Source organism: Chelonoidis abingdonii, chromosome 10, assembly GCF_003597395.2.
Source record: "Chelonoidis abingdonii isolate Lonesome George chromosome 10, CheloAbing_2.0, whole genome shotgun sequence".
Taxonomy (NCBI): domain Eukaryota; kingdom Metazoa; phylum Chordata; order Testudines; family Testudinidae; genus Chelonoidis; species Chelonoidis abingdonii.
The window spans coordinates 42,769,764-43,042,403 of NC_133778.1; the positions used below are offsets into that span (position 1 = coordinate 42,769,764).

The following is a 272,640-nucleotide window of genomic DNA, read 5'->3' on the forward strand; positions in this document are numbered from 1 at the left end:
GTTACACAGGAGGTCAGACTAGATGATCAGAACGGTCCCTTCTGGCCTTGGAATCTATGAATTGATGTGTAGTCTCAGCTCACCTCTCTGTAACCAGAGCACAGCTACTAAAGGCCCTAAATTACTTTAGCAGATGCCTGAAGTTAGGCACATACTTACATACCTTTCTGAATGGGGGCCATAATATTGTGTTTCTGTCAGAGATTCAAGAAGAGACTTCTTCCTTCCTAGGGAGTCAGGAAAACTCAAATAATTTCTGCACAAAGTCACTGGGGGCCTCCAAGTGACAGAAAATAACTGGATTTTCTTCCTATTGTGCACTGAGAAACACAGATAAGGGTACATAAAAGGGAGGAGATTGTTCTACAAGCCCCACCCCCTCAAACTGTTGAGATCTTGAACAACATCTACATCTTTTGTCTGTCAGGGAACATATAGGTAAAAAACCAAAGACGTCAGCAATGTAAATTGAAGCACTTAACTACTATGCAATGATCCAATATCTCTCCCCTGCTCTGCTCCTCCTCCCCCGCAAAACAATTCTGAACACAGTTGATTTGTACACAAATCTAATCCAAATCAGGGACCAAATTAATCTGTTTCTCCATCACCTTTGCCCCATTCCAATAATGCAAAGCAGGCTGTGTATCAGGAGAGCAGCATGAGCATACCCATGAATCTTGTCACAGTGATTTATAAATGCCTCTAATATATTCTCATGCACTCCCCCATAAGAAGCTGCATCCATCCAGATCCTGCTGTTTATGTAACAAATGTCTTGGATTAAAAATAAGTGATTTATAAATTTGAGTTTGACAGAGGGGCTAGCACAAACTGAAAGAGGTTTGTGTCACCCCAAATTTGCCCTTTGCTCATATACGCACACACACTGGATATTTGAGTTAAATCTATTTTTAGCTGACTGTACGATGACAGTAATATTAATATGAGAATGACGATTCTAATGCTTATGATAAACCAATGAGTGTGGTCATTATGAAATAGACATTTCCTGACATCCAAGTGGATTTGTGCTGAATAAAATAGTAGAAGTGCTGTAATTTCTCTACTCCTAACCTGAACCCTGTGAGCTCAACCAAACAATGCAGCTGGGACTTTCAGAGTGCTCACCATTGACCTAATGTTGCTTCCATGGAAGTAATGGGTAGAACTCTCATTGACTTCAGTGAAAACAGTTTGGTCTAATCTGCATTCTCGAGAATTCCATCTACAGCTACTACTTCACTATTAAATTAACAACCTGGACACATGATAGCTAATGGCCTATATCAATGATCCCCAAACTTGAAGAGCTAGAAAGCTAGTTTCTCACTGACTTGCAAAGAATCACAAACAAGTTACGATGTTTGTGCATCATTACAACTCAACACTAATCATGTATCAAAAGCACAATGAAAATAACATAATGCAATCTGGGGACATTGCTCAGGAGAGCCAGTTACAGTACTGGCCAATAATGTTGTGAAAAACACTGAAGCTGTTTCCATTACACAGTGTTCAAAATGGACCAATTTCTAGTTTTTAAATTAGTTATTGAAAATTTTCAATTTCGAACAAAAAATTGGGTGTTCCTATAGTGTAAACAATTCAATAATCATTTTTTAAGTTGCAGAAAAGTCAACAACAATCTTTAATTAAAACCTATGTGTTTTGAAAAAGACCATTTCCCCCCTCAGAGTAAAACTAACTATGTGGAAAACCTTTAGAACAACTCTACTGTTTTAGTGATTGTTTTATAGATTTGTTGCTGTGTTTCATGCCAGAATGAAGACAGATGCTGACAACTTCATTTTGCTTATTTACTTCTGCCTTGCACGTGGGAGAACGCTCAGGTTATAGTACTCTTCATAGTCTGGGCATGTCTACACTGCAGGCTTGCTGCATATGTTGTTGCCCAGATTCCCCTTCCATCCATACTCAAACCCTTTAAATATGCGTTTGTGTGCGTTGAACCTGTGTTCATGTTCGCCAGTGAAAGTAGGGGTAAAGCATACATTGTCCTTCAACTCATTCTTCTATCCATCTACTCTGCAGTGAGAGGCAGTAAAAGTCTTGAGTACCTATGCACATGGTATTCCCCCAATTTCCTATGCCTGTAGCTTCCAGCCCTTCCTTCTGCTTACTTGTTCCCACTTGCCCCGTATGCTCTGGAAGCTGCTCACCTGTTATGTACACATGATCAGCAGTTAATCCCTCAGTTCCACACAGCATACTCCATTTTCTGCACAGCTCAGCCCAGCTCTGTTTAACAGCAAAATGCTCATCATGCACCAGGCTACTGGTTGACCAGAGGAGCACTCCAGGGTTCTGGTTAACCTCTGGTGTGAGCACAGCAAGGAGCATGATTTTGGGAGAAGCACCTGGGATCTGCATTTATGAGACCATCTCAAAGAGGCTGCTGGTGGTGGACAACCACCAGTCTGGTGTGCTGTGGAGGGAGTGCATCAAGATGGGCTGAAGGATGGCAATGGAAGGTCCTGCAAATCCCCATCTACATGCCCCTATTAAGAGGTCAGTCAGGTGCTTACCACTGCCCCAAATGCAGAGATGACTGTCCTGCATGACAGGCTTCTGTGTGGGGAAGGTTTAATGATGATGCTGTAGGGAGATGGGAGACCGTGGCAGAAGATGGGATGGAGTCTCAGGACCAGGGCATGGTGCTGTAAGCCCAGGATCAGCACATGTGGCTGGATGGGCTAGAGGGTATCCTGGATTCATTCTCTGAGGAATCGCTGTTGACTGGGGCCTGGGAACAGTCTGGAAACTGAGCGGTGCAGGACCAGGAACTGTATCCACAGCCAGGTAAGCGCCACCCACTGTCTTTATTAGTGTCATCATGGGGGAAATTGTAGCATAAGTGGGAGGAATTTCCAGCTTCATAGAAGCATATAAGTACAGAGCTCTGGATACAGGTAGTTTTGAAGTTTTATATCATTAGGGCATTATCTGTCTGTAGTTGAAGTCAATGGGAGTTTTGCCACTGACTTCAAAGGGAAGCGGATCAGACTTTTATATAGTAGAGACAATTGGTTGAGTTCATTATTTTCTGTCTGACAATCATCTGGATGTTATCTTGTATTAAACAGCATATCTTCAAAACAAAAAACCATTTGGAAAAAGTTACTTCTAATTATTCAAAACAGTCTATGTCAGAACATTTTTTACTAGATCAGCACATCTGAGCACATCAAGTGTGCCAGTGAATCAACTTTATTTAAGTTCTTTGAAAAGGAATATTATTTCAAGAAGATCAAAATGTATTTGGTGTTGCAGTTGCCTCTGAGCTAATGACAAGTGTTGTTGAGGTTGGTGGTCCCCATTTCTCTGAAGCCACTGAATTCAAATATTGAACTACATGCTGATAATTGTTGTTGCACAGGAACTTTCTGTTCTAGCTGCTGAATGGCTTTTATCACCTCCTTTGCACTGATTTTTGCTATAATTCTGAGAAAAGCTTGATTTCTACACAGTGAAGTGGCAAGGCTATAATTTGGAAACTTTGCAAGGATGAATTATATAAATCCAAAACAACTTCTTGCTAGCTAAAACAAAATACAGCTGCAAGAGCTTGGAAATTTCCCTGGTGGGCAAGCTATAAGCCTAAAGAGCAAAAATAAATAGGTAATGAACTTTAAACCAAGAAAATGAGGGTAGCTGAATAATACAAGTGAGCACTATTTGACATTTTATTACGCAAGTAGTTTTCTTCTTCAAAAATGTCCTTTTCCTGAAAATGAAGCTTTTCATGGAAGATTGTGGACATGCTGTAAGTTTTAACCACCATTTTATATCTAACATTTTAAAGATTCCTCTTTTCCCAAAAGATGCATTTTTTCCTACTGAAAATACTATTTTTGGGACATGGAACATTTAAGAAAAAGCTTTCAAGAAAAAAGAGACTATCTGAAACCATGCAAAATGGAAAGAGCTTGGCCATCTTGTGAATTTATTTTCTCGCTCTTTGACCAATTGCAGCACAAACATGCGATCTTAAACTAGTGATGTGCAGGAGGTGCTTTGTTTGTGACTCTATTAAAGTTTTGCCACCAGGATTAGAAATCCAGCATCTGTCCTGCATTGGGGCTATCAGCAGGAGACATTCAGGGCATGTCTACACTGCAGCTGGGAGTGAACTTCCCAGCCTACGTAGACAGACTCGTGCCAGGGGAACTCAAGCTAGTATATTACAAATAGCAATGCGGACATTCCAACTAGGGCAGAAGCTCAGAGTCTCAAGCCCACCCCCTAAGCCGGAGGACCTGAGTTCCAGCCTGAGCTAGAACATCCACATTGCTATTTTTAGCACTCTAGTTTGAGCTCTGCTAGCACTTGTCTGTCTACCTGGGCTGGAAGGCTCACCTGTTCTTTAAAGGAGTCACATCATAGAACATGGTTGACTGGCTCTAGGACCTCCCCCCACATTCCTTAAAAGGGGCCAGAAAACCCTTCTACATAAAGTGACCACTTTGGTAACAATGTTTGAGTTACTAGCTTCAGATACCTTAGGCCTGACATCAGAGGTGATAGTTCAATGGGTGCTATGGGTGCTCAACACCCTTAAAAAATCAGGTCTCAAGTTTGCCATGCAAAAATTGAGGGATCAAAATTTAATGAGCACTGAAAGGTTTAGTCTCATGCATCCTGAGGAAGAGAAGGGAAGAATGGGCAAAATTCTGCAGCCCCAGCCTTCAACAGGAGTGATGCTTTAAGCAAGGACTGAGTGGGGACTTCATTGGGACTATTGCATGAGTATAAACTAATTACAAGCTGCAATATTTGCCATTTAATGCTGCAAGGAGAAACAGACTGGTAGTATCTGCTCAGCAACATGGTAGAATGATTAAATGTATGTGTGACTGTGAAACTTAGCTCAAAGGTGCTTCCCCTTCCTAGGGGGCGGGAAGGTCCCTCTTCCTGACAAGAATTGTAACCTTGAGGTGTGAGAGAAAGAACACAGATGTGAATAGGGAAGGGCAAGGGACAGTGTGTCCTGGCAGGGGTACAGAGGTTTGGTGTGAATATGGAGATGGTGCAGAAAGCCTGTGAGGACTGTGATATGAGGATGGTGGGGCAGTCTGTAGGGAGACAGTAGGAGCAATATGCAAGGACTGTGTATGCAGGGAAGACAAGGGGTAGTGTGTGTGTCTCCAGAGACAGTGGTTGGAGATGGCAGGTGTACATAGGGTGACCAGATGTCCCAATTTTATAGGGATAGTCCCAATTTTGGGGGCTTTTTCTTATATAGGCTCCTATTACCCCCACCCCCTTTCCTGATTTTTCACACTTGCTATCTGGTCACCCTAGGTGTACACGAGAGAGATGTGCTTAAAGCACAGTATAACCAAAGGAACAATTATGCAACCAACATGATGGAAAGGTTGAGACAGAGGCACTTTCTACTCTAGAGTCTGAAATATGAAGGAGAGTGTCACAGTTTCAGGGTTATCTGCACCTTTGACTTCCCCTCTTGGTCTCTTCTCTAGGGCACCCACTTAAAGGTTTGAGGCTCCCAGCTGTCACCTCTCAGGCTGAAACCTGCATCTCTCTCCCTCCAGACAGGGAGTTTAGGCATCTGCACTTCATTGTGATTTCCCCGGCAGATCTGACCAAGGCCCAGGGCCACAAGAGTATATACCAGTTATCAACCAGCCTTCACAAAATAAAGTACATTTATTCTTAAGGTAAAAGCATTACAGAGAAATATAAAAAATAATAACTGTTCCTATATCTACACTAAAAGCTTACCAGAGGTTACCCATCAGTCGTATGGGATCCTACTAAACTCAAGTCTTTCCAACCCTTCTGCAAGTGTGGGGCCTCCCCACTCCCTAAATGGCCTTTTTTTTAATCAAAAGCCCTTTCTTTTTCTGTTGGTCTCTGAAAACCCAGTCTGAACAGCATAGTCAAAACTCTCCTAGAGGTCGTACCTCACTGGCGGTATTTACAGTTTCAGCCATTAGCCTTAATCACTCCCCGCTATTTTTTGATTCTGGGGGAGCTGTGGTAATCATCCTCACAGAGTTGCATACAATCCCTGGCCCACAATGATACATAAATCATTAAATTAATACAATATGGTCTGCTAAAGACAGTGCAAGTGTTTGCAATATCTGTCACTTCTCCCCCATAAAGAAGCCAATATTAGCAAGGGTGACTGTTAGGCACCTTAAGGGAATCCACTGACGTATCTCCTGCAGAGAGCATCAGCAACCAAATCGGCATTCAATCGGACATGAATCTTCTGCACCATAATCTTGCTGCACGAGGTTCCATCTCAGAAACTTGGCATTAGTCCATCGTATTTCATGCAGCCAGGTAGGTGGTGAATATATACAGTGAAATGTCATGAAAAAGATAAGGCTGAGGGTCTGTGCTGTGGCTAAACTTTCTATTTCAATAGTTTTTCTCTCAGGGAAGCAATTTCTTGCTCAGGTACGCTATGGGGAGCATCTCCCCCTTTTCATCATTTTGCATCAGCGTCAGCAGGACTCCACTTGGCCCAAATACATTCACACTGCCAGGGAACAGCTCAGAGCTGCCTCTCTGCTGTCAGCTTGCAGCCAAGGGTCAGACTCATGGGCTGCTGCTTTCTGCTTCTGGCTCCAAGTAACCACACAAGTGGCCTGGGGACAGGATTCTAAGTAATTCCCCAACAGGTAGCTGGAAGTGCACTCAAACATCCTTAGGCCCCTGATAGCAGTGGCATCAACTTGGAGGGGCTGTAAACCTACTGCCCCTCTATACATACAGATCGGTAGCCGAGCCAAATCTCAGGGAGTGTCATTGTGACCTGGTGCATGGGGTTGCAGCTCCACTCAAATCTGGCTGAGCTGTCCCTCTGGCCAGATGGTGAGGTGGCCAGGCCAAATGATGTTGCAACCTGGCACATGGGGCATCTGTTCCTGTATGGCAAAGTGGAGGGGAGTCTGCCAAGAACTCAATTCCTGGGGATATTGGCTCATGCACTGATCTCCCCAGCACCCAGACAGTGATGAATACCATTCTTGTTGCAATAAAAGCATTTCAGATCCCTGGGTTCCTTTTAGGGGGTGGGGGTTGCTTCTGCCACAGCTCTGGATTTAACAAATTCTTCCTTCTGGGGAGGTTCTGGTTGGTGAGCTCAGCTTTGTGCCACTCACCCTTGAATTTTGCATCAAACCCAGGCCAGCTGTCTACATACTGGTCGGCCCATTTCTCAGCTAAGGTTAGATCTCTTGGATCTTTGTTGATTAACCATGATTTTAGGTTGGAGGGAGAGGGCAGCGTTTAGAGAATTGTTCTAAACCCGTTAAATGGGTGGAGCACAATTACTGCCTGTCATCCGCTTCCCTGCTTCCCTCCAGGGAGCTGGCTCTAAGATTTCCCGCTCTTGCTGGACTCTTTTCCGGTCCTCACACTATAGCAGGTCGACTAGCTATGCCTTTGTCCACTCCTCAGTGATAAACTGCCTCTCTCTGCATTTCTCAACCAATTAACTTTTCTTCAGCTGTTTATAACTCATTTTTCCCAGTCTCCCTTTTTGTTGTTCCTTTCTGGAAAAGACTGAGACTTTTCTCTGGGTTTTCCTCTTCTACAACACTTGCTCTTGACACCTTACTGGCAATTCTCCACTGTCATAGATCACACACACTGCTACCAGAAAGAGAGGGAGAGGAAGATTTCCTTATGCTCATAAGAAACTTTAAATAAAAAAAGTGATGAAAAAAAAACTTTGCCTGACCCTAAGATGAAGAAGATAGATGGTACTTTGGTTCATAGCAACTTTCTAATGGATCAGAAGTGGACACCAGGAACAAAACCCCAGAGAGAGTGTGAAAAGTTGTCCTGGGCAGAAGCTGAAAGAAATACCCGGTTAATGATCGTCAACCACTGATTTCCAAATTAAAATCCAACACAACTTGCCTTTTTTGAAATTATTAATGCAAAATGTTTAGCCACATTAAATAAACTCCTTAATATTTCTCAAATGCACTGTAGCAATCCTAGTTTACTATACCACAATAGTAATTTATTTTATAATTTATACTATAATAGTTTCCACCATTGTAAGTTACTCATAATGTGTATATCACAAAGCCAGACTATAACTATTGCATCCTGGTTTTAGTTGCACTGACATATAAAAAGGAAGAACCTTTGTTTTGTCTTTTTTATTAAATACAGTAATTAAATATTTTCCAATTTGTTTGAGAAATAATCTAATAAAAGTGGTGTACTGATAATAGGGTGTCCAGACAGCAAATGTGAAAAATCGGGACGGGGGGAGGGGGTAATAGGAGCCTATATAAGAAAAAGACCCCAAAATTGGGACTGTCCCTATAAAAATCGGGACATCTGGTCATCCTAACTGATAATTACCAATTTTTTGGACAGATTCTTCAGCTTTCACACACACAAATTCCCATTTGACTTATGCTCCAAAGCACTGTTGGATTAGACCCTTCATACACTCACACAAAAAACTTTACTCCTGGAGTATTGCCATAGAAAACCAGCAAACACTTCATAAATATTAAAATTGCATCATGACTAGAATTAGTCAGTATTTATATACATCTGAATTTTAATGCCTTTAACTAAAATTAGAAAAGTACCTTCTCACTTTCACTTTGGTGAATGTAACCTAGTATATCAAGATCACACCCAGGAATTAAAAGCAAGTAACACATGGCATTACATAAAATCGATATGTTGATAAAGATGGGTGTTAACAAGAATATGGATAATCCCCATATAAGAGGGACCTTAGTGTCAATTTGTCACCTCTTCTTAAATGCAGTTGGCAATAACCCTTTTTTCCTTTTTCTCCATCACTAATCCATATGTATAAAAGAGTCCAACATTCAACATCTGACAGGTGCTCTTTTATAAGATGAAAATATTAATTAGGTATCTGAATCACTAATTACTGTTTGTGTCCTTGAGTTTCTGCATCAGTGGTTTTTTTTAAGCTTTTCTTCTCCAGATTTTTCACTGCCTTGTAAGTAATTTTTCTTTTTTGCTTGACTGTGTTTGCATCCTTTCCTTTGTATTTGGTCAAATTTTTTTACTGTAAACTGTTACCCCACTTTCTGCATTCATAAAATACAAGAGTTTTAAATCTGAATATTTTGACTATCACTATCTGAAATGGGTAAGAACAGACTGGGTCTACTTACTGATATGTTGCTAGAATTAATATATTCTCTTTACCTTCCTGCTGATCTGAAGGCATCCTAATATAAATAAGACAAAAGACTGACAAAAATATAAGGAGAGTCTATCTAAGACAGGAATTAGAAGTGTACTCAAAACATGTTACAAGAAGATATTGACTCACAACCACTGATGATAGTCAATATATTTATCAAGACTTACTTGACACACTCAGTCATCTAGTAGAACATGGGCAGCTTAAAGGAAAAGTGAATGTTTTGACACAATGTTCTTGAAAGCTTCACATGTGTGGGAAAAAAGCAGGTACTAGATATAAATAGCATATCCCATTAGTGAGAGGGGTGGCTTCACATGTTAAATAAAACTTGTTCCAGTTATCCCGATCTAGACCTTCCAGCTGTGATAGCTTAATGCTCACTCTTTATTATGGGGAGATCTAGGAAAGATCATAGACAACGGAGAAAAAATTGAAATAAGTGGTGTTAAAGGAGGACCAGAAATGGTCGTCAGACATTGTACAATTAATTAACAATATTATTATTGGTGGTGTCCAAGGAGGGCAAGAAACATCTGTGATTAAGCTCTCTTTGACTGACTCAGGGACTACACTGACTAGCTCTGGAGGGAGCTGCACCTGGCCCTTGGCTCCTGAGGGATTGTTACTATTAGCCATCATTTCTGAGCTACCTGAAAGTAGCTGAGATCAGCATCTGGCCCACAGCATTAAACATTGTCATGGCTGGAGTACCTCTCTGTTGCTAGAAACTTACATCCAGGTGCTGCAGGGTGGATAAAACCACCTCTACTCCCATCCCCACCTCCTATGCTGTGTCAAATGCTGCCCAGACACAGCTCAATATCAGGTCCATTATGTCCGTAGGAAAGTATGGTCAAGAGAAAGAAGGTCTGCTTTAAGTTCACTCCTGAGCGATATAGGGCAATAGTGCACAAGCTAACATTTTACAGTTGACGATCCCCCCAAGCACTAAGAAGTGTTCTCTTTTCATTTACTTCTATGTTAATGTTCAATCAAAAGAGATTCCTGTTTGTTATCACTTTGAGTAGGTTACGTTCCAATCAACACCCAGAACTCTTTAGAAGAGGCGCTTAGCAATCTCTAGCTTTCCAGGTTAGTTGCAGATGGCTTTTCATGACAATATTTTTCTAACTCTAAAAAGTAACTCAAATAAAACATTCATCTCCATACAGCCCTCAAACCCCATATTTATGCCAATTATCTATCATCATTCTTTTCCCTTCTCTGGTAATAAACAATATCCCAGAAAAGATCACATTGCTGTCCTGACTTTTCAGCGTAATTGTTATTTTTCTAAACTTAACAAAATCTAATCCTTAAATCCTTTGACCTTCTATTTTGAATGTCATTTGTCCTTAAACAGATGGCTACAATCAGCTTCTTATCAGCATCCCAGCAATTCTATCAATTATGTCCATTAGGTCTCTAAATGCATTTCCCTAGGTAACCTGACTACGGTTTTCTTTGCTGGATGACTCCTACAGACTCTGCTGCTGCTGTGACTCATCGGCTTCTCTCCCCAACACACTGGCTCCTGCCTTCTCTATTACTGCACTGAGAAGCAGGTTGCCCATTATTCTCAACTGCAGATGTTGTTATGTAAGAGTGGCAAATACTTAGAATCTTAAGGCCCCTTCCACTTAACAAATAAGACATATTCAAACAATAGCCAGTTGAATGAGGATAAAATTCTGAATCTTTCCATAGATGAGAGGAGATTTCCAATTCAAAACAGATTCCAGCCTTCCAACACTCCATATACTACTGCAGGCATTGTGCTACTGCTTGTCAAGTCTCCTGCCCTTTACTTCACTGAATCACCACCTCCTATCATCCATAGCCCCTAATTTTGCTACCCTGTAAATGTCAAGAATAATGGCAAGCTTTTTTTTTCAAATATAAGCTATGTCTCTAATCCTTTTCTTTGGGAAGCTAGTCTTCAAAATAAGATCCAAGCTCTAGGGCTGAGAGGATGTTGCAATGATCTTTCTCCCTTAGAACCCTGGGTAATTCATGGTTGTCACCAAAGCCACTCTTACTGGTCATGGGATCCCCCAGTCTTTGAGGTTAGTTTGGATGAGTTGTGGCTATGGTAGAGCTGGCCATCCATATTGCTACCCATGACATGGTAATATAGTACTCTCCTTAAATGAAGGACCTGAAGAAGAGCTCTATGTAAGTCCAAAAGCTTGTCTCTTTCACTAACAGAAGTTGGTCCAAGAAAAGATATTACCTCACCTACCCTGACTCTTTAAACTTAGTCATGCATAATCACGAGAGGGCTTCCCAGCAAAAGGTGTCTCTCACATGATGCAAACACCAATGGTCTGTAGGAGCCACCTTTTTATGTATCTTATTAAAAGAGCTGTGGTTTAAACTCCATATTCTTGGTCTCACTCTGGTTCCTGAAGTACGGAGGCTGCAGCATACTCACAAGGATGACACTGTTGGATGCCTGACTCTGCTAGAAAGCATGACAGGGTCAGAAGTGCCCACATTCTGCATGAAGCAAAAAGAGTCTGTTTTTGTCAGGAGAACAATGGATTAGTAAATGGAGCAAACTGCTACACAAGAAAATGCAGTCTACAGAACAGAATGAATCAACAGAAGGTGCAGAGCACTGAGACACAGTGAGTGCACAAACATGAAACCAAAGTAAATCCACACTGAGGCAGGACCACGCATTCCTAGACGTTCCCTGACAGGTGTTTGTCTAGCCTGCTCTTTAAAACCTCTAGTGGAAGTTGTCGTAGCTTCCTACTCAGATTTGAACCTTAGCGTTCATAAACTGAGAAGCTAGCATGAAACCTCTACGCTTAATTACCAGCTTGGATCTTATCTCGCTGCCACCATCCAAAATTTCCAGGGTTTTGGCCCCCTCTGGTCTCCCCAAACCTTCCCTGGAGAGACCCCCAAGACCCAGAAGCTCTGAGTCTTACTGGCAAGGGAAATACTCCACTTCCCTTCCCCCTCCCTCTCCCCCAAGACTTTCATTCTGGCTAACTGAGATTTGCTCAATCTTTTTACATCACAATACCAAAACCTGCCTCCTTCTTCCAAAAGAGACAAACTCAACACAAGGAAACAGGATGATTATCTCTTTCCCCCCCACCAATTCCCTGGTGCTGCGACTTATCCGAGAGAAAACTCAAAACAGTCTAAAAAAAGCTGATATAAAAAGAAAGAAAAGACATAAAGACATATAAACTGGTCAAAAGATGAAATCCAGGGCTATGCTTACTAAAATTGAATAAACGTCTGATTCAAAAAAATCCAATTTAAACATTCCAAACTCAACACTTAAATACAAAATCAATCCAGTTGGCTTACCTTGTATCACAACTTTGGAACAGAAAAGTAGAAAGGAAGCTTGAGCATGAGAAAAAAACCCTCTTCCGCTCATAGCAGAGAGAAAAATAAAACAATGCAGCCAAAGAAACAGAAACACACGAAGTTCCTCCATCATGAAATCCGTCACTGCTGGTCCTCGGTCAGGTTGTGGGTTCCCTAAGTAACAACCTTTACAGGAAGAAGATAAACATTCACCCAGCATCTTTTTACATACAGAAGTGATTCATGGCCTCCCTTGAAGCCATTCCAGAAGCTTAAACTAAGCGTAGTAAGTTAGAAAGGTGTTCCTCTAAGTAACTGAATCCGCTGCGCTGATTAGACCCATCACTTATCCTACCACGCAAGATGACATGGAGATAACACATATCAGATAATTCTGCCTGGAACGATGGGAGGAAAGCTGGGGCAGAGAAACAGAGCTGTTGGATGAGAGGAAATGACGACAAGGAGCTGGGCTGGCAGAGAGCAGGGTGGAGTAGAGCTTGGCTGCGGGTGGAGAGGCGATGAAGGACAGGAGCTGTCTGGGGTGGATGAAGGGAATGAGAGACAGAGTGGCCTGGCAGCAGAACGACGGGTGGAGTAGAGCTGTCGCGGGGTTGGAGAGGAAGTTGAGACAGAGCTGGCTGGGGTGGAGCAGGGATTGAGACAGATTGGGCTTGGCGCAGATACAGGGATGGAGTAGAGCTATGAGCTGCGCGTGGACAGAGAACTGAGGTACAGAGCGGTCGGGTGAGTAGGGAATAAAGGACAGACTGGCTGGCAGCAGAGCTGGGCGGGAAAGCTGTGGCTGCCAGTGGAAGAGGGACTGAGACAGAGACGCTGGGGTGGAGCAGGGAGTAGAGCTCGGTTGTGTGTAAGAGGGATGAGGACAGAGTTAGCTGAGCGCGCAGAGCCGGGGGGAGGAGGAATAAGAGCTTTGGCTAAGGGTGAGAGGGAGTGAGACAACCTGGCTGGGGGTGGAAGCGGGGGGAGTGCAGTTGCTGCAGTGGATGCGAGTGAAGGCGTATCTGAACTGAACAGGGAAGGACTTGGGTAATGGGATGAGAGACGCGGGCAGAAGTTTCTGAGAGGAGAGGCTGGAATAATGGATCTCCTCACCCGCCGCACAGGGTTAGCCCTCTGGCGTGTGTCCCCAACTGTCCTCTCATTCTCGCACTAGGGGCATGCACCCCACAATCTTGGGCCACTGTGTAGTGGATAAAAATTGATTGTTTACCAATTTGGTATCAGTATTCCAGAACCAAAGCAGGCTGAACGGTCTATATTTCCCATGCTCTTGTTCCCCTTGAGAAGATAGAAGTTGCCCTCTCCAGTCCTCGTAGAACTACGATCTGCCACAGGATTCCAAAGATGAAATGGTTCAGATTGCTTCAACTAGATCCTTAGTAACTGTAGATAAATTAATACAGGCTCTCCTAACTGAACTACAATCTCATATTCTTTAATCATTTTTCTTATTCTGTTGCATGCTCCCCTTGTTCTGATGATTGGCGCCGAGTATATAGCAAGCATACTTTATAGCTGAAACTAGACGCAAAAGGAGATGATAGTTTCCTTTGTTGATCAGTTATTTACTCTCTTGTCCACCAGCTCCCTAACCGCCCAGGGGATCTCTAACGCTTTCCGTTATGTCTTCTGGTTGTCCTAGTATTTAAAAGAACCTTCCCTATGCCTTTTATGCCTAATCAGGGACACTTGGGTGGAATCTCAAATTTGCTTTAACTTTCGTGATTTGTGCCTACATGCTGTTAATTCTTTGAGTACATTGCTCCTGAAGACCATTGGTCATAGTTTCCACTTTTGATGTTCAAAGTCCTTAGAAGTAGCTCGAGGATAAAGCATAAAATAGGCACTTCTCATATTCTTTACAAAACTATCTTTCATTCAATTGATAGAGATTAAAATTTGCCAGTTGTGAGCTTAGTATTGTTGCTTTGACGAACGTCAATAGCTACTCTTGACTTCCTTTCACTACTTAAGATTCCTCCAGTGGGGCATACCATCATTCTGTTTGTTAATAGTCTGCTTTTTTGAAGTCCGATATCCTTCGATAAAGCGTCTGGCTGACTGTGAACTCCTTATCCTTTGAGGGGATTCACCGCATTGTCATATACCCTGAGATGTCCAAATTGGTCTTCATCATCAAAACCGAACAAACCATATCTTGCCTGTGGTCAGAATCCAACATCTGGTTCTTCACGCAACATTACTCTTATACCTTTCAATACAGAATTTTACCTCAAAGAACTTAACTCTGTAAAAAATGTATGGTGTGTGTCTCTAATATTTTACTATTTCTTCACATGTCTGGGGAGTTCAACAGTCTACGAAGTACACCATGTAACTTTCCCGCGAGGTACAGCACACTATGAAAAAATAAATCAAAACCAGGCGAGCGATTAACACAAATCATACTCACAGTATCAACACTATCATTCCTTGGTAATTAGCTAGAGGAATTAGCGGGGAATGGGAACAATGCTACCTGATATAAAACAGCCTCAGAAGCAGACTGGACCATGGAAGATCACAGGAAATGAGATGTATAACAAGACACACGCAGAGAGCTTGGGGTGGGGGGCGGGTTAACCCTGAGAGAGGTGGATACGGAGTGAGCCGGGTACTAGCGACACTGATGGGGCCGGGCTGGGGACCAGTCCGCACCCCCCATTCCTGATCCAGGGCGGCGTTGGGGGGCACTGGGCTGTTGGGAGCTGGTGCGGTGGGGCTCGGCAGGGGGCGCTGGGCTGCGGGGAGCGGGGCGGAGAGCGGGAGGAGGCAGTAGGGGGCGCTGGGCGGGGGGGGGGGGGAATAGAGCTGTGGCTATGGGTGAAGAGGGAGTGAGGACAGACCTGGGCTGGGGGTGGAGCGGGGGGGGAGTGGCAGTGTGGCTGCAGGTGGAGAGGGAGTGAAGGCGTATCTGGAACTGAACATGGAGCAGGACTTGGGGGTGAATGGGGTTGAGTGAGGAGCAAGGCTGGGGGCAGAGCAGTTCTGAGGATAGAGCAGGGCTGGAATCATGGTGCTCCCTCCTCGCCCTCCAGGGGGCTAGCCCTGGTCTGGCTGTGTGTCCCCCAAATGTTCCTCCATTCTCCCCTAGGGGGATGCACCCCACAGTTTGGGGATCACTGCTGTATGTGATTAAAAATTGATTGTTTACCAATTTGTTCCAGTATCTTTCCAGATATCAAAGCTAGGCTGACTGGTCTATATTTCCCCATGTCCTCTTTGTTCCCCTTTTGAAAGATAGGTACTATGTTTGCCCTTCTCCAGTCCTCTAGGATCTCATGCATCTGCCACAGGTTCTCAAAGATGCAAATGGTTCCAAGATTGCTTCAACTAGTTCCTTAAGTACTGTAGGGTGAATTTCATCAGGCTCTCCTAACTTGAATACAATCTAAATATTCTTTAATCAGTTCTTTCTTTATTCTGGCTTGCATGTCTTCCCCCTTGTTTTTGATGTTAATTGCGCTGAGTATCTAGTCAACATTAACCATTTTAGTGAATACTGAAGCAAAATAGAGATGATGTTTTCTTGGTGTTGTCAGTTATTAGCTCTTCTTTCCCACTAAATAGCGGGCCTACGCTTTCCTTTGTCTTTCTGTTGCTCCTAATGTATTTAAAAGAACCTTTTCCTATTGCCTTTTATGTCCCTGACTGGGTGGATCTCATTTTGTGCCTACACCTTTCTGATTTTGTGCCTACATGCTTGTGCTATTCTTTTGTACTTCTCCTTAGCAATTGGTCCATGTTTCCACTTTTTGATTTTCAAGTCATTAAATAGCTCCTGATAAAGCCATAATGGCCTCTTCCTATTCTTCCTGTCTTTTCTTCACATTGGGATAATTTGCCGTTGTGCCTTTAGTATTGTCTGCTTGAGAAAGTCACAGCTCTCTTGAATTCCTTTTCCCTCTTAAATTCTCTTCCAGTGGGGCATTACCTACCAGTTCTGTTTGTTAAAGTCTGCTTTTTTGAAGTCCATTATCCTTACTCTGCTGCTCTTACTCCTTACTTTCCTTAGACTCATTTCATGATCCCATTCAACCAAATTGTCTTTCACCTTCAGACTCACAACCAGTTTCTGCCTGTTGGTCAGAATCACATCTGGTTCTTCCCACATTACTTCCTTCACTTTCTGATACAAGAAGTTGTCTCAAAGAACTTACTTAAAATGTTGTGTGTTGCCATATTACTTTTCTATCACATGTCTGGGTAGTTAAAGTCTCCCATTACTGGCAGGGCACTATGAAAAAAAAATCAAAACCAGGAGGATTACAAATCACCTCCATCACTATCTTTCCTTGGTAACCTTGCTGAGAATTAGAGGAAATGGGAACAATGCTTCCACATTTATAGGAAACCCTCAGAAGCAGACTGAGCCAATGGTAAAGATCACAGAACAGTGGAGTTGTATACACTACAAGGCTGCTCCCACTGATTTAACTCTCCCGCGGCACTGACAAAATAAAACTACCTCAACAAGGGGCCTAGAGTTTTTTGTGACAAAGAAAGATCGATGCAGTGTCAGTGTTGACAGACAGACAGTGTGCTTGCTTATGTCACCTCCAGGAGGTGTCCCACAATGCTTATCATGACTGCTCTGGTCAGCAGTTTGAGCTCCACTGCCCTCACGGTACACAAGCATGCATCCCTCTCCCGTTTAAAAGCCCAGGAATTTTTTTGAAATTCCTCTTCCTGTTTGCTCGGCATGGGCAGTTCACACAGCATCTTCCCAGCAGACCATGCTGGCTTTCCACAATAGATGCGCTCCTGCGTGGAACACATCACAGCTGTTGGATGTGCTGGGTCTGTGGGGAAAGGAGGCTGTGCAGTTGCAGCCCTGATCCAGCCATAGGAACTTTGATACCTGTGGGCTGATTGCTCGAGGGATGCAGGAGAAAAGGCATCAAGCAGCTGAAGCAGGCATACCAGAAGGCAAGGGAGGCCAACCATCACTCTGGTGCAGCGCTGAAGATGTGCCGCTTCTACGAGGAGCTGCATGCTATCTGCATATCATCCTGTGTCCACCAAGCTCTGGGTAAATATCTGCCAAAGTTGGTATGGAGGAAGGTGGGGGATGGGGAAGAGGACACTACCCCACACTAAGAATGGACAAGGCAGTGTTTTAGCCTAGGGGTTAGCACAGTCACCTGGGATGTGGGAAACCTGGGCTTAATTCCCCCCTCTCCAGTAGAGAGGGAGAAAGGATTTGAACAGGGGTCTGCCACCTCTCAGAAAGTTCTCTAACCACTGAGCTCTGAGCTGTGCTGATGGGACTCCCTCAGTTCCTCCTGTTGAAGCTGTTCCACAGTGAATTAAATAATGACAGAGCATTGGAGCAGGGGTCTCCCCCTCTGAGGTGGGTGCCTTACCCATTTGACTAGAGATTCAGTCCCTCTCTTTCTGGCCACATGACTTTCCTTATTTATCCATGGAGCAGCTTCAACAGGAGAGACTGAGGAAGTCCCCCATCAGAACATCCCATTTGGAGAATGATTTGAAGCAGTCTAATAATAAAAGTTAAGAACTGTTATAAATTAGTTGAGAGAACTAATAAAACACAAACAGCATTTTATATTCAAATTTATCATCTTATTTCATTGCATTTTAGTGGGTTGTCTTAAATAACTTCTGTAACACTTCTAAAAATCTCTCTTTCCAAGAGATGGGAAAGAATAGGAAAGGAGCTTACAAAAATCAGCAATAGTAGAGGAAAAGTAATATTTGCATTTCAACTCTAAGCATTCAGAAGTTAGTCAGGCCCCCAAAATCATGAGATTGGCTTAAAAAATCAAGAGATTTAAAAAAATTACATTTGGATTCTTTTTATTTGTTGTCTGGTGTCATAAGCCTTTAGAGGTCACATTTTCAAGCTTTTCTCCCCGATCACAACTGCTATATGTGGGCGTTTTTCTTTCTTTCTTTTTTAAAATGAAAACAGAAATTCTTGTACAATCACTTGAATTCAGGAGCTATGGCTTTAAGGAACACCCCCAATACTGTGAGATTCATGATAAAAATTGAGAGAGTTGGCAATACTGATTTTAGTCTATTAAGTCTGATAGAGATTTTTAGCTCCAGGTAAAAAAAAGGGTATGGGTAGTTTCTTTTCTTTATTATTTTCTTCTTTCTGTTACAACTTTTCCACATAAAGATTATTTAAGATCAAAATTATCAACAATGACCTCTCAAATGTGTTTCTAATTTGTCCTGGCATTTCTTTGGACAACAGTTACTAAGGCCTTGGCTACACTGGATATTGACTTCGAATTTCTACTTCAAGTCTGCAGACAAACACTCTAAAACTATGAATGAGGGAGAGCAGCTGCCCCCAACAGGTGCCCCCAAGATGGAGGAAGAACCAGCCTGTTATACATATTTGTTTCTTCTAAGTTGCAAAACTTTCCTTTAGTACAGCAACTGGTAACTGGACAGCCAGCTCTAGTCTAGCTAACCCTATTAAACTTTGGCCAAGATCTTAGTTAGTGGGAGAAAAGTTTATGTAGGAGAGGTCTTCCCCCTGCTGGAATGCCCAAATACTGCATCAGTTTATTAATGTTCAAAGCCTCTACTTTACTATTGTTTAGCTGTTGACACATTTCTCACTCAAGGTGCTATTTGAAATAATTACAGCCAGCTATATGTTGCTTTTTTGTTTCATTAAGAGCATAATCAAAGAGTTGCTGTCACTAGTGATTTAGTTATATTAGGTGTTCGTGGTAAAAGGTAGTGAACAAATCAAAATCCAAACTGTGGAGAACCCAGCCAGCAGATCCCTGATGATGGGACTACAGAAGGAAGAAATAGCACTCCTGAGACACTGGTTGTCCTTTCCACCCAAATCTGTGGAAGGTCCTTTGCGGAACTGTAGTTTGTGGAATTGGCCCTGTCTGCACATTGTCCTTTGCTCACCGAGCTTTGAGTAAATATCTGCCTCAGTTGGTACTGCAGAAGGTTGGGGAGGGAGAACACTGCCCCACCTTAAGAATAGACAAGGCAGTGTTTTCTCATGAACAGAGCAATGGGGTAGGAGGCAGGAAACCCAGGTTCTATTCCCTAACACTGCCACTGGCCTGCTGGGTGGCAATAGGTGCTTCAACTCTCTGTACCTTAGTTTCTCTAATGTAAAATGGGGATAATGATACTGACTCCTTTTTAAAGTGCTTTGAGATCTATTGATTAAAGACACTGTGTAAGAGCTCAGTATTATTATAGTGTTTATGTTCCAGTTTATATTGAATGGTTAGATTGTAAGTACTTTGGGACTCTCTTTATTTGTATTTGTTTAGTGCTCAGCTCCATGGAACCCCTAACCTGATCGGGGCTTTAGGCCATTACTATAATATACATTTGAATAATAAAATGGTCACAAACAGCCTTAGGGCACTGGATTCTGCCTGCCCCCACTGAAGTCCATGGGGAGTTTGCTATTAACTGCAATGGGAGCAGAGTGGGCCCCATATAGTTCAGTGACTTTGATTTCCACATCACAGTACATGATTCATGCCAGTTGTGCAAGTCCCTTATGGAAGCTGAATAATGATGATGCCATTCCAAAATGTTTGCCAGCTAACGTATCTCAAGTACATAATACTTTAAGTTAGGCAACAAAGGCTGATGAGATTAAGACAATCAACAGCCACCCACCAGTAAGCAGACAATTACGTATATGAATTTAAATCCTTCTACATGAATGACAACACATCTATGAGAAATGCTGTAATTTTGCAGATCTGCCACTACTGCATCCTCTCTTCAGATTCCTGAAAGACACACCTGTCAAAACAGCAAAGGATCTCATGTTCATTGAATTGTGCTGTCTTTCAGAGGGGGTCATGCTACCCACTGTGCCACGATGTTTTCTATTGGTTTATCATCTGAACTGTACTGTTCTATTGCACCTCCTTGGGGTGCATTCACTACCCTAGAGACTAGATCCCGTCATGCAACATTCACGCAGTCTTTAGTGCAGCTTTCTATTTTCTAATGTAGGTAGTCATCTGCACTATGTAGTCTAGATTAAAGCTGAAATCAGGACCAGATTTTCAAGTGCTCTGTCTGCAGCCACAATTGGGGCCAGAATCTCAAAAGTGCTCAGTACTCAGAAGCTGTCACAGATGTATGGCCAGATTTTTCAAGAGAACTGAGCAGGTTTGGTGCTGAAGTCTCAAAAGCTGGCCCTTTATTCAAGTGCCTGACTGGAAGCTGAGCTCTCTTGATCACTTGGCCACAGAGGCAATGCTGAACTCTTAACTATCTTGTACGTACAATGTGCTGAAGTCCTTAGCTGGAGGTGCTCAGCCATCTGACACATATTCATGTGAAAATTCCTGACAATGGAATACACTGAGGGCCAGACCCTGCTTGACCAGGTTGTGCACATGAAGAGGGGGACTGTCAATGTTAAAGACATCTTTCTCCCAGGCTACTTTGCAGCTACTACCCCTCACAGACTCTGGGGCCCTGTTTAATCCTCTTAGACTACACTAGGAGAAAAAAGGTGTATTTTTAACCTGTCATTAGCTATCCAATGTTAAAATCCCAGTGTAGACAAATTAACATGTGAGTTGGACACCAGCCTACCCAAGAACCAAGCTGGTTTTCGACCACACAGAGGTTGCTGCGGCCAGTTCCTGGCCCTCACTATAAACATTGAGGCTGGATTCCAATGAAAACTCACTTTCATTAATGTGTCAGTGACATATGACACAATCTGGAAGGATGGTCTGCTACTGAAACTGCCCAAAGTGATCCCCAGTGTGGAGATTCTCAGGCTGCTGAATACCATGCTTAGTAGCCGAAGGATGCGCATATACCTTGGAGGTCGAACCAGCAAGCCAGGCACTTTGAATAATGGACTCCCACAAGGCTCTGTACTTGCTCTGACACTCTTCAATGTTTACATGAGTGATATGCCTGAAACAATGGCACAGAAGTTTGCACAGGCTGATGATTTGGCACTTGCAACTCAAGTCTCTAGCTTATAAGAACGTGAAGTAACCCTTGCATCTGATCTTAAGATCTGGAATTAGAAAAGGTTCAAAAAAGGGAAACAAAATGTTTAAGGGTATGGAACAGCTTCTATATAAGGAGAGATTAATAAGATTGGGACTTTTCAGCTTTGAAAAGAGACAAGTAAGGGGTATTATGATTGAGGTCTATAAAATCATGACTTGGGTGGAAAAAGTAAATAGGGAAGTGTTATTTACTCCTTCCCATAACACAAGAACTAGAGGTCACCATATGAAATTAATAGGCATCAGGTTTAAAACAAACAAAAGGAAGTATTTATTCACATAACACACAGTCAACCTGTGGAACTCCTTGCCAGAGGATGTTGTGAAGGCCAAGACTATAACGGGGTTAAAAAAAGAACTAGATAAATTCAAGGAGGATAGGTCCATCAATGGCTATTAACCAGGATGAGCAGGAATGGTGTCCCTAGCCTGTTTGCTGGAAGCTAGGAATGGGCAACAGGGGCTGGATCACTTGATGATAACCTGTTCTATTCGTTCCCTCTGGGGCACCTGGCATTGGCCACTGTTGGAAGACAGGATACTGGGCTAAATGGACCTCCAGTCTGACCCAGTATGGCCATTCTTATGTTCTAAGATCATGGAGGAGTACTTCCGAAAGTGGCAGCTGATACCAAATCTGTAGTCTCTACTTTCCACCTTGACGATAGAATCACACAAAACGCTAACTGTCAAGTTTCGTGATGACCCAAAACCAACATATCTTGGTGTCATTCCTGACCACATACTGACCTTTCATGACCACTTAAAGAACGTAGTCTGTAAAGTGGAGACTCGCCTCCAGATTATTCAAAAGTTAGCGGGAGCAAGCTGGGAATCAACAGCCTGGGTGCTGCGAACATCAGTCTTGGCCTTGGTGTACTCCATTGCAGAGTGCTGTGCACTGGTGTAGACAAGAAGTGGCCATACCCAATTTGCGGATAGGCAACTGAATCAGACCATGCGAATCATCACGGGACCTTTCAAATCAACACCCCTCCAGACTTTCTGTATCAGCGAACGTTGAACCTCCAGCTATCCACCGAGATACAGCCACAGGACAAGAACTTAAATGCTCCAAAGACTACCCAGAACATCCCAACCAGCAAGTTGTGGATAACATACCCGAACAATGCCTGAAATTGTGCAAACCACTAAGGACTGCACGTGACCACCTCATGTCTCTGGATCTGACCTAGGAATGGCAAAGTGTCTAGACCTCATCTACCATTCTAAAGAAGAACATTATTACTGACCCAACAAGCCTTTGTCCTCCTGATTTCAACCTGCCACACACGCATTGATTAGCAAACTGAACAAACAATGGAAGATGTGGCTGCTTGATGCACAAGTGGAAAATCAAAGACTCCCCTTTGTGTGACTGCAGTGTGAACATCCAAACCATCAAATGCATTATAACACAGTACCCCAAATATGGATTCAAAGGTGAATTGGATGGGACACAGGAGGCCCTGAAATGGCTAATGCAGTGATAGCTGCATCTGTAGAATGTTGGTGTGCAGATACCATACACGAGAGAGAGTGCGAGCTGATCAAGGTAAATCCTAGGCTTCCCCTAGAGTTTACTTCAACCAGATAATATGTTAACTAAAACGGCCTTGTCTATACTAGAATTTTAACATATACTAGTGAACATGTGTTAAACACATCTTATTTCCCAATGTAGACATGGCCTTAGGGTATAGCTGAACTAGGATAAGGTGTGTATTTTTGTTGTTGTTTTTAAACATGTTTGCTAGTGTATTTAAAAACTCTAGTGTCAAAATACAAGTTGCTCTGTCTACGTGTGTCCATGTGACAAGTAAATGCAAGGGGATTTAAACTCACCACCTTTTAAACTAGTCTAGACATACTCTTAGCTGCAGCTCCACCCCGTCCAGGGTATCAAAGTTCCAACCCACATATAACAAACTTAAAAAGAGGGTAATCCATCCCAGGCCTTGGCTGGACCCAGCCCTTCCTCTCAGGGTCTGTCTTCTCTAGTCAACACTCACCTGAGCTTCCTGCTTCAGGCCTGCTTGCCTTCAGGGAGGCTCTGTCTGCCAACAGTCCAGCTCAGCTGCAGCCAGGCTTCTGTTCCTGAGTGAAAGCCAGAATTTTGCCCTCCTTTCCAGTTAGCCCTCACCTAAGCTGAGGTCAGCCCTTTTAGCTTGTCCCTCCAGGCCTACTGCAGGTGTAGTAGGATGGGGCTGATTGAGCCTCCTTGGCCGGTGTGGCATTTGTAACATCCCCCCATGCACCTTATGTGAAATGAATGGTGAGAAAGGTTATTGGAGGCTTTGGGCCAGATCCTCATCTCCATTGATAGGACAACACTGATTTACAGCAGTTTGGAGTCTGGCCCAAATATATTACTATGCAAGACATGCTCTTTTAGGGCTTATTTACACTAGAGATTTTTACCTCAAGTTAATTGGGTGCCAGTTAACTTGAGGTAGTTAACAGATTTGCAAAGAGCAAACCACAAATATTTCTTGTGTCATGGAACAACATAGGACCAAAAGAATTGCCATATTGGATTAGACTTCAGTCCATCTAATCCAGCAGGTCTCATTCTGTGGGTTGGGACCCCAGTGTGGGTCACAACTCTATTTTAATGGGGTTGCCAGGGCTGGCTAAGACTTGCTGAGGCCTGGAGACAAAGTCTGAGCTCCACCTCCATGTTAGTTTCGTTTCTCTACATAATCAGTTTCTGATACATTTCCCTTGTCCACACTTAAGTTGTAGGTTTAGTCTGTAAGATGCTGCATGAGAATGCAAGTGGTTGGTTTTTGTTTGTTTGTTTGTTTTTAAACCTGTTTCTAACAGAATTTAAAAAGAAAAGAATCATTCCTGCTCGCCTTAGGTTTTCAAAAACTTATTTTTATAAAAATCAAATTTTGGAACAAATTTGATCTGATGCAGTTTCTTTAAACTAGAGTATTTCACCTTTACTTTCATAGTGTATAAGTGTCAATCCTCCGTTTATTTGCAAAATTAATACTAATGATAGTCCATAATTTTATCTTAGTTAAGAAATATCTTGATTTCAGTTCCACCAGAGATCCCTTTTATATACTCTGTTTGTCTGCTGTTCTTTTCTCCTGAGATACTGTCCAACATGACAAATGAACTTTACTAATACTCATGCTAGTAAGCAATCACATAGATTTCTGCAGAAGCTTGTGGGGCTAGAATACGTCTTTATGGAAAATATTTAGCTATTTTGCTCTTTGCAGCAGTCAGAGAATTTAGAAGCACTTCTCCTCAGGAATAAAGTGTGAAATATATTTTAAAAACTATGTTATAAGGACTCTGCCAGCCAATTTTAGGAATCACATTTAGGTTTGTTAAGTAAATGTTTTCAAAATACTTGCATTTGGTGACTTGGTTTGTTTTCTTTATTTATATTTTTGGTTTCTATTTTATTTTCAGCACATCTTACTGGTGTTTGTAACTAAATATCAGTGAGAAACATGTCTGCATGCACAGACTCATCCCCATTTTGGGGATACTAGAGCAAGAGAGAGGATGGTCATGTGATTAAAACCCTAGCCTGAAATTCAGGAAATATGGGTTCAAAATCCCTGATTCTACTAGAGGCTCACTTGGGTAAATTACTCTCTCTCTCCCCATCAGTTCCCCATTTGTAAAAGCAGGATAAACCTAGACTAGAGGAAGGCAATGCACAGGGGTGTTATAACGTCTCTAAAGTTTGAGAGAGAAGGTGAGTGAGGTAATATTTTATATTGGACCATCCAGATAGCATGGTGATGGGTGCTGTTACACACCTGGCTGGGTCCCCTTAGCGGATGATCACTGGTCTGTTGTAATTGGACCCTACCTTTGGATCCCACATACTTCCAAGTCAGCTGGGCATGAGCAGCATCCAGTCACTGTTCCTAGCTCTGGGCCTCTAAGGAACACTCTTATGTGCTGACTCCCTCTCTGGCACCGTTGCTTGGGATATGGAACACCACAGTCCAACTGCCCGAGGCCCCAAAACCAGAGCTGAGACTTCCCAAGCTTCCCCAGTTGCTTACGCATGCTCCCGTAGAGTCCCACTTTGCCATGGGCACCTTGGTTGATAGTTTAACCTGTCTGGGCTCATGTGGCACATATTGCAAGGAACAGAGACGTTACACAGGAGTTTCTTAACCACAGTGACCCTTACTCTTAAAGCACACAGGAGTTACAGATCTTTAGGTAAAGCCTATATCTTTTCTCCCCATAATCTACACCCAATCCTTTTGTGGGTCCTTAGGCCCGGTCAGTGTGTCAGGTGGGTAGGGCCTTCTGCCTTCAACTGTCCAGTGACAGCTGGCTGTTGAGAGGGAGCAAGCGTGGAGCAGACCTGCCCTTAAATAAGGCTTCTGCCCTGCTCTGTTATGTGACTAATTAAGGCACTCAATATGAGAGGCCACTTTTGAAAATTTAGCCTTAGATATCTCCATCTGGTCACCTAAAATTAGAAGCCTCTTTTGACAGGTTTGGTCCTAACCTTTCCGTGCCTCAGGTTTCCTCTCTGTAAAATGATACTAGTCCCGGTAATTATTATTTTGAATATATCAGTAGCATGTAGGAGCCCACTTATTCAGCGGGACCCTGTTGTGCAAGGTGCTGTACAAACATAACAAGACAGTCCCTGCCCCAAAGAGCTTAGTGCATTGGTTCCATGTTTGTAAAAGCACTTTGAAGTCCCTTTATTATTTATTTTTAGATTTATAAAACGCACCTTTCACAAAGTTGAGAATCCGTCACCTAAACCCAAAAAGATCTAAGGTACTTTCCTTTTATGAGGTAATAGCAATGACCTAGGTTATAGGTTTCTGAAGTTATTAGACCAGTATATATTGAGTTTCAGGTGAACAGGAAGCACAATGTAGTCATAAATAATTAAATGTCTATTAAAAATTTAACTTAAAGAGAACCTCCCCATCCTCATTTTCTTACTTTTAATTGTCTCATCTCAAACATGCCTTCCAAATATGTCAGCTGTCAGCAACATTCTTCTCCCCAAAGCTTCTGCAATATATGTGTTATATTTAAACAAGGAGAAATAGGGTATATACATATATGTATGTGTGTAGGGTGGGAACAGAGTGGTGGAGAGCGAACAAATGTGGACAGAGGGGCCCGATTCTGCTTTTACTAGATATTTTCTTCATTCTAGAGAATTCAGCTTCAGTTGAGACTCAGAACCATTTCCAATTTGGACATTAACTGCATGTGCATTGTACATGCTACTTTATTTAGTGTTTACGTTATGCACTTTTAAGAGTTTGGCTGTGATATAAACCACATGAAATTCTTGTCTGTTTATTTTCTTAAACACCAGAGGCTTCCTTGCTTATCGAGATGTGTTCAGGGCCAGTGCCAGGCACCAGCCACGCAAGCTCGTGCTTGGGGTGGCCGATTCTAAGGGGCGGCATTCCGCCCAATCCTAGGGCAGCATGGCTGCCCTTTTTTTTTTCCTTTTTTTTGTTCACTGCTCTGGCTGCCCTGTAGGAGAGGTCAGCGTGGAGAAGGGGAGTGACCTGCTGGGAGCTGGCTGCACGCTCTGTCTGCCCCAGCCAGTGCCAGGTCTGCAGCAAGCCTGGCAGCCCGCATCCTTCCCTCCCCGCTGACCGGAGTAGCGCAGAGCCCTCCCAGCAGGCGGCGCAGTGGGAGGGGCCAAGTGGTGAGCGCCCTGGCTGATGGAAACCCTGGCCTCTCCCTTTCTCTCTCTCCCCCCTGCTCCCTTCCCTTCCCCCCTACTAGCCAGGGTGCGCACTCCAGTGCCCGGGGCACATCTGCAGTGCAGGAAGTCCTGCTAGCTGAAAGTTTGCACCCTGGCTCCAGCCGCCCCGTAGGTTTTTTTTTTTGCTTGGGCAGCAAAAAAGCCAGAGCCAGCCCTGGATGTGTTTCTTCAATTCTGCTTTTAAAGAGGCATTAAGTTTGAAATCTGTCTCCCACATTACATGCAAGTTTATTGCCAATTAGTGACAGCATTATACCATGAGCAGACGAAACTGTCATTGTGATAGTTGCCATGACAGTTCTTTACTAACAATACATGGATCTCAATGTGCATCTATTATAGTTGTATGTACTTTTCACTATAGAAACATCTTGCCGACAAGCTAGCCCCTCGCCCATCTGCAGGCCATTAAAATGGAAAATCAATTATAGTTAACATTTTCCTTCTTCATAGGTTGCAGGACAAATATACTTCAATTGATTTCTGCTGTTCTTTTCAGCCTGGTTTTTCATGTGGGGAGGCACAAAAACATGGGTTGAGGTTTGCTCACCACCAGTAAAAGGCAGGCACTCCAGGAGGTACAATACAGGTCTCAGATGCATTTCCTGATCTTCAATCATTTAAAAACAAACTATGCTTTTGAAACTCTGCTATAAAAAGTAAGGATCTGACGCAGACTGATACGCATCAGAGAATTAAAACTGCAACTCAGCCCATTACTGGCTGTGTTGTGCCCAGGTATTGCTGTACAGAGAATATATATGATTATTCACAAATGAAAGTATGGAGGCCATATGGGCAACACTAATATGCAATTCTATAGGGCTTTTCACCCAAAGCAGCATGCTACAAAACTTCACAACACCCTTATGGGGTGGGCCACTATTATGATATCAATTCCACTGAACAGAAAAGAGATGTCTTAGGGCTCGTCTCTACGAACACTTAGTCTGCAGCAAGCTGGGATGTCAGTCTACTCTGAACCAGCCTGTCGCCCTGTGGGTCCATGTGGGCCCTGCTGCCATGCACTAAAATTTCCCTTTAATCGACCCCCATTTCAAAGCTGAGTAGATCAAAGAGCACTACAGAAATTTTAGCATATGGAAACAGGCTCCACCCAGTCCCTTGGTGCACGGCAGGCTAAAGTTTACACCCCAGGTTGCCATAAACTGTGTTTATCCTAGAGACAAGCCTTTTGTATGTGTCAGAGCAAGGAACAGAACCCAGGACTGTAATCCCCGGGTTTAGGGGCCAGACAACACTGCCTCTTAGACACATTTTAGCTGCAACGCTCTGTATCAATACATCTATCCAGGGGAAAAGAGACCTTTAAGACTGAAAATTAATCTTCAGCATTCTTCTAATGTGTGAATTTCTCTTATTTAATGGTTGAGGTTTAAAAATACCTCTTATTGGCTGCATGGATTGCAATGACTACATTGTGCATTTCAGGGTCTTTTAACAATTCATGTTATTAACCCAATGTACCAAAATGACTCATCTGTGGAAAGGATGGATATTCAACTGATAGGATGGAATTGTTCATTGGGAGCTGATGAAGGTTCTTTTGTTTGCAAGCTCTTCGGGATGCTATATTACCATATTATTCACACCCATCCAACAGGTCCATTAAGGACCACTGTATTAATGCCATGAGTGCACTAACAGCCTGATCCTGCTTGTCCTGAGGACAAAAGTTCTGTTGTCTTCAATGGAAGCAGGATTGGGCCCAGTTTGTTGATGCTTCTTATGTTTTTTGCTGAAAACATTTCTGCAGTTAGGGCTTGGTCCTGCTCCCATTCAAATCAATAGAAAAAATTCCATTGACTTGAATGGTGCAGGACCAAACCCTGATAATTTTGTTCAGATAATAATTTACTATCTTATTTTCTAACATAAAAGAAGGCAATTGATTGCACAATAGCAAATGGCTTGAAAATTTGTCACTGATAAACAAAGACATACATCAAATGCATAAATAAAATCCTCTTTCTTCTGTATACTGTAATGTTGCAATTTTCAATCTATTTTTAATAGTGTCAGTTTTGGCTACAAATTCAGCTATTTTAGTTAAGAATTTCATCAACAAATGATGATCCCTTTTTTCCTAGGTCTCCTTAAAGCAGAAAATACTAAAATATAGGGTTAATGAGAATGAACTGAAGAGGGTGAGTACTTGACTTCTTACAGAAAGAATTCTCAGTTTGTGGATAGGCACTGTGACAGACCCAGGGCAGTGGGGTACAGAAGTCTGGTAGAGGCCAAACATACCAGGGCTGCCCAGAGAGGGGGGCAAGTGGGGCAATTTGCCCCAGGCCCCGAGCTCCGCAGGGGTCCCCAAGAGAACGGGCGAGGCTCCCGCCGCAGCCTGACCCCGCCTCCGCCCCTCACCCGGAGCCTCAGCAGATCCAGCAGCGTCCCTGAATAGCAGTGCCCTGTGGCTCCGGCAGGACTCCTGAGCGCCCAGCCCTCTCCCTTACCACGTGGCTTTGAGCAGGGCGGAGCTCAGGAGCTCCGCGGGAGCCACACTGCACCGCTGTTCAGGGACACTTGCTGATACCGATGCACTGAGGCTCCAGTGAGCGGCGGTGCAGAACAGAATGGGTCGGGGATTCTAAGGGGGTGGGCAGTTGGGGGGCAGGAAGTAGGGGGGGTCGATAGGGGGCAGGGCTAGGCTGTTGGGAGGCACAGCCTTCCCTACTCTAAAGCTCTATCCAGCAGTTTGAGGCTTTGCAGAAGAGCAAGCTGTAAGCTTTTCCATTAGGGCTCCATCTCGTTTACTTCTCAAATGCCAAATTATAGTCGTTCTATTCAGTTTCAGGTGCATAGGATATTCATGTCAGGGGAGAGTAGCTTCATTAAATAGCACTCACGGGGAGGAGGTCGCATCGAGAGAGAGCAATATCCTACACCACCTACCTCTTTCCGTAACCCTTACCAAGGGAGACAACTCCCCTGCACCTTCCCTGCATTCCCTGAGGCTTCAGAGGGTAGTTCAGTGGGTTCTCATACTTTACTTTTTGTTCTCGGTGGTGACCCTCCTTCACATAGCAAACCTCTGAGTGTGACCCGCCTCCCCCAGATTTTGAAAACCTTTTTATATATTCACATATTATAAATGCTGGAGCGCAAAAGTGGGGTTTGAGGTGGAGCTGAATCAGGAACCCCCAGTAATATACTTGTGACTCCCTGCAGGGGGTCGACCCCAGTTGAGAAGCCCTGGGTTAATTTAATTTTAGCACCCTGGTTCATCAGTGTGCTTGTTCATTTTGAGCATGTCAGTTTTCACAACTTGGTTCCCAGATTCTGGAACGAGCTCAAATGCTCAGTTTGTGGAGCATTACATATAAGCTATACTAAAGACAACCCCAGTAACCGTCACCAGTTGGAGGGACCCCATGGAGTGCGTCTCTAGGAAACAGTAAATGCATGGAAGTTGAAGTCCATTAATGGCTATTGGCAGGATGGGTAACGAATGTGTCCCTAGCTCTGTTCTGTCGGAGGGTGGAGATGGATGGGCAGGGGAGAGATCACTTGATCATTACCTGTTAGTTCACTCTCCTCTGGGGCACTTGGCATTGCCATTGTCGGTAGACGGATACTGGGCTGGATGGACCTTTGGTTTGGCCAATATGGCTGTTCTTATGTTCTAACCTAAATGAACCAAAGTTATGGAGACAGATATGAGTCAAGAAGCCAGCAGAGAATCAGAAACCTGGAAAAATTCTGACTGGGTGGTCTAGGCGTTTGGTCCAAGTTGAGGTGGTTCAAAATTTTGCATTTTTTTAAGCAGAATTTTATGTGTTTCTTTTAACAATCAAACACAGCAAGCAGCAAATATTTGGCCACACGCTTCTGAAACCCCAAACCATATTCAGTTTTGGCCGACTAATTTCAGCTTTTCAATAAAAAAACACAACAAATTTGAAGGCAAAGCAGACATTGTCCGCAATTTTTTTCCATTTTAAAAACCCCGTTTTTTCATCCAAAAAAAGTTTTGACGGAATATTTCTCTAACCCTTTAATGAGCTTTAGTGCTTTTAGCACTAGCTGATGCTGAGAAACAGTGATACCTTGTAAAGAAGTTTTCTCAAAACTGGGTTTGTGCCGAGATGTGGAAGGTATTTTTTCCAGGGTCGCCCTGGGCTGGGAGCATGTGGGCAATTTGCCTGAGTCCCGCAGGGGCCGCCCACACGAATACGTATTGTTTTTTTATGGAAGGGCCCCCAAATTGCTTTGCCCCAGGCCCCTGAATCCTCTGGGCGGCCCTGAAACATACTGGTCACTGGCTGAGTGGTTTTCTGTTCCCTGAGTGACAGAGCAAGGTGCTGACTAGAGTAATCAGGAACCTGCTAGAACCATTAAGGGAGACCGGCTGATTAGAACACCTGCAGCCATCAAAGCAGGCTATCAGGCCACCTGGGTTAAAAAGGAGCTCACTCCAGTCAGGGAGGGGGAGGTCAGAGGAGAGGAATGTGTGACGGGAGCTGGGAGCAAGAGGTGCAAGGAGGCTGAAGTGAGAGGGTTTGCTGCTGGAGGACTAAGGAGTACAAGCGTTATCAGACACAGGAGGAAGGTCCTGTGTTGAGGATAAAGAAGGTGTTTGGAGGAGGCCATGGGGATGTAGCCCAGGGAGTTGTAGCTGTCATGCAGCTGTTACAGGAGGCACTAAAGACAGCTGCAATCCACATGGCCCTGGGCTTGAACCCGGAGTAGAGGGCAGGCCTGAGTTCCCCCTAAACTTCCCAACTCCTGATCAGACACAGGAGAAATTGACCCAGACGGGGGGAAGATCACTGAGGTGAGCAAATCTGCCAAATAAGCACAGAACCCACCAAGGCAGAGGAGGAACTTTGTCACAGACCCATATTGAAGATGCAGATCCAAGACCTCACAAGCTTACTAACTAGATATATCCCACCAGGTGCCAGACAAACACATCTTATGCAAACTGGTCCCTTTATGTAGATTAACTCCAATTCCAATGACATAAAGCATTGAAATGGACCCTGCAGTCCTTAATGTAAACCACCTTCCTTAGTTGATGTCCTAAGGGCCACTGCAAACTCTACCTGGATGAACTCACCCTTTTCCTGCCATATACATGATGCTGTACAAGCTAAAGAAAACACATGAAGAACTAACCCACAACAGACAAATACTTTGGGTCAACCAGAGGTACCATAGTCTAATGGTTCATGTGCAAGATGAGCACTCATGAAAGCCAAGTTCTGATCTGAAACAAATTCACTCTGTGATTTTTTTTAAATTTTACTTCTAAGTCACATACGTGGCTCCCATTATGAAAGTATCTGAGCATGCCACCATCTTCAATGTATTTATCTTCACAACACCTATGTGAGGTGGGAAATGCTATTACCTCAATTTTACAGATGAGGAACAAGACCCTAACTGATTTGTCTAAGATAACATAGGAGATCTGTAGCAGAGCAAAGAATTGAATGCATGTCTCCTGAATCCCAGGCTAATATCCTAAGCATGGCACCATCCTTCCTGCTGATATGACTTTGGGTAGGCCGTTTAGACATGGTGTACTTCAGTTTCCCTGGCTGTAAAAACAGGGACGATATTGACCCAATTTAATGCATAATACAGCATAATGAAATGGGAGATGCTACTGAGAAGAGCTAATAGCAAATCAGAAATGTCAACAGCAACTGGTTTGGGGAGGTGTGTGAATTCCTTGTGAACGAATCTCTCTTCTGCTGAGCTCTCAGACTGGGCAGCTTCTGCAAGGTGCTGACAAACCCCAATGCCTGATGCACTTTGCAGGAGCTGCTGAGTGCATGGCAGGGGTAAGTAAGCCCCTCATGTTTGTCCAGTGTTCTGAGTGTCTTGGATGGAAGCTGCTAAATAAGTACAAAGTCTAACTATTACTGATGATTTATTACAGCAGCATGATGTGTTTGAAATTGGGTCTACCCTATTGAAAATAAAGACAGGGAGGACATTTCCAATTTTTTTCATGTTCAAAGAGTCTGAATTTCTGCTTGCTTGGTATGACCTTTCAGGAATACAATTGATGTCAATTACATTACTTGTATTCTGCCATTCTCATGAACAACACTTACTTATGCTCATCAGTTTTTAACCATTAAATAAGCTTTTTGTAAAGAAATAATAATATTTGACATCAACTCTCACCCTCCTTTTCCCTAAGAAAGGAAACAATACTCAGCTACACACTTGAACTGACAATTATAAAGCAAGGAATGCAACAACAATGCAAAAGGCAGAAAAGGGGAGGCTGCCCTAACAAATCCTTGGAGCCATAATAGTGCTTCTATTGAGGATGTTCTCAAAAAGATACTAAGTTAGAAAGAAAATTAATTCCTATGATCTGGAGATATTGCTTTCATGAATATTAAACTTAGGAGAGGCCATACGTTTAATATGAATAAATGATTTTGCAAGTGTGTGCACTGGGAGAGGATGGCCTTATTACATCCACCCACACAGTTCTTTCCTGCCTATCTCCTTATGCTCAGAAACTTTACGTAGATGGAACACTTTTTGAGAACAATTATGAGTGAAACCTAAATACTGGCTAATAGGTCCTTTTTAATTGAAAAGTTTTAGTGGTATTTAAATCATAGTCTATTGTTCATAGATAGAGCTTCAGCTAGAATTGCACGATATCTTCTGAGCGGGTATGATTATAATTTAGATAACACATGGCCAGTCATTACTAATTCATTTGATAGCGATTAATTGTAACCACATTAACGATGAGGCACTTGTCAGGGGCTAGACTGGCACCTTGCAATCTGCCGTAAGAAAAGCGCAGCACAGGGACCAAATTGTGGCTCAAGCTATGTCTACACTACAAAGTTGTCGACTTTATGTAAGTTGACATCAAGCCTCTTATTTAAGCAAGTCAATCTTGCATGTCCACATTATGTTCATTGTGTCAGCAGAGTGCATCCTCACTAGTGGAGCTTGCACTGACGCACAGAGCACTGCACTGTGGGTAGCTATTCTATAGGGCATGTAGCTGAGTGGAATTTTGGGTTGGGCTTGCAATGCTTTATGGGACCAAAACATTGGCGTGAGTGGTTATGGGAACATGGTGTTAGTCTCCCATGATGATACAAACAACAACAAACAAACCAAGCCTTTTTCATGCCTTTTTTCATAAGCCTGCATTACCCGAATGGACAACATAGTACAATAAGCATGGACCCTACTCAGTTGTACACTGTTGTTGTGAGCATTACAAACACCCTGTACCTTATCGTGTAATATTTACACAGCCAATTGCATCCGAAGAAGTGAGCTGTAGCCCACGAAAGCTTCTGCTGAAATACATGTGTTAGTCTCTAAGGTGCCACAAATGCTCTTGTTCTTCTTACAGCCAATACAGTAGTCGCTGCACAGAACAATGTGATGCCATGCAAACAGCCCTGCTGGAAGACATAGAGCAGAGCAATTCACAGTTGTTGACGGCAGTCATGCATCACCTTGACAAGGTTTAGCACCGTTTCTGAGCCTGGGAAACAAGCACTGACTGGTGGGACCGCATCATTCTGTAACTATGGGATGATGAGCAGTGGCTGCAGAACTGCTGAATGTGTAAGGCCACTTTCCAGGAATTGTGTGTAGAGCTTTCCCCAGCCCTGAAGTGCAGCAATACTAAAATGAGAGCTGCTCTGACAGTAGAGAAGCAAGTGGCAATCGCTCTGTGGAATCCTGCAATCCTACTGGTCAGTGGGCCATCAATTTGGAGTGGGTAAATCTATTGTGGGATCTGTTGTGATCCAAGTTTGCAGGGCCATTAACAGACTTCTGCTAAGAAGAGTAATGACTGTGGGAAACAGGCAGGACATAGTGAATGGTTTGCTGCAATGGGGTTTCCTAACTGCAACAGGGTAATAGACGGAATGCATATCCCTATTTTGGCACCAGACCACCTTGCCACAGAGTACATAAACCGAAAGGGATACTTCTCAATGGAGTTGCAAGTACTGGTGGATCACAGGGACCATTTCATCAACATCAGCATGGGATGGTTGGAAAAGGTGCATGACAGACGCATCGTTAGAAACACAGGTCTGTTCAGAAAGCTGTAAGCAGGAACTTTCTTTCCAGACTGTAAAATAACCATTGGTGATGTTGAAAGGCCAGTTGTGATCCTGGGAGACCCAGCCTATGCCTTGCTATCTTGGCTCAGGAAGCCATACATTGGCAGCCTGGACAGCAGTAAGGACCGATTCAACCACAGGCTGAGCAAGTGCAGAATAGTGGTGGAATGTGCCTTTGGATGTTTAAAAACACTGGCGCTGTTTCCTTATTAGGTTAGACCTCAGTGAAAGCAATATCCCCATTGTTATTGCTGTGTGCTCCATAATATCTGTGAAACAAAGGGAGAAAAGTTTCCGCCAGGAAGCTTTCATGGTGGTACTCTGCAATCCTTTGCAGAAGGTTTCTGGGAAGGGCTGCCTTATTTCGTCCACCACAGTAGGACACTTTCCCACATCACTTCAGTGTTAACTATGCTGGCATCACTACAGCACACAATATTGCAGCATAATGACCAGGTCTGTACCCAGATGCTTGCAGCAGCTGCTCCCTTGCCGCCACTGTTACCCTCAGGAGAGTGATATTGCATAGGGCCACCTAAGGGAAACAGGGGAAGCTTTCAATTCTAGCCCTTAAACCGCAAACAATTCATCAAGTAATCCGCCATTCATTTGGTGAAATATGGGTCACATAACCATGCTTTCCCAAACATTTTGTGGTTGGAAGGGATCACCGGGTTTTGCAAGCAGCATTGAAAAAAAGAGGCGTGGCGGCTTCCTGTTTGTCTCTCTTCCCCATCCTCCCCTGACGTGGTTTTGCTTTCGTAACAAACAAATTATTTGGGGGGCTTTACACTGGTGCCTGTCCTCAAGTATCATCCAGTTGCTAGGGAAAGACAGCTTTTCTCATGTTCCAGCCTGTGATCCCAAGGATGTCTTCACAAAAGCAGCAGCACAAGACCTCTCACCCATTCCTTGTGGCCTTACTGACCATGGCTGGAGCCGCAAACTGACTCTTGCAATAGCCAGTGGTAGTGATTACATTGTGGCTTGCAGGGAAGTGTATTGAGGGGTGGGGTGGGGGGGTTTATAAAAAAAATTAACCTTGCACCAGAAACAAAGCATGCACTGTCAATGTCACCCTTGTGCTTTGCATTCCTTGCAGCTGAAACCTTCAGGGCTGCCCGGGGGGTGGGGGTGGGGGGCAAGTGGGGCAATTTGCCCCAGGCCCCGGGACCCACAGGAGCCTCCACGAGAGTTTTTTGGGGCCCCTGGAGCAGGGTCCTTCACTCGCTCCGGTGGCCCTGGAAAACTCTCACAGGGCCTGGGCCACCGGAGCTTCTTCCGCTCCGGGTCTTCGGCGGCAATTTGTCGGCAGAGGGTCCTTCTGCCCTGGGACCTGCCACCGAAGTGCCAGGTCTTCGGCGGTAATTTGGTGGTGGAGGCCCCCCGCTGCTGAAGACCCCAGGCCCCCTGAATCCTCTGTGTGGCCCTGGTGAGCATTTCTATATGGGGTTGTCTCTGCTGTCTGTTGGTACTAGGGAAAGAGGGAAACTCCAACCCACCCTGCACTTCACAGTTCCAATCTCAGGCTCTTTATCAGGGCATCTGTCTGCATTGGCTTCCCAAACTCACCATCCAAGACAACACCCTTTTTCCCCAGCCGCTTTCCCTGTTCCCTATTGGTTAAGAAGAGTTTCCAGTGGTTTATAACCCTTTAGACAGATTTAACAAACAAGCAAAGTCTAAAGGCTCATTTTTGTTCCAACAAAATACAGGCCTAAATTCTCAGAACTGATTAATTATTAGTGGATAGTGCTGAGCACCTTCCCTCCGAAACAGGCTGCCCAGAGGATTCAGGGGGCCTGAGGCAAAGCAATTTAAGGGGCCCCTTCCATAAAAAAAGTTGCAGTGCTATAGAATACTATATTCTTGTGGGGGCCCCTGCAGGGCCCAGGGCCTGGGGCAAATTGCCCCACTTGCCCCCCCCTTTGGGCGGCCCTGATGCACACCTCTGGAGTGGGAAGAGTAAACCCCCCATACAACGCCAGCGTCTCTTTCACATACTGAAAAATCAAGAACAACCCCCCACATCTCTATAGCCTTAGATAGAGATTTATGTTACATGGTCAGCTGCAGTATAGGTTCCTGACAAAAAAGTTCTTAGGTCCATTTTAAATATTAAAAACAAAACACAAAGTAACTGTAAACCATCCTGCTCTTAATGAAACCTACCTAAAGCAAACTCAGTCCTCAACTATATTTTTGGAACAAGGTTGATTTTCCAATTCCATCAAAATACCATTTTAAGAATCCTCAACAAATCTTCATTCAAATGCTTACACACTTTTACCTTGGGCTAAGTCAGATAAATCCATTCCTGCATACTGACCAGGCATCCATCCAAATTGTTAATCTTTGCATTCACGTACTCATATTTTGTGTCTAGTCTGGAGGGCAGCATTTTCTGCAGTCTCTCTGTCCTTGCATGGAGATTAGCCAACATCTCTTGAACTAAGCTGACCTTTTTCATCAGTGAGGTGCATATACAGTGGATCATCATAGCAGAGGGAAAAAGAGAAGATCTAGTTGATGGCCAAATTCATTCCCCTGTAAGGGTAGGCTATAGCCCCCAACAATTGATGTATCAGATTCAGTTGTCACTACAACTGATTTTGGCAAAGAGACATTAGCAAAAATTATTTCCCTAAGTAAAAGAGTGCCTGAGGTGTGGTCTATATGGTTCAGACTTCTAAGAAAAAATCAGTTTGCTGTAAATTGCTCTGTCTTGTGGATATTTTGATTCATCCCAAGAACACTCAATAATGCCCTGATTATAGTAGGAGGTGCAGATGTTCAGCACTTCGGTACCCCCAACCATTACTGTCCAATTGAGATATATTTGGAAGAGGCAATAAGAAACTAAAGAGGAAGGCTAACTGGGCCACAAAGAACTAGGTGCTCAGCAGCACCACACATGATTGAAACTACACTCTTGTGATAGGTGAGTTGATCAAAGTCTCTGAGATGAGGAAAGAGTTCAATTCTCACCTTCTTCACTTGCACTATGTTTAGTATGAAAAGCAAAAAAGCACAGTCATACCAGAGTTTCCTACCGGAAGCATCCAAATTGATCAAAAGACAGATTTAGGCTACAGCAGAGCAGCAACAATATCAAGCTGTCACCTTAGCATGTTAGTGTGTAGCAGTCGGAATCCTGATCAGCTACAAGCAATGTGAACAAAGGATGGACTTAAAAGAATGTTGGTATTAGCTGAATGAGCACCATGATCTTACAGACAACAATATTATCACCTGGCTGTATCAGGTGTCACAAGTCTCAAACACAGGCCCATAGGGTTTCTAAGCAGGAGTTTTACTTTTTCAGCTATGTTGCAAGGCTAGACAGGGAAACTGCAGATGATACCCAGCAAACAGAGGCCAAGTCTGCTGACTCCGCAGGATCAGCTGACTAGCAGCCAAATGTTGATTGGTCATCTTCTAGCAGATAGCTTCCTGTTCCTATCAGACCCCTTGTCTGAGAAGCTAGTTGCTGCAGACCAGACCCCTAAGATCAATGTCCTGCTCCCTTGTCCTGACCCCACTTATTGACTACAATTTTTATCCCTGGTATGATTTCTGGCTCCTACTCCAGTTTGACGTTCTGCTGGCTTTTACCTCTGATTCCAGCTGTGATCTTTGGACTGACTTCTGACCATGACCACAGCTAGGGTTGCTAACTTTCTAATCGCACAAAACCAAACACCCTCACCTCGCCCCTTCCCTGAGGCCCTGCCCCTGCTCCACCCCTTCTCCAAGGCCCTACCCCTGCTCATTCCATCCCCTTTCCCTCTGTCGCTTGCTCTCCCTCATCCTCACTCACTCCTTTTCATCATATGGAATCTGTGAACTGCAAAGAACCTCCACCCAACATACTGAAATCACACCATTTCCTTTGTGGATCTGTACCATAGGACTTCCTTACTTCAGTTTGAGTGGCTTTCTCCAGTGATCCTTTTTTAAAGCTTATAACATTATCCAAGGAGGGCTTCCCTGGCAATGCCCTTTGCCATTGCTCCTGGGTTGGTGATCTCTTCTATGTTAATGACTGTCTATATGTCCCTGAGGGTCCCCCATGACTTCTGTGCTACATATGCACTATGACATTCATTGAGCAGTCACTTTGGACAATCCAAAGACTTGGCATGCAGTTGCCCGCTCATTATGATGGCTGCAGATATGGGATGTTGTCTGATCCTTTCAGGTCTTGTGACACCTGTGCTTGGATTAAGACCTCCCAAAGCAACCCTTTTGGGCTTCTGATACCATCCAAAACTTCTTCCCAACCCTGGTCATGTATAATCCCTGATTTCATAGTCAAGCTAGCAGAATCGGAAGGACACAATATCATACTAATTGTAGTCTATCAGCTCACCAAAATGGCGCATTTTATTCCAGTCATGTGCCTCCCAACGGCTGAGACTACCAAATGTCTCATAATTATGTATGCTTTTCATCTCCATGGCTTCCCCCACATAATTTTACCACATTTAAGGCTCTTAGTTTATATCCAGGTTTTGGAAGGAGATGAAAAACACTCCTTGGAAGTCTGTTCTCATACATCCATCTCCCATCACCCCCAGATGGATAGCCAATTGGAACGGGTCAACCAGGTACTTAAGCGGTATCTACGCTGTTTCCTGAACCATTGCAAAAATAACTGGGTTATGTTACTCCCGTTAGCCGAATTTGCTCATAACAACACAGAACATACTTCCACCCAATTCAATCCTTTCTACTCCAATTATGGTTTTCCATCTCTCTGTCCCCTCGTCCACAGCAGTTCCGGCTACTTCAGATCTTGTACAGACTATGCATATGACTCAGGCTAACCTAAAGGAGCATGTAGAGGCTGCCAAAATAGCCCCCAAACATCACACCTACAAATACCACCAAGAGGCCCAAACCTGAAGCTTGATCAAAAAGTATCAATGTCTACTATCTATAGACTGGCTGGCCTACACACAAATTGGACCACTAGCACACAGGTCTTTACACCATTCTTTGACAAATCAATCAGGTGGTGTTTGAATTATAGCTCCCTCAATCCTGGAAGATCTATCCAATGTTTCAGGTATCTCACTTAAAGTCTTTTCCCAGCTGGCATCCACCACTGCCACCCTAGTTCAAGTACAAGACCCTGAGAAATATGTAGTTTGGTAGGTCCTGAATTCCCAAATATGCAGAGAAGTACTGTATTATTTGATTGACTGGGAAGGTTATGGTCCTGAAGAATGTTCTTGGAAGCCAGTTCATCATGTTCACAACCCTGCAAAACTACAGGCCTTCTGCAAGGATCACACTGATAAATCTTGCTCCAAGATACCCCAGCAATTGCCCTCGGGGAGAGGAGAGTAAGTGGTAGGCACCAAAGATCTCAAACACATGCTCACGGAGTGGAAGCATTACTCTTTGCACCACTTTTTCATCAATAACCAAAGAGCAGAAATCCTTGTGACTGCATTGGAGTCAAAATCAGTGATACGCTGTTGGCATGAATGCTTTCCTTTCAGTCCATGTGCTTTTAACCATGCAGAATTCTTGCCTATGCACAGAGCTGGGAGCCAGGAACTCATGAATTCCAGTACCAACACTCACTCAGCAAATCTGGGCAAGTTATTTAACCTCTACCTAAAAATGGGATAATACTTACCTATCTTGCAGAGGGTGGGGGATAATGTGAGGAATAGTTAGTTAATGTGTGTTGAATGCTTTGAAGATAACAAGTGTTCTACAAAGATATTAATAGAAATTTTTTCAACTAAAACGAACAGTTCCCATAGTTGCCCTTCTGGAGTCCTTGTAAAGTGTTACTGGACTGTAATTCTGGTCTTTTATGAGCCCAATCACAATCAGAGCCAATAAAACAAGAAATTGATTAAGTAGGGGACTTATGTGTGTTACTGTATTATTAAATAGTAAACGATGGGTCTAGGACTGTTAGATACATTCTTCTTTTCTTCACTAATGGAAACTACTGAGGAAATTTAGAATATCTGAGTTAGAATTTGTTACACTCCCAACTCTATGAAAAGTGCCAGGGGATCTTTGATGACCACAATGCCATGCTTTCTAACATGTTTAGGCAGTTGAAGAGTGTCTTCTTTGTGCGCATGCATGACAAGACTATCACAGTGCAACTGACTACTTGCTGTTTAATCTTTATATGTGTGGATCAGAGATTAACACTTATTTTATTGGAGCTCAATCTTTACCTTCGATTCAGTCTGCTTCTGCAGGCAGTCCATTGTCATACAAGCCTTGGTATCGTGCTGGCGTACACACCTGACATTCACTTGGCTTGTGAACCTGACATCTACTTCTTTTGAATGTATTTTCTGATGCAATCGGTGTCACCGAGATGTTGGAGATGATTATGATTGCTGGTTTTCTGGTATAATTACCACTTGCTGCTAATGTGAATCTTCCAATTTAGAAGTATTTTGTGTATTGGTTGTTAGAACTGTATGGTCAGGTTGTAGATACAGATGTAATAGGATACACCTTTCTTCAGTAGGTGTCTCAATCTGACATGACTGTGGACCTGTAGCTACCACCTTTGCTGGTTGCCAACTTCATGTTGTTTCCGGGCACATTGGTTCTTAAGGATGAAACACTGATAATCGCTTAACTGTCTAGTGATATTATTTCTTTTGTCTTTCCTGTAGATGCTTTAATTAGGTGTGAACCCTCTGAGGTATTTTGGGTTGTAGCAGTGGCAGATGCAGAACTTCTGTAAATTTGAAAACGTAGCCCACTAGGATTAGGTATGAGTATCTGCAGCTATCTTGTGCCATGGCTGATCAAGAAGTTTATGATACAAGAGTAGTTCTTTTTGGTTATTCGTTCTATGTTCCTGACATACCCTGCATCCTTCTATAAGTTATTTTATATGTTGAATCATACCTGACCAGTACATTTTCAACCTAACTCATGCTTTTGTTCTCTGAATGCCATGTTGTAACTCATGCAAGTGGTTAAGCATTTAATTTAGGAATAATTAGCTTGTCACCAATGATTAAGAAACCTTGTTGTGATGATAGTGTTTTTTTACAGCCCAATAAGGCTGCAGCCTCGGACTCACACATCTTCTGCGTGGACATCCCTCATGTACAATATCACGTAAAGCATGCATTACAGAATTTTTCTGTGTCCTCCCTCAGTTTGTTTAACAGATGTGTGCTGAGTGCAGTAGGGGCCTCAAGTGCATAGGCAACCTTTTCATCAGTGATTGGTCTATACCGTGGTCTATACAGTGAACATGGTCTATACCGGGGGTGGCCAACCTGAGCCTGAGAAGGAGCCAGAAAGTACAAATGTACATTGCGAAAGAGCCACAGTAATACATCAGCAGCCCCCATCAGCCCCCTACCCCCACCCCACCCCACCGTACTCCCAGCTTCTCCTGCCCTCCAGCAGCCCTGCCAATCAGCACCTCTCCCTCCATCCCCATGCCTCCTGTCCACCGCAATCAGCTGTTTCATACTGTACAGGAGGCTCTGGGCTGGAGGGAGGGAAACAAGGGTGCAGTAGGCTCAGGGGAGGTGGTGGGAAAGGACGGGGGCCGTGGGGTAAGGAGTGGAGTGGGGGTGGGGCCTGGGGTTGAACAGTGGAAAGTTGGCACCTGTCGTTTCAGTCCCAGAGTTAGCACCTATGCAAGGAGCCACATATTAACTTCTGAAGAACTGCATGCGGCTCCGGAGCCACAGATTGGCCACCCCTGCTCTATACTATGCAATACATTGCAGCTCTCGATAATGCATGTTCAATTAGCATTTCTTTACCGGGGATATGCATGACTTTAAAACAATATCTCTGTAACTGAACTAGCAAGTGTTGTAGTCTTGCAGGTGCTTTTCCTAGAGGTTTGGAGAATATTATCTCCAGCAGTTTATGATCAGACTGTACCTCATCCTGTTTTCCATATATGTACTGATGAAATTTCTTTGTGTCTAACACAATAGCAAGTAGTTCCTTCTCTGTTTGGGCATAATTTTGTTCTACTTCTATCAGACCTCATGACATGTATGAAATGGGGCCTCTGTCTCGCAGTCAACAAGCTCCTAAATCATCTTTGAATGCATCTGCTTGAATGGTGACTGGTTTGTTGGGATCTTAGAATCTGAATACTGGTGCATTACAGAATGCTGTCTCTAGTTATTGCAGAGCCGTGTCATTTTCCCATAACCATTGCCAACTTATGTTCTCCTGCGGCAATTGTGTTAGTGGAGCAGCCAAAGATGCTTCATCAGGGATGTAATGTGCAAGGAATCTAATCATCCCCAGGATCTTCTGTAATGCCGTCTTGTCCTGTGGAGGTTCCATGTTAGCTACGGTTTCCACCTTACTGTCATCTGACCTGATTCCTTGTGATGAGGGAACGTGTCCCATGTATTTGACTTCTCTTATTGTGAATTGGTATCGTTCAAACACAACATTTTTCTTTGGGTTACAGTAGTTCATAAGCATCGTTAAAAACCTCATTCAAAGTAGGAGCATTTCAGCTGGCTGCTATACGAATGTGTTATCAACGTCCAGAACCGCCACCCCACTGTGAACAATAAAAATGATACTTTTAAGTCCTCCTCTTTTTTATCTGCTCCTGGGGCTTTTGTATAGATGTGGAAGTGTTGTTCCTATCTACTCCAATTCTCAGCAAGGTTGCCAGGTAAAGATCAAGGTGGAGGTGGCTTGGAACCCTCCATGTTCAATTTACCCCCCTCCCCATTTTCTAATTTAACTGCTTTACTTTCAGTTTCATATTTGTGCACTCGCTGTGTTTCAGTGCTCTGTATCTTCTGTTGGTTGCTGATGGTCTGTAGATTGCAGTTTCTTGTTGGTGTCTAGCAGTTTTGCACTGTTTCCTGATCCACTGTTCTCCTGACAAAAACAGACACTTCTTGCTTCATGCAGAATGTGGGCACTTCTGACACCATGTGATGCTTTCTAATAGGCAGCCAACAGCATTTTCCTTGTGAGTATGCTGCAGCCTCTGTACTTTAGGAACTCAGAATGAGACCAGGGATATAAAGTTTAAACCACAACTTTCTTTATTTGATACATAAGTTACAAGATGGCTCCTACAGCCTCTGAATATGTAGACCCTGAGGTGTCTGCATCATCTAAGAGAACTCTCATGTGAAAGGCCCTCTGGTAATTACACACACCTAATTTTAAAGAGACAGTACCACAATATACTACACACAGTGACTAGGACATCCATTTTACATCTCATCTTAGATACAGCATCACACAGACAGTTGCACATGCTAACACTTTGATGAAGTGCCTGTTGTTTCATTACTGACTTCTAGGAGGGAAGAGTGCCACATACTAAGTCACTAACACAAATTCCTGCCTCACCTAAGGGTATGTCTACACTGCAATTAAAAATCTGCAGCTGGCCCATGCATCTGACTTGAGATTGTGGGGCTCGGACTAAGGAGCTGTTTAACTGTGTGATAGACATCTGGGCTTGGGCTGGAGCCTGGGCTGTAGGATCCTGTGAGGTGGGAGATCCCAGAGCTCAGGCTGCAGATGCCCCTGTGAGACAGAGTCAGCTGGCATGGGCCAGCTGTGGGTGTGCAATTGCAGTGTAGCCATACCCTCAGTGTCCTTTGAAGGTCTCTTATCCAAATAATGGAGACTACGCTCGGCACAAAATCAGGGAGGAAATGTGAAATCTTATTTTCAAATTTCCAAGAATATATTCACACACACACACACACACACACTCACAATTGAGACGATTCTTTGGTCCTTTGACACTCACAAAAGTTAGTATAGACAGAGACGGTGTTTTTTGCCACAGATCTTGTGCAAGTAGAAAAACATAAGGAGTGTGTTTGTTAGGGGGAACTAATTTTACTTTCCTGCAGAGTAACAACATTGTGCGTTGGCTCTGACCCCACCAAAATCTGCCAAATGGTTGCTGGCAAGGGGAAAAGTTCTTAACTGCTAAAAGGATTTTGCTGTCTAATGCCATGGATTAGACATTCAGTAGGACAAAGGAAAATACAGAGAAAACTTTCCAAAAGGCATGCCTATACCCCCAGGTGAACAGACCTGCCAGGTGGCCACACAGGTACAGCAAGGAAAAAAAGTGCTCTGTAAAAAAACCCAGTACTTGAAGAGCTACAGACTGCAAACTTCCAGAAGCTTTTTTGGGGTGAGATATGAAATGACAGCCGTCAAAAACTCAGCCCGTTAGATAAGGAGTAACAGCTTCTTAAAAAATGCTGGATGTCCTTGAGAAGAAAACACATTTGTTTTTTGGATCTTGTTTTTCTTACAGGAAGTTGAGAAAGCTCTCCATGCTAATGTGCTTGTAAAATGTATTGTGATTTTTGGAGTGATGTATTAAGCATTTAAAAGACCAAATTAGACATAGCTGTTACTCATGGCAGCAAGGAAGTGAAATAGAGTAACAGATTTTGCTGAAAGTATTATTATGGATTTGTTTAAGTTGAAAAGGTGACTCAATTTATGTAGTGAAATGTTACTGGACACCTTATAATGTCTGCAGCATTACTACCTTGGGCAGAGCTTTGTAAGACCATGCAAGCAGAGCTGGACTAGTGCTTTCTAAACAGTGCCTTAATCTGCATTAGCAGGGGCTGTAAATTGTGATGAATACCAGCATGTCATGTGCTAACTGGCCTACATGGACCTTGGTAGTGCACACCAGAAGTTCCTTAGTGTGCATTCACATACTCCTATTTCAGACAGAACTCTTAATGTGTGCCGGCAGAGTACACATGGGCCATACAACCATGCTCATGTGAATTAGAATTTACGCCCCTGCTGGTGGGGACTGAGGCACTGTGTAGACAAGCCCTGATTGTACTGGAGATTACTAAGGAATACTAAGGTATTATAAGAAAAACTGTTGATTCAGGAGGAAATCCTCTTCCATATCAGTCAGTATGGAACTAAGATCCTGAATGGTGTTGGAGGCACTTGGTTACTGGCGCTACTGTCTTTCAGATGAGCTGTAAGAGTGAGATCATCCTGTACACCTTGGTCATTAGAGATCTCATGGCAAGAATAGGCAGTTTCCTGGCCAAATTGCAATGTGGGTAATTAGGATGTTGTGTCTCCCTATGATCTCTCTGCAATTTCAGAATCCAATTCTGAAGTTCCTAGGGCAAATCCATAGCTGTTCATTCATGTCTACACAGTGCTCTTATTGGACATTCTCTAGGGACATTCTCTAGGTGCACAAATGTTAAATGTGTTAAGCTGGTATAATCCCTGGTCTCACTCCAACAATCCCCTAATAGAAAGCCTAAGAAAGAAGGTGAGGGGAAAGATCATATCCAGACACTATCCTATAGGTAAGTGTATCTTAGATATTCCTCATTTGATTTGCATAAATATTATTCAAGGTAAATGTGTCGCTATACAGCTATTGGAAAAAACATGTGCTTCCCTCTTTCCCCCACCCATGAGGCTTGGACTGTTATACTGAGAAAGGAAACCAGAAAAGGAACTCTGAATTTTTATAACAGCCATTTAAATTGCTTAATTATGATTGCAGAGAGATAACTCAGATATTTACAAGACTTGCAACGTACAGCAGTAACTATATAAAATCCTGGGATCAAAGTATTCCCATTCTGTAAGTGATTTTAAAAGCAATAAACAAAGTTAAAACATACATAATAAAAATGTTAAAACATGATTTCCAAGTCTGGTGTCTCATTAAAAAGTGTTACTGTAGTCTAAACTCTTATGTTGGGAGCTTATCACTTTGAATGCTATATTGTTCACAATTTCTGCTCTATGAAAGGGGATTTTATTAAGTCATTCAGTAACAAAAATAGATATAAACTTCAGCTACATCATCCTAATTAAATCAGTTGTTTTGCCAAAATAATATTGTATACAATCTGAGAAAACTGATCACAGCCATCCTCAAATCAATAATAGATTGCTGGAAGGACTTTTCACTCCCCATTAGGAATGCTTGACACAATTCAGTTAGAGCCAAATCCTCTCCCCAGCATGCAGGTTGAAACAGGCTTTGTGCAAGGGAATTCTACGTGAGTTGAGTGGGGATAGAATCTATCATCTTGCCATCAGCTCCATGGCCATCGCTAAATAAGAGATAGGAAAGAAGGGGGGAAGAGAGAGAGAGAGAGAGAGGATTAGTCACAAATCTTAGGGTACGTCTACATTACCTGCCGAGATGTGCAAGATTCTCAATCTTCTCTATATGTAATATCTCTCTAGATACTATAAGTGGCTGTTAGAGAAGTGAGTTACAAAGTTGCCTTGTGTTGTGTTTGTGGTAGGTTTGTCTTGGGGTAGCGGGATGCTGGGTTTTTTGCATTTCAAAGGTGGTAACCCTCAGGCACACACATACCTATCTTGTGATTCCCCTAAAAAAAAACAAAACAAAAAACAAAAACAAAAAAACAAAAAAACCAAACACTACTTTTCCTGTTGGGAAGAGAGCAAGGAAGATTAACAGAAGGATAAGAATGAAGTTCTAATGAAACCTACCAGCCTCTGGATAGAGGGTGAGAAGCAGAAAATCAGGTCTCTGTGTAGACCACTCACACAGTTTTGTAAGGTGCTTAGATATCCCAGTGATTAATACAGCAGAACAACAGAGACAAATAAAATGAAAAAAAGGTAGCCCATTTTTAGATTTATAAGTTAACTATACTGGGAATTGTAAGAGATGTGGAGCCATTGTCCTCAGATCTCTCTGTACCCAGCCCTGGTTGGCAGACTGAAGGTTCTTTCCATTTGATGGATGTTTCGTAGCCTCTGTGAAATGTATTGACTCAATCCAGTATCTGGCAGACAGCACAAATCATCACAGTTGGCATGAAATGACATTTTTTGGCAGTCTCAGCAGAGGCCAAGGACTAACATGGCATAGAGATTGTAGTGCCCTCTCATCTTAGATGTGGTGCCTGCTGGTCAGGATTGAGGTATTTTGACTGGACAAAGAGGAAACCCGCACTGCCTGTACTATCTTTTTCTGCAGTTAACTGAGTGGCTTCAGGCCAGTCAATCTAGTATCTCTTGAGATATGAGATCAAAATACCCCAAAGCTCCAGAAAGCATAAACAGATCTTTTTCCATTATGAAATTATTCATTTGAAAGTAAAAGATCTTTCAATTTGTCCTTACAAAACACATAAATTTGTAATTTGTCAAGAGAGGGGAAATGTCACCTGAAACTTGCTGAGAGAAATGTCAGCAGTCCTAATACAAATCAATACGAGTTACTTCCCTGATTTATAGCGGGCGTGTCAGATTGTGGGGCCAAGCGCTGAAGGCAGCTCGCTTGATGTATTCGTCTGGCCCCCATGTCAGTTTCCAACTCAGCAGAATTTGAACTTTCAATTAAAAAATTAAAAAAGTGACTGGCTCTTGTGACTGAGAAAGAAACCTTGAGTGCTGCATTTATTTTTATTAGAAGTATTTTATGTGTTGTGACAAAGTTCCTCCTCTACCTTGGTGGGTCCTGCACTTATTGGCAGATTTGCTCACCTCAGTGATCTCCTCAGTGTCTGATCAGGAGCTGGGAGGTTTGGGGGTTGCTCAGGCCCACCCTCTACTCCAGGTTCCAGCCCAGGGTCCTATGGATTTGCAGCTGTCTATAGTGCCTCTTGTAACAGCTGTGTGACAGCTATACCTCCCTGGGCTACTTCCCCAAGGCCTCCTCCAAACACCTTCTTTATCCTCACCACAGGACCTTCTTCCTGGTGTCTGATAACGGCTTTCTCCTTAATCCACTCAGCAGCTTACCCGTTCTCCCAGTCTCAGCTCCTTGTGGTCTCTTGCTCCCAGTTCCTCACCACACTTCCTTCTCCTTCTGGCTTCCTCCCATTGATGGAGAAGAGCTTCTTTTAAACCCAGGTGCTGATTAGCCTGCCTTGGATGGCTGCCAGGTTGTTTCTAATCAGCCTATCTGCCTTATATTGGTTCTAGTGCAAGTTTTTCTGACTACTCTAGTGCAGCCCTGCTCTTGGTCAGCTCAGAGAACAGAACCCTGCTCTTCCGTGAGCCAGGAGAATAGCTCATCGCCCTTTCTGGTCCGCTCCGCTGTAGAGGAAGGAGGGAGAGGGCTGCTGCTGCTGTGCTGTTCTTGCTGGGTGCTGGGCCCTCGTGTGCTTACTGCTGCTATGCTTCTGCTGCTTCCCCTGGGCGGGGCAGACACTAACACCCACCCCTCTCATCTGCATATCTGCTCACTGGCCTGGTAGTAGATTCCCCGCCCGGTTCCTGCTGCTTACGTCCATCTACAGCCCTTGAGGAGAGGGGGGGCTGATGCCTGCTTCCCAGTGAGTGGGGGGGAGGAGCCCCGCTCTGTTGCTGAGGACACCTTTTGAGGCAGGTCCTTCCTGCCTGACACCAGCCACCACCACCTGGAGCTGCTGGGGCTTGCGTGCCAGTTGCTGCGAGCTGTTGGAGCCAAGGGAGGACTAGACGGAAGACGGAGACCCGCCCGACTTGCTGGAGACCACGTGAAGACACTGTGGAAGGGGCATGTCCTGGACTGGAGTCTTTGTGGTGGGGGTTGTGGACTGGGTCTGTTGGGGAAACGGAGTGTGGCGGGGAACCTGCTCCTCCTGGTATCTGTTGTTGCCCTTTCGCCCCCACCACCATCGTTGCCCCCTCCACCCACACCGCTGGCTGTTCGGCTTCGCTTTTGGATGCTTGGCTCTGGACTGAGCTGCTTGCCGGGCTCACCATGCCCGCTTCCATCATTTGGGCCACAGCAGGCTCCGGAGTCTACGTCTGACTTGTTGCACAAGTTTGCCTGTGGGCGGCACACCTCTCCCCTCCCGTGACTAGCCCCTTCTTTATTTTGGCCCCCCCACTATTTCCCTTGGGCCCTGGTAGTTCTGCCCAGCTTGCATCTATCCCGGTTGGTCCTTCTGCCCGATTTCCAGCTCAGCCCTTCTCCCCCACCCTGTTGCTCCCTCAGCCCTGATGGTCCCTCCCCCTTCATGCGCCACGCCCCCCCTGCGGCTTGTGCCCTTGCCCCCATTTGAGTTTCCCCTAGTTCACTGACACCCGCCCTCTGCATGGTCCCCCCATGATTCCCCAAGTGCAAACTGGAGGAGCTGGAATCCCTCTGTATCGTGCCCCGTCACCCTTCCACCCTAGTCCTTGGTTGCTCCCCACGCCCTCTTTAGCCTTCCCTTTCTGGCGTTCCTCTCTCCCCTGCCTGCGGCCTAGCGGGAGGGTGGTTCGCCTCTCTCCTTCCTGCTCCCCTCGCGTGTTGTCCTCCCCGCTCTCGTTATGCGGGGGGATGCCCGGGGGGTGAGAGCCCCTCGTAGATGTTGCCCAGCGGTCCTGTCCTCCACCTGCCCCCTATCTCGACTGCCTAAGCCTCTACCTCGACCGCCGCTGCCGATCCACCTACCTCCGCCCTGCTGGGCACTGGCGAGCGAGCAGTACTCGGGGACCTTGCCCACTAGCTGCCACGTCCCCCCCCTTCCGATTCGGTGGAGCTCCCCCAGCGGGTGGGAAGGTTGGGTGGAAGCAAGCTAACGGCCGCCGGCTAAAAAGGCCAGCCCTCATGCGGAAAAACTGTCCCCATTGCCGCAGTCCGCGCCGGCGTGCGGCAGCCTCCCTGCTTATTCCCTCCCACCAGGTTGCAGGTGTCCCTGCCCGTGGCCCCCAGGCGTTATGCTCAGTGGCGACAGCCCCCCCAGCCTGCCGCCGCTCCTCCGTACCCACCGCTTCCACCACCGTCGTACAGCGGCCAGGACCCTTTCCACTTCAGGAAGATGTTCCCGGTTGCCTCCTGGTGCCGCGTCGCCCCACGTCGAGATCTACTGTGCGTCGGCTGTTGGCGAGTGGTGGAGGCCCACCGGCCGATCGTGGGCGGGCCGTCAAGATGTACGGAGGTGGTCTTCTTTCCTCGCATCGGGAGGTCCACCGGCCCAGGGAGCGTGAGAGGGTCCTGGAGCGTGGGGGCGATGTTCATCCCCACTGGGCGTGGCCAGACCTGGGGTCGCTTTGATCCTGACCTCCGTTCCTGCCCTTCCTGTCCTGCTGCCCGGTTGCACCCTTTCTGCCCTGGGTGCGCCCCATCTCCGTCATCAGCCCTCTCCCCGTGGGCTGCGAAGACACTTTGCCCTCCGGTCACGTGACTCTCGTTTTCCGCCAGCAAGGTGCAGCTTCATACTGCCGCCTGGCAGCGGTGGCGCGGAGGCGCTCGGGGCTCCTTTCTAGGTCCCTTACCAGGGGGCCAACTACTCGGGTGCAAGTTATTCGACGGCGGGAGGCTGGTGCTACCTCTCGCCGGGGCGGATGGGGCCACGTCAGAGGGATGCCCTCTTGGCCAGCCAGAGAAGCGTCCGGGACCCTGAGCGACCCGCGGCATGGCTCCGGCCCTGTCGATCCTCATAGCTCGTTTCCACGCTCTCCGGCACCGAAGCTTGCCCCTCCTCCTCTTCATCGGTCCTCCAGCTGTGTAGGAGGTGCAGCGATACCGCTCAGGTGTGGAGAGAGAGCTCGTCGCAGACTCTTCCCGCTTTGCTCTGTCCCACCACTGCTCCAGTCTCTGAGCATTTCCCATTTTGTGCTCACCCCATAATTGACCGAGTGTGTGCCAGCTCAGCTTTTGAATATGCGTAGGCACCCCTTGCCTCTAGTACGTCGGCTCGTAGACGAGGAGGATCGATGCGGCGCAGTCAGTGAAGAGAGTCTGGGACGCCAGCCAGCCTCGAGTTTTAGAATGCAATTGCCGCGGGGTCGCTCGGGAAGGGGGATGCACCATCCTGCGCAATAGACGAGCAGAGAGAGAGTGGGTCTAGCAGTTATGAGGCATGCGCTCGGAGACTGAACACGCTTGAACTTCTCTCACGATGCGCTGACTCCGATGTGTGTGAAAACCCTTGTACTGGAGATTGTTCTCAGGCTCGGGACCAAGGAGTTCGTGAGCTCGCCTGCTACTCGAGCAAAGGAGAGGGAGCGTCTAAGATGCCGCATGCGGGCCGTTTGTGTGTCTATTGCCCGCTGGGAGAGGTGCGACAGCATCTCTCCATCCGAATCTGCGTGCTTTAGTTTTGAACTTTAAGTCTCACTCTGTAAATGAAGAGCCTCTCTCGCCCCCCTGCATGGGTGCATAGTGCTCCTGCTGGAACTGTTGAAACGACAATAGCAGATGGAGTTTATTCTTGGGAATGTGAAGAGATGTCGAGAAGCTCGAGTCGTGAGTAGCTAGATGTGGTCTGGGCGCGCCTGCTCCTGGGTGCGTTCGGAGGCTGGTGATCTCGCGCTGTCCCGTCTGCAGGAGGATACGCATTCCTTAGACTCCAGTGGGGGTGGATGCAATCTGAATTCATCTCTCACTCACAGGTGTCACTCGCAGTGGGTGAGGATTGACCCTCTGCCGTGATGCGCTCGATATGGGCGACTCACCTCGGTCCCCGTCCCCGAGTTCCCTTCCCCTTGACCCGATCCTTCGCTCCGCCTCTGAGGGTCCCCTGGATTCTTCATCGACCCGGCTTGCTAGTGGCACCCTGTGACGGCCCAAGCCCCTTGGCGACGCCAGTGCGCCCGCTTTGCCGAGTCGGGTTCCCAGGCGTGTTTCTCATGGTGTGGAGGAACCTGCCTCCTTCCTAGAGCGGGGACCCTTGACGAAATTCTATCTCTGATGCGAGGCTGACCCACACGTTCGCCACAGTGGCTTGCGCCTCGGCATCATTAGGTGGTCCCCTTCCCACTTCCCAGATCCTGAGCTCTGGCCAGAGGGCCACTGTCCAGTGGTAGTCACCTTCATAGGGGCTCAGGTATTCCTGCCTCTGCCCCTCTTCATCAGATTCCTCCCTGGATCCCCGTCCTACGCTGTTAGCCCGTCCTTGTCCCCAACTGTCATGTGTTGCCGTGCCACCCCTGGGTAATGCCCCCCAGGGGTGCCGCTTCACTAGTTTTTTTCTTGTCCGACCACTGAGGGGCTGCTGTTCTTCCTCCGCCACGGCTCTTGTTGAACTAGGGGCTATGGGCGGGGTCGCATAAGTGATAGGTTCATTCCCAGACGGGGGTGGCCCCACAAAGTCGCGGGATCTCCTTCTCAACCTCCTCTTGGCCCTGGCCAAACTAGCCATCTACAGCACCAGGGAGAGGAGGTTGGCTGATGGGATTTCTTGCGACTGTGGGGCCTATTTCCGCTCCTCTGTCCGTTCACACATCCGAGCGGAGTTCCTCTGGGCGGCGTCCACTGGCTCTCTTGACGCTTTCAAGGAGCAGTGGGCGTTGTCTGGGGTTCTCTGCTCGGTGTCCCCATCAGGTTCCCTTTTTTTAGCCCTGTGACCTCACTCCCGCTCCTGCTTTTTTCATTAGTTGTCCGCTGGAATTACTTGGTGTTCTAGACCTGTGGATCCTCCCCTTAGGCTGGGGGGAGGTCCTTTAGAAGTGAGTGGGCTTCGCCCGCCCACCCCTGGGATGCCAATAGGACCAGACTCCTGCACCCCACTGGCCTATATAGAACAGGATTTAATGTAGAATTTACTGCACAGATGGATTCTCCCTTTCTTTCTCCCCCACTCTTCACATGTAGCCTGTTCTGGAACACAGGAATGTGCCTATCAATCATCATCATCATGCCCACTTGGCTTGTATTGTTGCATCCCACTCCCCTTTCCCTATATTTTCTCAAGCCCCCCACTAAAATTTGATTAGATTCCCTCCCCCACACGCCCATGTTTTTTGACTAGCTCTAATCATAATGCCTCAAAGGAGTTGGGGTACTATGAGAAATAATTTTGCTAGTGTTTTTAAAGTGCATTGAAGATGACTAGTATAATAGGCATACAAATACTAATTTAAAAAGTTAATAATTCTGTTGATAGCAGAGGAAGATCTGTTGTGAATCTAGGGGAGTTTATTGCTTTTAGTTTGTAGCTCAGGCTCACAGATCCTAATTAAAAATATAATTCAGTTCTTTCTACAGAAAGTCTGTTTGCCATTTGATTTCTAGCATCTAGAGGACGGTATTTGAATATAAAAGGTGCCTTTCTGTTTTCTAATTGCTCTACGTATGCCACTTTTTAGTTGTTCAATACTTTATATCATTCATACAATGAACTGTCAGTGCATCAATAAATATAAACACATTTAGCATGAACAGAAGCCGTTTCTATTAAATTCAGTTTATTTTCAGTTGTAGTGTTTATTACAGCAGAAGACATATTTCTTTTAAATATTATGAGTCTTAAATATTTTAATATGTTCCAAGCAGCAATGAAACTGTCATCCATAATTCCAGAATTCTGTTTATCGGGAAAGGCAGGAAGAGAACTCTTCACATTGAAGTTGGTAAAAGTCTTAGGAATACAGATGTTAAAGTAAATGCTGCCCCCGCCCCCATTAAGAAAGAACTGGGAACCTATTCCTTGCCTTTGAAAAAGCAGAGCAGAAAAAATTTGGCCTCTCCTCCACCCCCAGTATTTGGGCCACCTAGTTGCCATCTCGTAGAGAGGTGGACCAACAACACAGAGAAGAACCCCTTCCACTGATGTATGAAGTATCTACACTACAGCTGTGCTGCTGTAGTGAGACGTACCCTTAAGCTGATTCCCGCAACTGGCATAAGCTATCCTCATGCAACTGCATCTACACTAGGGCTTTTACTGGCAGAGCTATGTTGGTACAGGCGTGGTTTTTTAAATAACACAGCTCTATCAGCAAAATTTGTAAGCGTAGACAGGACCCAGTTTGCTTCACTTTCTGGTTCTCATGAATTAAAAAAGTGCCAACTGATATGTAAAAACAAACGAAAGAACCACTTCTGAAAATAATTGTGTTTACTAGGGTTGGAGCCTCCTTCTTTTCAACCTTAAAAAATACAAAATCTATATTTTGAAGGTAAATCACTTGAAATTGTACTGCTAATGAAGCACAAAAATTGAGTTTTAGAGTCAATATTTGGAGGCTTTGAATAATGTATTTATAAGCAGATTTGAGGAATCAGTGGACAGCCTAGCTCCTAACTTGTGCTGTTCCTCATGTATATAAAAGACAAACATACTTTATTGTGTTCATTTGAGATACTTAAGGTATTTTTCTTAAATCTGAGCACCATATTTTAACACCTTTGTTACTATCTTCCCAGAGTGGGGATCTTACTCCATATTCATTTCCTACGGAGACATTTTGGTTTCAGACATTCAGTGGGTGCCCTGGCAATCTGTCTGTGAGCTATAAATGATGTAAGTGGCAGAGGGTACCAGCTTCTGACCTTCTCCCTCTGGGTAGATTGTCTTGTTTTAGAGCTTTACTGATTTACAGGGAATTATTATATCTATAGCAATGACAAAATCTGTCCCGAATCCCAAACTCCATTTACAGTATTACTGTCTCAGTAGACCTTACATCTGGGTAAAGAAACAGTTAATGGAATTTAACACTATACAAATCAGAAATAATATCATTTAGAAAAAAACCCTATTTAATAGCATTTATAGCTCATGATTAAGCAGAAAAAGAAATCTCATCACATTGGAAGTTTATTTTTTATTTTAGGTAATTGTTTTGTAAACATTGGTAACTATGGCTGAAACAAGCGATGATCATATTTCTTAGAGTGTATGAATTAAACATATTTTTAAAAATCTTTCCCATTATTTTCTTTAACCCGAACATTCCCAGGATAACATAGATAAAATAATACTAATAAAAGTGTCACCCATTCATTTACCATTTGATACCTGTCTCCATTGGAGAAACTGCAAAGGAGCCAATTTATGACATGCAGATGACCCATACACTATTCACACATGTATGAAGGTCACTACTCATAACATAAATATGCGAACAACTCTACTGCTGTATAGCTCTTCATTTAGTGGTCATTGCTGATGTATTCCCATTTGTTTCTGTAAGAGGGGTGAAATTAATGCTTTTATTTAATAATAAAAATAACTATGTTTAAAATGAAAACACTGTCCAATTTGTTTAAAGTGCCTGAAAAGCAATGCCAAAGCTCTTTGGGACCCAATGGGGACTTCCACTCACAAGTATCTAATCTTTCTATCACAGGTATATTGTTTGGCCCTCATTACTGTAATATTTAAGCACCTCACAATCATTGATGTATTTATCTTCACAGCTCCTCTGTGAGGTATCCTGAGGAACTGAACACAGAGGGTAGGATTCACAAGCTTTTACGTGTCCTGCTGCCGAGTGGAATTCTCAGTTCTGAATTAGGTGCCCATGCTCCCTATACAATGCATAGGGAGAATTATGTACCAAAACCAGGGATTCACAAAAGCCAGCACACTGAGTGGGGAGCCTAAACTAGCCAATAGGAAATGTTGATGAGATGGGGCTTAAACCCACCCCTTAAAGGGATTTAGGTGCCCAACTCAAGGCATGAAGGAGGTGTCCATCTCTGCTTGACATTCACAGCCATGAATCTTCTCCTAGCATTAGGTGCTTGTGATGCATGGCCAGACAGGGTTAAACTTCCTGCAGGATGAATGACTCAAATTCAATCCTTAAAGACATATGGGGAGACAATGTTTGTGTTTTTGTGTATTTACATATACAGTTTATGGGTAGTGATCAACAATGTAATCAACAGTCCCTGTCTATGCTGTATTCTGTTAATTCAGAGATCAAAAGAACATCCAAGCATTTATATGAATTGTAAACACAGGATGTGACAGGTTGGATCACAGAACCCCCTTTGGGAGCTGCCACCTGCTGTGCCAAGATTACTTCTGCCCCTGCTTTCCTGCCCCGTCAGCTTAGGATGTCAGTGCCCTGCCTGGTTTGAGCCAGACTCGCTTGCTTGCTGCAAACCCAGACCCAGGTCTGAATCATGTCCCCTAACTGCTGTAGGCTTACCTGAAAACAGCTAACAGAAGTGTTCTTGTCTTTAAGACTCAGATGCCCAACTCCCAACGGGGTCTAAACCCAAATAAATCCATTTTACCCTGTATAAAGCTTATACAGGGTAAACTCAAATTGTTTGCCCTCTGTAACACTGATAGAGAGACATGCACAGCTGTTTGCCTGCCCAAGTATTAACACATACTCTGAGTTAATTAATAAGTTAAAAGTAATTTTATTAAATACAGAAAGTAGGATTTAAGTGGTTCCAAGTAGTAACAGACAGAACAAAGTAAGTCACCAAGCAAAATAAAGTAAAATAAAATACGCAAATCTATGCCTAATCAAACTGAATACAGATAATCTCACCCTTAGAGATGCTTCAGTAAGTTTTTATCTCAGACTGGACACCTTCCAGGTCTGGGCACAATTCTTTTCCTTGGTACTGCTCTTGTTCCAGCTCAGGTGGTAGCTAGGGGATTCTTCATAATGGCTCCTCCCCCTTTGTTCTGTTCCACCCATTTATAAAATCTTTTGTATAAGGCGGGAATCCTTTGTCCCTGTCTGGATTCCCACCCTCTCTTTCTCAATGGAAAGACACCAGGTTAAAGATGGATTCCAGTTCAGATGACATGATTACATGTCACTGCAAGACTTCATTGCCCACTTGCCAGCACACAAGTATACAGGAAGACTTATAGGTAAAAAAGAGTCATCTGCAGACAATTGTCCTGGTTAGTGGGAGTCATCAGGACTCCAAACCACCATAATGGCCCACACTTTGCATAATTACAATAGGCCCTCAGAGTTATATTTCATACTTCTAGTTTCAAATACAAGAGTGGTACATTTATACAAATAGGATGATCACACTCAGTAGATTATAAGCTTTGTAATGATACCTTACAAGAGACCTTTTGCATGACGCATATTCCAGTTACATTATATTCACTCATTAGCATATTTTAATAAAATCATATAGACTGCAATGTCACACAGGATATCTCTGTATTCATCTCTCTTTGAAATGTATAGCAAATCACCTGTGAATGGTGGAAAAACAGGCAATTGCCTTATGTTAATCTGTGTGAATAATTAACGATGATGCTTAGGAAATGAGGTCTATTGTTCCCAGAGGGACTCCAAACTGTCAAAGAAGGCTTGAAATTGTAAAAAAGATCCTTGGGTCCTGATCCTGTTATCTCAGATCTGCTTAAGCTTCATCAGGGGAAGTTTGAGTTACAAGACTGAGGTACCAGTTCAGCTGGAAATACCCTGAATATCATATTGGACATCGGACTATAACCTATGGACTAAATTCTAAAAGAAGTCTATGCAACTACAAAGCTCACCATCTCTGCTATGTATCTGAGCCTCAAGAATAGAACTCATGTCTGTACGTATATTGATCTTTTAACCATACCCTTGCTCTTTTCTTTTAAAATAAATTTTAGTTTAGTTAATAATAATTGATGTAAGCGTGTATTTGGGTAAAATCTGGAATATTCAATAACCTGGAAGGTAATGTGTCTGATCCTTTGGGATTGGTAGAACCTTTTCTTTTATATGATGAAATAAGATTTTCAGAAATCTTCATCATATTTGACTTGGGTACCTAGATGGAGGCCTGACGATCAGGTTACTTCAAGGGAACTGTGTTGTTGGCTTCTGGGCAACCAGTGAGGTAATAAAGAAGCTGTTTTATGCTGGCTTGGTAAATCTAAGTATTGAAAATATCCACCAGCTTTGGGGATTATCTGCTCCATTCTTTGCAGTTCACCCTAATTGAGTTGCCTCAGTTGGCCCTCACTGGGACCCTGGTCAGAGTATCTAAGCCAGGTTAGTTTCTCTTATACCCTATCCATATCTAAGGCTTAGAAGTGAGAGATCTCTTGGAAGTGAGAGATCTGTGGTCAAATCCCCAATCTGCCTGATGTGGAGAAGAGATGAACTTGGATCTCCTACTTCCTAGCAGAGTGCTCTAACCACCAACCACTCGCCTATGGAGTATTCTGAGGCAGAGCTACCTCAGTATCTCATCTTGAAGCTGCTCCATTGTGTATAAATTATTAGCTATTCATTACAGGATTGTAATCTGGCTATTCCCTTGGGAGCGCCTTGACCATTGGGACAGAGAGTCATTCTCATGCTCTCTGGCCTAAAGAATATTTATTTATTTATACATAACAGCACTACTTCAACAGGAGAGATTGCAAGAGCCCCATCCCAGTCTCTATTCAAGCCTAAGTTAATGGTATCTAGTTTACTCCAATGAGAAACTGCAAACTTGAATTAATATGCAAACTAGACACCATTAATTTAGGCTTGAATAGAGACTTGGAATGACTGAGTCATTACACAGACTGAATCTATTTCCCCATGTTAAGTATCCTCACACCTCTTGTCAGTTGTCTGAAATGGGCCATCTTGATTATCACTACAAAAATTTTTTTCTCCTGATGATTATAACTCATCTTAATTAATTAGCCTCTTAGAGTTGATATGGCTACTTCCACCTTTTCATGTTCTGTATGTATATATATCTCCTTAATATATGTTCTATTCTATGCATCTGAAGAAGTGGGCTGTAGCCCACAAAAGGTTATGCTCAAATAAATGTGTTAGTCTCTAAGGTGCCACAAGTACTCCTGTTATTTTTGCGAATACAGACTAACTCTGCTACTCTGAAACAAAAGTTTCAGTCCTTCTAAAATGCTTAGTTTTCAAACTAAATCACTTTAACAACTAAATTAGTGAATCAGAATCCACACAGCAAAATAAATCTTCAGTCCATTGTTTTTTTCCAGTTGTGATTATGCCCCAAATTCATCCAAATTATTCTGATAGAGCTCATGATTCCTGAAAATTCCAATCCAAGGCATTATACTGTGACCAATACATGATTTACCATTTGATTTACATATTCCAAAACCTATCTGTGGGGTTCTATCTGCCCAACTAAGAGTTCAAAACATTTGAAATATATGTAATTATTAGTATGCATTTATGAGCTATCCAAGTGGTAAGTAATAGCTTGACTCTGTCACTTTTACATTGCTGGTACAAATCTAGACTGGTCTGGTAGTGACTGAAAGTTACCCACAGTTAGTATCCTTCTGGGCAGTCTCAGTGGAGAGATAAGGCCTGAAAGGACATGGTGACTCAAGCCTGCTCTATACTAAAAAGTTAGGTCAACTCAGATATGAAGCTCAGTGCTGTGAAAAATCCACACCTCTGAGAAATCTAGTTAAGCTAACCTAACCCCAGTGTAAATAGCACTAAGTCAGTGGAAAAATATACTTTCATTGATCAAACTACCGCCTCTCTGGGAGGTTGATTACCAATGCCAGTGGGAAAACCCCTCCCCTCAGCAAGGGTAATGTCTTCACTGAAATGCTACAGCAGCACCTCTGTAGCATTTCAAGCGTAGAAAAGGCCTCAGCTATCCTAGTAAGGCTTCCTTCTGAACAAGATTGGGAAACGCTACCATGGTGTTTGGAGCTTGCTCCATTGATTCCTGTGTTGTACCTGCTCTATGGATAACTGGAGGGCTACAGGCCTAGAGTTGTTCAAAAGTTCTCTCTTATTCTGGGTGCCCAATTTGAGACATCTGGGCCCAGTTCCTCAAACGTATTCAGTAACCTAACTACGTTTGAGGATCTGGGCCCTATTGCCTCACTTACAGAGCTGTTGAATGTGGGAGTTGCAGGTGCTCAGCACCTCTGAAAATTAAACCTTAGATGACTCAAGCTGGGTATTCAAAAAGTAAGTCACCCAAAATGAGACCTTATTTTTTAAAATGTTGGTCTTGGTATCTAGGATTGTTAGACATCATTCACAAGAACTAAAGTCACTAGTTTTTTGTTTTTTTTAAATCATGTACTAAGGTTGTGATTCACCCCACTGGAAATAGCACAAAGAATAGTTTGCATCACAAAAGTCCATAGGAATATGGGGCACTGTGGAGAAGGGAAAGAATTAAAGACTAATTTGAATATTTGTGTAGCAAATGGCAGGATTGTACACACATACTATAGCCATCAACAGTAATTGAACCTGGAGTCTCCTGTACCAAGAACACAAAAGCCTATTGTTTGAGCTAAAGGAATGTATTCATTAAATGCCAATTTAGAAAATTCCAATCCCACTTGGATATAGCAAACCACACACACTAAGGCCCTGCACCTGCAATGAGCTTTATCCCACAAGTAAGACCCCTGTGCCCAAGGACTCCCTGTGGTAATCTAGCCGTCCAGTCCCAGACCTGGACTTTAGTGTCCACCAGTCTGGTCCTGTCCCAAACCTGGACTTTTGCGTCCAAAGTTTGGGGGCTTACCTGAAACTCCCCCAAGCTCACTACCAGCTTGGATATTCTCGCTGCCACCAGATCAGGAATTAATCTATGGGGCCTGATCCCCCCTTTCCTCCCTCTGGTGTCCCCAACCCTCCCTTGGTGGGACACCCAGATTCCCAATCCCTTGGATGCTAAAAGCAGGGAAAATAACCCCTTCCCCCTCCTTATCAGGCTTGCCTCGCGGCTAACCTGTGTGACCCAAGAAACCAGCTTTTCTGCTTCCCTCAGGACAATGGAGATGCAAAATACCCACAGCTGGGCTCTGCCACCCCCCTTGCTCCAGGAACGAGGGAAAAACTGTAACCACCAGAGAACAGAGAGAATTCTTCGTCTCTTTCCCCGTAGTCTGCTCTTTCCCTGGACCCAAATAGGAAAATAGCCCACAGCCTGGCTTTTCCCTTTGCCTCCCTAGGAAAAGAACTTTCACAAGGTTTAACAAGAAAACTTTATAGAAAAAAAGAAAGAAAATATAAAACAATCATCTTGCATTAAGAAACTCAATACAGGCTCTTGCTTATAAGAAAATATAAAGAAACAGTCTGATTTAAAAGATAGCCCAATTAAACCAGCACAACAAATTAACATACAGGTAAATACACCCCAAAGACCATCATAGCTGAATTACTTTGCGGTTCCTGGGTACTTACAGATGTTTAGAAGAAGTATTAGGAGAGAATTAGAAGAAGACTTGTTTCCTCATAGCTAAGAAAACAACAAAGACCCCGAGTATACAAATTCCCGCCCCTGACTTTAAACAATCCAGTTCTCTGATTGGTCCTCTGGTCAGGTGTTTGGTTACCCTTTCCAGGTAAAAGAAACTTAACCCTTACCTTACCTATCCATTTATGACACTCCCCCACTGATTTTGCTGAGGCTCTGCACAGGCACAGTGGACTGCTCACACAATATTACTTGCAGAATCAATAGCTCTGTCGGTGTACTATATCCTTTTATAATGTAATTTTGGTGCCAAGAAGATTCTATCTTTAATCATCTAACTTGGTAAAGTGTAAACACATATAGACTAGTAAGTACTAGTAACTACAGCTAAACTGCATGGCCCCAATCCTGCAAGCTCTTATTTAAGTGAGAAGTCTCACTGAAGTCAGTAGGACAATTCCCACAAATGTCTTAGAGTCTGATTTACCATAACTCATTTAGATTTCCAATAATAAAGTTCAGCATTCAGATAATAATAGTTCTATACTTTCAATTATACAACTAATGGATCAGAAGTAACAGCCATATTCTGCGAGTCCTTACAAAACCATAACTAAGTGCTATTATTTCTTCCCATCTATGACCTTTGTCACCTGTAAAATAGGTCTTAGAACAAAAATTCTTAGAACAAAGTTGATTAATCAACAGGCAACAGTACCAAACATGTAAGGTCAGATTTTCAAAAGTGGTCAGTGTTGGCCTAACTCTTTTCACCTTGTAGTCTAGAAGGGTTGTATCATTGCATGTCAATTACTGACAAGGATTTATTCTCATCATTATCAAGAGGAAAGGCCAAAACAAGTTCAGAAAAAAACAAAACCAGCCTGAACCTTCACCTGTACCTCAAACTTAATCCTTTCTTCAGATCAGATAAATCTGTAGTTCCAAATGAGTTTCTTGTATTCCTTCCTGGCACCTCCCAGATATGTGGCAGGGCCTCTTCTTCTTTAAATGTCTGAAGGATCTTCTGGGAGAAGTGTCTCTTTTCACCCTTTATCCAATTAGCAAAGTCTTCAATGCTGTGTGGCCCCTCTCCTATACATCCTTGAGGGGAGATCTCTTTAACAAGGGCAGCTGGTCAAGTGGTACAGCCCAACAGTTTGAAGGCCTCGCTGCTGCTTTCTTTCATATTTGGCCTGGTTTTGGAGCTCCCTCTTGAGTTATACCCCAGTATGCATGGCACACAGAGAAGTTCTATAGTGTCTAAGATCCCTGCTCTGAAAGGTTTTCCCCATGAAAGCTGTTAATCTCATAAAATGACAGGGACCTTATGAGCTCTAGGATCCTAGAGATAGGTCATGCATCTTGGAAGAAAGTGTCTTATAACATCATCAGATGTAAAACTGAGCACTGTTTCAGCAGAAACAGTGATACTGTACCACCAGCAGCAGCATAAGAATTCATAATATTTCTGTTGTTTTTTTTTTTTTAATCTGAATACAGATGGAGGACTTGGCTGTTCTCCACTGAGTGGCAAGTAACTAATTTTTTCTGTGCTGATTGACTGCTCTATAATGTTGTGGTCTCATTTTTTCCCCCAGACTATTGCTGGCAGAAAGGTCTTCTTTACTAACAACAAGTTGTGTTGTCTTAGTATTAACCTGATTATTGTGGTATTAGCATGACAATTTTATATTTCCTCTTCCAATTTTTGCTAACCTTTAATTTTGTTGGAGATAATTTTTAATGTGTATATATTAAAATATTTTAATTACATTTTTTAAAGTCAATTTAAGAAGGGAAATTTGAGCATCAGTGCAAAGCAAAAATATACAGTGCTTCCTTTCTGTACTGCAGAAATGGTATCTATCTTGAGCCTAATTGGCATGTAGAAGGATGAGAGAAAAAACCTTCAATGCACAAACATGATTCGGTATTTATGAAGTGTAGGTATAATTTGTGCTAGATGCCAGAATTAGGGGTTCCTCTTTCATTCAGCATTTAGATTTCCAAACAGAACTTTTGTGACAAAGAAATAACTTAATAATCAAGCAAACTGTTATGCTTTTCCAAGGTGATCTTCCTCTGCTAACTAAATTGCTTCCTTATATGAGCTACACAGCAATGTTCACATTTATTACTTGGTCCAATTCTGTTTTTTTCTTCTTTTGTTTCTTTCATTGTTGCTTTAACATTTGCTACTCTATATTTCATAGTACTAATAGGAACTAATATTCTGTTATCTTTAGTTCTCATCAGTATAGACATATTGACCCTGAAACTCTCCTCACTCAGATAAAATTTTCCAATTTTAGTTTGAATAACCTTCAAAAATCTTTCAATCATAGCTGCAATAACTGAAATTAAAAAAAAAACTTTGAAAGCATATTTTGTTTTTTAATAACATCAGAGCTTTGTTAATCTGAAATAATGTGATATGTACAAGTCATTTAGGGCCAAGAATGGGGATGAGGGCAGGACTGGATCTGTATTTTCTGGAATTATTTAATAGGTAAACATTTTTACTAGAGCTAGGATATGTACAACAAAGAGAAAAAAGAATTAAAATCCATGTTGCCAACATCACAAGCAGCAGAGTTCCATAACTCACACAGTGACTCTGCTTTTCTGCAGTCATCTCAGTTCCTGTATAATAAAAAACAAAGTGGAAAAGCCTTATACTACTAACTTTTCTAGAACAACAAAATCATTTAAAATCTCTTCAGTACTAATCTAAATTCTGTTCAAGCAAGGAATTATCTCTCTGCATTGCACAGAAACCTGCTAGTTCATGGACAATATAGACCAAATTCATATACTAGTGTAACATGGCACAGTTCCATTCTCCTCAATGGAATTACACCAGCAGTAAATTTGGCCCTCTGTTTGTTAAATTAGAAAGGCCCCAGCTCTGCAAAGATAAATGCATGTTCTTAAATTTAAGAACATGAATAATCCACCTGACATCAATGGGACTACTCACATACTTAATGTTAAGCATATGTGTATGTCTTCAGGGGTTAACAGAGGCTTTCTATCTCCTTGCAACCCCTATGGAGCCCACTGACTTCAATGGGACTCCCAACAAACAAGATTCCTTTATAACAGTGATTTTCAACCTTTTTTCATTTAAAGACCACTATGTATTTTCAAATGATGGTACGGACCCCTTTGGAAATCTTAGGCATAGTCTGTGGACCTCAGGTTGAAAATCACTGTTCTACAGTATCGACAATGTTTTGCGGATCCCAGACAGTCTGCAGATCCCCCAGGGGTCTGGAGACCACAGGTTGAAAACTACTGATCTATAAATATAATGGATCCACTTGCTGGATTGGGGCCTATGCTGTATATTGAATATGAGCCATGACATCCTTGCCATGGCCTCCCATCACTTACCACATCACTGACTGAGACTAACCAGATGATCAACACATTCAACAGAACTAAAACAGAATTCAAAGGACTGGAAATGGCCACACAGTGAGTGAAGGCCTGGTCAAAAAGCTGCAATGAGCAGAGCAAGGCTTGGAGAAAACCATGATGCCTCCTAAAAGTTAGCACTTTTTACAAAATAAGCCTTAACTACACATATATTTCTATGGCCCGGCTTCACTGGTACGTTCTCCTACAAGACAAACTCGAGGAGTCCCTCTCACATGGCAGGCGCCCCAACTTCAAGCTGTGCCAAGTGCTGCCAGACAGCACAGAGCGGCGAGGGGGCGGGGGGGGCTGTCGGTGGCGAGTTACACATCCAAGGGGGCGGAGATCCACCCCCGCCCGACCCTCTCCTCCCCCCGGGGCAGGTGCATGCCCAGCAGGCTGCGAGCGGGCCCCCCGCAGCTCGCCGCCGCAAGGCGCTAGGGACCATGCCCGGGGGTGCCTGGTGCAGCCGCACCTCCCCGCCCCGCCTCCTGGCCGCCGGTGCCCTGCCTCCTCCTCCCCCCGCCGTGCGGCTGGCGGCTCGCAGGGAGGCAGCGTGAGCAGCGAGCGAGCGGGCGGGGGTTAAAGGTGCCGCTGGAAGGGAAGTTTGGAGAAGGTCGTGCGGTGTCTGTGCGCTCCGGCAGCATCATGGCGGAGCCCAGCGACTCGCCTGTCCACCTCCAGCAGCCCCCGCCGCCGGCCGCTCCCGCCGCCTGGCCCATCTGCAGGGACGCCTACGAGCTGCAGGAGGTTATCGGTCAGTGGGGCTGGGGGCGGGCAGGGGAGATGCGCCGGGAGCCGGCTGCGGGGCCTACCGGCGTTTGCTCTCCGCAGGCTTGTCTCACTGCGGCGGGCGCGCCCGGCACTGCAGCGGCTGCAAACTTTATTTCCCGGGCGCCGGCTGAGGCTGGCTGCCTCGCTCTCCCCACGCGCGGGGGGCAGGGGGCTTGGCGCGTCCCTCCGTGGCTGCCCCGCTCTCCACACGCGCGGGGGGCGGCGGCTCCTGGTGGGGGTGCAGTGGCAGCTGCCCCAGCCCTTCTGCGGGGCTGTGGGTGTGGGTATGAGCCCCTAAGCATCGGTGGTGAGCAGCGAGCTGTAATTAACCATTGGCCTTTCCTCATCTCTGCTGTCGCCTGCTGTAACGGTGCACCCCGTGTCTTGCTCTATCGGTTGAGATTTTGAGGATTTCAATAACTCAGTCATGGGTTAGGGGTTGTTATAAATGTGTATGGGTAGGGGTTTGTGGCCTGCCTTGTGCAGGAGGTCAGACTAGATGATCATATTGGTCCCTTCTGACCTATGAGTCTATGAGATTAGTCTGCATCTTTCCGGTGGTTTTCTGGGGGAGGGGGGATTAAATCTCCCCATCTGCGGCTTGGGCTGATTTCCTTTTTGAAAGACTTCATTTCCTTTTGCCCCCTCTGCATCGCTTTAATTTTTCCCCATCTCTTCTCACCCTCCCCATCACTCTACTTTCCTATACACTATTCTCTTACGGCTGTTGTGATTATGGCTTAATTTCATTGGTGCAAACCTTCCTCTTCAGTTTAAGGTTTAACACCCCTCCCCCAAACATACAGGCAGTGTGTGTTGTGCTTGTGCATGTAACAGTTAATTGCCATCAAAATGTGGCTGACTTAGTTTTCCTCCCATCTGTGTGACTCAGATCATCATGAATCTTGCAAGGTGAAAAGATGACTGATGGTAACAATATGTATAATGGAAGGCTCTACTCCTTTCTGATCTGGATGCTATTTATTGCTAGTTAATCAGTTCAAGAATACTCATTCTTGTGATTTTATTTGTATCTATATCTATATCTCTGTAGAGATAGATATTTTATAAAAAACACATGTAAACCTGCAGAAACTAAAGCCTGAGTCCAAAATTGCAATTGTTACTCCTTGAGGTTTAGGCTAGAATTCAGTTACCTCAAATATTCCTGTAGATTTGCTTTGCGTTGCTTTTGTAATTAGTGGTGCTTTTAACATTGCTCACCAATTGGTGATTACTGTGACAGATGACATTTTTAATCAGGGTTGTAAATCATATACATTCAGTTTTGTTTTTGAGGCTATTTAGTTTCCACAGTCTGAAACTAAATGTTACCAAGGAGAAATAACTTGCCACTTCACTCAAGTTTTACCAGGCTTCTGTTTTACTCATATTCTTTCTCCTTTTATTCCCCGTTCCTCCACTTGAACTGCACTAAAGTGAAGAAGGCTGAGGCCTGGTCTGTTTACATAGCTATGCCAGCAAAACTTTTAAATGTGGAGTGTATTGGAGGGGAATCACACTTCTAACTGTGACATAGCTAGGCCGCTGAAAGCCCTAGTACGGATGCCGGCCTCTTGCCAGTATACCAATAGAACTTGAAATAAGTTATACCAGAGAAAGAGTTGTTTTGCTGATATAAGATACGTCCCCAGTAGCTGGGTGTGCTGGTAAACTATACCCAGAGATCCTTTCTGCTGTAGAAAAGGTCTGAGAAAAAGATTAGATTAACACCTATCTACTGTTGCAATGGGAGTCTGTAGTATATTTCCTATTTAAGTACTGGTTGTCCTCCATTGGTGCAGTTGTAGAATGGCTGAAGATTAGGGTTAGTCTACACTGGCAATGCTAAAGCACTGTCTACATTGGTGCTTTACAGCGCTGAAACTTGCTGCGCTTAGAGGGGTGTTTTTTCACACCCCTGAGCGAGAAAGTTGCAGCACTGTACATTGCTAATGTAGACAAGTCCTTAGGGCTTGAAGGGGGTGGAGGGGGGAAGAGTGTTTACTTCTCAAAAAAGCAGTTTAGAAAGAGTCTAGAGTGTTCAAAAATTTTAACTAGGTATAGTTTATCTATTTATTGATACAAATGTTTCAAGTGTCCATAATTGCAAAGATGGGACACTCTTTTTGGGGAAATGCATTTCTCCTGTAGATAATGTTCAATTACCACAGTAAAGTGACAGGTCAGTTTCTTATAGCATAAGAATCACTACTTCTTAGTGAGGAAGGTAGGGTTCTACTGCAACCTGATTCAATAAGGTGCAGAGTGCTTTCGTGGATGTGCTGAGTATCCTCAACTTCCATTAAATTATCATTACATTTAGTTTAGGCACAGTGACTTTTTCTAAATGCCACAAGAAATATTTCCTATCCGCAAAATACCCTTTTATTTGTAGCCTCTCAAATACAGCAATATATTGGGTTTTTTTTGTCTGAAGTGGCAAAGGACTGCTATGACATTTTCCCTAAATGACTAAAGTAGATATAATTGTTTATATTGCATGTTTTTAAAATGTTTATTTTGCATGTAAATTCTGTACAAATTAGTAAATATGTAATATTGCATTGATCCTGCAATTCTAAAATTATATCCATAACATCTTCAAATGAACTTAGTGTATGTAGGGTTGCTTTTGTATACCTTCATCTTAGTATCCAGGGGAAAATTTAATAAAGTTCCAGTGTCCGACTGCCTCGCCTGTTCAGTAAGCAGCATTTAATCGCTGAAGTTCTTAAAGTTTAATCACTTCATAAACATGAATACTGCCACTTATTAAAATAAACTTTCCGCAGGTGACTAGTTTTAAGTACACACAACGCTGTCTGCGGGATAGGAGCCTGAAGGGATATGTTTTGTTCTAATAGCCCTTTGCCAGCTAAACCAGGAAAAGTACAATATATTGAGGCATGTGAGTGGATTTTTAAGAAGAAAGACATACCAGTCTTTATTAGCACAGACTTTCATAGGCTTACATAGTATGGAATATTTCTCAATGTAACTAAAGTCACCTTCTATCTGTAGACTAAATCTAATGTCTTAAGAGAGATTTCAGGGTTTATTAGTGAGAGCCATATTGCTGAAAAGTACAGTAACCTACCTTTTGGAACTGGTCATGTTTGATTTAATATGGTGAGAGGGTAATTGGTTTCCATCCTGCTCTTGTAGGGTAAGCAACTGGAAATGGTGCCACTGTTTTTAATCAAATCTCTGCTTACTGTTAAACTACTTCCTACCTTAATGGCAATTTAGAAACTGCCTTTGAGCTTCCATATAGCCTTTGTCATAAATAATGTTTTTTCACCAGTCTTGTAGCTGTGGCTAGCTGAAGGCCCAAATGCTCAGTAGAAGAAAAACTGATAATTAAGATATGAGAAGCACCGTTTCCTCTACAAACTTTAACAGCAAACAAAAAAAAGCCTGCCCATTTTGCTAAACGAAATTAACTTTTCTTTTAAGATTGTGTCAGCACTTTCATTGCAAATTCCTACTATCATGAGTTAATAACTTTTATTAAAAAATAATTGTGGGTTGAAACCTGGTATGTAGATTCTTGAAACAGAAGGAAATAGCTTTTATCTGTACCATGAACATATTCAATTAAACTGTGTGGTGGATTTGGTCATATCTGAAGATTTTGTTGTTAGCTGTTCTTGCAAGTCTTGGTTTAGTTTGAGATTTACGAAAAGCTACTGATTATAAGCAAATTATCTTTAATAGAAGTAAATAAGATTTAATATTCTTGTCAAATTGGGCTCTTTCATTGTGGATTGTCTCTGAATAAGATGACTGAAATAAGATGACACATCTGATTTTTCTGTCACTTCCTAAAACTTCTACATATCTTCCTTTTTAACATATAAGGGGATTTGCTCTTAAGGATTTGCTAACTGAATTTCCTTGCTTTTGTTTCTATGACATTTTTATATAATTCTGTACCTGCTTAGTTGTATTGAGTCCTATATCAAATGGATGAGATGCTACCAAAGATAAAGCAATGTTATGAGGAGCATGAGAAGACTTTCTGAATGCTTTTGAGCAAACTGCTTAAGACTCCGTGCCTCAGTTTCCCTATTTGTAAGCGAAGGACTAGTTCTGTCCTCCTTTTTGGCTATTCTGAGCACCTTGGATGGAAGGTTCTGGCCAAGCTTGAGTTACTTTGAAAGGAAAGAATTGTGTCTACAGAGTTTGAAAAGAATTGAAGCATATTTTATGTTGCAGATAATTTAAAAAGGTCTCATATTTGAAAATTTGACTTTGCTCTAACATTGCCCTGTCACCCTTCAGCTCAAAAAAAACTTGTGACGTGTAACACCAGACTTCCAATGTAGTTAATTTCCTCTAACTCATGGACTCTAACTTCTGCATAAAACAGAAGTTAGCAAAACCTATCCATTTTTGTTGTGGATGGTTTTGTGGACAACTCTGCTCCTGATGGTAGGGTTTTTGTTTGGTGCTCTCCCTTCCTCCCCCTCTCCCTTCTGCCAGTGACTTCACTAGAAGCAGGGCCATTTACTCAGTGTCTATCTAGTGTCCTGTTTTAGCTGAGAAAGAATGAGCACTTCTGTAGGTTTGAGCTAATGGAGATCTTCATTTAACTCAGTGTTACGGGCATGTGTTACAGGGAAGCGAAGGACTGAGGTTCCAGTGGTGCATCTGCAAATGTTTGCTGTCTTATAATGGAGAGAGGAAAGATTTTTTTGATAGTTGTGGATGTAATTGCAATGCCTTTTTTTTTTTTTTTTTTTCTTTTTTCTTTTTTCTTTCATTGTCCTTCCTACAACTAAGAGGGTATAATCACTGACTACCAGAATACCTTGGAAAACTTTGATTAAACCTGAGCGAGTACTCATTGAGATGAAAATATTCAAAGGGCTTCTTTTTGAAGTGGTAATGCAAAGAAACACTAGCCACTTCTAATCTTCACAACAAAATGTTACACCACAGTATCTGAAGCCCAGGTAGATCTTGACACTAGCTCTTGCAAGAGGCTGTTCAAATACATGAATTGTAAAATGTTTAAGAAACTGCATTATTTGAGAATAGTGATGGTCATGTTTAGAATTTTTCTGTCCCCAGAAATGTTAACTTTAAGTATAAAGAAATGTATATCTAACTACAACCTTAACTCTGATCCAAATCAAGTAGTGTACTTTCACCACTAAATCTCAAACAACACTGCACCTTTTAAACATGAAAACTATATATAAATGCCACTGATCAGCCTAAACTGAAGTCCACATAAATAACTTTCTTGTCTGTAAGTTTCTTTTCTTTTAAGCTACATGTTTCTCAGGAAACAGTTACAAATACTTTTTTCAAAAAATCTGTCAATCGATGATAGAACTTCCCATTTAACAGTTTAACTTCTTATTTCTTAAAATAGAAAATACATAATACAGAGGAGGGGAAAGACTAAAATTAATGACAGGACTGACTCTAGGTTTTTTGCCGCCCCAAGCAAAAAAAGATTTTGGCTGCCCCCACCCCAGCCCTGGGCTCTTTCTCACTTCCCCCCTCCCGCCATCCTGCACTCTTCTTCCGCCCCAGCCCTGGTTCACAGATAACTTGCTCCCAGGGCTGGGAAATGTAGTTCTTTCCCTGCTCCAGGGCTGGCTTTATAGGCAGGTAGCTAACCAAGGAACTGCAGCTCCCAGGGCCCCCTGTTGGTTCTCAGCTCCCATGCTGGATCCCTGTGGGCTGCCGCCCCTGCAAATGGGCTGCCCCAAGCACCTACTTGCTTCACTGGTGCCTGGAGTCGCCCCTGCCCAGCCTTCCCTTGGCCACTATCAACAGGAAAAGGGGGGGGGGAGGGAGTATGGTAGCTGAAACCTCATGCTGCAGCTTGTTATGAATTGAGAGCTCACTTCTAGAGCGGGGTGGCACTATGAATGGGGAACAAGTGTGCTCAAGGAACAGAAGGCTTTGGCCCAGATATCCCCTTCAAAAGACATCCCCAGACTGGATTAGGGATACTGGTGTGACCTCACATCGCAGCCCTCAAAGAAGGAATTGGGTGGACTAAATGGACAGTGCCCTTCTCTATCTGAAGCCTAGCAAGGGAGGTATGTGGATCCCACTAGAATTTAAAATGAAAAGTAAGGGGAGGCTATGCTAAGGGACTTCGCAGCTTTAGATACAGTACCAGGCACGTAGGAGGATTTCCACTTCTGAGCCATGGAAGCAGAAATTGACTTTTCCTTTTCAGATTTAGCTTATATTCAGAAAGGGAATCTAGCACCTGCCTTCCAGATTTGAACACCTCAAAATTTAGGAGTGCTCAACTCAATTTGGGCAGCTGTTGCTTCATTTCTCTCAAATCAAATATACTGATCCACTGTAATTTGCTGCAGAAAAAGTAAGATAAAATTGAGCAAGAAATGCTTCCCAGTGGTTTTTAGGGCTGGAATTGCTATTTTCAACAGCCATTGCCTTTTTAGTTTTATTTGTTGAAAAGGAAGATGGTGATATTGCATTTGCAAATTCCCCATAGAAATAAAGAGTGGAACAAAAGACTAATAAAGGCACCTCAACTTTTCCTCATTTATATAGGACAGTCTTATAATATGCATCCAGATATCCTCCAGTCACGCAAGCTGAAAATTGTTCCACTTTACTGCAGTTCTGGAACCATACAGGAACCAATCCTGTCTGTGTTCTGTGCACATCCAAAATTCCTGCTGAATGACCTGCCCTGGGAGCAAGTTACCAGTGACCCAGGGCTGGGGTGGAAGGAGGGTGCAGGTGGGGGGGGGGCAGAGCCCAGGGCTTGGGCGGCAGGGGGTGTGTGAGTGGGCAGGCATTGGTGGGGGGTGGGAAGTGGGTGCGGAGCTGGGGCAGCATGGGGTGTGTATGGGGGAAGAGCCCAGGACTGGGATGGCAGGGGTGTGGGTCTGGGGGGGAGAACGTAGGGCTGGGGTGGCAGGGGGTCATGGTGGGGAGCCCAGGGCTGGGGTGGGGGCAGCCAAATTTTTTTTTTGCTTGGGGCAGCAAAAAACCTAGAGCCGGCCCTGATGCTTGGAAATGTAGTTCTTTCCCTGCTCCAGGGCTGGCCCTATAGATAGGGGCTAACCAAGGAATTACAGCTCCCAGGGCCCCCTGTTGGTGCCCAGCTCCCAGGCTGGATCCCTGTGGGCTGCTCCTCCCCTGCAAATGGGCTGCCCCAAGCACCTGCTTGCTTTGCTGCTGCCTAGAGCCGACCCTGATTAATGAGTCTTAGTCAAGGTGGCTCTCTTATGATGAAACTTGTGTTTCTTTATAATTTGATGATGGTTACATGGGCATGTAGGGTTCTGGTCTGTAATGGAAAGTCTTACTGGTATAACTATTTTGTTTAGGGGTACAATTAATTAACCAAAACAGTTATATTGATAAAATAGTCAATTGCAGACGACATCTTGATGGTTGTTGCTATCTTACATGTAAGTTCTGGGTTTTGTAAGTGATGTGGTTATTAATTTCATCATTACTTAGCAAACATGTGTAAGTGTGTGTTTTGTTTGCTAGGATATCCTAGGGTGATATCCCCTCCAATTCAAACAAACTTATAAAGCTTGACCACCTTCGCACCAGAAATCTGAAGGCTATGAAAGTAGCCAAAAATTAATGCTCAAGAAGAGAAGGAACAAACTAAAAACTGGATTCCCTACATATTGATAGTAGCAAAACCAACGTGAATAAAACCTGGTAACTTCAAAATTAATCTAACTCTTAAACTGGAAGTCAAAGTCACACAAAATGTTCGACATGCTGTGTGTTCACCTGGAGCTGTGTAACGATAACTTGCAGAGAATTACATGCCCCAGTTTTCCCCTCTCTCCAAACTGCTGTGCAGCTACTCAGCCAGCTCACGTGCCACTTTATCACTCATTCCCAAGGGTTTCTTGGTCTCTGAGGTGCAACAGCTCGGAGACCTGAACAGGCTTAGCTCTGGGAGTGTGGGGGGTGGTATGTGCTTTGAGAGGAGCTGTTGTGCGGAGCAGTGTTGGGAGTAGAAGAAGTCTGGGAGTCAAGAGTAGGTACTCGTTTGTGTGTTAGAAAATGCTGTATTGAAATTGTAATAGTAAAATTTATATTTCCACAGTTTCACCCTGGTCCTGCTTTCAGGCTATGGGCCTCTAGGGAAGTATGCAAACTGGGCCTAGCAGAATGAGTGTGCAGCCAGCCTAGAGTTAAGTGTGGTGAGTTCAGTCTCTCTGTTTTAGGGATCAGCCTGTTTTGTGTATCTGTTTTTGGGTTCTTGTGTTATGAATTCCAAGAAATAAAGTAGAGTTACACTGTAACCTTCCAGAAAGATAAATATAAAAATGCTCTAACTTCTGTGAATATGCTATGTAACAATGCTTGATGAGAACCTATTGTGAAGACCCTAGAAGAAATTTCATTGGAACTCTTCTATGGGTCTCTTTTTGTTTTTCACTACTGGAGAGCCGCTTGCCCAAGGACCTGGTAGGCCAGCAGACAAATTGCATTGATCCAAAGTCTCCTTGCCATGTGGAACCAGAAACTCTTTGAAATTAGAGCCATCCATTCACTCACTTAGTGAAAGTAGCTAATTACACAAGGGAAGAAGCAGGTGGTTATTGCAGAGGCCAAAGCAGGCATTGCAGCATAACAGCTCTGTGTGCCGCACTGACTCTGAGACCCTACTTCATGTTTTAATATGCTGACTTTGGCTGTGACCCTCTTCAGCATGACTTTTGGGATGAAAAGGGGTGGATGTCTTAGCCTTCAGAACTGAATGGCTGTGGCTTAAAGTTTCTTCTCCCCCCCCGCCCCCCCCTTTTTTTTTTTTAGTCATGTTTTTAAATAAATTCTCAGTTCTTAGGCTTTTAGTGTGTTTAAGCCCCACCATTTTACAGGAGTTACCCTTGTTGACTACCAAAGCTTGCTGAAGGCATTAGGAAACCTATGAGCAGCAATGGAGGCATGGGTGCAATCTGCCTGCAGAGATAGGAAGATTACCATGGCATTGGTTTACCCTTTTGGTTTAACTCTTGGAAGCGAATCTTCACTATGAGAGGAGCTAGAAACTTGTTTACTTTAATTGAAAGCATACATTTTGTGGAGGCTGCTGGCATTTACTCCTAGCAAGCAGTAAATGTTTTTTGTTTTTGTGGGTTTTCTATATTTGTTTTTTAGGTCTGGCTTATAGCACTGGCTAGCAAACTGAAGAATTGACAACTCCATTAGATTGTATTTGGGTGTTTTTTTAGGTTTTGGAGTGCAGGGGTAGGCAACCTATGGCACGTATGCCAAAGGTGGCATGTGAGCTGATTTTCAGTGGTACTCACACTGCCTGGGTCCTGGCTGGGGGGCTCTGCATTTTAATTTAATTTTAAATGAAGCTTCTTAAACATTTTCAAAATCTTCTTTATTTTACATACAACAATAGTTCAGACTTACAGAAAGAGACATTCTTAAAATGTTAAAATGTATTACTGGCACGCAAAACTTTAAATTAGAGTGAATAAATGAAGACTTGGCACACCACTTCTGAAAGGTTGCTGACCCCTGTGCAGCTAGTGTATGATTTATCTTCTGGAAAATATTATTGCTTAGTGTGTCAAGACTATTTTAATGCAAGATAAAACAAGCTGCCATGATCATGGTTTGTAAGTATGAATCTCCTATGGTGATTGGGGTGAGATGGCAAAATAGTGTGGGGGTGATGTGAAAAAGCCTTAAAGCAGCTTCTTTGCTTAGCACTTGTGGAGCTGTAGAGCAATGGATAGCTGAAAATCTTATTGGGAGGATCTAGGCAAGTACACTGCTGTAACCATGAGGCTGTGTTTCTGAGTACTGTGGAGTTCTGTGTAACTGGTTGCTGACTTACAAGGGTGTGTATTCTATGTTGGTGCTAAAAACCCAAGGACTGAAGTGAGCAGACATCCTATTTGGTGTTGAGTCAATTAAGGCTTACTTGTATCTTATATTTCATAGTCTTTTATACACTGATCAGCCAAAAGTGTTCGTATATCCCTTTTCCCCCTATTCCACCCCCAACCTGTCCTGGGATTACTCCCCGCCAGCTGCTCTCTTTCTCTGAAGCACAACAGGCAATTGTGGGGGGGGGGGGGGAGGTAAGGAGGGGACAGAGCTGGGAGTTCTCTGCTGAGAGAGAGAGAAGCAGGTGTTGGGAAGTGAGATGTAAGGACGACCTGCTGAGAAGTCTGCACCTGAGAGGTAATTGTTAATGAAGGGGAGAAGCCAGTGGAGAAACAGGTCAAACTCATGGGGACGGAGGGGAGTAGAGCCACTGAGGAAAAAGGTGGGGAAGATGCCTGGTGGTAGAAAAGGGATGCTTTTTCTTGGGTCTGATTTCAGATAAGCCAGAGAGCTGTGGAGTTTGGTGAATTTTAGGTAGTTCTCTGCACTCATCCCTCCTCCTCCTCTTGAAGAAGAAGGTAGTCAAAAACTAACTTCCTCTGGGATCTTAGTAGCTCCAAGACTTCTGGATTACATTGTGAACAGGGTCTCTGACAGGAGTCTTGGGATATTGACAAGTACCTTAAAGCCTGGAGGATTTTTAGGATCCCCCTTTTTTGATCTGTTTTCCTTTTCAGAGAAATATATTCAAGAAATGCTGGCAGTGTCATACCTTTCAGGGATGTTCTCAAACGTGCCTCAGTGAAAAGATTTAATCGTCAAGCAATAGTCAGTAATGAATTATTAATTTTTTTTTATGGAATCAGTGGGGTTAATATTTCCAACCTTAGGTCAAACATCTAGGGACCAAACTTAACTAGTCAATGGGCTTCTTAAAGCCTAATATAATCAACGTTGATTAATTCTTTTATGATTAACAATATGAATGAATCACTTTGTTAGACTAATTTATTCTTTAGAACACTGTGGATCACTGATGCATGGGCTTTCTGATCAGAAGTAAAATTCTGCTGGGAGTTTGGTGTCATGAAAAGCTGGTTTACTATGGACACAGGTATGCCACCAGTTAAGCTCAACATAGTACATCTAGAAGGAGATAGGTAGTGTAGAAATAGAAAATTGAAAGGAGAAGAGGTAGTAGGCAGTCTTGTCTGATCATGGCTACTGTGAATGATGTGGGTTTTTTAAATGGGTCTGGTCACATGCTCGGTTGTGTGAAGCTTTGTTCATTGATCTTAACTTTAGAGATCATATGTTGATGCATTTTACCTGGACCAGTACATTTTTAGTATAGCATGTGTGCATGTGCATTTTGTGATGAGGATAAAAATATATGGTTCTGTCATTTAATAAGCCAGAAAAGTATAGGGCTTGTATATTGCATAACGTGCTCTGATATTTTCATTTGTGGGTATTGCTTCCTATTTTGTAAGGAAAAAGTAGGCAAAGCACATGGTCTTGCTGCCATAACTAGTTCTGAGCAATAACATACAGTTAACTCCTCACTTAACATTCTAGTTATGTTCCTGAAAAATGCTACTTTAAGCGAAATGATGTTAAGTGATTCCAATTTCCCCATAAGAATTGGGTGTGGGGGGGAGGGAAGGTTCCAGGGACATTTTTTTCACCAGAGAAAAGGCATTGTATACATATACAGTATAAGTTTTAAATAATTTTAAACAAACTAATACTGTATTCACCAATGATTGCAAAGCTTGGATGGGGCGGGGCACAGTGGGGTCAGAGTTTGGAGGCTTGCCTCACTCTGCCTGTCTGGTGCTCCTGCCGGGGAGTGGGGTTGGGGGCTTTCCCATTCCCTGGCTGGAGTGCGGTAAGCCCCCGTACCCCGACCCTGCTTCCCAGCTGGAACGCCAGGTGAGCAGAACGGGGCAAACTCTCAGTCTTTGACCTGCTCTCTGGCTGGAACGAAGGGCGGGCAGAGTGAGGCAAGCCCCCACGGCCTGACCCCGTTCCCTGGCAGGAGCGCCAAGCAGGCAGAATGGGGCAAGCCAAACAACCTTATAACAGAACATTGCATGACTTTAAATGAGTATGTTCTCTAACAGATCAGCAACTTAATAACAAAACAATGTAAACCGGGATGACTTTAAGTGAAGAGTTACGGTAGCTTAATTATAGCACAGAGGGGTCTGGTCATAGTGCAACTAATAAAGATGCTTTCTCCTAATGTATTTCCATCTGCACCCTAAAAAAGACTTAAATTACATCATGCTGAATTTATAATTAGATACTCACTCTTGCGTATTGTTGTCTAACTTGCTTGATCTTTCTAAGGATAGACAGAAATGGCCTTACTACTATCTTAAGGCCACTTAAGGGCAATTTAGCAAAGAGGAAAGTGAAAAAGGCTTGTAACCTTTTTCTTTTAATTGTAAGAACAAAGCCTAAAAATTTCGTTGTTTCCTGCTTTGTTGTTAGTCTTCTGGGGATCATTGTAAGGGGGTAATTTGTTGCTAATGTCCTGTCATGACAGATTCTAACTTTTTATAGTTTAAATAACTGGAGTGGTGGGAGCTGGCAGAAGATGCTCTGTAGTTTCATTAACTGGAGACATTGGTGTCAGGACAGCAGCAATGTCACACGGTTTAGTCGAAGGCCTGCGGCTGGCCTGTGTCAGCTGACTCAAGCTCACTGCATCTCAGGATGAGGGGCAGTAAAATGGCAGTGTGGGAATCTGGGCTCAGGCTGAAGCCCAGGTTCTGGGACCCTCCCCCACTCTATTTATGGCCTGAGCTCTGAGAGCCTGTGTCTGCTGACACAGGCCAGCCTGGGGTATTTAATTGTAGTGTAGACTTATCCTCTGTTGCTTTTTTTTTAATGAACTGCTGTTAGTTTGATGCACTGAGCAGTGACAGTCAGACTCTGAAAATGCTACATTGATGTTTCTCTAATTGTTTTAAAATGTTTATTTCCAAACTGGAGGAGGAGCAGGGAAAACATGCCTAGTAATTAAATCAACATCACAATTTTTCTCTATTTCTGATGCTGCTTGAAAGGTAAGCTGTAATTCTTCTCAAAAGCTTGTTTCTAGGCAGTGTCTTTCTGTACAGCTTTTTAAACTATCTATAATATAACAGCCTGAGAAATGGTGCTGGTGGAAGTAGGGCTTGGGACTTGATCCTGTATAGGCATTTGATATGGTGGACTTGTGCTCCTCTAGCTATGCAATATAAGGGCCTTAGATATCAATCACTTGTACTGAATGATGGCTTCCTCATTCTGCATCCTAATGAGAGAGAATAAAGCATTTTGAAATTCAACGTTGTTGTTTTCCTAAAGACACTCTTAAAATGTATATTTTTCAAAGAAAACTCCACAGGCTAGTTACGTTTTAAGTACGAAAAACATGTAAAACATGTTTAGCCATGTACGAAAATAATATAATTCCTCTTAAGCATCTCCTTTAGTAAAGGGTCTGTGGTTTCTGAGGGTGCCATTTGAATGATACTGCCCAGCAGGGATTTGGGTCTGAAAACTGGCTTTCCTGTTGCAGAATACTGGAAACCAGAAGGTTTCAAAGTTGTAAATTTTGAGACTTGTGAAGAAAACCAGCATATATTTTTGTGGATTTGTGTAGTAGTTGACTTAACCAGAATATTTTTGCTTCCTAATCTCCCCTGCCCCCCCCGAGGATTTAGAAAAGCTGACTATTTTATCTTTTTTTAAATCTCTATTGCACTAACAATCCTTTCTCAAATCAGCAGTTTGCTGCTCCTCCACCCCCCTTCTTTTCCCTTTGTGCCTTAGACCCCGATTCTGCAAAATGTAAGCAATTGCATATGCACTGATTATAGTGTTACTTAAGCCATTAGAATATTTCTGCAGTTTCACTGAAGCTTTTAAATTCAAGGCCAGCTGTAAGCACAAGTGCTGCAAAGATCTGATTGGAGCCTTGTCCTTTCAAAGGCCATGTGTCACATTAATTCTGCAACTTAGTCTTGTCTCCCTTGTCAGTAGTGGGAACTGATTTTGGAGGCAATTCATAGGGTGTGAACTATGTCGGTATCTTCATCTTCCCAGAATTTTGGGAGTTCTATTCAATAAGTTGCTTTTTTTCGTTTTGATTTGTCAACTTTGTCTTTTAGTGCTTTCAGATTTGCTTGTCTATGGTTCTGTTTTCTCTTTAACCTATTCTTTTTCCAACCTCTCTTTTGCCCATGAATAAGAATTTTCAGTCAAAATTATTTATTACGTTGTTGGCAGTTTTGTGTTTCAAAGATAACATGTTAAGGTTTTCCCATAAAACTCTTCTGTGGGCTGTTTTTATATGGAGTAACTCTTTAGACCTTGGAAACAATGAATTCTGCATCAACATTTTTAAGGTAGGCTTGAGCACCATTTACCATTTGTGTTGGATTGAGCCACTCTAAAACGAATCTTGATGTACCCGTCTGTCATTCTTTTGACTTGGAGCCAGGTGCTTTTGTAGAAGTTTGATTTAGCTGAATTTGAATAAATGCTAAAACATCTAGTTTCTTTGATGTACTCCTCTCTGTGTATGGAGCATTTATATTATTCTGTGCTCCAGGTCAGTGGCAAAAAGACAGAATGCTTCCTCTGGCATGCTTCCAGGATGTCTAATTAGATAGAGGAGGAATTTGTAGATTACTAGCAGAAAAGTAGAGAAGAAGAAAATATTTCCCTTGAGGATGGTGTGGATGGGGAAAGAACTACACTGGAAGCAATTATCTTATTGTGGAATTAAACTTGCCAAATAAGAGCTCAATCCCTTTTTTGAGCCACCTTAAGTTCTTAAGTTTCCTAGTCTTTGAATGCAATGCGAGAATGCCAGACTTGCGAGTTCAGAAATTATTGGTCAGGCACCCAAAAATCATGAGATGTCACAAATAACTTTGGAATTCTCTTCATTTGCCTAATAGTGTCTTGAACCAATAGGGTTCATGTTTTCTGGTTTGCCTTTGCAATGGTGAAGATTAGGAACTTTTTTTTTAAATTAAAGGCGAGATTCTCACCTTATCTCTATTCCAGGTACTGGGGCTTTTAGAATGACACAATCTGGTATTTCAGTTAGCTGCTGTTAGTGGGTTTGGATAAAGGCTATTTTCCTAATTTGAACCAAGGTAGGATCTTTGGCTTTTTGCCCCCTGCTACTATTCAATTTGTTCCTGTATATTAAAAAAAAATGCTAATAAAAATGAATAGATTTTAGAACATTGGGCAATATTATGATTAAAAAGCATCTTAAATTTCACTTCACTTGTCTTTGAATAGTCTTATTTTAAATAGTTTCCCTGGAGCATCTTAATTATAACAGATTGGCATGTAATTAACTGGGCACTTCAGATCATGTTACTATGCTCCAACTTTAAAAACAAAACAAAGATCGCCTGCAAAAATCATGAGGATCCCGAAGTTTTCTCTTGGAATACTAGATTAAAATGGTGAAACCTGTTTTAAGTGAGTACATGTTAAGAGATGTATCGTCAATGCAGCAGATGAAAACAAGTACAATGAATGAAATAAATTGAAATGAATACCTGTAAGAAACAAATTTCAAATGTACTAAGAAGTGAGAGAATTAACTTTAGATTTATAAAGGCCATTAATAAAAACATATAAAAAAGCCTGTGCATATTATAAAAATACATGTTAAAGGAGTCTTCCAGTGAATTATAATCTAACCCTAGAAACATGGGGCTGCAAGGTACCCAGAGAGGTCATCTAGTCCAGCCCCTTCACTGAGCAGGACCAAGGATAGCTGACAGGTGTCTGTGTAACCTGTTCTTAAAAACCTCCAATGACAGGGATTTTCACAAAACTGGGTGACTGAGCAATAAAATGGCAGATGAAATCCATTGTTGATAAATGCAAAGCAATGCACATTGGAAAACATAATCCCAACTGTAAGTAAGGGATAGATAATAAGACAGAAAATATCATATTGCCTCTATATAAATCAATGGTATGCCCATATGTCTAATACTGCTTGCAGATATGGTCACTCCATCTCAAAAAAGAAAAGGGTGACAAAAAATTATTAGGGGTATGGAGCGGCTGCCATATGAGGAGAGATTAATAAAAGTGGGACTTTTCAGCTTGGAAAAGAGATGACTAAGGGGAGGCGATGATAGAGGCCTATACAATCTGTGATACCGCATGGCCAGAGGGCAGCAGGAGAGTGTTAGCAGGGAGCCTTATTCTCTGCAAGGGGAGGAAGGTTTGCTGTAGATTAATTAGAGCACCAGCAGTCAGTCATGTGATAAAAACCCCTGCTTCAGTCAGTGTGGGAGTTGGAGCAGAGAGCATTTTGAAGTAGTTGGAACAGAGAACAGTTTTGAAGAGAGACCAAAAGGAAAGTTTGGAGGAGTGCTGCAGAGACCTGAGAAATCCAAAAAAACCCCCTAGGTAAGGGACAACTGGTTTATGTAAAAGGAGTACAAGAAGCCCCTTCACAAGCTGAAGGGCAGGAGAGGGAAGTAGCCCAGGGGAGGGAACAGCTAGTTCAAGTGGTTCACCACAAACCTCAGGGCCCCTGGGTTGGGACCTGGAGAAGAGGGCAGGCCCAGGTCCCTCCCTCTCCACTCCCCTCCTCAAGGACCCTAGTGAGGTAATTAAAATACCGATTCAGAGGCAAACAATGGCGCCCTGAACCTTCCCCAAAGAAGAGAGAGCGCAAGACCCATCATAACAGTACCGGCAATTTGCCACAAATCATGACTGGTGTGAAGAATGTAAATAAGGAAGTGTTATTTACTCCTTGTCATAACACAAGAACTAGGGGCCACCAAATGAAATTGATAGGCAGCAGGTTTAAAACAAAGAAAAGAGAACTTTTTTGCACACAATGCACAGTCAGTCTGTGGAACTCCTTGCCAAAGGATGTTGTGAAGGCCAAGCCTATAAGAAAGTTCAAAAAAGAACTAGATAAGTTCATGGATGATGGGTCTATCAGTGGCGATTAGCCAGGATGAGCAGGAATGGTGTCCCCAGCCTCTGTTTGCCAACAGCTGGGAATAGGCAACAGGGGTTGGATCACTTGCTGATTACCTGCTCTATTCTTTCCCTCTGAGGCACCTGGCATTGGCTACTGGGCTAGATGGATCTTTGGTCCAACCCAGTATGGCCATTCTTATTCCACTTGGTAATCTCTTCCTTGTAATTAGGAAGTTCTTCCTAATCTGCAGTAAGGGAGATTTATGTTGGGTACTATACCAATTACTACTTGTCCTACCTTCAGCAGACATGGAAAACAACTGATTTCCATCCTCTTCATAACAATCCTTAACAGATTTGAAGACTGTCAGGCTCTCCCTGAATCCTCTTTTTCTCAAGACAAAGTGCCTCTTCCCTCCCTCCTCCACCCCCAACCTTTCCTTGTAGAGCAGGTTTGTAAAACCCTTTTTTGTTGTTCTCTTCTGGACCCTGTCCAATTTGTCCACATCTTTCTTCAAGTGGGGCATCCAGCACTGGACACACATTCCAGCTGAAGCCTCACCAGTGCTTAGTGGAGTAAGACCATTAACTCCAATGTTTTATATACAATACTGCTGCTAATATGTCACAGTATTTGTCTTTTTTTTGCAACTGCATCACACAGTCCTATTCACTTTGTGATCTGCCCTAACACCAGAATCTTTTTAGTTGTTTTACCACCTACCTGGTTATTCCCCCATTTTGTAGCTGTTTGATTTTTTTTTTTTTCTTCTTTCTAAAGGTAGTATCTGTCGTCTTTTTGTGTCATTTTTGGTGATTTCAGACAAACTTCCTAACTTCTCAAGGTTGTTGTGAATTCTAATACTGGTCTCCAAAATACATGTAACCCCACCCTGCTTGGTGTCATCCGCCAGATTTATAAACATTCTCCACTCCATTGTCCAAGTAATTAATGAAAATATTAAATAGTACCAGTCCCAGGACTGAGCCCTTCCCCTCCAGCCAAGATACACCTTTCAGTTTGACGGCAAACCATTGATGATTACTCTTTGTGTACGGGTTTTTTTTTTCCCCAACCAGTTGTTCATCCATCTTATAACTTAATTCAAGACTGTTTCCCTGTTTGCTTATGAGCATGTCTGGTGGGATTGCATCAAAAGCTTTAATAAAAATGAAGATGTATCATGTTTCTGGTGCTTCCCACCATCTGCTAGGCCTTCAAACTAATTTCTTTCCTTGTAATCACTTACATTGAATTACAAAAAATAAAACTGTAGGGAAATAAAGTGAGCCATCATTTTGGCTGTAAATTCTCTGACTTGCATTGTATATGTGAGTGTAGTGAGAAGTCTTCCGTGAAATCCTGCGCAGAAGTTCTTACTATTTTTAGGTGCCTTCATTTTCCTGTGAAATCTGACAGGAAAGATTATGGGGCAGAAGTAGGCAAAAATGCAAATTTTGAGGCTCCATCTTCTGGAAAATGGATGTGCATTGTGAGGGGGAGAAAATGGACTATGAGATGCAATGAGCAAATAGACAAAACACACTGAGGAATTAAGACTGAAATCTTCAAGTAGCTCTACACTTCACTGCAAGTTTTTCACACCTCCGGTTAGGACACTGGACATGCATATAACTTCTGGAATGAATGGAGCTTTAGATTCATTCCAGTGAGAGACACTATATCTTCCATCTATTTCTTACTAAAAAAAAGTCCAGTGTGATGAAGTAGCAGCAAAACATCAGCTCTTACGAGAAACATTAGTGTTACTGCACACTAATTGGAGCTACTGAACCAGCTGTAAAGTTGGTGTAAATTTGTCTAAAGTGGCTTAGATGTATATTCAAAAGCATTTTCAGAATATAGCAAATACTTAGCCTAAGTCTGTACTTAAAACACTACAGTGGGACAGCAGTGCGGTGGGAGGGATTCTCCCATCACTGTAGTGAGTCCATCTCTCTGAGAGCTGGTAGCAAAGTTCACATGGTCCCATAGTGTAGATGCAGCCTATGTCAACAGAAGGGGTTTATCTGTCAGTGTCAGAACACCATTGCCCCCAAACAAAGTTAGCTATGTCTATGGAAGCCCTCTTTTGTCAGCATAGCTATATCTACCCTGTGGGTTATATCAGCATAGACACATTGGACAGGATTTAGCTCCCCTCCTTCCCAAACTCTTGACTAACTCAGCTATGTCAGTAGAACTTTTTCATTGTACAGCAAGACTTAATTAACTAAGTATGCAGCATTCTGGCCAGTGTAAGTGGATTTCTGTGCATGTAAGGAGCCCCGCTGACTTAAGTGGGCTCCACTAGGGGTGCAAGGGTCCAACCGGGAGGATCTGATTGCCAGGTCATTACCTATAGTATCACTTGACCCTTCGTTGTCAAAAGGAATAGACATTTTAACCCTTCCATCCTTTAAATGCCTTTCTTAAAAGCCCATCATTCTAGCCTCTGATTCTTATATATATACTGTTGTCTGGCTGCCCCCTAATGGGAATAATGGCTCTCCATTCCTTCCTTCCACATACATCTGACACATCTATTAAGATGCTAAGTCCGTTAATGGAACCTTTGCCATCTGCAGAGGAAACACTTGCAGAAGAAGCGTTCCCTGAAGGTTATCCATGTAATCTGTTTGTATGATGTGTATAAATCAGGGGTGGGCAAATTACAGCTCAAGGGCCTCATCCAGCCCTCGAAAGGTTTTAATCCAGTCCTTGAGCTCCCACAGGGGAATGGGGTCAGGGACTTGCCCCATTCTGCATGGCTCCCGGAAGCAGCAGCGTGTGCCCCCTCTGGCTCCTACATGTAGGGGTAGTCGGGGGACTCCACATGCTGTCCCCATCGAAGTGCGGCCCCTGCAGCTCCCATTGGCTGGGAACGATGAGCGGTGGAAGCTGCAGGGGTAGTGCCTGCGGGGGGACGGAGCAGTGTGCAGAGCTGCCTGGCTGCGTCTCTGCTTAGGAGCTAGAGGTGGGATGTGCTGCTGCTTCTAGGACCTGCCTGAAGTAAGCGCTGCCCAGATCCTGCACCCCTCCCATGCCTCGACCTCCTGCTCCAGCCTTGATTTCCCCCTTCTGCTCTCTGAACCCCCTTAGTCCCAGCCTGGAGCATCCTCCTGCACCCCCAGCCAGAGCCCGAACCCCAACCCCCAACTTCATGAGCCTTCGTGGCCTGCCATACAATTTCCATACCCAGATGTGGCCCTCTGGCCAAAAAGTTTGCCCGCTCCTGATATAAATCTGCAGTTGATGCATTTTTGTAAATTCATCATATGTCAGTATTTCCTTAAATACTGAGGATCATTGCGGACATGTACACATCAGATAGGGACAACTAAGCAGGTTTGCTTATTTACTGTCCTGATATTTGCTGCTTGTCATTGCAGACAGGGAATTGGGAATTTAAATTTAGTTCTACTTTTAGTTGTTTTTTTTTTTTTTTTTCTTTTAATACTATGTGTTAAAAACTTGATGCAAATCTCCTGCTTTTTCATCTTGGTATTTGCCTACGTGCCTGATTTTTTTTTTTTTTCTATGAAAGAGAGACTAATTTTATTACATATATGGAGTGGAGCAGATATGGCAGCATGTGATCTGATTTGAAGAGACCGCTGAGATTTATGTTCCTAACTGGCAGGATGCCTTCACTCGAGGTTTTCTAAAGAAATCTAAATTCAATTTAAGCCCTCATAGTTTATCTAAACATTTTAAACATGAATAATTTAGTTTCTGACATCTTGGAGACTAAGAACCCTCCCGCCACCTCCTTATGAGGAAGCAGTCATTTTATTGTCCTTCATAAAGAATCGATATTACGGTGGATGAAAGGAAATGTGGGGCTGAATGACGTCTTTCCAGCCTCGTCTCAGATGAAAAAAATGAATTGGCTTCAAGTATAATGACAAGCTGCTCCAGTAGGGAATATCAATATTGGGAATACTTCATTAATGTAGGTGCCAAACGTACTAGGCACGAACAGAGTGTTGAAACAAGAAGCTTACGATATAAAGATGGTAAAAGTGGAGTATAGGATACAAGCAACTAGTTAGGGTGGTGATTGGAATACATCTTAGTTCCATTGCTTTTTGCAATTAGATAAGATTGAGCCCTCAATGTACTATTGTCTTTATTTCTAATGGATATTGACTTAAGTTCCTCCACAATCCTTGAAATTGGCCATTGAAAGGCCTGGGAAGTTGTTTTGTCCTATGCAATAACTTAAGTTCTGTCTGTGCAGTAGGAATTTAGCTATGTCTTCTGTTGTTACTGATGTGATGTCTTGTTAGGGACTATTTGTTGTCCTCTGTAATACTAGAAAACTATTCTGCCACTAAACATAGGATGACATAAATTACATAGCAGAATTCAATCGGACCAAATTATATGACAGCCGTGGTGTTGTGTGTGACTGTCAATAAGCATAATTTGTTTCTGTATCCTCAGGTGAGTCTTGTGTGTGTGGCATATATTCTTTAGTGTTTTGCACTGACATATCTTTATTTCCAATGGGCGTCAATAGAAAGCATGACCCTAAATCACCAATACTAGTTCAGGGTCATCCCTGCAATATAAGCCAGTGGGTGTGTGTGTGTGTTGTGTGTTTTTCTTTTAACTAGAAGGAGGGGGGGGGAAATAAAACAAGGGGGGAAAACCTCCCTTCTACCATAGATGTGTGTGATGACTGGACTTAACTTTCCTGCAAGGGCATGGAGAGATCTCGTCTCATACTTTTGGAAGGCTATAACTAGGTGGAGTAAATAGAGCTAGTCCTTGCTGGGACTAGTACTAGGCAGCAAAGTCAGACATTATGCCATTTGGGAGAGGAGGAATGACACCCTTGCTTTTTCCTCCACTCTTCTACAATTGAGCAGAGGAAATGGAAAGGTAAAATGTAACTGTTACACTCCATGAGGATTAATTGAAGTCATGACTTGATGAATTTATATCAACAAGCAGGAAACCTTGTTTTAAATGTATTGTAATACTGATTCTGCAATGCTTAGTTGCCTTTCCTAAAGAAAGGCTTATTCTGATGGTAGATTAACCATTAAAATATGTTGGCTTACAACTAAATACAGCCTTTGCACAATTTGGTGGTACTTTTTCTGCTAACCAGGACAGTACTAATATACATACACACGTTTTAAGCAATTAACTTACCCTAATTCAGATTCTTAACCATTTTCTAACATAATAAAAATGTATATGTTACTGGTGTAAAAGTTAGTTAAAAAAATTCTTGTGATTTGAGGCAAGCCTCTACTTGGATGTAACTTTAAAATAACAAAATGTGCAACCCAGCTTATTAACTTATGCATCCACCATATTTAAGTGTTTTCTATAAATTTAAATGCAAAACTTGTTTAGATAGGAAAAAGTTTTCATCTGCAACTAAGGTTGCCAGTGTCTGTTTTTGGCTGAATGAAACCCCGGTCGAAGGAGGGCCTAGTGGCTCGGGTCACAGAGCTGACCAGGCTGCTAAAAGTCCAATTGATGGCAGTGGAGCAGGCAGGCTCTATTGCTTCTGGGAGGTGGATGGCAATGTCCCTCTGGCTCCTAGGTGGAGAGACAACCAGAGGCCCCTGTGCTGGCCACCTGCAGATGCTGCCTTTGAGTGCTGTTTCACAGCTCCCATTGGCGTGGCAATTTTACTCAATGGGGAAGTTGTGGGGACGGTGCCTGTGATGGTGCAAGGCTGTGTGATGTCCCCTGGCTGCCCCCATCTGAGGAGCCAAGAGAAACATGCTGCCTTGGCAGCTGCATAGATCGTTTGTGGCCCCAGGTATGCCTGGACGTCCTGAGGGTTCAGTCTCCTGGAGCCTGCCCCATCCCTGAGTCCCCTCCCACACTTTGAATTCTCCAGCCTGGAGCCCTCTCCTACATCCTGAGCCCACACCCCTAGCCAGAGCCCTTACCCCATTCCACACCTCAAACCCTGACCCAGCCCGGTGAAAATGAACAAGTGAGTGAGGTGTCAAAGAGCCAGTGGTGGAGGGAGGAGGGGATGGAGTGAGCGGGGGGTGGGGTCTTGGGAAGGGGTGGGGCAAGGGTTTTTGGTTTTCTATAATTAAAAAATTGGCAACCCTATCTGTAACAAATTAATTGAGCTGATAGATTCTAAAATCTTGAATGATGGTTTGACTAGAAACAATTTTTTTTGTTCAGAGATTATAAGAGGAAAACAAACTTCTTCCTTTTTCAACGTTGGTTCAAAGTTTAAAACACAAACTCGTAATTGAACTTTGTGAAAAAACTGAAATGAAGAAAATATTCTCTCTGCATCGGTGGAAGAGGCAACTGTTGTCAAAAGCTAGTTTTTGCATTTGAGCAAACACTGGTTCCAGGTTCTTAGCCAGTGATTTCCACCAGTTCAGTAGCTTGATTTTCTTTAAAAGACTCTGGCAACAAGCATCTACTTAATGTTTTTTAATTTAATTGAAGTGATTAATAGATTACAATAAATTTTGGCCTTAACATATTTTGTCAAAATTTCCTTTTTTTAAATACATTTTGTTATAAAAATAACCTTTTTTTTTAAAAAAAAAGATATTTTCAACCCTGGGATTAGCATAGTGGCATGTGCCTACCATGGTCACTATTTGCTATTAGCAGAATGAAAGTGCAAAGAAACAATAGAGAGAACTATATATGTATTGTCTTTAAAGTCAGCAATACTAAAACTCTCCTTTTTATAGTAATCTGGTGCGTAGATACTAATTGGTACAGGATGCTGGCTTTGTGCGTGGGCTTTTGCTGGAGGGGATGATGTAGTCCTAAACTTTGGGTTTGAAAACACCTCTTCAAACCCGGCATGGTTATGTCATTTCTTCATTCCAAGGCAGATGCATTCCTAATGATCTTTGTAAGAATAGAGATCTGTCCAGGGTCCTTGGCCAGAAGCTTTTCTTCCCCATAATGCAGGTTGCTACTTTCTACCATAGAGGAGGCTGCATTTTAGAGGTGGTGAAATACGTAATTTCTAAAGTACATGATGCTTTTCACCCCAAGGGTTCCTAGAGTAACATAAAATACATCAACAATACCACTGCTGTTTGAATGATATAATAGAGGAGATGGATGGTTTATGTAAACTTTTATATGGATGGCTGAAAAACACAATCTTGGGCATTTGGCTGAAGAATGAATATGCCTCATTTCTACTTCTGCCCTCTCCTTCCTTAAAATATTGACTTCATCTCCTGGACTAACGATGTGTTAACAGAGCTCTAACTCTACCTCTTCCTGTACCCCTTGAACAAGAATATACTTTTAAACTAAGCAGACTCCTGCATTTGTGTTCTATAAAACAAGATAAATGTGAAATTTTTAAAGGATGAGCAAAATTTCCAACACGATGAGGGATAGAAAATGACAGAATGGGTGCAACTTACTCTTAGTGAAACACTGCATACAGTATGCCAGTGTTCTATTGTTTGTTAATGTGGCTGGCACTATGATCCCTAAAATGTTTACTTGTGCCTTGGAGATATATTTACTGATGGAACTGGGTGTATGTCAAAAGAAGTATTGTATAATGATACCTCCACTATGATATTTCTTTCCTCTTCTCTCTCTTCCATGCCCCCCTCCCCCTCAGGTGACCTTACAGTTATGCCTTTATAGTCTGATTCTCTCAGCCCATAGGCAGACTGGTTGTTTTTCTTTTTCTTTTTTGTTTTCCTGGTCTGACAAATGCTGCAAGAACTTTGTCTCTTCCAGTGAATACCTAACAGCTCTGTGGACTTGCTCAATCCTGCCTCTCTGAGTATCCACCTACTCTCCTGTTTCATACTTTGCTGATCTTTTATCTCTTGTCTGCCCCTTCTCATCTCCCTTTTCAGTAAGGATTGACCTTTCACTCAGAGCCACCTATATTTGGAATTCTTGTCTGTCTTATTCTTCTCATCCTCCTTCAAAAATGATTGTCACTTCTTTGAATCTTACTATTTCTATATCTCCTTTACCTTTTATGAATAATTCCCTTCTTACTATGTTCTATAATACAGTATTGAATGGAAGTTATAAAATCAAATTGTGTTCTGTAACTGAGAGGCAGCATGATGCCAGATTGACTCATGGCACTTCAGTAGATTCTTATCTGGGGCACAAATTTTGATGTGTTCCACATGAGACTGCGATGCATTATTCATCCTGAAGGTACAGCCACTTCAAGCAAATATACTGATGTTGGTGTCAACACAATGGCTGGGTGCATCATTGTAGTACCACTGCCCTTGCAGTGATGTGGTATGTTTAGAAATGAGGTTCATGTACAGTACTCTTCAACTTTAAAAAAAAAAAAATCCTTTGATACTGATCCATAAAATTCATGTTACCTAGGATAGGATTAGCCTATTTTTGCAGAGTGAATAAGGGCTGTTTTGGGCAACATGTCGTGGCCAACTGGGTCAGGCAGGAATTTCTTCATACTTCTACTACTCTGAGCCCCTTGTGCAGGAGAAGTAAGCTGTTGAGAAAGAAGGCAGGGAGCGAGAAGAGCAGTGTGTGGGAAGGCCACATAACTGGGGGTGTTCCTTGACATACTTGACAGTGTAACCACAAAAATGAAAATAGTGAGTATGGGGAGAGAACACTAAGGTTGGGGGATTAGAGGGGTGGCCGACTCTGTGAGGGGGAGTGAAGGAGGCTAGATCTAAAGGCAAGAATGTTGGTTTTAACAGGAAGGAGCAAAGGTGAGGAGGAAAGCAGAGTGCTGTGTCAAAGGCCAAATGGGTAGATGAAGAAAATGGTTTATTATGAACTTGTTACAGTGACCACCCAGAGGTCCCAATCAGGATCATAGCCTCTGTGTGTTAGGCACTTTACAAAGGCACAGCCAATACTTGCCCAAAGAGCATATTACCCCCTTATTGGGTTGCCCCACAAGGGCAACAGTGATGGGAGCATGTAATTACATAGAATAGCTCCCTGCATAATCAGCTGGCTTAGTCGTTAAATCTCTGAATTCTGAAGGTATCTCTTAGTGAAGTGATGAGAGAGTAAGCAAGGCTAAAGGAGAGCAAATGGACAGAAGCAAAACTTTAGCTGTGTGTAAGAAACAGAGCAGTGTTGGTAAAGTCATATCAAATGGTAGCAATTCTGTAAGGGAGTTGGACCAAAACTGGGGATGAGGTTGTTAGTGAGCAGTGAAACTTGAAGGGTCATTAAGGTGGAAACCGAAGTTGTCATCAGTCTTCCCTTTCCCTTCTAAGAAAGGTGAGGGACTTTGGGGGTGAGTTGGTAGGAGAGGCAGGAGCTGCCCTAGCCATCTTGTTGGCTCAGTTGGGAACGATTTTCAGCCTCCTTTCCAAAAGGCTGAGCCATGCCGCGTTTCTCCCTTCCCCCGTCCCACCAAAAAAAAAAACATGGATGGCCAATAAGAGCTGAGATTTTTTTTTCTTTTTAAATAATAATTAATTAATAAAAAAAAGTCAGGCAGGACAGTGGCCAGGCAGCCTATAGGAGTTGGTGTCCAGGGCAACAGACCTGCTCGCTTGCCTGCCCCAGAAGCGGCACTGAGATTAGGAAGAATGTGAGGGAGAAAGGAAGGCTGCTAGAGTTGCAACATGGAGGGAGAACAGGAACCTGGGCAAAAGTCAAAAATCTGAAGTCTGACTCAGAAAATGTTTGCAGCAGCAAAATACTGAAAAGTTTTGGGAGTATTTCCACCCTCAGTCATGGAAATTGGCAACAAAGACAAAGGAAGGCCAATATACTGGGTTGTCAGGATTAGTTGTCAGTTTGCAGAGGAGAGGACAGGCAGTTGGGTTTGAAGGAGATGTCACCAGAGATGACAGAGAGGCAAGGAATGATGTGGAAAGAAGTGACTATTTCCATGCAACAATATCTTTCCATCATAGATGGGATGCAGCTGAAACTTTGAAATGCAAATTTGAAGTTGCATTACTAGAAGAGGTAATGCAAGGAATTGGTCTGAGGCATTGCTAACTTCTGTTGTATGAAGATGTCTGTCCGTGAAGACTAATGAGCTGTGGGCTAAAGACTATTCCAATTTTCCATGTATGTAAGGCTGATGCAGTTATTATAAAGTCTCTACCCATCCCTTCCTAAAAATATTGCTGTTCAGTACAGCAATTTGAGATCATTGGAAAGTGATGGTGCAAAGAATTGTCCATTTGATTCTTTAGCTTTCTGTTACGCTTGTCTCAGCTTCTTAAGTTTCACGCAGCACTGTGTTGAGTCCCTGTTGTGGCCTCTGTCCATCATAGCCTTGAGATTTTTTTCAAATGTTTTGGCATTTCATCTATTGGAACGGAGTTCTGATGGAACAGATTCATCTCCCCATACAGAGCTCAGATTCAGTATCTCCCGTGCGGTCCATGCTGGAGCTCTTTTTTGATTCTGGGACGGCATAGTCACCTGTGCTGATCAGCTCTCGACTCTGGGCAAACAGGAAATGAAATTCAAAAGTTTGCTGGGCTTTTCCTGTCTACCTGGCCAGTGCATCCGAGTTCTGATTGCTGTCCAGAGCGGTCACAATGGTGCACTGTGGGACAGCTCCCGGAGGCCAGTACCGTCGAATTGCGGCCACACTAACCCTAATTCGAAATGGCAATACCAATTTGAGCGCTACTCCCTTCGTCGGGGAGGAGTACCAGATACGATATAAGACCCTTTATATCGAAAAAGGCTTCGTTGTGTGGACAGGTGCAGGGTTAATTCTGTTAACGCTGCTAAAATTCGAGATAAACTCGTAGTGTAGACCAGGCCTAAGACAAGGGACTAATCTATGCCTTCCCAGCCTGTGTAGTTCTGTTTTACTTTGTCTTTGAGTGCTCCTCCTGCCTCTGCTCAGTCTTCCCCGGGAGTAGCAGCAGCATCTTACAATTGATTCTGGATGGGCTTATAGCTGGTTCTGAATAGCAGAGGTGAAATGATCAGAATCTTGTTAATCTTACTCTGCTTGCAAACTCCTGAGCAGTAGTAGAGACATGTGACCTGAGTAGTCTGTCTCCAACCTCACACAGCATTAGTTTTGTACTGTGTTCGTCAGTATCCCCCTATTCCATTTTGTTTCTTACAGCGTCCCATACCCATTTTGTCTCCTGTGCGCCCCTCCTGGCTGTTAAGTTGTTACCAGGGGCATTGCCCTTCTCAAGGGATGGCACTTGTGCTAAGTGGGACCCTCCCTGTTCAAAGGTTAGTCTGTTATACCTTGTTAAACCTGGGCTTGTGTAGGGTAGCAATGCCAGAGCTGCAAGACCTATTTTGTTTTAAGATCCTGGGCATGAGTCATAGGCCTCGTGTGCTTTTTTGAGTCACCTGTTGCACAGGACTCTGCCCAGGCATGTCTCTGTGCTCACCTGCAGGTTTTCCTGCCTCCTCTCCTCCCCTGTATCAAGAGGAGCCAATCAAAGTACTGGTGGAAACTGCTAAGTTTGCCTTTAAAACCAGACATTTTCTGATCAGACCCGGAGAAGGTCCTTGCTTGCCACCTGTCTGATCAGTTAGGCTCTTTGGGGCCCTCCCTCCGCTCTCATTTGTTTTTGAGTGTACCCCCATTTTATAACTCCCCTCCCACGAAGAACGAATTGCTGCCTGAGAGATCTCCTGATTATCAGACCGTACCTAGCCTTCTGATGTTCTTGCTGCTTCTGCCTTCGCTGCTACTTCGGGGCTGGTAAGATCCTCTTGTGAAACTTCTATACTTTTATTTTGTTATTTTAGCTGCTGGCTCTGTCTCCCCAGCACACAGACTCAAGCTAACCTTGGTCTGTGTCTTAAAACCTCTCCTAAACTCCGCGGCACTTTGCCGCTAAAAATAAGTTGTGCCGCTGCTAAGCTCTGCTCCTGTGGGCTTTGCCTTGGGGCTCTCTGCTTCAGCTGTATCCACTGCTGCAGCCACCATCCCTTGGCTTCCTTGGGAGCTGGATCCTGGTGCAGCTTACAGCCCCCCCCTCCCACTGCTGCTAAGGTGCACCTTTTAGAATCAGTTCTTAGTCTAGAATAGTGTAATTTCATTTTGCATAGCTGTGGTTAAGTTTAGGTTTAGAGAATGTTTGTATTGTGCTCTTGTAAGTTAGGTTTAAAAATTGTTTGCATTGTGTTCTGTTACTTGCTAATTTGTGTAGTCTTGGTTAAGTTAGATCATAGATAAGAATTTGCTGTGTTCTGTATAATTGTAGTTGTCTGTCTTCCTGCTGCCCCACCCCGAGCTCCCCAGTCATTGGTTATAAACTTGCAGCCTGTCTGCTCTCTCTGTCTCCCTGAGTTTAAACCTCCCTCTGCTCACGTGCTCCTCTTCCCCCATCCCCCAACCTCATTCCCCTACCACTGCCTTTTTTCTCTCTCCCTCTCTTTTAATCCCTTCCCCCCACATGTTCACCCCACTCCTACTGTCCCCAAACCTCAATTTTATTACTAAAGTCTAGCATAAAACCCCATTGGTTACCCTTTTTCTCTCTAACACACCTCACATTTTACATTTATACCACTGTGACACACTTTTACCTAGAGTTGTTGGATATTTAACACATTTTTCTCATAACTGTTAGCTGGTTATATGCTGCTGTAACACACCCTTTACATAAGAAATTGTTAGCTACCTGTTACATTTATATTTCAGTGTTAATCGGTTACCAGCTGTGTTGTACCCCACTATTGAAACCCCCTATACTATTTACTAAAAGAAACCCCTCCCCAATTGTCTACCTTAACAAACCGCATACCCCTCACAATTGAATTTTCCCTGTTTTTTGCATTTTCTTAATAAAGCTTATTTCGCACCCCACCAGTGCAGTAGTTGTCCCCCAAGATCCCCTACCTGCTGGCAGGGTCACTAGTGTTCTCATTTGGAAGACTGTCTCTGCAGCCAAGGAGGGCTAGAATCTTAACTTTTGATTTCTACTCCCTCAGCTTTGCAGATTTCCTGTTTTCTCTTCTTATTCCCTTCTGGTGAATTAAGATTGCTCTTTAGTGGTCCTCTTGCTCTTCCCCTCCCCATCCCACACATTGGGTGTGATATCCTCTTGCAGGAGTATTCCTGACCCCGCCTTGGATTTTGGGCATTTTAGAGACCTACACCTGTGTGACACACCTTACAGAGCTCTTCCCTAGTCAGTGAATGAACATGAATGATTTTTTTTGAAATAGCATTTTCACATTCAGTACACAAATCATTTTGACATATGCATCCTGCATGCATTTCTGATGCCTTTCATGCACATCATTGGAGCAGTTTTTTGCTTTAATTGGTAAGTAGAAATAGCAAACTCCCAAATATTCTGCATGTTTATTTTGCTACTGCAAACTTTCTGAATTAGACTTCAGATGTTTACTATTTGAATCTTATCCAGATCATTTGATGTAAAAGGCTTTTTTACTACAGACATGTTGAGGTGTGATGTTTTGTTTGCACTTCTCCTCCTTCTCATATCTTTGAAAAGGTCAACTGAAATTATCCACAAGGAAACTGAGGTTCTGGCTTGGAAGTTAGGTCTGGAACACAATAACCTCTTATCTCTAATAGGGAGGGTTTTTCAAAGTTGCTGAGACAAAATACACTCGTCCAAAAATTTAGCTTGGGAGTAGTCTTTAAATTGTGATGTAGTAAGCATAACTATATTTCATGGTCAATTTCTTGTCTCCTACATTCCAGATTGAAAGAGTCTGCTTCAAAGATGCTAACAGAGAATTTGCTATTTGGTTTAGGGCTTTTCTGTTTCTAAATTCTGCTAGGAATTTTTAAAATTTTTTGTAGTGCACTGAATTTAGAGTGCAACTTAACATTTCTGACAAAAATAGGTAGGAGGAAGTGGTGGTGTCCAATAGCTAAAATTAGTGACTAGGTGTCAAGCCTCCTGGATTTTGTTTCTGGCCATACTACTGACTCAAGCAGTTTAAGCTATCCCTGCTTCCATTTTTCTAGCTGTGAAATAGAAAATATGGTGGTGGGGGTAAGCAAGTGTTAAATTCCTTAACTGAAATATTTATGTATTTAAAGGTTGAGGGAATTGGCTAGCACGTTCCAAAGGAATAGACTAGATCTCAGTTAACTCCAGAGCACAAGACTTCGCTATTATGGTTTTAATACATATGAATATCTTTTTTGTCTTAGAATGCTGATGTGATGCAGTCCTAAGAGAACCCTCTCTCCTTTCTTTTTGAGACCTGAAATTTGAAAGTATCTGATGCATGTATAAATGTTGTTGTTATAAGTACAAAATGTTGGTCTTGCGGTTGGTAATCACCATGGTGTAGCGTTACTTCCTCTTAAGTCATATTGTTGGGAATAAACGTCCCATTTTCAGTGTTTGTTTGCTTTTTACTAGGTGCCAGCAAAAGTGAGACACAGGCTTGCATTCTTCTCCTGTAGGTGTGGGGGGCAGGGAGAAGGAAATGTATTGACGATTGATGTTGGCTTGTCTGCACTTATACCACCTCTGTAGCACTTTACTGAAGACGCTACCTGTGCTGATGCAAGGGGGAAATGCTTTTTGTTGGCGTAGGTACTCCAGCTCCCCAAGAGATGGTAGCTATGTTGATAGGAGAAGCCTTCTCCAGTGTAGTACTCTCTACACCAGGAGTTAGGTCGGTATAAATGCATTACTCATGGGTGTGGATTTTCCACCCCTGTGCAACACAGTTATACTGACATAAGTTTGTAGTGTCGACCAGGGCTGAGGGACAGGTTGTCTTCAATTGAAAACCTAGTTTTAATTACAAATACTGATCAAAACAGTATCCTACTTCCTGTTGATGGCTCCTTGTTTGACAGGCACACTCAGATTTTCACGTCTGTGTTTTACTTAACTAAAATGCCAAAGATGTAGAAGAATTAGATTCAGAGATGTGGGGAGGGGGGGATGACTTGTAGGAGTTGTTTCTTTTGCCAACTGTAGGATTTAGATGTATATCTGTGACTAATTTATACTTCTTTAGAACCATGGATTTCCCTTGACTACCATACATAAGGTTTGATTTTTAAGCTTAGTTTTGCTGACTGTCGTAGAAGCTAAATGGAATCTTAACTTCCTGAGATATGGAATTATATTTGCTACAGAGTTCATTAATATATTGGACTGCAAATGCTCTTAAAAGTAGATTGTAATTGACCTAGGCTGTACAAAGGTAGAAAACTTTCTATTTTGCATTCTCTAAGACTCATACTTTCCAATATGTTTTACATGCACATCATATTTGAAAGAATTTCAGACATGAGAGCAATTTTCCTGGTATTTAATGCAAAAAACTAAGTTCAGAGAACACTTAAGGTTACCCATTTAATTGCTCATAATCCAGAAAACAGTACAGCTGCAGTTGTATGGGTAACTTTAACATGTTCTTTGAGCTGATTGCATCCCAATGTAAATTACAGGAAACTCTGAACTCAGTGGACTTAAACCAATATTAAAATGGTATAAGCAAAGTCAGTCAAGCCCAGAATCTTAATGAAAAGATCTCACTAATTCTGAAATAATAATATATATATCCTAAATTCTGCTCTCACTCTCTTTTAGAGGGAGAACAAATACTGGGCCCATAGCCTGATGTCTTCTACAACTTACTTGCCTACCGTATGCAGATCATGTCCAGCTCTGCCATTTCAGCCTCCCCCAACTGGTAGATGCAACCTTGTTCTTCACAAACAGCTAAAACTTTCCAGTGCTCTCATCACTATCTGTTTTGACTTCCCTGGTGTGACTTCCCAAACATCTACATCACCCTCATTCAGTACATTGAAAACACAGTGAGTGGGTCCATTGGTGGTCTATTATAGGTGGAGTGGGATGGGAAGGTGGTCACAATAAGTCTGATAGTATAGTTCTTTGCATTACATCAATGTTGCCAGAGATCACCTGCTCTCTAACAGCTTCCAGTGTAGATCTTGGGCCAACTAGCTTAAGATATCTAATACTTTTTTTTTTTGTTTTTGTTTTTTACAGCCACTTCCGTATTTATTCACTCCTATTTAAAAAAAATTCCGCAAATTATCTTGTTGGTGTTTTTATATTAAATAGTCCATCATGAAAACCATAGGGTTTAATGCCAGAGGGGACCACTAGGTCATCTGGTCTGACCTACTATATATTGCAGGCCATTACATTTCTCCCAGTTATCCTGTATTGAACTTAATAACTTGTTCTTGGATAAGGCATATTCTTGATTTGAAGACCTGGAGAATCTACCACTTCCAATGACTGATAACACTGTGGGGAAAATTTGTGCCTAATTTCTGATTTGAATATGTCTCGCTTCAGCTTCCTGCCACTGGTTCTTGTTAAGCCTTTCTCCCCAGGTGAAAGAGCTCTTTAGAACCTTAGTGTCTCTGACTTTTGTGACAGCTGTGACTAACAAATGTCTAATTTCCTCGGAAGCAAGGCAAGTAGTTTTTATGGTGGAGTAGTTGCATAGTATTGCAACATTCACAGATGGAGGGAAAGAAGACCTACTTTACCAGCTAAGAATGGGCTTAGCTTCTGTGTTCTGCTTTTGTTTGTTTTTTGGTCACTACCCAAATAATTAGTTTTTTGTGATGGGAAGTTGTTTCATGTTAGACTAGGTGGCTTGCTAGTCCCATGTGCTTTTGGGAGAACAGAATATGTGCAGTTCTCTATCCTATTCTGCAGACTTTTATAGGGGCTGGCAGCAGGGGAGTTGACACAATTGCAATGTTCCTTTGTGAAAGTGGAAAATACTTTAGTTCTGTAATCTCTTATCACTTAAATATCAGACGTGGCTAATCTTCATAATATTTCTCAATGATGGTGCCTGGAAATCATGACTCTCTTCTGCAGTTGAGGGATAGAACCTTCTTTTTTTAATTTTGGTAAATGTAGGGTTTTTTATTGCTGATCCATTTTTCTTTTCCTCTCCTCTAATAATGGTGATTTTTTGTGTAATACCCACACTTCCCATCAGATTTTTCTGCCACTCTTCTGTCCTTATAGCACATGCTTGTTTTAAAACATTAGAAACTCCTCAAGAAGGTTTTTTTAATAGTATTTTAGTGATGGAGAGAGGGATGCATGTTCCTTATCTAGGACTGTAGTGGGATTAAGAGAGAGCATCTTAGAATATTTCAAATTTGAACTCATTAGGGTTCTTCTGGATTGCATATATAGAAAATAGAGCATAGTATTATTGCTAAATTGCAGAGATTTGTATCTAACACATTCTTCACTCAGCAATGTAAAAGCAAAAATTAATCACCCAGTGGTGTCACTTTTTTTCATGGCAATTGGCATTTGGAATTATTGCAAGTAGGAATTCTCATCTCAGTTGCTTCCGTATGGCCATTCTGAAGCTATTCTGTCACTTGAAACGTTTGTGTTGTGATCTATTGCATGAATCTAGAAAAGAGAGATCAAGAGTTTTCTATCAAGATATTTAAACTTTAAATAGTATTTTTAGAGATGGGGTCATTTTGGTCTACATGTAAAGTCCGGAACTTGACTTTACCCATTTCCTTCTACAATAGATATAATTAAGTAAAATTGAAAGCACCCCTATGTATGATAGAACTGAAAAAAGTCCGGAACAAGGATTCTTTGACTACATTCAGCCTTTTATTTCTTTAAATTGGAGTTACCTACCAAATGGGCTCTTTGTGTTTTGAGCATCACAATCATTAGCTGGATGTGTGACACAATAAGGTACTGAATAACTTCTAGTACATTAAGATTTCCATAGTTACTCCACAGTCAGTTGGAGGACTAGACAGTTTCTACCAGTGATGTGACCATTAGAACTTATAGAGAAAATACATTTTATGGACCTGATTTGGACTTGAGCTAGCCTACATTTGCACAGGCACAGTCTCTGACCAGAGTCACTTGCGTTTGCTAATGATTTGCAAACAATCCTTTGGACACAGAGTATTCATATTGCACTTGCAGGTGGGGGTATATGGATGTGAGGGGGTTGGGGGAGAGAGAATAGTGTACATGAGTCTGCATTTTGAAAAGAGGGATCTGTAAACTGAGCCAGGGTAACTAAAAATATTTAAGAAGTCAAAGTGCATCTCCTCCATCTCTACAGATTTTGCTCACCCTGTGAAAAACAGTAGTTCATCTGCCTGTAATATAATCTGATGCTGAGGGAAAATTTTCTCTATTCAGAGATGCATAATGTCACTGATACGATCTGTGGCTGCATGTAGTTTGTTTGTTTTGTTTTTTTTTTTGTTTTGTTTTTTTTTTTTTTACCATAACCGTAATCAATTAAAATCCAATGGGCAGTATCATTTCTCTAGTGCAGTGTTTTTTCAACCTTTGTTTCATTTGCAGTCCCCTAAAAAATTTCAGATGGAGGTGTGGACCCCTTTGGAAACTTGAAACATAGTCTGTAGACCCCCTGCAGGGTTAAAACACACACAATTTATTTAGGATGTTTACAATGCCAGTTTTGCCAAAAATTACAGTACCTTCCTAGTGGCTAATAGGCATACACACATGAATGCACAACACATCATTCCTCAGCAGACTTGCATGTACACTCCTCTCTCTCACCCCCTGTGCATTCACTTATTTCTGTTCTCGCACACCACCCTGCCATTCATTTACTCCCCAGGGGTCAGGAATACACACCAAGGCTCTGTCACTTCCTGTGATTAAATTAAGGGGGAGGAGTAGCTCCCTTTTATGGACACCTAGCCAGCCAGTTAGCTATGAAGTTCCTCTTGATGGCTGTTCTCTGCTTGTTTTACCTGTAAAGGGTTAACAGAGTCCCCCAGGTAAAAGAGAGGGAGTGGGCACCTGACCAATAGAGCCAATGAGAAGACTAGAACTCTTTAAAACTGAGGGGAAAAAGCTTTCCCTTGTCTGAAGAGACAGGGGCAGCAGGAGTGCTGTGTAAAGTTTGAACCAGGTATGAACAATTATCTTCCATACCTAGAAGGATTCACTGGGACAGGGAATGTTTAAATAGATGCAGTCAGGTTTATTTATTTTGGCTTGTGGATTTCCTCTGCGCTAAGCTCAGATATTTTTTGTTTTTCTTTTTGTAATGTTAAGCTGGACCCCAGTGAGCCATTCCTGGTGTTTTAATCCCTTTTCAGTTACTCTGTAACATTTCGCCATAGCCTGATTTTCCAGATGTTTCCTTTCTTCTTTTTAATAAAACTTACTTAAAAAAAAAAAAACCTGGTTGGTTTTGTGTCCTAAAAGGTCTGTGCATATGTTTTTCAGTTAGCTGGTGACAACATCTGGGTTTCCTTTTTATCTGTTTTCTTTCTTGGCTTCCCCAAGGGGCTTCAGGGAAAACTTCCCAAGTGAGTTTTTTCTGGGGTTCGCAAGAAGCAGTTTTTCACTTGAGTGGTGGCAGCGTTTACCAAGCGAAGGTCAGAGAAAAGCTGTAACCTTGGGAGTTTAATACAAGCCTGGAGTGGCCAGTATTAATTTTTAGAATCTATGCGGGCCCCCACCTTCTGTATTCAAAGTGCCAGAGTGGGGAATCAGCCTTGATACTTCTTCATTCATTCACCCAGGGTTCAATTATTTTTCCTGCCCCTGCCGAAGTCATCAATTCTTTTTCCTCCCCTCTTTCTGTCCCCTCAAACTTTAAAATGAATCCATCTCAGTCCATGTCAATATCCCCTCCATTCCCATTTGACAAATAAAACAGACCTTCAGAAAGAGTGTTAAGCAGTTAATCCTGTCTTGTGCTGCCATCTGTCACTGTGGTATCTGAGCTTGTTACACAACTCATTAAAAAGTTGCATTGAAGCAAAATGACAGCCCATTCCTCCCTTTAGCGAGGTGGTTCCTTTCGGGCTCCATACTGTGCATTCCACACTCCTCCAGCTTTCAGCATTTTCAGGTGTTCTGCCTAGTACCTTCAGTTATTTAGTTTTTGTGCAGTGTAGAAAACTGAGTGAAAAGCTATGATTATTGGTCACCATACCATGTTTTGTCTATCATGAAGTGACAGTAGTCACCACCTTCCTGAAGAAGAGCAAGTGGTTAAGTTGGACTATTTGTTTGCATTGAGTTAGAATTGAAGATTCAATGATTTATTTGTAAGTGTCTTTATATGAAAGCCAGCTCTTGTAAAAACACTAGTATTTGTCAAGGTTTTATTAAGCCTAATTTGTTAACTTCATAAAAGCTAATCTAAATCTGATGCAAACAGATCTAGCTTTTTAAACTCCTATTTGGGTTCTGTGTAAAATCAGCCTTAAAGTCCCAGCCTGCTGTTTGCAGGGAGTAGGGCACTCGATCAGCAAAGCCATCAACTTCTCCTGAACTTATGTTTTTCATGTAATTTAGCCTTTGTTAGCAAAGAAGTCCTTGAAATGCAAACTGAGCACAATCGATGCCTGTGTCAGGTGGATGATAGCAGCTGTTGCCATAATAGGGTCAAGCCTTGCTAAGAAAGCAGAGGAGCAGCTAAAGTCCCACACTGAGTCCTCTGGGCTCAGAGGAGAAGTGACAATTAGCATCTCCTCCAGGCTCTCCCTCCACAGAGCCAGACCTGTTCCTAATACTCCCTCATGGCCAGCAGACACCAGGCACAGGGCTCTCCTCTCCTGTAGTTCCCACATCAGCAGGCAGTAGCCCCTTTCTAAGGAAGGAGAAGAGAAGATACATGCTCCTTAATCTAATGCACCTTCAGGGAGGGGCCTAGGAGGTATAGCCCTCTTGCGGTGCTGGCATGTACAAGTGCACAAAGGGGCATGCAAGGTCCCGAAAGAGAAATAAACATTTCATTAAAGATAACTTTAGAGTGATCCAGTAGCTCTACCAGCAGGTGTGACAAGACTTTCAACATTAACCCTTTTACGTGTGAGTTAAAGTGCCTACAAGGTCAAGAAGATCCCTAGGGCCTCCAAACAATTAAGGACATGATGTGGCAAGTGGAGAAGTGAGGCACCTGCCATCAGAGAACAAGTGCTGATATGACCTCTGGAACTTGTAAAAGATGCTGCTGAAAGGCAATAGTTTGGTGGGACGGGGCAGAAAACTGTCTTGTTTCACTATAAATTATGCAAGTGACCAGTGGCAATTTAAAAACTCTACATTCTACACCTCAGTGAGTCCCTGTGCCTACTAAAGCAGTCATGAGGGAATTTGCCCTCTCCTAACCCTTTTCACCTCCCCTTCCAACAATGGAAGAAAATCACTCTGGACTTGTCTACAAGGGGACATTCAGGAAAGTAAATTTAAACTAAAAGGTATCATTGAGATTTAAAGTAGTTTAGTTAAACTGCATTAAACCCCTGTGTGGACACACTTTCAGAATTAGGGCAGGTCTGTGCTTAAAATGCTGCATCGGCACAGCTGTCTCATAGCACTTAAGTGAAGATGCTCCTATGCTGATGGGAGAGCTTCTCCCATTGATGTAGTTAATGAACCTTTGCAAGATGGGAAAAGCCCTCCTGCTGACACATTTCCCCTCTGTAAACAGTGCTAGGTCAGTATAACTGTTGCTCAGTGGTGTGGATTTTTCACACCCTTGAGTGACATAGTTATACTGATATAGGTGTGTAGTATAGACTTGGCCTTGGTGTCCAGACAGGGGTTTAATGCAGTTTAACTAAGCCACTTTAAATTCCCACCTGTTTAGGGCTTGTCTACACAGTGCAGTGTACTCTACAGAGGTGTAAATTGTAGTGCACAGTAATGCTGCAATGTAAGTGCCCTGTGTAGAGCCTGCTGGCATGACCTAAAAGGTACCCAGTGCTCATTGATGTAGTCACCAGGGCTGGCTCCAGGTTTTGGGCTGCTTGGGGTGGCGAGAGGGGGAAAAAAAGCCGCGGGAGTGTGATTGCTCCACTCTTTGGCGGCTAGTCCCTCTCGGAGCAAAGGACCTGGACGTGCTGCCCCAATAGCGGCTGGAGTGCCTTCCCTTGGTATTGGCCACACCAAGCACCTGCTGCTTTAGTTGGTGCCTGGAGCTGGCCCTGGTAGTCACGTACGGAATGAGACAACGTAATCTGCCAGGTGCTGAACTGTCTTGATGAGCTGGCCATATAGCATCTAAACACTGTGGGGTTGCTGTGCCTCTCCCTGAAAATGGAAAGGAAACTAAAAATAGTTAGTTGAGATGGTGATGGATTAGTTTTATTCTAAACACAGAAGGCCACCTGAGCAGTTGTCACTATATATCATGGATGACTTTTGTTTCTGGCATGCTGCTGAAGGAGACCACAAGTGGTCAATGGCTGGTAATTTTGGTTTGTGCTGGAAACGGTAATATAAGTTCTTAAACTGGACTTCAAAGTAAGTTCCTTAGGGAACTTGCATCAAATACTAGTTCAGTAGGCACAGGGCAGAAGAAGTCTTCTAATCATGCATAATGCAGAGGATTGGATTGGAGTTGTGGGGTGGGGGGGCCTCCAAACAATCACTGTATACTCTTGGGATCCAATCCTGCAAAGACTTAAACTAAGCACATGCTTTATACACACGACTAGTTCTGATGAAATCAATGATATAATTCCCATAGCTAAGCACATGACATGCATAAATCTTTACAGGATTAAGACCTGGGTCTATAATTGGGAACAACAAACCTGGATATCTTGCTCCCTAACTTTTTATCAGCAAGTTTAAAGAGAGAAACAACTAAATCAAATTCAGGTTTAAATTAGAATAAATGGTGAATTCTCTGAGACTTGAAATCTTTACGTCATGGTTTGAGGACTTCAGGAATTCAGCCAGAGGTTATGGGTCTGTTTCTGGAGTGGATGGGTGCGGTTTTGTGGCCTGTGATGTGGAGGAGGTCAGACTAGATGATCACAGTGGTCCCTTCTGGCCTTGAAGCCTATGAGAAAAGGGAGGGGAGAGTGAGTAGCACCCAAAAGGGGTGGGGGGGGAAGGAGGGAGTAGGTGGAGGTGGTAGGAGTAGATGGGCGCTCTTGAGTTGTCAACATCCAATAAAACCGGTCACATCCTGGTCCCAGTGTAGTCAGTGGAAGTTGTGCTGCTGACCTTAGTGGGGCTAGGATTTTACCCTTGGAATCTTCACCCAGCAGGAAAGTGCAGATTTGGGTTGTTTCCCTCACTACAAATTAACTAAACTCCTCCTGGCAAAGGAAAAGATACATAAAGGGCAAGCTTTTTCTTTAGTTCCTGTATCCTGGTTTCATTGTGCAGCAACTCTTCCAGTACGTACCTGAAATATAATGACACACATTGTGTAGTGATGTTCATTGGAAAAAAATTAACAAAAACCTGTCAGAAACTTGGCCTTTGGAGGTTGGCCTTTCATTTCCTGGAGTGTCTATTTAATATCACTTAATTCTTTTGCTGGATGCCATTGCAGGAACAGCTTAAAGACATGTGTTTTCCCAAGTTGACAGAGCAGATTGCAACAATATTTGTCAAAGGCCACATCCTGCAAAACCACTTCTGACTTTGTCCTGTTAGTTTTTTTGAGATCAGCTTTATTTTATAACCAAGTAGATGCACTGGGCTAAAAGCTTTTGTTTTGAAGCATGATGTGAACAAAATTATACCGATAAACAGTGCATCTAAATAAGTAAACAAACATCATATTAACATTAAACATCATTATAACATACACAGTAACTTCTAGTCATGTGGTATTGTCAGTTCTGTTTTCAGATAGGAGGAGGAAGCTCCCTATTGTTCTTAAGCCAGCTGGTAACTGACACCACATTTATGGCACATAGTAACAAAAGGCTTTTGTTCACAATTTGTATTCCTCTAGAACACACCAATTTCAAAGCCTAAGTAGAACATAATGTGCGAGCAGGCCAATTTGAATAGAACAATCTGGTGAGTTCAATGAGTTGGTACAAATCCATAATTTTAAATTAAAATTAAAAAATGGGACTACAGGTAGTAATTACTCAAGACGATTACAGTTTGCAACATGAATGGACAAAATGCTCCCATCACATCTTGCTCCTCCTGTGTAAGGGCTCACTCTGATCTCCTTCTCTCTGAGCGGGAGTTGAAAGGAATACATTAATTTAGAAACAACTGAAATTGCAACTGAGATGTCCACTTGAGGGAAAACAAGCCTAAAGAGCTCTTGGTAAAGGAAGCAATGGTACTGTCTAATCCTTCTGACAAAACAAAACACTTCCTGAAAACAAAATAGTGTTACTGCATGCGAAATACTATTGGTCACTTCCAATACAGTATTGCTATGTATGAGAACTAGAAATGGTTTAGCCATGCTCAACTCAGTTGCGACTTAAGTCCAGATTTTCTGTAGCCTAGATATGCCTAATTAGGATCCTCACAGGGAAGCAGTATTTTGTCCTAATGTGCTGCTCCCCAAGGTCAAACCTCACTATTGGGTGCTCATCCATCTCACTGTTAACAAGCAGGAACACAAAGAAAACTGCAGAAGTTTTGGTGCACCCAGTTTTATTGGACTTTCCCTCAGTTCCTTACATTGCATGGACAAAATCCTAAGAAGTTTGGACTGTCCTGAAACAATTTGAGGGAAGTAACATTTTGTAAAAAAAAAAAAAAAAAAAAAAAAATGAAATATTTTGGTTTTCTTTGTAGTAATGGAAGGTTTAAATTCTTGTTGATTTGTAACTGACATGTTCCAGGATGAGGCCCCATCTTCTTAATTTGTTGTTTAGGTGACTCCATAGCTAGGTTGTGGTCATCCCATTTTATAAATGTGGAAGATGAGAACTATTTCTAGAAATTAGACGTATGGGACAAACACCAAAGTAAAGATGTTTGTGTTTTTTTTTTTTTTAAAGAGCCCTTTCTCACTGAGAGTCTGTTCATTTTTGGAATGTCCAAATTGAGGCATCTACTCATGTGTAACTTTAGAAACAAGTTATTTTCTTCAAACTTCTTAACTACTGACTTAGCACTTGATTCTTACGCATGGCACTTTTTAAAAATGAACTGTCAACTTGTGGTGTTCATATATGTAAGCATGTATTCCAATTCTGTTCTTTTTCAGGTAGTGGTGCTACAGCAGTAGTCCAGGCAGCGCTATGCAACCCCAGGCAAGAACGTGTAGCAATAAAGCGAATCAACTTAGAAAAATGCCAGACCAGTATGGATGAGTTGCTTGTAAGTAAATTCAAAGAGGAAAAATGTTGGTGGGCATCTCTTCTTCTTTTGCCTGATCTGAGATGTGTATGTAGAAAACAGGTTAAAAAGGGCCTGGGAGACATGTGCCACTGCACTAATAAATGAACTGTATCCAGATCATCCAGTAACTATATTGCCGTACAATGTCTCAAATGTGCAAAAACAAGACATGCAAAGATTGGATATTTCAGGACTGTATGTGTTGAGGCCTTTGGAAGAGCTACTCTAAGCTGTAGCCATTTCTTACAAGTGACCCTGTCTTCAGGAGTTTGAAACTTGACCATAAAAATGTTTTGGACTTCATATGTTAAGACTACTTACAAAAAGAAAGTCATGTCTAAATCAAAACTTACTTACACTGTGTGTGTGTGTGTGCGCGCGCGCGTGTACTCTCTCTCTCTCTCTCTCTCTCTCTCTCTCTCTATTTGGGTTAAAAATCCCAATGAAGAATGGCAGCATTTGGTATCTTTTTAAACAAACAAAAAGCCCATTGAAGTTGCAAGTTTGGAGGAAAAATGTCTCTGTTTGGTCTTAAAATGGGTTACAGCACACTTAAGAACATATCTTTTCACATATCAGGATTTTCATATCACAGACCTAATATGGGTTTGTGCCATTTAGCTTTAATCCAATAGACCAAACCAACTGCTTTAGAAACTCTTCCTTTGATCAGTGATCCAAACAATACAGACTTTTTTTTTTTTAAGTGGGTTTTTATACAATAGTCGCTTTAGAATAGTAGGAGTTTATCAGGTTAATGGACCAGTGATGGCCGTCTATCAGGCTAGTGAGTCACTAAGAACTCTTTTAGCAGACTTTCATAACTCTTCAGGTGCTTATAAGACCAATCACCATGCTATCTAGGCAGCATGGCAAGAATCCAGGGATGCAAAATGATTCCAAAAGAGAGAGTGCTACTTTCTGCTTCTCAGGTTGCTGTTACTGGGAGGAGGTGGATTTTTTTTTTTTAATGAAGAAACTTGTTGTTTTTCAAATGCTGTTCCCTATGTATGTTCCACTGCTGTGAGGTATGCATAAGCTCTGTATGCTGGCGGTTCTTCAAGATTGTGGTCTGCAGGGCCGGCTCCAGGCATCAGCTAAGGAAGCAGGTGCTTGGGGTGGCTAATATCAAGGGGTGGCACTCCGGCCGCTACTGGGGTGGCACATCTGGGTCTTCTGTTGCCGAATTGCTACTGAACAGTGGAGCGGTGCGATCGTGCTGCCGTGGCTTTTTTTTTTTTTTTTTTGGCCACTTGGGGCGGCAGAAAACGTGGAGCTGGCCCTGGTGCTCAGCTCCATGCCCTCCTTCCCTTCTGCTTCGCATTATTCTCTGATTTGTGGTGAAAAGGAATTGGAGAGATGGTTGGTGCACCCTGCCTTTTGGTCAGAGGCATGAGGTGATGACTTCTTTCGAAGTTTTCTGGCTCCAGGCTCATGGACTGTTTGCCTACCCACAGTGGAACGCAGATAGAGACCACCTATCTTGAAGAACCTCCAGTTACTATAAGGTAAGTTAAATTTCTCTTCCAAGAGAAATGGTCTCCTTGATGTGGAAATGCCAAGCTGAAGGTGTCTTGAGTTTTGCCCTTGATACTAAGGGCTTGGCTACACTTGCGAGTTACAGTGCAATAATGGAGCCCCGGGTGCACTAGCTCACTTCCCATCCACACTGGCAAGGCCCGTAGAGCGCTCTGATTCCGTGGCTACAGCGTTGTTGGTTCCCCACCTCACCAAGAGGAATAACGTTTGCTGCGCCTTGGCTACAATGCTTGGGTGTCATTGTGAATGAGGTGTTGAGTTGCTGCGCTCTGATCGGCCTCCGGAAACATCCCATAATCCCTGTAAGTCAAGTGGCCCACCTTGTCATTGTTTTGAACTCCTCCTGTAGGAATGCAGAAATGCCCTTTCAAAGCCCCGTTTCAGACAGCAGGCATTACTGGGTGAGGGGGAGAGAGAGAGGTCTGCTGCTGTCTGAACTTAGAAGACAGCATGCTGACATGCTCTCAGCCCTGCAAAAACCCACTCTCTTCCCCCTCCCAACATACACACAACATGCTCCCTGTCACACTCCACCTGACCCCACTGCCCATTTGAAAAGCACGTTACAGTCACTTGCATGCTGGGATAGCTGCGCATAATGACCACTCCCAATGCTACTGCATGTGCCGCTTGAATGTGGCCACACCAGTGTGCTTGAAGCTGTCACTGTGGATAGACTGCAGCGCTTTCCCTACTGCGCTCTATGATGGCTGGTTTAACTCTCAGTGCTCTACATTTTCAAGTGTAGCCATGCCCTCACACAAGTTGGGCTCAGCCATCTTCATTCTGATAGTATATCCTGTAGCCTTGGGCTCTCCACTGCAAATGTTCATCTGGTTCTTGATGGCCTTCCTCTTGGGATAATATAGTGCAAGGGTGGGCAAACTATGTCCCGGGGGCCACATCTGGCCCTTCAGATGTTTTAATCCAGCCCTTGAGCTCCTGCTGGGAAGCAGGGTCCAGGGCTTGCCTCGCTCTTGCGCTCCAGCTGGGGAGTGGGGTTGGGGGCTTGCCTTGCTCCGTGTGTGCTGTGGCTCCGCACGGCTCCTGGAAGTAGAAGCATGTCCCCCATACAGCTCCTACACATGGGGGAGCCAGGGGGCTCCATACGCTGCCCCTTGCCCCAAGCACTGCCACTGCAGCTCCTATTGGCTGGGAACTGTGGCCAATGGGAACCGCAGGGGTGGCACCTGCAGACAGGGCAACGTGCACAGCTGCCTGGCCATTCCTCCACATAGGAGCCAGAGTGGGGACATGCAGCTGCTTCTGGAAGCTGCTTGATGTAAGTGCTACCCAGAGCCTGCACCCCTGACCCCCTCCTCTGCCCCAGCCCTGATCCTCCTCCTGCCCTCCAAACCCCTTGGTCTCAGTCTAGAGTACTCTCCTGCACCCGCAATCCTTCATTCCCAGCCCAGAGCCTGCACCCCCAGCTGGAGCCACACACCCCTCCACACTCCAACCCCTTGACCCAGCCTGGAGCCCCCGTCCCTGAATTCCTCATTTCTGGCTCTACCCCAGAGCCTGCACCCCCAGCCAGAGCCCTCACCCCCTCCCACGCCCCAACCCCCAATTTCATAAGCATTCATGGCCCACCATACAATTTCCATACCCAGATGTGGCCCTTGGGCTAGAAAGTTTGCCCACCCCTGATATAGTGTGATGTCTCAACCAATTGTAGCTGTTTTCAAGAGGATTGTGGTAGAGGAGTTGTCTTCTGATACAGCAGAGTTCCAATGTGTTTGGGCTCTGTAGGTACGCAGAGCCTTGCACTGCACCTGGGAAGGAGAAAAGACTCTACTGGAATGTGGTGTGATGTGTTAGTATATGTCTGCAACTCGACCCAAACCCTCCCCAAACTGCTATTTTAAAAAGTGCTAAGAGACTTTAAAATAAAGTAATATGAAACACTCTTACTTAAACTGGCTCTAGAGGCAATTCAGAGGGAAAGGGTTAAACAGTCCCAATCTTGTCAAAAGGGATTAGTGCCTTCTCAAGGGCTACCTTCTTGTAAAATATTCTGTCAGAGCTTGAGATATCCCCATGTCTGTCTGTCAGTGCTAAGATGTCTTGCCTGTCTGCCAAAACAGAGGCAGTTTTTCTGGACCTTTTGATGCCATATTGACTTCTTCCTTCCCCACACTTCTGTGATATTAATGATGGTAATTCTGCCTTTATGTGCAAACAGCTTATTTCTCCTTCTGCTACTGGTCTGCTTGAGCCAGAAATTCCCTCCCACACACGATTCCCGTGGCTACACGTGACTGTAGTCCTCTCGTGTTGACTCTTCCAAGTGCATGTTTATAATCCTGTTTGAGAGTCTTTAGCCAAATACATTAAAAGGCAGAGGACCCTGATAATTGTTAGCTCTGTTCTAGCATTGTGACTTCACAGTTTCAAAACGAGATATATCCCCTCTTTCTCACACGTACACCATTTATTCCTAAACGATTTGATTGCATCTGTACAAGTACTTGTATTTCTATGTGTAGTACTTAAAATGCTTGGAAAATATTCAATGACAGCTCTCCTTTCTGAGAATACTGATGTGTTAAACACTGTACTCTCCTAACAATGCAATTTTTTATAATGACATACAATAACTGATAAATATTTTCCATAGGATGGTAGTGGCTTTCATAATGGGCAAGCACAGAACTGCATTTAATAAGTAACTCATTAGGTAGCTCAAGAATTAAATACTTCTGTTTACAGTGTGTTCTTTACTTTCTAGTATTCCATTGTATTTGAATTTCTTTTGTGCTAAATGTCCTCTTAATTGAGCTCACTTTGCAAAATGAACAATCTTAAGCTACTGCATTTTCAAAAAAGACTTGATGTGCAAATATTGATCTTATGTCACTGCTGGTGTCTGCAGAATTGTCTACTACCGTGTGAATCCAGCTGGTTGCTACCAAATGTCTGTGCCAGGGGCTCCTTGTCTTCATCAATACAGGCAATATCTACACTACGAGTACTGTAGAAGCACAGCTACAGCACCATGGCTGTGTCGACATAACCCTGTTGCATAGACATACCCTACAGGGATGGAAGGGTTTTTTTCCCATCACTGTTGGAACTCCAGCTCCCTGAGTGACAACAGCTAGGCCAACCAAAAGCATTCTTCCATTGACCTAGTTGGGTCTGCATTCGGGGTTAGGTTGGCATAGCTACAGTGCTCACCCCTGAGCAATGGTAGCTATGTCGACCTAAGTTTTAAGTGTAGACCAGGCTTCAGTCTCAACTAGGGAAACAGAATTTCTATAAGCATATTAAATGTCCAGAATCGCTGTGAAGATGTTATCAATAGTGGTTTGAGCATAACACTGTTACATCAAGGAAATTGCTCGTGTGTAAGTAGGAACATTCACATGAGTAAGGAGTACTTGTGTGAGTAATGGCTTGAAAGTTCTGTACTTAGTTGCCAGACTTCCTGAAGAACCTATTCAGTCAAGTCAGTAACTTTAAACATGGTGTCAAGTATCAGGGGGTAGCTGTGTTAGTCTGTATCCACAAAAACAATGAGTCCAGTGGCACCAAATAAACCTGTTAGTCTTTAAGGACATAAGTGGGTTTTAATACACAAAAGCTTCAGATGCATGGAGTGAAAATTACAGGTGCAGGCATTATCATACTGGCACATGAAGAGAAGGGAGTTACCTCATGCATCTGAAGAAGTGGATTTTTTACTCACGTTAGCTTATGCCCAAATAAATCTTAGTCTTTAAGGTGCCATCAGACTCCTTGTTGTTTTTAAATACGGTGAAAGTTGCCATTACTCTTTTGAATAAGAACTATTCCCAAATCAAGTTCTTACCAAATGCTACAAGGCAAGTCAAACTTTGGCTCATAATGATTCTGTAAAGTGAAGAAGGATGGCCTACTGGAGAAGTCGCTGGACTCAGGTCTGGATTCAGTTCCCTTTTCTGCCACAGACTACCTATGACCTAGGACAAGTCATCTGATTTACCCTGTGCCTCAAGAAAGAAGAGAAGCTCTTACAATTTCTTGAGTACACATGAGTTTGAACTACTTTTAATATATGGGATCAGCTTGCTGTGTTTTTGCACTTCTGTATTCTTACCTGGCTACTAGCTGTCGTAGCAGAGTCATTACGCCCAGTTAATGGAAACTCTTGTACTCATTCTGGAGCTTAGATCATTTGCCTGATGGAATTGAGTGGCTCTATCTGAATAAATATATAGTTATCCAATGGACTTCTGTGGCATTAGGACAAACCTATAAAAAGAGGAAATCTAACAAGAGAGACACAACCATCTAGAAGCCAACTTACTAAACAAGTTTAAAAGTACCTTCAGTTATAGCACCTGTTCCGAGTCCTCTCTGCCAATTTTTGTAACTTTAGTCATTATTTAAACAAAAACAAACAAAAAACCCCACAAGTGTTTGCATGGTAGACCTTGTGACAAAGTTCCTCTTCTACTTTGGTCGGTCCTGCGCTTATTGGTGGATTTATTCACCTCAGTGATCTTCCCCTCTTGAGGAGCTGACCCAGACTGTGGGTTCCACCTGTGTCTGATCAGGAGTTGGGAGGTTTGGGTTGGAGGGGGAGCCTGGCCCTGCCCTCTACTCCGGGTTCCAGCCAGGCCCTGTGGATCGCAGCTGTCGTATCAGTGCTCCTGTAAACAGCTGCTGACTAGCTACAAACTCCCTGGGCTACTTTCCCTGGCCTCTCCAAACACCTTCTTTATGTCCTCACTACAGTACCTATCCTCCGCTGTTCTGATAATGCTTGCTTCTCCTCAATCTCCGCACATTCATTCTCTCTCGTCTCTCTCTCTCTACTCTCTCATCCACACTCAGCTCCGCTTGCTCCCAGCTCTCACCACACTGCTCTCCTCTTGCCTGACTTGGAGTAGCTCCTTTTTAAACCCAGGTGCCTCGTGATTAAGCCTGCCTTGATTGGCTTGCAGGTGTTCTAATTTAAAGTATTAATCTCCACTGCTTCTAGGTAAAGATCTTAATTGGGCCTCAGGTGCCTTGATTAACCTGGAGCAACTGCCATTTGGTTACCAGGGTCCTAGGGATTTGTTTAGCCTGGGGCTAACATACCTGTTTCTCAGTACTTTACTGTAGCCATCTGGCCTTGCCCCATCACAACCTGTAGAAACAAGAAAAATATCTACTCATTTAGACTCGGTGTTGTGAAAAGCACTTAGTAAGCAGATTTGAAAAAAATAAAATAAAAATCCTTTTGCTCATCCACTTAATCCTTCTAAGTGTTGTACCAAAGGTGGTTTAAAATGGGGTTTTATACACTTTTTTTTCCCCAAAGTTATTGATATCCCATTAGGTGAACCTCCCCACTACAAGCAAACTTTGTGCCTCAAACAAATAACTGCTATTTGTAGATCTTAGACTCTGAAATCTTCTGCAGTTGAAATTCCATCCTTCTGCCATACCAAATTTTTAGGCAATTAACTGATATTGAGCTAAATGACTTGTGGAGGTGCTTGCTCTAGTAGGTGATTGTTACATCACCAGCTAACTGTAGCGTAATGTGAAAACAGGCATTTTTTGATCCTTAAATCCTTTTCCTTTTTATTTTTTAAATGCTTTAAAGTATCTTAATGATCTTTGCAAACAATTAACCTTGCATACCCTTTGTAAACATATGGAGTAAATTTTGCCCAACAGTGACATGCAAGTTCCTCTGAGAGACACTAGCAGCTGTTTTACAGCATGAGGCAGCTGTATACAAATGTGAACAAAAAAGTGTTCTTCAATTGAGACTACAGGTTAAATCTGAGTCATAATGTGACTTATGATATTGCAGCTTGATGTGGACAGCTGGGTTAAGACCCTGACTTTACAAAAAAGTACAATGAGATTGTTAATAATGTTTGTTTAGGACCTTGGCTTAACATCTCATCTAAAAAACTGCTGTGATTTAAATCACTCTTATTATTCTGACATAATTAAATGTGGTGAGAATAACTTGGCCATTTCCCCCCCTTCTTTTTTAGGGTATGTGTACACTGCAATGTAAGCCCAGGGCTAGTGAGCCTTGAGTCAGCCTATCCATGTTAGGGAACCCTGGAATTGACTGTCAACATTGACTGACTGTATTTAAATCCTATGTTAAGACCTTTTTTCTAACCTATGCTTAAATTTAGGGCTCTGGCATCCACACTGACTCGGATCTACACACTGTAAAGTACCATTTCCCAGATATGATATACCTAGTGTCCACTTCCCAAGTGTGACCACTCCTAGCCCTAGGACTGTGGAGCAGTGTGGGGGGAAAAACTTTACTGCCTGCCCTTCACATTACAGAAAATTTGAGCAGCCTGCCAAACTCTTTGAAAACCCAGGAGGCTCTCTGATCGTATGCTTGCAGATCTGTGATTAGAAGAGAATGAGTTAATGCTGGCCTAAGCTGCTGCCATTCACCGTGGCGGGTGTGGCTTCTGTTTTCAATAGAGTGAATTGCAGATTTTTGGGATAGAAGATTAAGGAAGTTGTCTCATGGAATTGTGGAATAACTCATGGGCACAAATTAAACGGGGCAGCGTCTACACTGCAAAGTAATAGGGCTCAGGCTCTGGATCCTGGCTAGGCTTGAGCTCGGATGCTCTAGCTCTGCGGGGTCCCGGGACCCTGGGTCCAAGCCCTGAGTTAGTGCAGTTGCAGTGTGGATGCAAGGGAGGGGTTAGGTTTGAGCCTGGGCTCAAACGGGCTTATGTTGCAGTGTAGACATACCATTAGAGGCCTTCAGGCTGATTAAAATGAAGTGTGGAAGCCAGATGTAAGCTAGAAACTACATTTCCTTATTTTTTTGAAGAACAGAAATAGCTCCTATGTGTAACTTTCTGGGAGGCACTGTAAGAAATACTCTTAATGTTAAGTTAAAAATAAGAAAATAACCTTGGAAAAGGAGGTCTGGGGCTTAAGATTCTATTTACCTTTGTGAATGTGTACAACTGTCTTCCCTCAACCTATTGCAGACTGTATGACTTGGTAGTGCTGCTGCTTCTGACCACATCTGCTCACTGGTGATGTACTTGTGTACGAAGTTATTTCCTCTGACTTTTTTTCTTTAGCTGTGAGCCTGCTTCCTCCATTTACTTGGATATGTAGTCTCTCTTGAACCCCACACTTTACTCCCCTTTCACCACTCTTCCTCTCTGTCTAAATGCATTTTCCAGTCCTAGAGTTTCCTTACATCAGTTTTCTCTGTTCCTATGCTGCCAAGGGCCTTTTGAGAAAAACAGGGAGGGTACAGGCTTATTATTCTACAGTGGATTTGTTCTTTCCTTTTAATTCCAACTTGCATGCCAACCTGTTCTTCTCTGTGATCTACTCCCGTGCCTTCTACCTTGTATATGGTCCACCATCGCTCCCTGTGGGATCATGACTCTGACAGTTCCCTCCCTCCAGAAGAAAAGATTGGCATCATGGTATCAATCTCCTGGCCAGCCTCCCCTCAATATTCCCCATCTTCAAAACAGGTTCCGTTGCCCAAGGTTTATATAAATCATAAACTTGTGTGTGTGTGTAAACTATTCTGTTCTTGTATTTCACTTGGGAAGTTATTAATAACATAAAAATGATATAGCAAAATAGAACTGCTGTCTTTCTAGACTGTCCTGTTTTGCTTTTTTTACAGAAAGAAATTCAAGCCATGAGTCAATGCAATCATCCCAATATAGTGACCTATTACACGTCTTTTGTGGTTAAGGATGAACTCTGGCTGGTTATGAAGTTACTGAGTGGAGGTAAGTTCCTGATTGATTTTATTTATTTATTTTTTTGCTTGAGCTTGTTTAACTTTAAGATGATGTATTTGCATATGCACATTCTTTGTATTAATTCATCCAGTCCAAATACCTCCTTTGTGGGGAAGAGGAAGTAGAGGAACACACCGGCTCAATGGCATAACAGGGATGCTGCTTTTTTAATGTATATTATTCAGGCTGTGTGAGTAAACGTGCACTTTTGTCAGATCTAATCAGTTCTATTGTAATTATTTTTCCTTGTGCATTAAATTCATTTACTCATCTAAAATAAGAGTAAACAAACTACTGACTGGTTCTATTTCCCTCATCCTGTCCCTTCCGAAAAGAAGGACCAATACTATTTCATGCATATTAGGCCTGTAGCAAAAGTTGTCTGTTTTCTCTGCTGTATCACTTTTTTTTATTTTTTTTTTTTTAGACTGGATGTTTAAAAAGATTCCCACAGCTTGCATATTATTATGGACAATATGAAAACGTAATCATTGTCATCTTTGGGAGGGGAAAAGACAGAAAACTCCATGTATTTGCAGTTGGGAAACCAAATTTTTCCATGCTGGCAAATAATTTACTATATACTTTTATGTTACTAAATGTAACACAAGATCTCCAAGATCTGTTCTGATGGCAGCAGATGACTAGTGCACTTCTATGGTCAGAAAACAAATGTGGAAAATCTGCCTAAAATAACAGTTTGTTACTTGGGCTTCACTGAAATGGAGAAAATATTAAGCAATAATATGAAATATCTTTGTTGTACAACAGTTAATGACTAGCTAGAGCATCTGAGGACACAAAATGAAGCCAAATGATCATTTAATACCCTAGCTAGTCACTGTCAGGAAATGCCTAGCTGAAAAGACAATGTCGCTATTGAAAACTGTTGACATTAATTAAAAACAAAAGCTTTGTTTTGAAAAGTGATACATCACAATGCATGTTACTGAGTACGCAGTGCTCTCCTTAGAATACTTTTTCATTACTATGCACAATTTTTATTTTCAGTCCTGCAACTGGATTTCTGTAGGCATGGGATTTGGCCCACATGGATCTGAGTTCAGAACTGGGACCTTAGATGGAAACTCTTGAGGGCAGGAAACATATTTTAGGCTGTTTTGTAAAGTGTGAGTTTGTGTAAACTTTCAATGTATTGAAATGTATAACAACAATAGGGTAATAAAGTGAGCAGAAAGTTGAATGTTTTTTTTTTTTTTTTAAACCAAATGATTTTTTTGAGCAATGTGTGCACTTTATTCAAACAGCTGGAAGTTGAGGGTCTCTGTGCGAGCATATAAAGATTTTTAAATTGAAGCAGAATAGCTTAAGAGTAAAGAAGTGTAAATATTAAAATATAGGAACTAATAGAGATCAGATTTTCTAATATCTCAGTAATCACTGTGGTAAGACTGCTCAAACAGGTTGTTTGACTTGTTTTCCCTCCTCTTCACCTCGCCCCCATGGAAATCCGGCTTTTCAATTTAGGTTCAATGCTGGATATAATAAAGTATATCATCAACAGAGGGGAACACAAGAATGGTGTCCTTGAAGAATCTATCATAGCAACAATTCTTAAAGAAGTTTTGGAAGGCTTAGATTATCTACACAGGAATGGGCAAATTCACAGGTAGGTGCATGTATACAGTGAACTGTATTCTTAATTTCCATTTAATAGTCTTCACTGTGGCTGACACTGGTCAATCCTAATAGGTTGGTTAATTGATGCTTTTCTCCAAATACACCTCTACCTCGGTATAACGCTGTTCTTGGGAGCCAAAAAATTTTACCCCATTATAGGTGAAATCATGTTATATTGAACTTGCTTTGATCCACCGGAGTGCGCAGCGCCCCGCGTCCCCCTCCCCCCCCCTCTGCAGCTTTACCACGTTATATCCAAATTCGTGTTATATCGGGTGGCATTATATCGAGATAGTGGTGTATTAAAGGACTGTGTTCAATAATTCTTGGTGGTAGAAGCACTGTTTAGGCAGCTGGTGGACCTTGACTGGCTTATCATTGTTATCTTGTACTGTGTGTCTGTATCCAACTGTTGTGTCTCCTCTTCTACATAAATTGCAAGCTCTTTGGGGCTTTGACTCTCTTTTTGTTATGTCTGCATGGTGCATAGCACAATAGAGGCCTGATATGGGCTCCCTCTGACTTAGTATAAACCTACTTTGAAGGACCCATGAACACCTTTTGGACATGTTTTAAAAAAAATAGAAATAAAAAAATTGTATCTTAGTAAATGCCCACTTTTCATCTACTTTCCCCGCTGACTCCTAAGGTATAGATCACATGTAATTTTATGTTTCTTCCATTCACTCAGGCTACTCTATATGACTGCTATAGTGATATACATCTCTACCTTGATAAAACGTGACCCAATATAATACGAATTCTGCTATAACGTGGAAAAGCAGTGCTCTGGGGGGGGGAGGGCTGTGCACTCCAGTGGATCAAAGCAAATTCCATGTAACGCGGTTTCACCTATAATGTAAGTTTTGTTTTTTTTTTTGGCTTCCAAGGACAGTGTTATATTGAGGTAGAGGTGTACTGGTTATTTCCATGACTTGGAGTTTTGGTGTCAGAAGCACTATATCAGACATCGACAACCTTTCAGAAGTGGTGTGCCGAGTCTTCATTTATTCACTCTAATTTAAGGATTTGTGTGCCCGTAAAATATTTTAATGTTTTTAGAAGCTCTCTTTCTATAAATCTATAATATATAACTAAACTATTGTTGTATGTAAAGTAATAAGATTTTTAAAATGTTTAAAAAGCTTCATTTAAAATTAAATAAAAATGCAGAGCCCCCGGATGGTGGCCAGGACTCAGGCAGTGTGAGTGCTACTGAAAATCAGCTCGTGTGTTGCCTTTGGCACGCGTGCCATAGGTTGCCTACCCTTGCACTATATGTTGACCTCATAAGTATTGTTGGTTAAGACAAGGTTGGCTTTAAGGATGAGACTTTCAACAGTTTCTTTGCTTCATCCAGTAGTGTCTTTATTCTTTTTATTGTTTGCTTTCAAAAGGTGATCAATTAGTACTATGAACAAATGGCGTAAAATGGTACAGCACAGGCCCAATGCAATATTAGTTTGTTGCTCTTAAGTAGCATGTTTCATCTTCAAACTGCTTTTTGTCACATTAAGACACGTTTTCCTCACCTAGAACCCATGTTTCTTGAATTCCAATCTAGACCTTCAAAGGATGTGCCACAAACCTTAATTTGTTGCCCACGCTAACAGAGGAAGAGTCATTGCAGTCTAATGCTCGCCCTGTCCTCCAGATTAGGAAGAGATTTTTCTCAACTCTTTTTGTAATGGAGTATAAGAAGCTTGAGAAGAGCTATTTGTTTGAGTCTCATTACAAAACTGAATTGAGAAGTAATTCTCTTAAATCATACAGCAGCAGCATGGAAGCATTGTTTACAGTAGAATCTTTTACCTTCTTCTTGGCCAAATGGGTTGTCAGTGATTTTCCCTAGTAGACACTAAATTAAACAACTGAAGTTGCTGCTTCCAAAATGGCTAGAGTGTTTTTTGTTTTTCCCTTCACCACCACTTGCTTCCCTATTAAAATATATCAATGAGAAAGGAGTTAGTTAGTCAATGACACCAAATGCCAATTCTTTTCAGTAGATCCTAGGAAGATGGACTACTCAGATTCTTAATTTTTTTACTGTACGGTTATTGAAAGGAACATGTATTCTGTGCAGTTTAAACGGGTATAAATCTGTCATTTAAAAAATGCCCAATCCTATGAAGACTTAGGCACATGCTTTTGTTTTTAATTTTAAGAGTATGAATAGTGCCATTAGATGCGTGAATAAACTCACTGAATTCAGCGTGAAGCATGATTAGACGTCTTTGTAGGAGTGAGTTACAGAGTTTGATCTAGTCTGACCTCCTATATATCACAGGCCACCAGTAGCAGCTACATCAGTGATCCCCAACCTTTTTTGGCTGGCAGGTGCCTGCCCAAGGACCACAGCAGTGGCGGGGCACCCGCTGAAATGCTGCAGCAGCGACACCTCTTGATGACGTCACTTGTTGACAGCAAGCGGCATCAGCGAGAGGCGTCCCCGCCGTGGCATTTTGGTGGGTGCTCTCCCGGGGGCCAGGACGCGGGCACCGTGTTGGGGACCACTGAGCTACATTAATCCCAATAACCAAAATGAGACCAAAGTATTACAGCCCATCTAAGAAGCTTTGTAAACCACCTACGCAGCACATTAGTCAGGTGTAAATTTACAGTAAACTATTTAATCTCTTCCTATTAATCTTCTGTAAAATGCTCTAACCAAATTTAAGAAAGCAGTTTTATTTCTTTAAATTATTGCTGCAGTTATGGCAGTTCCTCACTGCAGAATTTTTTGAAAAGTTTCATTGGATTGTTAGAATGGAGACATCTACGGCCAGCCTCTGCAGTGCTGTTAAGGTGCAGCTCCCTTGAGGTCATTGGAGTTGCGTCCATTTACATCAAAGCTGAATTTGGGTCCTTAGTTTCCACTCAAAATGGCTTTGGCTTGTGTTCTTGCTGGTAAGATACAATTTCCTAGCTGCAGGGGAACAATTTATCTAGGGGAGGTGGTGGATTTGCTGTCACTTGGAGTATTTAAGACTAGATTTCTTTCTAAAAATATGATTTAATCCAGTTTGTGGGGGAAACTCTACGCACTGTGCAGGTGGGTTGGGCTGGATTGCCTCCTTAGTCTCTTCTGGCTTTGAAATCTGTGAATCCGCCTATCCCCTTCCTTCAGGGGCCCTAGGGAGAATAGGATTGCCTACCTTGCCTCAAGCTCAATTATTGCAGTTCTGCATTAAGATAATGATTTGTGCTCCAGTCAGTTGCCTGCATGAGTCAGGAAGGAATTTTTTTCCTGATGCACAACTAGCTAGATGTTTTCTGGGGTTTTTCCTGCTGTCCTCTGAAGCATTGGAGATTGGCCTCAGCTGGAGGTGGGATGAACTGGTGCTCTGAGGTTGTACAGAGTAGTCTTCTCTTAGATGAATAGCTGGTGTGTCTTTCTCTCATGGTCAGGGTTAAACTGATCTCCTGAGTTGGGATTGGGAAGGAATTTTCCCTCAAGTCAAATTGGCAGGAACTTTGCAGGTTTTTTGCCTTCTGCTGCGGCATGGGCTTGCCTGCTAGCATCATCTGGGTCTCTCACCTAATGACTTCTCTGCCTGTGGCCTGCAACAGTTTTAATCTCATGAGGACTGAAATGCTTTAGTCTAAAGTCATTGGGCTCAATATGGGGGTATTTGAGTGAAATTTTATATCTTATACACTGGACGTAGACCTAAATGGGTCCTTCTGGCATTAGACTCTGAAAGAATGCAAGCTCAGTTTTGCATGTCTATTTGCTTTTATGTAAGCTAACAAAATCATGTCCCTTCATTTTCCCCCCACACCTGCCTTTCATTTTAAACGTCAGTGGAGCATCTTTGCTACCTAGTTTTAGATCAGATAATCAACGTGTTTTGAGTGATTGAACCTTTTACTAATTTTACCTTTGTTTTATGAAGCTTTCTGTACAATAGCTATCATCACACATTAAATTTATTCAAAAAGTTAACTCTCTTCTTGTGCATTATAGGGATTTGAAAGCTGGCAATATCCTTTTGGGTGAAGATGGCTCAGTACAAATAGCAGGTAATGATGATGACTGAGGCCTAACAGTTAGTCAGTCAAGGGGAAATGGAAGTGAAGCTAAGTGATACCTTTGAGATTCCCCCCCTGGAAATGCTGTAGTATCTCTTGGGATACCAACTTCATAATGTGGGGGTGTCAGCTGAAAAATGTGGTGCAATAGCCCAGTTTGAGACTACATGATCTCCAAAGCAACAATAAAGCATCTGAGCAGAATATATCCTAGTTGCCTTACAAGCCATACCAACAGTGTCCAAAAACCTATTTCCTTTTTTCCTAGCATCTTGTAACTATCCACATGCATGGAAGAATTTTTTTACCTAGACTTAACAATTCATGTTGATGGCCTCTGCATTATGTCATGAACTGTATTTCTGTAAATTATTCTAATACATCATGTTGACTTTAAAGTCTACACTAAAATACAATGAGGATGTTTTTACAGTGACCTTGGCCTCAAGTCTCTTCTTGAAGATGTGTGGAGAGATGTTTAAGAGAAAATGCCTCCCTTTCCACTTTTAACATCTCATTATTTCATGATGGACACTCCAATAATCTCTAAGGCCTCTTAACGATGAGGTTATAACACACAGTAGTCATCTTAGTGGTAGTCTGTCAACCAAATAAGTTGTTAATTCTCATGATTGCTAGCCACTAGGCTGCATAAGTTTAGAAGAAGCTTTGAACATACCATGGGTTGTCCACATGACTTTTTGCATGGTTTTTTGTTTTTAAATAGATGTTTACAAGGACTTTGAAATAACACTGAACAGAGCAGAAACTATTAGTAGATTAGATATTGAGAGCAAGTCACTAATCAGAAAAATGTTAGTTTTCAGTTTGAGCAGAAATCTCCTTTGAACTAAATAGAAGTAACGTGGAGGTTTGATATCCGCCCCTCCTCTGAAAATCTAATATTAAAATTAATGGGATATTAAGTCGTCTGTGGCTTTTTCTATTAATGTTAAATTGAATTCAAAGGAAATAATAGGGCAAACTTATAGCTGTACCTGAAATCACATGGCTTCAAGTGTAGGACATCAGGCAATTGCTGAGACACTGTGACTTTTTTCTAAAACACTAGTTCAAGTATTTGAGATCCACTCATTTTAATAAAGGAATTACCCCAAACTCCATCCACATGATTGCATTAGATTGTTTTTGAAAAAGTGGTTCCAATTGATTTGTTAACTTTTGGATACTCTGATTATACCTTTGATCCTATGAAGGTCAAGCAGTCCTCTCATTAGTATTACTGTTTCTTACCAGGATTACCATATGTCTCTTTGGACAGTATATTGCTGCTTCTTGCTCTAGTTAGAATCCCTGTGATCAGTTCAGTTCTTTCCCTTCCTGTCCTTGGCATTACTCTCAGTGAGTAAGTCCCTTCACTGTGCTGCAAAGTCATGCAGTACATCCAGAATTAAGGAAACTCCATGACTGTGTGGACATATGGCATGTATCCTGTGGCATGTGGTTTTTATGGCACACTTTCTAGCTAGAAGGCTCTTCCACATCTTCACCTGGGGAGAATAATTGAATCTGAACTGTCTTTGCGAGTCCTTGCTGGTTTGAGCAGTTCATATAATGTGATTTGTTGTAAATCCTGCAACAGATATGCAAGATGAAAACATTTAAGAGCCTGAGAGTCATCAATTTTGATTTTTTTTACAATCTTTTGAAAAAAAAGTTATTCTATTTTTTTCAATGTTGTGGGTGCTCTGTATTTCAGTTTGTATGACTTAAAAATACATACAAGGACACACTCAAAAATTGCTTTTCATTGAACATTTTTTATGCCTCCCTTTGTTAACAGTTACACCTCCTGAGTACTATAATTAAATAATTTGTTCCTGACCACAGTATTGGTGGCTTTGCGTTATAAAATTCCGTTCAAAATGAGAAATATACAAAGACAAAATGGTTTATTGTTAAATTTTGTAAAGAATATTTGATAGTGCAATTGCTCTTCAATAGTCTCACTTTTTGCAAAGTGCTAACAAATATTGACGTTTCAATTTGTGTATAACAAATAAGAAACAGAAATTTTATGTGGACTTACTAGTGTGTTGTAAATTATTTAAAGTAGGGGGCTCAGTCCACAGAATCTCAAACGAAATTGAAGTGCGGAAAGAGAATGTCTTAGCCAAGAGATCCTGGGGTAGCGGAACAGAGTTGGGCTAGGCAGGAATGTAGGCAAACCTTTTGTATGGTGGTGGTTTTTTGGAATTAAAAAAAAAAAAAAAAACACAAGACCCCCGCAGAGCGCGTTTTTTTTTTTTTTTTTTTCCACGTCTTTCACCTTCCTCTCCTTTGTAAGTGAATTACAATTTCCTCTTTCACTTCTCCTTTGTAGTGAATAGAAAGATTTTTCAGCCTACTTTTCACTAAATGGTTTTAAAAACATTACTGGCCCAAAGTCCTGTAGCCTATTGAATACCAATAAGATTGTAACATCTAGTGCCTTGTGCAAGAGATAATTGGTACTTCATCAATGTTTCAGCCTTCTAAGCTTGACTTGCCTAGAGAATATAAAAAAGCCATGAACTAAGTGAAGGAACAGAAAACCAAGTCGAGATAAGGAGCACACTGTAATGAACAATCCCCTCTTGCTATCACAGTTGGAGACTGAGGGGGAACTGAAAGAAGGTATGGGCTATTTGGTAAAGTTTTTACTTCAGTCAGCATAAGTGACAGTTCTGTTGTTCTCTTAGAGCATGCAGCTTTAGTAATCTAGGGAGAAGGTCTTTCATTTCCATTTCATATGTAGCTGTGGGTGCAAAACCCTTGCATTTTCACCAGGCAGCTCCTCCACTGTTCATTGATGTGGCTGTGAATGACCACAGAACAGATTGTGTTTAACCAGACCTTTTTTCAGATGCTTTTGAGGCTGCCTCTTTTCAAAAATTTCAGAACAAAGGTACTTTTAGGCCCTGTTCAATATTAATCTTAGTTCTAAGCCTGGGAAAGTAGCTGGGTCATGCAGAGTGTTGTGAAGGTTTCCATCTTTATTAAAAAGAAAAGGGTTAAAACTTGCCACCTAATTTTGATTTTAGAGGAGACTTCAGCCAAAACAGCATAGTTTAGAGCTCTGAGTACAACAGACACCATGATCCCTACATTCACCAGCATTTTACTACAGAGTAACCTCCTCTCAATCCAGGGAAAAATTGGGATATTGGATACCACAGTGTAGTAAAAGTTGTCAAGTACTGATTTAGCACCGATGACTCCCTCCCCTCATCTACTATATAATAGAAATGTCTAACAAATCTTTTTTATTTGCAGGAAGGAGTATAAAGTAGAGTATAAAATAGGTTTGCCTCTTGCTTTCTAACCTTAATCAGAAGGTTATGTTCTTCTAAACAAACATAGTACACAAAAACCTGTCTCTTACCAATCCATCTCAGTCCTGACCTCTGTCACTCCTGCTATCCTAGTCCTGAAGCTCTCATGACTTAAGGCTGGCAAATTGTGCCATATAGGCAACTGTTTATGAAACATTAGATTGAGATGGTTGAACTGTTTTCCTGTGTGACACAGATCACGTTCAATCTATTTTTTTTTTTTCCAGAATAAACGTTTCAAAAGCTCCCAAGAATGTCTCTCTCTCCAAAGTGACTTGGGCACATGAGCTTAATGCCTGTTGACTTTCTCCCTGCACTGTACTCAGTGAGACTAGGGGTCATCCATGCATATGCTGCTTTTGAAAATGGACTCCTCCTAAATCACTTAAATACTTTGGAAAACTTTGCCACTAATGTATTAACTCACTGTGTGTGTGAGGCTGTCCCAGGCTCACCATTCTTTCCACTTGCAAGGCTCTTAAAAAGCTTCATAAACACCAATAGTTAACTTCTCTTCCTTGGCAGCTGCATGTACATTGCTACTGTCTCTTAGCACGAATGTGTAAGAGTTTGCTATCTAACGTCTTCAGTTTTGCCCACTTCCCTTTTCCCATTTGGCTAAGCGGCCTAACAATATAGGAAAATGTCAACGCTAAAGGCACATTTTTGGGTTAGGACATGGAAAGTTAAACCTCTCTGAACCTTTGAGTAAACAAACGGTATCTTTTGAAGGATCTATTACTGAGATACAAAGCTACTCAGTGAAGGAACGCTTTTTGTTATGACTTCTGTTCTTCTTGTTTCTCATCTGTATATGACTTGTCAAACACTGCAGTCTCCTGCTAGTTTAATATACATTTGAAAGTCATTGATATCAGTGAGGTCATTAAAATACAGAAAATACACTTATCTATTGGGCAGTATTTGGGTGATTATTATGAAGCTTTTGATTCTAGGTATTGTCTCTTGCCTTTGCCATTTGTAGAACATTGCAAAATATAAAATATGTATTAATAACGAGGCAGTAAATACAAATAGATGCATATAAATAAAATAAATATTTTAAAAAGGTGGTACACAGGCTTGAAGATAAAACAAATTTGGCCTGAAAAACAAAACTAAAATTCTCTCTCATCTGGATAACTCACTTCATGAAAAATTAACAGATAAACCTAGAACTGAAATATAGATAACATTGTTCTTCATATTTCAGTACTCAGTGCGGAATTGCCTGGTCAGACAGAAGAACTGTGTTCAGGAGACATTACCTATTAGAGAATATTGACAGGTCCCAAAGCAGCAACTCCTAACCTACAATGTTTTATATAAAACAAAAGTGCTTCATGCAGCAGGCCCAGATTCTCAAAGGATCTTCGTTTAATCCTTACCAAACAAGTTGCAGGTCAGGTCCCTGAAAACATATTTAGATGGCAAACTTAAATGCATTGTCTTTTTTGGTTCCCTCCTATATCTCTACACACAGAAAAAACAATCTACTTGTAAACTACTTACTGGCAGGACACTTGATGATAGCTTTGTGGAGAGTAATGACAAAGTATCAATGACCAAACTCTAATTCCATTTTAAACCAAAAGTAAAATCCTAAATGCCAATCCCCATCAAGGTCAGTGGGGAAATGAATGAGAGTGGGTCCAAGTTTGGTTCTGTAATGTCTCAAAGACCTACTTTAGTTATGCTGTTGTGAAAGCACAAAAATGCACAGCCACATGCTGAGAAGACTGGGCTCAAGTGTGAGTAAACTCCTTAAATTAAGGAGTGCATTCAAGTCCTATGAATCAATTTTAAAAAAGTAATTGTTAGGACAAGTTAAGAATTGCTTGCTTAAAAAAGGGAATGCATAAGAGGCTGTGTTCTTAGCAGTAACAAGCCCTTTAATGCTCTCTGTTCAAAAATGATGTCTAATTGCAGGGTATATTAAGATACAGAACTCTGCAGTCCAGCATGAGAGCATCAAATGTTGCACTGATTTTACAAACTGTACAGATAATATAAAAATCTCAAATACTTGTAGGGAAAGACTGAACAATACAGCAGAAACAATCATGTCTATGTTCTGTTCTTGGTTTCTGACCAAGAATATAGCTTTTTATTGCCCATGTTGCCTTACTCATCATTGATATTAATTGTCGTCTTTTGCTGTGGTCTCCAGGACGTCTTTGCAGATGAGCCCTCCCACCACCCACCTTTTTTTTTTTTTTTTTTTTACTGTATTAAAAATGAACAAGACCAGGAAGAAATGATAATCAACAGCCAGAAAAAGTAAGGAACCTTAGAAGTAGGGTACAATGATCATAAAATACAAATTTGAAAACTTGGTGGCTCAATTCCCTTGAAGGCAAATGGAATGTAATCTAATACTCTCCATATATGCCAAAATTACTGGGGCAGTTGGAAATACTGCAGTCCTTTTAAGATAAGAACAGCCATACTGGGTCAGACCAATGGTGCATCTATCCCAGTATCCTGTCTTCTGATAGTGGACAGTGCAGATGCTTCAGAGGGAATGAACAGAATGGGCAATTTTGAGTAACTCAAAATGTTGTTCCATCCCATCTATTGGCAGTTTGGAGTTTAGGGACACCCGGAGCATGTGTCCCTGACCATCTTGGCTAAATTGCCATTGATGGACTTATCTAGTTGGTTTTTTTTTAGTCAGTTATACTTCTGGCCTTCACAACATCGCATGGCAATAATTCCCCATGTTGATGGTGTGTTGTGTGGTTTGTTTTTTAACCTGATGTCTAGTAAGATGACCTTAACAGAAGAATGTGAACTGAGGAGATAAGGCGGCTGTTCTGTGTGTCTAACATGTTTGTGTAGTTTTGCCATATGTTGAAAAGATAACTCTCAGCTTAATTTAGCTATACAAAAGTTTTATAATTGGACTCCTATTTGAAAATATACATATTTTTTCTGTTTAATTTTGGTATGAGGGGAAAGGGTGAACTTTTAATTTAATTTTTTTTAATGTGTTCCAGATTTTGGTGTTAAGTGGCATCTTAGCAACAGAGGTGATGTTACCCGTACAAAGTAGAGAAAACCTTTGTTGGTACCCCATGTTGGATGGCACCTGAAGTCATGGACAGGTATCTTTATGACTAATAAATGCACTTGTATCTATGACTTACGTTTTAAAACACCACACTAAAACTTCTTTTTTGCCTGCAATAGGTGAGAGGTTATGATTTCAAGGCCGATATGTGAGTTTTGGAAAACGCCATTGAATTAGCAACAGGAGCTGCACCTTACCACAAATATCCTCCTATGAAAAGTAATTACCCTTGGGAAATTATTTATATTAGTGTTGCTAAGTAACATTCAGGTCTTTACATGAGAAATTTCTAGCATTTCTCTTTTAATCACTTGGGATTGCTCTACTTTTAGCTATTAATAAACAGTCTTTGTGAGATTAAATGGGAGAGACAAGATTGTCCAGACCATAGAATTGGAAGATGGGATCCCTGTTTGTTCCTTGCCCTGGTTCTGCGTGACTATGAGCAAGTTGTCATGTGCAGTTTTCTGGCAAGATGGCTCTGTCATTGTAGAGCTCACATGTGGTAGCTCCTCTTTGACTTCAGATCAGATTTTGTTCAATCACAAGTAATGTATTTTCTCTACAACTTCCAGCCCTTTGGCACACCTGGTATGTAAAGGTCAAACGCATTTTGGCTTGCACATTCTCACCAGTAACAAAGAATCTCCAAACCAGAAATTAGCTAACAGTTTGTTGTGGTTGCGACCGAAAGAGGATTCACATCTGTTTACCATAGCAGTAAAAAGTAGTTTAATCTTGGAAGCATGTTGATGCTAAAGTATTGGTGTGTTCAAGTCGCTGCCTCGAGTGTGCATCTGATGGAGTAGAAGGGTGCTTCTTTTAGTCACTTTCCTGATCATACTTGTTCAATTGTAAAATTAGGAAGATGGGGGAGGGGGCTTGTAAGATTCAGGGCACATAAAGCACTCTGAAGTCATCAAATGAATGATGGTGATGGAATTGCAAACTCATTATTCTCAAAAATGGCAGAAGCTGCAATAACTGACGTTGTTTTGGGAAATTAAGATTTTATTGTGCTGACCATAGAGTTCACTAAAAATAATCTTAAAATTGAGGACTACTCAGACACACATTCTCCCACTACCTTTCTATCATACGAATCATGGGACTGGAGGACCTCAAGAGGTCATTTAGTCCAGTCCCCTGCACTCATGCAGAACTAAGTATTATCTAGACCATCCCTGACAGTGTTTGTTTAACCTTCTCTTAGAAATTTCCAATAACACAGATTTCACAACCTCCCTGGGCAATTTTTCCACGGTGTTTAACCACCCTGACAGTTAGGAAGTTTTTCTTATGTCTCCAACTTAAATCACCCTTGCTGGAATTTAAGCCCATTGCTTCTTGTCCTACTCTGAGGTTGATGAAATTTTCTCCCTCCTCCTCAGAAAGCCTTTTGTACTTGAAAACTGTTATCATGTCCCCTCTCAGTTGTCTCTTCTCTGGACTAAACAAACTCAGTTTTTTTCAATTTTACTCATTGGTCATGTTTCTCGACCATTAATAATTTTGTTGCTCTTCTCTGCACTTTCACCAATTTGTCCACATCTTTCCTGAAATGTGACGCGGAACTGGACACAAAACTCCAGTTGAGATCCAATCAGCACAGAGTAGACCGGAAAATTACTACTTGTATCTTGCTACAACACTCCTCATAATTACTTCCCAGGATGATGTCTTTTATTGCAACAGTGTTATACTGTTGAACTCATATTTAACTTGTTGATCCACTATGACCCTCAGATCCCTTTCTGCAGTACTCCTTTCTGGGCAGTCATTTCCCATTTTGTTCCCTGTCCCATTTTATAAATAGCATCACTATCCCTGAAGTTTACATCAAAAGATTAAGAAGTCTGAAGTTAGCTTGATCTTTGCTTTTCTGGGAAACATTCTAGGGTGAATTTTAGTGGGGAACATTTAAAAAGGAACATTTCTCAGATGAAAACTGAAGTAGTTACTGCTGTTCATATCTCTTTTATAATTGCTAAATTACTTTTAAAATTCTTAAATGTTACATGTTCTTGAACTTAGAAGAAACTTTATAATTTCATTTCATTTGTTTTTAATATGTTAAATTAGCAGCAACTGGTGAACATAGCAGTATTCTACACAACCCTCAGATTGAAACATTCTGTCCGAAGTGTTACAAGAGTTAGAGTACCATGGCATTTCAAAGAGGAGTTGTGATGGTTTTCCCCCCAGTTTCTTTTTTGCCTCCCCCCCCCCTCTTTTTTTTTGAACTCTGTAAACACTAGTTGATTGCTTATAGCAGGCTTCACTATTATGACTCGTCTCTCGTTTTACGAGAATTAAACTGACTAATCCTGATGTGAAGGCTTAGCAGAAACCTTTTTCAGTGTTTTACAATACAGCTGTAGTTTTTGGTTCTTGTTTTTATTTCCCCTTATCTCCTTGGTGAATAGTAAATTGTCTTTTATTCTCTTGTCAAGTATACTTGTCATTGGCCTAAGAGGGTTGTGTGAGAATGTTTACATGTGGCTGTATATGTTAGTGCAGACTTATGTATTTGAGGCTCGTGTTAAGAGTCTGGTTTTTTTTTTTAGCTAAACAACTTTCATTTTAGTGAAACTGTCTCATTCAAGTGCTGATACAACATAAAAGTCCATTACAGTATATGAAGAACTCATTAGCTGAGCCTGACCTTTGTTACCTTTTGTATTAAATTTCTGTTCAAGTAGTCCATATTTTGATGTTTATAATGCACTTCTCTCTGATAATGAGCTTTTCTATTCACTTGTTTCTGCTAATTCCAGGTAGCTTTCTTGGCTTAATGTTTTGATAGCTCCCCTCTTTTTCCCCACTCATCTCTTTGCCTATTACTTGATCAAGGTCTTCATTATCCTTTCCTGGAGTTAAAACAAGCTGCTCCAAGTTGCATGGCTTCATCCTTCAAAGATAAATTGCTTCCTTTTTTCCCTCACCCCCTTTTCCATCCCATGCTTTTCCTGTATGCATAGCTCCAACAACAAACTTCCTGTGTAAGTATTTTAGCACTGGTCACTTGCAGAATAATATAGAAACAATTCTCTCTGCCTTCCGTAACTTTTACAAGGTGTCCAGATGGAACTTATCTGGAGGAAAGGCCATCCTAGGGATACTTCCAGACCTTTGTCTTCACAAATTGATGGCTTTAGCTATATGCTATCTATATGTCCTCCACGGTCAGATATATGGCATTGTGAGTGATGTGCCACAGGCTTGATTACAGGTAGGGGGGAGAACTGGTTTGAGTATTACCTGTCAGCCTTTACAAAACACTGTGCAGAAACCTATGCAATCCCAGACTTGCCACTCAACGTTTTTTCATTCTTTTTAGAATGGCTTTCCTGTTTCTTTTGGAATCTTTTGATAGACTGGAGCCATATGGTCTTCAGGACTGTTAAATTATTTCTGAAGACCACCAACTCAAAACTAAGAAGTGGGTTTCATAGTATGTCTGTCTGAACATCACACAGTATCAGAAATAGATGGAGCAAAGTGAAGGTCTGATAGATGAATGAACCCCATAAATGTGAGAGTAATGTGTAATTTATTACCCTGGTAAGCACTGTGTGATACCTCAAGGTGTGTTAAACATGACTGTTCTATGTTTTGTGGAATGTTTGTATCCTATTTCATCTATTGTGATGTAATTTCATTGAGACACTTACTGTGTCACCTTTTGGTTTTACTATAGGTGTTAATGCTGACATTGCAAAATGACCCTCCCACTTTAGAGACGGGTATAGAGGACAAAGAAATGATGAAAAAGTATGGCAAATCCTTTAGAAAACTGATTTCACTATGTCTTCAAAAAGACCCTTCCAAAAGGTATGGCTTTTTTGTTGTGTAAAATGGAATTAGTCCAAAATTCAGTGAAGACTACTTTACTTAACTTTAAATATCTTTGATAGGATTTTTTCTTAAATATTGATTTGGAAAATCCTTGACTTTCCTAAATATTAGGTCTTTGGTTTGGGGAGAAGGAGTTGGCTGTTAAGCAACTTGTTGAAACTTGATAATTTAATTAACTTCATGTACTAGTATGCAAATATTCTAATTTTGTTGCACAAAACACTACTTGAACATTTTGAAAAATCATGGTCCCTACCTTGAAGAGCTTACAGTCTCTAATCTGAAACAAACAAAAAACCCTCACTACTTCTTGCAAGCTCATATTAAAGATTATGACCATGCTGATCAAGCTGAGCTTTTACTGTCTGAACATACTGACTGCTTGAGCCTAAACCAGAAAATGCTGTTGACCTTCTTCTTTTTTTCCTGAGATGAGCTTATTTCTAACTCTACGTTGTCACTTGTGCTGTGTAACAATACTATCTCGAGAGGGTTAAGGTGTCTTTTATGTTGGAGATAAATAGTGTAAACAACTGAATGGCTCTGAGCTAACTTGAAAATTAGATATTCCCTCTTTCTTCTGTTTTATTCTGAATCATACATTTCTGCTCTATTTTTGTGACTGAAATACTCCAGATAATTACACTTTGTTCCAAAACTGTTGGTAACGTCCCACAATGATGTCTCCCATTATCCTTTTAATAGTTATCTATGTAAACCCATTTTGTATGCTTCTCTTGCTTGGAGGCACATTCTGTAATTAACATGTTTTCTTAGTGTATTTAATAAATCATGTATCTGTTTTAGAAGTTACGGTGCTAGTAGTGCAAAACAATTCTCCTTATCTGAGTCACCTTACTCACTGCTCTCTTATCTTATTTTCATGGTGTAATTTGAGTTTTTAGTGGTGTTACAATAGTGTAAAATTAGAGTAATATAGTTGTGAGTCAGACTTAGCCTGCTGTAAATCAGGATAAATATGGTCAGAATAATAAGGCTTAGGAACTGAGAGCAGAGATAATAGATCAAGAATAATTAAGAAATAATAAGTGCAAACAAGAGACCTTTTTTAATTTCCCAGAACCCCTCAGAATTCGTCCTCTTGGCTCAGGGGATCATTTGTGTAATATCTTGAGATTCCCCAGACCTTTGTAGTCTGTCTCATTAACTTTAAGTCCCCAGAGTCTGGTTATGCTTTAAGCATAGTCCTACAACTTGCAGACTGCTTAAATACATTTTAGTGTTTTTCTTTAGATTAAAACATGTTCTGGAAAAAACAACTTTTATTATGGTTACAAATTATTGTAGAAATGGCTCAAATCTTTTCAGGGCACGATTAAACTGGTGCAAAAATATGATTGTCCCTAGGAAGTTAGCAGTTGCAGTAGTTTTCCGTGTCTCTGTGGTAGTATCTGCTGCACACACTTGATTCCTCGCAGTGCAGTTCCCAGGGTTAGCTGTTCTGCATTAAGTATACCAGTGTGTGACCATCAGGGTATTAACATTCCTGGTGACTTTCTGCTTGTTTAGTGTAAAACTAAACTACAGTGCTAGTGTCCACGCCTGGCTTTCTGCTGTTAGATCTCACTACAATAGATCTTTCAGTTTTTTCTTTTAAAGCTTCCATTGGTTTGCCCATTTTGAAAAGGAAGCTTCTAGGTGTGTCACCTATTCACACATCCAAGTACTGTGGATATACTGGATGTGAAAAATGGTCTATAAAACTTTGTTGTCTATCTCTAAATTGGATAGTATTCTCCTTGATGGCAGGAGCGCTCGCTCGCTCTCTCTCTCTCTCTCTCTCTCTCTCGCGCGCTCTCTCTCTCTCTCTCTATACCATGTGTGGAACATGTGAACTGGGCTTACTTAAATAATATCTTTCTTCCTGGTCTCTTCTTCCCTTTCTCTCCAAAACCTTATACCACATGAAATAAGAATGGCAAATTAACAAGCTAAGCAAGCTTTTAATCAACACAGAATTTGCAACTTTGTTTGGACACTCCATCTACATTGGGTTATAATCACATCTTTTCTTTAAACCCATGTAACTTCTGTGTGGAGACAAGCCCTTGTGACCTCATTCCTGAATTACTGTAGGTTCTTCTTATATTTTAACCACTCATAGACAAATGCATTGAGGCATTAATTGGTCTTTGTTTTGGTTTCCGTTCAGTCCTCTTTATCCTCTGCAGTGGGGATGATAGAACTTATTTTTCTGTTGAAAGTCCACTCTTCCATTGAAAATTAAACATTAATTTGTGAAAAAGTGTCTGTGCAAAGTTAGAATTTTTCTTTCCTTCCCTCCACTGGAAAAAACTGAATGCCCAAAGACCAAAATACTCTGATTCAGATATGCCACCACGGTGCTCATGGGGTTTGTGGTTTTGTTTCCTCATATCCCCAGTCCCTTCTATGGGCCATGCTTCCCAGCTAGAATACATCTCCTATAATGCACCCTGGCCAGGGATTCCCATGATGTACCACCTTCCCTCACCAAGAAAGGGACAGTGGTGCATCATGGGAAACTGAGCCCAATCTATAATGAAGTAAAGGAACATCAGATACTTGAAATACATTCCCCTGAGGCACCACAGCAGCATTTTCAAATCAGTTGTTGTGGGTTGGGTTTTTTTTGGGGGGGGGGGGGGCGTTGTTTGTTTCAGCACAAATTAAAAAACAAATATTTCATGTCTTTCGGTTGAAATTTTCTAGGGAGGGTGGAGAACCCAATTTCTGACCAGCTCTGCTTGACAGTCAGACAGATATATTCATAGATCCTCTGCTGTACCTCTCGGCAAAAGTGGGCGAATGTTGCTCCTCTTCGTTCAGAAATATAGCATATCATTAGGGTAAACATAACCTTGCAACCAGATTGTCATTGACTTCAACTGCTGCATACTTCAAAAGTATAAATTCAGGGGGGTTTGGGAGGAAGAGCGCCAAACAGATAACAGGTCTTCATATCGCTGAAATAAAGGGCAATTGGCACTTACCTCACTATTGGGAAAAATTTAAATTATCCTTTCATCTGTATAAGCTGATTGTTCTGGAGCAGGCGTAGTCAATAAGTGGACCACGGGCCAAATCTGGGCCACCACACACTTTTTTGAACAGACTCCAAAATCTTTTTATTTATTATCGCTGTTGTTGTGTATTATTTTCTCTGGAGTCTGGACCTTGACAAGAAATTTAGACCTTGACAAAAAATAGACTACCCCTGTGTCTGGAGCATTGTTTAGGCACATGGGCAGGGTCATCTAGGGAAGCATGCATTGTTTTTTTAAATGACTAAATGGAGGTTGTAGGTCTTGGCTTTTTAATTCACAAACACTGGCCATTTTTTTTCCTTTGAAATGAATTTAATCAAGGACAGGATGTTGATTATATCCAGTGCTTTCACCATCTAGGAACCTCATCTCACAATGTATATAGTGAATGAATATGTATATCATTATGGATTTTAAAATTAATTTTGCAGCTAACCTTGCTGTTCATTCAGCAGTAATTCAAAAGTATCATGTCATTTCATGAATGTCCTGTACAGTATTCATTAGGGGGGATATTTGTTTCTGCTCTAATTTATTATTGATCTTTCAGGCCCACAGCAGCGGAACTTTTAAAATGCAAATTCTTCCAGAAAGCCAAGGTAAAACACTTAACTCTACATGTAAATCTGCTCTGTCTTGCAATCTATGTGAATCTCCTGTTTTCCTTGTATTGGGTTTAACTGTCTAAATGTTGGTTTTTCAGAATAGAGAATACCTGATAGAAAAGCTTCTGACTAGAACACCTGATATAGCACAAAGAGCCAAAAAGGTAAGGTTCTTCACACTTTTTTTTCTAGCCAATAGGATATTGTCCAGAGACCAGCATGGGGGGAGGAACTCAGTATATTGATTTTTTTTTTTTAACTGTCAGAATGTAGCAATTCTCTTACTAACCCCCTTGCAGATGGTGACTGTTTAAAATGACTGGCTTCTGAGGTTGAGCTTTCTCCAAAAAGTCTTAGGTCACTTTGACTTCCTTCCTTATTGTGCCTTGCCAAGATGGTAAGATATATGAGAGAGAGTTTTTATTCTTTACATTTTTAGTTACAAAGCTATAAAAGCTGGAAAATTCTTAGTTGTTCTTAGGAGGTACAGAAAATGGTGAGCATATAGAGCCACAGACAGAGGAAATGAAGTAATAAATTCAGGACATAAAATACAATGTTAAGAGCTCATCAAGCAATATTTACAAAGGATTACCTGGTTAGTGTGCATTTCCATATAACTATTATAAGTCACAAAGACTTCAGTAAAAATTGTTCGGTTAGGAAGAAGCTGGCAGCAGGGCACTTCCAGAGAGGAATACTTGTTCTCTGACCAACAGACTGAGCCCTTGTTGAGCCATGTGCTGCAAGGCTTTGCTCTTCTCTTGGGCTTTCTGAGAGGCTGGCTTGACTGAGATTTCAAAGGGCTAAGGTAGGAACTTACTTCAGGAGTCTTGTGGCTATTGACTCAATGTAATTTTGCAAGAACGAGGTTTTTTTTTTTGTTTTTTTTTTTTTAATATAACTATTGAAGAAGCCTCTAGAGTTCAGAAAAGACATTTTTCAATAAACTCAAAAATATATACTTTAAGCTACTCGCTCTTGAATTTTTTGTTCCCCAATAAATAAAGCGCAGTGCTGGGACATAGAGGTTTTCTGAGGTCTAACTTTTTTAAAGCCAGACCCAAACCTGACTACACTGCAGTCATTCCTGAGCCTGAGAGCATAGAATTGTTTCCAGACCTGACCCAACTCTGACAATTGTAGGACATTAATTGTGCTCAAGGAGCTATGGGCACAGCACTGGGGTTACTGCCTGCAGGCTCAGGTGAGGTATTCCATGCTCAGAAGATCAGTGGGATTTTTGCCCCCATGGAAGTTGGGGCCTGAAGGAAGTGGTGATGAGTTCAGCCCTGCTTACTGGAAAAGCTGCCTTGTCTGCAGGAACCAGCAGGCCAGCAGTGGTTTGCTCAGACACCCCATCTCCACGATCTGGCCAAGCAGCTGGATCATCTGCTACCTAGCAGTGCAGGCTGAGGACTCGGACTGCTGTGTGCAGGCCCAGATGGAGAGAGGGGCACCCGCCCCTGAGGAGGCTCAACCTGCCAGAAGCACTGTGATGCTTCCACCCACCTGGGCAACAGCAGCACCATTACAGCCACCACTCTCCTTAAATGCATCCTTGTCCTGCTTCTGGGAGATTGAATCCTGTGGCTCCACCAAAGTCATTCCTGCTTGGGGTATGGTACTGTCAAAGGTGGGACAATAGGGTCTTGGTCAGATGGGCTGGGGAGCGAAGGGGATGTTGAGGGGAGGGGGAAGTATAGGAGAAGAGGGGAGGAGAACAGAGGATTGTGGGCCTGGGGAAAGCAGTGTAGGGCCTGGGGAAAAAGGTGGGAGTGGGGAGGAGAAGGCAGGCTGAAGGTCTGGAAGGCGGCACAGGGAAGAGTAATAACTAATATAGGCTAAAAAGGAAATCTGGTGAGGGCTTTAGGAAGTTTGAACCATGTGTGTACACACTAAAAAAAAAAATGACCTGACCCAAACCTGAGAGTGTCGGATAGTTTTTATACCTGACCCAACACGTATAGTCAGTTCCCATTGGGTTACAGAACTCTACTGGAAATCAGTGACAGACAATAGGGATCTGTGGCATGGTGGATGGTGGTAGGGACTCCTTTATTGCAGTACTTGTTCCCCTCGACCCAATTGTCGAGTAAACCCTGAGTTAACCACATCACACTCTTTGATCTAAGTTAATATGTAAATACCTACATTTACTACAACACCCTCAAAACTTTTACTTGATGATATGAACGCCCATATAATAAATATTAATAGCTATATACTGAATGTAATTATACCTGCCCGTTTACTGTTTACTGCATTAAGCCTGTTATACAGACTTTTTTACCTTGAAGATACATTTCTTTGCAGTAATTGTAGCCACAAGTTCCCTTAATCAGCAGTTCACAGGGGAGGGAGAAAGGGACCATGACCCCAAGCTCATTTATGTAGCTGGGAGAAGAAGTGGGGAGGAAATAACACTTCTTCACACAAAGGGTATCCGTCAGACAACCATATTCCTCATTCAGCCGCAATGCTTATCTATCCTTAACAAGCAGAAGGGAAAGGAAAAGGATGGCAACTTTATCTATCAAGCGAAGAAATAGTGCTTGCCTGTGCCTCACTCTCTATTACCATGATAGCGGTTATCCCGGTTGTTACTTAACCCTTACGTATCCTAGCAGGCAGGAGGAATGGAAGACTTGGAGGGGGCACAGTGAGCACCACATCTCTTTGCCCATGTGGTGACAGCAACATGTATTGGAAGGAGTTTGTGTAATTTGACTTTAAAAGGGAAAAAATAGGATTTTTCACTTTTATACCACAATAGGAATCACCATAATCTTCTATCTTTGAAGACTGGTTTCTAAATCTTTTATAGCGTGGACCACATTTGAAATAGTTTGTCTCCTCACCATGCAGACGAGCCTCCCTTCTCATTCATAATCCCATAATATCTCAGTCACCTGCAGCAAATTCTCATTATGAGATAAAGTTACGTTCAATACTTTCCTAAAGTAACTTTTCATTCGGAAATGAGAAGCCAGCACAATACTATCTTTCCGTGGACCACCATCAAGTACTCCTGAGACCACAATTTGGGCACCGCTGCTCTCAGATTCAGGATAAACCCCAGCACTTCTTCCACCCTCTGAGGATTGCAAGAAAAAGGACAGTTTTGAGAGAGCTGTAAATGCCATCGTGTACTAAAAATGCCAATAGAGTAAACATCTGCCAACTGCAGTGTAAACTGAAAACTGTTAAGTTTTCAGCTAGTGAAGACATTAAATGATTTAAGTTTTGAAAAGCCTAAATAATTAATATTCATTGGAAATTTAAGCTTTAATTCACTTACAATTTTCAGTTGGCTGCTATTTTAAAGTGCTATAAAATATAAATCTATTTCAATATTGCATTGATAAAATATTTTATAAATAGAAGTTGAGCAACTAAACTTATGCAACATGTGAAATGTCAGTGAGAAATGGGTTCTTTTCAAAGAACCCATTTGTTGGGAAGGTGGGGAAGGCAATTGGGGTCATTAGTCCTTTTAAAATATATTTTAAAAGATGGCATTTGGTGTGAATAGTCTGTAATTGACATCCATGCCAATCCTGCTAGTACAGGTATAGTAATGTCACTTCTGTTGCATCTATGGGTGTAGCTATGCTACAGGATTACTCCAGATTTACAGAATTCGATTTTTGGCAACAGATTATATAAAGTAGAGTGCATGTGGCCACACTAAGCATGTTAATTCGGTGGTGTGCATCCATAGTACCGAGGCTAGCATTGACTTGCACTGTGGGTAGCTAGCATTGCACTGTGGGTAGCTATCCTATAGTTCCCAGTCTCTGCTGCCCATTGGAATTCTGGGTTGAGATCTCAATTCATGATGGGGCAAAAAACATTGTCACGGGTGGTTCTGGGTACATGTTGTCAGGCCCCCCTCGCCCTTCCTCTGTGAAAGCAATGGCAGACAACCATTTTGCGCCTTTTTTCCTGGGTTACATGTGCAGACGCCATACCACGGCAAGCATGGAGCCCGCAGAGCTGACAGTCACCGTAATTCTCCTGGGTGCTGGGAGACGTGGGACTGCATTGCCACACAGCAGCAGCTCATTGCCTTTTTTCAGCAGATGGTGCATTAGGACTGAAAGCCATCATCGTCATACAGAGATGGGAGTGACTCAGCCAGGTCACTTCCCATTTTCTGCCGGGCGCCCAGGAGATGTTGAGGGCTAGCAGCCGTAATGCAGCATCTTCTGGTGAGTAGCCAGGAGATGATGCTGGCTTAGAGTCTTAATGCAGCATCTTCTGCTAAGCGCCCTGGAGATGATGATGGCTAGCAGTCATACTGCACCGTCCGCTGTCAGCCTAAGATGTAAAGATAGATGGAGTGGATCAAAACAAGAAATAGACCAGATTTGTTTTGTATTCATTTTCTCCCCCCTCCCTCCATGAAATCAACAGCTTGCTAAACCCAGGCTTTTGAGTTCAGTCCTTGAGGGGGCCATTCTGGGTGACAGTTGTTTGTGCTTCTCCTTGATGCAAAGCCTCTACCTTGGTGGAATTTAATTCTCTGTAAGCTATGTCGTCAGTCACCCCTTCTTCCATCAGAGCAATGGCAGACAATCGTTTCGCGCCTTTTTTCAGTCAGACGCCATACCACGGCAAGCATGGAGCCTGCTCAGCTCAACACAGCAGTCAAGAACATTGTAAATACCTTGCACATTATCGTGCAATTTTTGCTGAACCAGAACCTCTAAAACCAGGCGAGGAGGAGGTGACGGTAGCACGCCGACGAGGGTGATGAGGACGTGGACACAGAATTCTCTCAAACCGTGGGCCCCGGTGCTTTGGAGATCATGGTGTTAATGGGGCAGGTTCATGCTGCGAAACACTGATTCTGGGCCTGGGAAGCAAGCACAGACTGGTGGGACCGCATAGTGTTGCAGATGTGGAACGATTCCCAGTGGCTGCGAAACTTTTTTGCATGCGTAAGGGCACTTTCATAGAACTTTGTGACTTGCTTTCCCTGCCCTGAAGCGCAAGAATACCAAGATGAGAGTAGCCCTCACAGTTGAGAAGCGAGTGGCGATAGCCCTATAGATGCTTGCAATGCCAGAGAGCTACCAGTCAGTCAGGAATCAATTGGAGTGGGTAAATCTACTGTGGGGGCTGCTGTGATGCAAGTAGCCAAAGCAATCGCTGAGCTGCTGCTACCACCAAAGGTAGTGACTCTGGGAAATGTGCAGGTCGTAGTAGATGGCTTTGCTGCAATGAGATTCCCTAACTGTAGTGGGGCGATAGATTGAACATATATCCCTATCTTGGCACCGGAGCACCAGGGCAGCCAGTACATAAACCGCAAGGGGTATTTTTCAATGGTGCTGCAAGCTCTGGTGGATCACAAGGAACGTTTCACCAACATCAATGTGGTATGGCCAGGAAGGGTTCATGACGCTCGCATCTTCAGGAACTATTTAAATGGCTGCAGGAAGGGATTTACTTCCCAGACCAGAAAATAACTGTTGGGGATGTTGACATACCTATAGTTATCCTTGGGGACCCAGCCTACCCCTTAATGCCATACACAGGCAGCCTGGACAGTAGTAAGAAGCTGTTCAACTATAGGCTAAGCAAGTGCAGAATGGTGGTAAAATGTGCATTTGGATGTTTAAAGGATCACTGGCGCAGTTCATTGACTTGCTCAGACCTCAGCCAAACCAATATTCCCATTGTTAGTGCTGCTTGTTGTGTGCTCCACAATCTCTGTGAGAGTAAAGAGGAGATGTTTATGGCAGGGTGGGAGGTTGAGGCAAATCGCCTGGCTGCTGATTTTATGCGCAGTGAGACAGCAGTGCGATTAGAAGAGCACAGCAGGGTGTGCTGCACATCAGAGAAGCTTTGAAAACCAGTTTCATGACTGGCCAGGCTACGGTGTGACAGTTCTGTTTGTTTCTCCTTGATGAAAACACACCCCCTTGATTGACTTATTCTCTGTAAGCCACCCACCCTCCCCCCTTCGATCACAGCTTGCTTTCAAAGGAAATAAAGTCACTATCGTTTAAAAGCCACACATTCTTTATTAATTGATTATAAAAATAGGGAGAGAACTGACAAGGTAGCCCGGGTGCAGTGTGGGAGGAGGGAGGGAAGAGACCACTTCAAAACTTGTTGAATGACAGCCTTGTGTTGCTTGGGCTGTCCACTGGGGTGGAGTGGCAGGGTGCATGGAGCCTTCCCCGCCCTGCCCCCCACATGTTCTTGGGCGTCTAGGTGAAGAGGCTATGGAACTTGGGGAGGGGGAAGGGCAGTTAAACAGGGGCTGCAGCGGCACTCTGTGATCCTGCTGCCGTTCCTGAAGCTCCACCAGATGCCGGAGGATGTCCATTTGATCCCGTAGTAGCCCCAGCATTGCATCCTGCCGCCTCTGATCTTCCTGCCGCTGCCTCTCATCTTGAGTGTTCCATCCTGTCCTTACGTTCGTCCCTCCTGTCTTCATGTTCATTGGCCGCTTTCCTGTACTGTGATACTGTGTCCTTCCACTCATTCAGATGAGCTCTTTCATTGCGGGTCGACGGCATGATCTCGGAGAACATTTCATCTCGCGTGCGTTTTTGTTTTTTTTTCTCCGCCTTATCTGAGATCGCCTTCGGGACAGAGGAGGGAGGCTTGAAAAATTTGCAGCTGTGGGAGAGAAAAAAAGGGAGAGAAGTATTTAAAAAGATACATTTTATAGAACAATGGGTATATTCTTTCACGGTGAACAACACTATTCACATTAAATAGCACATGTGATTTCGGCACAAGGTTGCATTTTGCATTTTAATATTGAGTACCTGCGGCTTTGGTGTTGAGATCACAGACACAGGGCCGGGCAACAGAATTCAGCTTGCATGCAGCCATGGTAAGCCACTGTCTTTCGGCTTCTGCAACCTTCATAAAAGCAGCGCCCTCCTTTCCCATACCAAGTAAAGCCCATTGAGTACTGTGGTTTTCGTGCTAACATGCAGCAGCAGAAACAAAACTTAACCCCCGCCCCATCCAATTCTCTGGGATGATCGCTTTACCCCTCCCCTCACTGCGTGGCTGGTATCAGGGAAGATCCGTGCTAGCCAAATGCAAACAGCTCAGCGCCAATGCCCCCTCCCCCACCCCACCACTTGGCTAACTGCAGGGAGGATTTCTTTTCAGCCACAGGCAAACAGCCCAGTAGGAACAGCCACCTCAGAATGTCCCCTTAATTAAATTCCCGTATTTCAACCAGGTTACTGTGAACGATTTCGCTCTCTTGAGACTAACACAGCAAGATAAAGAATGGATGTTGCTTGAATGCCAGCATACACCAGGACCATGCACTGCCAGGCTTTGTCATGCAATGATATTAGATTACTTGCTACTAGCATGGCGTGGTAAAGTGTCCTACCATGGAGGACAGAATAAGGCTGCCCTTTCCAGAAACCTCCTGCAAAGGCTTTTGGAGTACCTTCAGGAGAGCTTCATGGAGATGTCCCTGGAGGATTTCCGCTCCATCTCCAGACATGTTAACAGACTTTTCCAGTAGCTCTACTGGCCACAAATGCATCCCAAGTCCTCAGGGCAAATTAATCGTTAAAAAATGGTTGCCTTAAACCATGTTTTATATTTACAAAGGTACACTCACCAGAAGTCCCTTCTGTGGCTTCATGGATACTGCCTTGGGAGGGTTGCGAGGCTATTTCAGTCAGGCTGAGGAAAAGATCCTGGCTGTTGGGGAGAACGATGTGCTGTGTGCTCTCCACAAGCTTGTCGTCGTCCTCCTCATCTTCCCCGTCCGAAAAATTCTCAGGCATGGCTGAGAGTATCCACTCCTTGGAATCCACGGTCAGGGGTGAGGTAGTGGGGGCAGCCCCCCTACACCCCTAAAATTGCATTCAGCTCAGCGTAAAAGTGGCATGTCTGTGGCTCTGCCCCGGAGCGTCCGTTTTGCTTCTTTGGTTTTCTGGTAGGCTTGTCTGAGCTCCTTAACTTTCACGCAGCACTGTAGTGAGTCCCTATTGTGGCCTCTCTCCATCATGCCTTTTGAGTTTTTATTTATTTATTCATTTTTATTTTTTCAAATATGTTGGCATTTTGTCTTTTGGAATGTAGTTCTGTTAGCACGGAGTCATCTCCCCATCCAGCAATCAGATCCAGTACCTCCCGTACGGTCCATGCTGGAGCTCTTTTTCAGTTCTCGGACTGCATGGTTACTTGCGCTGATCAGCTCTCCATGCTGGGCTAACAGGAAATGAAATTCAAAAGTTTGCGGGGCTTTTCCTATCTACCTGGCCAGTGCATCCGAGTTCAGATTGCTGTGCTGAGCGATCACAATGGTGCACTGTGGGGTAGCTCCTGGAGGCCAATACTGTCGAATTGCGTCCACGCTAACCCTCATTCAAATGGGCAATGTCAATTTCAGTGCTACTCCCCTCATTGGGGAGGAGTACAGAAATCAATTTTAAGAGCCCTTTATGTCGAAGTAAATGGCTTCATTGTGTGGATGGATGCAGGCCTTATTTGATTTAATGCTGGTAAATTTGACCTAAACTCATAGTGTAGACCAGGCCTAAGATATGTGTGATTAGTTGGCTCGCTGCTCAAAACTTCAGCCTTATTCACTTAACATTTTTCTCTTTACTTAATGTCCTCTTTTTTTTTTTTTTTTTTTTTTTTTTTTTTATTGCGCTGCTGCTGTACTGCATCAGCACTATTTATGCCTATTCCTTTATTTTAAACCTGATTCACATCAGTTTGGTATAGTCCTAAAGATACCGTATTTAAACAGCAGCTTAAATGATTGGGGAAAATGTGTGAGGCTGTAACAAGTGTAACCTTACAAAATTGGGATTTACAATAGATATCTACTCCCCAATCATATGCCTCCTTTTTTTTGTTAATTTACTAATTCTAGATTTCGTGTTTTTTCTACAGAGTTAACTTTGCATTTTGATATCATCTCCTCCCTCCTGGGACTTTCAGCCATAGTAATGGTAGCCAGACACTTTCTGCATTTGATCACGTGAGAGGAGTGTGACTTATCTTCCACCCACCCAAACTCCACCCCCCTAAAACTTAGTTTAGTATATATTAGTACTGATTTTCTTGGCAGTAGCATAATACTAGGAAACTTCTTATTGGCATTCCAACTCAATATAAATACATTTATAACAATACTGTGTATCTTGAAGTCCTGTTGCATTTTGTAATGTAGAAACACAAATGTATTGTTAGAGGTCACAGTGGAAAATAAAGCAGCATCTTAAGAGCCAGAGATTGGTGAACACAGGAATCTTTAGGCATTGGCCCTCTTCCTGAGGGTAGGAAACATTTTCAAATAGTAACCGGAGGAAGGGTGAACGCTAAGGTCAGATTTTGGATGGTCATCTATTCATCCCACAGCCATCTCCCTTTCTCCACAGGCCCCAGGAGTTTCATTTCAGATTTTTACAGTGGTGAAGAAGTCAGTAGGATAGGGAGTTGATCAGCCTTGCCCTGTTCGGAGCAGGCCTTCCCAAGTACTCAGAAACAAGATTGAGTGTGGAACCATCCATTCTGAAACATAAGAGCTGAGTAGGGGGTTGGATGAGGCTACAGCTACCAGACTACTTTTTCCTTTTTTAAAATCCTGGGGACTGCTGCATCAGGAGGCTTGAGGGCTGGGAAGACCGTTTAAGTGGAGAAATAGGCACAATAAGGAAATTCTTGTCTTAAGCAAGAATGTGGTTTCTAGTATGACTTCAGTTAAAGATTATTTGTTCTAATTTTTTTCAGTTCTTTCCATGGGTTATTATTTTAAGATAGGTTCCACCTTATATTTTTTCAGGCTTATTAGTATTGTACTCGAAACTTGCATTTCCCATATGTATAACTGCATCCAGTTTATGAGCAGAAGTACGCTGTAGAACTTGGGGCCTCATCCTGATCACACTGAAGTGAAGTCAATATCAGTACTTCAATGAGGGTAAGATTTTTATCCTCAGTTTAAATAAAATACAACTCCAAGGAAAGGGTCTTGATTCTTCTTAGAGTGGTTGTTCATGTCCATTCCAAGCAGGTGTGCGTGCGCTGTGTGCACGCCAGCTGGAAGATTTTCCCGTGGCAGTGTCTGTAGGGTCGACCCTGGCACCCTCTAGACTGGCGCCACTACAGCACCCTATAAAGGAACCCGCCAACTCTCCACCCTGTCAGTTCCTTCTTACCTCCAGTGACGGCTAGCTGGAACTTTTCTTGCGCATAGCAAGTTAGCAGTGTCCTATTCTTGTGTATAGTCTGTGTATATAGTTAGTATATAGTTAGTTTACTTATGTCATTTGTATATAGTTCTTGGTAGTTGGGGGGTTCCCCTCCCCACATTGCATCACTCATTGGGGCATGCTCGGGTCGCCCGGGTTTAAACTCTGCAAGGACTGCAGGAAATTCATGCCCAAGAGTGACCCGCACTGCTTGTTTGAGGTGCCTCGGAGAGAGCCACCAAAAGGACCAGTGCTCTATCTGCAGGAGCTTCCACCCGAGAACTCTCAAAGACTTAGAGTCCTCCTGATGGAGGCTGCCCTGCAGCCACCCTCGAACCCGGAACTGGCCGAGGCAGTACCCATCATGTCTTCCTCGGTGCGGAGGGCACTGGCACTGGCATCAGAACTTAGGGCCCAGCTCAAGTCTTCCAAAACCCGGCACTGAACAGAGTCGGGTCATAGGAAGTTGGCCTCGATGTGGCACCGCTCACCGTCTCCGGTGCCTGCTAAGAAGAGGAAGCCGGTGAGGGAATGGTCACTCCACCAGGACCTCCAGAGGCCGACGCCATCTGAGAGTGCAAGCGGACAGGCTGGGCTACAGCCCTTGGCTGCTCTGTCGACTCCCGCACCGCAGAGAGGGCAGTTGAATCCGGACCGGCCTAGATCCCCGGCTTCAGTGAAGACTTGCGCCTCCCCTTGACACCGGAGGCATTCGAGGCGGCCTCAGACTTGATGGGACTCCCGGCGCCGGCCTCCCTGCACCGTAGTAGGGAGTTGCCTACCACGGCCTGTCCCCCAGTACAATCGAGGGGCAAGCTGGCCATGCTGTCGCCTTCCTCCCTGCCCTGTGCTGCTAGGGTGGCACCGGACCAGATGGGAGGTTCCCCGCTGCCTCAGCATCGCTCTCCAATGGCATGGGGTGCTGCCTCCCCGCCAGGTCCTCTTACTCAGAGACATCAGACTCGGAGACAGACTCCTATCGCTTCAGCTGGTCACGGAGCAGGAGATCGGTTTTGGGGGCGAGCCACCAGCGTTACCCACAGTGGCAGCAGCAATGGCATCCGCCCTGACAGTGGCCATTTTGGACCCCCTGGGCCTACCAGCAGTTGGCAGGTCAGGCGTTTGGTCCTCGATCAAGATCGGCCTCAGTCTCCTCTGCATCGGTGGCCCCGGCGCAGTTGTATTCTCCACCGGCACCGTCGCCGGGCAGGGGTGTGCCATATTCAAGTTCAGCACCCACTAGCAGGGCGGCGGTACCGGCAGCAACTACAGTTCGGGCTCAACAGGTACCGCCCGATACACCCAGCCACTCGCTGGCGACCCCGGTACCGGTCGCAGTGCCGCATTTAGAATCGGAACCAGCCCTGCATCCACAGTACCGTGTGCCGCAGGACCCCGAAGGGTTACATGCACCTGAGGAAGGGCCGATCCAAGTAATTTCCTCGTCTTCCTACCCGGACGAAGCGGTCTCGGGCACGACTGCGGCACTGGCCCTGGAGGACACTCAGATCCTCCAACAACTGCTCAGATGAGCAGCTCAGAGCCTCGCAATCCAGGCTGAGGAAATGGAGGAGGATGCGGATCCGGTAGTAGACATCCTGGCTCCCTCAGGGCCATCCAGGGTGGCTCTTCCGTTAATCAAGACCATAGCGGATACGTCCCGCAGCCTATGGCAGACGCCAACCTCACTGGTCCCTACTGCCAAGAGAACGGAACGGCGTTATTTCGTCCCCTTTAAGGGGCACGAACACTTGTACGCTCACCTCCCCCGGGACTCCCTGGTGGTGGACGCAGCCAACCAACAGGAGCATCAAAGGTTTCAGGGGTCAACACCAAAGAACAGGGATGCCAAAAGACTCGACCTCTTTGGTAGAAAGGTGTACTCTACGGCAGGCCTACAACTCCATATTGCCAACCAACAGGCTGATATGGTCATAACGCATGTTCAGCCATGTCAAAGTTTACGGAGCTCCTCCCCAGGACTCGAGGTAAGAGTTTTTTCGGCCCTAGTGGAGGAGGGGAAACTGATCTCCTGAGCCTCTCTCCAGGCGGCCCTAGATGCGGCGGACTCAGCCTCACGCACCCTGGCCATGGGCCTGGTCATGAGGCGGGGAGCCTGGCTCCAGGTCTCAAGGCTTTCCCTATGAGATCCAGCAAACCATTCAGGATCTCTCCTTCGGGGGCGGATGCCGTTTTCAGAGAAAACGGACAAGCATCTCCATAGCCTAAAGGACTCGAGGGCCATGCTTTGCTTGCTGGGCTTGCATACTCCTGTGACCCAGCGCAGGCAGTTTAGGCCGCAGGTGACCCCACGCCCCTACCAGCCTTAGACTTGCCAGGAGCTAGGGTGCAGGCGGGGCAGAAATGGCAGGAGGTATCACCAACGCCACCCCTCCGGCCAGGCGTCCGGTCAATCGAGACTGTCATCGGGGCCTAGACCCCCTGTTTGATGGTACGGTTGAGGGTGACCTACCTATTGAGACTCTGGATTCTTCTACCCCTACCTTTTGGGTCACGTCTGTCCCCCTTTTACCGTGTCTGGTCCCGAATCATGTTGGACCGCACGGTAGAGAGGGGATATTCTATCCGGTTTTCCTCCCTCCCGCTCCACTAGCCCCCCTCCCTGTCCCTCTTCAGGGACCCATCTCACGAGCATCTTCTAATTCAAGAAGTGCAGTTCCTCATGGAGGCAGGAGAGGTGGAGGAAGTCCTTCGAAACCTCAGGGGCAAAGGCTTCTACTCCTGGTATTTCCTAATGTCAAAGGCGAAAGGGGGCCTGAGACCCATCCTGGACTTGCGGCGACAGAACAAGTTTGTATGAAAGCTCAAGTTCCGCATGGTCTCCCTGTCCTCGATCATTCCCTCCCTGGATCCAGGAGATTGGTACACCGCCCTCGACTTAAAGGATGCTTATTTCCACATTGCCATAATTCCCCGACACAGTCGGTACCTCGGTACCTTCAGGTTCGTCGTGGCCTGACATCCATACTGCAGTTCAGGTGCTCCTGTTTGGCCTGTTAGCTGCCCCAAGGGTCTTCACGAAGTGCATGGCAGTTGTGGCAGCCTTCCTACGCAGGTGGGGCATCCAAGTATTCCCCTGCCTGGACGATTGGCTCATAAAGGGCCACACCAAGGAGCAGGTGGAGGCTCAGGTGGTGTTCATCAGGCAGATCTTGCTCAATCTCGGCCTCCTCTTGAACAAAGCCAAGTCCACTCTGTCTTCTACGCAACGAATAGAGTTCATAGGAGCGGTCCTTCTGGAATCCAGATTCCACGTGATTTCCGAGCTCATCCTCGGACTGCAACGTACCCCGAGTACCACAGCCTGAATCTACCCCCGGCTGTTGAGTCACATGGCAGCGTGCACCTATGTGGTAAACCATGCCAGACTCTGGCTTCGCCCGGTACAGTCCTGGTTAGCAACAGTATACCGCCCGGACAGGGACCCCTTGGACTCAGTGGTGTCCATTCCCCCCCTTGGTGCTGAGTTCGCTATGGTGGTGGCTCGACCCGCAGAAAGTGTGCATGGGCGTCCCCTTCGCCGCCGCTCAACCCTCCCGCTCTCTGGTAATGGATGCCTCGGATTGGGACTGGGAAATGTCAGGACACAGGGCTTGTGGTCACTGGAGGACCTCGAGTTGCATATTAATGTCAGGGAGCTGAGAGTCCCACCTAGCCGGCAGATGTTTCAGTCCTCTCGGACAACACATCGGCAGTCTTTTATATCAACAAACGGGGGTGCACGCTCCTCTCCCCTGTGCAGGGAAGTCCTCGTGTTGTGGGGTTTCTGCGTCCACTATGCTACTCACCTGACAGTGTTCTACCTTCCGAGGGAGCAGAACGGCTTGGTGGACACCCTCAGCCGCTCATTCCAGGGTCACAAGTGGTCCCTTCGACAGGACGTAGTACGCTCAATCTTCCAGCTCTGGGGCTTTCCCCAGTTAGACCTGTTCGCCTCAAGGGAAAACAGGAAGTGCCGATGGTTCTGCTCCCTCCTGGGCCGCAGTCCGGGGTCTCTGTTGGACACCTTCCTCCAGTCTTGGGGGGTTGGTCTGCTCTACGCCTTTCCTCCAATCCCTCTGATACACAGCGTGATTTTGAAGATCTGCAAGGACCACGCACAGGTAATTCTGATAGCTCTGGCGTGGGCGCGCCAACAATGGTACACATCACTCCTGCACATGTCCGTTCAGGTGCCCCTGACACTGCCCCTGCTTCCAGACCTGATCACGCAGGACCGGGGCTCCCTTCGCCACCCGAACCTGGAATCTCTCCACCTCACAGCCTGGATGCTCCATGGCTGAACCCGGTGGAGATGCAGTGCTCCCAGCAGGTCAGTCAAGTGCTGCTTGGTAGTAGGAAACCATCAACCAGGCCCGCCTACCTGGCCAAATGGAAGTGCTTCTCCATATGGTCGGGTCAGCGAGGTCACAATCCTCTGGGAGTCCCAATCCCTATTATCTTAGACTATTTGCTCCACCTCAGACAACTGGGCCTCTCCCTCTCCTTGATTCGCGTTCACTTGGCGGCCATCTTGGCTTTCCATCTGGGAGAGTGGAGTACCTCGGTGTTTGCTAGCCCGCTGGTGGGGCGTTTCCTCAAGGGTATGGACAAGCTATTTCCGCATGTTCGTCAGCCAGCCTCTGCCTGGGTCTTGAATCTGGTCCTCTCCGCCCTCTCGAGACCTCCCTTTGAGCCCCTGGTGTCGTGCTCCCTGTTGTTGTACTTGTCATATAAGACCGCCTTCCTGTGGCGATCACCTTGGCCAGGAGGGTGTCGGAGCTCAGAGTGTTAACATCCGAGCCCCCGTACGCTGTCTTTTATAAGGACAAGGTCCAACTTAGATCTCACCCGGCCTTCCTCCCCGAGGTCGTCTCACAGTTCCACATGGGACAAGATATGTTTCTCCCCGTGTTTTATCCGAAACCACACTCTCTTCCAGTGAGAAGCGGAGGTTACATTCCCTGGATGTCCGCAGGGCCTTAGCCTTTTACATCAAGCATACCAAACCGTTCAGACGCTTGACGCAGCTCTTCATCGCGGTGGCGGATAGGATGAAAGGGCTCCCGGTCTCCTCTCAGCGAATCTCTTCATGGATCGCGACCTGCATCTGGGAATGCTACCGCATAGCTAAGACCCGTGTCCCTCCACTCCACTAGGGCGCAGGCCTCCTCTGCGGCATTCCTGGCTCAGATCCCAACTCAGGAGATTTGTAGGGCGGCCCCGTGGTCCTCCATCCACACGTTCACGTCGCGCTATGCCATCATGCACCAGGCTAGGGAGGATGCAGCCTTTGGTCGTACAGTACTCCATTCAGCAGTGAACTCCGACCCCACCACTTAGGTTCAGGCTTGTGAGTCACCTGCTTGGAGTGGACATGAACAACCACTCGAAGAAGAAAAAGCAGTTACCCACCTTTTAGTAACTGTTTGTTCTTCAAGATGTGTTGTTCATGTCCATTCCAATACCCACCCTCCTCCCTCTCTGTCGGAGTGCCGGCAAGAAGGAACTGAGGGGGTGGAGGGTCAGCGGGCCCCTTTATAGGGCACCGTAGTGGTGCCACTCCAGGGGGTGCCAGGGCTGACCCTACGGACACTGCTAGGGGAAAATCTGGCTGGCGTGCACACACTTGCTTGGAATGGACATGAATAACACATCTCGAAGAACAACAGTTACTAAAAGGTGGGTCACCGTTTTTTCCTTTGTGGCTAGACTGACTGTATTATGCTAAAAGGGGGAAAAAATACATTATAAGGTGCTATCAAACGTAATACTGAAAGCAAACATTATTACTAAACAAATTCTTTCAAAAGGAAAAAAAAAATCCACGCAACCAGAGTATTAGCTTCTGATTGTGTCTGAATTAACAAGTGGATGGAAATTGAATGAGATCACTGCAACACAAGCTCAAAGTTGATAAACTTTGTCCTGACCTGGCAATTTTAGGAAGAGGATTGCTGTGAGCCATGCTGACCCTGGGACATGTATGAAATAAACTCCGGTCATAAGATATGTGGAAACCAAAACAGTGAGTCTGTTTTCTTTTCCAGTGTGGCACTTACACTGTCAATGGGAGCCTTGGAACACTTGTGGGCGTTTGGTTTGATTCTGCACGTTCAGGATCAATCTCGTAAACAAACTCTAGAACTTTGAAACTACCCACCACCAATGTTGGTGCCGGAGATGGTCCATATTTCACTGCAGCTTAAAGTTCAGGTGACTTTATATCCTACAGCAATTAAATGGCAGCCATTGTATACTGTTCATCAAGATTTAAAACACCTACATGTTTATCTTCGTCATAAGAACCTATGTTTTTCAAACTTAACTTCAGTGAAACAGTGAGTGTCTCTTGAGTGCCAGCGTTGAGCTGATGGCTTTGTTTAGATGTTTCTAGCAGTAGCTCTGACTCCAGGGTTATTTGAGTCTCTCTCTGATTGAAACAAAGAATTGATGGGCATGTAAACTGAACAAACGTACTTTTAATCCTTAACTATTGCTGATTTTGACTTTTTTCTTCAATTTTAACATGAATCTTATGGTAGTTGGAGACTTCTTTTACAGCCTCAGTTCCTGAAATTAAACAACTGCTGGAGAATAAGTGTGGGTGTGGTGTGGGTGTTTGTGTGTTTGTTTAGTTTCTAGCCCTTGTAGTTGCAGAGAAGGCCATAATCCTAAACTGTGTGCACTCTAAAGGCTCAAGCCTGACGAGGCAAATAACACCCCACTTATTTTTAAATCTTGCATTATTTTTAAACCAATCTCATGCTACCATTGGGCCTGACTCATGACTTTAGAATGCTTAGCATTGGCTGTATTTTGGGTTAATCTGTTAAAATCATGACAATGAACGTGTGTTCTAATATCAGAAATGCATCGTGTAGTCTGATGGCACAAAGTGTTAAATTAATTTTGTGGTGCTGGAAAAATTCTGGAATGAGAATTGTTGAAACAAGCCTTTTCTTTTCAGAAGGGGTTGATTCTAGGCAGTGGTAGTGCAAGCTTCTTGTTACCTGTCTTAGTTCTGAGAGGGCTCTCAGCCTAAGGTGAGAGCTAATTTTCCACGCCTATTCAGTCCCTGGCCTCCTGCCTGTGAAAGGTGCCTGTTGTGGTGGGGTTTTAGATGTGGGTACTTTCCTGCTAAAGAACTGGATTGAAACCACCAACTCCTCTTGTGTAGGCCACCAAACAGCAGTGTGAGGTGTCGACTGTCACTAGCTGCGCTGGATTTGAGCCCATTACTCCTTTTTGGAGTCTTACAGCCCTCAATCCCTTCAATCTAGAAGAGGCCAAACTGAACAGACATTGCTCAGAATGCACATACACAGTTGACATGGAGGGTTATCTCAAACTTTGTAAGTTGTCTCCAACTATTGTTTTCCTAATATGCTGTGAAACATGGTGGAGGAGTAGGTCTTTGTGCCTGCTTAACTTGGTATGGGGACAGTCAAAGAACCCCCATTCATTCCAAAAAGTAATCGGTGTGAACATTTGGAAATGAAGAGGTTGGGAAGCATGGGAAGTGATCTGTATGGTGTGTGTTTGTTTGTTAAACTGTCAAGAGCCTCGGGCAATGTAGATTAGCTCCAGAAGGTATTGCAGTTGAATTTGCAGGATGAATCAGAAGCAGTGTTGCCTGCACTCGCTATTTTATTGCAAGTCTCGGAGCATATGTATGTATATAATAGTTGAAAGCTCCAGCTTCTGGAGTTAAGTAATAATGAGAGCAGAGATTTTTACATAAAAACAAATGAAATAGGTTTCTAATGCTCACAGTTGTAGAGAAGCTTGGAAAGGTTACCCAAGTACACCTTAAAGACTCAGAAACCAAAAGAAGACAAAAAAAAAAATTTTTATTTAAAAACAAACAAAACTTGACTTCTTGAGACTGACTGGTACAGCCGGAGATGCTGTAGGAGCTACTGGGGACACTAAGGAAGTGGAACTGGATATTATGGGAATAAAATAGCCAGAGGTAGAATTCATGGGAGAATGGATATAAATGAAAAATATTCCTGGCTCAAGAACTGAAAAACCTAGTATGGGGCTGAACATTTGGGGATTGATGGGAACAAGCCCTTAAAATAGGTGTGTCTAGAAGAGCAGAAGATGAATTGGGACACGCTGGAATAGTGGGTATGTAAATATTGGATGAAAGCTCTGTTTAAGGCTTGGGAAGAAAACAGTTGCTGGGATGGGTGTATTCAAAATGTACATGCACAGATGCATATAGAATATGAAGTCCAATCAATAAAGCAAATAAACAGCTCTGAGGTTTAAAAGGTTTGGATTTCTAACCATATAGTTTAGTAATCACATGTCCAGCAGAGGGCAGCAGTGTATTTGTATTACATTGGTTTAAGTGCAAAGTAAGAATGAAATGTATTCTGCCTTCTACATTGACATGGCAATAATTAGAGTTACAGAAAGTATTAAGTTAGAAAAAGCTTTGGTTCTGGGGTGTTAAACACTATTGCACTCATGAGAATATAGGCTTCTTTTTGATAGTTATTTCAAACACATTCAATATGCAAACCGTTTGGGTCTCCATGTTTATTCTCAGGTACTGTGAAAGTGTCAGATTTCAGCATCCAAAATTCATTTCGTTAGAGCTTTCATTTGAATAGGCTTATAAAAATAAAAAAAGTTATTTGAAGTTATTTGACAAACCGTATCAAATCATGTAGAGATGCTGAACTCAAATTTAAGAACTCTTGTCATGTATGCAAGAAGGAGTAGAGACCTTTTCATTTTGCTATTTTAATAGCAAAGGGAAGAATTCAAGGGGGGCCCCCAACGCAGCATTCTCTAACCTTTTGAGCTTTAGTGTAACTTTTAATGTTAGTGGAAGTTATAGTTAAGATTGCATTCAACTATCATCCTAGCCCTTATTTTTCAGGGCCTGATCCTAAGTAACACGTGATTGGGCATAGTGCTTGTGGTCAGTTGTAGTACTTACTGTAGTAAGCACTTTATCTTGTAGGGCCCTATTTAAGTCAGTGGGGGTTCCATCATTAACTTAATTGGTGCCTGGATTATACTTGTATTCTGCTAGGATCAGGGCCTTAGAAACCAATTTGTGCAGAAGTGGAAAGCATTCAACTTCCATCATTATATATTTTCTGAGAAAGTGGTTGATTGGTCACTTAGGCATACTCTGAAGGGTAACACATGGTGAAGGGAATCCAAAATATTTTAACAAATTTCCAATTACTTCTCAAATAAAAATCTTTGATAGTGATTCGCCTTCACTCTGATTATCCATATGAGTGGCTAGGAAATGGATCTCTAAAGCTACTACGTCTAGGTCTGTACATCTTCAGCTGAATTATCTGTTTCAGCAATTAGTTACCCCCTTTAATTTGGTTTCTTTCCACTCCAGCCTTTAACTGCTGGGTGTAATACTCTGAGCTGCGGAAAAACAAATGAATGGCTCTGGTCTCATGTCTGAATTAGCCATTAGGGGGTGCCATATGAATAGCTAGTTTGGGATTCCTGTGTTCAGGCTGTCGTCGTCCCCCCGTCCCCCCGAGAAGCATTCAATCTCCACTGCCCTAAGGACTTAAACTTCCAATTCCTCTTCTATACTGCTGCACATTTGTGCCTGAAAGATGAAATATTTCAGTGAAACAATATGAATTGGAGGGATATGGATGACTTACTGTTTTTAAAAATCACAATAAGGAATTTTATGTAGTGGAACTAAAATTGGAGAAATATTATTTGAAAAAGTAAAATCAGTACCGAATTACTATTCGTGCACACTTCAAATAACATGACAGTAACAGAAAACAAGATCACTTTTTTGGATCCCTAAGCTTGTTTAGGTTGAGTATAAACACATCTGGCTTAATTCTGCTTTCCAAACCAAAGCATGCATTACAAATATTTTGGGAAACGTTTCGTTTTTGTTACATGCAAGCTATGCAAGGTGGCGTAACATGGAGCCTCAAGTCTGAACTTGGATTGCTCAAAGAAGCATTTGTTTTTGTGAGAAGAGGAGATGGGGACAGAGTAAGAGGGTGGATTGGGGAAAGACCGTAGAAAGGAACAGGCGGGAAAGCTGGACAGCCGTTTGTAGAGAAATCAAAAGGGACCAATGGCAATCTCTTATTAGTACTAATATTACCTACAAAGGTTCCTTAGTGTTACCATTAATATCATGATTCAACATTTCCTTGTTTGCTAGGGGGAAATACGAACCTCTTCTGCGGTACTTTAATGTTTGTAAAGCTATTGGCTGTGAAGTGCTTTGTTCTGGTGCAGATGAGCAGAAAGGCGCATGGTTGTAACAGGTAAATTCTTTATTAGTAGTAATCTGGTCATCAGTACTTGTGCGAGTAGTGAAATCAGCAATAAAAACTTAAAAAAAAAAAAAAGTGTCCTTGCTACACAGTAGATGTGAGTGCTTCGTTAGTGTTCACCCCAAAGGGGGACATTTTTTGCTGTCTACCTGTTGATAATGGGTGTCAGCAGAGAGTACCACTGACTATGACTCAGACTTTGTTTCTGCTTGTAGCTAACTTTGCTTGACACCCAGGGGTGAAAGTAACTCTGAAGGCTTACTGGTATGGGGGCTGGGGCCGGCTCTGGCCCCCGGAAGGGGTGGGGCCTCAGGCAGAAGGAGTGGGGCTGGGTGGTCAGCCTCCCTCAGCAAGCCCTTCCACACTGCCTGACCCATGCCTCCCCGGGGCTCCGGTGGCGATATAAAGGGATCCAGCCGGTGCAGCTTTAACTTTGCTACCCCTTTTGCGCCCCCTCCTCCCCCCAGTCAGCAGTCCTGCTGGTAGGGTCCCTATTGGCAGGGCTGCCAATGGGAGTGCACAGCAATATTAAAGCACCGCGGCGGCAAAGGACCCTCCTTAAAGTGCTGCCATGGCAGCGCATTAACTTCCCTGCCCCTTTTGCCTCCCTTGTCGGTGGCCCTGCTGGTAAGGTCCGTACCGGCAGGGCCGCGGACAGGGAAGTGGCAGTGATGTTAAAATGCTGCCGCGGATGGGCCAGTACCAGCTTCTTACCGATATGCCATACTGGCCCGTACTGGCTCACTTTCACCCCTGTCAATGCAATTTCAGAATTCTCAGGCCTTCCCTGTTAGTGAGGTTTACAGTACTGACTCTAAGTGCTCTGTAGCACAGCAAGTACTTAGAATTCTTAAATTTGAAGGTAGAGCTTAGGACATTAAACATTGGGTCGCTTCAGTTACTTGTGAAAGCTCCCTCATTTGGAAGGCCTCCTCTACTATGAAAGGAGACGTAGGGATGTGTGAATCTCTTGGAAGCTTGAAGTCTTGCAAATTATTTATGGAGACTGATTAAACAGGTTTGTTCATGAAGTTACAACCAGTTAAACTGGGGGGGAGCAGTGTTTTTCCAGGTGCAACGGTGATTATTTTTTTAAAGATCTCTGTTCCTCCTAATGTAAAGATAACCTGCCTGCCTCCCCCAATATGTTCATCTATGCCAGTCTGTCATGTCCGTCTTCAGAAAAATAAAAACCTAACTACCCCCACTTGTCCTGTTCTTAGGGCAGGTCTACACTACAAAACAACGCCCGTGGGTGTGAAAAATCCACACATTTGAGCAACATAGTTATACCCACCTACGTGCATTTTAAGTGTAGACCTGCCCTTATTCTCTTTGATTTGGTTCTAGTTTTCATGGGTATTTTTTCTCCCCCTACAGACCCTACCTACTCTCTTGCTCCACTTTGTTATTACAGTGTCCCCCATGTGGAGTATGAAAATGATAATGTCCATGTTTGAGTTGCTGCTAAAGATCTTCCACCTTCAATCATTTTAATTAAATATAAATGCTGTCTTGCATTGCTCCTGCTGCAAGAGTCATGATCCTTCTCACTCTCACTTTGCTGCCACCCTTTGTTATGGTGCTAAGTGTTCCATCTTTCCTGGGGAATGCATGTGAAACGTGCTTAGCAGAATAGTATATTGCCATGTTGACCTACTCCTGTGACCACTGGAAACTGAACTGGGAGCAGGGTGAAAAAGAGCTATTGAGGGTAAAATATGCTGTCAATTAAGGAGCAAAGGAAGTGAAAAGATTGGAGATGCGAGAGTGCTGCAGAGCCAGAAAGAGGAGCAAGTAGATGGTTGTAAAGGTGATTCAGAGTCAGTATGAAAAATTAGAGATACCTGTTTACCTCCTCTTTCTATTTATTTTTTTGGGGTCCCTTTCTCTCCTGGTTCAGGCCTGTCCATGTCTTGCCTTGTTCCTGCCAGTCCATTCACCCACCATCTTACACTGCAAGAACTCAGAAATACAACTTCTTAGGCAAGTGTACACCCTCAATAGCCCTTTAAATGCTAGTTTTTCTCCTACTTCCCTTAATTAAATCCAGAGTAATATAAATATTTTATAAATATCTTTGTGGCTACTAACTTTTAAATTAAGATTTAACAATGAATATTTGATTTGAGAGGTTGTGTAATCAGGAGCATACATTTTAATCCCCAAACAGGTGTTAGTAGCTTAAATGACTAATATTGTAGGACCAGAAACAAAGGGTGGTGGTGGTTTTTATAATTTATTTTTTAAATAATTTGTAAGCACTTCTGAGTAAAAGAAATATCTTCAACTATCCTTTTTAAAAATTAAGTTCAAAATAAAAAGAATGAAAGCCTCTCCTAACATTGTCATGTTACAGTGTCATTGGTAGTTACCGTGATAAAAGATGTGATCTTTCAGTATGGGTGCACATATCTGACACCTAACAGTATTCTCAGACACTCTCTGACTTAGGTAGAACAGGATAGGCATTGACTCAGTCCATGGGAGATACAGCTTTCTCATCAGCTTACCTGCTCATCTGAAACTCTCTCCTAGAAGAGATTATGGTGATCGTGCATCTCACTGCCTTCAGTGCAAACGCAGAGACTAGTTCTTTGATTTAGGTTGTCCACGAAGGAAAATAACTCCACCACTAAACAAATTTAAGTCCCTCAATACTGGAGGACGAAAGGGATGTAATTTCGTGCATGCTCAATATTTTCCCTAGAGACACACATCTTCATGGAGTAAGATATCTTCTCCCCCCCGCCCCCCAAGTAAAGTACACATGGAGAATTTGTTCCCCAGGCATGTGAACTGCACCCTGAGAGACCACAGAAAACTCTGAGGTCACCCCTCTGGAACTTTCCTGTCTGTTCTTCCCTCAAGAAAGACAGGGTTTGACAAGCAGGATATGGCCACCAACAACAGAGGCACCAGCCTTCTTTGCCCCTAGAGTCTGCTGTCAGACACTGGGGAGCCCCAAATAGGGTCCTGGAGCACTTAGGGAAAGATGAATAACTTTAATGCTGAGTGCGTGAGCATTAACTCATCAGATTCCTTAGGGTTGAGGATGTAGAGAGCTGCCTGTGTGGCCAGCTCTGCACAGTGCATGATTTCCCCACAGAAAGTCTTCAATGAAGGTGGGGTAAGGAGAGAGTGATACAGTAGAGACAGCTCTCACTGAATCGCCATATCCCACGCTCACAGAAGAGGGTGATATATGGCCCCACGTGATGCTGGTACATGCCATAAACCACCTACCTCAAGATGAAAACCATACTTTGTGCTGTGTGCTGGGAGGTGCTTGGTTCTAATATAATATTTTTCATTTATGCCCAGAGGTAGTGCTTGCTTTCCATCTTAGTTCTGGTTTATTACTAATAAAGCGCATGGACCTCTGTGCTCCCTGCTCCTGCCTGCACAGAAATGTGGAAGTGTTGACTGGATCTCTGCTTTAAAAAATGGACAGAGGGGAGAGGACAAGCTATGAGGCATTTAAAAGGAAAAGAGAGAGAGATGTTTTTCCATATGGCCATATTTGTGATTTGCAGCTAATCATTCTGAGCTATGCCACAGTGACCAAGGGGACTAATTTAGTACTCTAAGGGGAGGAGAAAATACTAAGTAATTTAAATACCCTAGCACAGGGGTCAGCAATCTTTCAGATGTAGTGTGCCAAGTCTTCATTTATTCACTCTCATTTAAGGTTTTGCGTGCCAGTAATGAATTTTAATGTTTTTATAAAGTCTCTTTCTATAAGTCTAAATATATAACTAAATTATTGTTGTATGCAAAGTAAATAAGCTTTTTAAAATGTTTAAGAAGCTTCATTCAAAATTAAATTTTAAATGCAGAGCCCCCCCCAGACCGGTGGCCAGGATCCGGGCAGTGTGAGTGCTACTGAAAATTAGCTCGCGTGCCGCAGGTTGTCTACCCCTGTCCTAGCATAATTCCTAGAAGATGGAAACTAAGATCTCCATCCCTCTCTCCTTTCCTTTCCCTCCCTTTCCATTCCTTTTCTTTTTTCTTTTTTGTTATCCTAGCACTATACTTTAGTCAGAGATGTGTATATGTTTTACTCCTAAAGGGCAAATGAGTGCCCCTTACTGATGGGAGTCCATGTATTTATGCCCTTATTTGTGGTGGTGGTGGTATGTATCATTAGCAATGGACTAACTCAAAAGACAAAACTTTGCCCTCAGAGCATGTCTCCCGTTAGCATCAGAGTGTGTTGTGTGAGGGCCTGGAGACTGTTTTAAGCAGTGGTTGACTTGAAATGGAATTGGACAATGATGGTGTTTGACTGATTCCAGTGAGAAGAACATAAACTTGTATTGGCAGGTATTAAAAACTTGCGTGTCTTTATCTTTCCTGAATATCTTACTATACTGCTCACGTTTGTATAATAACCTTTTTTAAACTAATGGCAAAGTTCAAAAGTAATGGAACATACTGGGAGATGTGTATCTTTCTGTAAAATATTTAACATAACATATAATGGGTATATTATCCCATCAGATTCCAATGATGAGCTCTTTCATGATTTTGAGTAAAGAGAAATCTTTCAAATTGACCAAATTGGTACAGAATTGATAATTTCTAAATGACTAAGACTCTGCAGTTCTTGGCCAGATTTATCACACATTCAAGCTGTCCTGACTATAATCAGCTATGTAAATTCCCACCTAAAATATGTAGAGAACAGCTAGTCCCTAGGATTGTGTATCTTGCATATAAATATTTTAATGAAGAGAGGCAGAATAAAGACCATTTTACAATTAAACAGACCAAGGAAAGCATTATTGCAGGAATGACCTTGGCAGAGTAGTCTCCTGATGGTCATTCTACAAAGTTGAAAAGTCATAAATATTGAAATATTCAAATTCCTTTTCGTGTCCCATTGGTCACAACTAACTTCAGAAAATCACCTCACACAGGGTTTGGCCTATTAGCTATCAATTACCATAGCATGCATTTTAAATCTTAATTAAATTTGCATAGTTGTATAATCTTTCTGAGAGCAGCTAGGATGTCTGCCACTTCCTGAATAAATTAGTGTATCAAAGAGGTTGTGGTCCCTTTTTATAATCCTAGTTTTTATGTACACACTTCGTCAAGCCAGACTTATCTTTTGAAATTTGGCACACATGCACAAATATCATTCTGCCAAGACTCTTCATTGCTATGCCAATTAGGTGGTGCTGCATCATGGGATCTGTTTGAACATGCCAGCAATGAGACGGTGAATGTGCCATTTACCTTAAGTGTCATTCACCTCTTTCTGAACTGCAAATTACCTTCAGTGAGCTACCAGCATTAATAGATCACAGGGATGCTACAAACACCCTGCCTTATGACAATGAACTGTACACCAAATCTTCTATTAGATGTAGGCTTCTATTCTCAACTTAACGAAGGCTTCTCGTTACATTGCTGGGGCGTTAGTGTAACTGAGATTGTGCCCACAATTGTCAAAGTAGAACTAGTTCCATAACAAGGTGAATACCCTCACATAGGAAGAGGAAGCATTCATTGGAGTGATGATGCTGTGGCAAGACCCTGATGCAAAAGCCATGAATACAAAAATTGAGTAGGCGAGTAATGTAATGATCTCTGTGCAACAGGCTTTTCAGAGATTAACCCCCAGGTGGGTACTTAATCATGAATGATTTTTTTTTCCTCTTTAATTTCTTGTCTGTCTTACTGGGCATCAGCACTTTCTTTTCAGTACTATTTATTGATGTATAATGTCTTTCCGACTGAGAATCCTAACACACTTTCTATAGATTCTAAATCAAAAGGTTAAAGACATATTTATAGAAAATCTTCTCTTTCTAAAATGAACTGAGTAATGGTGGAGAATGCTTCACTGTCAAGCCTGCAAAGTGAAATTCACCACCACTGAAGAAGTGTGGCAGAGGTGGCTTTCAGCATAATTTATCCTTTGTAGTAACCATCCATGAGCCATACTGTTCTGGAGAGATCGCTGTTGTGTCTGAGACATAGGATAGCCCAGATATAGTCATGGACCAAGGGCATGTTTTGAATGGACTTTTGAACAATGAGGGATGAAACAGGAGCATTTTATTACTTGGAGGAAGCTGTGGCCTAATTTCCTTCCACACTCTGCTTTCCTATGAGAATTGGTATTTTTTGCTGGGCCTCAGAGGTCACGAGATATTGGACTTTTAAAACTGCAACATTATGACTTAGTCTCATAGCTTTTGCTATAGTTTTTTAATCTTCTGCAAACTTAGTTTCTCTCCTTCCAAGAGATAGACAGTATAAATATTGTGGTAAAATAACATATTAAATATAGTGCAAGGTTTAGAACAAGTAATGTGATGACCTTAAGAAAGGATAAATTTACAGCAAGATCTATACAAGCATGGAACAGTTCATCAGAAAGATGGAAATTTTGTTGCTAGGGACTCTTAAAACTGGATGGGGCAAAACATTAGGAATTATACTGTGCTGTAGGGAATAGTCCTGCAAACTGGCAGCAGTTCTGTTTGTCAAACACATAGATGAACATCATTTATTGAGGAAGAGTCAACATGGTTTTTGTAAAGGGAAATCATGCCTCACCAATCTACTACAATTCTTTGAGGGAGTCAACAAGCATGTGGACAAGGGGTTCCAGTGGATATGGTGTACTAAGGTTTCAGAAAGCCTTTGACAAGGTCCATCACCATTACTTAAGCAAAGTAAGCTGTCACTGAATAAGAGGGAAGGTCCTTTCATGGATTGGTAACTGGTGAAAAGATAGGAAACAAAAGGTAGGAATAAATGGTCAGTTTTCAGAATGGAGAAAGATGAATAGTGATGTTTCCCATAGGGTCTGTACTGGGACCAGTCCTAGTCAACATATTCATAAATGATCTGGAAAAAAGGGTAAACAGTGAGGTGTCAAAATTTGCAGATGATACAAAATTGCTCAAGATAGTGAAGTCCCAGGCAGACTGCGAAGAGCTACGAAAGGATCTCTCAGAACTGGGTGACTAGGCAATAAAATGGCAGGCGAAATTCAGTGCTGATAAATGCAAAGTAATGCACACTGGAAAACATAATCCCAACAACATATAAAATGCTGGAGTTTAAATTGGCTGTTACCACTCAAGAAAGAGATGTTTGCGGTCACTGTGGATAGTTCTCTGAAAACATACACTCAATGTGCAGCGGCAGTCAAAAAAGCAAACGGAATGTTGGGAATCATTAAGTAAGGGATAGAGAATAAGACAGAAAATATGCTGCATGCAGATGTGGTCATCTCATCTAGAAAAAAAAGATATATTAAATTGGAAAACGGTTCAGAAAAGGGCAACAAAAATGATCAGGTGTATGCAGCAGCTGCCATATGAGGAGAGATTAATAAGACTGGGACGTTTCAGCTTGGAAAAGACAGCTAAGGGGGGATATGATAGAGCGATATACAGTCATGACTGGTGTGGAGAAAGTAAATAAGTGTTGTTTACTCTTTCTCATAGCACAAGAACCAGTGGTCACCGAATGAAATTAATAGGCAGTAGGTTTAAAACAAACAGAACTATTTTTTCCCATAATGCATAGTCAGTCTGTGGAACTCTTTGCCAGAGGATGTTGTGAAGGCCAAGACTATAACAGGATTCAAAAGAGAACTAGATAAATTAATGGAGGATAGGTCCATCAATGGCTATTAGCCAGATGGGCAGGGATGGTGTTCCTACCTCTGTTTGCCAGAAGCTGGGAATGGGCGACAGGGGATGGATCCCTTGATGATTACCTGTTCTGTTCATGCCCTCTGGGGCACTGGCATTGTTCACTGTCAGAAGACAGGATACTAGGATAGATGGACCTTGGGTCAGACTCAGTTTGGCCGTTATGTTTATCTAAATAGATGTGATATAAGCACGGTTCAAATGCAGATATCTCTGATCTCCTTCAACATGCCCAAAGAATTCTTGCTTTCTCTGTGGCAGTGGTGCCTCTGGTTGATCACATGGTATAATACTTTTAAAAATCAGGCCCACAAAATAACCTTCCAATGGTTTCTGCACTTGATTGACAGAAGTGCCTGTGAAATGTTGGTGCAGAATGATAGACAGTAGTTGCATCAGTGTAGAAAATTTGCACAAACAGCCTTACATATAAAGCTTTGTTGTTTTTCTGAGCTCATGTTTCTTACCTACACCCACCACTGTTGCAATACTACGAAATTCTGCTCTGTTTGTTTGTTTTTACTTTATAACTGTGCTGGCCAGTTTGTAAGGGCAGGCTCTAAGGAACAGAGCACTCCATGCCTTTCATGGAGATTTTGAGTGAATGTATCTGAGGGTATGTTAGCACTGCAAAAAATAAAGAAACTTGCAGCAGGACCTCTCAGAGCCTGGGTTGACTGACTCTTGCTTGTGCTTTGGGGATAAAAATAGCCATGTGGATGTCTGGGCTTGGACTCTGAAACCCAACAAAGGTTGTGTGTTTCAGGTCTGGGCTCCAGCCTGAGCCCAACATCTGTGCTGTTATTTTGAGCCCCAAGTGCTAGCCTTGTGAGCCTCGATCAGTTGACCCAGGCTTTGAGACTCATTGCTGCTACTTTTTTTTGCAGTGTAGACATATCCTAAGTGTCTCAAGGCAGAGAGACCTTAAAGGTCATTCTTTTCAGCCTCCAGGACAGGTCTGGGCTCTTTATAGAATGGGCTACAGTGAGTGGCAAAGAGGAGCTATTAAATGATGGACGTGTTACTCCTGCTCTCTGGGATCTTGAATATTTTGAATAATGTAGTGGTGGATGCAGTGGAGAAGGGCATCAATAGGAGTGTGTTTGAAAGCCATTTTCTGTCTCCTGTTAGGCTGTGCAGGAGCAACACAGCTGGTTGATAGCATGCAGTGTTTCCATAATGATCTAAGAACAGATAGTCCTTCTGTAGATTGGTGCAGGTCACAGAACAGTGTTGGCTGTCCTCCAGTTAAAAGGGTATAGGGAACAGTGCTTAGTGTTCCAGGCAGATCTGGCAGGAGTTGTTAATTGGGCCTTCCTATATATCAGCCCCTTCCCAAGAATACAGGGGCATTAACTGGAGTTGAGATATAAATTTCCTATATATCAAAACAATATTACTCTGTCTCTGAAATGTTTAATGATCATCACCATCTGTTTCACTTGCACAAAAATCTTGTTGAAAATAGTTGCTGTCTCCTGTTTAATTCATTGAGTTTGGGGCCATAGTGCCTAGTCAACCTGTAGTTTGTGGTTGGAGATCAAGGTTAAGTACTGTACCTGCATATTAACAAGGGCTGAATAATTTTGTGACCAATTATATTTATATCTGTTCACTTTATATCAAAGAATGTTTTGTGCTTTTGTACATAAGCGCACTGCTGCGGGAGCCAGGAAGGAGTCCCCTATCCCCTGTACAGGGTTACATAACTGTTTCGGTGTACTTCAGGGAACTTCCTCCATCCCTGAAACTATAGGTATGAATCACAGCCACAGATGGAATACCAGACCTACTGAACCACTGTGATGTTTTGGGGTTCAACCCAGACCAGTAAGGAGTTGTTATCACCTGCCCTGCAACTTTGTGTGCCTTTAAATGGTGTGCTTCTGTGGCTCACGGCCTGAACACCAACAGCCCACATATAAGCAGAAGGATATCCGGAGTTGCCAGGCAGGTGGTGACACAACCACTTACTGGTCTGTGTTGAACCCCAAGCATCACATTGGCTTAAACAGGATTTACATGCACCTTGCTCTTTAACTGAGGTTTACACATTAAGCACTGGTAAAATAGCTTGTGATTCTCAAGTGAGAAGTCTGGGACCAATTAAAGGATATAGTTTTATTATTTTCCATTTATTTTGGGAAGGAAATAGAGCAAAGGGAAGTGTAAAGATGAGTAAGCAGCAGAAAAGGCAGAAGGAGCAAAGAAACTTGCTGAGCTCATCAAGAAGCAATCAGAAGAGCTGTGTGTACAGTGGTCTGTCAACAGCCACTCAGAGGAAATCTGAGTGTGGTGGTCATGCTATGGGGCACTTGCTCCAAATGGGGGTCAGAGGGGATCCATTTTTCTCCTGCAGGGTATGCAGGTGACCAAGCAGATGGATTCCCTAGATGCCTCAGAAATGGAGAAAGGTCCAGAGCTGTGGAGGCTGGTGTGGAAAAGGCTGCTAGGGGAAGCGAGATGGGTAGACCTGGAGACCAAGTGTCAGAGTGGCAATAGCACTGGAGCAATCTGACCAGGACAGGTGTAGCCAGCTCTAACAGAACAGGGTCAAGTCATACCCGTGGGACCCAGGAGGAAGGATATAATGGTGCATCTGATCGGATACTAGCAGACGAACAGATGTGGGTGTGATAGATCCCATTGCTCTGCCTGTAGCATGAGTCATTATGGACACTAAAGGTTCTTCTGGGTTCTGACTGTGGAAATGTGGGGAAATGTCTTTTCTTGGTGTGTTTTCTGTAATAATGTAACAAGTTTGAGCCCGGGGCTCAGGTACAAGATTGCAATAGCCAGACTCAGTGGTCAAGGAGGTAAACCCTCACTGGGGAAACTGAGTCAGTGTTGAGTGGGGCTGTGGCCAGAGTTTGCTAGGAGCAGTGGGACTCTAGCACAACTAGCAAAGCAGAGGGGGAAAAGTAGGGAAACTGAGCCACAGCTGGAAGGTACTGTGGTCCAAAAAATTGTGTATGGAGAGAATCTGGTACAGCTACGGATAGCTATGGGCCAGAACTCCACTAGGAGCAGGGCAGATGCAGGGTGATAAATAGGGTGACTAGCTGTCCCAATTTTATAGGGACAGTCCTGATATTTGAGGCTTTGTCATAAGTAGGCGCCTATTTACCCCCCACCCCATCCTGATTTTTCACACTTGTTGTCTGGTTACCCTAGTGGTAACACCTCTAGGGTTCTAGCACATCGGTTAGGCCAATATGTCAATGTCAGGGGGGAAGGCATGACAGAGGCCCATTTATGGTTAATTACTGTGTCAGTAACACTTGTCAGGCCTGACATGCTACACCTAACACACTGTTGATATAGTCTGTATCTAAAAGGTGTCATGTAAGGTATCCTATACAAACTGCTGTCATGCTAGTCCTGAAAATTTGTGTGATGTATGTATGGGGTGTATACAAAGTTTTACTAGATTAGAATTCCTCACATAGAGTTAATGCATAAATTTCACAATGCTATTAATCACCAGTGTGTCCCAGGCTTTCATAAAAGACCTTAATCAATATACTTTTATAGTACAGTATTACTTACATGATCAGTTGGTTCAATTGCTTATCATTTGATGTTTAGCCTCTGGATTATAAGACAGTGGGTCTATCTCCCTCATTTGCTAGTTGGATGGCTTTATTTACTTCGCATGTATGTGTCCCCTCATTTTGTCTGTCTGACAACCATGCTGGTCAGACAAGCAAATACATAGTCCATTGTCAAAGGCAGACTGCTGATGCGTTCCTTGCCAAACCCATTTAAAGAATAGAATTCTTGCACATATCCATAAGTCTGTGTACGCACCCCATATATACATCTCACAATAATTTTTGAGAGTTAGCTGTTTGTGTTTAATGTAGTGAGTATGTCAGGCCTGACGAGTTACTGACACAGAGTAGTGAACCACTAATGGACCTCTGTGTCATGATCACAGACCAGCCTGTATGGCAAATCTTATGTTCTTATATAGAATATCTATCCTGAGAAAGCAGAAATAAGTGCCTGATGTTGTTGTAGTTTATGATGGGCACAGTGAGTGCCAGCTCTCTTAATTTAATGATAGTTCCTTTAACTTGCTTGCTGAGCACCTAAACCCTCTTCAAAAGAAAACAGAAACAGAGATATGCCAAAACCACCCTTCTGTGATTGGCAGACAGTACAAGACGCATGGCATTTTTTTCAGTATCAGAATGACTCTGTTCATAATGTGATCTTGATCATGTCACATCACATTTAAATTACACAGAAGGCAATGTATTTTTACTTTCTGTATGTATACTCTAGTTTACCATATTTCCATATGTATCTTAACAATGGAAATCTAAATGAAAGACTGTAAATGTGTCAAGATTTTTTTTTTGACTGGTTTGGATAGCTATTAGTAGTAAGTGCACAAAGAACTTATTGAGGAAATGCTCCATCCCCTTTTTTTAGAATAAGTGTTCAATAATCAGACCCCCTGTTAATAGAGATCTACATACTGCAGTTCTATCTAGCCTTAGAAGACTGCCTAGTGAAAATTGTGACTATCTCTTGTGCTGATATTCTACCTTTCACCAGGTCTCTGTAGTTTATGTGCAGCTTTCATTTAATGATATTGGAATTCTTGCTGCATAATTTAGGTGGATTTGGGTTACCTCATTCGGTGGGGTTAGCTTCTGACAAGTTCCAAAGATGATAGTATTGCTTTTTGCATGCAGTCCTCGTTTATCTTTGTATGCAATCTCATTTGCCCGAATGCTTTATGTGGATCTCTGCATATTGGGCATATTAATCCTCTGAGTTTATTAAATTGTTTTTATAAAAATTGTTTGCTATCACCTCTTTAATTTTTAAATCCCTTTCCAACCCTGGTGTGTGGTGTTAGAATAAGTACTTTACCTTTGGCTACCAAAAGCATGCACAGGAGGGCCAATCCCTGCGGAAACTTCTTGTAATTGTTCCTTTGGATAATCTGACTTTTAATATTTTTGTCATAGTCATGATTTTTTTCACTGCCTAATTTGTCCAAGCATTCTCAGTTCCAGCTGACATTCATATTGTCTTCCTTCCTTCCGCAGCTGTGGTGATGTTGGCAGCAGCTTGTTAATCTTTTTTCCTCTCCCACAAACTGCTTTCGGTTGCAGATTACAATGTGCTGAGCTGCTTTTGTGTTGGGTACAGTTTAAATGCCAGCCATTCAAATTCATTTTTATTCCCTACACACTCTTCTGATTCATGTGAAACATGTTTTCTAATACATGTTAATTTGTCTTTTTAAGACTGAAGGGTCTCATTGTTTTCTTTATTAGCTAAAGTTACAAATCAGTTTGCCTCCTGTACTGCAAAAGACTTTTATTCTTTGAAGACAATAAAACTCAAATTGGAATCTCCTCTTCTTCTTTTTGCTGTTTTCCATCCTTCCTTTTTCCCTCAGTTTAAGTAATGTTGCTCTGAGATATACTCACCTTGCATAAGGGCAACTGTTAATACAGCATGTTATGACTAAACCCAATACAGACCTATAGATTATTAGGTTTTTATACACATTTAAGAATTTTCCATGATCTTTTGAAGAGGACTTGAGAGATGTGAGTTCAGTTCTCTGCTCCCCCATCGATTTCATATCTGACCTTGGGAAAGTCACTTATTCTGTCCGTGCCTCCACTCCCCATCTGTACAATGGAGAGAACACTACTTTTTTATCTTACGGAGGTGTGATGACGAGCAATACATTGTGAGCTGCTGGGATGCTACAATAATGGGGGGCAAACAGGAGATTATAGCATTCTCTTTTTTTTATAGCACATTCTGATGATAGACTTCTAAATTAAAAGTTCTATAGTGTGATCTCAAACCACACACTTCTCTGCCCATTTAGGGTACATCTGCACAGAACACTAAGCCCGGGTCGTTGTGACCTGCATCTGCAAACTCAGTGTTTCCAAAGTCATGCTTGAGCAGCCACGCTGAATTGGAAACCTGGGCTTCACAACTATGCTGACATGTCCAGGCTGCTGTACACAGACCTGTCTCTCAACTTCAGCTTCCGTGGGCATATACTATTGTATCTCTGGGTCCCTACCATCTTCCTCAACTGCGGCTGCTTTAGGGTGTGTTTCATAGTGAGTTATGGGAGAACTTCTGTCCATCCAGCTGACGTTGACCAGAAGCGTTTGGGTGGTTTTATCATGCCAACACATCCAGCTGATCCGTTTTGTGTCCACATGCTCCTACTAATCAGAACTATCAAAACATTCTTAAACCCAATGGTAGAACTTCTACATTTCATTTCTTTCAGTCCTGTTTTGGGAAACAGGAGGCACATCTGTGAGACACTGGTGGACATATCAGGGGCAGTTTTTGAATTGGCAAAGACACTTCTTGGAGAGGATTGCTGAGATGCCAGCTGTGACCCAGCTGATTCTGCTCATGCCTGTTGTCTTAGCTACATGTTCTCCCTGTGCAGACCAGCACTTCTGGAGTGGGGCCATAAGCACACACTGGTGGGATTGCGTCATTATGCAGACACCTGGCATGACCAGCTGTGGGTCTAAAATTTTTCCACAAAGTAGTAGTTGTTTCTGGAAGCTTTATCTCTTGCCCCCACCCTCCAGCATCAAGGCATGCACCTAAGGGTGTCTGTGCTAGTCCAGAAGCAGGTCACTATAGCCACCTTGAAGCTGGGTACCTCAGACTGCTACAGATCCATGGCTAATCAATTTGGCATTGGCAAATCAACTGTGGGATTGATTGTGGCAGAGGTTTGTGAGATGATCAGAACTGTGATGCACCAGAGATGGTGGTCATAGCAAAAGTTCCTGAAATTATTGCTGGATCTGAGAGAATGGGCTTTCCAAAGTGCGCCGGGGCCATTCATGGGACTTGTGCCTATAGTTTGCCCTCTACAAAGAGCACATTCATGGCCGCAAACATAGGATGCACTGGCAGGGTGCATGATGCCAGGATTTTCCAGAGCTTGAAACTTTAGCTTCATGGAGAAGCCGGGACATTATTCCCACCCAATGATACTGTCCCCACTGTCGTCCTAGAGGATGCCGCTTACCCCTTGTTGCCATGGCTATGAAACCATATAGTGGTTTCAGAGAACCTGGCCAAAGAAGGTTCAGCTACACACTCAGTAGCTGTAGGATGGTGGTGGAATGTGCATTTAGCAGATTGAAATCCTGTTGTCACAACCTTCTAAATAATTTAAATGGCAGTGTCATCAATGCAGTCCACATTATTGTGGCTTCTTGTATTCTGTATCATGTCTGCGAAAACAACATGGGTGGGGAGGGGAAACGTTTTTACCAGGAGTGGATTCAAAACACTACTGGATTTCTGAAGAGATATGCAAAGCACAGCCAGACTGTGCACTTGTCATGACTGGGGCTGGATACACATGTGCAACAGAAATCTGGGATGATTTGTGCTCCCATATAATGAGTTTGCATGGTCCCATGCATGAAGAGCAATGAAATGGTATTTGAGGCTTTGCTGTGTAGGGTATGGGGCAGCTTTGGGAAGATATTTGTCAATGTGTTATATTAGAGATTGTGAATCTTGTAAACATTTTTCATAAAATGCATAACATCAACACTTTTCATCAGTACTGGCCATGGACTACAACTCACAGTTATGGATTATTATGATGACAGTTTGTGTGTTGTGAGCGTTACTGAGAATGGATGTGTAATGACATTCATTAAAGTCTGTGCCACCTCTAACATTACAATAGCAAATTTTATTATGTGTAGCCTTGAAAGGGCCAGCTATTCCTGGGTGTCCATTGTCTGTCTCTTCTCGGGCTTTCTGGTCACTTTGTATGTGTGAACTGCAACTGTATTTAGTGTATGAATGCACAGGGAACATTTATCTGTTCCATTTGCTATTGTTCATTGCCCTTGACATGATCCAGCCACCCCCTGAGTTGTCCAAACGATGCATAGCCTGCAGGGCACGATAGAGTGGAGGGGACTCGCTGTGAGGCAGGAGCTGAAGGTGGCACTGGAGCAAATAGCTACTCAAACAGTTCCTGCTGCGCTGTCTTCCTCCCTCAACCAGCAGTCATGCTCCAGGAATTAGTCCATCAATTTCTCCTTGCACTTCGTAGCCTCTTTCTCTTCCCACATCTTTCATCTGTATCCTTTTGATATGCCATTTGTTCCGTCCGGAATTCTGTGTACTGATTTGTTTTATGTAGCCGCTCTCCCATGAGCTCATCTGATTCTTTCTCCTTGCTTGCAGTAGGTAGGCCCACACTTCCAGGCTCCTGATGCCGTGTGTTTGCCCTGTGTGGAGGCGGAAGGCCTTGAAAGGAAGAGGGTGGGTGGGGGGAAGATAGCACGTTGTCTGATCGTGGTTTTTTTAAAAATGTACGTTTCCCACTGCATGAAAGGGGCTGCTTTAATTAAAGGTCAAAAATGATACTTTATCAATGGGCTGTATTTTATTCACACACCACGCTGGAAACTTCAGTCTTCTAGAATAGGTAGGAGGAAAAATAGCACAATAAAGATAATGGATTTCAAGAAGGCAGACTTTAGCAAATTCATGGAGTTAGTAGGTAAGCCCCCATGGGAAGCAAGTCTAAGGGGAAACAGTTCAAGAGAGTTGGTAGTTTTTCAGAGAGACATTAGTAAGGGCGTAATAGCAAACTATCCCACTGCAGAGGAAAGATAGGAAGTATGACAAGAGACCACCCTGGCTTAACCTAGGCAATCTTCAATTATCTGAAACTCAAAGTTTGAGTGGAAACTAGGTCAAAGGACAAATATATACACAAACACATGTATGTAGGGACAAAATTAGAAAGGCCAAGGCACAAAATGAGATTAAACTTGCCAGAGACATAAAAAGTAACAAAAAAAAATTCTACAAATACATTGGAAGCAAGAGGAAGACCAAGGACAGGGTATGCCCGTTACTCAATGAGGGAGAAGAAACAATAACTGAAAATGTGGAAATGGCAGAAATGCCAAATGACTTTTTTGGTTCCATTTTCACTAAAAAGGTTGGTAGTGATTGGACATCTAACATAGTGAATGTCAGTGAAAGTGAGGTAGGATCAGAGGCTAAAATAGAGAAAGAACAAGTGAAAACTTACTTAGACAAGTTTGATGTATTCAAATCACCAAGGCCTGATGAAATATACCCTAGAATACTCAAGGAGCAAATAATTAAGCAATCAATTTGCCAACACTTAAAAGATAAGGTGTAAACTAACAGTCTGCATGGATTTGTCAAGAACAAATTGTGTCAAATCAACCTGCTAGCTTTCATTGATAGGGCAACAAGCTTTGTGGGTGGGGGGAAGCAGTAGTTGTGGTGTATCTTGATTTTTAGTAAGGCTTTTGATTCTGTTTCTCGTGACCTTAAACAAGCTAGGGAAATACCTTATAGTAGCTCCATCTAGGTATGTGCATAACTGATTGGAAAACTGTTCCCTGAAAGTAGTTATCAGTGGCTCACAGTCAAGCTGGAAGGGCGTATTGAATGGGGTCCCACAGAGATCTGTTCTGGGTCTGGTTCTGTTCAATATCTTTATCAATGATTTAGATTTCAATTTTGTTCTGCTGTTCTGACTTGTAAATGTTAATTTTCCATAATTTGCAAGTGGTTAAATGCTAGTTTGAATGTACACATCAGCCTCAATATACTTGTTTAAATGTATTTTATGCATATGTATACAAATGAGTAACGTGAATGAGCTAATTCAGGAATACTAGAAAACTGAAGAAGGTGTGGGGGCTGCACGATGTTAAGGCTGTGTTTCAAGACAGATAATGTTCCTACTGCAACGAGCATTTCAAGTTAGCATAGTTCTGACCCGTTTGTGATATTGCCAGTTGTAAGGTTGTGTGAAAGATGGAAACAAGAGTGCTGCTCTTCCCCACCTCCCTACCCCTGCCACTGCTTTTCCATTAACCTCCTTCTCCCCACTCTAGCCTACTTAGACAAGTTCACTGGTACCTGTTGACAGTATGCAGATTAAGATAACTGTGCTTTAAACTAAAACTGAGCTTGCATTGAGTCAATCCTATCTCATAGAACTGGAAGGGACCTTGAAAGGTCATTGAGTCCAGTCTCCTGCCTTCACTAGCAGAACCAAGTACTGTCCCTGGGGTTGGGGTGGGGGTGTGTGTGTGTGGTGTGTTGTTCTTTTTTGCACACCCCCAAATCCCTAAATGGCCCCCTCAAGGATTGAAATCTCAACCCTAGGTTTAGCAGGCCAATGTTCACCCTGGCAAACGCAAGTTGTTCAAAATCCAGTTGCGGAAAACATAAATGTCATGCTCTCATGGCATATAAAAAATGTTTTGTGCAGAATTTCTGCACCGTTGCAGTCCTTGAAGGTGACTTATTGTTCAGTGGCTTGGGGTTTTTGGTGCAGCTGAGGTTCCTATTTTCCTTCACATAAATGTGTGTTCTGTGGTCTTTCACATCCAGCTGATCCCTACTAGCTTAGATTTGCACTTATTCTGCCTTCTGGCAACTTTCAGAAAAAATTACTCAGTTGAACACCATATTTTGATGATGACAATATTTTTCCTTGAGGCATTTGTTTGTTGCTTCTTCAAAGGCAATTGGTTTAAAAACTTAAAGCCCACTCATTCTTCATCAATAAGGCTTTCTCTTTTAGCTCTTTGCCAGCACCATTAACTCCATTAAAATAACTATATTAGAAGAGGTCTTCCGAATGACTGAAAATATAGGTGTAAGTGTCTGCACTAAGCACAAAAGGTGTAGTGCATGAGCGTGTCAGACTCTAAAAGTTTATAGACGTTGAAAATGCAAAAAAAAGTATATTTTGGCTTGTGACTGGTGTAATTTCAGAGTTTTCAGTGCAGCTGTTAAAGAATAATAATTGTGGTGTTTTGTGTGTCTAATTCAACATCTATATTTAAAATAGGTTGCAGAGCAGCTTTTTGCATTGTATTAATAGTATTGCGTAGTTCTTTAGAAGCTGGTGTTTTAAACCTCTTTGGTTTGGTTTCTCATTTTCAGGCCAAATAGGTACAATATGTGGTGTGACGTTAGAGTGCAATAGTCACACTCCAATATTTTTAAAATCCCCTGCAGTCTACCTTGTGCTATGTAGCTCCCGAGCTAGCAGTAAGCAGCTACTGGAGAGTAGCCACCATTCTGCAAGTTTAACTCTCCATGTAGATTTTAATCTATTTAAAAAGCAAAAGCAAAAGCAAAGCCAAAAATTCTCTATCCTGTCTGAGTGGGAATTTGCGCTCTCTCTTTTTTTTTTTTTTCCTTCCAGTGTTCCAGAATAGCACCTCTCATGGTAGTGACTTCTTTGTCTTCCCTTCACAGCCTGTAGTGACCATTATCTTGGTAGGATTAAATAAACAAATGAACTTCTGAGCAGGGCACATCTAGTTTTGGACTTTGGTTTCTTCTGAGAAATGGTCCAAATAAAACCAAACCTGGATCAAACTGTCATCTTTTTGTAAGAGCCTGGAAAATGTTGTGTAGACCTCTGAGCTGCTCTACCCTTTTCAACTTTTTGAGGCTAAATATCTACACCTGATGAAGGAAGTAATAACTACAAAGGATTATTACTATTTTTAAAGAAAACTTTTAAAAGTAGCTTATCTGGCATTTCTCATTGTATAGAAATCTGCTTTCTATGCATCATTCTATCATGACTCTACGGGTCTCAACCCTGGGTCCACAGGGTTCCCCGTTGACTGACATTGTCCTGCCCTTACTCAGCAGCTTGCTACCAACTGACCAAGTAGAGAGACCATGAAACCTGAAGCTGCATCTTGAAGGCTTCCATTGGGCCCTGATTGGAGGAATGCCAGGACCTATTTAAATAGGGCTTCCTATTTAAACCCAAAGAAGGAGTGAGACAAGAAGTTGTCCACATAACTGGGTGAATTCCTGTCTGGCAGCTACATCAGACTCTTTTCGCCTGGCTCCTGAACCTGCGTTCCTGACTTGTCCCTGGTTCCCACTTTCCTGCCTTGCTCCTGTTTCCCACTTTCCTGATCTTTTCCTGCCTTGTTCCAGTTTCCTGTCCTTGGCCTCTGACTCTGGCTCTGGCTCTGACCCTTGGCTCGACTCTGACTCTGAGCACCCAATCCACAGACATGACAAGTTTTCCCCATTACATATTAATGGCTAGTACCATACAGCTATTCATAGTCCCCTTTTTTCCTGTTACAATGTGTTGATTTTTTTTTCAAATGAGAATTTTTCCATTTTATACTTTTAGTACAATGGGCCATATTTTTAAAAAGGCGTCCTCTTGAGTTTAACTGCAAAGACATTTAAAGTTCTGCATTGTGGACTACTTCTTGTTTCTTGGTTTGATCATTTTGAAATAATTAAGGAAACTGATTATAATCAAACACGAGCGTGGCTGCTGATTATCATGCTGTGCTTCTAGCAATCTCATGAACCTCATAAATGCTTTCCAAGGTGTGTTAAGAGTAGTCTGATTCTGTTTTGTTTTGCTCAACTAGGTTGAGCAGAATCCTGGGAAAACAGGCATGATGTCAGGTTCTGAGAGAGAGCAAGATGGCAACAGAAGGGTATTTGATTTTTTTAATTTAGGAGTTAGCTTCTGGATGCTCCTGGTGTGTGCTTCATTAGGCTGCCTAATTACATACATGTCTGCAACGTGCTATGTGCATGCCTCCTGTTTTCGTAATCATGCCTGAATGCATTTTACTGAGTTATTTATAAAGATCCAAACTTACTTTAAAGGTCAGACGTATTTGATAGGTTTTCACCACATTTTTGTGCTTGTCAGGGTTCTTTTACTTTAAGAGCTTTTTCTCCATCCATATTAAATCTGTTCTGTGTCAACAGCAACACTTTTTTTTTTTTTTTTAAGGGATTGTATTGCGTGGGTCAGAAAGAGGTGGAACTTTTATTTTAATTCAGCAATTTAACATCAACTAACATTTTCTGCATAAACACTTCAAAAGTCCAAATGCTTAAGGCTCATATCCTATAAACAATAGTATGTATAACTTTAACCTTGAATAGTACCATGAACGGCCTGTCTCATTTAACAGAAAGGGGCTACTCACAGTAGTGAGTGCTATGTACAGTAATTGCTTGCAGGTTCTGGCCCCAAGTAGTTGTGGTTCTCAAAAGATAGTCTATAAATCTCAATTAGTCCAAGGAGCCCTTCCTGATGGGGCACAAAATTTAAATGTTTTTAAAAGCCCAAGTATTAACAGGAGAGGTGGTCCGTGGAAGGACCTCTCTCCTGAATCAAACTATGGAATGAAAGCATTGGAGAACAGCTGATGTATACTATAACTGTGTGTTTAGTTACGAGAATGTAAATAAGGCTTTTGAAGTACAAGAACTAAACATCTATTGTTTCATTTTTCATAGGTTAGACGAGTACCTGGCTCCAGTGGCCATCTTCATAAGACGGAAGATGGGGACTGGGAGTGGAGTGATGATGAGATGGATGAAAAGAGTGAAGAAGGCAAAGCTGCATTTTCTCAAGAAAAGGTAAGTTGTTTTCTGCTAACTGCTGACACACTAGCAAAGTAATGTTGTTTTAATTTTTTTCATGAAGTGTTTCTACAGTATAAAATAAACTACAACAGCTAATATCTAACTACTTCTTCTACAGTCAAAAAGAATAAAAGAAGAGGAAAATACGGAGGTAAATCATCCTTTGTTACTTTACTGCCCCCCCCCCAATAGCTTGGATAGGAGGAAATATTGTGATAGCTTTCAATTCTTATTTTTAAAAATTGGGGTAAAATTGTAGGGGCCTGATTCTGCAGCCTTTCTGCTGAGTAGTAAATAATTTTGAGTAGGGGTTGAGCATGAGGGTTATGAAGGTGGGCCTGGAGTGATTAACTTATAGCACTCATAGGGTAAAACAGCTAGGAAATTCAAGCAGATTCTGCTCGTGCTTTCTAGCTTTAAAATCTAGTGTAAACTAGGCTATTTTTAATGAATCTTCAAAACTGGATCACACTAATTACTACCTTTTCCCTCACACTAATGATGGCTGTTTCTCTGCAGCTGAATTGTCTCCAAGGAATTTTCAACCTTTTATAATCTGTATTGGTACTGTGCATAACTGGTAATGAGAATGGTTCATACCATGTGCAGTATAATGGTGCAGTGCTACAATAGAATAGATTGATTCAGTTACCCATAAACACAAAAGAAATACCGTATTAAATGCCATCTTCTTATGCTGAGACTAGGAAGGATTCCTGCCATGTAAAAATGGAATAATAGGATTTCTGGTTTAGTGCCAGAGTCCTGTTTAGATGCTTATTTATTGGATGTATGAAGTGGATACATTCTTCATCTGTAGCTTTGGATTCTCCAATCCTGGCTGATGTATTGCAGAGTCCTACATAGAGGCTGAAAGTCTGCAAAAGTGTTGGTACCACAGGATTCTCTGAACTCTGTGCTTGTTCTTTCTCTGACCCCAATGTTCTTCCTTGACATGCAAAAGAAATCTTTCAAATTCTTCCTGCCTGAAGCTCTCAAACATGGAACCAGTTAACATGTGGTGCGCCCATCCCTTTGGAAGTGGCTGTTAAGATCTGAGACTCTTTGTGGTGCTGTTCAGTGAACTCCTTGCTGCTGCTTTAGATCAGTCTTCAGAGCTGGAGGTGACCTTCAGAATAAAAATATATATTGTTTGAATAGATCAGAGATTTGACACATTCTTTCCCCTTCCTTAAAGTATTTGAAAGTTGTATCATCTGCCCAGTAAATCCCAGAGTTGATAGATTTAACAGATTGGGTCCTTGCTAGTGGATCGAGAATCTGGAACTTCTGAAAACAATCTACTTAGAGATCTGGGTAATTAGTGAAGTAGTTGGCCCACTCTTCTGGACTAATGTGTGTATTTAATTTTTTTTTAAGCAGAGGGGCTGTAGCTAAGCTTCTGACTTCAAAGGGACCAAATGGGATTCTGCCTAAATCTTTTTCTTCTGAAGGATTTGCCATTTTTATAAAGTAGTTGCCTAGGACACAGGTTCTTGTCCCATTTCTCAAAAAATTTCCAAGTTGTTCCATGGGAAATTACTGCCATTGAGAGAGGAAGGAAGCCTGATAAAGTGGCAATCTTCTGCCTAGTGACTATGCCTTCGTCAGCCATATGTGATGCAAAGAAAGCTTGATTAATTTTCATCTAGTATAATTGCACTAGTTGTGCAGATTTCCTATGGAAAAGCCTAACCTGTGTCTGAGACAGCACATTTATGGCTAGTGTAGTTATAGTCAAAGGGGCACAGGAGGAAATTTCTCCCTTAAAATTTCCTGGATGAAATAAGTACATCAGGCCCTGAAGTTCTTGGAGTTATCTGGCCTGTATGCATTCCATGTGGTAAGACTTCTCCTGGAGTAGCTAAGGGACCCAAAGCATCCCTATCTATAAAATCAAATGGTTTAACATCTGCTTTGTGATTAATTTCCTTTGTTTCTTCATTGATGTCTCCACATCTTGTAGTAAGGTCACTCTCATCTTTGGCAGGAGAGCTTTGTCATGAAGGTTATCACAAAACCTGAGACGAAAAAAGCTATGACAAAAATCTTAGAAGTAGAGCTCTCTTCCTTTTATTGGGAAATGGTGGTTTTGGAAATCCTCTTAATCAGGAACAAACTCAGCCAGTGAGGGAGCCAGGCATTCTGTCTTTTGCAAGATCTGTGGGTCAGAAAAGTTAAGGTTTAACAGAGCTAGAACCAAACCATCAGGTAACTCATCTGACTATCCCAGGCCCATCTCAAATCTGGCAAAGATCTAGGAAGTCAGTGTTGCAGGCACAGAGGGTGCCTGAGGCAAGCAACAGTGGTTCGTGCCCGGAGTGCTTAGCGCCAATAAACACACCAGGGTGGAGAAGCAAGCAAAGTTTTTATATGAGATCTCGAAGCGGTGCAGGGAGACTGACGCCTCAAATCAAGCACCCCTCCACAAGCGGCTTTTCCCTTTTTATAAGTTTTTTTTTTTTTTTCTCTCTCTCTTCTTTCTTCCTCCCCTACTCCTTCTTCCTCCCCCTGTAGCAGTTACGTAAGCGCAGGTGCATTAAATAATCTTGGCCGCGGCAGCTCGTTAGTAAGTTTTCCTTCTGCAAGTTATCTTGTCCTTCTGCTAAAGGTGCACAGGCCTCATTATTTCTGCTTTAGACCGGTTAGAACTGTTGCAACTGATAACAGCTGTTATACCTGGCCTTTTAGGTCAATTAAAGTTCAGACATGGAGGGATTCTTGTCTGCTGAGGCCTAAAATCAGGAAGGCTCCATACCCTTGTCGTTCCACCCTCCCAAGGTTACTTAGGGTTATGCTTAGTGACACCAACATCAGTGCTCTTACGGCTTATTCAGTTTGCTTTGTGGTTACAGATTGGATATTGAATGAAGTTGGATCTTAAGTGTTGTTTGTAGAAAGGAAGAAATACAAAACTCTGTAGACAAAGGCATGCCTAGTTCTGACATCCGGTGCAGGAGACCCCCCTGGAATTTATAGATGCATAGGCGGTGTACCTCCCAGAGACGGTTATAAGTCTCCATATCTGAAACTCTCCCTGCAAAATGTGTTTTCCAGTACTGTTCTCCCTTTCGAGGAACCAGGGTAACATAATGATTATTAAAATAATATATCTGGGATGATGGGTGGAAGTAGAAAGGTTCACCATAAATAATGTTGTTGTGCTTTATCCAAGCACTCTCAGGAAGGGCCTGTGATCTTCCAGACCATCCTGGTCCTTTTGGCAATGCCCCTGTGAGCCCACACCCCCTTTTTGATATGTCTGATATTTAATAGAGGAAAACGAACCTGACAATAAGGTTATGCCACTTAGAAGCGAAGCTGCCCAGGTTCAATAAGTAGACTCATCTGCTTGATTGCCATTCTACCTTGGCTTAAACATTCCAAGTGTGGCTTGCTCATTTCTGTTTATTCTCTGAGAATACTGAAGAGTTTAAAGAAAATGGTCTCGCCCTGGGAACTGTTCACATCCAGCAGATGCTCAGGTTCTGTAGTGGATACTGATCCTGTGTCCCGGAAGTTGATATAATGTTTTCTTTTGGTTTCCACAAGGTCTAGCAGCAACAGCCTTGTTCTGCTCTCTGACACATGCTTTTCCAGCTTTACATACTGTGGCCCCCTATTTCCTGCCTCCAAACTTAACCAAATCCCTCCTATCTCTGCAAGTCAAATTTCTTTGCCAGTTACTTAGCCTACTCCAGTAGGTCAGATGTGGAAGGCCACAGTGGACTTCATTAGTTCACAGTTTTGATGCCTCTCCAGGTATAATCTGGGCATCCGTTCTCTAAGCAATGGTCTTTATTTAAATCTCTCTTTTGCTGTGTAAAGGTGGGATTACCAGACAGTTCCTTTCATTCCAGATTCATCATTCTGAATGTACGTGTAAACATCTGATATGTCAGACATGCAGAATCATCCACTGTGTTAAATCAGTAATTAGTTCCTAGGGCAAGAGTAGTGGGGTTTTATAAAGTTTCCTTGCTAGTTAGGGATTGGTTACTGTTTAGGTTAGAAATGTGGAGGGAATGTTCTTATGCTTCTGTTAATCTCTGTACATCTCTAAATGCTGTAGGATATTGCCTTGGATCAGAGGTCAGAGTAAGATGTGCAAAATACGTGGAACATGTCATTGGTGTTGTGTGCCTGTCAGGGTTTCCCATCCCCATGAAGACTATCATTTTGAATGGTGTATCTATAGCAGATGTAGAAACACCATGTAAAAAGTTTGTAGTCTTACTATAGACACAAATTAGTTAATCTAGAGCATTCTTTTTTTAACTCTTTCTGACCAAGGATTCTTTAATTTCAGTAAATGCTAAATTTGTGCCCATACAGTATTTAAATTGGCATGTTAAAATGACTCCTTTTATGAATCTCAAATGGGTGGCGTCTCTTTTTTCTTAATAAGTATGCCTTAACTGGCATCATTGTCCAAAAACAAGCTTTCAAAAAACTGTTTTGGTGGTGTGTGGATTTTTTTAAAAATCGCTTTTCATAAAGATTTCATCATAATATTTTAACAGATTTCCATGAATGCCACTAATATCGCAGAACAGATCCAGAATCTATCTATGCAAGACCTTCAGGTACTGTCAATTGTTATAGTTTATAGGGTTTTATAAATTTTTTGGAGATTTCAGGGAAGTACAAATTCTTATATAGTAGGGGTGAAGGAAAAGGGATAACATGAAGATGGAACAGAAAAATGGAAGAAATAACGAACATGGATTCCAATATAAAGATTTGTCAAAGCTGGTAAGGTCAATCATGGTAGACTCTTAATTCTCCACCTACAGCTAGAAACTAGATTTGACTAGAAACTTAGTGCTGTGTGAAAACAACTGAGGATCGGCCCAGTATTCTAACTCCATAATTATTTCTTAATAGATTATCAGAATTTGATGCTGAATGGAGAAAAATCCAGTGCCCTAATTTAAGCTCCATGATTTGTGGTTCTGTAATCTATTAATACACAGACTGTTCTGCAGGTTTCACTTGCATTTTAGACCTAGCACTTTAATAAAGCCTATAAAAGGTGCTTAAGAGCCAGGGTACATGTTAAATATTATTTTATGCTTGCATCAAACCTATAACAGGGAAATTACTTAACGTTTCTGTCTGGCATCCATTGTAACTTACATGCTGCTTTTTTCTTTAATAGTCCCTGCCTACTGTTAGTAATGAATATACTGAAGTTCCACATGCAGTGAATCTTGTTCTAAGATTAAGGTAAAGGATTCATCTATTTATTTTAGCTTTCCTTTTTTGTCGACTGTTGTTCCTGATCTCCCTCATTAAACTTCCATAATATTAGCATAAAATAAAAACATTAATCTCTCTAATCTCCCAGTATGACCAGTATGAATTGTGCTCCCATGTCTAATTGGTGTCTTTTAATTGCTTACTAAAATAGAGGAAAATGAAAAGCAGAATATGAATGTGGCTTTAGGCTACGTATACCCTTCATTAAGTATTTCCTTTTTTTCCTTGCAATGCAGGATCACAGTCCGTGATTTTTAATGAGTTTCTTTCACACTTCAGCAGTCAGCCTCTGACAGAAATAAACCATGGCTGTATTACAAGTTACCTGCTCAAAACATTTTTCACTAGCAGATTGATCAACTACTGTGGAGAAATGACAGAGATCTTTTGAAAGAACATTCAGTCTTTTAGAAAATGGAGACAAATGTGATGTCTGACTTCATAGTTTTTATTTAATAGAAGAAAGTCAGTTTATATTTTAATAAAAACAGTTTACAGCTTATTATAAAATTGCTTGTTAAGTGTCAAGCATTATTCTTGGAGAGAACTATTTTTTCAGAAAAAGGTGGTTAGCTTTCTATGTATTTTTCATAGAGTTTCTCCTTAAATGGCTAATTTATTTAAAGTAATTTACAGGGGAACACAACTTCAAAACTTGTCATCCTTCTGCTCATGCAGATAACGAAGTGATAATCTCTTCCACAGGCATTGACGGGGGGGAAGGGTATTATGACATTATACTTAATTAACACAAATATATATGAAGGGAGTACAAATGGCCTTTTTATAGACAAATGTTTTTTAATAGTTGTCGACTTGAAGCCAGAAACAAAACAGCTATGTATAAAGTACAGCATGTGATTTTCCTGAAGGCAATAAACATTTAAAACTCCTTTATTGGAAATCAGTAAAATATCTGCATGATGAATCCAGAAAGCTAAATATACTATGTTAAATCCAGAAAGCCATCCTCCTCCTCTTGTGACATCTACAAGAGATTGCCTAATCAACAATGGCTGCGTTGTGTGGGAGTCGGGGATAAGTGACTTTGTTTAAAAAAGTCTTTAAAGTGATTTGGAATCAAGTTGTGCAGCAGTCACGCTATGTAACATTGTTACCCTTCACTTTTCCATCTGCCCCTCGACTATTTCATACTCATTTTCATCTTATCTCCACTTAGATCATAAGTATCTTCCTACGTATTTGTATAGTGTGTAACGCAATGTGATCATGATCATTACTGGGGACTCTGGGTGAAATTCCCATAATGATTTATTGACCAATTGGGGTAGTTACTTGAAACACCGAACCTTCAATATTGCACCTAGGGAAGATGGTGACTAATGTTCTAAGAATAATAATAAAATAAAATTAAAAAAAATTATCCACAAAACAGATGCAGTTGGAAATACTAGCTGGGGGACGTGTGTTGGAATGTGCAATGAAAATCCCTTTGATTTTACTTTCATATCAACAAAATAGAATACAAATGCATTCAAGAATTCTTTTGTGTAGATTATATTTTAAAAGCAAAGCAAGAAATTGTCTGCTTTTTACTAGATTAACAAAAAATGGGCCCTTAGGTTTTTTTTTTTTTTTTTCAGAATCACTCACACTGAATCAAGCTTTGAGAAGCAGTAAGGTAGAATGTGTGAGGAGGTTAATTTCTGAACATAAATACTGAGATTTAGTGGAAGAGAGGAATTCTGTTTTGGATTTTTGGTGTGTGTGTGTGTGGTTTTTTCAATAGAAACAGTCTATAATAGAATTATAATTTATGTAATATATTTCTAAATCTTAATGTCATTTCTGTATGAGTAAGTTTTGTGATAGCTGCTTATAAGGTTTATCTTGCTAAATATTCACAGTTGGGTATTGCCAAAAGAGTTACTTTGTGCTTGGGGTGGGACAGGAGGATGAAGGGGTGGCTGACAACAGACAAAACCCCTTCTAAAATGATGAGATGTAGGAGGTTATCATTTGTTTTCTATATCTCTTGGGGTTCTGGTGAAGGATGCAGCGGCGACTCCAGGCACCAGCGCTCCAAGCATGTGCCTGTGGCAGCAAGCCGCAGGGGAGGTGCCCTGCCAGTCCCTGCGAGGGCAGCAATCAGGCTGCCTTCGGCAGCTTGCCTGTGGGAGGTCTGCTGGTCCCTTGGCTTCGGCGGCAATTCGGCAGCGGGTACACTGAAGCCGCAGGACTGGCGGACCTCCCGCAGGCAAGTGACTGAATCTGCGGGACCTGGCACCTCCTGCAGGCAAGCTGCCGAAGGCTGCCTGATTGCCCTGCTTGGGGCAGCACAAAAGCTAGAGCCACCCCTGGAAGGATGAGGCAGATTTACAAACTGGCTTTTAAAAATGATCTAGGATCTGATATTTCAAAACCTTATTTATGTGACTAGTTCTTGCTCATGCAAATATTGACTCATGAGTCAAGTTTGCTGGAGGTCCATAATAGGTAACTGGACTCTTTGGCTACAAGTACGTGGTAGGTGTAAATAGTTCCTTGGCAGGGGAGGGGAATAAAGAATCTTGTTTTCTATAAAGCAGAAAGATCCATAAATGCAAATAGACTTCTTATGTCTTGACAAAGAGCCTTTTTTTCTGAGGCACTGACAGACAACTGGCTGTTAGCAACTGACTGAAATGAAGCTTCTAACATTTTTCATTTTGCTTAGTTAATTTTCTTAACTAAACTTAGGCTTATAATAGCTAGGAACTTTGTCTTTATTTATGGCCTATACAAAATAATCGTTGCCCCTGTTAAGATGCCTGCTGTGGGTTGTGTAGACTTTTTAAATTGGGACAACCTCTGGCTAATCCTCCATTGTGAAGATTGACTTTTGACTGGAGGGCAGGCGAAGTAGGAATGAGAACTACTTGAACTTTCAATCAAAGGCAAAGGAGTTGCATTTCCTCTTCACTAATGAGGCCAAAAAGGAAAGTGGGTATGGGCCAGTTTGGACATGGCAAGAGCTGCATTACCTATGGGGAATGAGGCTTTGTTACACACACCATGTGGTAGTGTGTTTTGGGTCTTTGCTAAATTATAGATGAGTTAATTTAGTAAATAAGAATCAATCTAATAGAGCTAGTTAAAAATACTGATTTTTTTTTCTTTTAAATAAAATTTTATTAGCCAGACTTTCAACCAGTTCTAAAACCTGTCTAGTCTATCTTGGGTGTTTGTAGAACATCAGTGGCTAGGCTCATTGGTCCTGCAGTATACTCTGTTTTTTTTAAATTAAATTGTGCGCTTTGCTTTTAATCTCGTTATAGGTATGCTAATAGTGGCTGCTGTGGTCTGGTGGCGAAGGGACTGGGAAACAGACACCTGGGTTCTGTTCTCTATTCTGTTGTTGATTTGAAGTGTGACTGTAGGCACGTTCGCTTGAGCAGAATTTGAGCTGGAGAAATTGCAAGTTCTTTACATGTAAAAGGAGGTTCAGGCTTCACTGGGCATATATTTATAATCTGTTTATAGTTTAATATTTTATAATAATAATTGCTTATAAAGTATACAGTTTTATTTGGATACCTGGACCTGGGTCTCTGAATATTCTGGAGGTGGAGAGGGTGGCAGGTCATCCCAAAGTAGTGCTAATAAAACCCTCAGACCATACCATGAAGTGTTCCTTTATCACATGTTACAGAAAAACTATTTTGGGGAAGAGGTTTTAATCTTTAGATCTACTTCTTGTCAGTCTATCTGTGAAACCAAGTGCTTTTTGTTACTTGGACCCCAACTGAACAGAGCTCAGAGAGAACATCAAAATGTTTAAAAATGACTTCACTTAGCTGGGGCCCTGCATCACTACAAGCAAGTTCAGGGTCACACTGGAAGGGGGGAACTTTCCCTCAGCCTTCGGTGGTATAAGACTCTCCTTTCTACTAGCAGCCTGAGATAATGGACCTTAAAGTTGTTACATTTCTATGTATAGAAAAAGCTGCTTCTGGGCCAGAACTGTGTGTCTACTTATGTTATAATTAACATATATTATGTCAATTTTTTAATTCCGTAGTGGACAAGTACACTAATTCTTCAGTCCTACAGTTGCAGCTAATAAAAACTCTGCATGATGTAGTCAATATGCATAATATTGTACTAAGTATATCTCACTGTTGCTTCCATCACCTCTGCATTCAGAGTGGTGGAAAAAAGCACTTGGCTTCTGCACATAAGGTGACTTTGGTCAGTAGTTTGCTTTGCAACATGCTACATTCAGATGGGATTACAAAATGGTATGCAACGAAAATGCTCCTTAGGGTTTCTGCCTTTATCTGCCGCCTCTGCTGATTTTTTTTTTTTTTAAACTCATTTAATATTTCCTGCTGAGATGCTCATTAAATCTTTTTATGGCCAATACAGATTTGAATATCTCAGAGAATTTTTGTTGGAATTGTTAGAATGATCCGTAAAGGTGAGAGCCAGCGTTAGCATGGAGTAGCTACCACCTAGAGTATATTATAAAGAAACACATTCTCCTAATATGCCACATGCTACTGTCCTAAACCTTTAAAAGAAAACATATATTCAAATAAGCTTTGTGAACTGAGCTCTGAGTGGCAGAACTGAGAACTTTTAAAACATGTTTCTTAATCCAAAATGTTGAAAACTCTTCTTAAAATGAAAGTTCTCTCTTCAGGCACTCCTGGTATTAAGCCCACTAGAGGACATTCACAAGGTTCAAAACAAAATGACTTTGTGTGTGTCATTAGTAGTTTGCAGCAAGTACCTTTGAAAAATTAAAAAATCCTTAGAACTTGCTGGAAAAAAATGCAAATATTTACCAGCAGAATACACACAGGAATTAATTAGCTGTAGTCTATGATTGCAAGACTGTCCAAAATATTTGTGTAGACTAGTCACCACTTGGTCTCCAGCAAACAGAGCTGCAGAGGGAGTTTCTTTCAGACCTATGCTGAAATAAGCAGTGGAGGGTCACACAGAAATAACTTTTACTTGCTGTTAGTGACCACAACAGAATAAAAGTGCAGAGCTACATCCCAGATTGATTCTCACAAAAGAAAATTCATATTAGGGTGTCTGTTGGTTCCTTTCTAGGCCAAATGTCTCAAAGCCATGCTGCTTTGTGATAGTCCTGCTGGATTTCACAAGCTAAAGAAGGTTTAGCTGGGTCAGTAGTTTATTGGACATATCCCAGATTGATGATTTTCAGTCTTCTGGGTTGGGGCGTACTATTTGTTGCTAGAGATGCTGCCTCTTGGATAAGCTATACAAATACTCAAATAGCCATCATTAAAAATTCCCTGGAACTTGTTATAAGAATCTGAGTATTGAGCTCTGCTGGTCTGGTGAGCTTCAATCTGAGTAGCTGATTTTTACCATCCTTAACTTGTATTTAGTGAGTAGTCTTGTCAATGGGATTACTGTGGAGGAAGATGCTTCTCAGTGTGAGCAAGGGTAGCATTACTGAGTCTTAAGTAATTACGTTCTGTCTAGTTAGATTCTCTATTGCAGTTTTAGTTTTTCATTTCCTGCCCCTAGAAAGATTGTTGTATGATATTGCTATCCACTGTAAAATAGCTAGTGCATGTCACCCCTGAGGCTTCGATTTAAAGTAATCCCTGTATATAACTTATCAAATTGCTTTGAAATCCTTTGATATTAAATATTTACTGTATACCGATGGTATTTGTAAAGTCAAATTCCGTTCAAGAGACTACATTATCAGCATTATTCAATGGCCTGAAAATTAAAGATTGTCTATACTTTGTGTGCAGTATAGCTACACCTATTTGAGAGCATTAGAATTTCAAACTACTTACATGTTAATATGTTTCTCCCTTACCTACAATCATTAGTGTTTCTTTGGTACCCTCTTGTCATGAGAAAATAACTCATAATTCAAGTGTCCTCAAAGCCATCATTATGAGTAACTACATGGAAACATACATTACTTCCTCGCCACAGAAGGCTAAAATATGATGGTTTTCCTCCAGTTTTAAAGAGCAGGAAAAAAGGAATGATGACCCTCCCAGACTGCAGGAGGTCCTTGATACACATACTGTGGGTGGATTTTGAAAGGGTCTGTATAGTATTCTGGCCACACAGCAATGATCTTGGTAGGATATAAGGAATAAAGGATTAACTGACACTGTCCCAAGACTAATTCAATATATTGGTAGTTCTTGTGAACCAGATGAATTAATCCTGTGGAAAGATAAGAGGGGTAAGTCCTTTCCACTTGCACTTGCAAATGGAGTAGTTTTGTTGTATAACTGCATATTTTATTTAGAAAGCTGAATGTGGAGATAATGTTAAAAAATAAGAACTGTTTGCACTTATTTATCCATAAATATTGTGAATTATCATTTTTACTAAACTAAAAGTCCATTTCCTAGAGTAAAATAAACAGTTTTATAATGGTTATAATAATATGTGATTTGATCTTTTCTAAAGAATGTATCTGCTTTTCAGCTTCCGAAGAATCTTCCTCTTCTATAGCTTGGAAAAAAGTCCAAGGAGTAAATAATACTAGATATCCTACAATAAGTGCCATAATGTCGTTGATCAGATATACAGTTCAAAGGTGGTCCTTTAAGATTAAGTTAAAATGCAAATCCTCTTGCTTTACTGTAAGGGTTGTCTGTAGAACGTATTTTTCTGTGGAAGATTATGTACAAAACTATGAAATTCTCTGTGTGTGAATTAACTGTCTTCTGTGCTAGCAAGACTTGTCATAGGGTGCATCTCGAACACAAGTGTCTGCAGTAGGTTAAAATTTAGATCGTACAACATGTAGCTAGCCTCTGGATAAATGGTTCATAGCCAACTAATTATCCCCAACTAAAGGTAGTTGGCTTACCTGCAGGCTATTCTAGTGCAGGCTATTCCACCAGCTTCAGTTCGGGTCCTGAGGCCTTCAAAACACAGCAGGTTTCCTGAGTATAGGTCTCCTAGATCAGTAGCTATTGAATCTGCAGTCAGAAAGCCATTCTCTTTAAAGTTAAGAGTGCTCAACTAGTGGTGACTCAGCAAGTTTTTGTGCTCAAGTTAAAAATAGGTCCTGATTCTTAGACAGAGATGTACAATACCTTTGTGGTAACCTTTATTCATGGACTCAAACCACTTAATATCAGACTCAATACTTCTTTAATATTTTATCACTACTGGTAAAGTACACCATTTATGTAGCTTCAGTCATTAGAGGAAACTGAGTTAACGGTACCCAAGTAACTCTTCCCCTATCTTTCTTGGCAGTATAGTGTTTGATAATGTGTAGGGGGGTGGGAAGGTCTGGTTCTCTTACAGTATGTCTACACTGGCAAGCTTCTGCACCACAAGTTATACCACTTTTATTAAAACACTGAACTTAAATCGCTGTTGCGTGTCCACACTGTGCTCCTTGTGATGCAAAAGCGCATCCACATTAGCAGCTCTTGCAATGGCAAAGACAGCAGTGCATTGTGGTAGCTATCCCACTGTGCAACTGGCCACCTGGTGCTTTGGGAAGGGTTTGCGATGCCTCATGGGGCAGGCACAGTGTCACATGATGCAGGTTTCCCAATCCCATTGTTCCATGGGCATCCTACTACATTGCCAGCTGCTTTTCATCTGAAGTGAGGGAGGGAGAGTGTGTGACAGGGATTGTATGTGTGTGTATGGAGGTGGGAGGGGGGACAGTGTGTCAGCATGTTGTCTTGTAAGTTCAGATAGCGGCAGGAAGCACCCAGTCCTGAGGCAAGGGGAGGGAGAAACCCCAACATCAGCCCCTGCCTCCCTCCTTGAGAGCAGATCAGCACAACACACAATGGCTGTCAGAAATGGTGCTTTGAAATGGGAGGGGCACATGTCTCCAGGGCAGACAAGTTCAAAACAATGAGCAGAGCGGTCACTTGAGGCATTATGGGACTGCTCCGCAGGCCAATTACAGCGGGGAAAGCAATCCAGTGTCTACACTGGCAATGGAGCACTGGAGCCTCTCTGCTAGGGTGATCAGATGTCTGGTTCTTAAAGGGACAGTCAAGTTTTATGGGACTTTTTCTTATATAGGTGCCTATTACCTCCCATCCCCTATCCTGTTTTTTCACCATTGCTATCTGGTAACCCTACTCTGCACAAATAGCCTTATGACTCTCTTTGAGGTGGTTTTTCTTGCAGTACTGCAACTGAGGAGCTTCTGTGCACAAAGTGGCTTGGCAGTGTGGACATGTCTGCAGTTTGAGGACAAAAAGTTGCTATACTGTGCAGAAACTTGCCAGTGTAGACAAGCCCTTGGCATTTAAATCACTTTTCCATTCCAGTCCTTTTTTGTAAGGTGTGTCTGAGGATTTGTCCTGTTTATCAAATGCAGGCACACCTGGTTACTATGTTTTTGAGAAAGATTTCAGTTCTTGGTTTCCAGTGCCCTGGAGACATTGAATGGTAAAAGTCATGTATACAACTCTCAATGCTTGAAAGCTTTAAAACTGGACAGTGACTAGAATACTTCAGTCTCTGCTTGATCAGCTAGTCAAGTCATACCCATCAACATTAGACAGATGCTAATCAGACAGTATCATGTTTTTGACAAAGGGGTCAGTTGGGAAAGCTAGCAACTTATTCTATTCCAGTTCAACTAGATTCAACTCAAATCAACTCTTTGGTTGTTATCTTAGCATGTTGATACAACATCAGAGGTGAAAAATTTAGCTTCCCATTTAAAGGGGCACGCACATTCAGGAAAGGTTTGATAAAGCAACATAAGTTGTCTGGAATTTTAACAAGCATGTTTTGCTCCTGCCTAAGCCTAAAGTATCTTTTAGGCCTCTTCAAAAGCCCCTTTTGCACACTAAAGGAATTTCTCCTCAAGAAATGCATGTTCCTTCTTAGAACTTGCCACAAGGCTTTTGCTTTGATTGAATAAATGAAATCACTGTCCAGAACCAACCTTTTTGTAATGGACTAATCCCACTCTCCTTCTGAAGAATTGTAGTGTTTCTTTAGGTAGCTTGGTCACTTCACAGTTCTGTACTTGGGGAATATGTCAGTATGCTGATATGTTGTCTCTTTTGTGCAAGGTATACAGAAGCCCAGAACGGCTTTAAATGTTGAATCTGAACTTCGTGCTCTTGTTCCCCTTTGTTAGTCTAGAAGATGCAATGTCTCACCTTAGTTAAGTCATACAGCTAATGTGGATTTGACTCCTTCAACTGGGTGCATTGAGCTATTCCTTCATGGTGTATTTTATCACAGAGAGACAAATCCCTTTCATACAGATACTTCACAGGGGGCTGGGGAGGTTAGTTAACTTGTTGACAGAATCATAAGTTACCCCCTGGGGCAGGGCCGGTGCAAGGATATTTTGCGCTCTAGGCAAAATTTCCACCTTGTGCCCCTCCCCTGTACATCGGTTCATTGAGGGGCAACTCCCAATGAGCCTTTATAGACCCCCGGGGCCAGCCATGCCCAGGGGCTGCTCCCCAGACCAGGTTCCCCCATCCCTGCCCCCTGAACTCCCCTGGAGGGTGCACAGCACCACCATGAGCCTTCCCCACCCCACCCAAGTCCACTCACTGGCTTTGCCAGACTTGGGCTGCTGCAGCAGCTCTGCAGGGAGGAGCTGCCTTCTGGGGGCTCCTGCAGCAGATTCATGTGGGCAGAGGCCCCCGTGCACCCCTCCCCAAACCCCCCCATCACCACACTCGGGCTCTGCGGCTCCCAGGAGTGTGAGCTGCCGCTGCCTCTCCCCGAGCAGGCTCAGGGCCCCGCACCCCGGCAGCAGCTCACGTGCCCAGGAGCCGCAGAGCCCGAGTGTGGCGAGGGTGGAGCTGGGGAGCGCACTGGGGCCTCTGCCCACATGCATCTGCTGCAGCCTGCAGGAGCTCCACAGGGAGGCGCCAGGCCGCAGCCTGGGCAAGAGGAGCGGGGGGCACGGCTGTTCCCCACTAGCAGTACCGCTGCCACCTTTGCAGAGATTCCTGGACCCTCTCCCTCACACAGAATGGACATGCAGAAGGTACCTAATTAAAAGCACTAAACTTGGGAATAAAAAATGTCAGTTACAGGTTTTTTGATATGCTCTGAAGTTTGTCAGGCGTTTATTTGCAAAAACTTTGTAGTAAGGGTGAGTCAGCTGTCTTGATGAATACAATATTAAATATTATGGAATACATGGTGCAGCTCTTCTGTTTTACATTTTCTTAATCAGTATTTTAAATGTATTCTAAAGCCTTCATAAAGTAATCATTCCAGATTACTACATATTTAACTCACTGAAACAGACATTATTTTAAATTAATCAGTCACAGAGGTTTAGTGTGTTCATAACAATGTTCATTGCTTTTAGAAAAAGGGAACACTAATTTATTGTGTGTGATCTCCATAACAATACACATGTTTATGAAATTTCATCAACTTTAAAATATGTTTCCAAAGATTTTAGGCATAACAAAGGATTTTATATCTTACTAAGGTACCGATTTTGCTTAAAACTAGTTCATCAGATAGTCAGAAGTAAAGAAAGGGAAACTCTTTGTCCAGCTATCTCCAAGCAAAGGGCTGTTGCTTCCTTCAGTGGGGGAGTTGTTGGGGGTGAAGGAGAAATGGATGGACAGAAAGGACAGGAAGACTTTGGAAGTAAGTTTTTGTTTGTTTGTTTGTTTGTTTGTTTTTTACTATAGTAATTAAAATGTGTATTTTAGATAAGGGTGGTCTTTTGAAGAATTTATTTAAAAAACCATATGTCTGAAGATCCAAGCATTTAAGGCTAAAGATGATTGTGCATCTAAAAATCTATGCAAGGATTTTTTAGAGATGTGATTTTTATAATCTTCATCAACTCACTAATGAAATATTTTTAAAGCAAATTTTAAACTAAGGTCCTGTAGACTGACATGTTCTGAGTAAATATTACAATTATATTTTTACCATTGCTTTTCTTTGTTACTACACTCCAAGAATAACTTCTAAAAACCACTTATATGCTGTCCTGTAGGAAAGAAAATGTTGTAGAGAAATGGATACAAACACTGAGAGAAATATAGAAATCTGCAGATAGCATATAAGTGAAGCTTTAACTGAATATTGCTTTTGAATGTAATGAGGTACATAGCCTATGCTCCTCTCACTAGCCAAAGAACTGAATTCCCAGGGAGATCCATGCAGGCTGGGTCAGACTGATGGAGCCGTCCATTCAAGAAAGGAAATAACAAGTAAACAGCCTGTCCATTTTGCAACCTGCCGGTCCATGACTTAACAGGACATAGTGACCAGTAAGGAAAAATAGACTTTTTTTCTCTCATTCTGTCTCCTTACTATCTTGCTACTCATATCCCCATCCTTGTAAAGGCTCTTTGGTTTAAGAGTCACCACCTGCAGCACCTTAAGAACTAAAAGTGCATTTCTAGCATTTTTCATTGTCAAGATAGCCTTGATGTTAAACAAGCAGCTTGGCTTCACATGTGCAGTAGGAGCCTTTTTTCACTCACTCACATGCACGCACACCTTAGAATGAGTCAGCTAATTTGGGACTGTCTCTGTGCAAAGTGGTGGATAAAGGACAGGATTTGGTTTGAGGTTGTTTAGGTGGGTGTGGGAATTGCAAACACTGTTTTGCAGGCCTGCTCTGGTTTTAGTGTATTACAGCTCATCATCAGCCTAAATCTGTGTATATTTATCACATACCAATGAGCATTTGAGGCATTAGTGAATGCAATCTCAGCAATTTATGAGCTAAATCATAAATCTCATTCCTATACCCCATTCATTGGAATGATTCTCATCTTATGCCTATGACTGATGTAATCCTTTTTTATAAAGCCTAACATACTGATGTTTCATTTGAGACTGGGGTTGGTCAGCTGTGGAGGGGTTGTCTTAAATTTACTCTTCACCTGGCAAGTTGTTGTCCATTGGTGGCTACCTAGCACTTTGGATTGCTACCATCATCATTTAATTAATCGGTACAATGAGCTCCCAGTGGCTGTAGCTTTTGCAGCAGGTGTGAAAAAATAGGTTTGTATGGAGACTGGCAGCAGGAACAATCCATAGAGAAATTAAAAACTTCCAAAAACAAGCTCCAGCAATGTAGGAAATGAATGAAAGTGCTTCATTAAGATATGAACTGAACTATTTATTGTGCCTTTCTAAAGCATATTTGGTATGTACAGACCATAAAATGTGTTTAATTACATTTCATATTGCCCCTTAAAACTTGCCATTTTGCTCCATGAAAAATAGCCTATGCTTCAGTAAGGAGGAAAAAGTAAATTTTCGTTTTAGCTATGGAGCAATGGTATAAAATGTACACAATGATTAATTAAAACACTTTCTCCAGCCTTCAGGCACTTCCGAGATATCTGTTCTGAAATGAAAAACGTTTTCTGCCCTTGTATTCCGGAATGCTTCTAAAACACAACTCTCTCGTTCTGTGATTGCCTAGCTTGATTATACTTTCTCTTGGCAATATATGATCAGAAAACTTAGTAGAATATTTATATTGAAGAAAGGAAGGTCTGGCCTGGGACCAGTGCCAGAAACCAATACTAAATATTCTATTTTCATTTTTAAAAACCCTTCAGACTCTGAGGATTCCTAAAACTGCAGGCTAAAATCAAATGTTCTCCTAGAATAGCAGGTACCTAGTGTTTGTAGGGCAGAGGAACTTACAAGTATGCCTGTATGGCCCGATTCAAAGCCTGTTGAAATAGGTGGGAAAACTCCCAGTACTTTCAATGGGCTTTGGGTCAGGCCCATATTTACTTACAAAGAACCAGCTCCTGGTCCCATTGGAGCTGATGGAAGTTTTGCCACTGACTTGAATGGCAGCAGGCTCAAGTCGTCAGCACCCAATTTGTTTATACCAAAAATTGTATTGAGTAAAGCAGGAGTGACCCTGCATTCGACAATGACCTGGAATTATAGGAAACCTATTCAGAGGGACTATCTCTCTGTTTTGTTTTTCAAAAAGTAACTGAAAAACAGAGGATAACAATGCAGAATGGGAAAATGTCCTGTTCACACAGAGTGAATCCTCAAGAAGCTACTTTTCAGGAAACTTTTTTTGTGTTTTTTCCTCCAACCAGTTTGCATGTGTGGAGAATTTCTTATTTTTAATACAAGAACATTAGGGCACTGATTCACAAAAGCATTAGAGCACATGTGTGAAGTTAAGCAAGGGCTTCGGTGTGCTTCCTGAATAAGGACGTTAGCGTTCTGTCAGCTAGGCTAGACAGACAGCCATGTAGGAGCCTGAATGTTTGTATCTGATGATGGGAGGATGAAGCACCGCACATGACTTTCAAGTACTATTCTGTGGCAGGTGCATAGGGCACCATGTCTAACCCCACTCCACCAGTTGGAATGTGACATGGGGCCACAGAATGAGGATAAATAAAGTAGAAACAGGGTACCTCAAAGGATTCCTCCTGTTGTTTTCCCTCTTAAAGTAGTAGTAGTAATCATCCCAGTACTCCAAAAATCTGAAGTTACAGCTATACACACATTAAAATATTTCATTCCAGTTTATGTATATTGAGGGTGTTTATAAATACCATCTGTATCTAAAGTTGCAGTAACTACAGTAGAGTCCTGTAACAACTTGATAGAGACACAATAGGAACAGATAAAAATACTTTTTTCTATATTTTTCAGTCCATTTTCAGTTGGTCTTTTTTTTTAAAGTACTATTTTTATTCAAGTATATAAGCATTTTGTCAAGGCTTCCTTTAACACCAAAATTAAATCAAACCTCGATAACATATCTTACAGTAAAATTGACCTTGTGCTACTATATCAGTAAATCACCATCCACAGGGACAGTAAACTCATTATAGTAGCCTTGGAATGGAAGCAGCCCATTGGAAGAACAGTGATAGATGAAAAAATTATTCCCCCCCCTTTCTTGGGGAAACTTGCTTGAAATGCAAGGCTTACCTGAGGTAGATACAGCTGACCCCACACATGTTAAGTGACAAAGGGAACCATATTTAACTGCTTTACTACTTAATAAGGAGTTGCAACTTTTTAATATTAAACATACAAAAATGCATCCAAGGATGCAGAAATGAGCCAAGGTTAACCAATTCTTTGAAGGGAAAAGCATGGAAAGGAACTGTGGTTCTAAATCATTCTTATTTTTGTCTTAATTTTATTTATCCGGTTATTTCAAACACAAATGCATAAACAGGAAGGGAAAACTAATGGAACGCCAAACGAGATCTCGCCTGGTGAACTAGAATGAAAATTAGAAAGGGGTAAAGATTAATATAACTCTGTGATATACAGTATATAGTTATGGCTCTGATTACTGATTCAGCCAGTGTAGTTATGATCTAAACTTCTGCCTTCTGAGAAATCTAAATGAGCCAGGTCCTTTTGTGTTCCTTTATTTTTAATTATGGCAGCTACTGCAGTGAGGCTGCACAAATATTGTAACAAGATATTCTTTTTTTAGGCTGTGGGCTTTGGGTGGATTGTTTTGTTTTTTTTTTAAAATGAGTTGGCGGCATCAGTGATGGTATAAATGAATTTCAACTTTTAGAGAAGTGTTCTGATGTTAATTCTAGGATAAATATTCTTAGACAAGGCTCTGGTATGGTGAATATCTCTGCTTTGTAAGAATGGAATTGGTGTAAGTGACATGCCCCAATTTTTATAAGAACGGCCATACTAGGTCATATTAAGAGGTCCATCTAGCCCAGTATCCTGTCTTTTCAACACTGGCCAATGCCAGGTGCCCCAGAGGAATGAACAGAACAGATAATCAGGTGATCCATTCCTGTCGCCCACTCCAGCTTCTGGCAAACAGAAGCTAGGAACACCATCCCTGCCGTCCTGGCTTAAGCCATTGATAGTGACCAGAGAAGGTGAAAGGCTGATTCATTGGCCAAATGATGCCATCCAGCTCTGTCTGTACACCAGATGCTGGGATATATGGTTAACGACTTGTCTGCATAAGGACATCCAGAGAAGTTTATATGAAATAACTAAAACTTGGATTTGAAGTGGATTACTTAAACCATGTTAAATTCTTTGTGAACATCCTCATTCAAATTAATGTCCTTAATTGGTATAATTAAGTCACTCTCAAAATGAATAAACAAACTGAATTAAAGCTGCTTAAATCTGATTAAATTCCCTGCCAGGGATGCTGTTAATGCAGTTTACCTACTCTCAGATTCAGCAACTTTTAATTAATGTGGATTATTTTTCGCTGTCCCCGCAAACAACCCTTAGTTGCAAGCAATCCACTGAGTGGTCCCCGAAGAAGAAAAAAATTCATAAAGAGGAGTTTATAAATTGGTGGTTTGGTTTTTTGTTTGGTTTGTTTTTTACTTCATTCTATGCCCAGACTCCTTGTGGTGCTACGTTGTAGAGCTTTAAACTCTTAATTTTAGAGGGAGATTTATATAGTGCCTCCTAGAGCAGGGCCCAACATAATTAGTAACCCAAGAATGTTGGGTCCTCATGTCTGGGCTCTTTTGTACCAAGTCCGTGGCCAATCAAGAGAAAGAGAGGCTATCTCTTTCAATGAGAGCAGTGCCGATCCGTTGCAGGTGTCCTCCACCATCATATGATCCCACTAATTGGTATGACCTCCTGCTCAGTGCTCAAGTGCACGGAGGCTTTTATATGACAAAGACCCCAAGAGAAGGAAGTGGAAAAATCAAAGGGGGTGTGGGGAATCCTTCCTCCAGGTCAGGGCTGCCTGTAAGAAACAGTATCTGTATATGTCCTGGCTTAGAAACCGAGTGGAAACCAAGGTGCAGCGGTGAGAGTGTAGTATTCTGGCAGCTCGAGTCAATAGCGATACTGATTCTCGTTACTAATTGCTGTCCTGTCCTGCGAAAATCAGAATCCCCGTCTGTATTTAGGGTGCGCTCAGATTAGCAGTAGCCAAACAGCGCATTACATGGTAATGTAGATACAAGACGTCCCCTGTATACGCTGCTTTATGTCAGAAGCGTCCACAGCTCGTTCTAGAAGCCGTGTTAGTGTTCCCCCCCCTCCCATTATAACAGAAATACATTAGGCTTGACCGTGTGGTGGTGGTTCATGAAGGGTTCTAGACTTTCCTCGTTCACTGTGAAAGAGAAACCTTTCTGCTTCTCAAATTTACAAAGATAGGTAGATAGGTTACTCCTGTCTGGAATAGTTTGTCATCTACAGCACCCTATGGCTTTTAGACAACTGGATCATTTTAAGGCAGATGAGAATAGGGTGGATGAGCCTGCGTGATAAACAAAAACCAACAATTCATCCAGGATCTTGAGCTGAACAATAAATTCCACTTTTTTTTCTTTAAATTTTGATTTGTTTTGTATGCATGTCTGCTTACCATCTTTTTCAGGCAGAAACTGCCGAGCCCTGGAATAACCGTCGTGTCAGTTATGCAACAAAAATAGATCTACAACTGACCCCCCCCCCCCCCGCCCTTGTCAACCTGTCCTTTCTTGGGAAGGAGGCAGAAAAGGGAGGTCTTGGAGTCTCATTGTGGAAAATAGTGTTGCTTGTGTTCCTCATGAAGAGTATTCAGTGAATAGTCATATGAAACTTCTGTATCTGTACAAAATATCATTTTGTACAGATTCTGGTATTTCAGAACAATAAATATATGAAATCACAAACCTTTAAGTTGAAATTGATAAATAAGAAGCACTGTATCCATTTTCTTTAGAAAGTGGGCTAAAAGCAAAACAACTTGTTTTCAATAGCTTTACTGCTTATTTTTTTTTTAAAAAAATTGGTATAATATTAAAAAGAAATCCATGAGACTTGCTGCTTGTCATCTATCCGGGCTAGCTCAACTTGATTTGAACTATAGTCTGTCTAGTTTTCAGACACCTATTTCACTATGGTCTCATTCATATCAGCATTTAGAGATCTAGCTGATGGACACTTTACAAATAAAAAAATAAAAAGATGTACTCTCATGTATTATCTGTTGAACTTACAATTGCAAAAACATGGTGTCCTATCTTAAGCTTCAACCATATATGGTAGTCAGTAATGGTAGATTCTTTGTAGCTAGCCTGTGGAACATGGTTACGTGACCATAGTAGGAGTATAGTTAGGTAATTATTTGTAAAACCACTTAATGTGTTTTTTTTAAATGTGGGTGCATGAAATTATACTGTCTTCATGTCTCATGATCTCCCCGCCCCACCCAAACAATCAAGTTCATTTTGCAGCTTCAGTGGTTGTATTTCCCACAGTCGTTGCTTTTAAAGCAGAATTTTTGTTTTGTAGAGAGACACACGCACACTTACTTATTCTATTTTGGCCTTTGGGTCATCATCTAAAAGAGGAAAGGCCAGGTTCAGAAAGACTAGTGGCTAAATGGGCAACTACCTTGCTTTGGTTTCTGTATGAAAGCATAGTGCTTATCAAACCAGAAAGTGGGATACCTTAGCTGTTTAACATCTGCATCACATGATAACAATGAAAGCAAAAAATCAATGAAGGACTTAAAAATGTCTGTCATAAAGTGCAGGGTTTAAATACCAAAATCACATTGCAAGGGTGATGCCTGCTAAAATGTGTGGTATGATTAAATAGTCATTCATTATGCTTTGGTGAGGGGTAAGGGGTGATTTAAAGTGTCTCTGTAGAACTTTGGCACCGGGAAATGACTAATGTGCCTATTAGCTATCAAAAAAGCAGTTTTGGAAAATTTAACTCCAGTTAATGTGCTTTAGTGTAAGCTGCTCTGCTGCAGGAAAAAAGCTGGGAAATCTCCCCAAACTACCATAATTAATGTGCCCCTGGCTACAGTGCTTCTGAAGAAGCAAGAAACATAGCTGCCAAATAAGCATGACGAGGGACTGCAAAATGGGTGTGTGTGTGTGTGTGTTTCAAAGAGTAGAGTTTCATAGATATATTAGAGAGGAGGAGGAGGAGGAGTACTAGAAGAAAGTAGGGGCTGTTAACAAATAATGAGGGAGATTAAATTAATGACTAAGGTACTGAATTCCTTTCTTCTAACATTTCTGTCTAACAAAAATACATGGAATCAGTTTGAACAACTAACTAATGAAAAGTAACTATACCTTACAAAATAGGAACTGCTTTAAAAAAAAAAAAAAGGAAGGAATACTTGGGAAATCTACATACAAATTAGCTAGTCCACAGGACCTGCATCCAAGTGTATCAAGGGAATTAACAAATTAATTTATTGCATCACTTACACTAATTAGCCCTGGAGAGATATCTAAAGACCAGAAAAGTAAAGGCAGTTGACACCAAAAGAAAGAAGTGATGCTCTGAACTCCCGAAACCCAAGTGTAGCTTTTATCTGGCCTTCTTAAAATGCAACAAATAATTTAAAAAAAACATGAAATGTCTAGAGGATAATGGGACTGTAAGCAATAAGCATTGTGGATTGCTAGAGAATGGGTCTTGCCTAACAAAAGACTTGCTTTGTTTGATTGTTGCTCAATTAATGAATGAAGGGAATGCAGCAGGCAATTGTGTGTGGCCAGCAGACGAGCATCTGCCAAAATGCCTCCAACAAGAGGCGTCATCCAGAGGTGATTTTGGTAGCATTTCAGCAGCGACGCCTATTGATGTTGCCACTTGTCAGCGGCATTTTGGCGGATGCTCGTCCGCCGCCACGGTCCTCCGTGGCTTGTCATCTGGCACCTGCCAGACGAAAAAGGTTGGGGACCACTGATATGCAAAGTTTACAGTTTGGTTCAATGGCTCTCAGCACTCCCACTCTACAAATTGTTACAGCACCCTGTCTGTAGCTGTCCAAAGGAAGAGGTGGAAGCCCCTAAACTCATGTCTTGTAACATGTTCAATCTAGTTTTTTAAATTGTGCTGTTAGGGGCGGCTGCATTTGGTAGGGAGAGAGACTGAATGACATACTAGATCTCTTTTCGTTTCTAAATGTTTTAAGACACATCCTGAACTGTCTCCTCAAAGTGTATTCTGTGGTACAGAAGTGCCTAGCTGTAGATAACTGATTTCTTGGTGAATTTGGGGTAATTACTGGATTTGGGAAGGTAGGTGTGGTGGTCTCTGGGTTTCTTGTATATAATTGTCTGTAAGGTTTCATTATTGAAGCTGATGCTAGTGTGAAAATGTTTGAGAGAGTGTTTTTAATGGATGGATGTTGGTTATTGTGATTATGGTGGAAATCTGAGGGAGTTTAGTTTGTCTGTCTGTCCAGAAGATGAAAATATCATCAGTGTATCTCAGATATCTCATTGGTTTGCTGGTGCATTTGTCCACAAATTCTTCTTCAAGGTTGTCCGTGAAGAGGGGAAGTGTCTGTCAGAGAATCCGTAAGGGATAGTCCACATCATGGAACAATTGTATCCTGTCTTTGAAAGTTGCACTCTCAAACTACATGTAGCATGACCAATGAGCACTACAGAACTTTTTAGCTAATTTTGTGGTATCTTGAGGCCTGTGGCTTGTGTCTTGGTGCAGTGAAAATTATGTCATAATTTAGTCTTTCTGTTGTAAAATGCCACAGTCCAAAAAAGTCGTCAACCCCAAACTCTGGACTATAGCAGTCCTTTCACTTCCCTGAGAAACAAACTGCATACAATGAAACGATGCAGTTCCCTTTTATAACTATTAAAATGTGTTTTGCATACATACTGCTCTGAAAGTCAGAAGGAGCATTTAAAAGTTGCTTATTAGTAACTTGCATCAAATCGTATATAATACTTTAATGTCTTGTTATATACTGTATTTTCCAGCTGGGAAAACTTATTCTGCAGTTGTTAGACACACAGCAATCAGAATAGTACAAATTGATATAATGTTCTCAAGTGTTGCATTTTGGATTCCTCAGTTTCCCAGCGAAAACACACATAGCTTGGACAATTCAGCGTTGCCTACAGAGGGAGTGTGAGTCTACTGTTCGTCCCAGTAAAGGCATGGAGTAAAGATTTGGTGCTCCTTTTGCACTAGCTTCAAAAGGCAGTATGCAGATACCGAGTGCCAGGAGATGATGCCTCTTGCATTTGATGAAACAGTGTCCTGTTTAAGGAAGATGTTAGACATTTGGCTCACTTGCTTTTTCAACAATGGATGTTTAATTGAAGTTGACTGTCAGCCCTTTGCTGAAGAAATTATTCCACATATTTCTGTGAATCTGATATTGGAAGTAAGCCCAAAGAATGAAAGAGCTTTTTCTTTTTCTTGGTAAGGCTTTTCTTGAAAGCCATAGCCTCCCTGGTTTTTCCGGAGAGGAACATCATTTTATACTATAATTCTCTGCTGATTAATGGATGTGGACTTAATGGCAGAAGCAAATGAGCTTAATAAAAGGCTCTATGTTACTAATCAGATAACTGCATAGTTTCATTATCTATGTCTTTCTATTAGATTATACCAAATTACCTATTAGTATCTGTTTTACTAGAATAAAGTGCCAGATACCTCAAAGTTGAAATAATTTTCAAGTGTCTGGTATTTTCAGTAGGTGGATACTTTTCATTATAAACATTGCGCGTAGTTTTGTAATTTTTCAATATCTTCTGGCTCATTCTAGTAGAGTGAAGTATCCATTTTTGTTATGTTTTGCTGTTTCCTGACTATATAATGTTTCTAGCAAGTGATGATAGATCTCAGTCATGGCTGAATGTGTCTGTCTGTTGGATTTAGGTTTCCCACAGTAAGACTTTATGGCCTGGTACACTGAAATTTGAACTTGCTTATAGTTCCCTTACTGAAGAGAAGAATAATGGACTGAAGAACACATTCTATTGCTGTTAGCTTTTCAAGTATATTGAGCTATTCATTAGAAAAAAAGAGTGTGCTACAGCAATTAAGTTAGTCTCTGGGCTTAGCCTGCTTACTGTTTCAAAAATGAGATGGATTTCTATTTTGCAAATGAATAAATGTTTTATTGATGATGAAAGTTATTAACTAATACCAAAATTGGAAATCTGAACAAAAAGGAGATTTTTGCAGCACAATCCCTGTAGAATCTTAATGAAATTCTTTAGGATGTATAGGAGACATGTTGCATGCTGAAATGGCTGCATGCTGAACTGGCTGAAATGCCTTTTTCCTGGTATATATGAAGGCAGCAGTTTTTAGGCTTCAATGCTGTACCATCTATATAAGCAGTCTGATCTCGTATTCATGGGAAGAACCTCTGAGTGGAAAAAGGAACTGTTTGCATTAAAGCAGTTTTATAAACATTGCTACAGCTAGAATGGGGGGAAAAACCCTTGAATAGTTTCTCAGATGAAAACTTCATTGAGCTGCCCAAATGAATATTTTTGTTTTTTCTAAAAAGCTGTGTTAAAAATTGGATTGGCTCTTGCTAAGCTATTGGAGCAGGTGAATGACAGGTGAATGATGTCTTACACATTTCAGATAGTATTCAGAAGTTTATTTTACATTTGGACCACTCAAGTATATTTTATAGCTATAAACTAACCTCCAGTTTCTGTCCCCAATAAGTACTAGTAGCTTGGACATATTTGGAGAACTTGTATATAGAAATAAGTTTTTTTTAAATTGTTGTTAAATCCATATTGTGGGTGAAATTCACCTCACCCTGACGAAAACCAAGCTTTGCACAGAGACCAAAGTGGGGACAACGTGACAACACTATGGGCAGGATGCAGGCCTGCAATGCAGGCACTCTTCTAACTGAACTAACACACCCACCTCCTTTGTCACAGTTCCTAGCCACTTGGTCCATGTTGAGAGTTGTGTCACTGCCCTCTTCCGCCAGCAGTCACCACCCTGTCCCACCCCCAACATTGGTTTCTGTGCCAGCCTGTTTCTGTCCACAACACACACTCATCTAGTATGTAAGGATGCAGTTCAGTCACGTGCACTTATGTGCAGCTTTCTTATGAAGCTATATCACCATATTGATCACTGTATAGCCTCCCCACTAGGGTACAGTGCATGGATTTTTGCCATGGATAAACTAAGTCATGGAGCTCCAAAAAGATGCACTGTTTATACCTGTAATACAGCTTTCAACAAATGCCTAAATCCTTCAGGATCAGGGAAGGAAAAGAGATCCAAGATGAGAGCATCCAGTGACGGCAAAGGGCAGGTCAGACCATGTGGGCCCCTAACCTTTTAGATACTTGCATTAACAAAGGTATCTTGCCACTAGCTACCATCTTCTCTCATGCTAAACCTGAATCCATGCTGTAGGTTGGGCTGGTTGGAAGGAGTGCACATTGTGTTAACAATGACAGAACAGGTTAGTTGGCATAGAATCGTAGAATATTAGGGGTTGGAAGGGATCTCAGGAGGTCATCTAATCCATCCCCCTGCTATAAGCAGGACCAATCCCAACTAAATCATCCCAGCCAGGGCTTTGTCAAGCCTGGCCTTAAAACCTCTAAGGAAGGAGATTCCACCATCTCCCTAGGTAACCCATTTCAGTGCTTCACCACCCTCCTAGTGAAAAAGTTTTTCCTAATATCCGACCTAAATCTCCCCCACTGCCATGCCTGAGGAAAGGATGTGGAGAAGAGAGAGTACGGGGACCGAAGTAGTTTGCACAGTTTATATGTTATACCAATAGAGTAAAAAACAGCAGGATCTTATTAAGAGGGGTAAGGCAAAGATGTCACATTTATTGTAAATATAATAAAGCAAAAGATAAAAGTAAACAAAGTTGTTTAACTACTTATTCCTATTACTACTTATTCCTTATACACACGTGTGTGTGTATAATCATTCTCACAACCATTCATTCAAGTTCTGTATAGGTGTTATAGTTACCAGCCTAGAAATTGCTCATCCCAAGTTACTGGCCAGGTATCTTGGTCACGAGGATGGAGCCGAGTCTGTGTCAGGTGCACCTGGAAGTTGGCAGCAGAACCAGAAACTCAAAGTCCTCAGTCTTTAGAGTCCATTCTTATAGGAATTAATTCCTATGTTAGTTTATGGGAACTGTTTCATCCTGCTGTTGCTGACTCAATCAGCAGATGGCACATTCCTGGTGGCTCCACACTGTCCAAAGTTTGTGTTTCTCATCCTTCCATGTGTTGGGGTGGATCCCAGTTTACCCTCCGGAGGTTGTCTGGTGGTCCACTTGACACATTTTTCGGCCGATGCATACTCCCTTTCTAGGCTGGCACCTGCCTAACCATTCATGTACATCAAGCATTCATCAACATACATTCCATATCTTACCCATGTTTTAATTTACGGTCTCCACCACTTTTGAAGTGTGTGCTAATTTATTTGAGACTCCTGGCCCTTTAATCACAGAAGGTGGGGGTCTGTTCCTAGGAGCCGTTGCTGTTACAATGAAGTGAAAGTCACTTAATGGCTTATAGCGGTTGTTTTCATTGTAGCAATTACAGCTTAAGGCTCACAGAAGGGGTGGTAGCCTAGTGTTCACTTTAACAACAAAGTCAATTAACTTATTTGTAGGTTTTACATTGTAATATAGTATCTTTCACAGGACAGATACAATCAATGGTTTCTGCAGACAGGAGCTTACAAGTTTTAACAGAAAACCGAAGAGATTTTTGTACTTGGTGAAACTGTTGGATTTTTAATATTGAATGTAGGCTCCTAAAGAATGAATAGACAATGTGGCTGACTTGAACTACATAAAATAAGTGTTTGGGTGTGTATATTACCAATGAAATCTTGAAAAGTTTTCCAACCAATTTATTAAACATTATAGAGCAGCTGTGGGCAACCAGTTGCCTGCGGGCTGCATGCACCTTGTCAGAGTCATCCACTGGTGAATTGTGGGACAGTTTCTTTACATTCACTGTCCACAGGCACAGCCGCCTACAGTTCCCAGTGGCTGCGGTTTGCCATTCCCAGCCAGTGGGCACTGCAGGAAGTGGCGGCCAGCATGTGAAACCAAAAGGTAGGGTTCTTATTGGGTTGCTTACAGTTTTGAATTCCCAAGACTTCCATGTTTGTACTGTTTCTCATTAACTGTCAAGCAAGGAGGGAAAAACAAAAGAAGCCATTTTTCTTGCTCTGTATTTCTGTCGTCACTGGCAGGTGGGTGGTAGAGAGATGATTTGTTTCTGATGTTATAGTACAGATACATTTATATAACTTTATACTGGGAGACTTTTTTGTCTTTCAAAACGTTGTTTTATTATGTTTTTTGTTTCACTTGAAAACTAACATTATTAGGGTTATATACAGAGTTTGATGTTTATTTTATATTAGTTTTCTGGATTTATTCTAGCATGTGGGTCCCTGAAATTTTCTGGCTATAAATGGTGTGGCCAAGATTGTTCGTTTAAATCTAAAAAAAAACCTAAATATAATCCACCATAATCACCAACATATTCTTGTTTCATTGTACAGAGTTTTATTAAGATTTTATACATGAAGTACTGAAAATTTGAAGTACCATACTGAAATACTGCAGCAATGATTAGCCCAACAACTTTAAAGTATGAGCTGTTCCTGTACTAGAGAACTGGAGCTGGTTTCCCCACCCCCATAATAAAAGTTTGCTTTACTGGATCAGATGCCACTATTTTTTTTTTAATACTTTAAAAATACATAATTCTGTTGGTTGCTCTTATAAGCCCAGTATTGTTAAATTTCCCTGGGATTTTCACTTATTTATGTCTGCTTTTTATTTTATACTCCAGTTGGGTAACAGTAGAACATAAAACTGAAATGCTTTTTATATTTTAACAGCAACTTATTTATAAAGTTGAATGCACTTGTAATGAAGCACAGCTTATTCAAACTTATTTTAATGTTTGCACTGAATGTTTTTCAGGAACTCTAGAAAAGAACTTAATGACATACGATTTGAGTTTACTCCAGGCAGAGGTAAGCCGACCTTTAATTAAAAGAACTCTTTTAGTGCTCAAAAGGGTATTTCAAAATTATATTAACCATAAACAGTAATAAAATTACCACTCTGAAGTGCTTCCTAGTATGCAAAGTTGTATATTACACTACTTAAACCAAACAAAAATAGTGCAGAATATGTAAATTCTAGTGACAAGGTTATATCTTTTACAGTATAATAGATACAGAATAGACTTTTTGTTTCACTTTTTAATCTAGTGAAATATGCAGTATCTAGAAAGGTCACTTTGCAAGGTGACATGAGTTACAGCATGTACATTTTTATGGTGTAACAATAAACTAATCATTATGTGAGTGATAGAAAGTAGAGTAAGTTATCCCTGAAAGCACATGTGGTTATAGTCTGAAATAGTACTCTGAAAATGGCATTGTGGGGGTCCACATTTGAGTCTCTTTTGGCTTCCATATAAAAATTGCCCAGTTTTACAAGTGAGAAGTGTTTGCCAATTCTGCAAACTCCACCTTTTTCTGAAAGTTATCTGTATTTCTGGCTTGTGTATCATCACTAATAATTAAGTTATTGTAATTGGAACTTTAGAATCCAGCTCACTTTTCCAGCTGTATTTGCTTTCTATTGCTAATAGTTGTCAGAAGCCCTAAAACTGTATTTTTGCAGGTAGTATTGGTTAAAACACACAGCTGATAGGTTGAGTAAAAAGATACTGTCCACTTAGCCAACATTTGGGCAGTAACCGTACTTCAAATTTCACAGCAACAGAGTTTTCTAAATTGAATACATACTAAGAGTGCCGCTGCCTACAAAGGAATCTAAATTGGAAAGGAAATTATGATTACACCTCTACCCCAATATAACGCGACCCAATATAACACGAATTTGTATATAACACAGTAAAGCAGTGCTCAGGGGGGCTGCGCACTCCGGTGGATCAAATCAAGTTCAATATAACATGGTTCACCTATAACGCAGTAAGATTTTTTGGCTTCCGAGGACAGCATTATATCAAGGTAGAGGTGTACTTAAAATAGATGTATTTTTCTTGGACATAGGAAGATAGAGGGGTGTGTGTGTGTTCTTTTGGATAAAATATACCTATAGTGCAGTCGATGGGATATATAGGACTATATGCTCTCCTCTCTTGCTAATTTAATTTATTTATATAGTGGGATTTTTGCGATGGTTTGTTTTAATATAAGTACACAGACATACCCCCTATCACTGGCAATCATTAAGGAGATCAGCCTCTAGATGATCCTCCAAACAGATCTTCATCTACCTGGATTTCTTACTGATTGTTGGGATAAAAAGAAAGAGAACAAGGCTGACCAGGAGATATTGCCCTGTTCTGACAGACAGGTAAACACCATGATTCAGGCTTTTGTGACCTCCAGGCTGTATTACTGCAACTCTCTCTAAGCCTGGGAATGAGTATACAAACCATGGAAAATGTCCAAATGATCAAAAATATAGCAGCCTGCCTACTAAGAAATACCTTTAGGGAGGATCCCATCACCCTAGGGTTCCGGTCAGTGATCTGACCTCCCGTTTACAGACTACATTGAGAACAAGGTTGTAAGTCTAAGCTTTGCAGGAGTGGGGATTGTGCTATTTTAGGCATTCTCTCTCTCTCCTTCCTTAGCCCTGGCTTTCCACAAGAATTGCATCCTTCAGAAATGAAGGAGCTGTACACAGAGTAAGACATGGGAGTTGAAGATGGTGCTCTTAGTGTCTACTCCACAGCTATGGAACTCCCTGATCAGAATGACCTTGAAAATTACAACCTTGAAATCCAAATGAAAGGGCCCATCTCTTCAGTGTAGCTCTTTCTTCATAACAATAGTAAAGCAAGCTCAACAAGAGAGCTTAAGGTGATTACCTTTTCTGCCTTGGGAGGAAGAGAGTGAGAATCACACAGCAACAACCCCGTCTTATTTTCTTGTAAGGTGCTCAGATATTACAGTGATGAGTGCAATATAAAATATCTCTCCCCTATTACCTAACTAGATGTCAATGCCAGGGAATAATCTTTATGGGCTTCATGAAGAATCAAAATGTTATGTTGTTTCTTTCTCTGCAGAGTATGATGGGCTAATAATCAATGGGAAATTATGGTACCCTTTCTTATCTTTTTCTAATAAAGACAGTTTTGAATTCAAGCACACTTATGGTGTTTGAAGCTGAAATATGTTTTCTTAAATTGCATTGGATTATTGATTTTTATTTTATGGCCACTAATACGCATTCATTTCACCTTTTGAACAGACACGGCAGATGGCGTTTCTCAAGAGCTGTTCTCTGCAGGCCTGGTAGATGGTCACGATGTAGTTATAGGTAAATTACACTTAGTTTGCAATCATGTTCTTGCTAAAACTTGTGCTAAATGTATGTGCTTCTGCATCTTTTTATACAAAATGCATTCTTGACTTTGCTTTCCTTTTCATATATGCACAAGAGAGCCAGTAGTTCACTTTGATATAAATCCCTCCATTATCTGTGGAAGTCAGAACTACTGATTTAACATAGGTTTTGATTTCACCGGGCTGTCTTTCCTGCTGTTATTTTCCAAGCAGTAAGTCATAACTTTTGTGCTAATTTCAATTTTTGTTCAACAGAAAACTGACTCTTGAATTAGCTAGTTAGGATTTATGGATGAGATTTTTCAAAAGGGCTCAGCATTGGTGTAATTCTGCTCCCATAGAAGTCCATGGTAAATCTCCCATTGAATTCATGGAAAGAGAGAGAGGAATTTAGACCAGTCCTGAAAGATTTAAAAAATACCACCTGATATCTTCAAGCAATTTCTAGTGAAAAGGGAGAATCTCAAAATGGTTAATTGCCCTAAGGTCTTTGGTGATTGCTTCTAAAATATTATACTTGGCAAAACATGCTTGGCTAGAAAAATCTCTTTCCTCTGCAACTTGGCTCCTCAAAAATTGGATGCAAGAGTCCAGTAGCTTCCTCTTTTTACCAGAACAAAGGAATTATTGAAGAGCACAACAAAGGACACTTGTGACTGGAACATCATTAAAAAATTTTAGAGGCTTACCTCTCACATGATGATGTATATTTGGTACTGGTTACACTATGTAGAATTGAATTACTGCACCAGTGTCAGAATCAAAGCAGTCAAGGAACAGTCACACCCATCACATATTGGTTCAGATGAGTAGCTTGTCCAGGTTACCTAGTGGGTTCGACTCCTGGTCCTTGCACTGCTGTCCTTCCTCACCACATTGGTCCACTTGGTTGGATCCCTGTACCCTCCATCATCCAATTTCCTACATCTAAGTACAAAAAAGTTCTGCTTGAGGGTTTTTAGCCTCATCACCTACCTAAAAGAGGTTACTCAGATACTTTATCAAAATCTAACTCACTAAAGTATTTTAGGAAGGAAACTGATATTCCAATGCTATTGTATAAACAAAGTCCATGTTTGTTTTGGCTGGGACTGGGAAGCTAAAAAAGAAGCCATACCCACTTTACATATAAACAGACAATTTCAGTCTCCATAGCTGTCAACCAGTAGTATGATTCCTGTCTGACTCAGTCCCCAAATGCAGCTGCCACTCCCTGTTTCTTCAACAGGCAGTGTCACCCAGCTCTTTTCCTCATTTTTCTCACAGCAAAAGTGAGAGGGTGCCAGAATTGCAGCCATTTCTCTCTGCATGCAAAGTCTCAAGCTTAATATTGCAACTTGGCCCCATGTAAAAGAATCCCTTGCCTTTTAGCCTTCCCCTTTGCTTTAGAGATGACATATGGATAGAATGGAGAAAACTACAGATCTTTGGGGACAGGAAGGAGTATTTGAAAATAGATAAGATCAAACTTGCACCTGGGTAAGCTGGAAGCTGGCTCCTCTTACCTGGTGTGCTGGCTGCACTCACTGGTGTTTCTTTTCTTGGATCTCAGCAACACAGACTAAATTAAGGCCTCCCAGTCCCTGAAAACTAGATCCTGAGGTACCACAGGGGCTTCAGGGCTGGGCCTTGTACCCCTGAACAAACGCTAAATTCACAACTTTAAATATTCAATCAACTTGTTGTTACTCTTTGGATAAATAGAGAGATTGTCCAGCTAGTCAATAATAAAAATATATTATCATGTTTTAATCTTATTTTGGATTGCACCAAAGAGTCTATTTTTAATACATTGGGGATCTTGATCTTTATTGTTCTCCCTATGTATATGATTGTTTCTTGGTATACCATAGTCTGTCTCATATTGGAGGGGAAAGCTATTTGTGTAGCTGTTGGACATTTCATGACCGTACTAAAATCCTGTACAATTGCATTAATTCTAGTAATTCGAAGTAACAGTATATCTGTATGGTAAAACTAAAGCAAGTCCTTACCTTGAATCCTGCAGATGTTGATCTTTGTGCTACATTTTTTTATTTTGCATGTAGTATTTCATAATGTCTGCTCATTTGTGCAGCATTTTAACATTCCAGAAATTTGTAGACAGAACAGTATTCTTCTGGAATGTGGCTTACTCTTTTCATATCTCACTGATGCACACACATCCTGCAAACTTTGTTTTGCTTCTGCACAAAAATATAAAAATTAAATTCGAGTTAGATTAACCTCCACCAAAAATAACCAAACCAAAAACCATCCCGGATGCAGATATCCACATATATAAAGCAGATATCTGGAGATTTGTAGGGCTCTAGATACAAAATTTTGGATCCACGTTGATCCACAAACATGGTCCGTGGGTATCTGGATGTGGATATTCACAGATTTGTAGGGCTCTAAAAATTTTCATCTCACTGAGATTTTATAGCATGGGGGGAAAAGTCCTGTAAATAGTGATGGTAGATGGAAAAGAACAGTGGATGTTATGCCCCTTATTAGAAGCAGTAGTGAATGTAATACTGGATCCGGAGAAACTTGGACTTCAGGTTTCGTGCTCTGATGTTATGTATATTTCAATCCATTCTTTAACCAAGCTTTAAAGGGATTGTCCAGTCTTGTCCAAAAAACATAAACAGGAGCACAAACTGAGTGTTCTGCTTGTACACCTGAATAATAGATTTACCACGGGGTCTTTTAACTGCCATACCTCCTGTAAGAAAATAAAAAACAGCATTGAATCGTTTGAACTGGGAACTGAAAAATTGATTTCCCAGAGTCGGTTAAAAGAAATTGAACAAAACTTTTTCCACTAACTTGAAACTGGATGAATTAATTTAACCCATTTGGGTTTTAAAAACAAGCTAAAATCCTGATAGGAAGATGGTCCTGAATGTGTTAATCTGTTTAGGAAGCTCATTTGTTGTGCATGTCTTGATATTGCCTTGATTATTTCAAAATAAAAGGTTTAAAGTGTGTGTGTGGTGGGGGGGCCTATGGCAGGGATATTAGTTCGGTTAACCTTGCTTCAGCAGAGGACCTGGTTCCGTTAGCTTCCAGACTGTTTGCAGCTGATAAATTGCATTTCACTTTTTAGCTGAAGCATGCACAAATTCGACCTGTAAATGTGCATGAAAACAAAGCTGAGTTCTGTGAAAGCCTTGTGAAACTTGATCTTTTCATAGCTCCTTTTTATAAATCTCTAAGGAGCTATAGAGATGGAAAGTCAGGGACACCTGTGATTAGTATCAGGCTAGACAGTTTCTTGGCATAACCTGTTCCTGAAGGGTTGTTGGAACTGTGCTCATCAAAGACTGTTGCAGAAAGCGTGGCAACTGCATGTGAGTAAAAGCTGTTACTGGGGTTCATTTGGCATGTACCCTTTCACAGCATTTGCTGTTAAGTCTCAACATTTTTGACCTCCTGAATGCTACTGGATTTGCTTCAGTTAACATGGGCTTCAGAGGAAGATTTTGAACTGAGATAAGGGTGTCAAGGATAAGATGCTGTACTGGCAATAGGCGGAGAAGAGCAGACCCCAGTGGCTGAGAAGAAGCCAGCTTCCCCCAAGACTTGGATGCTCACACTACCACACCTAAGAGAAGGAGATGCAAGGTGGTGGAGAGTAGCACGGAGGCATCCATCTGCTGACCACACATCTTGAAGTGTGCTGTCTGCTCGGAGCCCTCATCCAAGACATCACAGAGTGGTTGCTGAGGCTCATTGGACCTCTGACCACTACCCCATGTTCAACCATGTGTTCACTCAGGATACTGCCTAGTATGACCCAAAGCAGATGAGTAGGATGAGATTAAGGGCCCAGGCAAGAATATGCATCCTAGAGATGAATGCATTGCTTTGCAGGGGGTATTGACAGAAGGTTTTGGCTTCCTAGACTATGGGATGCTGTTCCAGGAAAGAGGATTACTGGGAAGAGATGAGGCCCACCTGACCAGGAAGGGAAAGAGCCCCTTCAGACACTGGCTTACCAACCTAGTGAGGAGGGATTTAAATTAGGTTCAAAGGGGGCAGCTGACAAAAGCCTATGGGTAAGTATGAAAAAGGTGACCTTAGAGGGCTAGATGTTGGGACGGGCCAGGGAGGAAAGGAATGGAAAATAGGAGCATCGAGAGAGAGAACAGTGAGGGAATCTGCACGATATATTAGATATCTATGTACACAAGCAAAGCATATGGGGGATAAACAGGGAGAACTAGAAGTATTAGTACATAAGCTAAATTATTATTTAATTGGCATCAGAGAGACTTAGTGGGATAAAGTTAATGACTGGAATACAGACATAGTTCAGGAAGGACAAGTAGTGAAAAAGGAGGTGTTGCATATATATGTATAAAGAATATATACACCTGTTGTTTGAGTGATGGTTCCTATGTTTATTCCACACATGGTTACGTATATGTGCCATGCAACTCAGTCCAGAGATTGTAGGTCAAGATGACCCTCTTGAGAAACATTCCACCTTCAGCCTCTGCTCAAGCAGCAGAGGGTTCACAGGTCTCAATTTTCACTCCCCGCTACTACTGTGACCTCTACCTGTTCCTACTCAAGAACCACTCGCTGTTACTGATGCCAAACACTTCTATCCCTCCCCAATCTTTGGGGTAATCTCTCATTTTTTGCCCACAAGTTGGACTCTGTCATGACAGACAGTTGAGTTCTAGAAATTATCAACTGTGATTACTTCATTGAATTTCTCTCCCTTCCTCCACACAAACCACCTTCCCTCTTCCTCTTCAAGGACCACTCACCAGGAGATTCTTTGCCAGGAATAGATTCCCTCTGCAGGGACCAATAGGACAAGGGCCAGCTCAGTTTCAAGGGAGAGGGTTCTATATTCCTTATACTTCTTAATCCACCCCCAAAAATGGAGGATGAAGACCCATTCTAGACATTCAGCAGTTGAACATCTTCATTTGAAAGTCAAAATTCAGGAAGTCAAAATACACTAGCATCAAAATTCCCTCCCTGGAGGAGGGAATCTGATTCATGCCTCTCAACATGTCTGCCTATATTTGTATAGACATTCATCTATCCCCTAAAATTTTTCTCCAGTTCCTGGTAGGTCAGGAACACTGTCAGTTCAGAGTCTTTTGCTTTGGATTCGCCACAGCACATAGGATATTCATAACTGTTTTCTCTGTGGTGGCAAACCAAATGAGATGTCACGATTACAGAATTTTCCCATATTTGGACAATTGGCTCCTAACAGGTCTCCAACCACAAGGTTAGATCAGTGACTTTGTTCCTGCTCCATCTTCTAGCAGCACTGGATGTTGGTGTGAACAAATAAAAGTCCATTTTGACCCCCCAAACAGACAAACTTTACTGAGGCAATGCTGGACTCAATTTCAGTGAGATCTTTTCTCCCCACAGAAAGATTTCAGTGAGACGTCTGATAACACAGGCTACTTGCAGACCAAAGACTATAGTGAAAATATGCTTTTCTCTAGTAGGCCATTTGTCTTCATGTACTTATGTGACCCCATTCACCAGACTTCATCTGTGCTGCCTCCAGGCCTTTCTCTGGTCTGTCTGCTCACCAGACAAAGACTGTATGTCATTACCTCTCTTACCTAGTGGTCGAACCCAAAACAAGTGTGAGTAGGAGTCACATTCAGCACTCCCACCCCCAGTACCACCACCACAGACACATCCCTTCTGGGTTGGGACACTCACCTGAATGATCATACTGTACAGGGCATTTGGACCCCAGGGGAAGCCAGACTGCACGTCAACTTGCTAGAACTGAGTGTGGTCCGCCTGGCCAGCAGGTCTTTCTCCTGTTTATAGTCACTGTATATCCAAGTAATATTGGACAACATCACCACGTTCTTTATATAAACAAGCAGAGTGGAGCAAGATCCCTTCGCCTTTGCCTGGAAGCAGTCAGGCTTCAGAATTGATGCATCAGAAACCACATCACTAGATAGCCACATACCTACCAAGTGTTCACTATTCTTTAGCAGACAACCTAGTTAGGCACTTTTGTGCAGATCACAAGTGGGAAATACACATCTCTGTCCTGAGTGATATGTTCACTCTGGGGGGGAAATACCTCAATGGGTTCTCTTTGCATCCCAAACAAACCAGAAATTTCCCCTGTACCTCTCCAGAGCAGCTATGGGCACGACTCCCAAGGTGATGCTTTCCTGTTGACATTGACAGACTAACTCCAATATGCCTTTCCACCCACTCTCCTGCTACCACAGATCTTGAGAAAGATTTGTCATGCCTGGGTCAGAGTCATTCTCATAGCACTCAACTGCCCCAGACAATTTTGGTTCCCAGAACTTTTGAGAATGTCAGCCTGTTGTCCTCTCAGGGTCTGTCCCTTCTGAGATCGCCTAACTCAGGAAGATTGCAAAATCAGACACTCCAATTCAGATCCACTTCTCCTGATGGCCTGGCATTTGGATGGGCATCAGATCTAGAATGCTCATGTTCAGAGGCCATTCCAGCCATTCTTACTCAAAGTAAGAAAGATTCAATTAGGAACTGCTCCCTAGCTAAATGGAAACATTTCTCTACCTGGGCACAGTGCAATCAGTCTTCTTCAGACTCTGAAGATATCTCAGTCAATTTAGATGATGTCCTGTCATTGAAGAACTTGGGTCTTTTCTTTAGCTCGTTGCGGGTCTATCTTGCAGTAATCAGTGCTTTCTTCCCTCTAGTAGACAGGGTTCTGTGTTTACTCACCCAACTCAGAAATCAGAGTTAGGAGCGAGATGTAGGGCCAAAGTAGAGAACAGTGATGTGTTACCGATTCAGTACAAAAGAGGCTTTCAAAAAGGACTCGATCAAAGCTCTGTTAATGAATGCCAGCAGGGTCCACTCAGTCTGCAGCAGGTTAGTGTTGTGTAGAATCACACCCAGCTTGCTGCAAATTAAATGGTTGTGTAGAAGAGCCGTAAGTGATTAAAGCTTGCCATATGCCATTCAACTGATTTTAGCTTGGCCAGTAGGCCAGCTTGCTACTTGGATATATTTAGCCAAACTAAACTTTTAAGCTATTGGCTTGACAATGGTCAAGCAGCTCAAATAAGAGTAAGCTTTGTGGCAATTTCTAATTTAAAAAAATAGCAGCTCAATTCAGAAACACCTTTGTCAATCTATAGTCCGCTCCATCTATTATTGTGGTTAAAAAGAAAGTAAATTCCAAGCTTTGCATATCCTGCACATTTTTTTTAAGGGAATGTTTTGTCTTATTTGAAGCCAGTAGATTTATATATTTCTGCAACAACTCAAAGGTGTACTACTTTATGTGCTAGAGACTAGCTTCAATTAAATCCCCCAAAGTCAAGATGCTCTTACAGTTATTAACATGTCTCTTTCCACCCACCAAAAATGAAACAAAACCAAAACATCCTGATAAGGGTTTGGTGATGAGCTATACAATTGTGCATCAGTGTGTTAATGACACAATCCTGTGTTCAGAAATGATTGCCAAGAGACCTCCATATAGATTTTGAACAGCATAGAGGAGAGGATAGTCTGATACATATCAGATATTTTGATGCACTTGTTCACTGCCACTGGTTTGACTCCTATTTGCCAGATGATATAATCAGAACCAAGCAACATCACTTAGTCACCAGAGCAACAACTATCAAAAATTTCTTACTGAGCAGTCTACTATGTCAGAAAGAGCCAACTGAGTAATATGTAGATAATATTTGGAATGGGTAACACTAATCATTTTTGTCTACATCTGTTACATTCTCTTGTAAGAAGTGTGAAGCCGTTTGGAGAGTATTGTTTGAATCTCATTTCTACACCTACCCTTTCATTATACTAACTTAAAATATCACAGTTTGGTTGGTTTCTTTTTCACTTGGGTTCTGATTCACATTCAGCAAAGGCGATAAGGACTGCTGCAATAAGTAGGTGAGGTTGAAAGCCTCACATCTATAGTAAAAGATTGTTGGATTCAAAGACAAGTGTGCCGGCTACACCAAAGAATGGCTGCTGGACCAATTTCAGTGGTTTCGCCATAAGAAATACTGAGCAATAAATAATAGTATTTATGGCTTTCTATTAACCTTAATGTCATAGAAATTAGAAAATGAAGACTACTGGTCTCCCCACTTCTACTGATAAATTATTCCCTACAATATTTTACTGTTTGTTTAATTTTATTTCCTTTTGGCCAGTCTAGTTTCAGATGTCTCACATGCTAAAACTTCTGCTTCTTCCCTTTTGAATAGTTTATGCATTTTTAGCATCAACTTCCCCCTCACTCCTTTGCTTACATCTTTTTCTACCCACTGACTTCTGGTTAATAGTCCCTTATGCTCAGGTGAATAATTCCTCTCTCTCCTTTGTGTTTATTCCATCATTCAAGTATCTGAAGCTAGTTCTAGGTAGCATAAGACCTGGGGATTCAGGTGAGGTTGGTGGCAGCCATGACTACCCTTTGTCTTGGTTTTTTGCTCTTTGTTATGCATTAAGGTCTAAAATGGAGGATAGTGCATATGACAAGCCAAGCACTGAGGCTGCAAGGCACACTAGAGAACACCAAAGTGAAGCAGTGGCAGTAGTGCTATCAACCTTCCATATAAGAAGAGAAAAAGCTGTCCCCATCTTTGCTCCAACTATCTCCATTCAACAATTGTTACTTTCTTCTTCCATGACTTAATGCTTCAGAGCTTGCAGCCTAAAATCTGATCATCTTTTTTTGTACCATATCATATTGCAAACTCTTATCTAACTATTTGACTGATCACCACAAGTTTTACTCTTAGATTTGTTGCACTGAGACTATTTTGTTCTTTCATTTTGTTTGCAAGTCAGTCTTCTGTGATACATCTGTCATAGCACTAGAGCTATTTTTTTGTCATGAAATTCTGTCCAGGGAATTGCTCTCTTAGTAAATGAATAGTGGTTTTGCTTGTTTGTCTGGACAGGTAAAAGCAGAAGTGTTCATGTTAATCCACATGTGATTTTCTTTTTGTTTGTTTTTTTTGAAGAAGGAAAGGTTGTTAGTTTTGAGATGTGTAGACCACATGATGCATAAAGACTTTGTATAGTACTTTAGGCAGCTTGATCACTCACTGGAATGATACGGCTTTGAAGGATATCAAAAAGTAGTGTCTTCTCTTCGTTCAAGAATCCCATAGGGATTCATTTGTAACTTACCTTGTGATTATGTGTGTCTGCTTCAACCAAAGGATCCAAAAGTGAAAGTTCAGTATGTTCACTTTACTCTTCTTAACATCTTCCTATAACAGCTTGTAGGCACAGGAAAATGCCACACAGTTCCTTTTGGCTTGCCCTTTTAGCTTCTATAATTGTTTTTTTTTCCTTTGGCTTTGTTTATCCCCATCTTCATCTCTAAAAAAATCTACTTATCAGCTGAACTTAGTGATGCTTTTTGTTCACATAATTCTAGCCTATCACCTTTCTTTCTGTAATCAGAAAAGTTATTTTGCTGAAAGTAAGTATATTACAGTTATTTATGAAAAGCTACAACATTGCTAGAAGTACCTAATTTGAGTAGCATTACTTTCTGAAAGCCTGAAGCTTCACAAGTTTTTCATTAATATCTTCAGTGCATCTCAAGTCCCTGCTAATTTTGGTAGTTTTGAGGACTTTGTTGAAGTTTTGTTACATCGTTTTTTGTTGCAGCTCAAGCTTTATATAGTATAGAGTAAAGCTGTAATATCTGTTCCATTCCTCAGTTCTACTGCCACTGTATAGTACCTATCAAATATATAGATACTCCATAAGGATCCTCGTGACAGACCAAAGAAACTCAGTCTCTATAGAAAATTGGTTTTAGTCTCTGTTTCTGGTCGGAACAGACTGTTCTGTAGAGCAGTCTTATTTATCTCTCTCCTGACCTACAACTAATTTTACGTACGCTATTTTATGGTAAGTATTGTCATCTCAACACAGTCACGTAACTCCCATTAGCTTTAATAAGAGATGCGCACACATTATTAATAGACTTGCCCCTAAGGATTTTATAGATAACTAGGAGCTCAAATATTTTAAACACGTCCAGCTCATTTAGATCCTAACACACTGAAGGGTGACTCATAATGACTAGACTCTTGGGGATTCAGAGAGCATCAAATACAGCCTTAGGTGGTCAAACCTTGCATCTAATTGCTCCTTCAAAGAAGAAAAATCTGAATATTATGCCTTTTTAATCATGTAAGCTGTGTATAAAATGTCTTTGATACTGAAGAACTTTATGTTCATTGAAATATATTCTGCTTTATTAATTTCAAGGGTCAAAAGAGTTCAAGATGTTAAACTCATTGTCCAACATAAAAATAGCGATACAATGAATTATGGGGGGGTTTCCTACAGACACCCTAGCTTACTCAATTTCTTGGTAAACGTGCAAAAGCATTTGTTCTAAAGTTGAAAGACAAGAAAGAACAAGAAATTAAAACAAGTGTTTATATTGAAACTGAATGATTAGGCAAAACAAAATTAAACCTTTAAAGCCCATCTCCTTTTTAGATATAAAATATTATAGCCTCTTATTTTCAGAACGTTTCTGATGAAAAGGCAAGAGTTAATTTTACTTACAATTCTTATGTCTAAAGGATATTCACTTTTCCTGTTTTTAACAGACAGACTGACCCAAGGGGAAGGAGAGAGGGGATGGGAAAGGTGGGGGGTAATATGGCTTTTGGTGATGTCTTTAGAACACTGAATGGCTGGTCAGTCACAAATGGATACTTTGCCTAACAGGTCAACCACAGTACCTATTGCAAGGGCCCTGGTTCACATTCTGGTCAGGGACGTCATGTGGTTGAACCTTTTCTCCTTAGGTACAGCAGGATTGTCGTCATCTCATCTCACTGTGCTGATGCAATGCAGTTTATTTCAGCATTTGATGAAAAGTCAATAAAATAAGAGGAAGGAGGGGAGAAAGTAGCACAAAAGGAATGGAACAGAACAGGATCTTATGTGCCTTTACAGTACTGGCAATTAGGTATCCACACTGATGAGCTGAGGAATGGATGTCAGGATAATAGGATTTTCAGTACTCACAAGTGAAAAAGAAAGTTTCTTGAAGAAGAGCAAAGCTTAATAGCCTTCTCTCAGGAAGAAAGTCTTTCAGGCTCATTTTCTGCTCCTGGCTTGGGTTCAAGGAAAATAGGATGAGACAAGATGAGCTGGGATGTCAAATGGGACAGAAGAGAGGAGCATGGGTTTTTTTCTTTCTTTTAAAGTCTCTTTTTAAGAAACCCAAAAAGCGAAAAATGGGCTGTTCATCATTATTTTGTCTACTAGTTATGCCCAATAGCCAACATACCAATTTTGGCCACACGTTTCCTGGTTTTTAACCAGCATAATTCTAACACTGTCACAGCCAGGCTGTGGGCAACCAGACCAAGCAGTCAGAGCTAGGGACTGTGGTAGCAGGTCAGGAGTCAGCTGGATCAGGATATCAGGGGGTCAGAAGTAGGAGACAAACTGGAGAATAGAACCATGAATCAGATGCCAGGAGTTGTGACAGGCCAGGATGTCAGAAGATCAAGCTGGGGCACAGGAAAAGGAAGCACAAGGCACACAGTTGTTCAGACAGCTTCTTGTTCCTCCTGCTGGCTTAAGTAGGGCCAGCAGGTCAACCAGCTGCTCTGGGACTCCACCAATAGGACTGAAGGGGCAGAGCCTCAAACTAGAGCTGGGCTTCATAGTCCCAGGTATGCAAGTGTCAGCAGGCTGGAGCGTGGCTGCACCTATAAACTGTGAAAACCCAGGTTTGAGACCAGTGTTCACAACAAATGCAGTTCTTGAATCATATTACTAAGTTGTTCTTGTTTGGTCTTATTTTGTTTTCCCCTTTCTCTGCGCAATCATTGGCAACCTTGAGCTCAAGTTCTCTGTCTGGGTAATTCATATGCTACTTTAATCACAGGTTGATTACTTTACCTCAGCCTTGTCAAAATGCTACAGGTATCAGTGTTTTACAATAGGTCTAAAATATTGAGCGTGACCTACCTAGGAGCATGAAGCTTAGAAGTCATTAAGGTGTCTCTTTCAAACTACTTCTCCTCAACTACAGTGTCAGAATTCTTGGGTTTGAATATATAATCATGGACAACCAAAATCTTGTTGAGACTTCTAATTTCTGAAGTGTCTATTGGCATTTTCCACTCTAAACCACATGTGTTCTTGATTCTGTTACAGAAAAAAAAATATGAATTTTCTCTAGAAACTGCTCTGGTTACTTAGTTTTGTGGTTAATGCATTAACATCGGGTTCTGTAACACTTGCTTTTAAGCTTGCGATGGCTGTCTGGCTTTTCTCCTGAGATCAGGTTTTTCTGTTTCAAAGTATCTTCCTAAATCTGATTTTTCTAAAGTTTCTGGAAAAATGATAAATTGCTAGTTATGTGAATATCTTAATTTTTAAATCAGTGAAAACAATTGTCACAATTTGAATCGGTTTTGCTTATAGTATGAGGAGTACATTGTTATGAGTCACTGGCATCAGATATTACTTACCCGATACTTAATATTGAGTATTTTTTGTTTTTGACCCCCTAACCAATACCATGTTGCTGGAATTGCTTAACACTAGGTATAGTTCTAGCACCAAAATTATTTCATGTTCACATTTGATATAACGTTCCTATTCAATGGAATATACTCTGTTCTCAGTAGATGGAAAACTTTCTGGCAGCTATTGCTTGCCATACTACTTTGGTTCAGTCCTGAGTTCATGTCTTTCTGCCTGCTACCTCTGGGTATTAAGGAATTTGAGGACTACCATCTTTACATAATCTCTAAATTTTATGCAGTTCAAGTGGGGATGAATATTTCATAGGTTCCTATCTGTCAGAACTGTCTTTAAGCAATGCAAACATGGATTTGCAACCTTCCTACTACATAAGGCTGGCAAGAATTCAACATTTTTATCCTACCGTTTCCTGTTTAAGGAGACTTACTGTCAATATCTCTTTCCAACAGGACCAGATTCAAACCTCCCCTTACAGTCTGCGACTGGGATGTGTGTTTGGGTTATAGATTGTTTCAGCATTTAATCTTTTGGAGACTTGATATCTGACACCCCCCCCCACCTCAAACGCCAGTGAAATTAATGCTCTCTAGAAAATGCCAGCATTTTAAGGATTAAACATCACGGACAAACATTTTTCATCTATACTATATCTCCATAAACACACATTTTAAGCTGATGATAATTGTGTTGAACTTTATTCACTTGTAAAAACACTTGTAGTTGAGCATTTTAGTTGCTGGGGCTGCTGCTGTCTTCCCTGTATTGACTTCAGCTCATGCAACATCTAGTTGCTCCTCTTAGACTTCTTGGAGAGGGGGGGAAAAAAACAAAAACGGAACACTGTCACAAAGTCCACTGGCTCCATGTCATACAGCACACTGATTTTAGGAAGTTTTTCTCCACTGTTTAGCTGGACTGCTCCTCTATTTGTCTGTTTTGACCTCAAAGCTTTCATGAGTCAGCTTCTCAAAAGAAAATATAGTGCATCTAATGTGAAGCTGTCTGCTAGTAGTGGCACAGTGTTCTAATCTGCTAAATTTTGGAATAGATACATTGAGATATGCATTAAAAACAAACTGAAAGGCCAGAAATGTAACTTTAAGGAAGGGGTGTGTATAGCAGTGTTTCCATGAGTATTTTGAAATATCTCTGAAAGCTATTTATCAATTAAACATTCCTCTGCAGTATTTGCAGCGCAGCTGTTACAGCATTGTTTTAATGCATGAAAACCTAAAAGTGAAATTGATTGATTGGAAATTTAATCAAAACTGTAAGTGAAACTCACTTGATAATTCCTTTATTCACATAAAAATGCATAAAGGAAACAAATGTAAAGTAAATTAGATTTTTATCTGTAGCATAAGTAACTTTTTAAGGCCTTTAAATGAAAGGATTCCATTTTAAATATATTCCGTTAGATTCCTATTATACAAAACACTCTACTGTCTTTAAAACAACCTTTCATTGCAATTAATTAAAATAAAATTGAATTAATTTACCTCTATACACTTTCTGCAGAAAATGCTGTGGATCTGGCCCATAACCTGGCAAGTTGTCTAAACTGCATAACAGTTTGAACTACTATCTCCTCATTTTAAGTGTGGCAGATTTCTGTATCCCCCAGTGTCTTACAGTTATTAGAATATTCACAACTTTGCTTCCTGTCTGATAGATGAAATATCATAAAACATCAAAGTATATGTGTAATAAAATTGTACCTTCCTGCCTCATTGCTTTAACTTCCCCACCACTCTCCTCTTAGCAGGGCCGGTGCAACCACTAGGCGAACTAAGCGGCTGCCTAGGGCCAGGGCCGGCTCCAGGGGTTTTGCCACCCCAAGCAGCCCAAAAAAAACCAGTCGCAATCTGTGGCAATTCAGTGGGAAGCCCTTCATTCCAAGCAGGAGTGAGGGACCCTCTGCCGAATTGCCACTGAATACCTGGACGTGCTGCCCCTGTCCAGAGTGGCCACCTCAAGCACCCGGTTGCTAAGTGGGTGCCTGGAGCCGGCCCTGCCTAGGGTGCCTAGTGGTGAGGGCGCCTAAAAGCCCGCTCAGGCGAGGAGGTGGACTAGAGGTGATCTAGGGCTTGGGGATGCATAGAGGGCTGCCCACAGTAACGGGGGACACACAGGGGAACCGCTCCCTGCCGCAGATCACCTCCACTCTGCTACCTCCGCTGAGCACACAGCCCTCGCTCTAATGCTCCTCCAATCGGTGCCGCAAGCCTGGGAGGGGAGGAGAATTAGAGTGGCGCCGGCGTGCTCAGCGGAGGCGGCGGAGCGGAGGTGACCAGGGGCGGGCTCCCTGGGGGGGCTTCCCAGGCAGGGTTAGCTGTGTGGAGGGGTGCTCCCCGGGCGGGGTTAGCTGCAGAGGGGGAGGTAGCTGTTGTGGGGGGCTTCCCGGGTGGCGGATTGGGTTAGCTGCTGTGGCGGTTGGGGTTAGCTGCTGCGGGGGGGGTGGGCGCCTCTGGTGAGGGGAGCGGTGGGCGTGGTTAGCTGCTGTGGAGGGCGGGGGGGGGGTTAGGTGGTTTGGGGATGGCACAAGGTGGAAGTTTCACCTAGGGTGCAAAACTTCCTTGCACTGGCTCTGCCTCTTAGGAGCAGAAGGGCTCAGCTAGAATGGCTGCGGCCCAGCCTGTGCTGGTGAGGCTTGTGGGGCTGGAGTTGGTGCTGGTTAGGGACAAGGTGTTTTGCTTTGCAAACAAATGTGTGTGGGGTTGGGGAATTAGTGTGCAGCTTTGAGGCATAGAGGCTTTTGGATAGGTGATGGTAGCAAGCAGGAATATGCGGGTTGTTAATCTTGCTTAATGGCCTTTTATAATTGGCCCTTGAAGTACCCAGCGGTGGCCTTTGCATTACTGTGTTAGGGTGGCTGAGACAGTTGACTGTTGTAGAGGCAAGAGGCCCAGGGAAGGGTTGGTGACTGGGTGTCTTGATCCCTTTCATATTGGGTAGAGAAAGATATGTAAATTGTTAGTCTGTTCAGGGCAAGGATTGTGTTGTCGTCTCATTGGAAATTGTCTCCCCCAAAACTTTTATAAAGTTTTTGAGCTAAAGGTATCCAAACAAATCCACTTCTGCAAAGATTCAGGAGTTCACAATGGAAGCTCACAGAGGGGACTGTATATGGACATGGACATTAATTGCAGTACGCTAGCATGTTAGCTAGGATTTAAAATGTTCTGAAGGTTCTGTTCTCCTCCCTTGGGCTTGCTTGAAGAGATGAGGAAGGAATGTGTCTGTCTCTCTTCTTACCCTCCCTGCTATGGTGTAAGATTGCAACGTTAGCCAGGTGTATTAAGTTTTTGGCTTCTTTTGAAACAGGATATCAGACTTGATTAGTCTGCCCTGGGTTGGCCAGTTTCTAAGAACTTTTTCTAAAGATGAAGATGAGGATAAACAAAGCCAAAGAAAAAAACTATGGAAGCAAAAAAGGCAAGCTACAAGGAACTGTGTGGCATTTTCCTGTGCCTACAAGCTGTTATAGGAAGATGTTAAGAAGAGTAAAATTAACATACTGAACTTTCACTTTTGGATCCTTTGGTTGAAGCAGACACACATAATCGCAAGGTAAGTTACAAATGAATCCCTATGGGATTCTTGAACGAAGAGAAGACTCTTTTTGATATCCTTCAAAGCCGTATCATTCTAGTGAGCGATCAAGCTACCTAAAGTACTATACAAAGTCTTTATGCATCATGCGGTCTACGCATCTCAAAACTAACAACCTTTCCTCCTTCAAAAAAACAGACACAAAAAAATCATATGTGGATAAACATGAACACTTCTGCTTTTACCTATCCAGACAAACAAGCAAAACCACTATTCATTTACTAAGAGAGCAATTCCCTGGACAGAGTTTCATGACAAAAAATAGCTCTAGTGGTATGGCAGATGTATCATAATTGCCAGGCTTCACTTCCAGTTCATGGCATTACCCTTTGGCCTGTCTTTGATCCCAGGGTGTTAATGAAATGCGGGCGCTGGTAGCAGCTTACCTGGGATGTTGATGGGTCCAGATCTTCCCATATCTTGACGACTGGCTCATCAAGGGCAGGTTTCTGGAGCAAGTCCGCCAAACCCTCAAGCTGGTGCAATCCATCTCCAATGATCTGGGCCTGTTAATAAATACAGAAAAGTCCATATTAACGTGGTCCAACTCAGAGTTTATCGGAGCAGTTCTTGACTCTATATGAACCAGGACCTTCCTTCCGGAAGCACATTTCCAGGCCATGTCAGACTTGATTGACCATGTGGAGAGCCATCCGCTTACCACAGCCCACATGCGTCTGTGACTGATGGGCCACATGGTTGCGTGCACATACATGGTCAACCATGCCTGTCATCATCTATGATCTCTCCAGGGATGGCTGGCCTTGGTCTATACCCCCAGCAGGCTTGCCCTGGACCGAGTGTTCATGGTGCTGAGCCACATCCTCTTGTCCTTGGACTGGTAGCTGGATCCAGAGTCGATGCTGCAGGTGGTTCCCTTTGTGACTCTGTCTCCATCGCTTGCCTTGGTCTCGGACGCATCGCACCTGAGCTGGGAAGTCCAACAGCCAGGGCCGCTGGCTACACAGTGATCTGACCCTATCAACGTCCGGGAGCTCAAAGCAGTTTGCCTGGCCTACCAGGTGTTCTTGCCACACTTGAAAGGCGGGTGGTACACATCCTGACAGACAGACATTACCACTGTGATGTACTACATCAACAGGCAGGGCAGAGCCAGGTCTTGGGCCCTTTGTCGGGAAGCTCAGCCTCTGGGACTTTTGTGTGCCATTCATCTGGCAGCCACCCACCTGCCTAGAGACAAGCACATCCTGGCAGATCGCCTTAGCAGGATCTTCTCATCTTGCCACGAATGGTCACTCCATCCGAGCTGGGCAGCCTAATCTTCCGCAGGTGGGGGGCTCCCCAGTTGGACCTGTTTGCATCCAGACAGAACAGAAAGTGCCACATGTTCTGTTTTCTGCGAGGCAGGGTCAAGGGCTCCCTGTCAGACACCTTCCTGATTCCGTGGTCAGGAGCTCTGATGTTTGCCTTCCTGCCAGTGCCACTAATCCACAGAGTCTGCTCAAGGTAAAGCAAGACAAAGCAACGATCAGCCTGATAGCCCCGGCGTGGTCTCATTAACACTGTTTCAGCATGCTGCTGAGTCTCTCGGTAGCCACCCCACTGCAGCTACCTCTTCGGTCAGATCTGCTGTCACAGAACCTTGGCAACCTGCTGCACCCAAACCTGGAGTCGCTGCACTTCACTGCTTGGCTGCTGCGTGGTTGAGTGTGGTCCAACGGCGGTGTTCCGCTGGTGTCCAGCGGGTCCTGCTGGGCAGCAGAAAACCATTCACTAGGGCTACATATGTGACAAAGTGGAAATGGTTCATGTGTTGGGCTGTGGACCAACACGTTCATGTGGATGAGGCCCTGCTGCAGGACACCCTGGTGCTTAAGGTGCAGTAAATAGTCCAGTGTCTATCACTATCTTTGATCAAGGTACACTTGGCAGCCATTTTGGTGTTCTGCCCTCCGCTTCAAGGCCGCGCATCTCAAAATGGGGGACTCCCCCCCTTCGAAACCTTGGCTTCCTGCTCCCTTCTGTTTCTCTCATGGAAGGTCGCCTTCTGGGTCGCTATAACTTTGGCTTGTAGGGTGTCCGAGATCCAGGCTCTCACGTCGGAGCCACCCTATATAGTCTTCTATAGGGACAAGGTCCACCTGCATCCACACCCAGCCTTTCTGCCCAAAATTATCTCCCAGTTCCACACTGGTCAAGACATTTACTTAGCAGTCCTTTGCCCAAAGCCTCATGCAATGGATGAGGAGTGCAGGCTGCATACCGTGAACATCAGATGGGCGCTGGCCTTCTACATTGATAGAACAAAGCCATTCCATAAGTCAACACAGATGTTCATTGCTGTCGCTGACAGGATCAAAGGTTGCCCAGTGTCAGCTCAGACAATCTTGTCTTGGATCACGGTCTGCATCCTCTACTGCTACGAGCTGGCAAAGGTGCCCCCAATGGCAATCATGACTGCTCATTCAGCTAGGATACAGGCATCAGTAGCAGCCTTCCTGATGCAGATGCCAATCCAATAGCTCTATTGTGCCATGACCTGGTCATCTGTCCACCTCTTCGCATTGCACTACATACTGACCCAGCAGGCTTGAGACGATGCTGGCTTTGGCAGAGCAGTGCTGCAAGCTGCGAGACTGTGAACTCCAAGCCCACCTCCGTTGATTCTGCTTGTGAGTCACCTCGAATGGAATTGACATGAGCAAGCCCTCAAAGAAAAAACAGTTACGTACCTTTCGTAATGGCTGTTCTTTGAGATATGTTGCTCATGTCCATTCTATTACCCACCCTCCTGCCCCCCTGTCAGAGCTGTTGGCAAGAAGGAACAGAGGGCGTAGGGTCGGCACTGTTTGATATATTGCGGTATGCGTGCATCACTCCAAAGGGCATCACATCTGGCCCTATGGGTACAGCTAAGGCAAAAATCTCCAAAGGCTGCACATGTGGGCGCACACACCTAGAATGGGGTGGACATGAGCAACATATATCAAAGAACAACAGTTAAGAAAGGTAGGTAACTGTTTGTTTTTTCTTGTCTTTCTAGCCAGCTGAGAATATGGTTCTCCTTAAACCGTGTATTCCAAAGTTCCAAATCAATTTTTTGTGTAAGAGAGTATCACATGCTGAAATCCAGATAAATCACGCCCACTGTTTTTATCTTTATCTACCAATTCAGCAATGTACTTTGAGAATTCAAACAAATTTGTGAAGCTTAATCTTTCTTTGAATTCCTGATGGCAGCTCCTTTATAAATAATGCATTTCAAAATGTTTTTCCTTATCAGTGTGTCCAATATCTTCCTCACAATAGAAGTCAGACTTACAGCTCTGTTGATCTCTGTATCTTTTGTTCCTTTCTTATAAGAAATGTCAGCTACCATCCAGTCCTCTGAATACCCACTTCTTAGTGAGCAATCACAGATCATCTCCAAATGCTGTAATAGTTCTCTGGCTGCTTTTCTTAAACAGCTTCTGATAAAAGGGGCTTTTGACTGTTATCTTGAATGTTTGCACTAAGGGAGTAACTCCATACATTTGTAAATCTTTTCTTAACCCTTGTTGAAAAAAACTTGAACTTCATTTAAAAGCACCTTAGTTTCTCTTACAAACAATTCTGGCTCTTCAGTACAATGCTAGGAGCAAATGTAGAAGCAAAGAAACATTTATGTAACCCAAGTTCACAAACTTCCATGTTTTGGGATTGGATAGGTGTACAGATTAAGACACTTGCCCAGGGAGAAGAATTCATTTGCATAATGGATAAACCAGAAATGAAATGCTGTCTAAGCGAGCTGTAAAACTTAGAATTTTGCATTTGACACAGTCTTGCAAATGTGATTCAGTAGTACCCAGTCTAAGACATCAATGGATATACAGCCCAGCAAACACCTTATGACAAACTACCACCAGAATGAATGTATAGATTAAATGCAGTTCTTTGGGCAGTTGAGTTTTCAAGAGCTCGTTATTCCATTGGAGAGTGTTCCATCAACCCAACAGTCCCATTTCTCTCTAATATCAGTAAAAAAGTGAAGCAGAATGAATTCTGAAGCCAGCAGATCCTCACGGCAGTAGCCATTTCATGTAGTAATCTGCTTTATCAAATGAAAGTGCTAGTCACTGCCTACACGTAGGGAAATAAGGTTCAAAATGAAAAGGCCAATCTGGTGAGACTGAGCGCACGCAGCAGACTTGGAGGCATTGTGTCCCACTACGTACAGGCTGTGTTTTGCTGCCTCCAAACAAGTTTACCTACAGAACAATCGGCTGGAAAATGAAGCTGTCATTAGTACTACTCCTTTGGACTCCATGCTAGAAATATATACATATTTGGGAGAATTTAACTAGCTCCCAGTTAGCTGCTGAAGGTATCACTAACCAAACTATCTAGGCTAAAATGTAATGATACAGTATATGGATACAGTTATTTTCAGTGTTTAAAAAAAAAAAGCTTATTTCAGAATCTAGCCTAGCATTTCTCTTCTCAGTGCCAGCAGCCATACTCTAGAGAGGTTTGGGCGGGAGGGACAGGGTTACCAAATGGTGAATCTCTTTTTAAATGTTAGGAAACCAGGAAGATTAATCAAAGGCTCCCCATCCATCTGAAAATGGAGAGGTGCATGAAAATGTTACTTTCTGGAGTGGGCCACAAAGTAATGTCTCCAACCTCTGGATTCTGTCTTGTGCTTTGTGTTTATGCCAGACGGATCTGCCTCAGCTGACTGATTTGGCATTGTAGTTCAAAAGCATTATTCATATTACTGTATTTACTATCTCATTAATTTCTTATTTTTCTGGAGATTTCCCTATTCAGAAGTCATTAGGGTTAAAACTCCTGCGTGGAGAATTTCAACTAACCAGCCACAAGATTCTATGACACTAGAAGAAAAGGACTGAAATTTGAGATTGATGAAAATGCAGTTAGGCAAACTTTTTGTAATCCTGGAGATTGAATTGCCATTTACTTTTGTTTGTTTGTGTTGTCTGTAACTTGAATTAGATGGTTGGTCAGTTTTACAAAACTAAGATCTGATTTATCAGCTTGAAACCTTGTATGGAAAACCTTGTATCTGCAGCCTAAATAAGTATATGCAATTTCATAGAGGTAACAAGAAAAAAAAATAAACAAAAACTTTGCACATCTGTCCTGAATTAGAGCAGTCCATGCTGTGTTTGCATAAACACTGAGTTGCAATAACCTTATCAGGTTGACAGAGTGGCTCAGCCATTTGTAACTAAGCAAAGCCTTACAGTGGTATCTAGAATGAATTGTGGTTTCCAAGTCAAATATATGTCACTTAGAAACATAAAAGAATCTTAAAAAACAAAAAAATACCTCATTCACTGGTGTAAACAACATAAACCCTAGTGTACTAAAAAAATGCTGGTAACATTTGGAGAACATTTTTGATTCTGAGAAATACCATCAAGTACTCTTCTCTCTTTCCCCCCACCCTCCCAGATACTGCTGGCACAGATTTTTATCCTTAATTTTATTAATCTTCCCTCTATCACTTATTCACATTTATACTCTCTAACTTTATGGGAACGTGACAATTAACACCTAAAGGATATCAGAAACCAAAATAAAGTTGAGACCCTCCAGCATCATAGAGTGCAGGGAGAGCTAGGAATTTCCACGAGGAATTTCAGATTGGCAGTCACCACTGCCTGCAGTCAAACTAATGTAATCTGTATATGCAAGGTAGTGTTTATCCAAGAATTTTAAAGCACTTTACACAAACTTCATATCGCCCCAGGGAGGTAAAATAGCCTTATAACCCATCTTACAGATGGAGTCAACTCACACACACACACACACACACACACACACGGTTTTCTTTGCCCCCACGTCTTCAAATATCTCAGCTGGAGAAAGTTAACTCATAGCTGAATCTCTCCACTACACCACCTATCTCTCTGGAAATTTTGAATATTGCAAGAAATAAGAGAGAAGTACTGTTTATCTCATATAGGATTCCTCAAAGCACTAGTCACATAAAATAGACTTTGCGTCCGTTGACTTTTGCAATAGAAATACTGTGGGTGTGTGTCTTTTTTATTACTTCTCCTTCAATTTTGGATGAAGATCGTTTAATTTATTTTGTTTGTTTGTCTTCTCAGTTCCCCCAAGCAAGTAAAGATAGAGCATAACATTTCTTAGATGGTCAGTGAAATCTTCTCTCGACTTCATTCTTCTGGTTTTTCCAACTAACAAAGGTGCTAAATCAGTAGATACTTTATTGATGAAGAGATGAGTCCTAGGTAGCAGTACCACTTACAAGAACTGCTCTTCTCCATTTATTGCCTGATGCTGTCAATAATTCTAGTAAGGGTGACCACTAACAGCAACTGTAGTTAAGTTTATTGCACGATGCCATTAGAAACTTCTCATTTTCACTGGCTTCTGGCCCTGTGATTGGTGTGGATTTCTCCCTCTTCCATTTTCCTTAATTACAACTAACAGGAAATTAAACAATTTTTAACTTAAACCCACAAAGACAAAAAAATTCCTTGTTAAATTTTAAATGCAATATTTTATATCCACTTTGCTGTGTCTAGGTATTGTGAGGAAAACATGGAATGATTTTATATTAGCTATGTTCTATGACATTGTCACACCTTAAATATAGAATTATAGCTGTCATAGTAGAAGAGACTGTCAGTAAATCACTTAAGCTGTCTTCCTCAATGAATGACAAGCCTGCTTTAATTGCTGCTAATCCATCTGAGGCACATCTCTAGAGTATGTGCTGCTGCTTTCTCTTTTTGTCACTTAATTGAACCAATATTTCTGAAGGGATATAATTTGTACTAAACGTCTAAAACAGTCGGCAGCAGATCATTGGCTGGTGGTATTAGTTAATGTGGTTGTTTTACATCATGCTAGGAACTTTCTAGATTGCCTCCCCACCCACAAACCCCTACCAGCAGATTAAACCAGGATCTTCACATTTGGATGCTTAAAGTTAGGCACATAGGTTTCATCTTAAGAATCCAAACAACTGGTCTGATTAACTTTTGTTTTAAATGTGCACTATATTTTGACTGGGTAGAATGTGGACTTCAGAGGCTAGAATAAGATTGAACTGTGGTTTAGAGATGTGAGTTGTCTGATTAAAACAAAAGCTGTAGATGAGTAGAATAAAAAAGTCAATGGAATTTTAAATAAGAAAAACACTTTAATTGGAAATGAATTAATCCAATTTTACAAGCAAACTTCTTGCCATTTTCACAGTTTACCTTACAGAATTTGTTAGTGTTTGGCCTTGAAGTTTCACGCGCCCTTTCTATTGTTTCTAGATTCCTTTTCTAGCTAGAGGGTCAAGTTCTGTCCCAGGTTTCTGCATGCCTCCCCTACCAAAGACCATGGTAATGGTGAGCACATACCTTAAGGTAGAAATGAAGCCTAATTTTTTTTCAGGTTTGGCATGGTTACATGGAAGCTAAATTATCTAAAATGTGTACATTTTTTTAATAAGTTACCAAATTAAACAACTCTAGTTCCTTATCTGGGACAAAATCCCACCCTAGGATGTATAGTAAATTCTACTATGACAGTGCACGTTTACCCCAGGGTGGAATTTGGACCACAGTGACTACCAATAGTAATTAGATTTCTGTTTCTTCAGTCAGTTCTGAGTGTGGTACTTCTAAGATGTATATCTAGTGGCAGGGACACCAGGGATTTTAAGAAGTGTCAGCATGCGAACCAGTAAACCATGGTGTGCTTTCCATATTTTTATACAATCAACAGAAAGGAAACATGTAGAGGAAAACATTGCTTTAGTAAAACACTTGATTTCTTCATTTCTCCATTTTGCTGCACTAATCTGTCCAATGTATTCAGAATTCTTGAGTACCCTTGTTGTGCTTCATTGACGAGTGCATATGGACTCTGCAGCTCTGCTGAGACCAGAGCCTCTCTCTCATGGTGATGTCCTAGCAATGGTACTCACGCTCATAAGACAGCATTGAACAGAGGCTGACAGAGATTCATTCTGAACTAGCTAGTGCAGAATCCTACAATGTTCAAAGTTTGTGCAGGATAGGTTTAACAAACCAGTGAACTTGAAAACAGTCAAATGAATCTGCCAAGATTAACATCTAAATAGATTGATTAATAGACAAGTCAAGTACTTTCATTGAAAAGGGATTTACTGTTTTTCTTTGTCCACTCTTATTTTTAAAAAGGCAGAAATAGTTTTCCCATTGGTAGCATATTGACTCATTGAGTTTCTAACTCTTGTCATGAGGCTGAAAATATTGGTGACAGTATTTTGGTTTCTGTGCTGATTCATTTAAATTAGTAGTTTTTAGGTCACAAAATGTCACTTAATAAAATGTATGGAGATATACCTATATCTCATAGAATTGGAAGGGACCCTGAAGGGTCATTGAGTCCAGCCCTCTGCCTTCGCTAGCAGGACCAAGTACTGATTTTCACCCCAGATCCCTAAGTGGCCCCCTCAAGGATTGATCTTACAATCTTGGGTTTAGCAGGCCACTGCTCAAACCACTCAGCTATCCCTCCCTCCTTTGTCTGTACTTTCCTGGTGTGCACAGACCTGGTACATGCTTTTTGAATATTTCTTTTTCTCTTTAGTTTCAAGAGCAAAACTTGCCAGAGTGTTTGAATTGGCCACATTTGCCAGACAGTTTCTTTACACCCTCTGAATGCCTATAATCTTCTAGGGTAGATACGCCATTGCACTCAATATGTACTCTAACACAGCAGCAACGGTTACCATATAGAGAGAGATCTAACAGTGGGCTAACAAAAGGCCAGATGAATGGAAAAATGTATTATTGCCCCCATAAACATTCCCCTCTCCACTTTCCTGGAAATTAAAGATTGTACACTGTAATGTACATAATAGATTCTAGACTTGCGTGCTGCTCTGTTAATATCTGCAGCACTCTTCTTAGCCCAACAGAAATGTATGTGTGCTAGTGGACTTGCTCTAATAGTCCCATCTGAATCAGTGTCTTGAAAGAGAACTGTATTTAATGCTATTTTCTATGTATATTACTTTTCACAATTTGTTTTACAGTTGCTGCTAATTTACAGAAGATAGTAGATGATCCTCAGGCCTTGAAAACATTGACTTTTAAATTGGTAAGTAAAAGGTTCTTGGTGACAAAACAATACACACAGAAAATAATTACTAATATTTTGAAGCAAACTTTTTTTAGCTTCTGATCTGTTATTGGCTCTTCTTTTATACAGAACATTTACATTTTTGAACAGTGTACAAACTAACAGGAAAATAGAAAGCAGCCCTCTCTTCTTCAGCTGAAAAAGCATTGCAACAAACCACTGTTTAGAATGCTATGATCTGGTAATGCCTGAACAATATGTTCCATTGGAACACACAACTGTCCTGGGTGTTTTGCAATTGCTGGTGGCAGTAGCCCAGGGGTAGGCAAACTAGGGCCTGTGGGCTGTATCTGTCCCGTCAGACCTTTTAATCCGGCCCTCAAGCTCCCGTCGGGTCAGGTGCTTGCCCCACTCTGGCGCTCCAGCCGGGGACTGAGGTTGGGGGGAGGTTAGGGGATTGCCCTGCTCCACATATGCCATGGCTCCGCACGTCTACTGGAAGTAGCGGCATGTCCCCGCTCTGGCTCCTACATGTAGGGGCAGCCAGGGTGCTCCGCACGCTGCTCCTGCCCCAAGCGGTGGCCCTGCAGCTCCTGTTGGCCAGGAACCATGGCCAATGGGACCTGCAGGGGTGGCGCTTGTGGACGGGACAGCCCGCAGAGCTGCCTGTCCGACGCTGCACCTCTGCGTAAGAGCTGGAGTGGGGACATGCTGCTGCTGCTGCTGCTGCTGTTGTTGTTGTTGTTGTTTGTTTCTGGGAGCTGCTTGAGGTAAGTGCTGCCTGGAACTTGCACCCATGACTTCCTACCATGTCCCCCCTCCCTGCCCCAGCCCTGATCCCTCTCTTGCCCTCCAAACTTCTGGGTCCCAGCCTGGAGCACCCTTCTGCACCCCAAACCCTTCACCCCCAGCTGCAGCCCTCACCCCCACCGTCTGCCCCAGTCCAGAGCCCCATCTCACTCCCTGAACTCTTCATTTCTGGCCTCACCCCAGAGCTCACACACCCAGCTGGAGCCCTCACTCCCTCCTATGCCCCAACCCCAATTATGTGAGCATTCATGGCCTGCCACACAATTTCCATACCCAGATGTGGCCCTCAGGCCAAAAAGTTTGCCGAACCCTGCACTAGCTTGTTGGAAAGAATTGGACAAAGTTTTTACCTTGGTCTAGTTGAACCAGTACAATGCTTGAATGATTTGATCTGCACTGGGACAAAGCCATTGATTTCAGTCCTCTAAATCCATTCCTCAGTGCAATACTTTGTGGCTGAAAACTACCGAGAAGTCCCTGCAGGAGGTCCCAGAATGCATTCATATAATCGTGGCTGTAAGGCAGGTTGTGTATGGATGTCTGTCTGGTCGTTAGTTAAAAATCGAGTTGCTGTGTGGCTAGGCCGTGCTACTGGGAGGGAAAACAAGAGAAACAACTATACGATCTCTGTCCCTGCAATGGTTTGTTCACTGAGTGTAGGAGAACTCAGTGAAGGGCCCCCTGCTACAGTATTACACTCTTGGTGCTCTTTAAGTAAAACAAGTTGGGAATCTTGGTGCAAACAATCATTTTACTGACCTCTGGCAATGTATCTGAACCATATTCATGAATTAAAGTGAATTCAAAGCTACACTCTCCTAATAAAGCTTTCCTGTGGAGCCAAGTACTCTTAGCTGTAGGAGGGAGAGAGCACATCGTACAAGGTGAATATATAAAGGTCTAATGTGACTAGGAGCTATTGCAGAGGCGCTCAAGTGAAAGCCTAATGAACAAGAAGTAACGCTAACTCCAACCATCAAATCACAGTAATGGGCTCTAATGGACAGGCATATTTTAATGGCATACTCACACCAGGAAATGATGACTGTAGTCTCTGGTGTGCCTGTGAAATAGCGTGATGGGAATGGCATTCAGGTCACTCAAAATAAACATGAAGTCAAGATGTAGCAAATAGTTGTCATAGCATAATCCAGGTTTTATCTCACTCACTGCTATTTTGCTGCTTTTAATAAAAGTTGACTAAAATGATCATCTTAGATATACAGATCTATAGATGCCTGAAGTCAGTGTCAAAACGATACAAGATGTGCAATGTAAATTTAGATTTATATTAATAAAGACTTACTTCAAAATTGCCTGCATTGATGTGCTATATTTGCATTTTTCCAAAATTAAGTAGAAAATGTGTATAGCCAAAGCTGTTGACTTACTAGTTATGTAAATATTACTGCTACCAATTAACTTTCAGCTTTTAACGCTCTTAGCTGAGAATGAGTGTGCTGTTTACAAAAGGATAGAATAAATGTCTGTTAGACAAGAGACCCTCCAGAGAGGTGCTTTCTTTATAAAATAAGCTACTTCATGATGGGTTATAGTCTAGATTGGATTTGTAGAGAGAAGATGTAATAAATCACCTAGAACATCCACTTGTCAGTGTGGGATTGTTCCCTCTGTCATTTTAAAATGATATCATCAATGGGGCTTCCACCCCTTCCCTTGTGAGACTGTTCCATAGAACCAGCCATTCAGGAAAAAGTGTTAACGTAGGCTTAAAACTTCCCTTTGCTTGGTTTCATACCATTAATCCCATACTCTAAACTATGTTTCTATTTCTACGTCATTTACCCTCTAAGTATAGTCTTTTTTTGTCTTTCCCCTTTGTTGTTGTTTAGCCACACTGGCTACATAGCATTCAGTTAGTTTAATAGCTCATCAAAAAACAATCCACTTGACACTTATCACTCTCCTGGTCTGTAATGGTGGTGTTTCTCTTTGGGTAGGAGAGGTGCCAGATCATAATTAAATCTAATTTTCTATTCCCAGTCAACCTAAATTTTTTTCAGCATTACCCCTTTCTAAAGTGCAGTTTTATCTCCTGTTGACATCACTGGGCATTGGATTGGACCCAGTGTGTCATCTTCTAAGGGAGTATCTTCTATTTGGATAGTTCTCCCACAGATGTTCTTTGTTAGGTAGCATTTTCCAAAAGTGAATCTAATTCCAGTTGCTATTTCTAACCTCCTAAGTTTCTCTTCTATTTCCCTATCCTCTGACTTTTTAATACCTCTCAGTTTAGTATTATCCTTCAGTATATTTCATATGTGATCTTATTCCTCCTGCTCCTAGGTCGTGGAATAGATGCCAAATAAAATAGTGCCTAACACTGAACTTTTTGTTATCAACCGCACACTCTCTATTTTTCATTAATTTTTAGGCAAGATTTTACCCCATTTGACAGTGTTTCTATACAACTAAGTTCAAATTCATTTTGCTAGTAAATATTTCCTGGGAAGCTGAAGTCTAACACACATCCTCTGACCACTGACTTTGTAAATGTGATTGAAAAGCATGCAAGTTAATCTTGCCTTATTTATCATTACTCATTATTATGTGTCTGTTACTTTCTGGCTGTTTACAGATTGTTTCCATTCATGTTTGGACTTATGCTTAAATAGCAACTATCTTCTCCTTTAGAAAACTTTAACTATACAATATCTAAGAATTTAGATCCAGGCAACTTCCATGTCTTCAATAAATTTCACATACCCATTTGATGATGATTAAAAATGTTATTTTTAGAAACCAAACAGGGATGAAATCCTGTGTGTGTTTAACTCTCTATTAAGTCATAATGCAGAATTTGTGACACCCTAATCATAAGGGTGAGAGTGAGGTTGATAGATGATATGAAAGATGTAGTGTGAAATGCAATTTGTGGCAATAGCCTATTCTGTTTAGGCTTTTTGACCGCTGCTGCACATTGAGTGGATGTTTTCAGAGTGCTAGTCAGAAATGACTCCAAGATCTTTCTTGAGCGGTAACAGCTAATTAAGACCCCATCATTTTATATGTATAGTTGGGATTATATATTCCAAAGTGCATTACTTTGCATTTATCAACAATACTAGCTAGAATTAATCTTATTTTAACTTGTAACTGCCTAATCTTTAAAGTGACACTGTAAAATATAATATATATAAATTAAATCTAATTTTCTATGCCCAGTCAACCTAAATTTTTTTCAGCATTACCCCTTTCTAATGTGCAGTTCTATCTCCTGTTGACATCCCTGGGCATTGGATTGGACCCTGTGTGTCATCTTCTGAGGGAATATCTTCTATTTGGATAGTTCTCTCACAAATGTTCTTTGTTAGGTAGCATTTTCCAAGTGAATTTAATTCCAGTTGTCAATATGACAGGCAACATATATAATACTTCTAGATTGCTTTAAAAACAGACTACCTTTTCTCCTGGAAAATTCCTTTCAATTAAGGGTAACATAACTAGTGGATAAGGGTGAGAGTGAGATTGGTAGATCATGTGAAAACTCCATTTAGCCACGAAAGGTCCAGTGCCCATTGTCAGTGGGAGTCTTTCTACTGAAATCAGTGGAGCTATATGAAACTTTTAACATAGGGTATCAGTGATATCTAAGGCCTATTCAGTACCCTGCACTGAGAGAGAAGACAAGGCCTCCTCATCCATTTCTGTAATAGAAATAAAATTGTTTTCGGACTCCCAAACAAAAATAGTAGAGAAGAAACTGATGAAATACTTTTACTGTATCTGGCCTTTAAGAGTGAGCAACTCAGCATGGCTCTTGCAAACACCCAATTAGTTTTCCTTGTCAGTGATGAAAAACCATTGGTGAAAAATGCCAGTGATAATGTATGCACTTTATACACATGTCCTGTGGCTTTTCTTGCTGTTACAGATATACACACTAACTTGTAAGCAAGACCTAAAAGGATTAAGAGAATTTTTCATAGGGGGAGACTAAGTGTTGTAACAGTTCATGGGAGCTGTGCCAAGTAGAGTCAAAAGGTGTCTGTCAGTGTAATTTACCAGTAGCCACCATTCATCAAACTACTTCATTTCTTATAATCAGATGTATGTACCAAAGAGAGATCCAGTTTCTAGCAACTTGATGAGGACTTCTGTGAAAATGTAGTCACCATTCAGCTGCAGACACCAATTTTGTATTTAAAAAGAACAATTATAATATGTAGACTAAACCAATTGCACTTGTTAAACATAGTTTTGAAGCAGCAGTTTCTTCCTAGAAAATCTGACCTATACTTCTGCTATTTGTGAAAATCATTTACACTTTAAATACATTTATTACATTGTGCCATTTGCATGCTGCAAAACACACTAATAAAGAAGCACCTCTGATTGCTAGTGCTAGATTGTAGAGTATGTCAAAAGGAGAAATTCCTTAGTACTTTCCCAAATGATAGCACAGACTGCCCAAAAACGTACTTATTCTTATTTTAAAAATTCCTGGCTAAATATTCTAAAACAGATTTGAAATCAGTAATTGTAATTTGCTGGCATATATTTTTTGTGTATGCAGCAGAATGTATTATACAAATCAGATCACTACTGTGCATATAGCTGTCCTGTTTCTCACACATTTAGAAGGCAGACTTGGGCTCCTGGAAAAATTATTTGCTTTTGTATTTTTTAAAAGTGCCAGTTTTGGATGACTGCAAACTTTTTTCTGGAAGTATGGCCACAAATGTTTGTTTTTCACAACTTTTTTTAATTAGCTGTATTGATTTAAACATTTTGTACCTTGATATAAGTGTGCAGTTGACGAACAGTGATAGAGGATAGTCCTAACTATCTAGACCCTTCATTGTTAAACTGAATAAAGCATTTTGTTACTAGTGTGGCAGTACAGGGAACTATAGAATGGCTGTCAAACATTATAATGAATGTCTGTTTTCTTATTCCAGGCTTCTGGTTGTGATGGCACTGAGGTCCCTGATGAGGTGAAACTGATTGGGTTTGCTCAGTTAAGTGTCAGCTGATGTCTGTCTCTCAACCCCCAGCAGAACTGTGAGTTTGTGAGGAGGCCAGCTTAGATGCGAAGAAAATTAAAGCACCCACACTGAGTTCTGCTTCATTCTCTAGCAATTCACAAAGTCAGAAGACGCAAATCCCTCAGCTACACCGCTGCTGCTTCCATTCAAAATGCTACTAAACGTCTCTTATCAATTTGGATTTCCCCTATGTGAAAAGCATATGGAAATGCACTCAGGTGGCTGTATTTATTGGTTACAAAAGGAATTTTCTATCAAATTTATTTCAGCTTTCATAAAATTTCAGTGATATTATTTTAATTATGTACTTCTCATTGACAATACCACCTCTCTTCTGTTGTATTTAGAAATTAACATACTTATAACAGTTAACATGTATTAGCCAAACTTGAATTCTAGTTTTAAAACTGACTGTGAATTTTATTTTTCATATAATTATGCATTACACATCCTAGCTATAAGAAAATGATTGAGCTGATTATGTGCTACTTGCAGTTAATCGCCTGTTGAAACAGAAAAGTTTCAGGTATATCTTGGAAGTATTTGTAACTTCTAGTTTTTGAAATGATTTAATTATGAGTTTAGGAAGCTTTTGTTTGTTTGTGTGTCTAAAAACCAATCCACAATCTGATTGTCAAGGGTGTGGGAGGTGCCTTGCAGACATTGATGTTTTGAAAATGTGCCTGAGGCTGCTTAAATCTAGAATAGTCTCAGTTCTAGAAGCACCGTATATATTCGTCGGAGTTAGAAGGGGATATACTGTAGCAAAGACTTCAGACAAGTTTGGCCTAAACTATGCTTTGTTGGGGAGTCTACAAGCAAGAATTATAAAATGTTGCCATTAAGCTAGACTGCTTACTGTGCCCATGTCTGATTTGGCTTATCCTTAAGCGATAGAAATTATTTTGTAAAGGTGATAAAACTTGAACAGAATCTGAGCTTTACTTGAAATTCTGCAAAATACCAAGGTGGAGTGAAAATAATAGGAAGGGGTTTGTGCAATGACTAAAAGGTAACATTTTGTTGTTTAAAAAAAAAAATACTTCTGACCCAAGTATCCTTATGCTTAACCTGTGACATAGTTATTATGGAGCTAGTAAACTTTAGAAAGATTCTGAAATTTGGAGTATATGTTAAAGGAGGTATATTCCTTGGATGTTACCATTTTAAACTACTTCCTAGCTAAAACTAGATAAATGGCAGCTCTTTAATGTACTGAAAATGGCAAATATATATTATTAAGAAAAAGTTATTTATAACTCCTTGTCATAATTGTTGGGGTGTTCTAGAGCCAATTGCATAAAACTCAGTGTAATTTCATTCCATTTTATTGTTTACACGATTATTCAAAGATGACTGCAAAGGTAAAAGAAAAATAAAAGTGTTGCACAAATAAGCTGTGTAATGAGATTCCTGCGAGGGTGGAGGGGTAGGGATAGCTCCAGTGGTTTGAGCATTGGCCTGCTAAACCCAGGTTGTGAGTTCAGTCCTTGAGGGGGCCCACTTAGGGACCTGGGGTAAACATCTGTCAAAGGATTGGTTCTACTATGAGCTGGGGAATGGACTAGCTGACCTCTTCTTCTAGAGGTCCCTTCCAACCCTGATATTCTATGATCTGTGTGTATTGTGCATTACTGTTGTAATATGGCAAATAACACTCTTATAAGATCACCTGCAATTACCAACACTTGTGTTCTTGGCTTATTGAAAATGCCACCTGGAAAGGAAACCTGGTTCATAATAGTCAGAAGAAGAAATGGAAACCCTCTTCTCTCCCCCCTATTTATATTTTCCTGTACCGTTGCCTGCAGTGGAGGATTGTTCCCTACTGCTCACTGTTCAGTGCTTTGTCAAATCTAGTGGTAAAAGTCTCAAGTGTTGAGGCAATAGTTGTGAAGGAGGCAATGGTGAGAGCGGAACTGGAACTATGGAACTATTTTCTCAAACTGTTTAGAATAAGGAAACTGCTCGCCTGCCCAAATTAGGGGAGAAGGTGCAATTTGACAGGCGATGTAATTAAGAAGTATCAGTTAGGGAGAAAAAGGCTTTATTGAAATAAGAGTAAACTAAAAGGGAAAATTATAAACCCATCTGGCTGCTGATAAAGCACTTCACATGCTTGTAATGCTGTGAACAGATCATTAGTCACTAAGCAAGAGGGAAAGTATTTAAGTGCATGAGCTGTGATTGCATTTAATGATTCCTGGCACATACAACATCTTGGATTTTTAAAGCACTGTACAATTATTAACTAACTCTCCTGTGAAAATAGGTGGGTAACTTTCACTTTACAGAAAAGTGATGTTCAGGGAGGCTTGCTGCTTGCCCAAGGCTACATGAGAAATCGAGATTAGAAATTCTATGCTGCACTAAAGAAGCCAGGAAAAAGGCTGGGAATCCAAAAGTGCTCAGGCACCACAGTATTTGGGGGTATACAAGTACCTAGATAGAGAGAACACAATCTATTGATGAAGTAGTCAACAATACCCTATAAGGGTGTGCCTTTTATAGTGCTGCTTATTAGTGATATGCTGTAGAAGCATGAAAACACTTTAAAGGTTTTCCTAGATACAAAGGAAGAGCTGGTCGTCACTACAGGAAATAGTTTCTTTGCTTTATTACAGTTGCATTGAAGTGCTTTTTGCAAGTACCAAAGCACTGTATGTAAAATAGAACCCACAACCACCAAATGAATTTAGATGGAAAGTAACTCGGGGGGCGGGGGGATTAACAGCTTCAGCTTTAAATTTAGTAAATATTATTCTCATGAGGTAGATTATGCCACCAAACTATCAGTATAGACAAAGATTTGATTCTCAGAGTTGGCAAACAAACAAACAAAACCCCATATCTTAACATACAGACCAGAGTGCGGCTTCTGTGTAGGAATATAAACAAAAAGTACAATGGCATTCCAGAGTGAAGGCCCTTTTAAATACTGCATTCAGATACTTCAACTAAATATGGAGAGGAAAAGAAAACCAGTGACTGTTACATGAGCAATTTTGCATGAGAAATAACCAAACCATGGATGCACTTCACACTGGGATGGTGTGTGGCCTCAGAGTAATCATGGGTGCTATTTATTTTGCAGGAGTTGATCAGACAATGGTCTGGTGTCTAGTAAGGGATGGAGAATCTCTAGTATTTTTGCAGCAATGATTATATGCCATTGCTTACAGTTTTGCACTTGTAGAAGTTATTAATTAATTTCAATATCTGTGGAATCAGCCTTTTCAGTACACTTTTATTTCTGGTGTGTTGAAAGCAGCTCTTCATTTTGGCCAGAGGTTGAAGCCGATAAATGGGAAAACAAATTGTGTGTCTGCCCACTGCTGTAAAAGAATAAGCATGTAACCCAGCTCAGCACTAAACTGACCTGCAACAATGTCTGTTGAGCAGTTGTTAGCTGATGTTCAGTTAAGAAAATACAAGCAGGGTGTACGGGGCAGGATGGAATGTTCATCCTGTTAACTCTCGAGACGTGAAATCTTCAATATATTTAACCTTAGGCCAAGTAACGTTGGCTTCCATCTCTCTTTTTTGTGCCCCTTCCCAGCAGTTCTTCCCCCATGTTCTTACTATTCCCTCATCAAGTTGGCAGATGAATAGGAGTCAACATCTCTGATCTCCCTTCTGCTAATGAACTGACAGAGCAACTAGATTTGCTCACACCAGCAGAAATCCCCACCAGCAAAATCTCTCCCTCTTTTATTTGCATTTTATTACACGATGGTCCAATTGATTAAATATCCAGACTTAATAGCTGAGCATTGTGACATGTTAGTAATTCATTTTGTCACTGTGAATAAACCCAACATTACAGTGCACATAAAACTGTGGTTTTATGGCTGCTTTATGATTGTTAGACGGCTGCTTGTCAAACTGTTTGCATAGTGAAAGTAATCTGAGGCGCTGAATCAAACTCAGTAGCTGAGAAGCAAAGAACTTCATAATCTTCATAGGCAGTGCTGCATGGAGCAGCCGAGATATTAAAGGAAGTTATCCATAAAGAGTTATGACCATGAGCAAGAAGATTTAGTTTTTGCTGCACGACCCAAATGAGAGGCAATAATGTGCTTCTCAGGAAGCAAGTCCACATAGTGTCTTGGCATCCAATCTACAAACATAAATATGAGAGACTGTGAGTAGAGAAAACCATTATGGCAGATTGACGTGTTTATGGGGGGAAACAGTTAAAGCATTTTTATTCAACGTCTCCCATATTCATTTCTCTCCTCTATCCCTCTTTTTTTTTTTTTAACATGCACATTTTATGAATAAAAGGTTTCTGCATCCTTTCCACCTGCCAAAGACCTGTAACAGTAAAGGTCTTCAAGGACTGAGTTGTTTGGTTCTTTCCTGTTGTTATAAGAGAAAAGTGTAATTCACTAGATAGGTACTCTGCTAATATATGGAAAGGTTTATTAAATAGAGAGTGCTTTTATTTTTAGTCTCAATTACTATGCCTGTGGCTAAATGGTTCCATTCTGCCTTTCCTGATGTACTTGCTCAAAACATTGTAGTTACTTAATAGAGCACATAGGTTTATCTCTACTTGCTAATTTTCTGGAGAATAAATGAGGTATAGCTTCTCCAGAGTTAAAGGGATTTAAAGGAATCGTGAGATAATGTCTAGTCTTAGCTGTTTTTCTGAGAGCCAACTTCATTGTCATCTGAAATGAAATGTTAACAAGAGCTGGGGTACTGCTGTGGCCTAGGGGTGTGGATGGGAAGCATCTGTGTTTTTTAAATTGCTTTCAGTGGATTAATAGGCACAACGATCTTGTATCCCAGCTGCAAAACATTTTGTGGGAGCTGAAAAAATTAGAGCTAAAATTGGAATATGGGTCTAAGCAAGATATCTGCATCTTCAGAATTTAAAAAGCTTGAGAGAGCTCTGAGTTCCTCTGTACAGGAATTTGGAAAAGTCCTACATGTGCTTTCAACTGCCTTTAGATATTAAGGATGATGTGTTTTGATGTTAAATCCGATACCTGTACTATTATATAACAGAAAGGAGAGGTTATACAGGGGGTAGTTTTACAAGATTAGCACCTGAAAAGTTTCTCTGGATCCATAAATCGCTATCATTCACAAGACAATGAAAACATTTGAATGACCTGAAAATGCTGAAAATTCTTCTTTAATCTTTGTTATGTTGGGCGTTATGACACAAGCTGCTGAATAGTTTTGACAAAGAAACAGGAATATTCTGTAAATGTCCTGTATTGTCTATTGGCCGCATAGGACAAACTATACACTACAACAATAAATGAAATGTAAAACAAAGTAGTTACAAAATAGCATGTGATAGCTCTTACAAAAGCAGAGGTGAGTTAGCTCTGATGCCCTGACAAAATTCCAGTGTGGGCAATTATGTTTTGCTTCCTAAGTGTCCCTCTGATTGAGTTTGGATAGGGCATTCTTCACTTTCCATCCTAAATTGTTGCACAATATCTGCTACAGTGTTACAAGGCTGATGCCTTCCCCCTCCCGCCCTCCTGAAATCACTTCATTTCAGCACTGGTGTAGCGATCTTTGCCATGACCTTGTATATCTCTGTATAAAAACCTTGCAAAATTATATACTAATAGGGAAAGTAACTTTTTTAGACTATTCTATTAAGACAGAAGAATAGATTTTTATACCTAGACTGGTAAATGGATATGACAACTTTTCAAGGATGTTGTGTTTGTAAAGTTCTTTGGGTGATCTGAAAACTGTATTCTTGACAATGTAAGTCATTACAATGGTTGGCAATATATAGACATGTTTTATTGGTGAAACTAAAAACATTCACAACCACTTTTTTATTAACTTCAATCATATGTGACTTTATGTATTTAGTTCATTTTAAAATAAAGGCATAAATGTGGACACATGATTAGAGTTACTAGAGCTGGAACAAATACAGCACCTTAAACATTCCTCGTTAGCTTCAGCAACCAAACTCCACAGGAAGAGGAAAGTTTTGGGGACAGATGTGTTGGACCTGACTACAACCCACTGACTTCAACATGATTTCTCTTTTGAGTAAAGAGTCCCTATATGATAGTCAAATGATTGGGTTCCAACAGAACATTTATTGTCTATTACGTAGCTATAGAAACAGAACAAAAAAAATCCCATTAGAATAGTTAATGCAAATCCATTGATGAAATCCTGGACCCAACAGAAGTCAATGAGCGTTTGTGTATTGACTTCAACAAGGTCAGGTTTTCACCCCGTGTTTCTCCATTAAGAATTCCACAGCATGCTTTTGAGGGCTATAAAGTGAATAATAATACCCCACCACTGCTTGAATTTGTTTTTGATTTGAATGAAAGGTGGTTAATAAAATATCCCAAACAACCTCCACTTCTCTCCGTGCAGCAACCTTTTCCTTTTTTAATAGCACATCATATTCAGTCAAGCAGAGAATGATCTGACAGACAGCTTTCCAGTTTATGGTTGATTTCAGTGCTAACACTGTAAGATGGTCCATCAGACATTGCACAGCTTTGTCATCCATAAACATGAAGTCCCTCAAAAGAATTAAAGAAACAAAGTGACAAAAGTTTGTACCCTCATAGACTTTAAGTTCAGATGGGACCATTATGATTGTCTAGTCTGACCTCCTGCACAGCACAGGCCACAGAATCTCACCCATCCACTCCTGTAATAAACCCCTAACCTTTGTCTGAGCTATTGAAGTCCTCAGATCATGGTTTTAAAGACTTCAAGATGCAGAGAATCCTCCAGCAAGTGACCCATGCTGCAGAGGAAGGCGAAACCCCCCCAGGGCCTCTGCCAATGTGCCCTGGAGGAAAATTCCTTCCTGATCCCAAATATTGCACTCAGCTAAACCCTGAGCATGTGGGCAAGACTCACCAGCCAGACACCCAGGAAAGAATTCTCTGTAGGAACTCAGATCCCATCCCATCTAACATCCCATCACAGGCCATTGGGCATATTTACCGCTAATAGTCAAAGATCAGTTGCCAAAATTAGGCTATCCCATCATGCCATCCCCTCCATAAACTTATAAAGCTTAGTCTTGAAGCCAGATATGTCTTTTGTCCCCAGTGCTCCCCTTGGAAGGCTGTTCCAGACCTTCACTCCTCTGATGGTTATAAACCTTCATCTAATTTCAACGCTCAATTTCCTGATGGCCAGTTTATATCCATTTGTTCTTGTGTCCACATTGGTACTGAGCTTTAATTCCTCTCCCTCCGTGGTATTTATCCCTCTGATATATTTATAGAGAGCAATCATATTTCCCCTCAGCCTTCTTTTGGTTAGGCTAAACAAGCCAAGCTCTTTTGAGTCTCCTTTCATACGACATGATGTTGGATACATTTTTTTTTCTACCTAGCACTTTAAAAATATGAAAATATATGAATTCAGAGCCATGGATGAAAGCTATTTAAATACAATTTAGCACTGTATAATCACTATGATTCTAAATTACCTTTTCAGACATTCATATGGCATGTGTGACAATGTTCCTTTGTTGGATTTACAAGACCAACAAACATCTGAATCTCTGAGATCTTCTATATTCATTGTTACTATCATCCAAAAGATTGCTCTGTAGAGTCTAAAACAAGCTTGTGTTCACGCAGATGAGCTAAAAGCCTTGTTCATTCTTCCCCATCTCCCCCCTGCCTGTTAATATCAAAATATTCCGTTTTCAACATAATCATGGTTTCGATCTTTTGAGGGAGTAATTAATTTTATTGCAATTAAAATCATTACAGTATATTCAACCACAGGCATTTGTTCATACCAAACAATGCAAAATTTCACTATAGCCATATGATGATTTGTGATCAGTCTGAATATATTTGTTCTAGTCTTGCTGGAGTTGGTTGAGGAATTTACATCTTTGGCTGTAATATTTAGGCAACATAAGAGCTGATGCTAACAGAAAATATATCCTGGAGTTTAGCTGTGAGGAGTAAGGTATATTTAACCCATGGTAACGTTTTTGGCTTTTATTAATTGCAATGTGCATTTTGTTGCATTTATATATTTGTACATGTCTGGGGCTATTCCTTATGGCATAAAAATGACATCTCTTGAATGACATTAATGAGACCTTGAAACCAAGCTAGGAAGTTTTGGATTAAGTACCACCAATGCATTTACACAGATCAAGCTATCATAAATCACTCATTTCTTTCCTTCACCCTATTCCCCCCCCACCCCTACTCCCAAATGTTTATTCTCTACATTTATTTCCACACACTAGTTGTAGTGAGAACATCTGGATCGGATTCTGTGTTGCACTAGAAAGTAAAGTGTTTTCCTCACTAATCAGTACTATTTAGTGCAGTTCTATTAAAAAAAAGATTGCAAAATAATATATTGGTGGGGAAGGGGGGTCAACATTTATTATTTTGCAATACCATTACATTTACTTAATGTACAGGCAAGAAGACTTTTGTCTTCTAATGTACAGCCCTGCACATTTAACCTGGGACTTGTGAATCAAACTGTGTTCATTTCTTTTTGTGCATCATCACCAATGACAGAGGTTCTGCAAGCCAAGTTATGCCCTCAGTAATGCCAGTGCAACTCATTGCCTTCAATGGGCTTCTATAGATGTAATCTTTTGGACCCTAGGTTAAAATTCTTAATTTGTTGACAAACAAAAATGAACAGCACCCAGTTAACTTCATCTTCACTGCGTTGGTTCTGCAGTATGAACAGAATTAAAAAGAAAAAGTTACATAAAAGTAAACCCAAAGATCTGTTAGGTAAGCACGTATCACTTTTATATCGTCACTTTTTCAGAACACAATTTAAAGAATGGCAGAGGACACCTTTGGCAGATATAATCTCTGAAGAATTTTGAAAAATCCAAAATGATTGAGATAATGCTGATGATATTTTGAGTGGATCAGAATATTGATTTAAATGACCAGCCCCTCAGATGCATTAGAGCATTTCTCCGCTGCTCTCCTGCCGGTGAAAAGCTACCTTAGCTGTCCCACAACACGTGTCCTAAATCCTTGGGTAACACAGGGCTGCCATAATGACTCCTGCACTACTCCGCAGCTGGTGTATGTGGATGGCTGGGAGAGTGGGAAGGCTCTAGAACAGCCAATTGGAATTTTAGGAAATCAGCACAACTTAGAGTATGATAGCCCAGTTTCAGGGGCATGCAAAGTCACCTTAGAGCCTCTTTCCCTCCACAGTCCTTTCATGGGGCAATTTAACTGTTTCTTTAGAACCCCAGCATTTCAAACCTGTTTTGATGCTAACTAAAATATAAAGGAAGATGAATTTGTGCATATGGTCCATACTGTTCCTTTATTCTAGCCTTCTTGAAACTTAGGAACAATGATATAAAATTAGTTTTATTTACCTGCTTTATATGATACTTAGATGGGTTTCTTTTTAACCTTTTGGAATTGACACTAAGAAGTTTTCAGTGTATTTCACTAAGAAATAGAAATTGTCAGTAACTCTTATTTCTGGGCTTGGAACTTTTGAATGAGCAGGAAAAAATTTGGCATCCGATCATTTTTTGTCAAGAAACCTTGAGTTATGGAATCAGACAGTCTTTTAAATCAACTACTAAATAATCCCTCGAGGATTCTGAAACAAAATGAATGATTGAACTGAATATGCGATCCCCACCCAAGTTTCCTATACAACCATCCTTGAGCTCTAAATATTCTGATTTTTATAAACATATGCTGTTGTAATCATGTTATATATATAATGCTTTATAACATAGCTGAAAGCTGAGACACAGGAATATTTTATCGGAATGCATATTACAAGAATGAACTATGGAAAGAAGATGGAGAGATGATCCCTCAAAATGATGCAGTACACAATCCTGTGGGACCTGTAACAGATAAGTATCTATGAAATAGCATTTTGGGGTCATTGTTGGTAGGCATTTTGAGAAGGTTTACTGTATAAGTTTGTAGATGATAGCCTATAATGCTACTTTCCATACATCTGGGCATCCCACAAATGATGATGCCAAATGCATCATGAATTACTTCTGTGGAGCATGTACTGCATATCTCAACATAACTTGAAAATAAACTTATAAACCACAATCAGTGATGGAGTCGGAAGATTTTTATGTTCTGAAATTTCCCTAAAGTCCTTGTTCATTATTTTGTGCCATTTTTAAACACACAAATATTTTTGTCTTCTCTTTGTGTGTGTCACTCCCACTAATATTTATGTAGTCTAGTTAGGTTCTTAAGAATTATAGCAGGATTTTATTTCAGTGTATCATCATTGTATAGAATGTATCTGTCCTTCAAAGCAGCAGGTTTATTTCCACAGCTTAGATATCTTGCCAAATTGTGATGAGTTACCCATACAAGGAAGCAGCATTATGTCACGTAGCCATCAGTGGTTTCTTGTCCATTTAGTCTTCAGGGCAGCGTTCAGGATTTTTCATGCACATCACCTAATCTCGCTGACTTCATTTCCTCCTGTTCTTCAATCAGCATGTTCCTGCTCCTTAAATATCAAATATTTATTTCTGTTCCCCTGTTCTCATCCCATGTCAGTAGATCAGTCTTCAGTGCTGTTTTCATACCTGGAGTAGCCTTCCCTCCCTGTCTGCACTTAAATAGCTCCTAGGTTCTTTTCATGTGCCATACACAAAGCCTGACTGTTTGTTCTTGTCCTTACTTTCCAAACCTTGCTCCGAAATACAGAAAATCCTAATCCCTGAGTCTTCCTAGTTCCCTGTGCACATTCTACTTAAAACTGAGGCTTTTAACTTTTTTCAGCATCTCAGTAGATTGAGAGCTAGAGGAACATCTCCCTTCTATTTCGTAGACCATTCCATCCCATGGACACCTCCAATCTCACAGCATGTACTTATGGTGAGTACAGCAACTGCCTATATGGAAAAGTGCTACTGTAGAGCAGTAGTATCTAGAGCTGACTGGAAAATGCTAAGAACTTGCTGAGAAAAACCGCAAAAGCAATGCACAGTTGTCAGCTTTCTAAAAGCAATATTAATGGAAACCTTCAATTTTCATTTTCTCCAAAAAAAACATTTGAGCATAATGTCTTGAAGAGCAAAGGACCGTGAAATGCAGTCACTTGATTCTATTCTTTCCCTGTTCCATTTGTCAGACTCCGTTGCTGCCTAGTGTTTTGCATCCCTGGACATTCCTCTCCTGCTAGTAGCTGGAACTTGCAGTTCCAACTGGTGGCTCTGGTTCTTGAGTGCATCTCCTCTTTTCTCTCTTCCTCCTCCTGAGTAGCAACGTCTCCTATTATAGGCAGCTGTGCTGACTTTTCCCTCATTTCCCTCTGCCTCTGCAGGCCTCCAGCAATGAACACTCTAGATATAGGGTAGAAATAGTTAGAAACCAGGGGAAAAGCCCACACCAGATGACCATTCGTGTCTCCATAGACTACCAGTGATCCAAGAAGCCCAATTTGGGAACAACTGCCTTTATATTTGGCGACTGTATGCTGCTTCACCCTTACCTTACCACACCACAGATGCTGTTTGTATTTTATACATTGTAACCTATCTGGTCTATATGTGTAAGTGGAAAATATTCACATGTGATATTCTCCATGATTCGTTTGTTTGAAAGGTATTATACAACTTACTTTAAAGTTCACTTTTTAAGCCGTATCAGCCCAGTTGGCCCCATAGATGTTTAGTTAAAGTAAACAAATCTCCTGTTCTGTGATTTTTGGATTGGAAGGGGTGGAAACAGAGAAGAGTGATATCTGATTGATTGTTCTATATCTGAGCTGGAAAGGGAAAACATGACCAGATGGCAGTAGTTAACACTGAAAATCCGTAAGGATTTTACTTTGTTTACTGATGTGGCGGGTTCAGCAGCCAAGTCACAGTATCAGCTGGTCAAAATAATCTGGTGTACTTACATGAGCTGGTTGTGTTGTGGGGTTTAACAGAAAATAAAACTGTAAGCTTGTTTCACATGACACTTCCTACATCACAGTGCTCCCACAGTAGAAAAATAATGAAGTGTTTCTTCACCTGAAATGCCAAGCAAACAAGCCATCTCCATTGTGAATAGGCAGTGGTGTTGTCTATCACATGGTTATTCTCATGACAAACCATAGGTGCCCAAACCCTTTGAGCCTTTTGTACTTTAGTCTCTTAGGTGAAACTTTTTTTAATGGACCACCATGTTCCTACCATGGCTAACACAATTGCTGACTCTTTCTTGCTCTTGAGGAGGACAGACTTTGATAACTAGAACCTGAAGTGCACCAGGAGCATAATTAACGACATTAAACACGCCATGAAGGTTTGGTGCATGGTACATATGGAGTGATTCATTACCCTTAGATGATAAACTGCATATCTGACATCTTGATAGATTCCTTATAACTGGATAAGATAGGTCATATAGCCGCAGATTCAGTAAATTTTGCATTTTTGGAAGCGTACTGGACTAGGAATTTAGGATCTGTTTCCCCAAACCCACATCATACTATTGCTTGTGACTATGTGGGGACTTATTTATCCATCACTGCATCACCGTTTGTGGTGTTTTTTTGTCTCACAGGGAAATGGACCCCGACTTTGTGCTGGAGTTTTATGTAACTGAATGTGGCTGTATTGCCATTTTATCTGAGGAATGCATTCCACTGTTTCTGTACTTCTGAGGCTGTCTTTTCCCACAGATATGGGCCCTCCCTTGCTAACATCTGCAGAACTCTCAGTCTCCTAGCATTGCACCCACGTGAAGATAGTGCCCATCCCTTAGACGTTGGTGCTGCTATGTCACCCATTGATGGCCTCCCACATGATGTAGGCTAGGCCATCACCAAATGGTTCTTGGGGTGCTTCCAAGTGTATTTAGTCAAATGCCATCATCATACAGTGAAGGGGCAATAAGAGTAGGTACTTGTAATCTCAATGTTATAATTTTTTTAACATTTTAGAGGAAAGCATGCAATAATTACTTTGCACTAAGTTGGCTGGATCATTTTCTACATAAATTATTCTGGAAATGCATCTGTGTCTGCTGCTTTGTATTTGTGCATTCCCATTCTCCAGAGACTGAGTACTTTTACCCTATTCCTATTCGATGGGCTAGGGGTATGTGTGTGAAGGGCATGAGTTGGTGTGTTAAAATGAACAGCCAATAACTATTTTTGCCAAATACTGGCTTCTCTTCAGTTTGTTTTTGTTCAGATAAAATACAAATTTTTTTTGTACAATGCTTAAAAAGTCTCACCAAAATCTGTGAATCATTATGTAATACATTGCACTTAATTGACACAAGCTAATACTTTTTATAAGTAATTAAATCAATTGAAAGTGTTGCACAACTCTCCCATCTGTTTGAAGCAACCGCTAAAGTGCAGTACTGTACAAATTAAAATATATACTGCTTACATCCTGTTTTTGTAAATAGGTGCCAAGACTTGCATTATATGTATGGGTATGTGTATTTGTACATAAAACAAACAATTTAAATTACACACTGTAGGCTGGTCCATTAGTTTCATTCTCAAGTGTGGAAATGCTGAATCCCAGGAACAAGGGACTAAACAATACTGGCTTCTAATGGCCAATTTAAGCAGCCATGGCATCAGCTGAACTTGAAACTCTGAGATGTGCTGTAATTGGTTAGAATACAATAGTGCTTTGGAAGTATGTCTACAAATGGATCCTGAGATATACAACATAATCTCCCAATGTTTGCCATTTGCAACATGTTGCAGAGGGCCATCAACTCAGCTGGAGTAAACAAACAGGAAAACAGCAAATGGTGGAATTAGCAGGTGGTAGTGGTAGAAATGTATACATCCATTGAAGAAGTCACAAATTGTATATTAATATTAACCAGTTGGATCGATGGCTGGTTATATTTCTTTTTATAATGCACACCGCAGTCTTGCTTAGCTCATAGTTCTGCCAGTATTAAAAGGATCAAAAGCTAAGGTATGCCTAAAAGAGAAAAAATAAACACTTTAAAAACCAATCTTATACTTCTATTCTTCTTTGGATAGTAAATTTTAACTTTCTTCACAGAATCAAAACACTGGACTTTTTTTTCATTAGTATGTTTCTCTTAGATGGTTGGAAGCAATGCTTGACAATATACAGAAAGACCTGTGGGTGTAGCAAACCTTTGACATTGCCTCACTGAACCAGTGATTCATTAACAAAGTCTACAACAATGATGTAACTATTGGCAGTTGGTCCTGCACCTATAAATGTCAGAAATACATTAAATATAGTCCACATAGAAAATACAGACCAATATGTATATAAAACGCGAAGAAGAGCTTTGTGTAGATTGAAAGCTTGTCTCTTTCACCAACATAAGTTGGTCCAATAAGAGATCGCCTCACCCACCTTGTTGCACTATCTTGGGACCAACATGGCTACAACAATGCAAACAGTAGTTATACAGTGCAGATTTCTTCTTTAACATTGTAGCCTTCTGCAGAGAGGTGTTTCTCTATTGTTAGAGTGATTTATATAATATGGGGCAGAAACACCAACACTCTCCTCAACTTTGCACCTCTTCCCAGAGGAGATGGGCACAATGCTATAGGGCAGGGCTGGTACTGCTTCGTTCTAGTCCCAATGCCAGAACTAGACATTTGCAAGGGGCTGGGAAGGGCTGGAGGGAGGCAGAGGTCTATTCTCCCTTCACTCTGACCAGTCTCTTTCCACAGTCTCCCACACTGCATCTTGGGTTCCTGAAGATGAAATCTAGTTCTTCAGGTCTATTTAGTTCTTTGTACATTGTGTCCTTTTTCTTGCACAAGGACCATGGAAGGCTTTTATCTTTAAGTATATCCACCTGTCACTAGGGATTGAATTTTTACATACATATGTTTGCCATCACTTTGTTGTTGTTAACTTACTACCCACTTTTCCTTCACAGACTTATGGCTGCTGCCATTGATGTAGTTGATCGTAAAGTGCTGTGGACTTGTCTGTGGCATTTTGCAGGAATGGAGGATGAGGTTGACTGTAAGTAGCACCACTCTTTCCTTTGAACATAAGAACGGTCAGTCACGGTCAGACCAAAGGTCCATCTAGCCCAGTATCCTGTCTACCAACAGTGGCCAATGCCAGATGCCCCAGAGGGAATGAACAGAACAGATAATTATCAAGTGATCCATCCCATTGCCCATTCCCAGCTTCTGGCAAACAGAGGCTAGGGACACCATCCCTGCCAATCCTGGCTAATAGCCATTGGATAGACCTATCCTCCGTGAACTTATCTACTTTTTTTTCAAACACTGTTATAGTCTTGGCCTTCACAACATACTCTGGCAAGGAGTTCCACAGGTTGACTGTGCATTGTGTGAAAAAATAGTTCCTTTTGTTTGTTTTAAACCTGCTGCCTATTAATTTCATTAATCATTTAGTGACTCCTAATTTTTGTGTTATGAGATGGAGTAAATAACACTTCTTTATTGACTTTTTTTACACCAGTCATGATTTTATAGACCTCTACCATATCTCCCCTTCATCATCTCTTTGACAAGATGTAAAGTCCCAGTCTTATTAATCCCTTGTATATGAAGACATTCCATACCCCTAATAATTTTTGTTGCCCTTTTTTGAAGCTTTTCCAATTCTAGTATATCTTTTTTGGATGAGACGACCACATCTGCATGCAATATTCAAGATGTGGGTGTACTATGGATTTATATAAAGGCAATATTATATTTTCTGTCTTCTTATTTATCCCTTTAATGATTCCCAACATTCTGCTAGTTTTTTTGACTGCCACTGCACATTGAGTGAATGTTTCCAGAGAACTAGCCACAATGAATCCAAGATCTCTTTCTTGAGTGGTAACAGCCAATTTAGACCCCATCATTTTATATGTATACTTGGGATTGTGTTTTCCAATGTGCATTACTTTGGATTGATCAACACTGAATTTCATCTACCATTTTGTTGCCCAGTCACCCAGTTTCATGAGATCCTTTTATAGCTCTTCGCAGTCTGCTTGGGACTTAAGTATCCTGAGTAGTTTTGTGTCATCTGCAAATTTTGATGCCTCACTATTTACCCCTTTTTCCAGATCATTTATGGATATGTAACTAGGACTGGTCCCAGTACAGACCCCATGGGGGACACCACTATTTACTGCTCTCTATTCTGAAAACTGACCATTTATTCCTACCCTTTGTTTCCTATCTTTTAAATAGCTACCAATCCATGACAGAACCTTCCCTCTTATCCCACGACAGCTTACTTTGCTTAAGAGTAGGGCTGTCAAGCAATTGAAAAAAATCAATGCAATTAATTGCACAATTAATTGCGCTGTTAATAAATGGTATTCTATTATTGTTTTAAATATTTTCAAATATTTTCTACATTTTTGATATACATTGATTTCAATTACAACACAGAATACAAAGTGTACAGTGCTCTCTTTATATTTCTTATTACAAATATTTGCATTGTAAAAAAACAAAAGAAATAGTATTTTTCAATTCACCTAATACAAGTACTGTACTGCAATCTCTTTATCATGAAAGTTGAACTTACAAATGTAGAATTATGTATAAAAAACTGCATTCAAAAATAAAAGTGTAAAGCTTTAGAGCCTACAAGTGCTCTCAATCCTACTTCTTATTCAGCCAATTGCTCAGACAAACAAATTTGTTTATATTTGCAGGAGATAATGCTGCCTGCTTCTTGTTTACAATGTCACCTGAAAGTGAGAACAGACGTTCTCATGGCACTGTTGTAGCTTGTGTCACAATATATTTACGTGCCAGATGCACTAAAGATTCATATGTCCCTTCATGCTTCAACCACCATTCCAGAGGACATGCGTCCATGCTGATGATGGGTTCTGCTCAATAACAATCCAAAACAATGTGGACTGACATGTTCATTTTCACCATCTGAGTTAGATGCCACCAGCAGAAGCTTGATTTTCTTTTTTGGTAGTTTGGGTTCTGTAGCTTCTGCATCAGAGTGTTGCTCTTTTAAAACTTCTGAAAGCATGCTCCACACCTCATCGCTCTCAGATTTTGGAAGGCACTTCAGATTTTTAAACCTTGGGTTGAGTGTAGTAGCTATCTTTAAAAATCTCACATTGGAACCTGCTTTGAATTTTGTCAAATCTGCAGTGAAAGTGTTATTAAAATGAATAACATGTGCTGGGTCATCATACAAGACTGCTATAGCATGGAATATACGGCAGAATGCATGTTAAACAGAACAGGAGACATACAATTCTCCCCCTCAAGGAGTTCAGTCACAAATTTAATTAATGCATTATTTTTTTAATGAGTGTCATCAGCATGGAAGCATGTCCTCTGGAATGGTGGTCAAAGCATGAAGGGGCATACAAATGTTTAGGATACCTGGCATGTAAATATCTTGCAATGCCAGCTACAAAGGTGCCATGCAAATGCCTGTTCTCACTTTCAGGTGACATTGTAAATAAGAATCAGGCAGCATTATCTCCCATAAATGTAAACACACTTCTTTCTCTTAGTGTTTGGCTGAAAAGAAATAGGACTGAGCAGATTTGTGGTGGGCAACCTGCAGCCTCTCAGGGTAATCCGCTGACGGGTCACGAGATAGTTTGTTTGTTTAAACTGACCGTCCGCAGGCACAGCCACCTGCAGCTCCCAGTGTCCGCAGTTTGCTGCTCCCGGCCAGTGGGAGCTGCGGGAAGTGGCACAGGCCACTGAAACATGCTGGCGGCCACTTCCCAAAGCTTTCATTGGCTTATATTTATATTTAAGCTGAACCTCTATTATGGTGTCTTTAAAACGTTTCCATGCAGCTTGCACGGATTTCACTTTTGGCACTGTACCTTTTGATTTCTGTTTAACTAACCTCTTCATTTTTGTGTAGTCCCCCTTTCTGAAATTAAATGCTACAGTGTTGCGCCACTGTGGTATTTTCCCCGCCACAGGGATGTTAAATTTAATTATATTATAGTTGCTATTACCAAGCCGTCCAGCTATGTTCACCTCTTGGACCTGATCCTGTGCTCCACTTAGGACTAAATCAAGAATTGCCTCTTTTTTGTGTGGGGTTCCAGGACTAGCTGCTCCAAGAACCAGTCATTTAAGGTGTCAAGAAACTTTATTTCTGCATCATATCCTGAGGTGACATTTACCCAGTCAATATGGGGATCATTGAAATCCCCCATTATTATTGAGTTTTTTATTTTTATAGCCTCTCTAATCTCTGAGTATTTCACAGTCTACTGCTGTATTCTTATTATCCAAGCACTGAATTACTGTCCATAGAGATTCTGTAGTACAGTTCAGTTCATTTAAGATTTTATGCTTCATTTGATTCTAGATTTTCTTTCACATGTAGTGCTACTCCCCCACCAGCATGACCTGTTCTGTCCTTCTGATATATTTTGTACCTTGGTATTATTGTGTCCCATTGATTATTCTCATTCCACCAAGTTTCTGTGATGCCTATTGTATCAATATCCTCATTTAATACAAGGCACCTTAGTTCACTCATCTTATTATTTAGACTTCTAGCATTGGTATATAAGCACTTGAAAAACTTGTCACTTTTTAGCTGTCTGCTATTACATGATGTAATTGAATGGGACTCTTTCATTTGACTTTTTCTCATCAGATCCTACCCGTATTTTATCATCTTCCATCCTCTCCTCTTTACTAGGACATAGAGAATCTCTGTTAATAGATCCTCCCATAAAGGTTGCCTCTGTCTGAATCATATGCTCCTCCACATCTTTCAGCTTTCCCCCAGCCCTTAGTTTAAAAACTGCTCTATGACCTTTTTAATTTTAAGTGCCAGCAATCTGGTTTCATTTTGGTTTAGGTGGAGCCCATGCTTCCTGTATAGGCTCTCCCTTTCCCAAAAGTTTCCCCAGTTCCTACTAAATCTAAACCCTCCTTCCTACACCATCGTCTCATCCATGCATTGAGACCCTGTAGTTCTGCCTGTCTAATTGGCCCTGTGTGTGGAATTGGAAGCATTTGTTAGAATGCTACCATGGAGATCCAGGACTTCAAATTCAGGCTGCTAGGTAAGAGATTGGACTTCAGGACCTCTCTCTCTCTCCTTCCCTATGTCATTGGTACCTACATGTATCACGACCACTAGCTGCTCCCCAGCACTACACATAAGCCTATCTAGATTTCTCGAGAGACCCGCAACCTTTGCACCAGGCAGGCAAGTCACCATGCAGTTCTCCCTGTCATCGCAAACCCAGCTATCTATGTTTCTAATCTAATCCCCCATAACTATTACATGTCTTTTCTTAATAACTGGAGTTCCCTCCCCTGGGGAGTTACCCTCAGTGTGAGAGGATACCATGACATCATCTGGACAGAGAATCCCAACTAGGGGATCATTTCCCTCTGTTCCAGTTGGATGTTCTCCTTCTCTGAGACTTTCATCCCTCTCAACAACAGAGAGGCTGTCAGACAAGGAGTGGGACAATTCTACTGTGTCCAGGAAAGTGTCATCTATGTACATTATGTGCCTGTCTCCCTTAGCTCCTCCAGTTCAGCCATCCTGATCTCCAAAGCCCGTACAGGGTCTCTGAGGGCCAGGAGCTCCTTGCACCGAATGCACACATACACCACCTGCCCATAGGGCAGGTAATCCTTCATGCTGCATTGGGTGCAATAAACTGGTAGCCCCCACTCTTACTTTTTACTCCTGCAGCTTGTTCCTTTGTTGATGTTTCATTTTTATCGGGGGGTTTTTGGCTTTAAGTTTAAAGAATGTTAAGTCTATCTAGCCCCCGTCACACTCCCGCTCTAAACTCCCTCGCAAAACTCCCCATTAGCCGCTCCTGTTCACACCCTTTGAGGGGAAAACTCTAAGGGTTGTGATGAACAAATGCTCATCTCCTCAAGAGTTCTTGATGTGGTGTCCTACAAGATTCCCCTCTTGTTCACCATGTAGGAGGGTCTGTGAGGGGAGATTGAGAGATGTCATGCTTTGTTTCCTTCTATGTGAAAGCAGATTCTGCAGCCTTTTTGCTTTCCAGCTGCCCAGGGGAGGGATGAAAGCTACCTGTTTGATGCTTAGTGAAGGTGGAGTGACTTTGATTTGTGTCAATTGTTGGCAGCTATTCATTTTAATTTTTTAATGTATCCAAATTATAACTATGCATGAAATGTAATTAATTAAAATAAATACTATATCTGTGGCAAACAACTCAAGCACCAGATAATTAATAACCTGGAATGTAGTAATGCTGGGAAAGTAGTAAGGGTGATTCTAGACAGAGGATTAGGCCTGAATTTTTAATTTGATATGGCAGCAAAAAATGTCAATGGGATTTTGGATTGCATAAACAAAGGCACAGCAGGGAGATAACAGTCGCACTCTGCACAGCCCAGGTGCAACTGTGCCTTTGATATTAGTTCAGTTCTGGGTACCTTGCTATTACCAGGATATTGACAAACTGGAGACAATTCAGAAAACAGAAGCTAAAAAGATTAAAATGCTGAATTGATTTATGAAGAAAGATATTTCTGATCTGGCTAAAAGGATAACAGGCTGTGTGTTCTGAAGGGTCTGAAATGGTATAGAATGTAAGTAATTATTTACAGTGAAGCAAGACACTTGGACAGAAATAACGAGAAGAAAATGAAGAAATGTAAAGTTCCGACTGACTATCAGTATAAACTTCCTGACAGTGGAAGCTATTAGGCTGTGGAATAATCTCCCCAGAGAGGTGATGAAAGCTCATCATGTGATGCTTTTAAAATTAGATTGGACAAAGCAAAAGAAAATGTACTGTATGGAACCTTGACCCTGATCCTGTATTGGGAGGGCAGCTGCAACCCTGCTAAGATTCCTTGAATTCGCTCTGCTTGGGCACCAGGCAGGATCAGGGCCCTAACTTGTAAATTCTTCAGGAGATGGACTGTGTCTCCATCTGCAAAATAGGAATAACACTTCTGCCTTCATGGGGACAGTGTGAGGATAAATTAATTCATGTTGGTAAGGTGTTCAGGTTCCACTGTGACGGGGAGCTATGGAATCACCTAGATCAGTGGTCCCCAACACGGTGCTCGTGGGTGCCATGGTGCCCGCCAGGGCATTTATGTGCACCCACCTAGTGCTCAGCAGGGGAAAGAAGCCGCAGCCCTGTGGTTGCCAGGGACAGAGAACTCCAGGGCTGCAGGTGCCGGTGCTCTCTGTCCCCAGCAGGCACAGGGCTACGGCTTCTTCTGGCCCTGTGCCTGCCGGGGACAGAGAACTCCAGGGCTGCAGGTGCCTGTGCTCTCTGTCCCCAGCAGGCACAGGGCTACAGCTTCTTCTGGCCCTGTGCCTGCCGGGGACAGAGAACTCCAGGGCTGCAGGTGCCTGTGCTCTCTGTCCCCAGCAGGCACAGGGCTATGGCTTCTTCTGGCCCTGTGCCTGCCGGGGACAGAGAACTCCAGGGCTGCAGGTGCCTGTGCTCTCTGTCCCCAGCAGGCACAGGGCTACAGCTTCTTCTGGCCCTGTGCCTGCCGGGGACAGAGAACTCCAGGGCTACAGGTGCCGGTGCTCTCTGTCCCCAGCAGGCGCAGAGCTACGGCTTCTTCTGGTATCTTTGACTTTCTGCAATAATAAAGACTGTTTTCAAAGCCAAGAATTCATTTATTGAAAAGAAAATAACTTTATTGACACACACACAACATTTTGGGAATCTAAAAGGGCAGGGGGGTGTGGTGGAGAACTGTACAGTCACAGGTTTGAATGTGTCACATCTGGAGTGCTGTGCAATGACTGTTGCACTTCAGGATGCCTATACTGCATGGTGATGGGGGTTGAGTGCAAAGGGTAAGGGTCGTAGTTCTCAGGGCTGGTTGGTGAACGTACAGCTGGTGGTGGTAAGAACCTGGATGCTGGAGAAGGGGGTTTTGAGCTGACATTGGGGCACACGTGAAAGAGCTTTGGCACAGGAGGGGCCCAGCACAGTAGTGCTCTGCCTGAATGTCTACGAGCGCCTGGATAGAGTCCGCTTGGCGCGCCAGGATACTTATCAGCTGCTTTGTGCTTTTCTTCCTGGCCTCTGCATTTCTCTGGTGGATCCTGCTTTCCTTTTCCCTCCAATCCTGCAGTTTTTTATTCTCTTTGGCAGAGTGATCCATAACTGCTTTCAGCAGGTCATCTTTGCTTTTTTGCGGCTTCTTCCAGAGGTTTTGGAGTCTTTCAGCTGTTGATAACACGGGCATCCGAGAAGTCAAGGTTGCTTGTAGAAAGGCAAAAAAGGCAACAGTTAACAGAGGCAGCATTGTTTATATCTCAGACAGTTATTCCCACACAGTGAAGGAGTTTACAGTCTTCACAATAGCATAATTTTCCCATGCCAAAGAGAACGCACATAACCCACAGGAGCCCTGAAATGATGAGTAAGGGAGACTGATTGCTTTTGGGCTGTACTGGGGTTTCTGTGCATTGGGGAAAGCAAACAACTGCGGGAGGCACCTACAGTGAACACTCTCCCAACATTTTCCACAGGAATTGATCCTGCAAGATATCTTGCTGCTGCGGGTCACCTGGGAAGAGTGAGAGGGTCTTCTACTGCAATGCGGATTCCGCCCTGGCCCCTATGCAGCTTGCCTGTTTGCAGCAATGGTCCCCCCACCCCTCGTGGCACAGTGGCACGAATGCATTAGCCTGACTGGGACTAGGACCACAGTGGCTCTCTCAATAAACTTGCGCAAGCGCATTGCCCACGCTCTGGCTGAAACTTTTGAAGAGATTACCGAGGCTGATTACCGTGACGTGATAGGCCACATCAATGGGCTATTCCACATCTAGGCATGCATGCATGCAGTCCTAACCTTCCCTCCTCTCCCGAAACATTTCCATCCTGAAAATACAAGCCCCTTACCAGGAACCCGTTCCTCTGCTTGTCCTTCACCAAGTACCGGCTGCTGCGACTGGCTACCTTCCTCCTGGCTTGAGAAGAGCCTCCTGGCTGCATGCTTCCTGGGACTCTGGGGTGTCTTCCTCCATCCCAGTACCCTCACTCTCGGTTTCCTCCTTCGCCTCTCCTCCCCGCTCTGAAGTGTCCATCGTGGTCTTCGGATTGGCGGTGGGGTCACCCCCAAGTATCGCATCCAGCTCTTTGTAAAAACGGCAGGTCATGGGGGCAGCACCAGAGTGGTAGTTTCCCTCACGGGCTTTGCAATAGGCACTCCGCAGCTCCCTCACTTTAACCCTGCACTGCAGCACATCCCGGTCATGGCCCCTTTCCAGCATGGCCCTTGATACCTGCTCATAGGTATCGTAATTCCTACGGCTGGATTGCAGCCTGGGCTTCACCGTTCCTCCCCAAACACTGATGAGGTCAACAACTCGCATTGCTCAAGCTGGGCTCATTTGGCCGCGTGGAGGCATGGTCACCTGGAAAGATCACTGATTGCACTGTACTGGCTTGAGCAAACAGGAAGGGATTTTAAAATTCCCGGTTTAAAGGGCGTACCTGAGGCAGGGAGTAGAGTTCGAACTGATGAGCAGAGTGCTGAACAGGCATTCTGGATACTTCCGAATAGCTTCTGGGGGCCAATAACAGCGCTTTTGGTGGCCACACTGGCAGAGCAGCGCTGCATCACCAGCGCTGCCGTCGTTATTCTCCAGGCAGAGGTAGAGTACAGCCAGCGCTGTATCCAGGGAGATACAGTGCTGGATGTGCCTTGCAGGTGTGGACGGTGTGTTAGTTGCAGTGCTGTAAAGCTACCACCAGCGCTGCAACTCTCCAGTGTAGCCAAGCCCTCTGTGTTCATTCTTGTGGGTAACAGGGTGGTGGGGGCCCCAGATGAGCCAACACTGTTCCAAGGCATGGTCCTCTTAAGGACCTGAGGCTCTGCCGAAGGACTTGCATGCAACAGGAATCTGCTGGGTGAGAAGCCCAGCTATGATGGTTGCACAGGAATGCGAGTCTGGAGGGAGGTGGCATTGATACCGGAGGCCATTATAAACTTAAGGTTTTGAGTGTTATTTTATGGTAATAAAAGCACCCAGGAGGGAGCAGTATTGTGAAAACACCAATTGTGTGGTGGGTTGTTTGATGCATGACGGAAGATAAACTGAGGAAGTGGCATGGCCTGAAGCCAGACTGGGTAAGCCCTGTTACACTACGGTTAATTTGATCTATTTCTCTGTATAGAAGGGTCAGTAAGGAAGGGAAATTTGCTTTGCATTTTGCTGATCATTGGGGCAAAAAAATCTTCCAGATAATTGAAGTTTAGGAGACATGGAGAATTATCTTTGTGCTATCACTATTATTTTTTTAGTGCAAGAACTGCATAAATAAAAGCAGAGTGAGAAATTAGAAGTTTATACAACTAGAAAAGGTGAAATTTGGGACATCTGCTGTGATTAGACAGGCATGTGTTTGTTTTGCTGCCAGATAGGGTTTCAATGAACTGAAAGCAGCAAGTCCCTGAGTTCCCAGGGAGCCAGAAGGTGATGGATAGATACCTCTTTATGTAACCCCTCCTGTCAAGAGGAAATGTATTATACTATGCCTCTCACTACACAATACCCAGTACAGACTGTGAACTCAGAGATATCCATATTCTACTTTACTCGATGACCCAGGTAATTATAGACCTGTCAGTCAGCCATTGATCCTAGGCAAAATAATGCAACAGCTCATACAAGACTTGATTAATAAAGAATTATAGGAGGGTAATTTAATTAATGCAAATCAATATGGGTTCACAGAAAATAAATTATATCAAATTCATTTGATATTTGTTCTATGAGATTAAAAGTTTGGTAGCTAAAAGTAATACTGTTGATGTAATATACTTAGATTTCTGTAAGGCATTTGACTTGGTATCGCACGACATTTTGATTAATAAAGCACACATTTAATGCATTAAAAACTGACTAACTGATGGGTTTCAAAATGTGATTGTAAATGGGGTCTCATCATCAAGCATGTATGTTTTCATTCAGGTCCAACAGGCTTGGTTCTTGGCCCTATGCTATTTTATATTTTTGTCAGTGACCTGGAAGCTAAACCTAAAATAATCACTGATAAAGTCTGCAGATGACACACAAATTGAGGGAGTGATAAATAATGAAAAGGACATGTCACTGATTCAGAGCAATCTGGATTCCTTGATAAATTGAGCTCAGACACAAACTATGCATTTTAATACAGCTAAATGTAAATATATACACCTAGGAACAAAAGCCATACTTACAGAATGGAGGACTATTTTGGAAAGCAGTGACTCTGAAGAAGATTTGGGAGGGGAGGATTATGGTGAATAATCAGCTGAATGCGAGCTCCCACTGTGATGCTGTGGCCAAAAGAGCCAATGCAATCCTGGGATGTATAAAGAGGGGAATCTTGAGTAGGAGCAAAAGGATTATTTTACCTCTGTATTTGGCACTGGTGCAACCACTGCTGGAATACTGTGTCCAGTTCTGGTGCCCACAATTCAATATAGATGTTGATAAATTGGAGAGGGTTCAGAGAAGAGCCATGAGAATGACTAAAGGATTAGAAAACATTCTTTACAGTGACGGGTTCCAAGAGCTCAATCTGTTTAGCTTAACAAAAAAAGGCACACGGTGACTTGATTACAGTCTATAAGTATCCATATGGGGAAAACACATTTAATAATAGACTCTTCAGTCTAGCAGAGAAAGATATAACATGATTCAATAACTGGAAGTTGAAGATAGATAAATTCAGACTGGAAATAAGATGTAAATTTTTAACAGTGAGAGAAAATAACCAGTCATTTACTCAGATACTTGGTGGGTTCTCCATCACTGACAATTTTTAAACCAAGGTTGGCTGTTTTTCTGAAAGACGTTCTCTAGGAATTATCTTGGAGAAGTTCTGTGGCCTGTGTTACACAGAGGGCCAAACTAGATGATCACATCGATCCCTTCTGGCCTTGGAGTTATGTATTTATATAGTGAACGTGTTTAATTCAAACTGGAGTGTACAGATTTCTATTTACTTGACTTTCCTCTCTGGTATTCTTAATATCGAACAGTTATTTGTTACTTGTTAAGTGCTGTATCGTATATAGAATAAGAGGTGGTCTCTGCCACAAGAGGTCTTGCAATCCAAGAACCTGACCTAGCTCCCACTGACTTTATGGGAAGCAGGAACAGGGCCGAAATTAGCCACAGAGAATCTGTAGATATGAGTCCCACTGAAATTGATGGGAATTGCAGCTACTTTACCCAGTTCTGAATTTGGCTCTTATCGTTCTGTCCAAACATTATCTCCAACATACTAGATAAAATACAGTGGCTGCAGACCATATTTTCATTCAATAGGTTTTAATTAAGTTGTCTTTAAGAATGTGAATGAAATCATGCAACCCCTGAAAAGCCTTGCAACAGAGAGGTGTTTTGAGGTGGGTTTTAGAGGTGGAGAGGGATTTTGTGGCTGCATAAATAATCAGACATTTTAAGATCTGCCAGCATCCTTGGGTCTTTCCCTGTTCTCATTTGCATGCTCTCCCTTTAAAGATTTTCTCCTAACTGAATGAGGTGACGTGACAGCAAGATCAATGACACACTAGTTAGTACACAGAGACTGTACAGCATACCCACTGTCAGTCATTTAGCCTTCTCCCATTTACCTAACCCCCCTAACAATGCCAGAAGATGGTGCCACACAATATAATCTTATGCTGCTTGCTTGCTAGCACTTCCCTGCATGGCATTTAACAGTCTTGACCTGGCTAGAGAGACTGCTCTTTACTCGGGAAATAAAGGAATTCCCAGATGATATGCATCAGGGGACTTGGTTACTGTTACCTATTTTGAACCTGACGAGCTAGACAAATTTCAGGCCCCTGTACATGTTCCAATTGGGAGTATAAATTAATGATGGAGCCTGGTATTTTCTTTGATGCAATCTTGTTTATTTACAAGGAATGTACAAGTCCATGAAGGAACCAAAAAACAGGGGACCATAGAATCAAACGTGGGGCTGGAAGGGACCTTGAGAAGTCATCAAGTCCAGCCTCCTGCCCTGGTGAAGGCCCAAGTAAACCTAGACCATCCCTCACAGGTGTTTGTCCAACCTGCTCTTAAACCCCCCCGCCCCCAGTGAGGGAGATTCCACAGCCTTCCTTGGAAGCCTAGACCTACTACAAGAACTACTCTTTTATTTTGAATTTTTTTTCTAATATCTAACATAAATCTCCCTTGCTGCAGATTAAGCCCATTACTTCTTGTCCTACCTTTAGTGGACATGGAGAACAACTGATTACCAGCCTTTTTATAATGGCTTATAAGGCCCTATGGGTCTCATTCCCAAGCCTGTAGAACTACCAGGAAGCAAATACCTCCATGCTGTCACCCAGCAACAGCAGTAACCAGCTCACACTCTGCTACCCATTCAGGAGCCAGTGTGGACACAGACCATGGGAAGTTCCACCTAAAGGAGTCTGACTGGCAGCCTCCCCATGTCTCTTGCCCTGTATAAGTCCAAGGGAAGTGTCTGAGCAACAGTGTGGCTCTCCTCTATCTACCAAGACCATTCCTGCTCTTGAACTCCTGGCTTTGACCTTGGCTTTATTTGGACCTTTCCTCCTGACCTGGACCGCAAAACCTGACAAACTCTGCTCCTTGCTATCTAAGCTGCCCTGATATTGACTATTAACTCCTCCACTACTCTAAGCCTCAGGTTTGACCCTGTTCTGACCTTATCAGGATTCTGACACAGCCCTTAACATATCTGAAGACTCTTATCAGATGCCCCTCTATCTTCTTTCCTCAAGGTCGAACGTGCCCAGTGTTTTAAATTGTTTATCTTAGATCAGGTTTCTAAACCTTTTATCATTTTTGTTTCTCTACTCTGGACTCCCTCAAATTTATTCACTTTTTTTTTTTTAAATATGTTCCATGGTAGTTTTGAATTCTAATCCTGTCATCCAAAGTGCTTGCAACCTCTCCCCGCTTTGTGTTAACTGCAAATGTAACAAGCATACTCCCCACTCCATTATTAAAATATTGAATAGTGCAGAACCCAGGACTGACCCCTGTGGGCCTCCACAAGATACATCCTCCCAGTTTCATACCTAACCATCTAACTATTCTGTGAGTATGGTCTTCCATTAAGTTGTGCACCCATTTTATAGCGATTTCTTTCTAGACCCATTTCCCTAGTTGGCTTATGAGACTGCCATGTGGAAATCTGTCAAAAACCTTACTAAAATCAGGATATGTCATTTCTAATATATTATTTCTACAGCTTTGCCCTTATCCATTAGGCCAGTAGTCTTGTCAAAGAAGGAAATTAGATTGGTTTGTCATGATTTGTTCTTGACAAATCCATGCTGGCTATTCCTTATAACCCTATTATACTCTAGATGCTAAAAAACTGATTGTTTAATCATTTTTTCTGGTATCTTTCCAGGTATCAAAATTAGGCTGACTGGTCTATAATTCACTGGGTCATCTTTGTTCCCCTTTTTAAAAACAGGCACTATGTTTGCCCTTCACCTGTCCTTTAGGACTTCACCTGTCTTCCATGAGTTCTCAAAGATTGCTTCAGCTAGTTCCTCAAGTACCCTCAGATAAATTGCATCAGGCCCTGCCAATGTGAATACATCTAACTTATCTAAATATTCTTTAATCTGTTCTTTCTCTATTTTGGCTTGTCCTTCCTGCTGTTTGTTAATATTAATTGGGTTGATTATTTGATCACCATTAACCTTTGTAGTGAAGACTGAAGCAAAATAGGCATTAAAAACCTCAGCCCTCTTGATGTCATCAGTAGTTCTTCCCTGCTGAGTACCTACACATCCCTTTTGTCTCTCTCTTGTTCCTAATGTATTTAAAAAAATCTTATTACCTTTAATGTCACCTAGGTGTAACTTTTGTTTTGCCTTAGTTTCTTTACTTACAACCCTAAACCTCCTTAGTCAGCAGCAGACCCAGCTCTTTCCTCTAAATTTATCGAGATCACATTGTCCTTATAGGCTGCTTGCTTGCTTGCTTACTTGCTTTCTGCCTCTGAGTCTTTCCATCAGTTCTTTGCCCATCCCCTTCTCCTCCCCACCTTCACATTAGCCTTTTCTACACCCACAGACACATTCAAACCTGGTCAGAACAATACCCAGTGGAACCCTCCACCCACATGGTACTAGTTTCTGGGCAGACTCTATTCAGCCTTGTTTTAGGTATGGCCTCTTAACTGTCTCTTCCAGGTATCTTAAATAAAGGGCATGCTCACGCAGCAGTTTCAGCGAGGATTTAACTCACTCCGTAACAAGGTTTAACGCAGCTCATAACACTACCATAGTTTCCAAGGGGTTAATGAAATCAATACTTCACTCAGACTAGATGATCTTAATGATCCTTTCTGGCCTTATCTATTAAAACAAAACTGCAATTTCTGTTAATCTCAGATACATAACCCACAGAGGGATTTGCTTTATGGGGTTTGCTCACCTCAAATTGGTGATTTTTAGCTCATTCCCTAGTAAAGGACAGTCTTCTTCACAAAATCACTACTCATAATTCCATACGAGAACACATGTAACCAGGGCCGGCTCCAGGCACCAGTGCAGCAAGCTGGTGCTTGGGGTGGCCCATGGAAGGAAGCAGCACGTCCAGGTCTTCAGCGGCAATTTGGTGGTGGGTCCCTCAGAATCGGCCACTGAATTGCCGCTGAAGAATGAAGTGGTGCAGGAGAGCAGCCACCAATCTCAGCTTTATATATTGTGATGGGGCAAGGCCAGATGGCTATAGTAAAGTAGTGAGGAACAGATATGTTAGCCCCAGGCTAAACAAATCCCTGGTACCATGGTAACCAAATGGCAGTTGCTCGGGGTTAATCAAGACACTAGGGGCCAATTAAGATCCTTCTAGAAGGCAGTGGAGATAGCTACATTGATTGGGACACCTGAAGCCAATCAAGGGCTGGAGCTAGTTAAAAGCCTTTCAGTTAGTCAGTGAGGTGTGGGTGTCAGGAGCTATAGGAGGGAGCTGTACTGTTGGAGGAACAAAGTAGTACAAATCCATATCAAGTGTAAGGAAGGAGGCCCTCAGGTAATGGTGAAGGAGATATTGAGTGGGGAGCTGCTGTGGGGAAGTGGCCCAGGGAACTGTACACATCCTATTTCCAAAAAGTCAGCTACCATAGCTGCTAATTTTAGGGTCCCTGTGCTGGAGCCCAGAGTAGAGAGCGGGCCCAGGCTCCCCACCTCCCCTCCCTGATTAATCACTGAGACTGGGAGACAACAGAGACTGTGCAAGGGAGGATTGCTTCTCCTCACCTCCATTATCGGCTTAAAATGGCTCAGTAAGCTGTGACTCTTGCATCTAGAGAGAGAGGGGCTACTTGGAGGGTCACAGGGAGCCTCTGAGGCTAGCACAAATTGGCCAGGAACTATATATATATATATATATATATCGTCAGATTGTCCTGGTTCCTGGTTCCTCAACATCTGGCGCGGACCTTGTTAATCCGGGCGACGTCCGAGCCGGCATGACTCTCCTAGTTCGTGTCACTCTCATATTTGAGGTAGGCAGCTGAAGCGTTAGGGGGTCTTTTGCCCAAGGACCCCTACTGGAAAGTTGGGTACCAACCGGGATTTGAACCCCGGTCTCTCGTATCAAAGGGC

At 42.0% G+C, this 272,640-nt stretch overlaps 1 protein-coding gene across 1 annotated transcript; it reads left to right on the top strand.

Annotated features, from left to right (window-relative positions):
- The first annotated feature begins 66,201 nt into the window (after positions 1-66,201).
- STK39 (serine/threonine kinase 39) lies at positions 66,202-243,500 on the top strand. Its single transcript, XM_075070137.1, is given in 19 exon segments — positions 66,202-66,422; positions 108,111-108,223; positions 117,411-117,519; positions 119,020-119,161; positions 123,140-123,195; positions 129,539-129,583; positions 129,586-129,646; positions 129,737-129,830; positions 133,313-133,446; positions 137,068-137,116; positions 137,221-137,286; positions 178,670-178,792; positions 178,917-178,949; positions 183,322-183,384; positions 183,960-184,027; positions 208,713-208,765; positions 211,029-211,097; positions 236,250-236,314; positions 242,029-243,500. Coding segments are annotated over 19 exon segments (1,527 nt in total). The 5' UTR covers positions 66,202-66,313; the 3' UTR covers positions 242,104-243,500.
- Positions 243,501-272,640: the final 29,140 nt, after the last annotated feature.